The sequence below is a fragment of the Garra rufa genome, chromosome 8 (assembly GCF_049309525.1).
Source record: "Garra rufa chromosome 8, GarRuf1.0, whole genome shotgun sequence".
NCBI lineage: Eukaryota > Metazoa > Chordata > Actinopteri > Cypriniformes > Cyprinidae > Garra > Garra rufa.
In genome coordinates this window covers 19,381,056-19,669,413 of record NC_133368.1, presented here as the reverse complement: position 1 = coordinate 19,669,413, position 288,358 = coordinate 19,381,056, and the positions used below count along the sequence as shown (strand labels likewise).

At 38.3% G+C, this 288,358-nt stretch overlaps 6 protein-coding genes across 10 annotated transcripts in view; 4 read left to right on the top strand and 2 right to left on the bottom strand.

Moving 5' to 3' along the window:
* Positions 1-61,541: 61,541 nt before the first annotated feature.
* On the top strand, positions 61,542-63,642 carry LOC141340108 (E3 SUMO-protein ligase ZBED1-like). Its single transcript, XM_073845041.1, has 2 exons — positions 61,542-62,975; positions 63,187-63,642. Exons 1-2 carry the CDS (start codon positions 61,542-61,544, stop codon positions 63,640-63,642), a joined length of 1,890 nt encoding a protein of 629 aa, XP_073701142.1.
* An 18,667-nt stretch (positions 63,643-82,309) lies between these two features.
* On the top strand, positions 82,310-86,504 carry upp2 (uridine phosphorylase 2). The gene is made up of 8 exons (XM_073846110.1): positions 82,310-82,448; positions 82,530-82,601; positions 82,903-83,017; positions 83,723-83,881; positions 84,155-84,269; positions 84,443-84,652; positions 85,113-85,259; positions 85,928-86,504. The coding sequence occupies exons 2-8, from the start codon at positions 82,549-82,551 to the stop codon at positions 86,068-86,070; spliced, it is 942 nt and encodes a 313-aa protein (XP_073702211.1). The 5' UTR covers positions 82,310-82,448; positions 82,530-82,548; the 3' UTR covers positions 86,071-86,504.
* A 5,062-nt stretch (positions 86,505-91,566) lies between these two features.
* LOC141340107 (coiled-coil domain-containing protein 148-like) lies at positions 91,567-124,605 on the bottom strand. The gene is made up of 13 exons (XM_073845040.1): positions 124,489-124,605; positions 117,255-117,358; positions 110,223-110,317; positions 109,696-109,841; positions 108,748-108,843; positions 108,084-108,271; positions 107,698-107,836; positions 103,583-103,789; positions 101,502-101,642; positions 99,883-100,001; positions 98,893-99,010; positions 94,547-94,681; positions 91,567-91,713 (listed from the first exon to the last, which is right to left on the bottom strand). Exons 1-13 carry the CDS (start codon positions 124,603-124,605, stop codon positions 91,567-91,569), a joined length of 1,752 nt encoding a protein of 583 aa, XP_073701141.1.
* Positions 124,606-132,108: 7,503 nt separating this feature from the next.
* LOC141341227 (plakophilin-4-like) lies at positions 132,109-236,886 on the top strand. 5 transcript variants are annotated; one of them, XM_073846376.1, is made up of 21 exons: positions 132,109-132,255; positions 151,994-152,109; positions 180,665-180,777; positions 196,521-196,555; positions 197,420-197,637; positions 200,686-201,151; positions 204,833-205,024; positions 205,715-205,913; positions 206,085-206,217; positions 216,883-217,096; positions 222,755-222,938; positions 224,620-224,737; positions 224,853-225,041; positions 228,578-228,751; positions 229,718-229,868; positions 230,024-230,216; positions 230,378-230,462; positions 230,539-230,656; positions 233,853-233,978; positions 234,651-234,724; positions 235,156-236,886. In XM_073846376.1, the coding sequence occupies exons 2-21, from the start codon at positions 151,999-152,001 to the stop codon at positions 235,393-235,395; spliced, it is 3,333 nt and encodes a 1,110-aa protein (XP_073702477.1). In that variant the 5' UTR covers positions 132,109-132,255; positions 151,994-151,998; the 3' UTR covers positions 235,396-236,886. The 5 variants fall into 5 exon arrangements, with proteins under 5 accessions (XP_073702477.1, XP_073702478.1, XP_073702475.1 ...); XM_073846377.1 differs by having other exon boundaries at positions 230,375-230,462; positions 233,856-233,978; XM_073846374.1 differs by having other exon boundaries at positions 230,375-230,462.
* Positions 236,887-239,625: 2,739 nt separating this feature from the next.
* On the top strand, positions 239,626-248,148 carry crfb4 (cytokine receptor family member b4). Its single transcript, XM_073846109.1, has 7 exons — positions 239,626-239,874; positions 240,598-240,715; positions 240,975-241,141; positions 244,519-244,673; positions 247,171-247,312; positions 247,423-247,577; positions 247,657-248,148. The coding sequence occupies exons 1-7, from the start codon at positions 239,811-239,813 to the stop codon at positions 247,918-247,920; spliced, it is 1,065 nt and encodes a 354-aa protein (XP_073702210.1). The 5' UTR covers positions 239,626-239,810; the 3' UTR covers positions 247,921-248,148.
* A 28,386-nt stretch (positions 248,149-276,534) lies between these two features.
* Positions 276,535-288,358, bottom strand: part of crfb2 (cytokine receptor family member b2) — a 16,617-nt gene continuing 4,793 nt past the window's right edge. Inside the window, exons 3-7 of the mRNA XM_073845971.1 lie at positions 286,877-287,055; positions 283,214-283,362; positions 279,772-279,919; positions 279,385-279,491; positions 276,535-278,092 (exon numbers count right to left, since the gene is read on the bottom strand). Of these exons, the coding sequence (XP_073702072.1) occupies positions 277,454-278,092; positions 279,385-279,491; positions 279,772-279,919; positions 283,214-283,362; positions 286,877-287,055 (1,222 nt within the window). The 3' untranslated portion in view covers positions 276,535-277,453. The remainder of the gene's footprint in view (positions 278,093-279,384; positions 279,492-279,771; positions 279,920-283,213; positions 283,363-286,876; positions 287,056-288,358) is intronic.

Below are 288,358 nucleotides of genomic sequence, written 5' to 3'. Positions count from 1 at the left end.
GGATATCTCTGCATGGATGAAGGAACACCATCTACAGGTCAATCTAGCAAAGACTGAGCTCCTTGTCTTTCCTGCCACTCCAACTTTACAACATGACTTCTCCATCCAGTTAGGTTCATCAACAATGACCACATAGCTAAGACTGCTCGATCCTGCAGGTTTGCATTGCACAACATCAGAAAGATCAGGTCCTTCCTAACAGAGCATGCTGCACAACTCCTCATCCAGGCCCTGGTCATTTCCAGGCTGGACTACTGCAATGCTCTTTTAGCTGGTCTTCCAGCATGTACAATAAGATCTCTACAAATGATTCAGAATGCAGCAGCACGACTGGTCTTCAATGAGCCCAAAAAGGCCCATGTCACACCTCTCTTCATATCCCTGCACTGGCTACCGGTTACGGCTCGCATCAAATTTAAGACACTGATGCTGGCATATAGGACAGCCACCGGCTCATCACCTGCTTACCTCCACTCACTACTACACATCTACCCTCCTTCCAGAAGTCTTAGATCCTCTAGTGAAAGACACCTCATTGTACCACCACAGAGAGGCATGAAATCACTTTCCAGAACATTCTCGTTCAACGTACCTGCCTGGTGGAATGATCTTTCCACCCCTATCCGGAATGCAGACTCCTTAACTGTCTTCAAGCGACTGCTGAAAACCACTATTTGACTCAAAAAAAAAAAAAAAAACTCCTCTCTGTTCTCCTCTCTTTCTTGATCTTCCCTTTCTAGCCCGTACTCATCTAACGACGCCTGATATATGGTATTTTTGAGCACTTCCTATGTTGATCTGCCTCCTTAGGATGAATCACTACTTGTATTCCCAATTGTAAGTCGCTTTGGATAAAAGCGTCTGCTAAATGAATAAATGTAAATGTAAATGTATTAAATGTTTGTACTAGATGGTACATATAGGCATTCTTCACCTTACAAAAATGAATGGAGGCAGATTATCCAGGTGAAATAATATGATAACAAATAGTAGTAATAGATAGTAAAAAAAAAAATAGTAGATAAGTTTTACTATAAATGGTTTGAATAAACTGACAAGATGTGGAAATGCAACAAAGACATTGCCTCAGGAACAAATAGTGACACCAGACCCAGTAATCATGAATGAGCAAAGACTAACCTCACTTCAAGTTGTTGAGAAGGTGCAGTTTGATAAAGGACAGAAAAGAACATCTTAAATGGCCCTATTTTTGGAACAGGCTTCTCTCACACCTGTAAAATAAAAATAAAAAATATAGGGAAACACTGTGTTCCTCTGTATATTTAATATTGAATATGGAATGCAAGAACATTTTTGATGTTACCTCATTTTGTTGAAACACATCCATGACCTTAATACCATTCATCATCTGCTAAACCCAGCAATGAATGTACATAATTTATAATATTTATAATTGGTAATGAAAATTAAATCTAAAAAACTGTAAATAGTGTCTGGGCACATTCCAGCTTGGACAAACTGGAAGGCCTCAGCTGGATTACTAGTATGTTTTTTTGTTTGTTTGTTTGTTTTTTTCCTGGGGTGAGTGTGGGGCTTGAGGGTGGATGAGCACAGTGCCTATGATATTAACAATGACAATAATATAATTGTCACTTACACTTCACCCGACCCCAATATTGCTATCACATTCATCTTACCTTTAATTTCATATGTGCTTGCTCTCTTTCTGAAAGTGTTCTTTTCGTTCTTTGTTAGACCATCAGGGTATGTTCCTGAGGTTTTGTAAGATGTAATTTGTAAGTGTCTAGATCCATGGGTCAATTAAACAATGAATCAAACAAGCAAACAAATACAACTGTCATGCAGCCTACACAGTGATACACCCTACATGAAGCTGTCTGTGGATGAGTTTCTCAGCTTACCCCTATTTATAGCCTTCCTTTTGAGGCAAATGCAGCTGCTTTTTAGTCAGAATGCCTTTTTTGTTTTTTGAAGACAACCCCAATAATGTGAGATTAAGTAAATTTTATTTAAATACAACACACATAGTTTGAAAGCAACTTTACAGACATTCATAATGTCAATCTTAAAAAAAAATTTGTAAGTTATACCTTACATAAGTGAAATTGAATAGTAAGCAGATTAGGGTTACCAGGCTTAGTAAATAACATCTTTAGTCCAAGAGGTTTCACCAGCACAAGATTCATGTGTCTGATCATGCAAAGCGGATATTAGACTGAGGAGTATGATTTTGGCAACACCTGATGAAATCATACTCCTCTACATGACAGGCTTCTTACTGTAGGCTTGTGCATTTCTGAAGGGATCCCCCATGAAGAAAAGTGTCACCAGCATGAGCTTCATGTGTCTCTTACCATGAAAAGCAGACATTAGATTGGGGAGTATGATTTTGGCAACATCTGCCCATCTCTGGTGCCATCTAGTGTTTCATTCCCACACTTGATATTTATTTAGTCGTATCCAGAGATTTTTTACTTTCAAGTGAGCAAAACATAATTTAATGTCATTTAACATTACCTTCAGCTACTGTAAAAATACAGCACATTGAAGCTTTATTTATTTCACCCCACTTACATATTCTGGTCAAATCCCATGTAGGCAAAATAGAAGGGTGCGGAGACTGTTCTTGTCAATGGAGTAGCCAGCTTTCAGAGAACAATAAACTGCAATACCTGCCACATACACTTTGAGCACTAACAGTGTCTGGTCGTCATCTAAACATTCTTGTAAAAAAGAGAAATTAATGAACACTGTACTGTTTACGGCATCCTCACTGTGCACCAGTTGGAAAACAGCCTATTTTACAGCATAGAACTGTCTAACCTCCAGTATAATGTTACAAACAGCCAAAATATGCAGGTTCCATTTACACAAAAGGCATGATGCACACATATGTAACCCAATTCACATTCATGAAACCCAATTCATGTGTAAAGAAAAAAAAAATATATATATATATATATATATATATATATATATATATATATATATATATATATATATATATTGAAAAGGGATTTTTTTAAAACTAAATATCTCTCTTTGGAGTGGACTTTGAGATTTGTAACTTTGTAGATGTTTTTATGCCCAAACATACACACCACACACTGGCTAAAGTTCAAAAAGTGAAAAAGCATAATAGGACCCCTTTAAGGAGTTTGTTTATTACCTTAAACATCTTATTAGGATTTGCAGTATCATCATTAATAACTTGAGAGTAGTACCCAGTTCTAGCTATTTTTAAGGCTTTACTGTACTGAGCTAGGTGCTCATCGTACATAAGTTTGTGGACAGTAAGACCTGATTTTTTATATTGCCGTTCCAGCTGCCTATTCTTATCTGTAAGGTAAACCAGGGTGATGATTTTGTGAATGAAACAGCACATTCTTTCCTAGGAGCCAATACATCTAACGTTTTTGATAAAATTAAGTTATATTGGTCAACAGTATGATCTGTAAAAATACCATTGATCATGCATGAAAAATATATTTTTAAGATTTCAAAAGTAATTACCCTTTTTGGTTATTTTTGTAAGGGAACAGAAAGATCAAAACTCAAAAGCTTATGGTCACTAATGCACATACAGGTGCATCTCGATAAATTAGAAAGTCATGGAAAAAAAAATTTATTTCAGTAATTCAACTCAAATTGTGAAACTTGTGTATTAAATAAATTAATTGTGATTCATTGTTCACTATCTCAACAAATTAGAATACTTCATAAGGCCGATAAAAAAACATTTTTAGTGAATAGTTACTGTATATGTACTCAGTACTTGGTAGGGGCTCCTTTTGCTTTAATTACTGCCTCATTTCAGCGTGGCATGGAGGTGATCAGTCTGTGGCACTGCTGAGGTGGTATGGAAACCCAGGTTTCTTTGACAGTGGCCTTCAGCTCATCTGCATTTTTTTTTGGTCTCTTGTTTCTAATTTTCCTCTGGACAATACCCCATAGATTCTCTATGGGATTCAGGTCTGGTGAGTTTGCTGGCTAGTCAAGCACACCAACTATTAACCAACTTTTGGTGCTTTTGGCAGTGTGGGCAGGTGCCAAATCCTGCTGGGAAATAAAATCAGCATCTTTAAAAAGCTGGTCAGAAGAAGGAAGCATGAAATTTCTTGGTAACGGGTGCAGTGACTTTTTTTTTTTTTTTTATAAACACAGTGGACAAACACCAGAAGATGACATTGCACCAAAATATCATCAGAGACTGTAGAAACTTTACACTGGACTTCAAACAACTTGGGCTATGAGTGTCATGATCTGGGCTGTGGGGCTTCCCTCAGCCACCTGAGGTCGCTGTTTTCCCTTCCCTGCACTACACTTTCCTAAGTATTCACTCATGTCTTGTCATTAGCACTGATTACACTCACTCCTGCTCACAATTATCTTGTCTATAAGAACTCTCATTTCCCACTACTCTTTCTGCACTGAAAAAAATGATTCATTGAATTTACTCAATTTTTTTAAGGTAAGTGGTTGCAATCAATTGATTTCATCTAAATTTAAACAAACACATTTATTTGGATTTAAACAATTTTATTTAGTTAACTTAGTATTAAAAAAATGAGTAATTTCAGCCCAATTTAAATATGCTACTTCCTCTTAAATTATTTAATTGTTTCTGAAGAAAAAATATTCATTGAATTTACTCAATTTTTTTAAGGTAAGTGGTTGCAATCAATTTATTTTAGCTACATTTAAATAATCACATTTTGTTGACTAAATTTCAAAATTGTTTTAATCACTTACCTTAAAAAAAATCCTTTTCTTAAGGAGAGGTTCTTAAATGGCTTTGCAAATACAAACAACAAGTTTAATGTTTTGAATTTATTTTTAATGTCATCAAATGTAAATTCAGTAACAGTTTCTTTGTATATACAACAAGTGTTTGGAAGACAAGTGCTTACTTAACGTTGCACATTCACAAAATAAAAATTAACAAAACTTCACGGGTGAAAGAGGCCACATTGTTGAGTGCGGACTTGGAATTGCAAAATTAATAAAACAAATATGTGGAAACAGGCAACAGTATATAGTGATTAAACAGTATATTGCATTTTTTCAATAGTGAATAAAACAAGTGCTAAAACTGTTCATATGTCATGCAACAAACTGCAATTTGTAATGGATTTTACAGGTATGCCCATGGTGATGTGTTGTGGGTCTTTCAAGGAGTCATCTCTTTGACTGTCCTATATTTAAATAAAAAGAAACTGTTATTAGTAGGGTTGGGTATCAACTGATATTTACCAGCCAATATGCACAAAAACAAATCAGTATGTCATCATAAACAGCTGTTTTTTTTTAAGTTAAAGTGAAAGTAAGCAGATGAGAAAGAAAACTGACAAATCTATTTGTATATCTCCCACATGTTGTTCCCAATCTGCAAATGGAACACAAATTCAGATATTTTTAATGAGATCTGTGAGCTTTCTAACCCTGCATAGACAGCAACGCAACTCAACCCAAATGTTCTTAGGCCAAGAAACACATTAAAGATATTGGTAAAATAGTCCATGTGACATCAGTGGTTCAACAGTAATTTCATGAAGCTACGAGAATACTTGTGCGCAAAGAAAACAAAAATACAGACTCCTCCGCGCCACCGTCTGCCATTCATGAGAGTACCATGACACAAGTGTTTGGTGTTGCTGACATGAACATGCATGGGCTGAACCATGTTTATAAGCAAAGAAAAACACACGCATATGTCATTGTAGTCTTGACAATGGAGGCAGGAAGAAGAATTGTTGAATAAAGTTATTTTTGTTTTCTTTGCACATTAAAATTATTCTTTAGCTCTGTAAAGATACGGTTGAACCACTGTCACATAAAATGGTTACACTTATGTCACATAAATGGTTACACTTATGTCCTAAGTACGTTTTTGGGCCAGTTATATTGTTGCCTATGCAAGTCCAGAAACCTCTCAGATTTCATTAAAAAAAAATTTTTAATTTTTTTTGGTTCTGAAGATAAACTAAGGTCTTCTGGGTTTGGAAAGACATGAGGGTGAGTAATTAACGACAGAATTTAAATTTTTTGGGCAACTATAACCCTTTTAGTATTTGAAATTTAAGTAGAATTTAAATTCAAGCAGAGACATTTTTGTCTGGACACTGTATTTGACATCACTGTGTTAAATAATAATACATATGGGAAAGGAAAGACACTTGATAAATGAATACATACCTCCTGTAAAATGCAGAAATATTTGACCATTTTCCTCCCAGTAAGACCTCCTTTCTGGAAAACAGCAGTGATCTGTGGAACATAACATATTACATTATATGATATATTTCATTAAAGTCAACTGTTTATTGTAAAATGCTTTAATACTAAAAATACTTACTGTGCATATTGCTGGAATAACACAACTTCAGGAAAGTGGCGAACCTGGAAACTTCCTTTGGCATCAAGGAAATGGTTTGTGTCCTAGTCACAGGAACATGCAGAGAGTCCCTCAAATGAAAGTAAAAACACAATAATTATTATTGCTAGTTTAAAACAGTTTACATGCTGCACCATTAAAGCTAGCAAAAAGGGGCATGTTCACATGATTACAATTGTGAACACTAAAAACATTCAGAAATCCAATGTTATATTGTAAGATTTACTGATAGGAACTAACTGGAAATTCCCCTCATAACTTCATGCCTTCGTCCATATTTTTGATTTCCCGGAACTTTCTATTACAAGGCGTAGTTATTTGGAGTTGTGATGGTGTCCAGTATGAACGAAACACATCTAACGTAACACCACAAATAAAGTTTGAGTCTGTGGAAACAATTCTACAGTACAAACACGCAGTTAAGGATACGATCTGCCCATCATTGCTTTAAATGCAATAGTTGCCACAGAAGTTAATAATTTTTTTTCGGTATCACGCAAGCACTACCTTACCTTCAGCCAAAACAAACTGCTCTTGAACAAACAAGTTAAGGACATTAAAGATGACCCGTCCAAAAGGATTTAACGTTATGTTTAACCACATTAGAAGCCGGCAGATTCCCGAAGGACTGGCTGTGGTAACGTTAACTTTACTTAGGCGGGAACACCAATAACGTTACCGGCCTGAGCATCTCCGAAAGCGCTTAAGCATTTAAATAGACGCTATCCTTTCAAATAAACGGCGTATTTTAGGCTTATACAACTATATTTTCATACAAAAATATCTTAAAAGTACATTCTGTCACATAAAAAAGTATTATTTGTGTTATTTGTGTAAGTTATATGTGACCGTCCGTTGGTCGCTGTGGAATTTCTCCCAAAGACTCATTTTGCAGATATTATTTATACATTTATACAACTATTTACTGTAATAAACAGTGCTACACTACATTATTACTCACATAAATATTACTCACCGTGTAAATCGACCGAATGATGAAAACTCCGGGTCCTCCTGAATGAAAAGTTCCCACTGTGAACCTGACTGAGTCGTGACTGGAAACTCCTTTTGGCGCCAGGGAGAATGTGCATTTGTGCGCATGCGCAGAAAGTTTACTTAATATTTTCTAACTGAATTTAATTAATTCACATGGCTTGGATTTAAAACACATGTAATTCGCTTAAAACCAATTAATACTTATTAATTAAAATCAAAAACTAAATTTTTATTATTTAAACTAGCGAAATTGAATCATGCTTAATTTAATTGGGGCCATAATCATTTTTTTCAGTGTGGCTGCATTGTCTTTTGTCTTCCATGTACATTTGTGTTCCAGACCTAAGCTCTTGACCTTGTTCCCTGTTTCGTTAAGTTTATGTTAAGTTTTGTGCCGTGTTGGCCTTTTGTTTGTTTGTTTATTGTTTTCTTATTAAAACACCTTTCTCCCTGCATTTGGACCCAGACCTCCTTACTCCCCACACGTGACAATGAGCTTCTCCATCCTTCCTCTAGACTTTAGGACCTTGGTTTCCAAATGAAATACGAAACTTGCTCTTATCTGAAAAGAGGTCTTTGGACCACTGGGCAACAGTCCATTTCTTCCTCTCCTTAGCCCAGTTAAGACGCCTCTGACATTGTCTGTGGTTCAGGAGTGGCTTAACAAGAGGAATACGACAACTGTAGCCAAATTCCTTGACACGTCTGTGTGTGGTGGCTCTTGATGCCTTAATCCCAGCCTCAGTCCATTCCTTGTGAAGTTCACCCAAATTCTTGAATCGATTTTGCTTGACAAGCCTTGCTTGATGAGGTTCTCTCGGTTGGTTGTGCATCTTTTTCTTCCACACTTTTCCCTTCCACTCAACTTTCTGTTAACATGCATGGATATAGCACTCTGTGAACAGCCAGCTTCTTTGGTAATGAATGTTTGTGGCTTACCCTCCTTGTGAAGGGTGTCAATGATTGTCTTCTGGACAACTGTCAGATCAGCAGTCTTTCACATGTTTGTGTAGCCTAGTGAACCAAACTGAGAGACCATTTTGAAGGCTCAGAAAACCTTTGCAGGTCTTTTGAGTTGATTAGCTGATTGGCATGTCACCATATTCTAATTTGTTGAGATAGTGAATTGGTGGGTTTTTGTTAAATATGAGCCAAATAATCACAATTAAAAGAACCAAAGACTTAAACTACTTCAGTCTGTGTGCATTGAATTTATTTAATACACAAGTTTCACAATTTGAGTTGAATTACTGAAATAAATGAACTTTTCTAATTTATTGAGATGCACCTCTTTGTCCTCAAGTTGGTTAATGTCAGCACCAACTGTACACCCCAAATGATCTTTCGTATGAGTGGGAAAGTTGACACGTTGGATAAAATTAAACAATCCAAAATCTCAATAAGGTTCACAGTATGATTATTACAACCAGGATTATAAACATGAATGTTAATATATCCAATGAAAATCATAGATGAGCAAAGAGAATAAACAGATGCAAGAAGTTCTGTAAGTTCATCAAAAAACTGTGGGTTGGAATAAGAACAGGAAAAGTACAACTAATTTTAAAAACAATACTCTCAAATGAGGAAACAGAAGGAACAGCAATTTCAGGATCAGAAACCTCAGTTCTGTAGACAACAGCGAGGGCACCCTCTTTACCCTTTTCTCTGGGTCCATCAATAAATGCAAAGCTCAGTGGAGAACACAAATTGAGATTTAAAAAATCATTTTGTTGGTGCCAGGTTTCAGAAATACAGAAGACATCAAGTTTTTTTTTGTCCAGAATTGTGTCATAAAGTAAATCAGTGTTTTTGTTTAGTGAGCATACATTAAGATGCGCAAACCTAATACATTCCTGTCGCACTTTATCAAAGTATTTGGTGGACACTTGCGGATAACATAAGTTCACAAGGCAAGCACCACGAGGGGTGTTTTGTTGAATATCAGGACTCGTGGGACGAGAAAATAAAACTTTAATGTCAGTCCCTGTGATGTTAAAGTTCCACCGTGATCCCCTGTGAACATATTTGGATCTACATAGGAGGTGAAGTTTCACAGACACTTATGTCAAGAGACGAATGGTGTTTTCATGAAAGCAGTTCAGACTGAGAGTACCTTATCATGACGTAGCTATAGTCCATGTGTTCAATAACCCGCTATCCACAGAGTCCGGTCAATGCCAAAATACAAATGACAATAAGTGGCAAACAAGACTGCATAATTGTGATGCAATGAAAATCCAGACACACTGCTATACGAGGCACAATTAAATCCAGGCCTGAGTGTCCAGGTGATATCCAAAGCGTTGTGATGAAACGGAGATCCAGACACACTGCTTCACGGCAGCACAGTTACATCCTACTTTGACCGTCAGGGGCCGTAATCGATTTACCTAATTTTGTTGTGATCATGACATATTAACTTGTGGGAGCGTGATAATATGTTGCGGCCACGAAATATTAACTCGTGGGAAAGTCATATTAACTTCTTGTTGAGGAAACGACATCCGATTCTCGTGGCCAGGAGCTTTAGTTGAAGGAACCGACCATCTTCACACGGCTGTATTGTATTGTGCTAAGCCATGGATCAGCACGATTTTTTTAATTTTAAAGGAATCGCAACATTAAAGGTAAATAGTTGTCATTAACTTTTTTTTTTTTTTGCTCATCAGCCACTGTAGCTTGTGTTTTTGTCAGTTACTAGCCACTCAGCATTTTCACGGGCCACAATTTTGTTTTTGTGAAATTAAGTTTAATATGATATGATCAAGTTCTGTGTGCTAAAATTTTAAATTGATTTCCAAGGCATTTTTCCTAAGGGGCATTCGTTCTAAACTGTATGTGTTATATTTCATATTAAATTCTTAAATTTTATTAGAAGTTTTAATCGTTATAATACAATTTGATAAGACTTTAGGGCTGTTCAGTCTATATTACGTTTTCCACTGCAAAGGAAACAGAAACGGCTAAAGTGCTATTTAGGTGCATTTTCAGAGACAATTTAAGATAAAATCTAGCATGAATGCATACATTGCATAATAATAAATGCATGTTATAGGCTGTTTTAAATGTTTTCAATAGGAAAATATGAAATGTAAAAAAAAAAAAAAAAATGCAATGATACTTTTAAAATGAAACTGAACTGCCAGTAGGTGGTGCCAAAGTGACTGTCTTCATAAATTAATCAAGTGCTGTTCTTTGTGAATAGGTGATTGAATTATTGACTTACCTGATCCGTTCAAAACACTGAATCATTCAGTAAAAAGCTCGGTGATGCGAAACCTTTCTGCTGTGATCTTTGAATGTAAATAATTTGTAAATCTGTTCAGTCATGCTGAGTCTCATATGTATGTTTTTAATGATTTCCAATGGGTAACCATACATACATACTTTCTAGAAATGAAACACACTTTAAACTAAAAAGATGTTCAGAAGAAGCGTATTCAAGTTGCTTTTGTGAAAATTTTGTGAAAGAAAGAAAATTATATAGGGTCTATACCTACTTTAGTACCATAAATGTTTAGCTCATTAATTTCTCTTTTTTCCTTTATGATTTTGAGGTAAAATACAGCTTTTTAAAATAACATCTTTGTATGAAAAAAAGAAAAGAAAACTACTATTACAAAGGCAAATATTAATTTACAGGTAGTATTACATTATTGCCAAGTCTGTATAACTGTAAAAATAAAAATATTTTAGTGTACAACGTTGAAGCACCCTATGGTTACTTATATCAGTGGTTCTCAAACTGAGGGCCATCAGGCTGCATCAAAATTAGGAAATTAGGAAATCTAGGGAAAAAAAAAAATTCCTGTATGTAAATCAGGATTGTCAACCTATGCAAACTATGATGTACCAGTGCACAAAACGCTTAGCCATGAATACGCTGATAAATGCAAAGAAAATAGAGGAGGTTAATACAGAGGTTGACATGTTGGATAAAAGGTTAAAACAGAGGAGCCTAGCTTGAAAAAAAAAAAAAAACTGCGTAAATTTGACGACGCGTACATAAAATATGGCTTAATGGAATACAGTGACAGAAGGTACGAGGGACTAACATCGCAAAAATACCTGAGAAAGCACAGCAAGCATGGTATCTTGCAGCCCTGCAAATAGCCAAATGTAAAAAGCCTCACACGATCGGAGAGGAATTAATACTTCCAGCAGCAGTGGATATGTGCAGAGTGATGGTCGGGGAGGAGGCCGCGAACAAGATTAAATCCATACTGCTATCCAATGACACAGTAAGCAGACGGATCAGAGACATCTCTTTTGATGAGAAATCTCAACTGACCGAAAGATTATGATTGAGTGAGCAGTTCGCACTTCAGCTTGATGAATCCACTGATGTTAGCAGTGCTGCACAGTTGTTGGTGTATGTTCGATATGTATGGGACAGTAAAATTATGGAGGATTTGTTATTTTCAAAAGAACTCGAGGGGAGAGCTACAGGTGAGGAAATTTTCAAAATGCTGGACACTTTCATGGTAGAAGAACAACTGAGTTGGGAAAAATGTGTGTCTGTTTGCACTGACGGTGCGGCAGCAATGACTGGGCACAGGAGTGGAGTTGTCACCCGAATTAAAGCCGCAAATCCAAAGATCGCGGCCACTCACTGTATGCTTCATTGACAAGCACTTGCATTGAAGTCAATGTCAACTTCGTGAAGTCAAGACTGCTGAAATCACGTCTCTTTGCAAAACTGCACAGAGATGGGAGCAGCTCTTGATCGGCTACTGTTCCTTTCAGAGGTGCGGTGGCTTTCACTTGGAAAGGTTTTACAGCAAGTGTTCGAACTGAGACGTGAGCTTCATGAATTTTTGAAAGAACATAAACCTGATCTAGAACTGTTCTTTTCTGACCAACAGTGGATGGCAAAACTAGCCTACCTTGCAGACATTTTCAGTTGTCTCAATGGACTGAATCTGTCCATTCAGGGATGTTATTCCACAATATTGGAGGCAAGTGACAAAATAAATGCATTCAGGAGAAAAATTAACCTGTGAGTACATAAACTACAAACAGGCATCACTGACATGTTTCCAAATCTATCTGAATTTTTGGATACAAACGGCATGGGAGTGGACTTCGTGCTCAACACCATTACCAGTCACCTTACCTCACTGAATGAGCATTTCAATCACTACTTTCCAGACACTGACATGGAGAAATATAACTGGGTTCGAGATCCCTTTTCTTGTGATGAACTTTTGGAATTGTCCAGTGATCGTACTCTCAGGATGAGATTTAATCAGCAGGGCCCAGGAGAATTTTTGCCCACAGTTGAAAAGGAGTACAAGGAAGTTGCACTTCAGGCCATGAGAATATTGCTGTGAGACATCTTTCTCAGCCATGATGGCAATAAAGACAAAATACAGGGCACGGCCTAATCTGGAAGATGACTTGAGAGTTTGCCTGTCCCCGATAACACCCAGAATTGATAAGCTCTGCAAATAAAGACAGGCTCACCCTTCCCACTAAGGCAGGTTGTGTATGTACAGTGGTTACTAAATTGATGTGTCTGCATGATTTCTTTTATATTGTAAAACAATTTCTTTTTAAGTAGATTTTTTTTACGTTTCTTGCAGAAAAATTGCAGAAATCAGATTGCTGTTCAGGTTGCAAACAAAACTTTTGAGCCACTGTCATTCATCAAGTGTAAAATGTTTAATGCACTTTTTTACAAATATATATAAATTAACTTTTCAGTATTCATCTTCTACTATGGATATCATAAATTCCTGTTTAGTATTCAATACTTTTGTTGCACTTTTCAGACAATGTTAGTTTTAACTGTCAAAACTGCTTTAATACAATGTTATATTTTGTAATGTAAATTTAACAACTTTTGCATATTCAACATCAGAGAAATAAGACTACAAACAGAATTAATATTCCACCATTGTACAAATTCATTTGTTTTTGGTACAATCTAAAATTAAGTTGATATTGTTGAAATTAAGGTGGTGGATCCAGACATGTTTCTATAGATGTGAATTCAACCATGAATGATGTGCAGGAAATAGCAGAGGGTCTCTTTTTTCCCAATGGTAAATCCAAACATCTAGATCTGAAAAGTTTAAATTGTGAGATCCAAACATCTAGATCTGAAAAGTTTAAATTGTGAGATTCGAGATTTCTCCCACAGAATGATTGAATCAGAATGTACCGTTGAAGATTTGTATGAAACAAGTAAGGTTAAAATTCTCAGACTTTATCTGTTTACAAAGTGCATCAATACACAGAAGACTACAAAAAACTCTGACACAAATCCTGAAGCAGATGTCATGTTGAATGAAAATGCCCTGGATGACAGCCAATCATCTAGCAGCACTAGCATCAACAAGTCTCAAACAATTGACCTCACATTTTCAGAAGACTCTAAGAGACCAGTTTCATGTTACAAGATCCACTTTATATTATGACCCAGCAAGTCATACAGACTGATAATCAAATGGAGGTAGTGAACAGAGAGAACCGTTTCCAAGAACAAATGATAACAATGAGTCAGGAGAGTTATTTAACTAAAGAAAATGTGAACACATTTCAAGTATGGAGTCCAGAGGCATTCAACACCAATTCCATTTCACAAAATGTAAAAGAACAACTGATCACAGCTGATGTGGAAGAGACACCATTTGAGGAATCATTTGATAATAAGGTCACAATTAAAGGGGGTTCACTTGAGTTTGGAAGCTTGGATGATTACAGTTCCAACTAAGGATGTTCTGAAGACGATTATTTTGGTGCGAAGTGGACAAGTTCTGTGTGATCTGATGCAAGCTTTCAATGACCCAGCAATAATGGACAAAGAGATCAGTATTTGAATGAAACTCCCTAATGACTGAACAAGGCATTGGATCAGGTGTTTTTCGTGACTGCTTGACAGAATTCTGGGAAGAATTCTATTCCAGATGTGCTTTGGGGCTTTTCAAGTCCTCTACCATAAGGGAAGATCGGACTGCTACAGACGGCACAGATGAGTGATTCCAATCCATTTCAGGAGCTCATGGATTTTCTCACGCACCAAATGCCATCACCACGTGTCACTTTCTCCAGCACTTCTTCACTTACCATCGTTGCCAGTCCCACGGCTCAACCGGCGCCCTACTCTGGATCGGCAGTGCAGCAGATTTCTTTTACAGTGTAACCCAAGCGTGCCGTAGGTGTCCTGAAAAGTGAAGCCAAAAGTTTTCGATCGCCCCCCGGTGGCTGGCTGCAGTATAGGTCATAAACCCCGCCCTCTCCATGTAATCTAATGGGACGTGAGCCAAACTAAATAATCGAATTACACGGCAAATAATTTTTTTCCAAAGGTGATTTCCATCGTGTGAGGTAGTTCTTATAATGCTGATTCATGCTCAGGTGTTCGTTTTTCTAATAAGTTTGCTTTTAAGTAGTTATTTGATGCTATAAAAACGGGGTGTGGTGTCATGATTGTGATCGTGCGATTGGATCTGCGGGAGTTTGGGCGGGACTTTGACACCGCGGCTCCGCCTCACGACACTACTGCGCATGCTCTGGCTCCAAACGAACCTCTACTACGCATGCTCTGGCTCCAAATGACGTAACTTCCCTCAAGATGGTAGCGGCCATATTGAGCTGTTTTGGCTTCACTTTTCTATAGTGGAAAGAAGCGGAAACGCGTTGTCCATCTTTTTTACAGTCTATGGTGTAACCTAACATTTGAGATGCAACCGCAGTTATATCCTACTGATTAATCTAAAATTGCTTTTATCATTTCTCTGCTAGCAGGACCTGCACTTCAATGGGCAGAAACAATCTGGGCACAGTCAGGACCCACTGTCCAGAGCTTGCAGAGCTTCATGATACATGATACGTCGAAAGGTCGACGGTGACACTTCATTTGGTGAGCAACTGTATCATTTGCAGCAAGGCAGTATGTAGATCACCGAATATTCCCTGAAATTCAGGACTGGAATGAACGATCGTTGCTGACAACATACCGATTGGGGCTGAAGCCTCAGCTTCGTTTACAACTCGCTGCATATGATGACACCTGTGGCTTGGAATAATTTAATCAGCTATCCATTTGTTGTTCTGACCGTATCCAGTCCTGTCTAGCGGTTACTCAACATTCCAACAGCTATACACTCCTCCGCCGGCCAGAGCCATTTCACCCTCCAGAACCAGCACCTGAACCGATGATAGTCGACAGACAGCGATTGTCTTCCATTGAACGGCAGAGAAGGCTGACCCGGGGTTTGTGTTTATATTGTGGAGTCAAGGGGCATATGATCCTGGAATGCCTTCTTCATCCTCCACGACCACTGGTGAGTACTATTCTTCCCGAGATAGTTGAGATGGAACCGCTCACCACTTGCGTAACACTCACTGCCTCTGATGTGTCAATTTCAGTATCCGCTCTACTCGACTCCGGGTCAGCAGGAAATTTCATTTCCGGAACCCTCTGCTACCAACTCAACTTACAAACCACTACCACTGAAACGATCTACAAAGTCCAGTAGATAACTGGTAAACCCCTCAGCCGACAACACGTAAGACATTGTGTAGGTCCCATCACTCTCCGCATTGGATTACTACACACTGAGGACATTCATCTTCTGGCTCTGGAGGGTTCGACAGCTGACATCATTCGCTCATGGCTGGTACAGCACAATCCCATTCTGCCCAGGACTTCATGCATGAGGTGCTCCAGGAGTTCCTTCATTGGTTTGTGATTGTCTACATTGACGATGTCCTCATCTACTCCCGGAGCCAGGCCGAACATCGCCAACATGTTGCGGAGGTCCTTCAATGCCAGAGGGAACATCAATTGTACCTCAAAGAAGAAAAATGCACTTTCCATCAACCCTCTGTACAGTTCCTCGGATACTATATGGACCGTGCAGGCATTCAGATGGACGAGGGGAAGATTGAAGCCATCAAATCCTGGCCTACACCCACCACTGTAAAGGAGCTTCAACGATTCCTTGGATTTGCTAACTTTTACCGCCGATTCATCCAGAACTACAGTAGCATCACCAGCCCTCTCACTACTCTGCTCCAGGGAAAGCCCAAGTCTCTGTCCTGGACACCTGCAGCTGAAGAAGCGTTTAACTCTCTCAAGCAAGTTTTCACCAGCGCCCCACTCCTTGAATATCCTAATCCAGAACTCCCTTTCATTGCTGAGGTTGATGCTTCTACTACAGGAGTGGGGGCAGTGTTGTCCCAACAGCAGGGGAATCCAGCCCGCCTCCATCCATGTGCCTTCTTTTCAAGGAAACTCAGCCCGGCGGAGCCGCATGTCCTCAGTGAGCTCCTTTGTCTTAGCCATGACTGTCCACAAACCAACAGCAGAGAGCTTCTGTTTTTCACCTGTTGAGTTGACTAAAACAGATTTGTTCATTAACTGTAATATACTCTTAGGTTTGGTAGGCAACTAGCCTGGAAAAATCCAGACCCTAATCTATTAAGATTATGGGTCTGGCCTCAAGCAATGAAAAGGACCTAACTCGAGGGGCGGCATCAAGCATGCTTTTGAAATTCTCACTGCACGCAATTGGATAACTCCAGACCAATCACAACAATACATGGTGTGACGTATCCAGAGCGACAGTGAACATATAAGAGTGGATTTCAATGTTATAACATAAACAATGTGACAAGATTAATAACTATTAATTACAACAGCCGAATCAATCTCATTAAAACAATTAGGTCCGATCAAACTATTCATTAACTATCAACTAATATGTGGATAGACGCTAGCGTTTCATTCAGCAGCGAGACATATCGTCCTGTTCAAGTTAGACTACTGTATTACTATTGAATAGTTCAGTTTTTCGTTACAGTAAGTAAAAAGTGACTCTTACCATTTGTAAATGAGATGGACCTCATCCACCACAATCCCGATCAGGTTGTCCCGGTAGACCTTGTTCGATAATATTTATCACCACTTCTTTTTTAACAGCCAGGACTCGAGACTGCCGAATGCTATCTGGCATTGCCCGCTTCTGATCTGTTCCCCTTCATGGTCGCCCCATATGCTACCAGCGGAGCTAACTGATAGATTAAACTCTTGCCGTAGCCAGTCGGCAAAACAGCAAAAACGTCCTTCTTGCAGAGGAACGATTCGAGTTTTCGGTTTTCTGTCCCTCTTTTATATGGAAAGCCAAGTCTAACTCGTTCATTGTAGCGGCCAAAGCCGTTTCAAACAACTTGTTGTTCATCTGTAGCGACAGCGATCTTTCAATGTTCACTAAATGATTCCGTACGTCGCAGCTCTGTCGTCATTAGCTTAGTTCGCCTCTGGCCCGCCTACATCAGATACACCGATTTGATTGGTTCCCAGAATTGCTTACGTATTGCAGTAACATGCATCATTGCTTGAGGCCAGAGTGTCTTGCAGAGACAATTCAAATTGTGCTCTCACGAGATCTCTGGATTTCCAGGGTAGGAGGCAACACATTATTACATTTAAAATCAAGAAATGTTAAGAAATGTTTCAAATGTTTATGTATGCATTCAAAGTTTATTAAAACTTTTTCAAATGTTTACTAAAGTATAAAGCATTCAGACATTCTCTTATTGACTCCTTTATTTGATTCAGTCGCACTCAAATGTAAAGATTGAATGAGAACATGTAAAATATATGTAATGCATGTAGAAATATGTAAGACTATTTAGAGTATTTAAATTAAAAAAAAAAATGAAATGAAAATTCTGACACCTGTTTGCTTACTCTCCACTTGTTCAAAACCTGTATGAGATTCTTTCTTTTGTCTCTATTGCCTTATATGGTATTTCTTTTCCTGTAAGGAAGTCTGAGAGGCCATGAACTCTTTGCTTATCAACATTTTTTTAAATGATTTTTTGTTTTCTTTGTGTTCAACAGAAGAAAAAAAACTCTGAAACCCCTGTTTCAGGTGATCTATACACTTTTTCTTAAAATATATTCAGGGTGCTCACAGTCACTGTTCCCTCTAAGCTGCGCGCGTGCGCAATTGCGTACTGCTGACATGGTCTCCGCGCACAAAAGAAATTCAACGACGCAAAAAAAAAAATCCAACCTAAATTGAAAATAAAATAAACATAATTCATTCTGTGCTATTTTGCAGTGTAGTCAGTGAGTGACCGGTGACTGGCTGCTCCTCCAGCCAATGATGCGATTCAAATGCAGTACGTATTTACGCAGCCAATCAACGTTTACAGGCTATGACAGCGTCCTTATGTGCCGACACAGGTGTTTTAGCTAGCAAAGCGGTGTGGACGATGCAAAGTGCGGCTTATATTGACCCTTTATAAGAATGGCAAAACGAACCGGCAGTGGCACATCCCCTCACCCAGCCAAAGTAAAAAAGAAATGCAATTCTTTTAAGATGGAATGGCTGTCAGAATATGTACACACAGAAGAAAAAACTGTGAAACTGGGTGAGATTTTTTCTTTTTCGAGCGAGAAAGGTCTGCTCTGCAAAACATGTTGCGAAGCCAAAATAGCAAGTGAGTTTTCGGAGGGAAAAGTGTGGACAGAATGGAAGCTGGACTACCTCAAGCGTCACATTCAGCACAAAAGTCATTTGAAAGCAGTTGAAATTGTAAGAAGATGTAAGATGGGAATGGGGATCGGTACATTGTTGGTGGAGAGCGCCAAAGACCGAGAGAACAGGAACGAGCTGTCACTTGTAAAGAAATCCGATCCCGAGAAAGTTAAAATTCTCATCGACAATATTCTACTAGCCATCAACATGAATGCTTCTATGCTGTCAGTTCAACAAATTCACGATCACATGGCATAGTATGTGAGTATACCAGAAAGCTGGCGAAGCAAAAATTATGCCTTTGAGTTTGTGAATTCAATTAATCAAATAGTGCAGAATGAGACGATGTGTAAAGTTAAAAATGCACCATGGCACACCCTGATCGTAGATGATGTCAGGGTATTGTAGTATTAATGCAATGCCTGATTACCCAGCCAGCCCACTAGGGGGCACTCCAGAAGTGCTTTATGTGTAAGTCAATGATAAAACAGGCGAGCAAGGGTGTTACTGCAGAAGAGAGCTATAAGTTGTGCTGTTCCTAGTTGTTCTACAATAAAGCCTCAAAAGACTACTGCCTCCTGGTAAATCCATACAAGACATGGTGTCAGAAGTATAAGGACAAAAGAAGAACAACATGTCGAAATTTAATCCACCAGAAAGTTTTAACTTTGATCGTCCATCGGAATGGCCTATGTGGCGGCAGAGATTTGCATGCTACAGAACTGCTACAAAATTGAGCAAAGAAGATAAAGAGGTACAAATCAGTACTTTAATATATGCTATGGGCATTGAAGCTGAGAACATTTTCAAATCGTTCACCTTTACAGCTGAGGAAAGTGATGACGATTATGATACACTGCTCAGAAAATTTGATGAGTACTTTATGCCCAAAAAGAATGTGATACACGAGCGGGCATGTTTTCACCAGAGAGTGCAGAGGCCAGGAGAGAAGGCAGAATGTTATATTAGAGCCCTCTACGAGCTTAGTGAAAACTGTGAATTCGGGGCAAACCGAAATGAACATATAAGAGACAGACTGGTCGTCGGAATTCGGGATAAAGAGCTTTCTAGAAAAATGCAGTTAATGACAGATCTTACCCTGGAAACAGCGGTGCAGATGACAAGGCAGGCTGAAGATGTTGCACAGCAGATCAGCCAGTAGGAGGGTCAGTCAACAGGCAGTGTGCAGGAGGTAGCATCCAGACGTCCATCAAGGGTGGCAGAAAGGCCCTGGACAAAAGAGAAACACAAAAGAGGCAGTGAGAAAAGGAAGGAAGATACAGCAAACGAATGTGGCAGGTGTGGTAAAACAGGACACAAAGACATCAGAAGATGCCCAGCTGCAGACACGGAATGCAGAAAGTGCAAAAGAAAAGGACACTGGGCGAGAATGTGCAAATCAAAAACTGTGAGACAAGTGACAACAAAAGAAATGAGTGAAGAGAGCTTCTACCTGGGCGCAGTGAGTAACAAAAATGACACAGAAAAAGCTAAATGGACAGTGTCACTTAAGATAGGTGATACCCCAGTTACTTTTAATATAGATACGGGAGCAGATGTTACTGTAATGAATACAGTGACATTTGGAAAACTTAACCCAAGAGCTCAGCTGTGCCATTCAAACATAGTTCTGAACAGCCCAGGTGGTTCACTAAATTGCATAGGACAGTTTACGGCAAAAGCGGAACATAAGGGTAGAACGTACACTATGACCGTGTATGTCGTGGCAGGAGAAACTGTCAGTAACCTCCTAGGCCGACAGACAGCCACTGAGATGGGGCTAGTCAAAAGAATAGAGCAAGTAAGCACAGTTTTTGAAGGAGGTGGTACAATGAAAACAGAGCCAGTAAAAATACACCTGAAAGAAGGCGCAGTGCCATATGCAGTACATACCGCAAGGAGGGTGCCGTTTCCGCTGCTGCCTAAAGTCAAAGCAGAACTGAGGAGAATGGAAGAATAAGGGGTCGTGGAAAGAGTCACACTACCTACAGATTGGTGTGCACCCATGGTACCGGTCATGAAACCTAATGGCACCGTCAGAATTTGTGTTGGATTAAATAAACTGAATGACAACATAAAAAGAGAGAGATACATACTTCCCACAACAGATGAGATCCTAGCTAAATTAGCTGGAGCAAGCATCTTTACATCACTAGACGCAGCGTCAGGATTTTGGCAGATTCCATTATGTCATGAGAGCAGTTTGCTGACGACATTCATCACTCCTGAGGGGCGCTATTGTTTTAAGAGACTCCCGTTTGGGATCAGCATAGCCCCAGAAATTTTTCAACGGAAAATGAATGAGCTTCTAGCTGACATGGAAGGAGTTGCTGTATACATGGACGATGTGATTGTGTATGAGAAGGATATGACAGAGCACAACAACCACTTGAAAAGAGTGCTGGAAAGGATGGAAAGTGTGGGTCTCAAACTGAATAAAGACAAATGCGTATTCAGGAAAGCGGAATTGAGTTTCCTTGGACATGTTGTGGATGCACAAGGTGTCAGAGCAGACCCCGAAAAGGTACGTGCAATAAGTGATTTGCAGGAGCCAAACAACGTAAATGAGTTGAGGAGGGCGTTAGGCCTCATAAACTACATGAGTAAATATATCCCTGATCTGGCAACGACAGGAGGACCTTTGTATGAGCTGCTCAAGAGAGAAAGGGCATGGACATGGGACGAGCCACAGAAAAACGCATTCAACACCCTTAAAAGTTTGCTCACCAAAGCTCCAGTCCTGGCACACTATGACCCAGCTAAAGAAACAGCTGTATCAGCGGACGCTAGCAGCTACGGTATCGGCGGTGTTTTACTGCAAAAGCATGACAACAGCTGGAAGCCGGTCGCATACTGTTCCAGAAGGTTGACAGGGTCCGAAACAAGATATGCCCAAATAGAGAAGGAAGGCCTCGCAGGCGTATGGGCATGCGAAAGGTTCCAGAAGTACTTGGTGGGCATGGAGACTTTCAAATTGATCACGGATCACAAGCCACTAATACCGCTGATCAACAGTAAGGACCTAGACACAGTGCCAGTGAGATGTCAGAGACTTTTGATGAGACTTATGCGGTTTAATGCAAAAGCAGAGTTTGCACCTGGCAAAAGCTTGGTTGTCGCAGATGCGTTGTCGCGAAGCCCTTTAGACACTACGGAAGACTTTATGACAGCAGAAGTGAGTTGTCATGTAGATGCAGTCATCAGTTGTCTGCCAGTGTCTCAACGCAAGTTGAAAGAAATAAAAATGGAGACACAGAAAGATGAGCAGCTACAAACCGTGCAAAGCTTCATTATAAAAGGATGGCCAAAATACACCAAAAGTGTTCCTAACAATGTGCAGAGTTTTTACAAGTGGAAAGACTCTTTGTCTGTGAGTGATGGACTAGTTGTGCTGGGGAATCGCATCGTAATTCCAAAAACGATGAGACATGAGATGCTTGGCAGAATTCATGAAGGACACCAAGGCTTATCAAAATGTAGGGCACGGGCGCAAGAGGCTGTATGGTGGCCTGGAATTTCTGAAGATCTTAGGCGCAAAATAGAGACATGCAGGTTTTGCATAGAAAATAAACGTGCACAGCACAAGGAACCTCTACAGTCAACGCCTCTGCCAGAAAGGCCATGGCAGCGAATAGCCATAGACTTGTGTATGCATAAAGTATAAAGTATAAAGTATAAAAGAGAGAGACAAAGCAGCAAAAGAAAAACAAGCATACTACTTTAACAGACGACATGGTGTGAAGGACTTACCAGTTCTTAGACCAGGGGTTTCAGTCTTGTTGAAGATAGATGATGAAGCGAAGTGGAAAGGACCTGCTACGGTGTTGGCAGAGAGCACTACTCCAAGGTCATACGAGATCTTCAGTGAAAAGGAGGGAGAGAAAAGGAGAAATCGCAGGCATCTTCAGTTGCTGCCAGAAGGGGTTCCAGGAATTACTATGAAAACTGAGGAGAGTTCAGAACAATCACCACAGAAAGTTAGTTCAGAACAGTCATCGCAGAAAGTTCAACTTCACGTGGACTCTGATTTACCTGCAGAGAACATTGCAAGGGAACCTAACATCACTAGATCAGGCAGAGTAAGTAAGCCTGCAGTGCGGCTGAACCTATAGAAGAAGAAAAAAAAGAAGACAAAAGAAAAGAGTAATAACTTATTGAGTTATGTGAGAAGACTTGGTAATAACTGAATGTATAATTAATATTCTTCAATGGGATGTGTGACAGCAATGGCAGAGTAATGTTGTGGTTGATTGAACATTGTTCTAGTTCTTAATTGGTTAATTAAATACTCATTGTGTTGGGTACGTTTATGGAAAATATATGTAACCTAAAGTATTTGACTTAAAGGGGGAGGTGTCAGGGTATTGTAGTATTAATGCAATGCCTGATTACCCAGCCGGCCCACTAGGAGGCACTCCAGAAGTGCTTTATGTGTAAGTCAATGATAAAACAGGCGAGCAAGGGTGTTACTGCAGAAGAGAGCTATAAGTTGTGCTGTTCCTAGTTGTTCTACAATAAAGCCTCAAAAGACTACTGCCTCCTGGTAAATCCATACAAGACAGATGAGAGCACAGACATAACAGTGCACAAAATGCTAGTCCTGTATATTAAATACAGGGAGGAAAATAACGTCAACCATAAAACTGTGTTTGGCGGCATCATCCAGCTGACAGCATGCACTGCTCAGGATATTGTGCAGGCAATAACTCAGTTTTACACCAAGCATGAACTAGATATGCAGAGAATGGTGATGCTGACCTCCGATGGTGCCTCAGTAATGCTAGGAAAGCACAACGGAGTTGCAGCTTTATTAAAGCGGCAAATACCACACCTAACTGAACAACACTGTGTGGCCCATAGAGAGGACTTGGGCATTGATGATGCGTGGAAAGATATACCTTTGATGCGTGATGTGGAAACTCTTCTTAGGACAGTTTATTCCACTTTCTCTAGATCCACTGTAAAGAGGGGAAAATTGGAAGACCTAGCAAAGATTCTTGATGAGGATACACTGTCATTCAGGCCTCTGAACGAAGTGCGATGGCTGTCACGGTACCAAGCTGTGAATGCTGTTCTGAGGAACTACTCTGTGCTGGAAGAATACTGCAAGAGAGAATCCAGCGATAACAGAGATCCAGTGGCAAATTACTGTTACAAAAAGCTGACTGATTCAAAGTTCAAGGTTACTCTCGCTGCTCTGGGAGATGTTTTGGGCGAGCTCTCACACCTGTGTCTTTCTTTTCAAAGACACAACTTGACTGTGATGGAAGGGCACTGCTTTGCAAGAGCAAAGCTTGAGAAGTTGCGTTCCCAATACTTGACAGAGGAAAAGGATGTTAAGTGGAGTGACCGTGTCAAAGAGGCGATGAGGGCCTCATCAGCCGATAACAAAAATACTGGTGAGATTACTCGTTTTATTCGTAAGCTTTGTGATCACTTGGATGCTCGTTTTCCAGAGGACGAATTAAAGGAGTGGTCTGCATTTGACATTGAGGCATTGAGTTCAGACATCAGTTTTGAGTATGGAGCAGCAGACATTGCCACACTGGCAAAGAAGTATGAGGCCATTCTCCACCACCCACATTCTGTGGAGGTCATTAACAGTGAATATACTGAATTCAAGTACATAATGAGGCAAAAACTTAAACAAGGGTCAATCAGCACATTCTCAGATTTGGTGGCTGCAATACTGAAATGTGAGGAGCTAAAACACATCTCACAGCTTGTGGATATTTGTGCTACATTTCAAGCATCCAGTGCAGATTGTGAAAGAGGCTTTAGTTTGATGAATCGTATCAAAACAGCATCCAGAAATCATCTTGAAGTGGGCCATTTGGACCAGCTGATGCGCATAAAGTCAAAGCTGCAAGCAGATGAGGCCTTCAACCTGGACAACGTGTACAACCATTGGAGACGTGAGAAGGACAGCCGGAAAAATTAAGGTGAAATTTTAGTCCTCAATCAGATTTGTGATCATGTAGTGTCATTTATTTTACAATTTTCATTTATGGATACTGATCATTAAATACTTTTACTAGTTTATGAGTAGTAGAAATGCTAATAATCGTGTCATTACATTCTGTATTTTGCAGACAAAGAGGTACAGGACTCTCTCCCAGACCACAGTAGGACCCTCTCACACAGTGCACAGCAGGAGCTTCACACACTGGAAGTCAGAGCTTTATAATCAAAATATTCAGTGTTTTCAAAACTGGGAGTTTATAGTTGGCCTGGTTTGGTTGGCAGTTCCTGTTTTGCCATAGTTAAAATTAAGTATTTATACTTCCAATAATAAAAGTATTCTAACAGAAATGTAAATGCTGAAATTTGATTCTTTTAATAAACCATGAGACTTGCATAGATGCGATGCTGCCGTGACCACAGTGCACACGTCTGATGTTGCTCACAGTGGTCCAAGCGACCGATTAGGGAGTTTTTGTGTTTGCTCAGACACATGAAAAATTAGAGGGAACATTGCTCACAGTCAGAGGTTTGTTCTGCTTTGAAAAACTTTGATATTCAATACCATTGCCTGCTGCTGTACAAATTCAAAACTGTTTTCATTTATAATTTATAATTACATGAGCGATTACAGTTTGCATAGGCAATTACATTTATTTTGTGATAAAGCCACTGGGTAAAATGGAAGATAATGGATCATTTTAAAACTGCTAGACATTTGCAGATTTCAATACTGTGACTGTCCAATTAATTTAAGGCTGTTCTGTTATTCACAAACGGTGTGCATTCCACACAGTAGACAGACAATTTGTTCAAGTTAGACAAATAACAAAATTGATTATTTGATGTTTATGACCATATATTTGTATTTTTTGTTATAGCTTATTGACACTGATCGAATTTTAATTACAAATGATTTCAAAATTTGCCTAATTTTGTCTTTTAACATTTTTATATTTGCATTTTTGTTGTTTGTATGCCAGCACAATCACACAAATGCTCGCTGGGTTCATTCAAAAACAGATTAATTAAGGAAAGAAACATAGTAATGTTGCTCTGAAATACACAACTGTCAGTATTTTGTCCTGTCTTGTTCTGTTCTCCTAGTGTTTTTCCCCCTATGTTTCTAGTTCATTTGGTTTAGTCCTCGTTCTCCCCCTTTTGGTTTAGTCCTTTTGGTTTGTTCTTGCCCATATTTGTATTTCCCCCTCGTCATCCTGTTATCTCGTTTGTGACCACGCCTTGTCTTTTGTGTATTTAAGTCTGTGTCTGCTCACTACCTTTTGTCCGTTGTTAATGTTGACTAATGTTACATGTTCTCCGTTTTGCTCCTGGTTTTTGTTTGTTTTGTATTATATTCAGTGTTTTATTTCATAAACTGTTCTTTTGCATTTACTCCGGTTCTCCTCCTCCATTCTCCACTCCTCAACCCACCAGACTGTGACAGAACGACGGACCAAAACAGAAGATGAGTCGGGCTGAGGCAGCTTTGAGGAGACTGCGGCAAGGTGGCCGTAAGTTGGAGCGATATGTGGAGGACTTCATCGAGCTCTCCCATCAGGTAGGCTGGCACGAGGCTGCTCTTGGTGCTGTGTTTGTTTTGGGGCTGGATGATGAGACCATTCGCTGCGATCTTCCCTCTTGTAATTTCCCCTTGATCGAGCTAATAAACCTGATTCTCTATTTGAATGGATCTGATTTTGAAGTTTTCCAAATTCTGGTCGGTCTCATCTTCCAGTCCCCTCACAGACACAGCACATCGCGCCAGCCTGCCATAAGCCGAGAACCTCCACATACCGTTCCAACGGATCGAACCGCCAGCCCAGTCTCCTATCCCCTGTCATCCTCCAAAGCTCCGCTGCTGTCCTCAGCCCGATGCGGCCGGCCTCCTCCCCGCACTCTAATCTACCGGCCTCCGCCCAGCGCTCAAGCCCGCCGGCTTCCTCTCCACGCTCAAGCCCGTCAGCCGCCAGGCCAGCTTCAGCTCGCAAAATGGCCGCCACGCCAGCTCGCAAAATGGCCGCCACGCCAGCTCACAAGATGGCTGCCACGCCAGCTCACAAGATTGCTGCCATGCCAGAATCTGCACACAAGATGGCTGCCACACAGGAGTCTGCACGCAAAATGGCTGCCACGCAGGAGTCTGCACGCAAGATGGCCGCTGTTCCTGAGTTCCCGGCCAAGATGGCCGCCGTTCCTGAGTTCCCGGCCAAGATGGCCGCCGTTCCTGAATCCTCGGCCAAGATGGCCACCGTTCCTGAGTTCCCGGCCAAGATGGCTGCCAAGCCTGAATCCCTGGCCAAGATGGCCACCGTTCCTGACTTCCCGGCCAAGATGGCCGCCGTTCCTGAATCCTCGGCCAAGATGGCCGCCGTTCCTGAGTTCCCGGCCAGGATGGCTGCCAAGCCAGAGTTCCCAGACAAGATGGCCGCCGTTCCTGAGTTCCCGGCCAAGATGGCTGCCAAACCTGAGTCCCTGGCCAAGATGGCCACTGTTCCTGAGTTCCCGGTCAAGATGGCCGCCAAGACTGAATCCCCGGCCAAGATGGCCGTTGATCCTGAGTCCCCGGCCAAGATGGCCGCCAAGCCTGAGTCTGCACCCAAGATGGCTACCGCCAAGTCAGAGTCTCCGCTGGTTCCGCCCAGCCTCCCAGAGTCTCCGCTGGTTCCGCCCAGCCTTCCAGAGTCTCCGCTGGTTCCGCCCAGCCTTCCAGCGTCTCCGCTGGTTCCGCCCAGCCTTCCAGAGTCTCCGCTGGTTCTGCCTAGAGTCTTCGCTGGTTCCGCCCAGCCCTCCAGTGACTGCGCCGCCAGAGCGTCCTCCAGTGACTGCGCCACCAGAGCGCCCTCCAGTGAACACTCGCCCAGAGCCAGCTCTTCCAGAGTCTCCGCTGGAGACGCCCAGACCTCCAGAGTCTCTGCTGGGGTCGTCCAGTCCTCCAGAGCCCGCTCCTCAAGAGCGCCGTCCAGAGCCCACTCCTAAAGAGCGCCGTCCAGAGCCCGCTCCTAAAGAGCGCCGTCCAGAGCCCGCTCCTCAAGGGCGCCGTCCAGAGCCCGCTCCTCAAGAGCCTGCGCGCCCTCCAGAGCCGGAGCTCTCTCCTGCGCGCCCTCCAGAGCCGGAGCTCTCTCCTGCGCGCCCTCCAGCGCCAGAGCTCTCTCCTGCGCGCCCTCCAGAGCCGGAGCTCTCTCCTACGTGCCCTTCCGTGCTCTCCTGGGTGGACTATACCCTAGGTTCCCCCAAGAAAATTTTGGGGGGGGGGGGGATCAGCCATGGCCACCTGGACTGTATACTCGGCCATGGCCACCTGGACTGTATACTCGGCCATGGCCACCTGGACTGTATACTCGGCCATGGCCACCTGGACTGTATACTCGGCCATGGCCTCCTGGACTGTATACTCGGCCATGGCCACCTGGACTGTATACTCGGCCATGGCCACCTGGACTGTATACTCGGCCATGGCCACCTGGACTGTATACTCGGCCATGGCCTCCTGGACTGTATACTCGGCCATGGCCACCTGGACTGTATACTCGGCCATGGCCACCTGGACTGTATACTCGGCCATGGCCTCCTGGACTGTATACTCGGCCATGGCTTCCTGGACTGTATACCTGGCCATGGCCTCCTGGACTGTATACTCAGCCATGGCCACCTGGACTGTATACTCGGCCATGGCCTCCGGAGCTCCCTGATCCGCCCTGGAGACCACCCCTGTATCCTTTGGTCCCCCAGATCCGCATGGCCTCCCGGACTGTTTACCCGGCCATGGCCCCCTGAGCTCCCAGACCCACCATGGCCTCCTGGACTGGTTACCCGGCCATGGCCTCCGGAGCTCCCTGATCCGCCCTGGAGACCACCCCTGTATCCTTTGGTTCCTGTATCCCTGTCTAGTGGTCTCCAGGGCACCCACCCCCCCTCCCCTATGGACGTTAGACGGCGCGAGATGCGCCTTTTGGGGAGGGGGGTGTAATGTCAGTATTTTGTCCTGTCTTATTCTGTTCTCCTAGTGTTTTTCCCCCTATGTTTCTAGTTCATTTGGTTTAGTCCTTGTTCTCCCCCTTTTGGTTTAGTCCTTTTGGTTTGTTCTTGCCCATATTTGTATTTCCCCCTCGTCATCCTGTTATCTCGTTTGTGACCACGCCTTGTCTTTTGTGTATTTAAGTCTGTGTCTGCTCACTACCCTTTGTCCGTCGTTAATGTTGACTAATGTTACATGTTCTCCGTTTTGCTCCTGGTTTTTGTTTGTTTTGTATTATATTCAGTGTTTTATTTAATAAATTGTTATTTTGCATTTACTCCAGTTCTCCTCCTCCATTCTCCACTCCTCAACCCACCAGACTGTGACAACAACAGATCTGCTTCAGCTTTGTTAACTATTTAATTTGCAAAAAAATAAAAAAAGACAAAATGTTTGTCTGTTTAACTTCTGTATAAAATTAATTTAACATTTGTGATCACACACACATGCTGATTATCGTGTGATATATAGCCTATCATATTAAAAAAAAGATAGAACAGGTTAATCATTTCTGAGTTACTGAGAGTCCCACTGCGGAGAGGCCTATCATATCAATAGGTAATTAAATGCAAAATAATTGATTAATGTTTATTAATCAATCAACAAATAAATCATGGGGACTGACAAATGTAAATATGCAAGTTAATGCATCATTTCAAATACCATTTAGCTTACCTGAATAATATTAGGAAAGCCAAAAAATCTCCAAAAAACAGTCCCTCGTCTTTCAGCTCTCCAAAAAAAATTGTATCCAGAATTCAATCCTTTCTTTGCGCATTTGTCCCCACCAACTTTTGATTCTTTGGTTTGCTGAACGAAGACCAGTGATGCAGCTGTGGGGCCCTGCTCGTTCATCACCATTGCTTCATCTGAAGAACATCTGGATGTCACTCATTATCACATTCTCTGTTCCCAGGTCGCATCTCACAATTTGTGGACATCCCCCAGTCTGCAGTACATTCTCCACGAAGTAACCAGCAAGGACTTCAGGGTTGCTGTTTGTATGTGCTGCCTTGAGCCAGATAATTAGATGAGAAAATCTGTCTATGCACCCGTTTATACAGATTCCATATCAGTTTATTATATAAATCTATGTGCCAAATATACTGTAATTGGGACCCTGCATGAGAAAAATACTGCCGATGATGAAGTCAGCATCGACGACGAAGTGATACACTTTCTGGATCCAGCTCTTTCAAAATTATTCTTTTTGTACATGTACAGTATACCATTTTCCAGGCATTTTTTATGCATCCAGCAGTATCCGTGAAGCGTCCGGAACCGTTTAACTGGTCAATGATTAATTCGAGTACTTCATTCAAGCCAACAAATATCCAACGGCAAAGCCTGTTAAACTTAAGAATGCACTTTAGGTGCCTTTCGGTAATAAAGTACCTGTGTTTTAATGCAAGAGACCGCACAATGTCTTTATATGACATTCCTAATTCAAAGGAAAATGTTATTTCATCCATCATCTCCATCTTTACAGTACATCTCATCTCGACTGCCGTTGTAACCGTACATATGGTTACGGTCAGTGTGTTCATGAAATTAAAAAAGTTGTTAATTCAATAAAAAACTTGTGGCCACGAGAACCAGATGTCATTCCCTCAACACTGGATGTCGTGGCCACGAGATAATAATGTCGTTCACTCGACAAAATGATCTTGTGGTCATGACATAATATGACATGACAAAATGTCCAAGTAAAATCCAAAACAAATAAAAGGGAGCTTCACAGATGCACAGGGCAGAATGTACAGACCAACGAAAGAGCGTCATCTGAACCCAGTCACAAGAGTAGAAGCGCATCCCAAACAGCAAATAAAAGTCGGCATAAAAGTCGAAAATGTCCGTTTATAAAAAAAGGATTTCATTAGGACTAAAAAACGCATTAACTAAAGTAGTGAGTAATCTTTGTGAATTAAAAATACAGAGTGAAGAAGTGGCAGCCATAATACGCCAGCGTTCTCTCCACCGGAATTCCTATATATGTATGTCAAAAGAGAAAAGACTGTCTTTCTTTTATGTTAGGAACATGCAGTGGAGGTGCTTTTCCTTAACACTACAAAAATAGTTAACCTATCAAAATAAACCAAGTACCATATATAATAAAGGTGTATCAATGCATATTCCTTGCCGGTCCTGTGTAAACTACAGCAAGCAACGTTTTTATTTATTTATTTATTTATTTATATCGTGAGATGGTGGAGCGCAACAACGCAGTCTGACATACTGTAGGTGCTCATTTAAATGACCTTACTCATCTCAATCTGCTCAGTCTTGGTGATGTCAGGGCCCTAAACTATGTTATAAGGTTTTAGCTGGTTTTAGCTGGTCAACCAGGCTGGTTTTAGAGTTTAGGGTTTATTCTTTGGCCAGGCTGGTCTTAGCTGGTCAGGCTGGGAGACCAGCTTAAACCAACTAAGACCAGTCAACTAGCCTAGGCTGGTTATAGCTGTTTTTTTCAACAGGGAGTCTGTTTTATGCATAGTGCACAAACAGTTGTGCTGTGCTTGCTTTTCTAAATGTAAACTACACTATTCGTGCTATCTAAACATACAAGTTTCAGAGACTATGCCCATGATAAACAACGGAAAACAGACGTCAGTCTGTTTGTGTAATGATGCAGAATAGGGCTCCTGTCTTGATCGACAGCTCTCGTTAAACCAGTTAAGTAAAAGTGTATGTATTTATAGATAGATAGATAGATAGATAGATAGATAGATAGATAGATAGATAGATAGATAGATAGATAGATAGATAGATAGATAGATAGATGATTAGTTGAAACAACGTCGGGTACCATGGTTGAAATAATGTTGGATTATGTTTTAATTTTACAAATTGGAACAGCAATAATATTGTGATGTCATTTTACCTTGAAATTACAACGTTGTTTCGCTGTCTTAACTTCAGCATATCTGTTTACTCATGGGCGTGTGTTGACACGTGCAGCATGCCTATATAGACATATTTCACTGAGCAAGCAACTGCTTCACCTTCACTTAGTTAACTGATGTAGTATATGCAACACAATGGCAAGTGACGATATTGGGTTATCAGAGAGTGAATCTGTGAATCCTTTTGTCATTCTGGCTGCTATAATTCCGGATAATAATTTGTAGTCTGTGTTTAAATGTGTAATGGGTCTTAAATGATCTAGTAATCTCTTGTCTTTGCCCTGTTTAGGAATAAGTATTATTAAGACTTGCTTCATACTTGTTAGTAATTCGTTAACTTTCTATACATTCCTGAATAGCTTTGAATAAGAAATGTCTAATGTCTTTTCAGAAAACCATATAAAATTTGACCATGAGCCCATCAAAGCCATGAGATTTATTCAAAGACAGGTTCAAGCTCACCTCATCCAAATCTTCTATTCTTAAATCAAACTTAAAAAGTTGAAAGAATCTGAGTCAGAGTGCATACCCCGGTGAAAAAGAAATATACTTAAATGCAATGAAAATACACTTAAATACCCGCAAATATATTTTTAGTACATTGTTTATTTTTTGTGTTAAATAAAAGTGTGATGGTTATACACTATAAATATACTAATTAAAAGTATGTTTATACTTCAGTAGGACTTTAGTACACTTGAAAAAAAGTATTCCTAATACCAGTAATACTTAAATAAATGTAAGTAAAAGTGTAGTAAAATAAAGTATACTACAGAAAAAGCATACAAAAGAGTTTTATTAGTGTGTTTTTCAAAAGTGTGCTTTAAATGCTTTAAACATTAGTTGATTTTTAGTAGACTGATTACATACTAATCCTAAATTTAAAATAAGTTAATATATAAAAAACCTATTAGTAATGTATTGTAGAAGTACATTTTCTCAAAAGTTGTACTTAAGTACACTTAATATGAATGCACTATAAGCATTAACACTTAAATTGATTTTGAGTGTGGTAATTTTAAGTTTACATTAAATTGATTTTATTAAAAATCTATTAGTAATGTATTGTAGAAGCACATTTTCTCAAAAGTTGTACTTAAGTACACTTAATATGAATGCATTATTAGCAGTAACACTTAAATAGATTTTGAGTGTGGTAATTCTAACAAAACATTATTGCCTTGAGGTCCTCCCAGGTAAAAAAAAAAAAAAAAGCACTAAAACAAACTTTATTTAAGTATACTTGGTACACTTTTCAGTTATGTACTAAAAGTGCTCTATTGTCGCACACTAATTTTGTACTTATTGTACTAAAAAATAGTATTAAGTATATTTTAAGATCTTGTGTATTTTAAGAAACTTGTGTACTCAACTGTGCTATTTTGAGACACCATGAAATTGAACTAAAATGTGCTTTTAACATACTATATCTGTATTTTAAAAACTATATTTAGTTACAACTAGAAATACACTTGAACCCCAATTCTAAACATTTATAAATATATTTATGACTAATTTAAAGTATAACAATAATATATTAAAAGAATATACAAATTGTGAAAAAAAAGTGTGCTAAAATACAATTTAAGTACACTTAGTGCTCTATTTTCGGGCACTAATTTTGTATTTAATATACTCAAAGTTATTCTTAAGTACTCAACTGTGCTATTTTGAGACACCATGAAGATGAACTAAAATGTGCTTTTAACATACTATCTCAGCATTTCCAAAAATATATTTTGTTACCACTTATAATACAATTGAAATATATTTCATAAACCTTTAAATATACTAATCATACATAAAAAACAAACTTACTGATTATTTAAAACACATTAATAATATATAACAAATGTATACAAAGCATATTTATAATGTATTGCCCACATATTTTTATTAATAAAAAATACACTTGTTGATTATTTAAAATATGTGAATAATACATAATAAATGCATATATAGCGTATTTATAATGTATTGCCCACATATTTTTATTAATAAAAAATATAGTTATTAATTATTAAAAATACATGAATAATATATGATAAATGTATACAAAGCGTATGTCACGCCCTTGGACTGTTTGTTTTGGTCTTCCCTTGTGAAAAAAAAGTACATTTTTGTGTATTTGTATTGTATTTCTTGTTGCAACAGTACATTGCAAATATACTAGCAAAAAGTGTACTAATTTTAAATATATAAAAAGTATATTACCACAATGCTTTTACCTATTTTTACAATACAACTTCTAACACACTTTTAAATAATTGTAATTTAGTATATTTCCTTAAAAATATATTTTACAAAAATATACTTGAATTGAAAGTTGTTCATTTTTTTAAAAGTGTGTTTATTTGCACTTTATGTAAATATATTTTAATATTATTTTTAAACGTGTGCTGAAAATGACAGTTTTCACAATTGTCACGAATGAGACCTCTGTGGCTGATAATAAATGCTTTGAAAGTCCATTTAAAACATTTTAAAGTGTATGCACTGCACAAAAGGTTACTCTTGTAATTGTGATTTAAGTTTTTTAATAAATTTACACAGTGTCACAGAGTCCAATGTATAAGCATCAATCCATGACTACCTTTATACCAACAGCACACCATACGAACACAAGAAAATGTGTTCTACTGGACAAGAAGTTCAGCTACTGGATTGCGATATCATAAGTATATAGCAAAGTAAACAGTCTATATTGCATGGCCAAAAAATGAATTTCACTCACACTGCTTTAACACATAATATCATAATAATTGTTCAAAAACTCTTAACATATTATTAATTTTAGGGAGAAATAAAGGTGAAAAACAGCAATTCGCATTGATGTCCGTAATGCATCAGAAGTAGTTCCCCTAGGGGTCAGTTTTAGTCTCTTTCAATGCTGTTTGGAAGTGGAATAACATACAGTTTGTCCTTAGACTTAATCATTACAAATTTACGTTTGAGTGACTGAGGAGGGACAGCAAACACATTATTGGTCTGAGACACTTCATATAGAAATGTTGATGATATTTGTAGCTGAACATCTCTACACAACTCTCCTCCACTCTTGGCAAGCTCTTTAACTAAAACACAAAATCTGTTGTTGCTTGATGCAGAAGATGGCCAATCCTCACATGCAAAATCCACCAGGGTCATAATTTCACATAATGTTCCGTCATTTAACTGTACAACTGAATTGTTTCTCTTTTTAAGAGTTGTGTTCTTGCAGGAATGATAAAGAACTCCGCTACAAGTGAAACGGTCATAAAAGAAACCTGAATTGACTATGTCACCAGTAAATCTTTCAATAGCCATCCTCTGCAACACAGATGTGGTACCTTTCTTCGGGCAGCCAAAGCATCTTACTTTATCTTGAAACTTCTTTGACTTTTGTGTTAAGCCAGATCTACTTTGGAGCTTGTCAAAAAAAATTCGGATGTTTTCATTCGCATTTGCCATTGTACTCCCTGCTCTTGCTGAGAGAGCCCTCCACCTCAGGAATCTCTTAACTATTTGATCTAGCACATGCGTTGTTCCATTGAAAAACTTAAGCAATGTTCCATTAAATGATTCGAATGGAAATGTGGATGTTGCCCATAGTGGTCCCCAGTTGCGCACACTTGCTGCTAAGTGCATTAATAAATGCACGTTGAAAGAAACATTAGCAGCACCATAAAGTTTCTCAAAGTTACGCACAAACTTTCGAAGAGCTTGTTCTGCCATATTCACATGGTTTCCTTTGATGGCATCATGAAGAAGAGTGTGCATTGAAAACACTAATAAAAAAAGATGATTCCAGTACTTCTGTTTTAAAATACCATTCAAAACAGGCAAAGAATAAAACAGCAAAAAAGACCTCCATTCAGAAGCTTTCCAAAATTTTCGGTCTTTCACTGATCTTGGGGCCCTTGTGACTTCCAAAGGTGGGTTAATGGCCATGAGTCCCTGGTCTATGTCATTGATCTTCGAGCCCAAGTACCAGTCTTCCTTATGGTGTTTACTGTCCAGCCACAGAGATGTTATCTGTTTAGTTACACCAAGGCAGACACTGTGCTGGTACTCTGGAACAAATCCTGTGATCATGTTAAAGTTCTGAAGTTCCATCAGAGGTGATGGTCCTTTTACACCCATTACTGGTTGAGCAGGTGTTGCCAGCATAGCATGCCGGAAATTATCTGTCTCTGTCTTTAAAGGTGGTTCTGGTGTTTCCCAAATATATGGGCCCCCACCATAGTGGAGGCAAAAGTCACATCCATATTTTCCATTAAACTGCTTCGTGTTTCTCAGGAGGGGCCGGGCAATTGAATCAGAAGAGCAGAGGAGTGAATGAGCCTTGCTTGTACAGTATGTTCTATGTTTTCAGAGTCCCTCCATTTGATTCCAATCTGCTGTAGTTCCTTGAGTTGTGCCACAAAAGCAGTTAAAAATGTCATCATATTTGGCTTGCTGGCACACTGAATATCAGAAACAATGCCTGGAATTGATTCTGCTTTATTCAAGCAAACATCCGGTTTTTCCAAAATGTTAATTATTTGGGCTGATAAACTAAGTACTAGAAAGTAAGATCCAGCCCTTAGGTTTTTCTCTGCATCGAATTCAGCTTCACAAGAAGTACAGTTTTGTTGTGCCGTCTCAGTAGGTCCCAAGTAACTTTCACAGTTGATACAATAAAAATGTGGCACATACTGACCAAATTGTCCATATGCTTTATGGAAAAGATATGAAGTTGCTGGCACCGAGCCAGGAAAATGTTCATTAAACATAGTAAGAAGATCCTGAAGAGCTACTTCTGTCAAATTGTGGCGCAGTACATACGACATGAGTAAGAGCAGACTCTGTCCCTTTGTGAGAGGAGCACCAGGGTATACAGGATCATCCTCCTGTTGTTTCTGTGAAAAAAGACAAGGCAGATCACATTACAGTTATTTGTCAACTGCTTACACACAAAATCTTTACTTTACACACAATTTCTGAAACCTGACACTCAAATGCCAGAATGACACACCAAATCTGCAAAACCTTATGCTAATTCCCGGCCTTGAACTCAATTTCCCTGTTTTCAATTTCATGAAACATATACAGACAACATAAATTATTATCTACGCACCTTCCTTTGGTTTGAGGAAGTATGTTCCTCTCTGTCCTCTTTTGATGGTCTCTGTCCTTGTTTACTTCTAGTCTCTTCTTCTCTCTCCTCTTGTTCATTTCCATCTTCAAGATCTTCTTGTTCACTTCCATCATCTTCCTCTCTGTCCTCTTGTCCATCTCTATTATCTTCTTCTCCTTCCTCATTTCCACTTCCATCATCTTCCTCTTTGTCCTCTTGTCCATCTCTATTATCTTCTTCTCCTTCCTCATTTCCACTTCCATCATCTTCCTCTTTGTCCTCTTGTCCATCTCTATTATCTTCTTTTCCTTCCTCATTTCCACTTCCATCATCTTCCTCTCTGTCCTCTTGTCCATCTCTATTATCTTCTTCTCCTTCCTCATTTCCACTTCCATCATCTTCCTCTCTGTCCTCTTGTCCATCTCCATAGTCTTCCTCTCCTTCCTCATTTGCATTTACATAATCTATCTGTCTCTCCTCTTGTTCACTTTCTTTTGTGCTTTCAAGTTCGTTCTTCTCTTCAGTTGCATTTGTGAGAGGAATCTGAACAAATGTACACAAAAGGTAAGTGCAGCTTAACAAAATAAATGCAAAACAAAACTGCAGTATTTAAATGCAGGCTGAATGTAATGAAATGTAAATATCAATAAATAAACAGCCAACTAACAGTCTGGGGCACTGAAGCTGTGCAAGGCCCATCTGAACACAAACGTGTGGTTCATTTTGTTTATCATAATTATTTTTTACAATACATAACATACTGTTTTTCAAAATTACGTACCTTTTTGTGAACTACTCTTCTGTAAGTAGTTGTTAGGGAAATTTGAGATGTATGAAGAAATTTCTTGTATAACAATTTCGTCCTTTTCTGTGGATACAGTACAACCAAAATTAAATAACTTAAAGTAACTGCTATCTAATAGTTCAGCACATGTGTACATGTGTCTCCTGTTTAACAGTTTTGAAGTACAGTGATCTAGAGTAAACATATAAAATCCATGCATCATTTGTTCAGGCAAAAAATATTTTTGTACACAAAAGTAAAAAATATCGTAATATTGTAACATAAAAATATCCTCCCAGGAATAAACTGTTGTCCAGTGCGGTAGACATTGTATTTTAGTGAATTTCTCTGACCCTACACATGTTGACTAATTCAATTAAATATAAATCATTGAATTAGAATAATTAAAATAGATAATACAGCAAAATAAAAAAATAAGTTTTTATGTTTACCTTATATGAGTCCCATCAGAATTCAAAAGTGCCTTATACTGTCTTTTTGATGCCATCATGAGGCCACTGTATTCTATGCTGGATTCTACAACTTTTATTTTGAGAAAATCCGCGCCACGGTATGTGACCAATCAAGTGTCTTAGTGTTGCATTCAGCCAATCAAAGCAAAGTTTTTCATCCAATCAGAGCAGCATATGGTATTCGCTTCAATTGATGCTCCGGTGCTACGTGACGTTTTTCAGCAGGAGACGTTATAACGAAAAGATGCCGTTCCAGTTTGCAATTTATTACTTGTATGATAAGTCATTAAAAGTGGAGAGTACATCGATCCTTCAAGCTAATATAGACCAGCTTAGTCAAGTTATGTCAAAACCTGATCTGGATGGAGACGACGATTGGATAGAAATAAAGTGGCCGACACGTAAGGAACCAGAGAAGACGGTGCCTGCAAAAGTCCTACTGTTTGGAGGTCAGTCTGATTTTTTTTTTTCTTGTATAACGTTACACTTTTGAGTGTTTAATTGCGCTATTGTGTCATTTTTTGGGTAGCATGTGTAGGCTAAACTTTTCTTGCTCTTGTTATATCAGATTCGTTCAAAGACCTCGTCCTGAAGAAAAACCTAATTCTTTTGGGAAAGGACATATGGAACATGGATGAGAGCAGGGGTTTTCATGACAAAAAGAAAACGTTGGACACCAACAACGAGGTGAAGGCTAAAAAAGCCAGGCTGGTGAGTGGTAAAATTGACGATTCGATCTAATAGTGATAATAATTTCTTAATTTTAAAGATATGCTAAATGTAAAATTGACTCCATGCATGTAATATTGCATATTAGCCTATCTACACATCCATTGGGCAAGAATCTCCCATATACTTGTCATTAGAGTGCCTAACTAAACTCTGTATTTCAGGTAGTTCACAACTGAGCTTGCAATAAATAAATAAATAAATAAAAATGTGAAGAGTACTTTAGTTTTTTGTATTTGTACTCAAATGGGGGATATTGTACACATTATGGAGCAAGAAACACTATTGTTTCATCCATCGCTGAAGCCATAGAGAACTCTCTTATATTAAGTCCAAAAGTAACTTACAGTAAAATACAGTTTACCAAAAATACAGTATTTTTTAATTTCAAGGCCATTTTTTATAGGAAGTTATGAAGTTTGCAGACAAAGATACATTGTGCCTGCTGCCAAAATATTTACTAATCAGAAAAAAATATGCATCAAATTTTAGCTTATCAACATGAATGTGACATTGTGAAGATGTTAAAAGAATTTACTCCCTAATTTTTTTTTTCAGGTCAAGCAATCCAAGATAAAAGAGGCAGCCAGGGACAAGATGTTAGAAAAACTGAAGAATTCCCTTTCTCAGGGCAGGGCCGTAGACACACAAGATCAGTGCACCAGTTCTGAGGATGAAGTGCCACAATGTCTTCAAAATGTAATGCATATGCTCTTATTGAGGATTTGGCTTCATTTTTATTGTTTAAATGTTTTATAAACAGGACCACAATAAAAAAAAATGGAGGAATAAATTGATCAGTTAAATCAGAATAAATGAAGCATTTATATAGCATAGCAGTTTAATATGTACTAATTTACATCCATAGTGCTTTACAGTGTTATAAAGACCCTGTCGCCAACCACCTCTTGTGAACCTAGCAGTTCTTTACAGGTAAAGCAAGCAAAGACTAAGAAGGCTGCCAGACCCCTGACATTCACTTCCAATGATCATATCAGTTCTGATGAGGCCACAAACACAGCGTGCCCACTCCGTCCAGAACATCACACCAGTTCTGATGATGCTACAAATATAGAGAGTCCTGAAATGGTAAGCGATTTTTCTCTTAGCTTTTATCTATGTACTCTGCCGTATAGAAAAATTGTTTCTATATTACTATTGACACATCTCTTTTAATTTTTTTTTAGTTTCAGGCCAATGACTCAGCTGAAGAGTTTGGTCTAACCTCAACCCAGAGAAAGGCAAGTTGATTTTAGTTATTTTTATACATTTCTGTCATCTGATGGGTTTTGTGCTCCCTTGGCTTAGGTAGTCATGGACAATTTACATTTAGCAATACTGTTGATTTGACTTGTGGACCACTGATATGTTTTTTTTTTTTTTACATCTGATGCCAATGCTGATATCGTGGAAAGCAGGGTGGCCCAGATAAATTAAGTATAATTTTCTTTATTTAAATTTATATTTAAGAAATTTTAAAACAGATTGAAAATAATTGTGTAAAATAAACATACTTATACTTTAGAGGATAAAGCATTTTCACAAATAAATATTTAGGGAAATTTAAAAAAAGAAGGTAAACACTGTAACCAGCAGGGCACTCAGTATTCTGTGATGTTTGTGTGCATTTTCAAATAAAGCCACAGTAACTAGTAAATGTAAATGCATAAAGCACAGCATAATTTGAAATCACAAGTTTAAATTTATTTGATAGCGCATCTCCTTGTTTTTGTTGAAATGTGAGCGCTTTCTGTCCCTCTGTTGACAGCTACACAATTGACACTTTAACGCTTCAAAAAGTTCAGAGAGATTGTCAAGCTAATCAAGCTAGTAGTGTTTTAGATATTTTCTGAAGAGACTTAATCATGTTTTACCATGAACAGATTTCATTTAGGCTGTTACCCACATATAAACATTGTAAACAAACGTAAACAGAAGCTCAACTGAACATGAGGCGCAAGAAAAAAACGCTTCCAGAATATTAACCATGCTGTGTAACCAGTGTGTGTTTTGCAGTATGTTTGACCTTATGTTTTGAGTTTATGTTTACTGTTATATACAAAATAAAAGATCTTCATTTCTGTTCAAAACATGAATAAAGGTCTTAGGGGTTTCGGACTATATGAGGTGGTGTAATTAAGGAAACATGTTTTTTGTATTTTTAATTATGTCGTTACTTTGATTTTGGGTGGGACCAGTGAATTTGTGGCAGGTCAAGCTAGAATTTAAAGCATAGATCCTTAGCATTAAAAATGGAATGGAATTTAAATTTTAACATCATTTTCCTGTTTCTTTCCTGACTTGTTTTTTATGGTAACAAACATGTTAATATGTGACTTTAAGAAAAGCTATAAATGTGCTTGTATTTCATTGTTTGTTTGCAGATGAATGACTCTAACACTGGACAGACAATCCTGTCCCAAATGGATGAAGAAATTATAACATCTCTTCGTGGTAGGTATTCAGGTCGGCATTGGAGGGACTGACATTACAGTGCAAAGTGCATGACTACAATATGCATGACTGCCCTGCACTGAACATTAGTACCAATATTTCTGTAATGCTTGCCAGCTTTTACATTTCATCTATCTGTCAAGTGCCACAGATACACAAGACGAATGTCCTTATTATTCAAACAACTCTAATTTACCTTTTACTGTCACATAGAGCTCCCAGAAATGATTAAATTAATGAAGGAGTGTGTGCAGTGTGTCCGGTCATTGATTCCATCACCCGGTGGGACCCCCTCATCATCAGTGTCATCTGTCTCTGGTACTGTGGCCAGTTAAATTGAAATGGTATGTTACAATTAAGGGATAACACCCACAGTTAATTCATAGATGTTTAGAATGCAGAATCTCCACCATGTAACTTTATGGTAAAATGTAAAATATTAGAGTTATTCATCTATCAGAACAGCAAGCAAGTGAAAGCCCCTTTCACGTTGATTGCCTTTAAATGATGTAAAATTGATTGAAAGTTTAAACTGTCAAAGTTTAAAAAAAATGTAAGACAAACTAGGCAAGACAAACTAAAATGAAAATTCACCACTGTAAAGTTACAAGACTGACTACAAATTTTAACTCCATAGTGAAACTTAAAAAAATACTAGCATTGTTTTCCAAAAAAAGAACTTGTTTTATGCACATTACTTTCATATTGGAATTAAATGTAATCCTCATAGATCATATGTAATAATTTGTCAATTGAGTCTCTCTCATTCTCTCCCCCTCTTGCTCTTTATTCAGCACTCCTTGGCTGGAAGTGCAGTGAGTGTTCCGAAGAGGGCCTTCCAGCGGCTGAACAGATCTCGCATGAGCATTTTTGCCCAGGAGCTGGTTGTTCTGGTGTTCACAAAGGAACTGCTGGCAGAGTCCACCCTAACAGGAAAATCTGGGAGAGGGGGGCGCCCCAAAAAACAGCTGGATGTTGAAAAAGTCCAGGCCATAACTGTTACGTGAAGAGAGAAGGACCCAGAGGCGAAGGCCAGGAAAATCAAACAGAGGGTTTATTTAGTTCTTTAGACGGTGAGGAGTTATAAGCATATTCGGCCCACCGAAGATTTTCACACCAGGAGGTGGGATTGTGGGCAGCTAGAGTACGGAGGAGGCGTCCGAGAATTTGGTTGGCGCGTTCGGCTTGACCATTAGTTTGCGGATGAAAGCCTGACGACAGACTGATAGTAGCCCCAATCTGTCGGCAGAACTCCCTCCAAAATTGCGAGACAAATTGTGGGCCTCTGTCTGAGACGATATCGGAGGGTAAGCCGTGGATCTTAAAAACGTGATCAAAAACTGAAAGAGCCGTTTCCTTGGCGGATGGGAGTTTCGGTAAAGGAATAAAATGAGCTGCTTTCGAAAAGTGGTCGATAACGGTAAGAATAACCGTATTGCCCGCAGAGGACGGCAGCCCCGAAACGAAATCTAGCGCGATGTGCGACCACGGACGGGACGGAATGGGTAGAGGGCGGAGCAGACCGGCCGGGGGAGAATTACCAGACTTAGACTGAGCGCAGACAGGACAAGAGGCGACGTATCGGCGAACCTCTCGGACCATAGCTGGCCACCAAAAACGTTGGCGGACAGAGGCCAGAGTACCCCTGACCCCGGGGTGAACCGCTAGTCTAGAGGCGTGACTCCAACGGAGTACCGCAGAACGCACGGACTCGGGAACGAATAACTTGCCTTCAGGACAACCGCGAGGGACCGTGACGAGAGAGAGGGCTCGTTTGACCTGTTGTTCAATTCCCCAGACCACTGCCCCAACCACACGCCCCTTGGGTAGGACAGTCTCGAAGGGTGGAGGGTCGTCTGGTGATTCGAACTGATGGGAAAGCGCGTCGGGTTTAGTGTTCTTTGAACCGGGTTTATAAGAAATAGTGAAATCGAAGCGGTTGAAAAATAAAGCCCAGCGTGCCTGTCGGGCATTTAACCTCTTAGCCGAGCGGATATAGGCGAGGTTGCGATGATCTGTCCAGACAATGAATGGGAGGGTCGCACCCTCAAGCCAATGTCGCCATTCACCGAGTGCCAAACGGATAGCCAGTAGTTCGCGGTTGCCCACGTCATAATTGCGCTCGGCGGGCGAGAGACGATGGGAGAAAAACGCGCACGGATGGACCCGGTTGTCCAGCGGAGAACGTTGGGACAACACGGCACCCACACCGACATTAGACGCGTCGACTTCGACAATAAACTGACGTGTGGTGTCAGGGGTAATTAGGATAGGTGCCGAGGAGAATAATTTCTTAAGTCTGTTGAAAGCCTCCTGAGCCGACTCGGACCAGACAAAACGAGTCTGAGTCGAAGTGAGGGCGGTCAGGGAAGCAGCTACTTGACTGAAATTTCGGATAAAGCGCCGGTAAAAATTTGCGAACCCCAGAAATCTCTGGCGGGCCGTTCGGGAATCAGGAACGGGCCAATCGATAACGGCACGAACCTTGGCAGAATCCATACAAAGGCCATCGGCAGACACGACATAACCTAAAAAGGCTACCGACTTGACGTGAAAGGCGCACTTTTCAGCCTTTACGAAAAGACGATTCTCCAGTAGACGTTGCAATACACGACGCACGTGCTGGACATGATCGGAGACGGACGACGAAAAAATCAGTATGTCGTCCAAATAGACAAAGACGAAAATATTAAGCATATCCCTCAGGACATCATTTACGAGCGCTTGAAAAACAGAGGGCGCGTTAGACAAACCGAAGGGAAGAACCCGGTATTCAAAGTGACCTAGCGGGGTATTGAAAGCCGTTTTCCATTCGTCTCCTTCCTTGATGCGCACTAAATGGTAAGCGTTACGGAGATCTAGCTTGGTAAAGATCTTTGCTCCCTGCAAGACCTCGAAGGCAGACGACATAAGAGGCAAAGGATAACGGTTTTTGATTGTTATATCGTTCAAGCCACGATAATCAATGCAGGGACGCAAAGAGCCATCTTTCTTGGCGACAAAAAAGAACCCCGCGCCAGCGGGAGACGAGGAAGGAACGATATAACGAGACACAGCCTATGGTGAATTCTGCGTTGGCGCTGGTCTCCAGAGATGCTAAGGCTGCCCAGTTGCATAGGCTCAGGATCAGTCCTGGGGGCTGCAGAAAAAGAAGAGGTTGAGAATGGCAGAGGTGTCGGGGCCGGTGCACAAGCGCGGCGGCGCCCCTCAAAGCGCTTGTCAAGGCGGATAGCCAACTCCACCATCAAATCCAGACTAGACGGAGGATCGCGGGAAAGAATCTCCTCCCTGACGTCTTCCGTCAGTCCCTCCAGAAAACGTGCTGCGAGAGCCGGCTCATTCCACTCGCAGGTTGCAGCCAGGGTGCGAAACTCAATCGCGTAGTCAGCCGCGGACCGCTTCCCCTGGCGCAAAGATGAGAGTAGACGAGAAGCCTCTTGGCCAAAAACAGAGCGGTCAAACACCTTTATCATCTCATCCTTGAAGAGAAAAAAATGATCACAAAAGGCGGCCTCCTTTCCCCACACAGCCGCTCCCCAGTCTCGAGCTCGTCCGGAAAGGAGAGAAATGACGAAAGCGACCTTGGCACGATCCGCCGCGTAGGTGGCAGGCTGTAGGGAAAAGACCACCTCACACTGGGTTAGGAAAGCGTGGCATTGTGTGGGCTGACCTGAGTAGCAGGGAGGATTGTTAATCCGGGGCTCCGGGAGAGAACGGGGCGGCGAGATGGCAGGCTCGGAGCGCAGGGACTGCAGCTGGTTAGTCAGATCAGCAACCTGGGCTGACAACCCCTCCACGGCATACCTGGCAGCGGACAGTTCCTCCTGGTGTCGCCCCAGCATGGCTCCCTGAAGCTCTACAGCTGAGCGAATGGGGGTCTCCTTCGCTGGGTCCATGTTTGGCTGATTATTCTGTTACGTGAAGAGAGAAGGACCCAGAGGCGAAGGCCAGGAAAATCAAACAGAGGGTTTATTTAGTTCTTTGCTACGACAAAAGACAAAAACAGGCTGTCTGCCGTCCACCTCCTCTTCGGTAGCGCAAACAGGATTACTGAAGTTGAATAACAGGAACAAAAAAGTCTTAGTGACAGCTGGAGAGCGCAGTCACCGGCAGCGCAGCCAGGGGAAGCTCCTCAGCAGTGACAGGTGAGCCAGGGGTAGCCTCCAGGGGGGGCGAGACGCCAAAAGGCGCAAATACAGCAAAACTGGGCAGACACAAAAAGTCTAGACGGTTACTTGCAACAGACCGGACTGGACAGCAAACTCGACAGGACGTAGACAGAGCAAGACTCGCTAAAGTAAAGGATCGTAGTAGCAGACGTACTGGCACAGAGAGTAATAATCAGCAGTAATGCCTAGAAACAAACAGGTAGAAATAGAGAAGACACTCAGAGCAAAGATGGGGAACAGGTGTAGAAGCAATCAGCGCGAGCCCCGATTGCGATAGCAGACAGCTGGGGAGAGGGAGAAAGAGAAAATGACATAGAGAGAAGAAACTAGATGGCGAGAGTCAAACCCGGCTCGTGACAATAACAGGTCTACAATTTTCTAGAGTTATTTATTTGTCTGTTAAATTGTTACTGAAAATGTTAATTGATAGCAGGAGGATTGCATGGATGGCGGTGGGGGGATGTAAATGTTATGGCAGAGTATTGACACTAATTTCATGCTTCGATTTTGATTCACAAGCTTGCGATTCAGTTCAAATTATGATACAATTATATACTGATTAATTGGGATATATTTTGGACAGTAATAAAAAGATTTCTGAAAGATTAAAAACTATTTTAGTGCAATATTACTACAATTAAGCTTAACATTAATTTTTAGCTTTGTAATGACAAAAATATTGGTTTGATCACATGCAGTTTGAACTCTCACACCAAAGTGGTATTTATTATTTTAAATTCATAATAAAATGGAAAGAATTTGAGATGGACATTTCTTAAAGGGGAAAAAAGCACAAAGCTTGTTGCTGAATAAGAGGGATGCTTCATGTTCATTCATCAGCTGAAAACAGCTATTTATATGATTTTATTACAAATACAGTACAGACCAAAAGTTTGGACACACCTTTGAACCAACGTTTTCTATATTTTCATGACAATGAAAATTGTAGATTCACACTGAAGGCATCAAAACTATGAATTAACACATGTGGAATTATATACATAACAAAAAAAGTGTGAAACAACTGAAAATATGTCATATTCTAGGTTCTTCAAAGTAGCCACCTTTTGCTTTAATTACTGCTTTGCACACTCTTGCACTCAAGTGCAACAATGAGCAGTTCAGCAAGAAAAATTAAAGTTTATTTGTTGTTCCACATTGTTTCAATTATGGTTCCTTTCAGCATTATTTTCATATAAAAACATGGTGCATTTTGTTTTGTTTTGCAATGCTATAATGTGAGATTTTAATAAACACAAGAGCATCTGATGTGCGAACTGCCATTAGACGCAAGTGCAACAATGAGCAGTTCAACAAGAAAAATTGAGGTTTATTTGTTGTTCCACATTGTTTCAATTTTGGTTTCTTTCAGCATTATTTTCATATAAAAACATGGTGCATTTTGTTTTGCAATGCTATAATGTGAGATTTTAATAAACACTGTTTGAGTTGTTCATTATGTGCATCTGTCTGTTATTGAAGTTATGTATTTATTGTAATGACCCTGATAAGTCCATTCAGCATTGGGGGTTAGCATATTTTTACTTACAAATAATATATTTATGGTTTATTGTTTGTGTTTTGAAGACACTCATAATTAATTCATAATATACTTGTAATACAAAAGAAATACACTTTAATATCACTAATCAAGCATGCAATTATCTTACACAGGCATATACTTAAAGTGTACTAATTATACTTAAAGTTGTCTCAATTTAGCACATAAAAGTACACTAAATACACTTAAAGTAATGCTTTACTACAACTTAATTACAATTAAAATATATTTAGCACAAAATTTATGTCGAAAATAGCACACTTCAAATTAACTAATCATTAATACACTAAAGGTATACTGACAATTAGTATGGCTGCAAGTATACTTAGCATTTTTTTTTTTCACTAGGGTTTCCCAATGTTTCCCCATTGGACTGTCTGTTTGGTTTCTCCCATGCCCTTTTTTGGTCTTCCTGCTCATTATAGTGATCCCCTCCATCTGTTTATAGTAATTATCTCCCCTTTATAAGTTTGTTTGATTTCCTTGTTTCTTTGTCCGGCTACAAGCGTTGCACCTATGTTCCTTCGTTGTGTGTGCGGCTTCTCCAGCCATTCCTGTCTATCGTTACTCTGCCTGAGGATTTATTGAAAACTTTTTATATACTAATATGTTATTGTTACACCAGGCCAGCAGAGGGAGCCTTGCCCCTCACTGACTGTTGCTGCTCCCTCTGCTGCTTCACTGGTTACTTCCTGTTTGTCAGCCATTTAAGCAAGCCCATGCCACACACACATCGCGAAGTATTGTTTTGCTCCTAGCTAACCTTACCAAGCGGTTTCCTAGTTTCCCTCGTTGTTTTTCCCTAGCCTAGCCATAGTTCTGTTCTTGTTTTTTCAGTCTTAGTTTAGTCATAGTTTTGCCTCGTTTTCTTTGTTTGTTTTCCTGTGTTACATTGGACTGCTCATCTGGATTTCGACCAGGCTTGTGCACAATTCAGAATTGAATTGAGAATGACTCCTGTGACGACACTTTTGGTCGTTTCCTGGGTTGCGTGTGCGTTTGTTGTTTCTGAATCTGTGCAGGTGCTCGGATGATTGCTGCGTGATTGGAAACACCGGTGTGCAGGCAGTTCTTGGTTGATAAAACTTCTCGTCGCGTGCGTCGAAAGGAGGTGGCCGTTCAGTGGAAACCTGAGACAGCTCTCCGGACTTTTTGTGCTCTGCCCGTATTGCTCGAGACGGGTTTTTAGATCTGATGGTTAAATAAAGTTTAGATGTTTTTCAACGCAAGAGTGCTCGTCTTCTCCTTATTTGCGGCGATCCTTTTGGGGTCGCAACAAATGGGGGCTCGTTCTAAATTAATAATTTTTGTTTTGGTTTTTTTTGTTCTTTGGTTAAGAATGTAATTTTGGCGATTTAGTCTTAGTTGGATTTGTTTGGTAGAAAGATTTTTTGGTATTCTGAATTTGTTAGTATTTTTGTAGTATATTTTTTGTTAATAGGTTTTTTTTTTTTTTTTGTTAAAAACTATTGGAGAAACGAGTGCATTTGCGTTGTTAAGTGGTTTCCTTCGTCACAGCTGTATCGTATTTTGGAGTGCCCTGAGATTGGTTTCGCTGATAGGATTAAGTGGCATACCCTTTTGTGGTATGTCGAATTTTTTTTTTTTAGTTTGTTATTTTTGAGCAGATCGGTGGTTGGAGCTTAGTCTCGGGAGCACGCCGAGGTTTGAGAGAATCACCAAGTAATTGGTTGTTCTTCTCAGCTTGCGGTATTAGGTGCATAAAAACCCGCCACTGTATGCTTGAAGACTAGGGTCTACTTAGTTAGATTTATGTATAGGTAGGATGTGAAACTCAATCTTCAGGGTATTTATGTATTTTTTTCGTTTTTTTTTTTTTTTTTTTTTTTTTGACAGCTGTGATGGTAAGGATTTAATTTTAAAAACCTTGGATATTGAATTAGTGACTGAAAATGACTTCAATCGAGTTAAGTGAATTTATTGAAAATCCGTCTGAGCAATTTTTAAATTTGTTAACGAAGGATCAATTGATTGAGATTGCAACACATTATGATATTGTCCTTTCCACGAATGATAAAAAATTGAAAGAGAATATTCGTACTGTTTTAAAAGCGGCTTTTATAAATAAAGGAATTATGTCATCTACGGCTGAATCAGGGTTGCCGGTTACTGCGTCGTCTTCGGTTGTCTTAACTTTTGAGCAACAAAAAGAGTTAGCACTTCTTCAATTGGAACATCGTAAGATAGAGTTTAAGATGGAAATTGAGAAACGAAAATTAGAACAGGAGACCGTTTTGGCACAGCAGGCCGTAGAAAATAGGAAATTGGATCTGCAGCAACAACGTTTGGACCTTATGAAAGAAGGAAAGGTAAGAACATTGTTGAGTGATGGTGATTTATATGAGGTAGCAGAGAGTGGGCCGTCAGCTACTAACTTTAATGTGGCAGCCAGTTTGCGGCTGATGCCTTTGTTTAATGAGGAGGATGTGGATACCTTTTTCGTGTTATTTGAACGAGTAGCGGATAAACTAAATTGGCCCGAAACTGAACGATGTTTAATGTTACAATGTGTTCTGACGGGTAAAGCACAGAAAGCTTATTCTGTTTTAAGCTGGGCCGATAGTCAAAATTATGACAAAGTTAAAAATGCGGTCCTTAATGCATATGAATTGGTGCCCGAGGCGTATCGCCAGAAATTTTGTGAGTTAAGAAAACGGTCCGCTCAGACACATACAGAATTGGCTCGTGAGATAGAGTTGCTGTTTACGCGTTGGTGTAATGCGTCGGCTGTCAAATCTTATGAAGATCTTGTTGATTTGATTGTCTTGGAGCAGTTTAAGAACACGCTTCCAAATCAAACCGCTATTTATATTGCAGAGCGTAATGTGTCTACTGCAGCTGAAGCGGCGGCTTTAGCTGATGAGTACGATTTGATACACAAGTCTTGTATTGATGCGAGTCGTTTGAAAAATGAATGTAGCGAAAAGGTTACTTCTCGTCTTATGCAACCTGTGAATATGCCGACAGCTACACGCTATATGAATACGAAATTTGCTGACAAAACTGATTCGGCTCTAATTTGTAATTACTGTTTAGGTTATGGGCATTGGAAGAAAGATTGTCCGGTACTTCAGTCAAAGGGTCGAAACCGTTATGCAGTGACACAGCCTACAGCGTTGGCTGCTTTAGTGCCTGCAGCCAATGACTTGAGTCTTCCTTTCCTTATGTCAAATATTAAAGGAATGAGTGAAATGGGTTGTGTAAATTCCAGTTTTTCACCTTTTGTCTCTGATGGTTTTGTGTCTCTCCCGGAAGGTGATAAAATTCCAGTTAAAATTTTACGGGACACTGGTGCCTCTGCCTCATTCATTTTGGAGTCAGTTTTGCCTTTTTCAAAGGAGACTTTTACTGGTGATTCATTGTTAATTTGTGGAATTGGATTAACTAAAATGTCTGTGCCATTGCATAGAGTTTTCCTAGATTCTGATTTAATTCAAGGAGAAGTTGCATTGGGAGTGAGACCAGCCCTTCCGGTTGAGGGAGTTTCTGTTATTTTGGGGAATAATCTGGCTGGAGAACGGGTCTGGAGGGATGCGTCTCCACCTTTAATTGTTTCATCGAAACCTGTGTCTGTGGAAGAGATTGATGAGAGTGTGCAGAGTTTACCTGATGTTTTTTCAGCATGTGTGGTTACGCGGGCTGTCAGTCGTTCAGCGGTGACTACACAGAGTGTGGACTCTTTTTCGGAGACAGGAGTTGTTTCGTGGCCGAGTACTCTTCTCTCCGTGTCACGGGGTGAGTTAATTAAGGAACAAAAGACAGATTCTACCCTGAATGCACTATTTTCACAGGTGATGTCGGATTGCAGTGCTGCCCAAGGATACTTCATTAGTGAAGGGGTCCTGATCAGGAAATGGACACCTCAGGCTAAGGCTTCCTTGAAGGAACCGGTCATTCAGGTAGTGGTGCCAACGCCATTTCGTTCGAAGGTAATAAGTCTTGCTCATGATGATTTATCGGGGCACCTTGGAGTAAAGAAGACTTACGATCGAATAATGCGTAATTTTTTTTGGCCTCGTTTGAAACGTGATGTTTCCAAATATATTAAGACCTGTCACACATGCCAGTTGTCTGGTAAACCGAATCAGAATCCAAAGCCTATTCCATTACGACCAATTCCTGTTGTGACTGAGCCGTTCAATCACTTAATTGTAGATTGTGTTGGTCCTTTACCTCGCTCTAAATCTGGTAGTGAGTATTTGTTGACCATTATGTGTCAGGTCACACGGTACCCTGCTGCTTTTGCATTGCGATCGATCACATCAAAGTCTGTGTTGAAAGCTTTGTCCCAATTTATGTCTGTATTTGGAATACCTAAAATTTTACAGTCAGATCGGGGTACAAATTTCACTTCGGGAGTGTTTAAGGAAGTTTTGAGGCAACTTAATATTAAGCATAATATGTCGACAGCTTATCATCCTCAGAGCCAAGGTTCCTTAGAACGCTTCCACCAGTCACTGAAATCGCTGTTACGTGCTTATTGTACAGAATTGGAGCGAGACTGGGAGGAGGGCTTACCTTGGCTTATGTTAGCGGCCAGAGAAGCAACTCATGAGAGTACTGGGTTTAGCCCAAATGAACTTGTTTTTGGGCACACTGTCCGTGGACCATTAGCTGTCCTACGGGATGGCTGGGTTCCTTCCGATCCGCCGAAGAAGTTGGTTGAATATGTTAATGGTTTTAAAAGACGATTGTTTGAGGCTGTTAAATTGGCGAAGGTGAATGTAACACAAACGCAACAGAAAATGAAGCGTTTATATGATCGTAAAACTGAGCGCCGATCTTTTTGTGTTGGGGATCAGGTTTTGGCTTTGTTACCGGTGATCTCCTCCCCCTTTAAAGCTAGATTTGCTGGTCCTTATGTGATTGTTCGAAAAGAATCTGATGAGAATTATGTTATTGCCACACCGGAGAGAAGAGCTAAAACTCAGGTTTGTCATGTCAATTTACTTAAACCGTATTATATACGGGAGGAAATGTTGGGTCCACAGATAATAGATTCTACTGTATTGTCGGTGGATCATTCTGTATTGGATAGTTTGGCTTTGACAGATTATGAAGCAGCTATGGAACCTGAAGACTGTGTCATGGCTCCTCGATTAAGCAATTCAGAAATTTTAAGAAATTTGCCAACTTTCTTGAAATATATTCCAACTGAAAAATGTTTGGAATTGGTTAATTTAATTGAGGAATTTTCGTCTCTTTTTTCTGATGTACCTACTCAAACTCATATAGTACAGCATGATATTGATGTGGGTGATTCTTCACCAATACGTCAACGATTTTATAGAGTTCCCTGGGAAAAAAGAAAACAACTAGAGTCAGAAGTTAAGTATTTGCTTGAAAATAATCTGGCTGTTCCTTCATCCTCAAGTTGGTCATCTCCCTGTTTGCTAGTAAAGAAAAAAGACGGGACAATGAGGTTTTGTACAGATTATAGGAAGCTAAATGCAATTACTAAACCGGATGCATTTCCGCTTCCGCGTATTGAAGACTGTGTGGACCAGGTGGGTACAGCAAAATATATTAGCAAGTTTGACTTACTAAAAGGATATTGGCAGGTTCCTTTGACTGAGCGTGCTCGCGAAATCGCTGCTTTTATTACTCCGGATGGCGTATATTCCTATAATGTTATGAGTTTTGGATTACGAAACGCGCCGGCCACGTTTCAACGGCTAATGAATCGTGTGGTAGCTGGCCTTGAAGGGTGCGCAGTTTACCTGGACGATCTGGTAGTGTATAGCGACTCGTGGGAGGAACATCTGTCCCGAATTCAGTTTTTGTTTAAGCGCTTGAAGGAGGCTGGTCTTACCGTGAACCTAGCGAAGTGTGAGTTCGCTAGGGCCACGGTGACCTACCTGGGTAAGATCGTGGGTCATGGTGTTGTTCGACCGCTGAATGCAAAAATTGAGGCGATTGAGAAGTATCCTGCACCCTGTACCAAGCGGGAGCTAATGCGCTTCCTTGGGATGGTGGGATATTATCGAAATTTTTGTAGAAACTTTTCGGAAACTGTTGCTCCCTTGACCGATTTGTTGAAAGCATCACGTACATTTATTTGGAGTTCAGCCTGTCAACACGCCTTTGAAAATGTGAAAGCGTTGCTTATTAGTGCTCCAGTCCTTGCCGCTCCCCAGTGGGATAGATCATTTAAAATGCATGTAGATGCTAGTGAAGTAGGAGCAGGAGCTGTCCTGTTACAGGATGATGATGAAGGAATTGAACGTCCAGTATGTTTCTTTTCGAGGAAATTTTTGTCGTATCAGTCTAACTATTCGGTTATTGAAAAAGAGGCATTGGCCTTGGTTTGGGCACTCCAGCATTTCGATGTTTATGTGGGAGGGGGAGGGAAACCTGTTGTGATTTATTGTGATCATAACCCCTTGACGTTTTTGACAACTCTTCAGAATCCTAACCAACGATTGATGCGTTGGTCGTTATTTCTGCAACCTTATAATTTGGATATCCGCCACATAAAGGGGTCGGAAAATATTTTGGCAGATGCCCTGTCCCGTGCCCCTATGTCTTGAAGTTGATGTGTTTTTTTTCTATGATTTGTGCTTGTTTTTTGTTTTTCTTCCCAGGGGACTAGTGCTAAGAGACGATGATGCTGTGGCTAAGGGGAGGTATATTGCACACAGTAAATCTAGCAATAAGTGCTGGGGGTTTTATCTTATGGGGGAGGGTGTGACGACACTTTTGGTCGTTTCCTGGGTTGCGTGTGCGTTTGTTGTTTCTGAATCTGTGCAGGTGCTCGGATGATTGCTGCGTGATTGGAAACACCGGTGTGCAGGCAGTTCTTGGTTGATAAAACTTCTCGTCGCGTGCGTCGAAAGGAGGTGGCCGTTCAGTGGAAACCTGAGACAGCTCTCCGGACTTTTTGTGCTCTGCCCGTATTGCTCGAGACGGGTTTTTAGATCTGATGGTTAAATAAAGTTTAGATGTTTTTCAACGCAAGAGTGCTCGTCTTCTCCTTATTTGCGGCGATCCTTTTGGGGTCGCAACACTCCTAATTTCCAATTCAATTCTTGAATTTGAATTGAATTTGAATTGATGTCAAAAACAGGATCTAGAATTACAATTCGAATTTGAATTAAAGGAAGCAGAATTGCAATTCAATACAGATTCAAAGAAATTCATATACATAAGTGAAGTGTTTAACAATGAAGCTTTTCGATATATGTCAGATATGATTTCATTACATATTCTATAAACGATATTAGTTTGAACTACTTGTACAGATTACATTGTGTTATTTGATTACTTTGACATGAAAATAACATTTTGAACAAAACTAATCAAACATTGAGGGAGTAATTTATTTCAAGAATTTGATCATTATCTATATGTTGGAACAAAATGTATGCAGGGTTGAGGAGTGACTTGTTATGTGTAATGAAATTATGCTATTAAATTACAAAATTAATGTAATTGTATGTGAGATTCAACACATTCTTTCTGTTGTATGACTGTGTGGAATGTCTTTGAATTGCCGTTAATTTAATTCCTCTTCCTGTCATTCCAACTCCAATTCAAATTCAACTTCCTGTGGGGCGGAGTCAATTCAATTCAAATTCCAACTCATGAATTGAATAGCGGCCAATTCTGAAATTCTGAATTGTGCACAAGCCTGATTTCGACCCTCGCCTGTCTTTTCGGATTACGCTTTTGTCTTGCCCTTTATATTCCTGTTTGCTGGTGACTCCAGGGCCGGAGTGGGACTCCTTTTCAGCCCTGGAGTTTCAAGCCTTAGACCGGCCCACTTTAGTTCACGACTGACTATATTAAAATGACGTCATTTCCAATTCAGTGCAAATACAGTAGCCTAAGTGTTGCTTCACAGTGAAGATTTATTTGAACAGTTAACACAATGTAATGTTTAACAGTATCAGTATCTTTTTTTCTGTTAGAATTAGTGCTCATAAATATCCAAACCTTGAAATTAAAAAATATCAAATAAATACAAATATATATTAAGCTATATGTATAAAATAAAGATTAAAATAAAATGTATTAAACTTTCTAATTACACTATCATGTCTTTTTTTTAAGTAAACAGCTGCTTTATAAGTTCAAATATTTTTCATAAATGAGAACATTAAAGGGTAAATCTCCAACACTATTCTTTTAAACATCACAATGTCCTTTTCTGCAATATCTGAATATATATTCTGTGCAAAATTGTTCACAGATATCCAGCCCTTAAACACAAATAAAGAATAGAGCAAGTATTTGCAGACATCGTTGTTTTGCACTGCTCCTAACTAGCTTGACGTTAACCAGGGGCGGACTGGGCCATCCTACACCAAAATTTGAAACCCTGGACAACAATATTTTTCATCATCACATAAAGAAAAGTTGAAATCAACTGGGTAAAATAATTAAATGCTATCTCTTGAACTTCCAATTTGCCTTTTAATCTCTTTTAATCTCTCTGTCTCTCATGTGTGTTTACTTTTTTAACTAATTTTCTTGTATCTGTCACTTTTGTCATAAACACATCTCCACCTTTACAACCACCTATACAGTACAGATCTAAGGTTGGTCTTTTTTAAAGAAGACAATCAGCAGATTATTGCAGAAATACTGAGACCTTTTTAAAGACATGTTTTTGTCAAGATTGTAAAAAGTTGTGATTTTGTAAAATGACACTTGACATTGCTGCTAAGGGGGAGGAGACAGCCACCAGGATGGTTCTTTAGCTTTCAAAATTATATATAATTTATGATTAGTACTAAAACATTTGATAGAGAAAAGGGCAACAGAAAAAAAGAGTGCCACTACATTAGGACCATGTGTTATTGTCGTAATGTTAAAATTAAAACAACAAAAATTAGCTACATCTTGAATATATCTTTATTAAAAAATCTTAAAACTAAACATGTTTTGCATTATAATGGTTCATGTTTGGCCCTAAGGAAAATTAACCATGATATTATTGAGCCTATGGTAAACATAGTAACCATGTTTTTTTTTTTTTTGTTTTTTTTTTTAGGATTGATTCCCATTAGTATAATCAGAATTTTATACCATGGTGAAACTATAGTGTAGCAAAACCATTGTATATTCTATAATTATTGTATAACTATAGTAAACATGTTTTGTAAAATCACAGTTAATTTTGTATAAGGGTAGCTCCCTAAACCTGTTTTAAAACGATATTTTTATAGATTAACATTTGTTAGCTGTTCAATACTTAAGTAAACAAAGACAAAACTACAATAGTCTGTTTACAGATGTAACTGACCTGCACTTTAGATCCTAAACAGGACAGATTTGTCTCTCTGCTCCACCTGGGCACTTCTACTTCAGTCTCGCGTCGTTTTGGCGGACGGCGGACGCGCGGACGCGCGGATGCGCGGAGCGCGCGCGAGACGAAACGCGTGCCAGTCAAGACTAACCGATTTATAATTTATTAGAGTTTTATTATTGAATGGCTAATTCCGAAATAACCACTTTAGTACATTAGGCCGGCAACAAAAACAATAACAACAACAATATTAAATAATAATAATAAAAATTGGAGGGTAGCGGGCCAAAAAATTCTCCCGATGGACAGTCCGCCCATGGCGACTGCTGTGAGTGCAGGCAGCTAGGGACACCGGCCCTCGCGGCCAAAAAAACGGACCGGCCACCGGGAATTCTCCCGGTCCTCCCGATTAGCCAATCCGGGCCTGGGTGACTCTACCTGTTTTGACCACGTCCGTCAATAAAGCTGAATTTGGATCTACCTCTCACCGCCTCTGTAACAGAATACTTCGCCACACCCGGATCCAGCGGCTTTGTTCCACCACCAGCACCAACATGGACACAGTCATCCGTTTCACCCTCACCACAAAGGTAATCGCTCCCTCGAGGACCACATCAAAGACTTTCTGGACATTATTCAGTTTTCTACTTTCCCAGACTGTGCACTGATTTATTTTCACATGGACTAAACGAACCACTACGCACCATGCTTATACTTAGTGGTCCTCGAGGGTCGCTTGTGGAATTTTTGGACTTTGCTTTGTTGGTCACTGGCTCCTCATTCACTGTGGGAACTGTTGAGGAGTCAGATGACAAAACCCACAATCACAAGCCTCATGTCATGTCCGTTATCCCTGAGCCACAGCACAAGATGTCTGCTAGCCCTGAGCCACAGCACAAGATGTCTGCTAGCCCTAAGCCACAGCACAAGATGTCTGCTAGCCCTAAGCCACAGCACAAGATGTCTGCTAGAACAGAGCCACAGCGCAAGATGTCTGCCAGCCCAGAGCCCCTTCACAAGATGTCTGCCAGCCCAGAGCCCCTTCACAAGATGGCTGCCTTTCCTGAGCCTGTTCACAAGATGGCTGCCTTTCCTGACCCTGCTCACAAGATGGCCGCCCTTCCAGACCCTGCTCACAAGATGGCCGCCCTTCCAGACCCTGCTCACAAGATGGCCGCCCTTCCTGAGCCTGTTCACAAGATGGCCACCCTTCCAGACCCTGCTCACAAGATGGCTGTCCTTTCAGTGTCTACTCACAAGATGGCCGCCACGCCAGAGCCTGTTGCCAAGATGGCCTCCACGCCAGAGCCTGTCGCAAAGATGGCCGCCACGCCGGACACACGACAAGCCATAATCCTGATGCCAGCACCAGCCTACACCGAGTCTGCTGCTCCAGAACCAGATCACGCTATGTCTGTCAGGCCACGGCCACCTTACATCACAGCATCAGCCAAGCCAGCACCTGCTAATGCTACGTCAGCCAAGCCAGCGTCTGCTAACTCCACGTCAGCCAAGCCAGCATCTGCTAAAGCCACGTCAGCCACAGCCTGTTCATGTCATGTCTGCTGCTCCTGTACAGTCAAGTCACGTCACAGCTACTGTTCCTGTCAAGTCACGTCACAGCTACTGTTCCTGCAAAGTCAAGTCATGTCACAGCTGCTGTTTCTGCAACATCAAGTCATGTCACAGCTGCTGTTCCTGTAAGGTCAAGTCACAGCACGGCTGCTGTCTCTGCCAAGTCAAGTCACATCACGGCTGCTGTCTCTGCCAAGTCAAGTCACGTCACACCTGCCGTTCCTGCTAAGTCAAGCCACGTCACAGCTGCCGTTCCTGCTAAGTCAAGTCACGTCACAGCTGATGTTCCTGCAAGGTCAACAAAACTATGAAGCTAGGAAAAACTATGGCTATGACTAGGAAACTGAACAGAACTGTGACAAGGCTAGGAATAACACAAGGAAACTAAGAACAAGATAAACGTTACAAGATAAAGGCTAAACAACAATCAGCCAACACAGAGGGGGAAGGGAGAGACTTTATACCAAACACAAGGGGTCACATGACAGAAACAACCAATGGGGAACAGACACATAACATGGTTGGTTGAGACAACACATAACATGAAGAGTTCATATTGGAGTGCCCTCTAGTGGGGCTACTGGGCACTCCGTAACAATATTACTATTATACTTTAAACTACACTTAAATATATTTATAAATGTTTAAAATTAGGGTTCAAGTGTATTTCTAGTTGTAACTAAATATATATATATATATATATATATATATATATATATATATATATATTTTTTTTTTTTAAATAAAGATATAGTATGTTAAAATCACGTTTTAATTCAATTTCATGGTGTCCCAAAATAGCACAGTTGAGTACACTTAGACGGTATTAAGTTAAAATATACTTAATACTATTTTTTAGTACAATAAGTACAAAATTAGTGTGTGAAAATAGAGCACTTTTAGTACAGTACTAAAAAGTATACTTAGTGTACTTAAATAAAGTGTATTTTAGTGCACTTTTTTTTACCTGGGTACAGTGACCAAAATTATAAACGCAACACTTTTGTTTTTGCCCCCATTTTTCATGAAGATCTAAAACATTTCCTATGCGCACAAAAGGCCTATTTCTGTCAAATATTGTTCACAAATCTATCTAAATCTGCGTTAGTGTGCACTTCTCCTTTGTCAGGATAATCCATCCACCTCACAGGTGTGGCATATCACTATTCTGATTAGACGGCATGATTATTGCACAGGAGTGCCTTCGGCTGGCCACAATAAAAGGCCACAAACAAACAAAACAAAAAACTGGACTGGCTGTACACTGAGGTATAGGCCTGGGGTCCATTCTTCATACCTCGCTTACTACATCCAAGATCAAATGACACATCCAAGATCAAATCATCGCGCTAACTATGAGCTCGCTATTCCGGTTCTCCGAACGCACCTGTTGTTGATGATTAGTATAGCTGGATGAAGTAATCTGAGATCACTGGGTGGCCTTAAAGGGGCTACGTATCGATAGTAGAAACATTGATCGGCAACTCTTTGATTGGTCAGCGAACATGTCGAAGGAGACAAATTAAACTCGTAAGTTATTATATTATATTATATTATATTATATTATATTTGTTCTTCCCTTTTTTTGGTTGCTGTTATAAACAAACAAACAGATTATTTCAGTCTCTTTTCAAGAGACTAAAATTATATTATTTTAAAGGGAATTATATTATATTACAGCGAAGAGAAAAGGGAATCCTCTTTTACATTTGAGTCACAACAGGACCCACTAGAATATAGGAACAAGTAAAAGTGAAATATAAGAATATTCTACAGAATGGTAATATTTACCACTTATATTGTTTTTAGTCTCTTGAAAAGAGACTCTGAAAAAATCTGTTTGTTTGTTTATAACAGCAACCAAGAAAAGGGCAGAGCAAAAATAGATAGCTGGTGGTCCTGCACCTCCTCACACTCCGGCAGAGGAGCTGGCCCTAGGGTTGAATGCCACTAGACCCATTGTTGAAGGCATAAATGAAGCTAGCGCAAGTTCTGCCAGGAAGACTCAATCGGTCGCGTCACTAATTACCTCCTCATCTCCCAATCATATAATTTACTGTAGCTTTAAAGGGTAGCGCTTACCATGTCTGAGTTCGCAGATGCTGTCGCTCCAGCACACAGCGTGAAACTGGAATCCAGCCGCAGTTGCAAGGAGCGGAGCCGTTAACTCTCAAACTGACAGGATTTATCACGATACCATGGTTACTTCATTAAAAACGGCTGTCGGCATAGTTTAACGTGAACCGTGCGGTTCTCCCCCTCTGCGGATGTGTTTGCGGCGCAGGAGTCGTAACAATGTACCGTCGTCTCGCTGGCGGCGGTAGACAGAAGCTCAGTCTGGCGAATCTGCGAGCTCGAGCTGCTCAAGCGGCGGCAGGAGGCTCCGATCGCCAGCGCGCTCGCGCTACACGCGCCAACCCGAGCCGGAGAGAGCCGAGCGGCCGAGCGTCGACACGAACCCGCGGTGCTCACCGATGCTGTCGCTCCCGTTCCTCCATCCTCGAAGCCCAGCAAGCTCTCCAGTCACGATCTAGGTAAAATCCTATTTTTCTACTGGTGGTGGTGTTTTGCCAAAGAGGTTGGCACTTTAACGAATTGTATGGCTAGCTACTAAAGCAAGATGGCCTGAGGGTTATACGTCCGTCAAACAGCTGTACACGCTATAGGTTCAAGTGGCTGCAGCTTATGCTGCCTTCATGCACTATCGTAATTATGGTAAATACCAAAGCTATCAAGACGGCCCGTGGCCCATGCGTCTATCAAAAGATGGCCTGTGTATTCAATCATGCGTTCTATCAAAAGATGGCCTGTGTATTCAATCATGCGTTCTATCAAAAGATGGCCTGTGTATTCAATCATGCGTTCTATCAAAAGATGGCCTGTGTATTCAATCACCTGCGTATTCAATCATGCGTTCTACCAAAAGATGGCCGGTGTATTCAATCATGTATTCTATCAAAAGATGGCCTGTGTATTCAATCATGCGTTCTATCAAAAGAGGGCCTGTGTATTCAATCATGCGTTCTATCAAAGGACGGCCAGCGGCCACACGTCCCATTAAAAGATGGCCTGTGGCCCATGCGTTCTATCAAAAGATGGCCTGTGGCCCATGCGTTCTATTAAAAGATGGCCTGTGGCCCATGTGTTCTATCAAAAGATGGCATGTGGCCCAAGCGTTCTATCAAAGGACGGCCAGCGGCCACGCGTCCCATTAAAAGATGGCCTGTGGCCCATGCGTTCTATCAAAAGATGGCCTGTGGCCCATGCGTTCTATCAAAAGATGGCCTGTGGCCCATGCGTTCTATCAAAAGATGGCCTGTGGCCCATGCGTTCTATCAAAAGATGGCCTGTGGCCCATGCGTTCTATCAAAAGATGGCCTGTGGCCTAGGGGTGTAAGAAAATATCGATACACTTAAATATCGCGATATTTTCTTTTACGATGCCGTATCGATATTCAACTGTACTGTATCGATTTTTTTTATTAACAATTAACATGCAATATTCACGGCGTTTGTTCATTTTTGTGTTGCAATTAAAACTCCGGCCGCTAGGTGAGCAGCATGGGCAGCAGTCATTATGTCCTACGCGCTAAAGAAATAATGAAATCCCGCGAGAGCGCCAGTCTGTGCCAAACTGCATGCTAACTGCTAATTTAGCACAGTTCACCGGCGATGACTGAGGACGAGCGGATACAGCCGGCTCCAGCAGCCTTTAAAGTGGATGTTTGGGCATATTTTGGTTTCAAAACAAAGGAAGGCAGTTGCGACTTCGACAAGAGCCATGCGATCTGTAAACTCTGCAACGCCAGAGTCAAGTACTCGGGCAATACTACAAATTTGCGATCACATGTGGCGAGACACCATAACAATGTAGCATTACAGGCTAACGAGAAACGAGTGGATCCTGGTCAACGAACTATTCAAGAAGTTAACTTTTCGAAACTACCAGCGACCTCAACTCGCACAACCAAGATAACACAGTCAGTACTTTCTTTTATTTGCAAAGACATGCGCCCTCTGAGTGTTGTGGAGAATGAGGGATTTCGTAATATGTTGACAACACTGGAGCCCCGTTACACCATCCCTTCCCGACAACACATCACGGACATCGCTCTCCCGAAGTTGTACGGACAAGTCAAAGCGACGGTGCTGGACTCACTCAGCTCAGCGGAGAGAGTCGCTTTGACATGCGACGCTTGGACTTCGAGGGCCACTGAATCGTATGTAACTCTTACAGCACATCACATAGATGACCAGTGGAACCTCAAATCCCATGTATTGCAAACCCGAGCTATGCGTGACAGTCACACGGGGGAACACATAGCAGCGTTACTGACTGAGGCTGTGACTGAATGGGGATTGAATGGAAAAGATCCCGTTGTTGTTACAGATAATGCATCAAATATGACTGTCGCAGCGAGACTCGCAGGCTTGACGCACATACAGTGTTTTGCACACAGCCTTAATCTGGCGTCACAGAGAGCACTGAAAATACAGTCAGTGGCGCGACTTCTCGGCAGGATCAGACGTGTAACAGCCTTTTTTAGGCGCAGCACACTAGCCAGTGAACAGTTAAAGCAAAAACAGCGCCTACTCCAGCTGCCAAGTCATAGGTTGATCACAGACGTTATTACAAGATGGAACAGCTCTTACGAGATGATAGAACGGTTTTTAGAACAGCAACCAGCCATCTGTGCAGCTCTGCTTTCAGCAGAGGTCAGGAGGAGTGAAAAAGATATCTTCACATTAAGTGAGTCTGATATCACGTGTGCAGAAGAAGTGCTCAGGGCACTCAAGCCCATGAAGGATGCCACCCTGGTCATGTCAGAGGAGAGCATGCCAACACTGTCCCTCATCGCTCCTCTTCATACCAAGCTTGTAATGGGTGCAGAAGAAAACCCTGATGACACACAGACTGTAAAGGACATCAAGGCTGCTATAGCACAAGATCTGGGAAAGAGATACAGTGAGAGGGAGACACTGTACATGGCATCAGCTGTTGATCCCAGGTTTAAGGACCTGCCCTTCCTGTCTGAAGCAGAGGCCAGTGAGATCTACTCCAAACTGACCAACGCTGTGGTGGCTGTGATAAAGAAGCAACAGAATGTAAGTAAATAAATTAATACAGTTGAAAAAAATACACTGCAGTTATAACTAAGTGCAAATCTGAGTAAATGAAGTTTATTTGACATATGATTAAGTTGCACTTGGATAATTATGTATTAAATACAAATATAATTGTGGAATAGGATGAATCTTGGATTTGAATTTTTGGCTTTCAGTGACATTAATACTAGTTGGATTTTATGTTTTTCAGCTGCAAGAGGACACCGACAAACAAGGGCAGAATGTCCCAGAGGAAGCTGATCACCCACCTTTTGAGGACAGCCCTGCTTCCATCCCTGTGCCACCCCTAAAGAGACCAAGGACCTCATGTGCATTGGCAGACTTGCTTGGTGCAACGTATGCCACTGCTGACAATACAGCACCAAAATCAGCAGATGATGCTGCCGCTGAGATAAAGAAGTTTAAAGATGAAACCCCTTTGCCCCTCACAGGAAATCCTCTGAGTTGGTGGAGGGACCATGAACATGAGTACCCTCAGCTATTCAGAGTAGCAAAATGTTTCCTGTGTATTCCTGGAACAAGCGTCTCTGCAGAGAGAGTTTTCTCTTCCGCAGGAGACATTGTGAATGCACAGAGAAGCGTCCTGAAAGCTGGGCATGTGGACCAGCTTGTATTCCTCCACAAAAACCTTGAGATTAAAAAATAAGCACTGACATACAAACTGGAACAACATGTAAAATCCAGTATCTGAGACTGTTTACCATATTTAATTTAGTTGAGTCCTGCAAGTTTTTATTTATTTAGGCAGATGGGTAAATTCCTTTATTGAGATTACACTGAAAAAGTGGATGTTGCAGGGCTTTGTACTTTATTTTGTCAATAAGAGTTTACATTTTGTGTTAATATTAAGAATCCTACAAGCACTTCCATATTTGATTATAGAAAGAGTATAGGCTAATGTCTTTGTGGTAACAGCCAGAAAAAGTGTTGTGACGTTTGAAGGTATAGAGACCATATTTTCTTTTGATAGTTACTTTGAAATCAAAAACTCCTCATTGGTTATGAACCTCTAAGCAGATATCTTAAAATACCTACAGCCTTCATGTAACATTGTTTACATATTTTTTCTACATGTTAAGCATGTACATGTTAATGACTGTTGATATTGCAGGAAAAAGTATTGTTATGTTAGATTGTACAGGGACTGCATATACAGTATTTGCAAGTATTTGTGACTTTTACTGAAAGGCAGATATTAATTTCTTCAGCCTCAACATAAAGAGCTGATGTTGCAGTGACTTTGCATTTTTTTTTTTCAACTTCAGAAATTTGAACCTTATTACTTTATCTTATTATTATTGCTTATTACAGTTAAGGGATAACCTTTTACCAGAGTCAAGAAATTGTTAACTTCTTTTTTTTTCATTTGTTTATCCAAAAAATCCAGCAAATCCTGTATTTTTTCTCTTGTGAAACACAAATATAGATCCCTGTGTTCGAATTCAGTAAGCTTATGTTAAGCATGTAACAGCATTGTGTGTTTACTATGCTATGAGTTTTCTCACAATTAAATTTTTAAAAGAAACTCAATATATTGTTGTTCATACAGTATATCGTATCGTTGCCACTGTATCGTGATACGTATCGCATCGCCAGATTCTTGCCAATACACACCCCTACTGTGGCCCATGCGTTCTATCAAAAGATGGCCTGTGGCCCATGCGTTCTATCAAAAGATGGCCTGTGGCCCATGCGTTCTATCAAAAGATGGCCTGTGGCCCATGCGTTCTATCAAAAGATGGCCTGTGGCCCAAGCGTTCTATCAAAAGATGGCCTGTGGCCCATGCGTTCTATCAAAAGATGGCCTGTGGCCCATGCGTTCTATCAAAAGATGGCCTGTGGCCCATGCGTTCTATCAAAAGATGGCCTGTGGCCCATGCGTTCTATCAAAAGATGACCTGTGGCCTATGCGTTCTATCAAAAGATGGCGTGTGGCCCATGCGTTCTATCAAAAGATGGCCTGTGGCCCATGCGTTCTATCAAAAGATGGCCTGTGGCCCATGCGTTCTATCAAAAGATGGCCTGTGGCCCATGCGTTCTATCAAAAGATGGCCTGTGGCCCATGCGTTCTATCAAAAGATGGCCTGTGGCCCATGCGTTCTATCAAAAGATGGCCTGTGGCCCATGCGTTCTATCAAAAGATGGCCTGTGGCCCATGCGTTCTATCAAAACATGGCCTGTGGCCCATGCGTTCTATCAAAAGATGGCCTGTGGCCCATGCGTTCTATCAAAAGATGGCCTGTGGCCCATGCGTTCTATCAAAAGATGGCCTGTGGCCCATGCGTTCTATCAAAAGATGGCCTGTGGCCCATGCGTTCTATCAAAAGATGGCCTGTGGCCCATGCGTTCTATCAAAAGATGGCCTGTGGCCCAAGCGTTCTATCAAAAGATGGCCTGTGGCCCAAGCGTTCTATCAAAAGATGGCCTGTGGCCCATGCGTTCTATCAAAAGATGGCCTGTGGCCCATGCGTTCTATCAAAAGATGGCCTGTGGCCCATGCGTTCTATCAAAAGATGGCCTGTGGCCCATGCGTTCTATCAAAAGATGGCCTGTGGCCCATGCGTTCTATCAAAAGATGGCCTGTGGCCCATACGTTCTATCAAAAGATGGCCTGTGGCCCATGCGTTCTATCAAAAGATGGCCTGTGGCCCATGCGTTCTATCAAAAGATGGCCTGTGGCCCATGCGTTCTATCAAAAGATGGCCTGTGGCCCATGCGTTCTATCAAAAGATGGCCTGTGGCCCATGCGTTCTATCAAAAGATGGCCTGTGGCCCATGCGTTCTATCAAAAGATGGCCTGTGGCCCATGCGTTCTATCAAAAGATGGCCTGTGGCCCATGCGTTCTATCAAAAGATGGCCTGTGGCCCATGCGTTCTATCAAAAGATGGCCTGTGGCCCATGCGTTCTATCAAAAGATGGCCTGTGGCCCATGTGTTCTATCAAAAGATGGCCTGTGGCCCAAGCGTTCTATCAAAAGATGGCCTGTGGGCCACGTGTTCTATCAAAGGACGGCCCTGTTTCACGTCGCAATCAAGGATACCAGGAGCATATGTTCATTTTCACGATAGATAAAAAAAAAAAAAAAAAAAAAAAAAAACAGCTAGTGGTTCATTTAAGATAACCATGAATATATCGTATCGTTGCCACTGTATCGTGATACGTATCGCATCGCCAGATTCTTGCCAATACACACCCCTACTGTGGCCCATGCGTTCTATCAAAAGATGGCCTGTGGCCCATGCGTTCTATCAAAAGATGGCCTGTGGCCCATGCGTTCTATCAAAAGATGGCCTGTGGCCCATGCGTTCTATCAAAAGATGGCCTGTGGCCCATGCGTTCTATCAAAAGATGGCCTGTGGCCCATGCGTTCTATCAAAAGATGGCCTGTGGCCCATGCGTTCTATCAAAAGATGGCCTGTGGCCCATGCGTTCTATCAAAAGATGGCCTGTGGCCCATGTGTTCTATCAAAAGATGGCCTGTGGCCCAAGCGTTCTATCAAAAGATGGCCTGTGGGCCACGTGTTCTATCAAAGGACGGCCCTGTTTCACGTCGCAATCAAGGATACCAGGAGCATATGTTCATTTTCACGATAGATAAAAAAAAAAAAAAAAAAAAAAACAGCTAGTGGTTCATTTAAGATAACCATGAATGGCACTCAGCTAAATCTAATTTGTTTCTCTTTCTTTCTCCATCTAAGCCAGGAACCCCAGGATTCACGACCGTTTAGGTAATTTTAAAACCGTCCTTTGGGGGTGGGCCCCGTTCCGGTGGATCCTTAAGTCCACCTATCTTTGGGGGTGAGCGGCGCCCCCGCCTTCGCTTCAGGCGGGACTCGCTGTTTCCGTACCCTCTGAACGCGAGTTACGAACGGGGCCTACGCCAAAGAACCCGATTGCTTGCTGAGCTTCTACATAAACGTAATCGGTATAGTATAAATTCTCCCGAGTCTTTCTGGTAGAACTGGTAAATGATCTTATAATTCTATTTGTACAATGTAAAATATTTGGTTGTTGCCTTAATTAAAATGTTTTTTGTACTTTAACGTTTATTTTTTTTATTTTTATTTTTTTTTTGTGTGTAGTTTTGCATAACACTCCATGACTTTTAACTGTTCCCACTGTGTGACTGAAGTATGCACAGTAAATTGGGATTATTATATATATATATAAAATTTGCTTACTCTGAAGTTCAATACTGCCTATTGGTATAAATAATTTTTAAAAAAAGTGTGTGTGTGGGCAGTACCACATCCCTTTGTAACACCATTTTGTTTCCATTGCACAGGACATGAAGCAACCCTGTCAGATGACTGTGGTTTGGAGTACCTGTAAGTGCATGCATAATTTGGCCTGAATTTGTATCTACTTGTGTACTTCTATTTCTGACTGCAGTGTGAGTTGCAGGCAGAGAGGCCTGATACAGAGGTGGACAGTCTTGTAATTAATTTTACTTCCTTTATGACATGTATTGACCATTAAATGTTGTCTCTACAAATGAAACAGGGTGACATCCATTTGCTTTATAAGAGAAGTCTCCAGCAAAAAATAGAGTATACTGAGCTAAAGAAACAAAAGCTTCTAGGTAAATCCACCTTCGCTTTTATAGCCGTGGTCTCTCATCTTGATTGCACAAAGTAATTTACTATTACTACTCTAAAATATAAATTAAATGTGAAATAATCAAATGAAATAGAATGATTAATAGTACATTTCCCTTTTTTTAGAAAATGACCTGTATGTATCTGTATGAAATCAATAAGAGAATCAAATACTGCATTATCTTTAGTTACACTGATAATATTTACTTATCCAAAAACAGTGTTACACAAACTACACAAACTATGTTTAAGTGACATATGCACTTTTCAAACGAAAGACTGCATTTTATTTTTTATTTTTTTATAAATTACCCTGCATCACATATATGTGCGGTCATCTTTGACTTGTAATATAATAGTACAAATTAATTGGGCAAATATCGCTGTTAACTGAGTGGCCGCGATCTAATCCTGTTTACATAAAGTAAGCCTGCTCCAGAGCAGGTTTACGCTTATGGATCTGTTGCTATGACAGCAAGTCCTGGATGAGCGTCGAAGAACCGAATGATCCAAGATCACGCGAAATCGTCAACAATCAAATCCAGCTAACTTAGTTAGCGAAGTACGAAGAACGGACCCCTGATACATCTTTTTATGTCTGACAGGAAGAACAAGACTGGTACCATTCTTTAAATCGATTGGGCTGACATTTTTGACACAACCACTAAACAAGAGAAAATGTATCTCAAACCCCGTTGCACACCATTTCCAGGAAACATGTATTTCAACCCGGAATCCATTGCAAAATGCTGTGCACTGGTTTGAGCTTGAACGTGCACCTGTTGATTGTTTTATTTCAGTTAATTAGCCAAGTAAGGTGCATCATTTTATTTTTGCATGTTTACTTAAAACCTGCAACACGCTGCAACTTAAGACAGCACATGCAAATAACAAAAGCACCAGCAATTTAAGAAAACATCTGCAAAATGTGCTGCAAATAGTCACAACACAACCAAATACAGAAACACGCTGCAAAAACAGAAAAGCGCTGGAAATATTCACAACACAACCAAACACAAAAACACACTGCAAAAACAGAAACATGCTGCAAATACATGCTTACATATGATTTTATAACACTCAGATCTATGTCTGGGGGGTCACAGGTGTCACTAGGTCTAAATATCATGACTTGAATATCATGAAATATCATGACTTCTGTTTTTTCTTCACTAAACTTTAAAAAAATTGAGGCCATCCAGGTCCTAATCTCCTCAAGATAGTGGTGCTATAAAGTTTGCATCATTCCATTTCAAAGGAAGATAAAGTTGTGTATTATCTGCATGATGACCCCCAGAGACAGATCATCAGGAAAGAACTCCTACCCTAAACGGCCACCGGCACAAGGCCATGGGAACCAGATGAGTCCTCCTCAATTTGACTTTGTTGCAATTTGGAACTCTTTTTATTTTATTATTTTAATACTGTAAGGTTGCTTTGACACAACTTGTATTGAATGAATGATGAATGAATGATGCATTTATATAGCGCTTTTATTGTGTATTGCCGTACACCCAAAGCGCTTTACAATCATATGGGGGATCTCTCCTCAACCATCACCAGTGTGCAGCATCCACTTGGATGATGCGTCAGCAGCCACAGTACAACGGCGCCGGTGCGCTCACCACACACCAGCTACAGGTGGAGAGGAGAGAGTGATGGAGCCAATTCAATGAAAGGGGATTATTAGGAGGCCATGATTGACTAGGGCCAGTGGAGAGAATTTTGCCAGGACACCGGGGTTACACCCCTACTCTTTATGAGAAGTGCCATGGGATTTTTTGTGACCACAGAGAGTCAGGACCTCGGTTTAACGTCTCATCCGAAGGACGGTGCCTTTTACAGTATTGTGTCCCCGTCACTATACTGGGGTGCTAGGACCCACACAGACCACAGGGTGAGCACCCCCTGCTGGCCTCACTAACACCTCTTCCAACAGCAACCTAGTTTTCCCAGGAGGTCTCCCATCCAGGTACTGACCAGGCTCAGCCCTGCTTAGCTTCAGTGAGCAACCAGTCTTGGGCTGCAGGGTGATATGGCTGTGGCTTGGGCTGCAGGGTGATATGGCTGTTGTATTGTAAAAAGCACTGTATAAATAATCTCGACTTGACTTGACTTGATCTGCATAACAGTGAAACGAGATTCTGTATTTCTTAAAAATGAACCCTAGCAGAAATATGTAACGGATATATATAAATATATGTATATTTGTTTAAATAAGTGATTATTTGTGAGAGACTTTTATTTTGACGAGTGATCCCGTTTTCGCGTGCTGAAAGTGCAGCAGAGAGAGACGAAGAAGAGCGCATTGTATGAGTGTGTCACACACAGAAGTGAGTGTTGTGTCGTTTCGAGAGCTCGTTCGATAAAGTTGCTTCAGCGGAAGATTATCGAGGCTTAACGACAAAAGCACTAAGGAAAAGTGTGGACAGTGACCCGCGTTTCGTGGCGGAAAGGAGTTTCTCCAGTTTCGTTTTGTGGTATGTGTTAGCTGTTATAATAACGCAGTATACATACAGTGAAGGCCTCGAAAGCTGTGAGTACGCTTCAAGTGCTGATCAAGTTTTATTATCATCATCTGAGAGATATGCAGCACATTTTTGCTGTATTTTGTATTTTTCGTCTTTGATTAAAAAGCAGCGCCGAGAATAACGTGTCAACAAGACTATTCATGTGCATTTGAGTTTCCGCACGTGTCAGAGCATGTGATACTGCGACCGCTGAATAACGTAATGGATGCAAAGAAGTAATGTTTTAGAAGATTCCAGTTTGCAGATAGTTTTATAGTCCTGCCATCCAAGTGACATCTCAGTTTGATTCATCTCCCGTTGAATTCTATTACTTTTAAATAGACGTTTCATCAGTGGGTCATTAGTACAGTGGATCTTTGAAGTTAACCACTTCAGCTACTGTCTTCAGTTAATTTCAACGCACCCCACGTCAAGACAACGCACTCCAATTCATTGTTCTTTGAACTGTTTTTTTTTCTAAATTTCCCATTTTTCGGGGGACTGAACTGACACAGTGAACTGTGCTAATTCAAGTGGACTACAGAACGTGATGTGAGCAGTGAGTAAACCATTGAAGGAACACTTCACATAAGGGCTCATCTTGAATTGAAATTTGTTTGTGAATGGTTGTTTTTGTTTGTTATTTTCAAATGTGACCGTTTGAGGGTGGTCATTTGAAACTGAGAATTGGTGAGTTTACAAATTGATAAATTGAAAGCATTTACTGTTTTGAAGTTTCTTAAGGGATTTGTCATATTTCAAGTAAAGTTTTCACCTTTTGTGTTTAAGGTGATTGTGTAAATTTAAAAGACAACACAAAGACAGTAAATTATTATTTTTTTTTTTTTCTTTAATGTAATTGACTACTCAAACAAAGGAACTAATACATCTTAAGAATAAGAATTTAAAAGAATAAATTCTGTTTTCTTTTGCACTTCACATCTACAGTTTGTTTTGTTGAAAGCTGTCAGGGAGTAGGGGCGTCTTATTTACTTTATTAGATCTGGGGAGGGAGGAGTCTATCAGACCGCATGCTCATATGCAAGTTACTTCAGGCAGCCCCGTGTAACATTTCTATACCTGAAGCCTACCCTTGTCAATCAGTAGTGTCCCAACACAATAAGGTAAACAAAACCACATACACACATTAGTGTGTAAAGAGACTAAAAAGTTTTGAGAACGGGGACTAAGATCCTTCGTTGTCTAAACTGCCAGGGCAGCCAATTCATTTCCCCTACACAACGGGCTAAATTCCCCCGTTACAAAAGTGGCGTCACGAACAGGATCGAGTTAGGCAGATTTAAATAGTCACACGTCTCCAGGCCCACAAGTAGTGTTTTTTTTTGTCCAATAAGAAGATGGCTGAGCTAGAGGAGTTAAGAAGAGAAATGGTTGAGATGCAGAGGAGATTTGCTGAGCAGGCAGGGGCACTTGAACAAGCCAGGACAGAGCAGAGAGAAGCCCTGTCCCTAGCTAAAGTGGTAATTGAGAGTCAGGCCTCTGCACAAACGACTCCCGCTGCCATTTATATCCCTCGAGACCGTAAGCTCCCTGATTTCACTGGTTGTGTGTCAAAACCTGGAGAGCTGAGTATTGAAGAATGGGTGGCGTCAATGAAGTCTGCATTTCAGGTCATGAGGGTGCCTACTGAAGACCGGGTTGAGCTGGTGAAACAGCACCTAAAAGATGAAGCCAAAGCCACAGTTAAGTTTATGATGGACGGAAAAAAGGAGTCTGTTGACAACATCTTCACTGTTCTCCTTGACACTTATGGAGATAAAGTGCCCATTGGTACGAGGCTAAAAGAATTCTACGATCGTGCACAGAATACAGGAGAAACAATACGCTCCTATGCATATGATCTTCGGGAAAAACTAAATCGGGTTCAACGACGAGAGCCAACCAGAGTGGCGGATGCTGAAGAGGTTCTGAAAGAGCAGTTGGTGTTAGGCCTGAAAGATGATTTCTTGCGTCGAGAGATGAAGCGCAGAATTAAGGCTGAGCCAGATTTGAGTTTTGTGCAATTGATGCAATCCGCAATTACCTGGTCAGAAGAGGAGGAAGCACAGCCTCCTAGTAATGTAAGGTCCAGTACCCGTGCCAGAGGGGTAGTGAATGCGGCTGCAGCACAGGATACTCCCTCCACTCTGTCACTTGAGAAATTGCATGAGGAGATCCAGAAAATAGCTGCTCGTCAGGGAGAATTATATCAAGTCGTTCATGCAAAAGAGAGGAATAGGCCACAGCAAAGTCATCTAAAGAAACAACCGTTAAAAGACAGTGAAGGGCGTTATATTTGTTATTCGTGTGGTGAACCCGGACACACCAGTCGCCATTGTCCACAAGGTGGCAAGGTGAGGAGGGGACCAGCTCCACCACAGTGTACAGTGGAATCAGCTGATGTTACAGAGAAAGATTCAGGAGGGGCAGTACAGAAAAGCCCGGGGCCCTCTTTAATTAGATGTCACACAGCAGAATGGATGGCTGATGAGACTACTAAAAAACTGAAGGATAGTGCTTTTGGGGATTGCCTTGCTGTTGAGGTGAGGATAGCAGGTGTCAAAACCAAGTGCCTCTTAGATACAGGGTCAGAGGTGTCCACCATCTCTGAGTCACATTTCAGACAGCATTTTGAGGAGCAAAACCTAAAGTTGTCCTCTGCATGCTGGGTTAAATTGACAGCAGCAAATGGACTAGACATCCCTGTCTTGGGTTGTTTACAGGCTGATGTAGAATGTCTGGGTAAAGTCCTTCCTAATAAGTGCATATTCGTTCTGACTGACTCAAGTCCTGATGTCAAGGAAATGAAAGGAGTGTCTGGGATCATCGGTATGAATATACTTAGTGAAGTTCAGTCTCTATTTATCCCAGCAGAGGGAATGGAAAAGGTGGACAAGTATAGTCAGCGAGATGAAGCACAAGTCCGGAGGGTACTTGCTAGAGTTGAGAAGGAAGCAGGACGTCTGGGGCCAGACGGAAGAATTGGGCATGTTAAAATTGCTGGAAGACAAGCTGTTACTATTCCTCCCCGCTGTGAGAAGGTACTGGAGGGCCGCTGTGGAGTGTCACCTGGGGTGAAGAGTAATGTGCTAGTGGAACCTGCAGCTGGAACAAGTTTGCCGAAAGGACTCTTAGTGGCTCACGTTCTTGCTAAAGCAAACTGTGGAAAGGTCCCTGTGCGTATGGTGAACTTAAGCGAGAAAGCCATTAGAATTGCACCCCTTTCTAGAGTAGCTTCTGTTTATAGACCAAAGGAGGTGGTTACAAAGGATGTTCTTGAATTTGAGGAAGATGACGGTGTACTTCATGTCAAGGAATTGAAGCAAAACAAGTTTCAGGCTGACAAGAACTCACTCATGCAGCCACCAGTTCCTGTTGAAGTGAACTATGAAGGTCTCACACCAGCACAATGTGAAAGTCTCACTAAGTTGTTATCAAAGCACAGAGATGTCTTCTCCAGAGATGACCAAGATTATGGTTACACCACGGCTGTGGTGCATGATATTCCTACTGGTGAAGCACCACCGATAAAGCAGCGTCATCGTAGAGTACCACCGCAGATATTCCAAGAGGTCAAAAGGCATGTTCAGAACCTGGTTTCCCAGGGAATCCTCAGAGAGAGCAGTAGCCCCTGGGCATCACCTGCAATCATTGTTATGAAGAAAGATGGCAGTGTGCGTTTCTGCTGCGATTATCGAAAGCTGAACCAAGTGACGTATAAGGATGCATATCCGCTTCCAAGGGTGGATGAGTCTTTGGACGCATTGGGTAATGCTAAATTGTTCTCTACGCTGGATTTGACTGCTGGGTATTTCCAGGTGGCTGTGAGTGAGAAGGATCGGGAGAAGACAGCTGTAACCACTCCATTTGGGCTGTTTGAGTGGACCAGGATGCCGTTCGGGTTGTGCAACGCTCCGGCCACTTTTCAGCGCCTTATGGGTGTGGTGCTTGGCGACTTGGTCTTTGACGTTCTTCTGGTCTATTTGGATGATGTCATTATTTTCTCCAGAGATTTTGAGAGTCACTGCGAGAGGCTAGAACTTGTCTTTAACCGTCTAAAACAACATGGTCTGAAGTTAAAGCCAAGCAAGTGCTTTCTTCTAAGGCCTGAAGTAAAGTTTCTAGGGCACCAGATCTCAGCAGAAGGCATAAAAGTGGATGATGAGAAAGTTAGAGCACTGGAAAGGTGGCCAGTTCCTAGAAACGTGAGAGAAGTCAGGCAGGTGCTTGGTTTTATGAGCTATTACCGCAGATTTGTCCCGAGGTTCGCTCAAATTGCCAAACCGCTGCATGCGCTGATAAGTGGCGGAAAGAGAAGTAAGACCCCAGTAACGTTCACCTGGAGCCAAGAATGCCAGACTGCATTGGATGAGTTGAAAGAGTGTTTAATGTCACCACCAATTCTGGCATATCCCGACTTCAGTGAGTCCTTCACACTGACCACAGATGCAAGTCATCATGGATTAGGAGCTGTCCTCAGCCAGAAGCAGGAAGGGATTGAGCGTGTTGTGGCATATGCAAGCCGAGGATTAAGAGGTTCAGAGAAAAATGACAAAAACTATAGTGCATTCAAGTTGGAGCTGCTTGCATTAAAGTGGGCGATCACAGAAAAGTTTAGAGAATACCTTATGTATTCAAAATTCACTGTGATTACTGACCATAATCCACTACGGTACCTCTACTCAGCCAATCTCGGAGCGGTTGAGCAGCGCTGGGTAGCGCAGCTGGCAGAGTACAACTTTGAAGTATGCTATAGACCTGGCCGACACAACACGAATGCTGACGCCCTGTCGAGGATTCCCTCCAGAGAGGAACCGGAGAAGGGCGACGATGAAAAGGATTTCATCTGGCTAGGAGCTGACGAGGTAAGAGCAAGTTTGTGGCCAGGCAAGGGGATTGTTGAAGGAGAACCTGAGGGTAAAGCAGCAATGCAAGCGTCAATAAGGGGAGAAATAAATGGGTATAGCTGGAGCGAGATAGGAAAGCAGCAGAAAAACGATCCTGTGATCGGTCCCATTAATACAGCAGTATCCGAGAGCAAGAGACCAAGTAGAATGGACCACAGTTGTATGGAACCAAAACAGAAGAAACTTGCTAAAGAATTTGACCGTCTTAAGCTGCGTCAGAGAGTGCTGTTCAGACGCATCCTAGACCCTAGGGATGGAGAGGAGATCTGGCAGATGGTCGTACCAGAATCTCTACAACGTGAAGTGTACGAGGGACAACATGAACACGGAGGTCATTTCGGAGAGAGAAGTACATTGACTCGAATGAGACGAAGTTATTACTGGCCTACCATGTCAAAGGATGTTCCATGCTGGATAAGGCAGTGCAAGAGATGTACACTGGCCAAAGATGTTTTTCCCAGACTTCGAGCCCCTATGACATGCAGTAACATTTCAGCTCCACTAGAAGTCCTAGCGATGGATTATACGCAGCTTGAGCAGTCTTCTGGAGGATATGAAAATGTGCTAGTTCTTACCGATATGTTTACCCGATTCACAGTTGCTGTTCCTACCAGAAACCAGACAGCAAACACGACAGCAAAAGCCCTACTCAAGCACTGGTTTGTTTATTATGGCTGCCCAGCTCGCCTGCATTCTGACCAGGGCAGGTGTTTTGAAGCTAATGTGATCAAAGAGCTTTGCAAGATCTATGGTATAGGAAAAAGTCGTACAAGCCCATACCATCCACAGGGTAACTCTCAATGTGAGAGATTCAACCGTACCATGCACGACTTGCTGAGAACCTTACCGCCAGAGAAGAAGAGAGATTGGAAAACTCACCTGCCAGAACTGGTAATGGCTTACAACAGTCATGTTCATTCATCTACTGGTTATTCTCCATTCTATTTAATGTTCGGAAGGGACGCACGCTTACCAATGGACATTGTAGGGGAGAAGGATTTAGAAGAGGATGAGGTGGATAATCTGGACGACTGGGTGAAAAATCATCATGCAAGATTAAAGACGGCGGTGGAGATTGCAAATGCAGCATCTCAAGAGGCTTCCAGAAAGAGAAAGAGGATTTATGACCGCAAGTCATTTGGAGCTCTTGTGAGGCCTGGAGATCGAGTGCTAATGCGTAATCACAAACACCGTGGTAGAAACAAAATTCAAGATAAATGGGAAAACGCACCATACATAGTGTTAAAGCAAAACCACGCTGACATACCTGTGTTTACCATTAAACCTGAAAAGGGAGGTCCTACAAAGGTAGTACACCGAGATCAGCTTAGGCACTGTTCATTGCCATCACCCGCAATACCTCGTACATGCCAGCACAGTATGAGAGACAAATCAGAAACAGACACAGACACGTCAGACATTGTCTGCTTTCCTGCAACTTCACAACATCCCACTTACCATGCACAAACAAGGGTAGGTCAAGGGGAATCAGAGGAAGTAGAACAGGGTGACAATAACGAAACTCAGAGTGTAATAGCAGACTCATAATTGAGAGTACAAGATGACTCAAGTGATGCTGATGTTTCAGAAGCTGAAAGAGAAAGTATTCCTGAACTCAGACGTTCTCAGAGGCAAAACAAGGGTATCTTACCTGTGAAGTACAGAAGTGATTATGTTGTCAAATAGGAGTTCAGAGGTTTCTGTAACTTCAAGTAATGACATACGAGAATATACGTGTATAATGTGATGTTTTTCTAATATGTTGTTTTGTGTTTCAGAGATGAGCCTGCTGGAGATGTCAATGGAGTGGCAGGGTTTAGCAGGGGGGAATGTAACGGATATATATAAATATATGTATATTCGTTTAAATAAGTGATTATTTGTGAGAGACTTTTATTTTGACGAGTGATCCCGTTTTCGCGTGCTGAAAGTGCAGCAGAGAGAGACGAAGAAGAGCGCATTGTATGAGTGTGTCGCACACAGAAGTGAGTGTTGTGTCGTTTCGAGAGCTCGTTCGATAAAGTTGCTTCAGCGGAAGATTATCGAGGCTTAACGACAAAAGCACTAAAGAAAAGTGTGGACAGTGACCCGCGTTTCGTGGCGGAAAGGAGTTTCTCCAGTTTCGTTTTGTGGTATGTGTTAGCTGTTATAATAACGCAGTATACATACAGTGAAGGCCTCGAAAGCTGTGAGTACGCTTCAAGTGCTGATCAAGTTTTATTATCATCATCTGAGAGATATGCAGCACATTTTTGCTGTATTTTGTATTTTTCGTCTTTGATTAAAAAGCAGCGCCGAGAATAACGTGTCAACAAGACTATTCACGTGCATTTGAGTTTCCGCACGTGTCAGAGCATGTGATACTGCGACCGCTGAATAACGTAATGGATGCAAAGAAGTAATGTTTTAGAAGATTCCAGTTTGCAGATAGTTTTATAGCCCTGCCATCCAAGTGACATCTCAGTTTGATTCATCTCCCGTTGAATTCTATTACTTTTAAATAGACGTTTCATCGGTGGGTCATTAGTACAGAATAGAGTGGATCTTTGAAGTTAACCACTTCAGCTACTGTCTTCAGTTAATTTCAACGCACCCCACGTCAAGACAACGCACTCCAATTCATTGTTCTTTGAACTGTTTTTTTTTCTAAATTTCCCATTTTTCGGGGGACTGAACTGACACAGTGAACTGTGCTAATTCAAGTGGACTACAGAACGTGATGTGAGCAGTGAGTAAACCATTGAAGGAACACTTCACATAAGGGCTCATCTTGAATTGAAATTTGTTTGTGAATGGTTGTTTTTGTTTGTTATTTTCAAATGTGACCGTTTGAGGGTGGTCATTTGAAACTGAGAATTGGTGAGTTTACAAATTGATAAATTGAAAGCATTTACTGTTTTGAAGTTTCTTAAGGGATTTGTCATATTTCAAGTAAAGTTTTCACCTTTTGTGTTTAAGGTGATTGTGTAAATTTAAAAGACAACACAAAGACAGTAAATTATTATTTTTTTTTATTTTTCTTTAATGTAATTGACTACTCAAACAAAGGAACTAATACATCTTAAGAATAAGAATTTAAAAGAATAAATTCTGTTTTCTTTTGCACTTCACATCTACAGTTTGTTTTGTTGAAAGCTGTCAGGGAGTAGGGGCGTCTTATTTACTTTATTAGATCTGGGGAGGGAGGAGTCTATCAGACCGCATGCTCATATGCAAGTTACTTCAGGCAGCCCCGTGTAACATTTCTATACCTGAAGCCTACCCTTGTCAATCAGTAGTGTCCCAACACAATAAGGTAAACAAAACCACATACACACATTAGTGTGTAAAGAGACTAAAAAGTTTTGAGAACGGGGACTAAGATCCTTCGTTGTCTAAACTGCCAGGGCAGCCAATTCATTTCCCCTACACAACGGGCTAAATTCCCCCGTTACAAATAGATATAATGAAAATAACATAGGTCCAAGAATGGAACCTTGAGTGACACAACAGGAATGAGAAAAACTTTTGCCAGCCAAATAAGAACCACTCTCTAATGCAGTACCCCTAACTCCAACACTTTTGAACTTTTCCATTATTTCCTTATATTTAATAATAAAATGGTTAAAGTAAAGTGGTTTATCATAATAAATTATAAGATATGTTTTCTTATAAAAAAAATTGAGAGTACTGTAAGCAATATGAAATTAAAGTACAAACTGTTTTTTTTTTAATTCACAGAGTTTCAACATTGTTTTGCTTTGATTTAATGTGTAATCTATTGAAGAGCTGTTGCAAAACCTTCAGTGTGTCCTGTGCTGTATGCAGATGGAGGTAAATATACACTTACTAAGTAGAGCATACAGTATGTTAAGATCTTGCTTTTTTTAAGTACTTGCTCAATATTGTAATGTTTTGTTTGTACCAAAGTACAACCTTTAATGTTGTCTTAATTAAAAAATAAATAATACAAAAAAAACTGTCGATTTTGAAATAAAAATATCTCCAACTCTTTGTCACCACCTTTCGGATCTCATGCCCAGCTAACTGAAAATGAACCAGTTGTGTAATTGATGTGCTGAGATTTGTTAGTGTCACAGGGCCATAATTTGATTTCTAAGTGAGAGAAATCTAAATTAATAAATGAAGTACCTAATTAACCAACCACCTGGCCTTTGGTAAGCAAAAAAACAACAGCTTTCTTTTTAATTTCTCTCCTTTCAGTTAAGCAGTTACACAAGCAGTTCTCTTCTTACACCTTAATATTTTTTGTTACTAATTAAATGTGATATTGAAATTTGATCCAGTTTGCGTATTGGCCCAACCGCACTACCAATGATGCCATCTCCACTGCACTCCACTCAGCACTCCACATCTGGACAAAATAGTCTCATGTGTCCGAATGCTGTTCACAGACTTCAATTCAGCATTTAACACTATCATCCCCCAACAGCTCACTCAAAAACTAGTCCAGCTGGGGCTCAACACCTCGCTGTGTAACTGGCTGTTGGATTTCCTCACCGGAAGACCACAAGCAGTATGGGTCAGCAGCTTGAACATTTTAGTTTTCTCGCTTCATTCGCGCGTGAAATTCGCATCATATGCGCGTGAAATTTACTTCACAACAGGGGCGTCTGCCACTCATCAGCGGGAAATTAGTTGTAAAATAGGTGAATGAGCTCAATCTGCCAGCTTTAGCTTGCTTGTAGTCTCAATATGGGTATATATGTAGGTCAAATTGAGTAAAGAGCATTTTTTTTTAATTTACCAGACTCTCCGACCTCTTCTCTCACTTTCTTCCAATCAAGATCCTTTTTATTCCTGTTTATATAAAAGTACAAAGATGTATCGTACAGCTCTGAGTAACCACAGACAGCAACAGTGATTTTGTCCTCCATTGTTGTTTCAAGCTCATGATTGGTTAACGCGGCACGAATTTTCGCCAAAGTTCAGATTTTTCAACTCACGCGTTTCGCGCGGCAAATGCTTGAAACGCTCAATGCTTCAGAAACACTCAGCCGCTGCATTCGCGCGTTTCGCGCCGCAGGATGGCTATTCGCGTCCTTAGTATTGACTTAACATGTAAATCACTCGTGCTTGCCGCTTCATTCGCGTCCGGTGTGAACGCACCATAACACATCCAGTACCATCATTCTAAACACTGGGGCCCCTCAGGGATGTGTGCTGAGCCCCTTCCTCTTCACTCTGCTAAACCAACGACTGCACACCGTCACACAGCTCCAACCCTTTTCATCAAGTTTGCGGACAACAGGACTGTGGTGGGTCTCATTAGCAACAGAGATGAGACCGACTACAGAAACAAGGTGAGCCATCTGGCCGCGTAGTGCAGAGACAAAAATCTCTCTCTGAATGTGGAGAAGATGAAGGAGATTGTTGTTGACTTCAGGAGAGTGCACACTCAGCACACTCCTCTGACCATCAACGGTGCGTCTGTGGAGAGAGTGAGCAGCACCAAGTTCCTGGGTGTGCATATCACTGAGGATCTCTCCTGGACAAACAACACCACTGTGCTGGCCAAGAAAGCACGGCAGCGTCTCTACTTCCTCCGCAAACTAAGAAGAGCAAGAGCACCAGCCCCCATCATGTACACCTTCTACAGAGGAACCATTGAGAGCATCCTGTCAAGCTGCATCACTGTGTGGTTTGGAGCCTGCAATGCGTCCTGCCATAAAACTCTCCAATGCATAGTGAGAGCATCTGAGAAGATCATTGGTGTCCCTCTTCCCACCCTCCAGGAAATCTACAGCACACGTCTCACCAAAAAAAGCCCTTTGCATAGCGGCTGATCCCACCCTCTCTTCAGCCTGCTGGAGGAGACTGCAGAGTCTCCAGGCCAGGACCAGCAGACTGAAGGACAGCTTCATCCATCAGGCTGTCAGGAAGCTCAACTCTCTCCTGGATCTGCCCCCCACTCCCCTCTTCTGCCCCACAAACTTTCTGAACTCTGACTCACACACACACTAACACATTTGTTGGGTTTACATGTTTTATGGGGACATTCCATAGACGTAATGGTTTTCATACTGTACAAACCGTATTTTCTATGGCCCTACACCTAAACCTAGCCCTCACAGGAGATTGTGCACACTTTTACTTCCTCAAAAAAACTCATTGTGCATGATTTATAAGCCTGTTTCCTCATGGGGACCTAAGAAATGTCCCCACAAGGTCAAAATCTACTGGTATTACTATCCTAGTTTGGACATTTGGTCCCCATAACGTGATAAATACCAGGTACACTTACACACACACTCACACTCACACACACTGACCTGCACCAGTCACTTTGTTCAGCATTGGTCTGCTAACTACCTCGTACTACTCATAAGACTATACCTTATAAGACTATTACAAGACTGTTCTGTCACTTTTATCATTCTTACAAGCTCTACTTGTATATTGTATTTTTCATTTTTATATATCTATATATATATATTATGTTTAATTGTATTTATTCGTATTTTTAAAATTCTACCTTTTGTATTTAATGTTACTTGTATACACCAATGGTCTGAGAGTAACGCAGTTTAAATTCTCTGTACGTCCTGTACATGTGGCAGAATTGACAAAAAGTTGACTTTGACTTTGACTTTGACTATTGATTGTTACATAATTCCTCAAACACGTGTACAGAGACCATCAAGAAAGTCACTTGTGCATTACTTTATTAACAAATTACATTTTTTATCTTTATTTTTGGTGGATGGGTACAGATGGAGAAGTGAAGGTAAAAAAAAAAACTGAAGGTAAAAAACAGTAACCAGGATAAAATATAGGCACTCAAGTTTAGTAAGATAAACACACACACACACACACACCCACACACACACACACACACACACCCACACACACGCACATTGGTATATGTGCCTTATGGGGACTTTCCATAGGCGTAGTGGTTTTTCTACTGTACAAACTGTATTTTATATCACCATACACTAAACCTACTCCTCACAGAAAACTTTCAGCATTTTTTAATTTTCAAATAAAAAGAAAAAGGTTTCTAAACCTTTTGAATTACAGGGACACAGGAAGTATCCTCATAAACCACATTCACATTATAATACCTATGTCATACCCATGTCATTATACAAATTTGTGTCTTCATAAACCACCTAAACCAGGGCACACACATACACGTGTACAAATCAAACTGTGCGCATGCTTCAAATCTGTCTGTGTTTAGAGGTGATGTTGGCACATTGCTGCATCTCTCTGTTTGTGAACATGTCAAAGAGAAATCAGTAACCAGGTAGAGAAAATTGTAGAAGGTGCTACACCTCCCTTTTTAACCAATCAATGCATTCTGAGGTCTATATAAGAGCTTGTCTTAGAGAGACACAGTTTTACTCTCCTAAAGTCCTGAATACACAAAGATCCAAATAATTGTAATCAAAAGGATTAAGGCTATCTTTGAAAAATACAGTTGCTGCAAGGTGCAAAAAATGGAATTCCTCTCTGCATATTTTTCGTCCTATCTGTGTGTGAAGATACTGAATTTATTTACTTTCTTGCAGATTGACGAGAACTGCAATCATGGCACCAATTTTACTGAACTGCATGGGAAATGAACACAGCGATTACATTCAGTAAGCAAATTGTATTTTACTCAAATCATACCTAAACAGATCAGAGAAGATGCAGTAAGCTAAACTTAATAAGATGAGATGCGATAAGGGTTTAAGTAGCTGGACAGGCCAGGTTGATGGTTGTGTAAAGATTTAGTTTTAGTTTAGAGTTCTAGCTTATGTCTTGGGAGATACTGGGTTTTGTTCAGTTCACATGTCTCTTACATAGTCAGGATACTGGGAAAATAAGATTAAAGTTAGATTATTTTAGATGCATTCTCATATTATAGTCTGTGGCAATAACAGACGTGATGTTTTAAAGACAGGTGGAGTATGTAAAGAATCCTCATCTGGACAGCATGGAAGAGGATATCCTGTACCACTTCAACCTTGGCACCAAGACCCATGACCTGCCCCAGATGTTTGGTGATGTGAAGGTGTGTAAGTCCTGACCAGACAAGAGTTAGACAGCAGATTTAAGGTTAAATTAAATTTGATTACACTTTAAGCAAGATATAGGTCTATAAATAGCAGAGGTTCTCAAGTCTGGCTCTTGTAATATATGTAAATAAACGTAAAGACCTGGACCTGATAAGGGCAAGGATGATGGATGAAAATTATGATGTTATATATTCATAAGGATTCATGAACTGTCAACCTGACAGTCAGTACCACACAATTAAAATTCTGATAGGATAATACTCTCAAAGGGAATTATTTTGCAATATTGAGTGTGCATTATGTTGCTTGTTTGTACTTAGAAAATAAACAATAAAGTAATAAATAAGAAATGTTTATTTGAGCCAGAATTATTTTATGAGGGCAGCTATGACAGAAAATAAGTTGCCTGAAACTACAGTTAGTTACACAGTTTAGTGCCTGGTAGCTAAGAAATAATTGATGAAAGGCATACAGTAAAAATGCACATACCAAAAAATAGCATGTAAGGACAAGAGCTGACACTGAACACTGCAAACACATGTGCATATATTTACACTAATCACTAATAAAGACTAGTCAAGGTTACATGACACAGGTGAAATCAGGGAGTGACATGTTATTGACAGGTTGATCTAAAAAATAAATATGTATATACTTTTCCGGGGAAAGTGATTTATTTTGCTACAATTGTCTCTCTGTAGTTTGTTTGTGTTGGTGGAAGTCCCAATCGGATGAGATCTTTTGCCCAGTTTATCCATGAGCAGCTGGATCTGCCCGGCAACACTGCAGACATCAGAGATATCTGTGAGGGAACCGACCGCTATTCCATGTATAAAGTGGGACCTGTGCTGTCCATAAGCGTGAGTACCTCAAATATGGATGAGGCTTGTGTTTAAATAAGATTTTTATTCATCATACATGCCTTTAAATCGATTTGAACACTGTGCATGAAGTCAGTCAGTAATATTGCTAATACTGCTAAAAGTGCTAATACACAATGAGGTGGAAACAATTATTAGAGGTGTTTAAGTCAAGCTATAAGTTATGCTTGTGGATTTGAACAATCCTTTACATGTCTAGCATCACTTTTTCACTAGCATCATAGCTTATGTATTTTTTTATGTCTTTGACAGCACGGCATGGGTGTTCCCTCCATCTCCATCATGTTGCATGAGCTCATTAAATTGCTTTATCATGCTCGTTGTCGTGATGTCATCATCTTTCGCATTGGCACGTCAGGCGGAGTTGGTGAGCACTTCCTACTTTTGACATTCTGACTTTAATGGCAATTATGGAGACCCAAATGTTAGTCAATCAATAATTCAAACTCTAAAGCATCATTTATCAGAGCTTAATACTGCATGATGGAAGATGGCAAGTATATGGGTTTAATTAATTTAGCCCTTTCTTTGAAAACACAGGTCTGCCTGCAGGTACCGTAGTGATCACAGATAAGGCTGTAGATTCGTTCTTCAGGCCACAGTTTGAGCAGGTGGTTTTGGGAAAGGTCATCATCAGAAGCACAGAGCTAGATGAGGATGTGGCCCAGGAGCTGCTGCAGTACTCCTCAGAGCTTCCAGATACTCCCACTGTTATCGGAAACACAATGTGCACGCATGACTTTTATGAAGGTACAGTAATTGTTTCATTTTTTTAGCCCATACTGAGTTTGCTTACACTAAATAGGACAAAGGCATTGCTGCAGCTCAAACAAACACAGCATGTGCCTATTAATGAAATGAGCATCGTGGTTTTGATTCCCAATGAATGCATAAACTGGTCAAATGTCAAAAAGTCAATTTAGAAAAAAATTTCAAATGCAGATAGTTGTGGTCCTGGATGTTACTACACTATATAACTGTAGCATTGTCATACGATCTGTTCACCGGCTATTGGATGCATCAGTGTGGAGCAGCTCTAAAAGGCCAACTATTAGCCTTAGTTTACATGTCAGACTTGCCTAACAATAGCTCTAACTGTGATATATATTTGTTCATGGCCATTACACTTCATTAATTACAAGCATTCAAAAACAGACATCCTTTAAAAAACTGCACACTTAATGATCATCACTTCTTTTTCCTGTTGTAGGTCAAGGGCGACTGGACGGAGCTCTGTGCTCATTTTCCACTGAAGAAAAATTGGAATATCTGAGAAAAGCCAGTGAGGCAGGCGTCAGGAACATTGAGATGGAATCCACTGTCTTTGCTGCCATGTGTCGTGTCTGCAATCTTAAAGGTAGTTAAGAAGGTCACATTGTTTGTTGTCCTCATCACCACTACATCAGTACTAGAGGAAGCTGCTTTGCATCATAATTTACAAGATGTATAAGAACTACATGTCACTGGTTTTCAACCAAGTTATGTCAAGCTTTAGAGATTTCTGAGTAATGCAAGTAAGATTTTTAGAGCATTTTAAAACGCAAAGGTTTTCAAAGAATAACTTAAATTGGAGTATCTTCCTCACACATAACTTTTGTTCAACAGACAGTTTGCCTAAGATCTCTTTTTATGTTTTATGAAAGAAAAAAATTCTAACAGGATTTTTGTCTTGTGTGAACTAACCCTTTAAGCATGTGTACATGCTACGCAGTTCCGCAGGTGATGCCAAACTTGGTCCTGGAGGGCCACTATACTCCAAAGTTTAGCTTCAACCCCAATTAGACACACCTGAACCAGCTAATCAGGCATACTAGAAACTTCTCTGTGTGTTGAGGCAAGTTGGAGCTAAACTGTACAGAACTCCGGCCCTCCAGGACTAAATGTGGGCACCCCTGCAGTACTGCTTTATAAGCCTCATACCTGCTTCAAGCAGCATGTAATTGCCTCAAAACTATAATAATACTTAATCATCATCTCATTGACAACTTAGTGGAGTCATCGATTGATTCATTTATATTTTTGCAGCTGCAGTGGTGTGTGTGACTCTGCTGAACCGGTTTGAGGGGGATCAAATTTCTACACCTCACGATGTTCTCCTGGAATATCAGCAGAGACCGCAGTGCCTTGTGGCTTATTTCATCAAGAAACGCCTTGGACTTATTTCATAAAATCCTGTAATGAACATTTACAGTGTAAATAATGTTCATAGTGTGTTTGTGTTATTTAAAGATGCCAATTACATTCACAAACCATCCTCAGATGACTTCCTTATATATCAACTGTAATGAACACCCTTCACTTTACTAGATACTAGTACTGAAACAGTTTGTGTATATTTTAACTTGTAAATCAACTATATGATTTAAATTATATGTATAGTGAGTTTTCACACTGGCCTTTTACACTGTACCTTTAAATATATATGATTTTTTTTTATCCTAAACATTTTGTTTTGTAGTAACATGATTGTTGAGGGTAGCTTTGGTGTCTAAGTAGAAATAAACTGATCTAAATAAAGTATATTTTCAGTTCATGAAATGAGTCATGTGGGTTTGTACACTTGATACTATTAATAAAGTACAACAAACTCAAAGCAACTGATTATTCTGGAAATGCTGGATTCTGTCTCAAAATGTTTCTAATGGCTTAAAACTTTGTACTACAGTTCATAAAGCTGTTGCAGCTTTTTTTTAACAGTGTTGTGGGTCATAGTCTCACTTCTTACCACAAAATAGTTTTTTAACAAATCCGAATCTGATGCCTGTTAATAACACTGTCTAAAAGCCTAAAATGGTTACGTCTTGTAAGAAAAAGTAATGAGGACATTGAAGATCTTGATAAGGAATAACTTTTATTACAGCGTAGCAGTGACAAAGTACAGGCAGCACTTCGGATTCAGCGTCTGAACAAATCCAGAGCATCCTAAGCTCAAACATTTTATACTGTATTACGTATCTTCCTGTTAGACATGTAAATGAAGTTTCGTCTTAAATGTAAATTGCGGATAACAATGAACGTTATAGCCTTCCGTCCCCACATCTTTGGTAGTCTTTCAGGTTGGAACAACCAAATGTTAAGGTGTTCTTATCTAGAATCCCTAGCAATTATATTCATGTACCCTTTTGGTCAGCAGATGTTTCTTGATGGCCTACTGCTGCTCCCATGCTATAAGTGATGAAGTAACACTCCTATATATACTGAGGATACTATTTACATATTTCCAAAAGAATGCAAAATATGCTGCTGGGGTGCAAAATCTATAAATCGGTGCTCTTTGGTTACATGATTCTTTTACAGGTGCATCTAATAAATTAGAATGTCGTGGAAAAATTTGTTTATTTCAGTAAATCAACTCAAATTGTGAAACTCGTGTATTAAATAAATTCAATGCACACAGACTGAAGTAGTTTAAGTCTTTGGTTCTTTTAATTGTGATGATTTGGCTCACATTTAACAAAAAAACAAAAAAACAAAAAAAACAATTCATCTCATCCAATTAGAATACTTATAAGACCAATAAAAAAATGTGTGGTGGACCACACATTCCAGGGCCCAATTTATAGCGAGGGCCCCTCCCTGACCACAAGAGTGGACAAAGGTTTGCTATATTTTGATTGGATCTTGGTGGACTAACATAAGCAAACTGTCCAGTGCCATCAGATAAGGATGCCAGGACAACCGCCAGACACCTCTTAGAGGCCAAGAAGAAGAGACCTTTGGTACAAAGCCCAGGAAGGACAGAACTTCCTATTGGTCAAAATGCAGTTTCTGCCCTCCACCCACCTTGAGACTGTTTCCTAAGGTTTTGGTCCTGTGACGGTCATAAAAATTCCTTAGGATCTCCAGACGCAGCAGCAGTGGGTGAAACAAAGAGAGCTCACAAAGATCCAAAGTGAGAAATGCACCAGTAAAACATTATTGACACTTTTCTAACTTTGTGTTAGGACTATGCAAATGACATCCACAAGAGAAAAGAAAGGTATAAAGGTACCTTTCCAAAAGACACTCCTCATTCTGAGTCTGAGTCCCGTAGGGGAAAGACATAACAGTTACACCAGAGTCTGCGGCCCGTTACTGGGAAAGCAGCAACAGATACCTCCGTTCTGAGTCTCCAACGGGTCCAGAGAGACACTAACAGAAACTCTCATTGAACATGGTTATGTCGTCTTCTCTATGTACATCCGTCTCAATATAATTCCTAATCGCACGTTTATAATGCATTAAGGTGATTGTCTATTTACGAACTGTGTACGTTGTCTTAAAACTACATTAAGCTTAGCTTTGTAACGCTAGATGGTTTAAAACAATGTCTGTTAATGATTAAAAAGTCATGTACAATTATTTTAAATCGTTTTGGATCAGTTATAACTGCAGTAAGAATGGTAACTTTATGTCAGGATTGTGTTCTGTTCTGTCTTGTTTTCCTAGTGTTTTTCCCTGTATGTTTCTAGTACTTTTGGTTTAGTCCGTGTTTCCCCCTTCTGTTTTGTTGATTTGGTTCCCTCCATGCCCATATTTGTACTTCTCCTTGTTTGCTCGTTTGTAGCCACTCCCCTGTCTCAGTGTACTGTATATATAGTCCTCAGTCTCTCACTCCCATTGTCCATGATTAATGTTCCTGCGTGGCTCATGTTCCTTGGTTTTGTTTGTTTGTTTGTTTTCAATAAATTACAGTTTATATTCTACTCCGGTTTCCTTCAAGTTTCATCTGCCATCTCTGTCTCCACCAGCAGCGTGACACTTTAACGCAATACCAGCAAAATAGTGTTTACAGCCGCAACTGCATATGAGTAAAGACCATAACTACTCACATTTATGTATTACGACGGACGGGGTAAGTTATGTTAACCGATCACATATTTGCTCTTGTTCAATCAGCTATACCTAAGTAAACACATCACATTTGTATCTCTCTCAGTACGCTACCCTGCCAGTACATACAAAGATAAATCAAAGTGACATTAAGTTTACTAACCATTCAGAAACGCCCTGTTCAAGCCGTAATTGCCGAACTTCTTCGCGGGTGTCATCTTGTTCCGGGTCCAACTCCGGTTCAAACTGATATCGTTGCGCAGATGTGTTTTCAAAGCCTCCCGTGACCATTATTTCCCCAAATAGTACGATAATATAGGAGTATACCCTCAACTGTTGTCTAGGCAACACCCCATGTGCGATGTGATGACACGTCGAGCACAAACAAGCTTAAAATCATCACAATTAAAAGAACCAAAGACTTCAGTCTAAAATAAATAAACTTTTCCAGGACATTCTAATTTATTGAGATGCACCTGTATATCCTCAAAAAACTCATCAAACCAAGGCACTCAAAAATCTTGTGAAAACATATAAAAATTAAAAAATATATTAGTTATGTATTTGTTTTATTTTCCCTTCATCTCTTGACTTAAGGTTCTGAATAGTTTTGCTGACATACCAATAGATTTTTACCAACAGATTTTTCACGCTCCCACAAGTTAATAATGCGTTCCCATGAAATCTTGTGACCACGGCGTATTATCATTAAGACTTTTCGAAGATCATCTACTCTTCCCTGTGAATAACCTCTGACCTACTTTCTGTACGATCTGAATTTCTGTTTTGAATTTTGAATATTGAATTTGATGTTCCGAATTTTTTCTTCATCTTGAAAACTTGAAGCTGTAAAATATGCTGAAAATATGCTGATTGGAAATACATGTCTATTAAAAAACTGCCATAATGTTCAATATTCAAGTAAAAAAAAAAAAAAACTAATTTAGAACTATGTTAAACGCCACATATATTCAAGTAAGTGACATGCTCTATGCCCAATATTTTCAATGTACTGGGAGTACCATTCTGATTGGCAGAACATAAGAATGCTATACAAGTCTGCAGTACTCAATATCTCATGGCTTTACTTTATACAGATAAAAATTATGGTACTCCCAGTACATTGAAAATAATGGGTATAGAGCATGTTCCCAGGCCAATAAGGAGAGAAGATTTACAACAGAAGGTTACAACAGAGAGAGTCTTTCTGGATGTATACATAAGCAACTCAATTTCCATTGAAATTGAATCCCCTTTTCTGTAACTGATTTGATTGTCTTTTTGTAATTGACTTGATTTTTTATTTTTTTTATTTATGATATTACATTGAGATTTATATTTATATATTGTTTTCTATTTTTAAACTTTGTTCATTTGAATTATTATAAATTGAACGTATTGACTAGAATTATAATTGTGAAAAGTATTTAGATGTGTTTGATCGATCAAGATCGATCAAATTCTGATGTGAAGCAGTGCATGCCGGTTAGAAATTTGAGACTTGAGACGGCGCCGACAGCAGGTGACTGTCACGAGTGACATCAAAGTACCGCGATAAAGTACCGAGCTTTGATGACGACACAGCTGTTTCACGATTGGACAGATTCACAGCGTGACAATGATCACATGCGTTTCGGGTTTATTCTAACCTTTTTTATTCCAATAATGGCCACAAATCTGTGTTTTTGTAGTCGCAATGTTATATTAAGTCATGTTTATCATAAAACAAGGATAAAAACATATATATATATACCCCCACTTTATTAGTATTTAATGTATTATTTTGAACTTTATTCGTCACTACCGAGAGCAGAAGTGTCCAACTTGACGTGTCCGTTTTCCGCCCCTGATCCCGATGACTGCCATCTGCCAACCTTAGGTGTGTTTGACTTAACACAGTGCTGCGCAGATCGATCAAATTCTGACTTGAAGCCAGTTAGAAATTTTGTCCGACTTGAGACGGCGCTGACAACAGGTGACTGTCACGAGTGGCATCAAATTACCGCGATAGCGATTCGAGACCAGCCGGCTAAATCAGCCCGCTGCAATTTATTTAACACAACTGCAGGAGCTTTGATGACGACACAGCTGTTTCATGATTGGCCAGATTCATCGCATGACAACGATCACGTGTGTTTCGGGTTTAATCGAACCTTTTTTTAATTCCAATAATGGCCACAAATCTGTGTTTTTAGAACATATACATATATATATATATATATATATATATATATATATATATATACTCCCACGTTATTAGTATTTAAATAGTATATGATTATGTTGAACTTTATTCTTGAACAGATGGCACTGCATTTAGCAGTATATAAAAAGTGCTTCTGTTGCTCATGAAAACATTTCTGAAATGTCTATGTATTTGACAAATATTGCATTTTATTCACTTCATCTGTGATAAAGTACGCAAACACCGCGTGAGCATCACTACAGAGAGTAGAAAGTTTCCGACTTGAAGATTTTTTTTTTTTAACAAGATTTTCAGATGCCTTGGTTTGATTAGTTTTTTAGGACTATTTACACATTATTGAGATTGGGAAGAATTATCTCTATGATAATTAAGCTCTTTGTAGGGAAAGGAGAATAGTCTAATACATATCTTGGAGTGGAAGCTTGGTCAAGGCAGACTATAATTTCTTATAATTTCTGTCTCTTTTCCTTAAATTTCTGAGATCAAGACTTTGACATATTATTTAATCAATCCTCCAAATATTGAATAAAGTGTCCAAGGAAATGTGGTTAAAAAATATGTAGACTACTCTGTAGACAGTAGACCTCAGGTAGTCAAGGCATGACTCGTATATGTGAAAAGATGATTATATTCATATAATTATTGCTCAGGGCCTGAAAGTAGCAGACTCCATGTCTCGTCTGGGTGGCTTTAGAGGTTGGATCTTTGATAGAATCTGTCTTGCATAAGAGGTGTCATGGAGACCTGCGGTTCTAAGCGCTTGTTCAATACGCACTCTGGGATCAGACACAATCTGAAAGAAAGACAAAATAATAAGAGACTAATTACTGATAACATTATCACTTGATTAAAAAATCTATATATGTCACCAAAATCTTCAAAAGTTCAAACATAGCAGCCTTTAAAGTGAGATAATCAAGCAACAAACAGGGAAGTAAAGTAAATGGATTCCTTCAGTTCAACAGTTCAATATGTTCTAGACTGTAATTTTGTAACCGAAGCAGCTGTTTACATGTTGCTTTAACACGAACAAGGTTAAAGTCAGTAACTTATCTCTGTTTTATGTTTATTTACAAGATGTGCTGTTAAATCACCATGTTATGAAACAGAAGTCTGAAAAAAGCTGTCTCACTGTTTGGCCTTGGTCAATGACTTTGATGACATTTTGGGACATTTTAGGTTTACACAGGTTAACCATTTTTACTGGCAGAAACAAAATGACCCATGTTCATGAGGAAACAATCAGAATACAGGGTTTTGCAAAATTCTGAATTTAAGAATCAGCCCTTACTGGAATTAAACTAAATTTTAAAATTTTTATAAAATTTATAAATTTCATCACAGTCACATAGATGCAACAAAATAATGACATTATTAATTCTGAATAAATAAATGTATATAGAATAAATTTGTTCCACCTCGAGGGAACATTGAACTGCATCCTCGGCGACTAGGATGAAGTCACAGTCGCGCCGGCGCGTCACTACTGGCAGGCCCATAGTATAAAAGGGTAGAACACAACATTCGCTTCTTCATCTTCAGCGACTGCTTTGTCTAAGCGTGCATTCTGGTTGTAAGAGTTTTTTTCATTATGGTGACCACTAGTAAGACGTTTAAGAGGTGTGTGGATCAGTGTCCTCGTTATTTGACAGCTGATAACATGCGTGATCTTTGCGTCATTTATTCGAGCGAAGAACACACATGCAATGTCCTTGAGGGGGCAGCCTGTGTGCACTGTGAGCATTTTTCAATAAGAAAGCTCCGCTCTCGTCTGTCTCTCCTTTGGAGGAAGGAGGAACAGCCGTCTGTTCCCTGTGGCTCAGGACCCACTGCTGCCGAGGCATGGAGGAAAATAAGCTTGTGGGGATCGCAGGCGGATCTGGCCGATGAGTTAAAGAAGGGGCTTTTCCCTGTTCCTGAGAGAACGGACCCATGCAGAGCCAGCAGTAGCCTCTGCGTGACAGGCAAGCCTAGGTTACCCTAGGCACTTAGCCATATCCCCTTGAAGGAATCTCCTTGATTCCAAGCCTTGAGCTCCACCCGGGGTCCTGCATTTCTGACCCCTTACAGGTAAGTCTTGGGTATCCATTCCCCATAGCGCCCCCTAGAGGATGCAGTTCAATGTTCCCTTGAGAGGGAATGTTTCAGGTTACATATGTAACCATGGTTCTCTGAGAAAGAGAAACGAGACACTGCATCCTCTAGTCTCGCCATGCTTTGGACGTAAGCTTTAGACAAAGAAGCTAATGTTGTGTTCCACCGGCACCCTTTTATACTATGGTCGCACCGGTAGTGATGCACCGGCAACGACGAGTCATGCCGGAAATGACGTCATAGGCTGTCGCCGGCCAATGCCATTATTTTTTTTTTTGTAGGCTTCAGACACAAGTCACACTGACAGCATTTCCCCACAGTGCCCCCTAGAGGACGCAGTGTCTCATTCCCTTTCTCAGAGAACCATGGTTACATAAGTAACCTGAGACGTTTTCAGCTAATTAGACATATACAACAACAGTAGAATTATTTAATAAATTAATATTTAAAATTCAATTGTAAAATGTAAAAAAATAAGTGAGGGGGGTTGTTTTGTTTTTTTAAGCACTCCTTTGCCATGGTCCATCACTGCAGCATTACACAAATTAAATCAGAGGTCTTCAACCCTGTTTATGGGGATTACTTGTTGGTTGGATTGGTTGCTCAGTGTTGACTAATTAAAGGCTTCATGCGGGTTTGTATGTTGTGAGAAGGGATTGCACAGACTAGTTGGCTACCACATTAGTTGACTTCAATGCTCTGCCGTGATGCTTTAAACTTGACGTCGACTAGTTGTTGGTCCTACAGAGCATCGTTTCCCAACGTCAGTCCTTGTGCCCCCTGCTCTGCATATTTTGTATGCATCTCTTATAACGTACAGCAATTGTTCTCTTCGACTGTGAAGTGCCCTGCGAAGTGAACATCGGATATTTCGCCATGATTCCATTTCGAAACAAGTGTATATGTTCTATTCAAAAGGCATTAAAGAGTGTGAGACGTGAATTTAAATTGTATTTATTTACAGAGGTATATGATGTCACATTTCACAGTTTCGTCTGTGTGTGAAGATGCTGCAGGCACCGGCGCAGCGCAAATCCATGAATGAACGCTCCGAAGTGAAATAAACTTTAAACAATGAACATTCAATCAGAACATGTCAATCGGAACACAGTTCATGCACGTAGCTCTCTTCCAATGATCTGTTTACCTGAATCAGGTGTGTTAACTAAGAGAGACATGCAAAATATGCAGAGCTGGGGGCACGAGGACTGGAGTTGGGAAACGCTGCTATAGAGGATGCAACAGGATAAGAAATCTATATTTACACTCTGTTTCCTAACAGCTAAGAATGCGCACAAACAGCTTATTTTACATTGCTATGCACAAGGTTTTTGAGTATCAGCTCAAGGTTCAGGCTTATTTGTTTATTAATGATGTCACCAGCGGCTAGTCAACGTCGACTCAACTTTCATCACATAAATGTTGACTTTAAAATTTTTTAAGTCGTTCAACCCCTTGTTGTGAGGTGAATGTGTGAGTAGAATGGTATCTACAGTCTGGTATGTTCTGTGTGTTGTGTGTACATGGGCTACCTGTTTATCAGTGTATGTATTTAGCTGGTACAGTGGTCTTTGTAATGTAAACACTTCTTCAGGCTGTTGACGTACTCTCCACGCCACTGTGTTACCCATCATCCTCTCTGGGTTGGCCTCAGCCACTTTAGAGACCTGTAAAGCAAACAAATAAGCACAACTGATTTTTAATGCTTTAAATCAGTGTTTCTCAAAGTGGGGTCTGCGGACCCCTAGGGGTCCGTGGCGCACTTCCTGGGGGTCCGTGGAAAGTTTGCTACAAAATATAATCAAACCCGGAGAAAGTGCAGGGACCATCGTCATTACTCCCGCGTGTGATACGTTAGACCAATGAGAATTCGGCTTTTACATTATGTCAATCTACGGTGACGCATTGCTGCCACACACTTATTTTTTTCCCACTCAGCTATGTCGTAATAACGAGATCTTTTCTCGTAAAAACTACATCTTTTCTTGTTAAAACGACATAATTTTCTAGTTAAAACGACATCTTTTTCTCGTAATAACTAGTGTTGGGCGATATGCACAATTTTCATATCGTCCTATCGTCAGCCTGTGAGATCGCCGATACACGATACTATCGTGCTAATTTATTTAATGATATGTAAATATGTCAATATGTAATAAATTCCTTATTCGTTTTGTAAGGGTAGTGCATGTGACTTAAGTTGTGCGTTTACAGAGCGCTGACGGTAGTTCTGTTGGATAGGTTTAAGTATACTTTCGGTTTCATTCTCTGCTATCTTCAGGGAGCGGTAATTGTGCGTGCGTGAATGTAAATGAATGTATCTTTCTATACCCGTCATATTGCGATAATGTTACCGCTGTATGTCTGATCTTTGTCATCAGTTCATGTTGTTGTTCAGTTCATATTGATTGTGGAGAAACGGTGCTGTGTAATTCACGTGCATATGTTTAGCGCCATTTTATCACATCGTGATTGTAGTTAACGCATACGTTACTGAGGTGAATGTTTATGTTTACTATATACAGACGGATTCTCATATATCGTATTTAATTCAGCCTAAACCACATTTTCTACACTTAATCTATGTACACTGTATGATGAATAAATCTCTTACCCATTTTCACTGCACGTTTATACCGCGGCAAGTTTCTTAGGCATCCTAGAACCGACTCTCCGCGCTGCATCGCTAAAGTTAGGTGCCTTTTTGACGCATAATAATAATAATAATCGTCTTACTATCGTCAAAGGCATCAGCAACAGGCGATATCTCTGACTATCGTCGATACACGATACCATCGTCTATCGGCACAACCCTAGTAATAACGACATATGTCATAAAAACGATCTGATGTTCCTGTTATAGATGTTATGATTATATTATGTGAGGGAGCTAAGCGTTTGTCCGCGCTGCCTTCGCCACAGTCCTGACCTAAAGGAGGATGCACGCTGCTGTAGTTATATAGAAATACACTGTTTTAATAATTTTAATGTAAGTGTTTCAATTGTAGCGGCTTGTTTATTAGGATTAATCTCCATACTAATCTGCCCTCAGACGCAGAGGATTTAAGATGATCAGATCAAAACTGTTATTTTTGACTCTGAACTTGGAATATTATTTGGATGAAAGTTTGATTTTACAGAAAATGTAGGCCTAAATAGTATCAGAAATAAATAAGAAAAATGACACACGTTTGATCGTGTTATGATGATGATTTCGTTCTGTTTAAAAAATGAAAAATAAAAGATTTTTTTTTTCCATGAAAAGAGTGCTTATGCTTTAATATTTGTCCGTGAGCGGCCCTGAAAAGCCACTTTTCAACTCAGCCTGTCTACTGTCTATCCCATCATGCAGAATACATGTTCGTCTGATGTACCGCTCAGCAAATTAGTCACAATAACGTTTCTTTGCAAGTCTCATATATGAGGCGCAACACTGCGGCACCAGCGCGATCCCTTACATTGTGGTTACAGAGGAAAGAAACATAAAAGTTTGCTTTATTTTATGTACTTCCACAATAACAACAAAACGTTACAAATTGCCTTTGTAAAAATACAGGGTGCGCTCTCGCAATTTATGTCTCTATGCAGCTTGAAAGGTCTACGTCAATAAAAGAATCGAAAACAAAATTGTGTTTATTTAATTCGTATAAATCCAACAAGAGGTAGTGTACAGTCTTTAGTACAGATTTGTGGCTTGATTCAGCTAAAGATAAAATTTAATAATGTATAATAAATAATTTATCATTTGTATATAATCATACTAAGTATCAAGGCCACCCAGGCATGTTAAATTAATATTCAAGCAATAAGCTCATGTGTTTTACCCACGAACAAAAATACGAAAAATCTAGCTTTTCGTTTTTCCGTTTCTCAAGCAAAATGAAATAATAATAATAGGCCACTCAAATTTTTATTATGCTTATTATTATTATTATTATTAGGCGTATTATTATTTTTATTATAAAATCTTAAGATAATCGAAACTATTAATTCTGAATAATTGACTTTTTGATTGATTTAACAGCAAATCGAAACACGAGCAGAAATAAATATAATTCATAATAAAATTATAATAATAGGCCTGATAATAATAATAATAGCTTAATTATTATTATTATTATTATTATTATTATTATTATTATTATTATTATTATTATTATTATTATTATTTCGTTTTGTTTGAGAAAAGGAAAAACTAAATTAAGCTAGATTTTTGTATTTTTGTATTTGTATTTATTCTGGATGATGCGATAGACAGTAAAGACAGGTTGAGTTGAAAAGTGGCTTTTCATTGCCACCCACATAATTATTAAAGCTCTCTTTTTACCCACAGACAAAAATACTAAAACTGATTTTTTTTTTCATTAATTTTGTTCATTTTTGAAACGGAACGAAATTATTATTATCATAATACAATCAAACCGTTTGTCATTTCTCTTTTATTTCTTTATGATCGTATTTCAATTTTCTGTAAAATCTAACTTTCATCCAAATAATATTCCAAGCTCAGAGTCGATTATTCAGAAATAACAGTTTTGATCTGATCATCTTAAATCCTCTGGGTCTGAGGGCAGATTGGAGATTAATCCTAATAAACATGCCGCTACAATTGAAACCATTACATTAAAATTATTAAAACAGTGTATTTCTATATAACTCCAGCAACGTGCATCCTCCTTTATGTCAGGACTGTGGCGAAGGCAGCGCGGACAAACGCTTAGCTCGCTCACATAATATAATCATATCATCTATAACAGGAATATCAGATCATTTTTATGACATAATATGTCGTTATTACGAGAAAAATATCTCGTTATTACGAGAAAAGATGTCGTTTTAACGAGAAAAGATGTCGTTTTTACGAGAAAAGGTGTCGTTATAACCACATAGCTAAGTGTGGAAAAAAATATGTGTGTGGCAGCAATGCGTCACCGTATCAATCTGCCAAAACATTTCCCTCAGACTTTAACTTCACGTCTCCAGCTAATGAATGAAAGCCAATTAAACCGGCGCATTATTTTCAGCACTCCCCCCGCTTTAATTCTGGGCCAATAGAAACTTTGTTGTTACATTACGTCAATCCATCAAAGCACTATAAAAACGCTAACCTAACGTTACTAGGCTAGAATCCACAATGGATAAATATTTAAAAAGGTCAAGTATTGATAATCCCAAATTGGTGCATTGTCATTGTATTTTATATCTGAGCACTATACTTATCCTTAGCAAACATCTTTTGCACTATTTTCATTGTGTTCCAATGTTTCTGCAGTGTTAATTGTTAAACTGGGTAAACATACTCTCTTTTTATTGCCTGTTACTGCATTGGTGCATTGTCATTGTATTTTAGATTTTAGCACTATACTATCCTTATCAAAAATCCTTTTGCACTATATTCACTGTGTTGCTGCAGGGTTAATTTTGACTTGTCCCCCACCCCACCCCACACACACACACCAGTTAAACATATATTTTCCTAACACATGAAGTCATTCCAAAAAAGTTTGATTCTCTCTGTTTATTGCCTGTTATTGCATCAGTGCATTTTCATTGCATTTTAGGACTATACCTATAAAAGTCTTTTGCACTATTTACATTGTGTTCCACTGTGTTCTTGCAGTTAATTTTTACTTGCTCAACCCTTTCCCATCGTTCTCTCACACACACACACACACACACACACACACACACGATTTAGCTATTACATTTGTGTTGCGGTTATGAGGGGGTCCTTGGAATTTGTTCTGCCCTATGAGGGGTCCCTATCTCCAGATAGTTTGAGAACCCCTGCTTTAAATGATGCCCCAGACTTGAGCCCTGATTCAAATCATTAGGTGGAATTCAGGGTGTCTGGGCAATTGTATGCATGTGTGTATACCTGGTTGCGTAAAGCCTGCAGTCTCTCCTCTTTCTCTTTATCATCCTTCAGTTTTTGTTTTTCTTTAGCGTCACGCATCTGCAGTTTTTCCTGAAACTGTTCGTTCCTGAACATCACCCTATACAATAATTATACAACAAACAGTTATATCATTAAAACATTTTTTTTTACATTTGTCAGCATTTTGACAAAATTCAGTGTACAGTATTTCTCAAAGTTTTTTTTTGTAAATTCATAATCATAAGCAACCAAGGTTTCCAAGTAGATTTGAAACATTAAAAGCAAAAACACAGTAAAAAAAGAAAAGAAAAAGAAATTTAAGGCACAAAATTTAAGATTTTCACTATAAAATATCCAAAAACTACGGAGCCCCTAAGGGGACGTGGAGCAAAAATTAAATAAAGTTTAGTTTCGCGTGCTCACGTGAAACTATCGCGTGCGCACGTGAAACTTTCTCTATATTTTCGCGTGCGCACGTGAAACTTATAGTTTCGCGTGAGCACGTGAAACTATCGCGTGCGCACGTGAAAGTTTCACGTGAGCACATGAAACTAAACTTTAAAAAAAATTCTGTACATGAAGGTTTTCGCGTGAGCACATGAAAGTTTCAAGTGAGCACATGAAACTAAACTTTAGATTTTTTTTACTCTGACGTCCCCTTAGGGGCTCCGTAAAAAACAACTTGCACAGTGTGATATATTTCATGCAGTTGTTGTCAAGCTTTGCCATTGTAATTGTTTAAAAAATGCAACCTCTTGCGGCGAAAACGTACATATTGTGCCTTTAAATAATAATAATAATAATAAATAATATTCTTATTTTCTTCCTTGTTTTATTAAGCATTTTATTCAAATGTACCCCACATAACACATGGTAATAATTAGTATTGTTTGGACAATTTTACTAAATCATTGTAATATATGAAACACCCTACGAAGAAACTTCTGTTGACATTTTTGACTGATGGTGCAAGTGAGGATGATATGTCACCTTTCTTTATCTCTCTGCATCTGTTCTTGTATCTCTCTCCTCAGTTCTGCAAGCCTCTCCATATACTTCTTTCTCTGCTCCTCTTGTTTTCTCTGCTTCTCTGTATGGAACCTATTTAACTGAAAGAAAGAAAGAAAGAAAGAAAGAAAGAAAGAAAGAAAGAAAGAAAGAAAGAAAGAAAGAAAGAAAGAAAGAAAGAAGAGCATTTGTACTTTTCTTCAGATAAAAAATAATGCAGAGATTTATAATGTGTCAATGAAAAGTGTATTAAGATCTATATAATTTGTTTCTTGTTCATAAACATCATCAATCAGTGACACAGCTCTGCAGGGCATAAAGTGAAACAAGACAAGGTCACATACTCACATTTCCAACACAATCACACAACCTCACATTTACAAACTAATTAGCTGAATAAATAGCCCTGGGGTTTCCCTTACATTTTTACTAATGCTGGAGTACAGTGGGGGTTTTTTGGAGTACACTAATCAATGATAATGCATTATCTCAAGAGACTCATAATGACATAAACAGGCATTCAATAATGAAAATAGATGATAAAATTAAAGGAACTGTATGTAAGAAATTTATTTTAGTTAATCATAAAATGGCCCAGCTGAAGCTATGAACGTGTCGGATAAAACATGTATAACGTTACGAAACCTAAAAGACCTCGTTATGAATCCGAAATACGTCGTGACAAAGTCCGAAATAAAACAAGGATTTGTATAGGAGATGCCTTTGAAAGATGGAGACGGCTGAAAACGGAGAAGAATTTGAAGACAGACGCCAAGGTTGCTAATTTTCTCCTGGACAGGTAAGATTCATCTATGTTTGGCTAACTTTGCTTCCGTACACAGTGGATTTTCCACAGTCGGCTGTGCTAAATGCATTCATAAAAGGCTTTATATCGCACCACTAGCAGGGTATGAAAACAATCTATGTTCCGACTGAAATGTGGTATTACACCGTGTCTACACCGGACGCGACAGTTGTCGCGCCGCAACAGCTAAAGTCTGTCTACACTGGACACGACAAAGCGACCGTTGCAAGTCATTTAAACTTTGTGTGAGCACATCATAAATAGAACGCGGCAGCAGATTACTGTCGGGGGGTTGCCGTGTCGCACCGCATCCAGTGTAGACAGCATAATAGGTTCTACTTTATTTGTCGCGTTGCGTCACGCGGCTAGCGTCGGTGTAGACACGGTGTTACAGTACATCTTTACAAAATATTTGGCTAATCGCCATTAGTAAATTTTTGCGATACATAATTACTTCGCAAAACATCTCTCGTGAAGCAACAGAAGAAAAAAAAATTACTGTGTAGGACTCGTCACTTGCCATTGGAAGCTCCTTGTAGCAGCCTAGGTTCCTGCTGAATCCTGCAGTTTAGCTGGCAACCTCGAGTCAGGGGGAGCGGGAGGGGATACGCCATTCTACAGTATTTTGAAAGTGATTGCAGTACCAGTTTTGGCCACAATCCTACATACGGTTCCTTTAAATGTAATGTCGAATATGTCACATTACGGAGATGAACGGTTTGGGAATGCTATTTCATATTGACTTTATTTAATGATGTCAACACATGTTGTGCTGTCATGACATGTTTTCCATCACCTGTTGTTTCAGTTGAGCTCTTCTAGTCTTTTCTCTTAGCTGTTCTTTCTTCAGCCTCTCCTCTTCCTCTTTGTACCAGTAAGCAGATAGAGTAGCCTCCAACTCTGCAGCCTCCTCCTGCTGAATGCGCCACTGCTGCAGCTAAACACACACAAAGTGACAGGTGGCTTCAGCAGCAAATTCCCTGTAGTGTTTAGATAACTGAAGCATTAAGATGGAAATATGTAGACAATATATTTGAAATATGTAAAATACAACATAGCAAATCTCTGTGATTACAAACTCAAATTAGAAGATGTATTTAGGAATATAGGAATACCAGTGTGTGTGTGTGTGTGTGTGTGTGTGTGTGTGTGTGTGTGTGTGTGTGTGTGTGTACCCTATATATTTTTTTAATTGTAGTCAATTTAACTTTTTGCTTGAGAGGGCAAGTGATTAACATTAACATTAATTCATTTTAGTTAATTTCCAAATATCTCTGTTGCTCAAAAACCACAGAAACGCTGAGGAGATTGTTAACAGATTTCACCTTTCACCGAAATCACCCTTCTGAATTCAAAATATGTCATTTTTGTGAATCATGAAGTTTTTCAAAACTCTTTCTACTTCAGACTTAATTACAAAAACTAAACATAAAAAGTGAACATTTTTAAAATTGTATAATAGTGTTTTTACAGTGTCTAAATGCAAAAGCAAACCAAGTGGGGGTGAAACTATTTTAAGGAGTGGAAACTGTAGTGAGTTAATGAGTGATCCTCTGCAGCCATCTAGTGGTTAGGGTAATATTACGTCATTTTTATGTTAAAGGTGTTTGTTTCCACCAGGTGGAAATATTCCACTTAAGCATGGCACATTTTTTATAAATTATCCTCATGAAAAATGCTGATATTTTTAAAAGTAAATTGACATATTTTCCTTTAAAAATATATATAAATAAAAATACATTGTCATGGAAGTCTGTCATTGCATGTTTTTTTAACTGTTGCCAGTTTTTATGTTTAAGCGATTTTACATAGTTCAAGTGCAATAAGCTTTTTAATTTTGTAAATATGTAAAATAATTAAATGTTTCTTATGTATAATAAACATAGATATAAATGTAAATATTTACCAAAATATTAATCAACGTGAAACAAATATCAAATCAAGTCGGCGGTAACTTTCATTCCATACAAGTTTGCTTAACAGGATACTCATTTTGAGATGGTGTGAATTCAAAATGTTAAATTCAAAAGTGGGTTGATTTTGTTTCATTTAAATTGATGTTGCTTTTCTTAGTTGTTAAGATTAAAACAAGCCTAAGATATTGACATACAATATTGAATCGAAAACCAACACTAGCAATTGTTTTCAGTTTTTCATCATTTTCTTTTGACTTGAAATTTTGTGTGCATATACAAAATTATTAAGGGGTTAAGGGTTAATCTTTTAAATCTTATTCTCCTGCTTTTGTTTGTTTGCTTGTTTGTTTATTTTCAATAAAAATTAAGGAAATCTTCGAAAAATTGAAAATAAAGTATCGGTATTGCTATTTGGGCTGCTTTCATTTATGGCTAACAGAGACGTAAGCTCAAGTAAAGATACGCATTCTATAGGAGTTTCCATTTCAGACGCAAAATTTATGGGAGGAGAGTATTAAAATGAATCACGCAATGCGATTTTCTAACACTTGTGCTCGTCAAATGACTGTTATTTGCACCATTATTTAATGCCCAAAAAAGCATGTCTTAAAGCAGGTGGTAATTTACCCTGCTCTTGGCAGGTTGTGTTGGTCATTATGGAAATGGTCTGGATGCGTTTGTGTTCTTTAATGTACGCATGTCAGTAAATCACTTGCAGAATTTTCCCCTCCCATCGATTTGAGTAAATCTGGCCCATAGTTTGGTGAATTGTAACCTGCAAATATGACTCCCAGATTAACCCCATGACTGAATTTAAAGATCACAAAATTAAAAAGTGAAGGTCTGAAGCATTGCACAGAAGTGTAGTATTTTATAAATTTTATAATTTCAGATTTTTTATGTATTAAATAAAAACTGAAAACATAGTGTGACAGTATCTTAAGATAGTAAATGTAAAAACCTTTGCTCTGAGCTTAAGGCAGATGTTCTGCTGGTGTGAGCGCTGTTTCTGAAGTTCCTGCTGCTGTATGTGAGAAATTCTGCAGTCCTCCAACATGCTCAATGCTCTCAGGAGCAGCTCTGAGTGATCCCGCTGCCAACCCTGCAGTACTAGATTCCTCTGTGTCATGCTGAAATGATACCAGTCACTCCAACGTTCATGTGCATTCTGCAATATAACAAACACTGTTGATAAAAGACTGTTGATAATGTCCATGTAGATAATACATAAGACACATTGGGCTAAGCATTTATAGACATTCTAAACTCTATTGGGGTTAGACAACACGTGTCAGCTACTCATTGTTGTAATCATACTTTAGATATAATATTATAACATGGAATTAATGTGAATGGCATTAAAATTCTGCAGCAGAGCAATGATATTTCAGATCATTATCTAGTCTTGTGTATACTTCATATTGCTAAAGCTGCTGTAGAACCATCACATACAGTGCCTTGCAAAAGTATTCATACCCCTTCATTTTTTTCGCATTTTGTTTTATTGCAGCATTTTAAACTGCTTTAAATTAGTTTTTCTCCACATCAGTTTACACTCCATACACCATAATAATGACAAAGCAAAAACTTTTGCACATTTTACACATTTAAATAAAACACTGAAATAAGTACATTGCATAAGTATTCTTACCCTTAACTCAGTATATAGTTGAAGCACCTTTACAGCCTCAAGTCCTTTTGGGTATGATGTGACAAGCTTTGCACATCTGCATTTGGCAATTATCTGCCATTCTTTGCCTCACCTTTTCACCTCTCAAGCTCTGTCAGCTTGGATAGGGCTGGCAGACATTTTCTAGAGTCCTAGTTGTTCCAATCGTCTTCCATTATGGAGAATGGAGGCTACATGCTTCTGTGAACCTTCAATGCAGCAGATTTTATTCTGAACTCTTCCCTAGATCATTGCATTAACGCAAGTCTGTCACTGAGCTCTACAGGCAGTTATCTTGACCTCAGTACTTGGTTTTTGCTCTGATATGCATTTTCAGCTGTTAGACCTTTTCTGAGAGGTGTGTGCTTTCTAAATCATACTCATTCAAATGAATTTGCCACATCTAGAAGCCATATGAATGCTCCTGAGCTAAAATTCGAGTGTCCCAGAAAAGGGTATGAATACTTATGGACCTTTACAGTTTTTTATTTTTAATAAATTTGCACAAATGTTAAAAAACAATTTTTTTGCTTTGCCATTATGGAGTGGGGAGTGTAGATTGATGTGGGAAAAAAGTAATTTAAAGTAGTTTAACATAAGGCAGCAACATAACAAAATATGAAAAAAATGAAGGGGTATGAATAATTTTGCAAGGCACTGTATACGGTAAAAGACTGCTTTGTAAATAATCTTGCTTATCTCGGAAAAATGTGATGTTCTAGCAGAAACTATCTTTTCTAGCACTTTAGACACGGTTGCTCCATTATGCTTAAAGAAAATCATGGAAAACAGAAACTGTGGAATAAAGAGCACAACCTGAAAAAACAGCCAAAAAAAATGGAGCCCAGCTGCATTTTCTGGGCAAAAATACATAAAATGCATTTTTGGCTATTGCTACAAATATTCCCATGCTACTGAAGACTGGTTTTGTGGTCCAAGGTCACACATATTTCAAAGAAAATGTGTAGATATGATAAATAAATATGTAGATATATATTTTGAGTGCTGCTACTGCTGAGATGTATAGTTTTGTGATGTGATATGTAAGGTAATTTCTGCTTGTTTAAATTAAAAACTAATAGTTTAGATTTACTAAATTAAAAAGAAAAAAAAATCAGGCCCAGAGCAGAAACTCAAGGAACAAAAGTCAGTACATCTGATATACTGATATTTAAATATCGTGATTCTTAACACAAACTTAATCCTTCTTGACATAGACAGTGTATAGTGTTGCACAAATTGATGGATATTTTTATTATTTTTATTCAGGTGACCTATTGGCCTGGTCTTTTCTCTCCTTTAGAAACTTGATTTTGAGAGTGTAGCTGCTTTTCCACTATCGGGCTGAACCGTTCTCAATGCGTAACCGTTCTGTTCTGTGCTGTTCCGGGCCAGTCAGCACGGATATGGTTTGATTTTCCACTGTGGTGCAGATAACGGAACTCTTTGAAATGTAGATACAAATGCGCAAGTTGTTGCCTTGGTAACGCAAGAGTAGGCAGCCCCGCTTCTACTGTTATTGTCCTTTTGGACGCGATATGTATGTTTGAGTTTGTTTTTTTGTTTTTTGTTTTTCCCGGCACTGTTTTGAACTTTTCTTAATGCCTTCTCTGCAAGACACTGCGCTATAATTTAAAAAAACTTTTTCGTTTCTCTTTGCAGCCTCCAGGTGTTGTTGAATTTTTCTTTCTGCCCAAATATCAATATAAGAGCAAATGTTTCATCCACAGACCAAATTGTCTCAGCCATTTGTATTTATATTTACCGTATCTGTTGACTGCAAAACCGCTTAGCCATAGAGAAACTGGTAGCCAGGCAACGGAGTGGCGACGTCATGCACACGCATTTTACCAGCCCGGCTCAATAGGTTGTCTAACCGTGCCGAGAATTCCGGGCCGAGAACGGTTTGTAATCATACCAGGCTCAGGTGGAAACACAACTGGAACCGTACCCGACCATTCTAAGAATGGTTCGGCACGATAGTGGAAAAGCGGCTTGTGATTTAGATTGTAATCAGTCTTCTTGTCATCCAGTGTTTTAGTAGAAACATGTATATACAGACTGTAAAACTAGTGCATCATTTTAGAGGTATAGCCTCTACAGATCCGATTATGGTACTGTGACTCATTCTACACCATCTAACTAAGGCTGAAACTGTTTATTTAAATTGTTCATGAAAGAATTAGGGGTGGGCATAGATAAATTTTTTTAATCTAGATTAATCTAGATTAAATCTTGGAATTAATCTAGATTAATCTAGATTAAAATGGCTAATTTCAATTCTGCTGAAGGCATTTTCAGAATATGTGTTCTACCCAAATAATGACTAAAAGTCTTCGAGAACGGGCCAGGTGGTGCATTAGATCAGGCGCTCATCTCCTGTTTCCAAAATGCATTACAAACTGCTTGACAATTGCATTTACAACATAATTACATACAAACTTGTGTAAGCAAGTACTTCTGCGCAAAAGGCTGCACGACGTGCACGTTGCCGTTAAATACACAGACGCGCACGGGCATGGATTTCTGCGTGCATAGTCTTCCATTAAACTGCGTTGCTTTTAGAAGCGTCAATTCAGTTGTTGCATATAGTTTAATGTCTTTATTTCGGGATTATCAAAGTAAATTATAACTCAAACTTGAGATTTTACTGGGGCACAGCAGATTTTCACTGGGGCACGTGCCCCAGTAAAAAGGGTCTAGCAACGCACGCACCTGCCCTGAAGCGGCTTCATAACTGCATCCATGTTTGCACGTCTCATTTGATGTGGTAATTTCACAGAAGTTGAAGACTCGTTCTCGCCTCCTACAGTGCAATTCGACTAGGTATCATCCGCGCTAAAATATCAAGGTGAAAGTCATCATAGCTTACGTAGTTTAGACCCAGCTCCCAACCCAACTTTGAGAATAGATTAACGGCGATATTTTTTTTATCGCCCGATAAGAGTCTCACGTTAACGCAGCACGTTAACGCCGATAACGGCCCACCACTAGAAAGGATATATTCTGCTTGTCAACTTATATAAGAACTATATAAGAATCAGGTCACTGAGCTGAATCCAAATCCCCACCAACAAGCCTTTTACAAATACACATACTATATATATATCCAGATAACGGCTTTGTTGAACAAGCTCTAGAATCTGCTAAGCATTTTGGATGTAATAAAACTTTTCAGGTATATCATTCAGTTCATTCAGAATCATTCACATTCATTTTCCATATTTTGTGTATATGGGTGTATATAAGGCTAGGATATAATATTGTTTAGTCAGATCCAGTCCTATGTGTCTGTGTATAAGGGTTGTTGTATGGGTTATTCTGCATAACTTGCAGACTGCTGAACACATCAGACCTTGCTGGGGAGAGAAAAACAAAGGGATACATATATATGCAGGAGTACTAACCAGTTCCTGTTTGGTTACATGTGGCAGCATTCTCAGCACCATATCAATGTAAAGTGAGCGCTGGTTCCTCAGACTTGGGGAATACTGACTGATTATGTGCTGGAAACACTCGTGATCTGCTGCATTCCAGCCACAATTCCTGAGATACAAACACACACACGTCACTTCACAGATAATACTTCCAAACCAAAAAGAAAAATAGCCAATGCAAACCAGCAACTGTGTGGTTACCTATTCATTAAAATTGGCTACAATGAATGTCCCCTCACTGGTTTGTTTAAAATACAACTTTTTTAAATGCACATAGATTTGGAACCCATGGAAGTCATGTTCACTATATACATAGATGATAATGAATAGTTGATAATAATGAGTATGTATGTTACCTGTCCAGACCTTGCAGTCTGGTCTCCACTATCGCTAATCTGAGTTTATATTTCTCAGTAAGAGAGTGAAAGCTGTGGATCAGATCTGATCTGAGCTCAGGATATGGGCAGTCTGCAGTAAAGATCTCGTCTGGAACCTTCTCAAAATATGCTATCTGATCTTCCATTGCAGCAGACAGTAGGTTCTCCTAAAGGGCAGAGACAGTTTTATCTTCAAATATAGTTGATCAAATGTTTCACTACAAATTAATTACAATTGTTGTACAAACACATTGTTGTACATGTTTAAACTAAATCACTAATAAATGTATTTCCAGTAGAATGATCCTTATGAAGCCACGTAGCCCATTAAAATCCACATTTCAAAGGCCACATAGCATATGACAAAAGATGTGGGAGGCTTCCCAAAAATAGTCAAAGGATAGTTCACCCAGAAATGAAAATTGTGTCATCATGTACTAATGAACAACTCAAGTTGTTCCTAAACTGCATAAGTCTCTTTCTTCTGTTGAACACAAAATATTTTAGATTATATAATATATGTGGATGATGAGACAATTTTCATTTTTCAGTGAACTATCCCTGATCCATAAAATCACAGGTTACATTTTAATGTGAAGTGCAAAGAATATAGGCCTATAGTAAAATTGTAATTTTACATTACCTTGAGTTCAGTAACAGAGATGTCCTGCTCTAGAGACACACTTTCACATTGCAGTCTGTCCATGACTTCCTCCTGCTGCTGTCTGACTGACAGAACCTAAAACACAAAGAAATATTATTTAAAGTTAGAAAATCAATGTATATTTTGTATGAAATATATACAAACATAGTTTGTCTGTTATCTGCAAAGAATGAAGTGAAGTGCAAAGAATATAGGACTATAGTACAAGGTATTTTGTATTGTCGAGCCCTGAAAGTGAGTTTAAATGAGAATGCATGCATTGATTTTATGCATAGAGAGATTTGTGAAAATGTGGATAGTGTCATAATATTAGGGATGGAAGTAAAATTATTTATTTGAAAAACAACAATTTTCTGTAAATCTACATCAGTTATGGAAGCTTCCGGGTAAGCGGATTTTCCGCAGCTTTCTCGCCTCTGCTCTTTTGCTATGACTCGTCAGGATTCATGTGCATTCTCAGTGTTTTGCTGGCATGCAGCTGATTTCATAGGCGAAGTCAACATGTCCGTGTCCGTGTCCGTGAAGTGCTCGCCCAAGCTGAAAAATGCGCTGTTGCTGCCAGATCTCGGTTGCTGAATATCACATTGTGTTTGATGCTAAACTAACTTGAATAAATCAAATTAAAAAAAAAAAAAAAAACATTGTAACTGTATATTTTCATGTTTTCTCAAGCAAAGCAAATTTTAGAAGTCCACTAAAAACACATCTGGTCATAGACAACGTTGAAGAAATACGTTATTGTCAACAAGTGGTACAATTGGTAAAAAAAAAAAAGTTTATAAAAATTTAAATAATAACAAACGTCAGGAGAAAAGAGGAAACAATACCTTTGTCACAGGATAAAAACACTAAACTAAACTGTGGTGGGTGTTAAAAACGAATGTATGCTCAATACAATTTATTGTATTGCTGATTATGATGGGTTACCTGCCGTAAGACGTTCTCAAGCTCTCTGATGTCACTGGCTTTTGAGCACTGTGATGCGAGTCTGTACTGCAGATCATCTCTTAGATGATAAACAGGTTCAACTGTGGTCAATCGAAACTCCTCACATTCCTGTTCCAGATCCAACTCTTTATTACACACAAAGGATACACTTTGTTACCTATAAGCAACTAGTAACAACTGTCAGTTTAAATCTATAATATAAAGTCATCCTACTGAAAAACAAGAAGAAAAAATGTTTGCTGGTCTTAGAAATCAGTTTGAAACCAGTTTGGCTATTCTAGGAAAAGTGTCTTAAGCCTACGGAGATCAGCAAACCAGTTAGTTAAAGTTGGTCTCGTCAGCAGAGAACCGTGAAATGTGATGTGGCAAGGAAGTGGAAATGTATTATTATAATACATTTTAAATCTAAATTGTGATTTTAATATGATTGATATGTAACAAACAATATTTCTTTTTTTTTTCAATTTACTTTTTAATATCACAACTAAATCTGAAAGGAACTTTACCATATTCCTGTAACTGAGAAAGGATATCTGTGTCTGTTTCTTCTTTGAATCCAGCTCCATGAAGAAAACGCTGAAGGTCCTTCTCAGTCTTGTGCCTGATACATTCAGTAAACATTGTAGTTTATAAACTTGACATCAAGAAATATGTAACATACCATCAGGATATGTAGGGCCGTAACCATGAAAATGAAGGGGGTGCCCCACCCAAAGTAATGGCTGACAAGTAGTGTTGTCAAAAGTACTGACTTCTGTACCAGTCAGTAGTGAAATTAAAAAAACGTGACTATACGGGATAGTACTATATGGGAGTGTTTGAAAGCCACGTCTATCAGAGGATCCATCTATGAGCTGGGGCTCGTTCTTCGTACGTTGCTTAAAACATCCGAGATCAAATGAGACATCCAAGATGATATCATCGTGCTAATCATGATCCGGCTAATTGGGTTCTTCGAACACACCTGTTGTTTATGATTAGTATCGCTGGATTGAGTTATCTGAGATAATTGCGCGTTCATGCGTTGGTTTAAAGGTCCCATATTGTCAAAATTGAAATTTCCTGGCTTTTTCATGATAACTGAGGTCTAGGGGCTATGTAACTACCATATGAGTTTAAAAACAGTCAATCCACAGTAAACTGCACACAGCCTGCTTAAAGTAGCTGTTCATTTTCACGAGCCACTGTGTCTTCCGCAAAGATGTGACGTCCAATCTACTCAGTCACCGCCTTCAGTCACCACCCCTAGCACCAATCACGTCCCACCCTCCTTTTGTCAAACACAGACAATATCGTGTCCATAACATTGCTAAGCAACAACAACATGGAAACAAGTCGAGAAAACCATGTTCAGTCGATAGATGTCGAAACTACATCATTGCACAGGCTTCCGAACAACGTGAATATAAGAGACCAGAGGCACGTCAACTTCAGCCTCTTTCACTCAGCGATTCCGGTAAATACACGGATAATGTGTCCCACGATTTGTTCCGGAGTTGTTTGATTTGGTTCATTCACAGTTGTTTTCCGGAATCTGTACGTGCTTTACACACAACCCATAAAGACATGTGATGTTTGGATGTGAGATGTAATGCGACGCGTACATTTCACTAAACTGAAACTAACCTGAACAAACTGTGCTTCAGCGCTGATAGTGAGGAGCTGGCTCTGTCTGATCGCTGCTTCATTCCACTTTGCACTGCCTTTATGGTTCTGGCTTTTGTTCACACAGTGCTCGTTCCCGTAATTTTCCAGAATCAGCGCGCATTGTGAAAGGGGCTTTACTAAAGCAACAGTTATGTAGCTTACTGCATTCAGTGTTTGAAAAAGAAAAAACATTAATGATCATTCTGAAATATCCTGTTGAGTATCAGCAGGCTAGGCTCTCTCGGCTACAGCATACATGACCTTAGTTAAACTGTGGTTGGCCTGACTGTGCGTCACTCAGAAAACAACAGGCCAATCAGAAGAGAGGCTCATGAATATTAATTAGATGGGCCAAAATCGAGCTCCTAAAAAAGGAGCTGTAAAAATATATTGAGATGGATTTTGGCACTTATACCGCAAATATATATTCTTAAGGACATCAACAACTAAAATAAACCTCCAGAAATGTGTACAATATGGGACCTTTAAAAGGGGACATGTATCGATAGTAGAAACAATGATTAGCAACGCTGTTATTGGCTGTTCAGCATGGCCAAAGAATGTGCCCAATTTTTCTCCCAAGCAGAACAAGAGCTTTTAATGGAAGGTTATGCCGAATTTGAGTCTTTAATTAAAACGACAGGAAACACCTCAAAGTCTGCAAAAGCCAGGAGAGAGGGCTGGCAAAAAGTAGCAGACAAATTAAATGCGTTAGTGCTGCCCATGTTACATGTTTTTTTCCTTGATATGTTATTTTATTTTTATTTTTATATACCGTTTAAAAGTTTGGGGTCATTAAGACTTGTAATAGTCTGTAAAGAAGTCTCTTAGGCTCATCAAGGCTGCATTTATTTAATTAAAAATACAGAAAAAACTAATATTGCAAAATGTTTTTACAATATAAAATAATGTTTTTTATGCAAATATTTTTTGGATGTGATTTTTTTCCCAGGATTCTTTCATGAATAACAAGTTTAAAAAGTACAGTGTTTATTCAAAATATATATATTTTTATAACAATGTAAATTATTTATTATTAACTTTTAATAAATTTTTAATTATTAACTCAATACATCCTTGGTGAATAAAAGTATCAATTTCTTCAAAAAAACAAACAAAAAAAATAAAAATAAAAATGTACTGACCCCAAACTTTTGAACGGTAGTGTATATACTTGACCTGCAAGACATTTTGCTACAGAGAACAACATTTTGTGAAACAAATTAAACAAAGGTATCAGTATACTATCAAAGAAAGTTTATTAAGACACATTTGAGTAATTCTGAGAATGTAAGTTGATGAATAATAATAATAATAAAAAAATCAAATTGGCTCTAAACATTCATGTTCAAAATTATTCCTCCCCTGAAAAAGCTTTCAGATCACTGATAATCTTTGGTTTTTACTTTGCCACTGCTTGCATCAAATTCAACCATGTATTTTCTTTTTTTTTTATATATATATATATATATATATATATATATATATATATATATACTTTATTATGTCTTTTAAATAAAAAGGAGAACATATTCAATACATTTTTACAAAAATAATTTTTTCTTTAAAGACATACATTTTCTTTTTAAAGTTATTCCTCATTTTTTTCTCTCAATTTCTCATCCATTTTTTCCCTTTGTGGTAATACCCACCACCCACATAATCAAAAAATTATATAAAAAAAAAAAAAAAAATTCAAATCTCATTTACATACATAGACATCATTAAAAAAAAAAAAAAAAAAAAAAAAAGATCATATATTCATATCAAATTCCTTGTGATCCTCAATTCCAAATAATTTCAATAATGTATATTTATATATATATATATATATATATATATATATATATATATATGTATATTTTTTTTTTAGCACCAACTAATAATAGTATTTAATCCCATAAAATAATAAACAATAAAATTAAAAGAGAGGGAGGCTTATATAGAAAATAATTATTAGAATATATTTTATTTATAATGAATACTTTGCTTTTAGGGGAGCCCATATCTTTTCAAAATATACCGTTTTATTTTTTAATTCAAATGTTTTCTTTTCCATAGAGTACACTTTAGACACTATGTCTAACCAATCGCTTATTGCTGGGGATTCTCGCTTTCTCCAAAACTTAGTTATTACTTTAAAAGCTGTGATTCTCAATATTCTAAATAGATATAACTCATCTTTACTAAGTGACATAGGTTCTATACCTAAAACTAAATTTTGTGTTTTTATTATATAAAATTTATTAAACATTTCTTCTATTGCCCGAGTTACTTCTATCCAATATTTTTTTATTATTTTACAAGTATAGAATATATGCAGATAGTGAGCTTTAGATTCACCACAGCTTCTCCAGCATCCTGAAGATAAATTATTATATTTAGAGGATATCTCTGGTGTTATAAAATATCGTATAATAATTTTCCAGGCATATTCTTGCCAATATGGTGATTGCGTGGTCCTTAAATTTTCTTTTAGAGTTTGTTTCCAATCATCTTCTGTTATTTTATTACCCAATTCAGTTTCCCATTTTACCTTAATATTGCATAAACCCGCATCCTTAATTTCTTGAAAAATTTTATTTATTTGTCCTATTATGTTATCTAAATTATTAATTTTACTAACTTTAATCATAAAACGCATCAGAGGGTGGATATCATCTAAAGTTTTTACTTTAAGCTCATCTTTTAAATAACTTCTTATTTGCAAATATTTATAAAATAATTTAACCATGTATTTTCAATGAGAATTACATCTGGAAACTGAACAGGCCACTTAAAAACATTCTATGACTGATCCCTGAACCAAGCATAAGTAGATTTGAATGTATACTTTGGGATGATTGGTCTGCAGGAAAAGCCATTGATTATTAGCTTCAGACAAAAGGCACCACAATGTTTGCCAAAATGGTGTGATACTTTAATAAATCCATGATATCCTTTGTATGGTCATGTTTTCCACTTCCTGCTACAGTAGAACAACCCCATAACAGGACTGGCCCACCTCCATGTTTGATGATGGAGATGGTGTTCTTCTGCTTATAAGCTTTGTCTTTTTTGCACCAGACATACCTCTGATCCATACAACCAAAAAAGTTCCAGTTTGGACACATCACTCCATAAAACATTCTTCCAGAACTCCACAGGTCTAACTAAACGAATTTTAGCATGTTCAAGTCAGCTTTTTGTTCTTCTTGGTCAAGAATGGTATTCAGCAAGATTCCTCAACATGAAGACCATACTTGTCTAGTGTCCTTTTTATACACAGCATTGAAATATTTTGCCTCCTTTCGTCTGGTCATCTTGCAAGTCTTTGGCTGTACATTGCAAGTTTTTCTCAGTTGATCTGATCAAACATTTTATGATATTGTGCTTTTTTGTTTGTTCAACACCCTCAAAGGTTTTCTGGTTCAACACACTTTAATCTAAGGAATACGGCTGCCAGCTGTGTCTCTAGGGACTTGTAATGTCTTAGAAATCTTCATGTAGTTTTAATATAACAAACTATTTCTTCTCTATTGATTTTGTGTGAGCTCTCTGTTGACTTTATCATATTTGCTACTCACCTTCAGCACATGAATGGGCTAAGAGTATACTATGTGTAACACCCCAAGCTAATTTTTAATATGCCAGAAAACTGTTGTAGATGCAATTTAGTCCTGAATCTTCAGAAAGAGCAAAAACCATTTGCAGTACTGCAGTCTCTGAGGGGGGGGGGGGTAAATAATTTTGATTGCAACTGTATATATAGGCTATATAATGTGTGTGTAGCTGTGGTCATCATTCGTGTGAATCGTCATAATTCTCTTCTACAGTTTCTTGCAAAATACTTTTCTTTTCCCACGTGAGTCAGTCCGCATCAGTCGTGTTCTTTAACCAATCAGATGTGACCTCGCCATTTCAACCAATCATAACCCGCCAGGAGCGCAGCCTAAATCCCGTTTACATGAAATAAACCTGCTCCCTGCAGGTTTATTTCATGTAAACCTGTTTAAGCTTGCGCACCTGTTGCTATGACAGCAAGTCCAGGATGAGCTTCGAAGAACCAAACAATCCAAGATCATGCCAAATCGTCAACAATTAAATCCAGCTAACTGAGTTAGCGACGTACGAAGAACAAGCCCCTGATATATTAGGATTCCACTGTGTATCTGTGCAAGTGCTTGGTAAAGAGAGTGTAGCCAATTACAGACATGGGGCAGCCGTGGCCTAATGGTTAGAGAGTCGGACTTGTAACCCAAAGGTTGTGGGTTCGAGTCTCAAGTCCGGCAGGGATTGTAGATGGGGGGAGTGAATCACCAGTGCTCTCTCCACCCTCGACTGAGGTGAGTCCCTTGAGCAAGGCACTGAACCCCCAACTGCTCCCCAGGCACCGTAGCAATAGCAATAGCAATAGCAATATGGCTGTCCATTGCTCCGGGTGTGTGTGTGTGTTCACTACTGTGTGTGTGCACTTGGATGGGTTAAATGCAGAGCACAAATTCCTAGTATGGGTCACTATACTTGGCCTCAAGTCACCTCCTCTCCACATATCTATTGATATGATGTTGATCAACAGCGCTGTGAATGCTAGCGGGAAATGCTGGTGTGGTCACATTTTTAAAATTTCAGTACCAAAGTCTTTTCAGTGACCCATTCATAAAATCTTACATTTACAATACCAATGTGAACTGAAAAAGTACTGAAAAGTAGAGAAAAAAGAACAAGAAAACATAGTTTAGGACCAGGGGCAACTAAAAAACACTTGAAGCCAGATGAGACCAGTGGAAATAAAGGAGAGGACAGAGAAGACAGAAATTGACTCCACCAGACTGGGTGAAACACAGTGAGGGCAAAAAATATTTGATCTCCTGCTGATTTTGTCCAAAAAAAAAGAAAAAAGAAAAAAAAAAAGAAAAACGCATTTAAACAAAAGTTATAAAGTGATTTGTATTTTAATGAGTGAAATAAGTATTTGATTTCTGACTCCCAGGTGTCAAGGGTAACCTGTATAAGAGACACCTGTCCACAGACACAATCAATGAATCAGATTCCAAACTCTCCAACATGACCAAGACAAAAGAGCAGTCAAAGGATGTCAGGGACAAGATTGTAGACCTACACAAGGCTGGAATGGGCTAAGACCACCGCCAAGCAGTTCAAACTACTGTTCGTGTGCACTTGGATGGGTTAAATGCAGAGCACAAATTCTGAATATGGGTAACCATACTTGGCCACATGTCACATCCTTTAAATATACATATGTGACATTAAATAGTTTGTCTTTCATCACTATTTATGTTTTTCTATCAGTCAAATCTAAAGTAAAACCTAAACTTCAAACTGAAAACCTTTAAACTTCAAGCTTTTAAAACTACTTCAAACTTTCTGGATAGGCTTGTTCAAGCCAACTTCAAAGTTGTCTTGACAAACTTAGTGTTGGCCCTATTCGCCTGACCTCGGCCTATTCCTCTGGTGGTTTCCCTGGTTGGTTCTACTCTGTTTCGGGGCTCCTGACAGTTCATTCCAGTCCAAGTCCAACTTCTTCCTGTGTTTACTTATCTCCTTTTATGCCATAATAAAGTTGGCTAATTCTAATAATCAGGTAGGGGTAATCTACTAATGGGTTTAGACCAATTGTTTTTTTTGTGTGTTAAACAATGGCACAAATACCAGTAAACTGACTACCGCAAACCTTAGTAATTTACATTGCATAATTTATTTTAAAATATTTTCTTTTCATAAATTTTGTGTCTGAAGGTGAAACTTCTACAAATGCATATGCAATTAAGTGAGCCACAATATATATATATATCTCAACGCTTTTGTAAATTTGGCCCAAAATGTTGAAAGTACCAGTGTTTTAAAACAAAAATTTGAAATTGTACTTTTAGTATTTACAGGTGTGCTACCTGGCTATATTGAGTCTGATTTTCTCCTGGAGCCACACTTCTCTATGCAGTCTCAGAACACTCCCTTCCTTGTTCGCCTGTGCTGCATCCAACAACTTCTGCACCTGAAATACACACACACACACACACACACACACACACACACACACACACACACACACACACACACACACACACACACACACACACACACACACACACACACACACACACACACACACACACACACACACACACACACAAAATTAGCCTGTTTTACTTCCATAATGTGACATATGAGTCAAACAAGATATTCAATGTAAAAAATTAAATAAGTAAATAGTGATGACGAACATGATTTTATAGACCTGGAACTGACTGAATTTCTATTCTAACTAATCATTTTCTTAAAAAAAAAAAATGATCCTCTAACTCTAACACTAGCATACTCTATTAGTTTCCTAGTCTACTTGTTTTCTTGTTATTTATTATTTAAACAAATAAATGAAAAACTTGCTATGTTTACTGCATTAAATTAACCAAAATACAACACTTACATATTATTGTACTGTGTGCGATACAGGTTGTACAGTAAAGTGGTATTAAAACCAACTAATATACAGTACTTAATGATTTGATGACTGAACGAGTTCAACAGTGTATTGCTAAGGCATTTAAATGTGCATCAGTGATTATTATTCACATAAAAATATTTTCTTTACACTTACAATGTGATTTGTAAATATTTGGAGCACAATGCAAAGCAGTGATTAAAAACAGAATGGAATACACATGGAAGGCTCAGGACCATAGAATGTTCATCCAATCACTGCATTCAGTACAAAGTGTGGGAAAAAAATAATTCAGATTCTGTTACTGTTACAAATTTGCAGATTTGCCAAAATACACAGAGACATACAAAAGGGTAAAACAAGGGTAAACAATGGCAGCTAAATTTTAAGTTAAATGTATTCCTAATATGTTGGACCTTTTATATAATGCAGCCTACTTTTAACTGTTCAGACGTGCCTTCACTTTTAATAGACCGGTTTGTGTTGAGATGGGGGAGGCACAACATGTGAATGGAGGTTGTTTGAAACATGCTTTATTTTTAGAGTTCCACTAGATGGCACTAGAAGTACAGAAAATACCTACCCTACCTTTAACATGTAGGGTTCATGACATGAGAAATCAAATTTGCCCTGACCTGTACAGGACATATTAATGGTCTTTGTACATTTAAAACATCCTGCAAGTTCAACTTAAAATGTCCTCTAGTGATATAAAGTAGTGATACATAAAATGCAGTGCAATCAGTTCAGATGTAGCACAGTGCTCATTTAGTAAATGCACAGCTGAACAGGTGTGTTTTGAGTCTAGATTTAAATATGGCTACTGATTTAGCACATCTGTTCGCTTCTGGAAGCTGGTTTGCATAATAGCTAAAAGCAGACTCCCCTTGTTTTGAGTGAACCCTTGGTATTTCTAACTGACTTGACCCTAATGATCTAAGTTGTCTGTTTGGTTTATATTCAGTGAGTATACCTGCAATGTATTCAGGTCCTAGGCCATTGAGTGATTTACAAACAATAGTACTTCAAAATAAATCCTAAATGTAACTGGAGGCCAGTGTAATGACCTGAGGACTGGTGTGATATGCTCAAATGTTTTGGTTTTAGCCATAATCCTGGCAGCAGCATTCTTTATGATCTGCAGCTGTCTAATGTTCTTCTTGGGAAGGCCAGTAAAGAGTCCATTACAAAAGTCCACTCTACAATAATAGAGGCATGAACAAGTTTCTCCAAGTGGGTTGTTGATGTGACATCGCTCTTTGTCTCTAAAAAAAAAAAAAACATGTTTTCCTCCGGAGCAGCAAAGAAAGAAGCAACGGCCCCTTATTACGGGGACCGTCACTGCAATGCACGCATGATTCCTGATCTCTAGATCACCACTCTCCGGTGGATTACCCAGAACATGAGTGCTGGTGACTTTGTCTCTTTCAGCATGCTGGAGAATAATTGCAATGATGACATGTCCACCACACATGATGGCATGTCCCCTCCCACCAACCAGAACAGAATGGACGAGTGGTATCTTTAGCCTAGTTGACACCATAAGAATGGCCCACAAAGGCCCACCCCCTTTTTTGCTGAGGTGCTCATGCCCACATTTCCAGGTCTGAACTTCTAACGTCAGTGGATGGCACAGACCAACATGGGGGCCGCTTACCTTCTAAGCTTAAAGTATATGTAGCTGTAATATCAGTGCTCCATAATTGTATTGACAGGCAGTCAGTTGGTAAGAATGAGTTGGTGATTCAATTTCTAAGCATCGGAAGGCCAAATTGCCAAATTTTATAATTAACAAGCCTTATAAGTTTATTCTCTTAAGCTCCAAGTTGGTTGCATTGCTGCATTATGGCCTCAGCGGCTCTATAGCCCCTGAACTCAGGGTTCCCACGTGTCCTGGAAAATTGATGACTAATTTTTCTGTTCTGGAAAACACAAATGTCCTGGAAAATCTTGTAGTTGTCCTAGTAAATTATTATAAAAAAAAAACAAAGTTAAGTAAACCATGTTTTGAAAAAAACTTTGCCTCTTTACTAATTAGGACCCAAAATACCATTGGTATACCACATCTGCCGCCTCATCGGAAGTTGTACCCATGTTCTTTTTTACAGGTCTGCTGGCATGCAAATAAAGATAATCTTATTTATTAAATTTTGATTGGCTCTAGCATGTCTTTGTTAAAGAGACTCAAAAGGGAATGCCTCCAGTTACCAAGCATATGAACAGATGAAGCCTTGACACGAGGCTTGTGTTGTTAACGTAGAAATCACGTTACTAATTACAAACAAAGCCTCACTTTCTGTTCAGTCATGTGCGAGATTAACTTTGGAAATGAAACTAAATTTTCAAAATTCGAAGGAGAGAAATTTAAGCGAGCAAACATCCAATCCTTTTGCAGTCTTCTACATTGCTAGTAACGGTAAACTACTGCCACTCGGATGACACAAACGTAACATGGTTCAGAACCAAAAAGACTGTCAATAAAAAAAAAACAGTCTGCAGCCTGTAGTACGATAATGTATTGGATCGGATATTTAATGTGCATGCGCAGTATTGGATTTTAATATGCATGCACAAAGGGGGCTGGGGTGTTTTTGAAGCTAGTATTTAATGTGACGTAAACTGTAATGCAGAGGTTTGTGTTTCGATGGTCTTACACAAATCATATTATTTTGTGATTATAAATCAGCAGCTATAGTGTATTCAAGCTTTATTTAAGCAATGATGGAAAGTTTTGAATTAAAGAGTTTGGTGTGTGAGCTAAGTTAATTTTTTATTAGTTTGATTTGTTTTGGAAATAAAAAATCTACTAGCTGCAATTTTGTTTGTCTTTTAGGAAAAAATGAGGTCTAGAAACTATAACTCATCACTGGATGACAAGTAATTTCTTACTGTTAAATTCTGAAAAAAAAAAAAAAAAACATAAACCTCCGCATGTAATGACCTAGAACACTCTGTAACACTCGATGGCTGCTCTTTCATAGCAATCTTTCCTTAGAAAGCCACATTTCTAGCAATTGTAAAACCACATTTTTTCATCTCACAAATATATCTAAATTATGACATATGCTCTCAATGGCAAATGCAGAAAAAATAATTCATGAGTTCATGACTTCAAAGGTTAGATTATTGTAATGCTTTATAGGGTGGTTGCACCGCACTCTTAATAAACAAAATGCAGCTGGTTCAGAATCCAGCAGCCAGAGTTCTTACTAGAACCAAGAAGTATGACAGCCCAGTTCTGTCAACACTGCACTGGCTCCCTATTAAACATTGTATACATTCTAAAATCCTACTAATTACCTATAAAGCCCTGAATAGTTTAGCACCTCAGTATTCGAGCAAGATCTTATGCATTATTGTCCTTCACGTCTGCTACAATATCAAAACTCTGGGCATTTAATAATACCTAGAATATCAAAATCAACTCCGAGCAGAAGATTCTTTTCCTATTTAGCTCCCAAGCTCTAAAACTATCTACCTAACACTGTTCGGGAGGCAGACACACTCTGTCAGGCAATCAGGTTCGAGCCAGGCAATTGAACCATTTGTGAAAGCACCCTAAAAGTCTAAGTCCAAAACAGAGCATAAATGTGACAACGTGAGTATAAATTAGTTCTTCAGTCACTGAAATTTAATTTATTTATGTTTCAGTGCAAATGAATGTAAGCTTGGAAAAATGCACTTGTGTTTTTGTGGAGACAGGCCATGCTACCTTGAAAAAATGAAATAATTATGTTACAGGTACAAGTAAATATGAAGATAAATATCTTGCTTTGCTTTGAAAATTACTTGGTTGCAATGAATATACACTTAATATCTATTTATTTTTGTATTTATTGCATTACTAATAATAATGTTTTAGTGCAGCATTTCTCGATGGGTGCAATAATGCCTTCCAGTAACTACTTGCAAAAGGTTTGCAACATTCTAACTCTGTCTAAAACTCTTACTTGGCAATAATGACAAAAAGTTTGAAAACCAACATATTAGACAAAGCTGGTCTTTAAAAGCCCTGGAATACAGACATTTCTAAATAGACATGTCAAATTTTCTATAAACATTTTTTTACATGAGGCAAGTACACTCTAAATTATGGTACATTTTTGTGACACTTTTTGTAACCATTTTTGTGAAAGGAGAGTGAGATTGTTTTCATTATTTTACAAAAGCAAATCATTTGTTGTTATTGTGAGTGTACACAAATAAAACTGAGTATTTTAGGATAAAGGATGGCCTGTTGGACCACCACAATCCATGAAATCTGAATCATTTCTTTATAAATGTATTTTAATTTTTTAATGTATTTGCAGAGGTGTAAAAGTATCTGGCCAAAAACATACTTGAGTAAAAATAAAAAAGTACAACTTTAAATAGTACTTAAGTATTATAAAAGTATAAGTACTTTTTTCTGACAGACTTACAGAAGTATGATTAAAAAGAGAGAACATAACAAAATGCAATGGCACAGGTTAAACATGTATATCTAGTGCAACAACAACAAATAAAAAGAAGCACTACAGAACATCCATAAAAAATACAGGAAAAGCGATTAAAAGGAAACTCTATCCTTTCCACCCTCATTCCATCCCATATGACTTTCATTTATCAGATGAACACAAAATAAGGGTTTCATCTCCCAACACAAGTGGGACATCCAAAAATGACACTTCAAAAACTAAACACAAAGTGAATATGACAGTAATTTATGCAACCCCTGTTAATGAATTATGGTCTTCTTAAGTGAAACAATAAGAATAAGAAGACAATAGCTAATATTTTAATCTTGACTGTCATGCTCACTTTGTGTGGTTTCTGAAGTGGTCCTGACCCCTTGCATTATATGGATTAAAATATTTTCTTGTGCTCATCTGAAGAAAGAAAGTCATAAATATCTGGCATGACAGTTCAGTAAATGGAGAGAGAATTTTAATTTTTTGGTGAACTATCTCTTAGAAGGGCAAGATGTAATGCAGAGGCTAAAAACATATTCCAGACAGAATACAAGAATGTGTTGAATTAATGAGGAAAGTCTTAGAGTTAAAACATACAACATTAATGTTTAGCAAGACCACTTTTTCCTCTTGTCTATTCAACGTCACTGTCTAAAAGGATAATTAATCTTTTAATTGTTTATTTGGGGCATTTAGAGTTTTTTTCTCAGCAAATACTGGTAAATGATTATTTGCATTAATTATTTCAAATAATTAATGAGCAAATAATGTAATTATTAAGATTAACTAAATATTCAGCGACAGTCCTTATTCCTAGTCAATGTGTCATATAATGACATATTATAAATACAACTTATCCATCTCATGAATAATCATAACAACAATTATAATACATTATAATACTTGAGTATTTGAGGTTATACCTTTTAAGATTATGATTATTTATAGCACACAATGGACGCCAACTTAAATCTACTTAATTTATAATGGACTATATCATATTACATTTATTTTTTACATTATATTATGTTTTATTTTGATGGTCCCCTTAGTCTACAGAATTTACTATAAGCTTAAACTTTCCACCTACATGGCAACTAACACTCCTTAGAGTATTAGTAGATTTAGGTTAAGGTTAGGCTAGGTAGAAGGTTCACGTACTTGCAAAGTTACTTATAATATAATATAATAGTTTATCTATTGAGGAAACATCAAAATTTAGTTTTAGCATATATTTAGCATACTACTAATAATAATTACTGCTAGCTGACATGCAGTTGCAGAGTTACTTATCAAAAGCTGTCTAAAGGGTACCATCAAAATATTCAAACTGATAATACAAATGTGTCATATTACACATTCATCTGATCTGATGCCTGATCTTAGGGTTCTTTGGGAAATATTATTTTTACTTATTATTTACTTATTACTTATAAGTAGTCTTTATCTGCTTTAAGTAAAGTGACATGAGTAACATGGCGAGATATGAGACTTATAATACGTTATAACTACGAGGAGGTAATCATACTCTTAAAAGCTATAACCACAAATAAGTAAAAATTATAATACATTAAAACGGTTCTTATGAATACTCATGAGATGATATAACATATTATAAGGTTTTTTATAATGCATTATGCATTCATTATAATGCCTTAAGAATACCCTTATAATGCATTATAAATGCAGGCTTCATAGAAAGTGTTACCAAAAAATTAACTGTATTTAAATTCTCATCCCTGATTTTATTTGCATTTTATTTTTTTATTTTTTTGCATTCAGCTAAGATATTACACAGCTAATGGCTCTATCACAACAGAACGAATAATGAATAAACTTTTTAGGGGGAACGTCAATATGCTTCCTCAGATTTGATGGTGAAGTTTTGAAGCCAGACATTTACCTGATAAGAGTCATAAATGAAGTAGGAAATGTGTGTCTTTGATGCATGAAAACAATGATCATTGATTGTCATGTCAAGCTTGCACGTTTGAGCTTCCGTTTACCATATTTCATGTGCATTAAAAAAAAATGTAATGTACTTTTCAAATAAATTTGTAAAGAGTATACTGTTTTTCTTCAGAAATGTAATCAAGTAGTCAGTTTAATTTGTGCTTGAGTAAAGTTCAAATCCCCCAAAATAATGCTTAAGTACAGTAATCAAGTAAAATTACTCAAGCATTTTACAACTCTGTGTATTTGCTATCAAAAAAAATCCAACACATTTATTACCTTCTGTTGAGAGCGCTGAGAGGAAAGGCGTTTGGCCTCTAGCATGTCCCGTAGTTGCTCATATTGGACCACTTTATATTTTGAGTGCCCCAGACCCACTTGTATTCTTTGACTCATCTTTTCTAGGTGATTAGAAAAAAGTACAATAAGCAAAGGATTGTAAATGTAATCAATACATGGTTACTCTGTGACACTGCCACAGTAAAGCCTGTATAATAGCTTCTTGTGTGAGGTAAAAAGTTTGTTTATAACAAGTTTGGCTGTAAAAAGTTCAGAAATGTTTAAATATGTCTGGATGCAAAGGGTTTATTATTTTTAACTGCATGATATGTTGATTTTGAATGTTAACATGTACATTTTGGTGAGGGGGAATTATGGGGACTTTTGGTTCGCTGCTAAGGACTCTTATTTTGATGGGCCTGTCTATAAGAGAGGAAGGGCGGCCATTTTGAAGAGAGGTATGTTTGGTGAGGTGGCAGGCTTTTGTTACCTGGGCCGGGCAAGGGTCCAAAATGATCTCTTAAAGGGAAAAAAGAGACAATTGTGTATTAGACTTGTGAGCTGTTTAATGAATTCACGCTCTTGTCTGAGATATACGCACACGGACCATACTCGGGAGAGCATTCTTTCAGCTGGAGGATAACCTGTTTTTGTGGGGCCTTGAACCAGCGGATTATTGTTTTTTCTCTTTTTGGGGACATCCTTTTTTTGTTTTTTTCTCTTCTTTACTCTTTTCCACCCGGATTTGGTTGTCAGACCCAAAGGAACTGTGCCAACGGACGGATGAGTACCATCTTTAATTATTATTTTTGTTTCTATGGACTGAGAGGCTGAGATGTTGTGGCTAACAAGCCTGTTCACGGACTTTCATGTTTTTGACTATATCATTTAAGTTTATGTGAAGGTATCAAAATATTGTTGAGAGTGCTAACAAGCAAGTAAATGGGAACAATACAGTCAAACTCTCCCTGTGGTAATGATTCAATTCTTTTGAATAGACTTGCAGTTGTTACAGATGGTGGCCCGTACGGGGAATATTCTATGAAACTGTTAGAAGTTTGATATTGTGCCTTTTATATTTGCAAACTGTTCTGTCTGTGAAATATGGATGTTTTATCTGAAAATGTTTGTGAACAGGCTGTGGCTGGTCATGATGAGTGTTCAGAGTCCCATCCTTATCAACCTCCCCCCGGTGCTTCATACAGAGAACCATTGCCAGTCATTGAATTAAGCTCCATGATAAGTGACATGTATATTGATAGCCGTAGCCAGGTTGGAGGAAGTGAAGAGGACGAACTTCCAATACCAAAACCTCCTGGGGGAATGTTAGAGCAATTTGAAACTAGATTAACCCAACTCTCTTCATCCCTTCAGACTCTGCACACTGAGGTGCAAACACTTAGAGGTGATTTCATAGCCTGCAATGATAGCATGGTTAACCGAGAAGCCTGTTTCAGGGATGCCTTGGACCAAAGGATGGAGGCCTGGAAAGCTGAAGTGCAGAGATTAGTGTCCCATTTGGAGACTGAGATGGTAAATTGTTTCAAGCGCCGAGATGAGCACTGGAGGAAAGAACTGGCACGCATGAAGACAACCAGTACTCCAGTTTCACTCCACCCTCCCAGCCATAGTCTTTCGGATTCGGGGCACTATCCCTTCACCGTTTCTTCTCTGACAGCCCCCAAGCCACCTATCCACCTAGAGTTTCCCACTTTCGGTCAACTTCGTGGAACTTGTGATGTTTTAGAGTTCATTGAAAAGTGTGAAAATTTCCTGTCCCTCAGACCACTCACAGATGTGGAACTGCTAGCTACTATTAATGCTGTACTAACAGGTCCTGCTAGGAGTTGGTGGGCAGCTGAAAAGTTAAAAATACATAACTGGGATGAGTTCAAACACTCCTTTATGTCCGCTTTCCTTTCTACCGATTACCTGGTTGAGTTAGAAGACCAGCTCAAAGCTATGATCCAAGGCCCAGACCAAAGTATCCGTGATTTTGCCTATGATTATAGAGCTCTTTGCTTGAGATGGAAAGATAACCTGCCAGAAGAGGAGGTGGTAAGACGAATTCTAAATAGTTGTAACCCTTCCTTGGCAAGTAGCTTAAGAGGGGCCGTGCATACCGTAGAGCAGTTGGTTAAAGTGGGTTCTTTGGTGGAAAGGGACTTGAATTCAAAGAGGGACTACTGGGCTAGAGTCAATCAACTTAAGGGAACTAATGAAGGGAAAAAGAGTGGTTCATCCCGACGTGATCAACTACCCAAGCCATCTAGTACCTCAGTTCAACATGTCTCGCTGATTCAAACAACCACACCCCCTCTGCTGAAAGTTGTGATAGATGTGAGGGATTTCCATGTCGAAGCTGTTGTGGACACTGGTTCGACCTATTCCTTAATGCAAAAACAGTTGTGGGAAGCGGTAAAGAAGCCAGAAGAACAGCTACTTCAGGGTTCAAGCCGGACATTCATGGTAGCAGATGGAAAGGCTCATGTGTCAGAGGGTAGGATCCCTATGGAGTATGATTGGCATGGAATGATTTGGACCATCGACACCTATGTAATGTCGAATGAACGTCTAGCATTTCCTCTCATTCTTGGACTGGACTTCCTAAGGCAAACTAGAGTACTATTGGATGTTGCTGCAATGAGCTATGAGCTGAGGGTCAAAGGGCAAGTTAAATTCTACCCTTTCCTTCAGCAACCTCAGTGGGAGCAGCCATGGATTCGGAAGGGTGAACAGGTTACCTCTTTGTTCATGGCTGTGCCAGTAGACAGCTGTGGAGAACTGGAGACTCTGGCATCAGCAACTAGTACAACAGACATCATAGCCAGGAATCCACCAGAAATCCAGCCCCTTTTAAATAAATGGGCAACCGTTTGCTCTGGAAGTCTCGGGAGAACTAATCAGGCTACTCATCGGATCATAACAACGGATGATATACCCATACGATCTAAAGCTTACAGAGTTTCTCCCTTAAAGAAAAAGGTGATGGAAAGGGAGGTTGATAGGATGATGCGAGAGGGTATCATTGAGCCTTCACAATCCCCTTGGGCATCTCCGGTTGTATTAGTCCCAAAAACGGATGGGAGCCTAAGGTTCTGTGTGGATTATCGCCGTATTAACTCTAAATCTCCCCAAGATGCCTACCCGATGCCTCTTATCCATGAGATACTGGAATCATTGCAGGGTGCCAGTTGTTTCAGTACCCTTGATTTAAAATCAGGCTACTGGCAGGTCGAAATGGAAGAGAGCAGCAAAGAAAAGACAGCTTTTATAACCCCCTTTGGATTATTTCATTTCTTGACCATGCCCTTTGGGCTGAAAAATGCAGGGGCTACATTCCAAAGGTTGATGGAAAGAGTGTTGGGTAAACTGAGAGGAAGGGTGTGCTTCGTCTATATAGATGACATAATTGTCTATTCCCCAAGCCGGCAACAACACTTAAAAGATCTTGAGGCTGTCTTCCAGAATTTGAAGGAGGCTAATCTTACTTTAAATCTTGAGAAATGCCACTTCATGAAATCAGAGCTTAAGTTCTTGGGACATATTGTGTCCAAAGAGGGAGTAAAAGTTGACTCTGACAAAATTGCTGCCATCAGTGAGTATCCAACCCCTCAAAACCTGTTGGAGCTTCAGAGATTCCTGGGGTTGGTTGGGTGGTATCACAAATTTATTCCTCATTTTGCTGAGTTGGCTGCCCCTCTGAACTACCTCAAAAGAAAAGGGGTGAAGTGGACATGGACCAAAGAAACCCAGTTAAGTTTTGAGAGTCTCAAACACGCTCTCCAGCATGCCCCTATACTGGCTCAACCAAATCTGACACAACCCTTCCAGGTCTTGACAGATGCTAGCTCAATTGGCCTGGGGGCGGTTCTAACTCAAAACATCGAAGGAGAAGAAAAAGTGATTGCATATGCTTCAAGGGGTCTGAGGGGTGCAGAAGTCAATTACTCTACCTCAGAAAAAGAGTGCCTTGCAGTGGTATGGGCTATCGAAAAGTGGCACCACTACCTGGAAGGAGTTCCATTTGTGGTGTATACAGACCATGCAGCTTTGACCTGGGTTTTTAATTCCCCTAATACTACCTCTAGACTGACAAGATGGACCATAAGGCTTCAGCGGTTTCACTTCCAGGTACAGTACCGGAAGGGAAGGATGAATGTAGTGCCTGATGCCTTGTCGAGAGCTCAGCCTGGCGATATCCCCTTGGCGATGTATGTTGACAGCAAATCCTCCCACTGGATGTTAGATATTCCATCAACTACAACAGAGATATTAGAAGCCCAGAATGGGGATATTGAAGTGGGTGAGTTAAAGAGGAGGATCGGAATCACAGATGATGTTAACCGTGTTAGATGGGAGGTCCAGCAAGGGCTGTTGTACAGAATCTCGCCCTGTGCTCCAGGCATAAAATATCAGCTTGTAGTGCCCAAGAGTCTAACTACCACTTTTATCAACTACTTCCACAACAGTCCCCTGGGGGCACATCTGGGACGGATGAAGACTCTTCAGAAAATTCTAGAAGTTGCCTGGTGGCCTGAAGTGCGCAAAGACGTGTGGAAGTACGTGAAGGAATGCACGGTTTGCCAGAAATACAAACCTAGTAATAGCAAGCCTTTTGGTCTCCTCCAGTCCACGGAAGTAGAAGAACCTGGGTACATGCTAGGGGTGGATCTTATGGGCCCCCTTCCCAAGAGCACAAAGGGGAATGTGTACCTTTTAGTAGTAGTCGACTATTTCTCCAAATGGGTGGAGCTTTTCCCTATCAGGGACAGTAAGACTCACCGACTCTGCAAGATCTTGCAAGAAGAGGTGTTTACGCGGTGGGGAGTTCCGAAGTTCCTTCTGTCAGATCGTGGACCCCAATTTCTAAGCCAGTTGATGGAGGATATGTGTAAGAGATGGGGAATAACAAGGAAGCTTACCACCAGCTACCACCCTCAAACAAATCTCTCGGAACGAGTCAACAGAACCATAAAGACCATGATAGCATCCTTTGTAGGTGAAAGCCATCGTGACTGGGACAAGTGGCTGGCTGAATTTCGTTTTGCTATTAACACTGCATCCAGTGAATCCACAGGCCACTCACCTGCTGAACTAGCACTGGGCCGGCAGTTGAAAGGTCCCCTTGAACGACTTATAGCTTGTCCACCAAATCCAGGGCAGTCAGGATATTCCCTTGTAGAACGACAACAGCAACTTTATCAGGATGTTCTAAGAGCAATGAGGAATGCGCACATTAAACAGGCCAGGTATTATAATGCCAGAAGGAAATTTGTACAGTTCCAAGAGGGGGACCTGGTTTGGGTCCGTGCTCATCCTGTGTCAAAAGCAGACGCCTACTTTTCATCTAAACTAGCCCCTAAATGGGAAGGCCCTGTGAAGATCAAGAGGAAGTTGGGGCCAGTGAACTATCTTGTTGAATGGGGTTCTGGGGAAAAGGTGGACAATGTAAATGTAGTGAACCTTAAACAATACTTTGGGGCGGAATCTCTCAATTAGCCTCCTGCGGGGTGGGGGACTCTGTGACACTGCCACAGTAAACTGTATAATAGCTTCTTGTGTGAGGTAAAAAGTTTGTTTATAACAAGTTTGGCTGTAAAAAGTTCAGAAATGTTTAAATATGTCTGGATGCAAAGGGTTTATTATTTTTAACTGCATGATATGTTGATTTTGAATGTTAACATGTACATTTTGGTGAGGGGGAATTATGGGGACTTTTGGTTCGCTGCTAAGGACTCTTATTTTGATGGGCCTGTCTATAAGAGAGGAAGGGCGGCCATTTTGAAGAGAGGTATGTTTGGTGAGGTGGCAGGCTTTTGTTACCTGGGCCGGGCAAGGGTCCAAAATGATCTCTTAAAGGGAAAAAAGAGACAATTGTGTATTAGACTTGTGAGCTGTTTAATGAATTCACGCTCTTGTCTGAGATATACGCACACGGACCATACTCGGGAGAGCATTCTTTCAGCTGGAGGATAACCTGTTTTTGTGGGGCCTTGAACCAGCGGATTATTGTTTTTTCTCTTTTTGGGGACATCCTTTTTTTGTTTTTTCTCTTCTTTACTCTTTTCCACCCGGATTTGGTTGTCAGACCCAAAGGAACTGTGCCAACGGACGGATGAGTACCATCTTTAATTATTATTTTTGTTTCTATGGACTGAGAGGCTGAGATGTTGTGGCTAACAAGCCTGTTCACGGACTTTCATGTTTTTGACTATATCATTTAAGTTTATGTGAAGGTATCAAAATATTGTTGAGAGTGCTAACAAGCAAGTAAATGGGAACAATACAGTCAAACTCTCCCTGTGGTAATGATTCAATTCTTTTGAATAGACTTGCAGTTGTTACAACATAGTCAATTAAATGTCAGTCAATACATAGTTTCTATCTGAATTTATATTCATACTTATAGATGTATACACTTTTTCTGCAGCTCTAACTTGCTGAGGGGAATGAATGACAGATTGTGCTGACAGATCATTTTCTGGATGTAATGGTAAAGTCTGACCACAGCAGCCTACCTGTGTCTTCGGAGCAGTGGTTTGTAGGAAAGGATCAAAAGTCTCTGCTACTCATCTGTGAATAATTCAGGAGAATAAAATGTAAATATGATTACAAATGTAAGACTTTGTATACATGTGAAATCGATGCAATCTATATGACAGGTTTAAAATACAATTATTATTCAGTAATAATTTTGATTTAACTGCACTGTAATTATCAGATGAGAACAAGAAAACTGCAACATGGGCACGCTTACTAAACTGGAGCGACAATTAACAGATTTGAGCTGAATAATGACACTATTGCCTGTTGTAAAGCTGCTGCTTAGCTGTACTGAACTTGTTTTATAATTAATGGACTTTATAATTTTGACAGTTTGAGCTGAAATAAAACAACACTGAGCTGAATAATGGCATTATTGATGCTGCTTAGAGCTCAATTCAAATCGTTTTTAATTCACGATTCTATTCACATTGTTGTTTGTCTGTTTATTAATGTGACGTGTTTTGAAACGGTATAAAACGCTGTGTAAATAAATATGACTTAACTGGACTTGACAATTAACTAAGACATTTTTTAAAGAGAACAGCTACAAACACAATTGTTTGTATCGGTTTAGCCCGTCCAAATTAAATAATAAACATCATTTACTACTAAATATAATTTACAATCATTACAGTTTTCCCTGAATAGCTTTACCCATACAGTGTCCAACTGACAGTATGATCTGCGGTGTAAAGTCATTAATTTACAGAAATTATGTAGATCTATCGTTTTTCTTTTTAAACATCTTAAAATATTAGTTTGGTTTTGACGAACTACTGGCAACTGTTAAAAGTAAAAACTTAAAAACAGCACATCTAAGCCTTAATACAGAATAAAAACATCATTAAAACATTGTTACCTTGATAATGTTTCTGTATCAAAGACTGTTGGCGTTACTCGTGTATCAAGTGTAACCATGGAAACTTTTTTCTCCTCTCCTATTGGCCAATTTTACAACACAGCCGACCAACCAAGCTTCCGCTCCACCCGGTGTGGGCCAATGGCGTGCGAGGCTTAAATTCCAGGGTGCGCTGACGTCATGCGTATTCTGCTTGTCCGGAGTGCGGCGCACGCTGGGAGGAGAGTATTTTCGGGCTCCTGGAGTATGGCACTGGATTCACGGAACTAACGAATGAGCTCCGACAGTGGAGAATATATTTTTTTCGATGAGCTTTGGTATTTAAACATATTGGCTGGATTAAAGGAGTGCTCCGAAAGGTAATGAGAACGAATTACTTTTAGTATTTGGACAACTTAAAGTGCGACTTTAACATTGAAAGTTTGAGGTTGCTGTTGATCCTGAGTGGAGTTAGGCGAAAGAAGCACGAGATTTAAATGCAGTTTTATTAAAGGAAAAGTTGTTGTTTTTTTACGGTTGGAGAGGGAGGTCAGTGCATGAGGAGGTTATTAAGTTAATGCTATCTTAATCTGTCTCCTGTGACTATCTCAGCTAGCCCACACGCACGCAGTCCTTTTACTAAGAGTCCATTCTGTGTAGCCTGTTCTAGATGTTACTCTCTGTTTTATATTTTTTCAGTCAGAGAACACGTGATAGTGGGTATAAATGGGTTTGCTAAAGGTGAGTGGTGGGTGTTAGTAAGGTAGGGCCAGGTGAGTAGTGTGCAAGAATTCCGGGAATGTGAGGGTGTCAGGGGGCGGAGCTTAAAAAACTCTTACCTAATACTCTTTGATACTGTGGTATTGACCATTAGGTGGTCCGAAACTGTGATGCTAGATTATGATAGCTTCAGGACGTTTCTGGTGATCATAATTTGAATAGTGCATCAGTATTATTGTAGATCACCCCCAAACTCCCACAGTGATATTTAAAGGCCAAATTCAGTATACACCTTATTGATGATGCATATGGTGAACAGGCAAGGAGATTAACCCAGAATATAAACACAATGCGCAGAGTTTTGCAATAAATGTTTTCCCATAGTAAACGATTCTAAAGAAACACTTTCAGCTATAAGGTGTATACTAAATTAATTTTTTTAATATCACTATACAATATCAATATTAATATTAGGCACTTTAAGTATACATAAAGGCAATTTAAGTATTTTCACATTAGATGTTTTAGAATGTCACACTGTTTTTAGTGGTTGAAATTGCGGTGGGTGTTTTATTTGTATTGCAAGTGCCAAAGCTTGCATTTTGTTCACATATCTTTGTTACATATTCTTTTGAGAGAGTACCTAAGTATTTATGGATTGCAAACAAATGGAAAATTAAGCGGCTTGTGCTGAAGTTTTATGGATGTTTTGCCCGCCAGGTCTTCGAGCCAGTCATGTGACTGAAAACTCTGAAAAGTGACACCTAAAGGGGTCCACACTTGTATATGACAAATAGGTGTTTATGTGTGTTTTTTGGGGGGTTGTGGATACAGGTCTCAGAATTATATTACATGTACCTAGCGAGATAAATGCTGCAATTAGTTTTCCTATTTGTTGTTTTTTTTTGTTTGTGTGTGAACTTTGAACTTTTAAGACTGTTTTCAAAATCTGAGTAAAAAGGAAAAACTTTTGTGTTTTGTGAACTCAAGGACACTTTACAGTTTAATTTTCTCGACTCGATGATCTTGTCAAGACTGAGTTGAACACTTGGAAAGCCTCTTACTTTCTCAATGAATGTATGCTTGTTTGTGTGTGTGTGTTTTTATTTTTATTTTATAAATGCTGTGGGGGGAAAAAAACATTGTAAGATTTTGTTGCCCTCCTTTCATTTTCTTCAAATGTTTTTTAGTTTTTTGCATGTATTTAAATAGCAGTCTACTGACTTGAAAAGTTTTTGATGTGTGATATTTAAACCATTTGTATTTAAGTGTAAATATTTTGACTTAGCACCGTTACACACGATTGATGACATTTTAAATGAAATCCGAGAGGTTTCTGTCCCTCCACTGACAGCCTAAGAAGCTTTAATTTTAAAGGTCCAGAAAGGTAGTAAAAACATTATGGAAGTAGTCCATGTTACTTCATTTGTTCAACTGTAATTTTTTGAAGCGACTGACAAAAAAAAAGACTATATACAAAATTTTCTTTACTTCCATTTTAATCTCCAGTATGCGTTCATTAGAGCTGCTTTTTTTCCGGTCAACTAGAGCACCACAACGCATGCATGTTGTGTTGACGCAAGAGCACGGTTCACAACCCGTGCTGTACTGTTTGCCAGCAGAGAGAAAAAGATCTCTTTGAGGGTCGTGGTAGTCGTACTCTCATATCAAATCAACATGAAGAACAAGCAGCTCTCATGAACGCACATTGGAGATTGAAACTGAAGTAAAGAAAATTTGGAATATAGTTATATATGCACAATTATTTGTTGCTTCAGAAAATTACAGTTAAACCAAAGGAGTAACACGGACTACTTCCATGATGCATTACTTTTCTGGGCCTTCGAAGTGAAAGTTGCTTAGGCTATCTGTCAGTGGAGGGGCAGTCACCTCTAGGATTTAATTTAAAATATGTTCAGTTGTGTTCTGAGAATTAAAGTTGTAGAGAATTGGCAGAATTGACAGAATTTTCATTTTTGGATGAACCATGCCTTTAAGTTTAAGAGTAAACCATGTAGAGACTTTTTCCATGTGGTTAACCACAAGTAATAGACCAGAGGAATTTATTCAGAGATGTGTAATATATTCCTGCTTTTTTAGCGTCTGTTCTAGGATGGGTTTTGATGATCAAAAACCAGTATAAATGTTCAGTTCAAGCAGAATATGCTGTCTCTTTCTTTTTATTTGTTTTTTTTTTGTTTGTTGACATTACACTAAATAATTTTTTTTCTACAACTCCCTGACCGCTAGTAATGCTTATTTAAATTAAAGCCCATTTTAGTGAAAAAAGGAATATATTATGTTGTGTCGTGTTTAGAGGTGGGCATAGATTAATTTTTTTAATCTAGATTAATCTAGATTAATTTTGGAATTAATCTAGATTAATCTAGATTAAAATGGCTAATTTGAATTCTGCTGAAGGCATTCAGAATATGTGTGCTACCCAAATAATGACTAAAAGTAAGTCTTTGAGAATGGATCATAAAGCTCATAAAGCTGTTCTATGATCATTTGTTGATGAAAATAAATTATGTTCAATTAGATGTACTTGTGTTTACTAACTAACTAACAATGAAATTATTTTTTCTACCTATTAGATTGTGTTTTTTTTAACGTCAACACCTACCCAGCCCATTACATGTTACACCGTACTTTTATTTTGACAGGTTGCCGTGACGTTTCTGTGTCATACAGTATGATATGATGCTAGTTTTCTCAAATGAAACGGTAAAAGTGACACTCACAGCAGTTTGGGAGATTAAGTTTATCTGTTCATGTGAGATTTAAAAAAAAGCCAAAAATTACCGGGAGCGTCACGTGTGTTTCAGTATGAGTGTAGTAAAAGCTCGTCTCCGCAATGCATACATACAGCTAGGCAAACGGAACATTTCAGATTCATATTAAAACGGTCTTTTTGCATTTCAGTTTTCACATACACTAGTCCATATCGCGATTTGAATTAAGTGACTGACCAACATTAGATTTATGAATCCAAAAAACGACGAATTTACGTGGCATTTCGCGCTATAGTAGATTCGGTTTTCATGAATGGAGGACGACGCGATCCTGTCTGTGTTTTGGTGGAGGAGACTTAAACGCGTGACCATATTCGGTATACATTAGCGTTAAACTATCAAGGTGAAAGTCATCATAGCTTGCGTAGTTTAGACCCAGCTCCAAACCCAAATATGAGAATAGATTAACGGCGATATTTTTTTTATCGCACGATAAGAGTTTCGCGTTAACGCAGCACGTTAACGCCGATAACGGCCCACCACTAGTCGTGTTATTTTTAATCCTAAAGTCAGCCCTTTTTAAATGATCAAAAAACCAAATGGTTTTGTCAAGAACAGGGTCCCATATAGGGATGCACCGAATGTTCGGCAACCAAAATTATTCGGCCGAAAATAGTAAAAAAGGAAATCAATTATACTGTGATGTGATCAAATAGAGGCGTGCACTAATGCAGCAAACATGTCTGCAGTGTGGAAGCATTTAAAACTGTCAGAGAAAGACGCAAAAATCGTTACAAGTACCGACAGCAAGAGACTGTTTGGTATCGCATGTCTTCCATGAGAAGAGAAAGGGGTGGTTGTTGCTGGTTACTGTAGGATGATTGAAATCACGAAATGCCTTAAACCATTAGTAAATAAAGTACAGAACGTTATGTTGTCTAATACACACACAAATTGTGTGTATTCTGACAGCGCTACGAGGGTTCAAAGTCCAAAGCGTGAGGAAAATCTGCGCTAAAACAGCGTAATGAGAATCATTCATTTCTGCTGCTGTCAGAAAAAAGTAGTACTAAGGACTACTTGCGGGTTTCCACCAAAATAAATGTCAACCTTCATAAATGTTAGTAGTGTAATTATACTGTTGTTCTGTAAAATAAAATAAAAAAGTATATAAATAAGACATAAATAATAATAACAATCTCTATTAATACATTTATTGTAACATTCTCCTTTGCTCAGCAAGGCTGCATTTATTTGTACCAATAAAAAGCACCTGATTCAAGAAGAGGGTCTTAAAAATCGAGGCGAGGTGGACACGAAAAACCATGTTCGGTAATCGGCCTTCGGCCCAGTGTTTAATTTTGTTCGGCTTCGACCAAGAAATTTAATTTTGGTACATTCCTAGTCCCACAGTGAAGTGTGTGCGATTCATGTAATGTGGTTGATAATGCTGAAGTCTTTTTGTAATACCTTGGGAATAAAATTCACAATGACCAAGTCTGCATTGATGAGTGATGTTTATTAATTTGACGAGTCATGCTCATCATTTTGCGTTCATCATGTCCTGTTGGAAAGCTTACTCTAGCTGTAGTGGTCATTCCATGACATTCAACATTGAGCTGGACGATTAATCAAGTAACCGAAACCAAAATTCAGTACCTTTAACTGACATAATTTTTCAATGATGGTGAGATGGAGGGTTCCTCCTGAAATCACTGTCATCTCTACAGTTTTGAGCATGTTCAGCTTCAGGTTGTTGTGACTTCACCAAACAGCCAGCTGCTTAACCTCTTGTCTGTAAGCAGACTTGTCGCTGTCCTGGATGAGACCGATGACTGTCATCTGCAAACTTCAGGAGTTTGACAGAGGGGTCTTTAGAGGTGCAGTCATTTGTGTAGAGGGAGAAAAGCAGTGAGGAGAGAACTCAGCCCTGAGGAGCTCTGGTGCAGGTGTTGGATGTGAATTTTCCCAGCCTCACTAGCTGCTGCCTGTCTGTCAGGAAGCTGGTAATCCCTGACAGATGGAGGTGGGTACAGAATATAGAAGCATGTTTCATGAACTAACAAAATGTTAAGCTAAATATACAATACCTGTTCTTAATACAATATTCTATATAAACATACTAGGGACCGACTAATTATCGACACCGATATTAAGTGTTTTATGGTTATCGGTATCGGTCATTTTCAGACAGGTTGGCCAAAAAATTATTTAAAAGCACACTGTAAAAATATCTCGTAAAACAATGGGCAAATCACTGGCAGCAATGGCTGCCAACAAAAACTGTAAAGTTAAAGTAAAATATTAAAATTTAAGTAAAGTGATAAATTTTACAGAAATTTTCATTAATGGGTTTACAGAAAAACACTGTTATTTTACAGATTTTCACTTGTTTAAGATATTTTACTTTATTTTTAGTTTGGCAGTCACTTTATGAGATTTTTTTTACAGTGAAAAACTTAGATTATTACAATGACAATAAATGTTCTAAAGAGAAACACTGCTATTTTACAAATGGTTACAATCAAAAACTTTCAATAAAGTGTCAAAGCATGCTCAAGATAGTAAATTAACAGTTTTGTTTTGGACAAGTTTATGTCATATACAGGGGTGATAGCGTTCCGGCACCACGCCGGATTTCCGGCGTACTGTGGCTGCGGGAAAAAAAAAAAATCAGGTTCGCGGATATTGCTCTGTCATTTCTCTAAATCTGAGATGTGCAGGTCAGAGAGCAGCTTTAACGCTCAACGACTCAAACAAGTCACATTCTAGCCGATGAGCCAATCAGAAGTAGGGAAGGGGCGGGCCTTGTGTCTTTGTCAAATAGATTGATACAGGTTAAGGCAATGCTCCATGCTTGAAGGTGTTTTTAGCTCCTATACTGTACAATTGTCTCCTACTGGCAACTCAAACCGTAAGTCATGGCTATGTTTATGAAGCCAGGGGAAGACATTAAGGATTTCGATAAAGGCATATTTACAGGGCTCGCAAAATCGCTAGCCCGACGTCCCGGAGCTATTGGGTTTTCCAGTCGGGCTACCAACATTATTTGACCGGCTGCCCGACGGGCTATCCTGAAGTAGAGGGCTCATGGGGTCCTTAAAACTCCTCAATTTAGTTGTATCAAATTTAAGGCCATAAAAAGTGGTAAATATTTTAAATAGTAAAAGAAGAGGATTAATTATTTTAAGAGGTCTTACAGTTGGGGACGGAAAGACGAGAATCGCGATAGAGCTGGATTAAACTTTAAGAGGCAATGATTTCATTGAATAAATATGCTCACTGCACGTTTCAAAGTCAAAACGCGGCACTGTTGTCTTTATATGAATGTATCTGAAGGGAACCGACTGTCCTCAGAAACGTGTCGTTGGCATTTTCATTTCATGACTGATAAAACAGCGTTAATGCTGCTTAGCTTTCAGCCATTCTTAGGGAAACCGTAATATTTCAGCGCTCCTAAAGCGCCCCCTCGTGACATAGAATTAATTTGCACGTCCAAATTTTTAGCTGTTTTTGGTCAGATTATTGCAAATCTCGACCAATGTTTTTTTATGCAAACACAGAGTTGTAAATGTGAAAGAAGTTAATGTGCTTTCTAAAAATCTAAACAATTAGGACATTGTTTTAAATAAATGTTATGCATTATATACTTGATTTATTCATTTTAATGGGATAAAGGCTGAAATGCCAATCTATAAGCTTTTTTTGTGAAAAACCTTTATCTGACTGAACTGAACCAACAAGTTATGTGTAAAAGTGCGTCACATACATATTACCTCCACCCCACTCACCTCGGGGGCAAGGGAAAAAAAGTTCAGGCTCAGGAATTTTTTCCACTATCAGGCCTGCATATAAAATGGAAATTTTACATTTCAGTTTTTGAAGAAACGTGGCACAATTAAATTTAACATTTAGGAAAGGAGGTGAAGTGAGGCCAAGTATGGTGACCCATACTAGGAATTTGTGCTCTGAATTTAACCCATCCAAGTGCACACACACACAGTTCACACAGTGAACACACACACACCCGGAGCAGTGGGCAGCCATTGCTGCGGCGCCCGGGGAGCAGTTGGGGGTTCGGTGCCTTGCTCAAGGGACTCACCTTAGTCGTGGTATTGAGGGTGGAGAGAGTGCTGTTTATTCACTCCCCCCACCTACAATCCCTGCCGGACCTGAGACTCGAACCTGCAACCTTTGGGTTACAAGTCCGACTCTCTAACCATTAGGCCACAGCCTGCCCCATAAAGAGAAACACTGTTTCTGCTCGGTTTCGAACCGAGGACCTTTCGCGTGTTAGGAGAACGTGATGACCACTACACTACAGAAAATTTAAAATACTGTACTGATGAACACAGAACAGTTTCATCAAAATGTTGAATTAAATATTCTCAACTTAAATGTCTTTCTTTAGTTGAAAAAAAAAAGATAAAGGTGAAGTATATAATATTTGAAAAACGCTGTTTAGAAGTTACTTGGACCAACCAGGTCTCTACACTTACTTTCTTAACTTAAAAAATGTAAGAACACAGTCAAAATTTTAGGAACACCTTCTAATCAATAATCAATAAAATCTGATTAAAAAAAATAGCCTTCCCATTATGAGGTGATATTTGACTCCTTAAAAAGTGATTTACAGGGGAATTTTGTTTTTACCTTTGTAATGGCATTTTTTATCTTTATTAAAAGTGTCATTTTTGGTCAAAGTTTTACTTTTTTTTTTTTTTTTTTTTTTTGAAAAAATGGGGAGTTTTGAATGGAGATGCACAGCGGCTCAGTTGTCTGCAGTGCTTAGTACCTACCAAAAGTGCTGCAAGGGAACCATGTGGAGAGTAAAGTTCAATCACACAGAAGAGCCACTGTAGCTCAAACTGCTGAACAGCTTAATGCTGGCCAAAGATGTCAGAACACACAGTGCATTGCAGTTCACTGCATATGGTGTTATGTAGCTGCAGACCGTGCAGTCAGAGTGCTCATGATGACCCCTCTCCACCAAGGAAAGCACCTGCAATAGGCATTTGAGTGTCAGAACTGGACTGTAAAGCAATGTGGCACATGAGTACTGACCTCCTGGTGATTGCCTGGATCTCACACTTTCAAAAACATCAAAGCCAATTGTCAGATAGGTGCTGTCTTTACAAATAGGTTAAACAACTACAGTCTCACCAATAAAAAATTATTTCATTATTATTGCATGACTCTTGTCGATTTCCTTGGTGCCGCCTTTACTGTGGAAGCCGAAGTGAGTCCACATTTCATCTCTGTGAACTCTGGGGGCTAATATAACTATAATAAACAAAGATAGTGTACTACTAATTCTAGCATTAGCTAAGCACTAATAACATTGCTATGATCAAGGCTAGGCAACTTCGGTCTGGGAGGACCACTGTCCTCGAACCCTAATCAAAAACACCTGAATAAGCTAATCAATAGCTACGTTTACGTGCACACTTTCCACGATTCTGATTTTGCTTCTAGTTCTATTACGACTGCATTATTAGGGTCTATGTAAATGCATCTAGTGTCTTTAAGATCACTAGAAAGCTACAGGCTTCTGTGTTTGATTAGGTTTGCAGGACAGTGGACCTCCATGACTGAAGTTGCCCAGCCCTGATCATAGCAATGTTATTAGTGTTTAGCTAATGCTATAATTCTATGCTAATGCTAACTAATGCTATAATCATTAGTCCCTTTCACACAGCTATCCCGGTAAATTGCCATAAAATTACAAGTATGACTTTACCGGTAAATACAGAAATATGCTGTTCACACAGGCAACGGCGTTCAGGCTTTTTAATGGTAAGAGACCGTGCACACATCAGCATTAAAATACTGGTAAATTCTGTAAAATGTCAGCAGAATACTTTAGTTTTACTATCTGTCCAATTTGGCAACAAAGTAAGAGTGACGGGCAAAAAGAGATGAACAAACATAACACATTTTTGCTCTTATAAACCAGAGAAGCACATAATAGTATCCAATTAAAGAGCCGCAGTGCTGATGAATAAAAAAGAAAGCTGGGTCTCGAGCGACACTTTGCAAAAGCTGCAAGAAGAGACACAACCCAGATAGCACACGTATGTCTGCAAGATATGTTTTTACCAAATTATTTTCCATTATTTTTCTGGATTCCATTTTAATGGTTCAATTAAAATGTACCTTTCTCCAAATTTGTGTCGAGGTATTTATAATTTTGGCATCATAACAACCTTGTTTCCAGCATAAAAAAATAGATTCAAAATAATGAGTATCGTGAAGATTTTGGTCACATCAATCCACACAACTTTTTTAGACCCCATAAATGGGGTATGAGAGAGGAAACTTTCTTCAGTCCTCCTGTCTGCTCCAAGTTATTTTGGTTATTTCAAGCAATTTTGTTTACCAGCCCAAGGGCGTCTTTCCCCTGTTCTAGCTTCACTTGCCCAGTCATGCTCATATTCTGTGTCATGTGAGTGACGTCAGGATTATCAGGAGTGCGTGTTATTAAATAGGTCTTTCGTATGAGTTTTAATATGTATGTAGTGTTCAGAGTAAAGTTGCAAGAAATAATCAATTATAAAATATTACTCATTTTATTATTGATAAGTTGCATTTGCATATGTCATGACAAACCTCTGTTATTAATAATTTGTTCAAAAACCTTACTTTTCTAGTTGCAGATGTTTTGGGGTCACTAAAATAAAATCGTTTGTTTAAGAACTGGACTATGCTAGTGAACTCGAAATACTTTTTTATTATTATTATTTGCAAACTGCAAGCTTATAAATTATTATTGGCAGCACTAATACAGGTAAAATAAGATTCAAAACTTTTTTTCAAAACAAATTTTGTGATCATATCGCCAAAACCATGTGCAGATGTAGTCAAGAACAGGTCTGGACAGCAGAGAAACACAGCCTACTTGCCACCCACTCACTCAGCATGTTAAGCATATGGGATGTTTTACTGTGTTGTAGCAAACACACAGATAATGATAAAGAAAAAGTATTGCATTAACTGATATAATGTTAATATACCAACCTATTGAAGTAGGGGAGAGTGGGGACGGTTGCAACACTTTTTGCATTTCCTTTAGTTTCTCAGAGACTGTTTGTATTAGAAAGCCGAAATTTTAATACAATAAAGTCAGCTACTCACCCATATTGCTGCAACATGTGTACATATTATAATATACGTACACTTTACACTTAAATAGACAAAGTGAAATGTTGCAACCGTCCCCACAATAGGGGACAGTTGCAACATTCAATAAAATGTAATGAAATCATTCTTAAATATCATTTTGCAATTTCTTTATTTTATTTGTTCACAGTCACAGTCTTCAAGAAGGTAAATTGGCTGTAAAAAAACACAAAGAATAGTAAATGAAAAACATTAAGTAACAAGTAGATTTTTTTACCTATTCACTTTAAAAAAGGAGAGATAACTAACTATTAAAGGGGTTCATTAGTATTATCATTATAAAATTGCAATCATGTAATGTTATGGCAAGCTTTTAAATCAATATTGTGGTAAGGGACAGCATGTTGGGATGGTTGCAACAGTGTGTCCCTACAGTGATAGCCATGATAAAACTGGTATATTAGCTTGACAACATATCATTGGCACAAGCTAGCTATGCCTATTAGAAACTAAGAACGCACTGATTAAAATGTTATGTTTTTACAATTCGTCACACAAACAGCTTAGACACTATGACCAAAAATCTCATCTTTAAAAAAAAATTATTTTTTTGCCAAGACAATGATTTTGGGTAGAAGGAATGATCACATGTGACTGATTTCTTCCAGGAAGTATGAGGGGCCAATAAAGCATGTGCAGTATGAATATTATCACTGTATCTTATTCCTGCTTGAAGAAATAAGCAATGTTGCAACTGTCCCCACTCTCCCCTACTAATATCTGTTTTGAACCATTGTAATACACTGAGAACCACAGTGTCCAAAAAAAGAAAATAATTATTTATATTAATTCCCTGTTATTCACCCTATGTAGTACGAACACTTAATTTTAACCAACTGCCAGGTGTTTACTGTAGTGTTTTTACAGTCTTAAATTAAACGTTTTACTTTGTCTTATGGCTTATTAACTTATGACTGTATACAGGTAGTAAAAGCCATCTAGTGTCTGAATCATGTCTGTATTGGATTTTTTTATTACTTAACAGAGATAAGAAATATCACCTCAAAAAGCTGACAGTGCCATATTGTGTAACACTAAAATTGAGGCCATTGTGTCAGATTTCTTAGTGAATGAGTGTGATTAAGGAGTGTGTCTGTGTGAGGTGTGTCTCAGTGTAATTTCTAGAGTGTGCAAGTTGTAGAAACACTCCTTTATGTACTGAATGACACAGCTTCCTGTGTAAGGTGACTTCAGGCCCTGCCCATGAAAGGTTAAGCACTATTTGAGTGAGCCTCACACAGAATGCACCAGCCTGCTCTGTCCACAGAGGGAAGAACAGAGTGGTAAGACCGGCTCAGAGTGGAAGAATTTAAGGGAATCTTTGAAAAAATATATATATATTTTAGAACTTGTAAAAAGCTATTTTGTGTTGGACACTGCTGTGTTTATTGTAGTTTTCGAGTGTGGGTGTGCATACATGTTGGTTTCTCTTACTCTCTTTCTCTCCCTTTCTTCCGCCCCCCCCCCCCCCCCCTTTTTTTTTTAAAGCGTGTTTTGTCTGATGCAAACTGGAACATTTAGAGCTGGGATCCATTCCAAAGCCTCTGGGTGTGTCAGACAAAGTTGAATGTTTTCAGCTGTGCCTCCTTCAGTGTTTCTTTTCCTCAATCTGTCCTGTGGAAAGTAAAACCTTTGCGAAGGCTAATAAATGCTCCGTATCGGTCCATGTACAGTCTAGAGGCATTACCCCTCATCTCAACCTCCACATCCTTATGGCTTATTCTCAGTTTCTTCCGTGTACCTCAGAGGAGTTTGTGGGAATTTAAATCATTTTGCTCATTACTGGATTGCTACTGACGAACCTTTCTGGATTTGTGAATCAAATAAATGCCGCCCTTCAGGTAGCTATTCTTTTTTTCTTACATCAGTGTGCACGTGTCTCAGAGTTTATTGCCTGGCGCATTTTCCTCAAGCTTTGTTCTTATGGTCGCTGCTGTAGTAATGCTGGTTATATTATTTTCTTCTGAATTGTCACATTTCACGAGGAATTTTCCTCTACTGATTTTGTTTATTGAAGTTGGAAAATTGATTGACTGTGTAATGAGAGCTGAAAGGCAAACACTGACTACATATATCACTTTTATAAGTCGATATGCAATTTGAGAGAAGCAGTTAAGCATTGTGTGCCTGTAGGAATGTTTTCCTGTGTACGTTTTTGTGAAGGACCCGTTTAAAATGTGTTGCATTGGGATTGACCAATATGACTTTTTTTGAAGGCTAATATCTTACAGCATTACTATATCATTACTATTTTCCCACAAGTGAAGAAATACTTTCAACATTATTAAAAGTAATTATAATTATTATAACCAACAGGGCACTCATTATTCCGATTAGTCTCTGCACACTTGGAATCATATTTTTTAAAAGACCAGAGAACACAGTGAATATGAACATAATTATATAGGAAATAAAAAGAAAATGAATAGAATAGAAACAGCATAGAGCAGGCTAATGTTTTTTTTTTTTTTTCCTAGTTTTTCAAAGTCTGGATTTCTGTCTGTGGTTGTCAAACTAAAGCATGTTGTGAGTTGCATCGCTCGCTGGCCTAATTCTCCAAGTGTCAAGAAGTCGGGCAGTCATAACATGTCATAAACATTAACATTAACATTACACAAAATGTGCAATGGATGCTTTGCCAATGCAAACCGATAAATGGTGTTTATGTGCGTGTGTTTCTTAAAATGAAAGCAATGGATTGCTTCAAAGAAGCTTCACAATAATAAAAAAGGAAAACAGGATAATCACTTCAATTATTTGTCAAATTATGTTGCAAAGAAGCAATAAAAATCCAATATTGTCATTATTCAGCTCAAGTCAGTTCAGTTCAGTTTTATAAAATTGAATAAAATCTATTTTTAAATGTCTGAAACATATGTGGCTATGGTGAATTAGCCTAGAAAGTCACTCTGCTATCATATGCTTCATATCAAATCTGAGGATGTTATCTCTAGACTTAACTTGTGTCAGATCCTGCTGGAAAAGGATCAAGGTCCTTTCGGTTTCTGACTGCGGTGCACCATCAAACGTGTTTGCGATTACGCCATTCTGACGCTTCTACTGCCACCGGAGCGCCGCCGGCGGTCCGCCGACTCATTGCTATCTGGGTAACTGCATGCCAATATCAAAATGATCGAGGCTGCCAATCAAATCAGTGACTGCGAGCATGAATTCTAATGTGATGTTTCAGTAAAATACGTATTTTAGTAAATATAATTGTTAGGGCCGGGACTTTAACGCGTTAATTTAGATTAATTAATTACACAAAAATAACGTGTTAATATTTTTTAACGCATTTTAATCGCACTTAGTTTTGCACTGCGGAACGTTTCTCACTGGATGAGAATTCGGCGGACCGATTATACTGGAGCACCAACTAGCGTTCAGACCAGAGCCATATTCATGGGTACCAAAGACGTCACTTCCGCTATGCTCGCCGCCATATTTGTGTCCGATATGACAACAGACACAGCGCATCTAAATGAGATTTAATAATAAATTGAAATAAGAAATTACTTTTTACTAGTACTTCCCACACTGTGTATTTGACTTGATTGTATGTTTAGGACAAAAAGTATAAATTATTGTGAACGTAGACGCTCGATGAAGGCTTTAAGACCTTGAAGAATCCTGGTCACTACTTCACAGCGAACGGGACTCGCGCTGACGGCACTAATTCCCTTACAGTCCGCGCTTAGATTTCGGCAAATTAGTTTTGGCGAATGCAAAACAAAAAATGTGATTATTGAGCATAAGCCCAACATCCAGCAAGCCAAGAAAACATAGAATTTACCTGAGGGAAGACGTCTTTCACGTCTTGTGTATTCCTAAACCTGGATCTCATTATTGAAGCACAAATTCAAGCACCAAAAGCATGAGATTTCTTTATTTAAAATATGCATTTGTATTCATTCAAGCTATATGGCTGCAATAACATTTTAGTTTAGTTTATTACACCACTTGTGCAGCCAGTCACAATTCACAATGGTACCATTTACTCGGAACGATGGTTTGTGTGTAAAATTTTTAGAGTAATTGTACATAAATAGTTTTAGCAAAACAAATATGATTATTTTTGAGAACCTTTTCACATGTATATACTTTACTGCAGGCGTTGCAATGACGAACGCTATGTAGTACAATAGTTTAGCGTTTATTATTTAATTTTCATAATTCACTAAACACCGCATAATCTAAAACACCTTCAACTATAAAACACTCTTGCTCTTAAGCCAAATACACACTGAAACAAATAATTTACGGCATCTGGATGTACTGTAAGTCACTATTCTCTGCATTAGCACTGTTTTGAACTTGCTGTTCGATTGCTTTCTTGTTTACTAAATCTTTGGACTCACGAGTTGATCGGTTCAAAATGATGTAATCGCAAAAAAATGCTTCTTTTCATTTTAAGGCATTATTTTGGTTATAATGTACTGATTCACAATCTTATTCAATAATTAATTATTATTCCACTACTCTTGTTGTGCCGAAAAAAACACCCTTGCTGTGAAAAGCACCTTCGTGAATGACACCGGTACACTAAAGGCTATACTGTATGCATACCGACCCACTTCAAGCACTGCTGAGATCGAATAAAACTGTAACTAGTTTTTTTCTGATGATTGTTGTTTCAGCTAACAGAATAACAGATCCCGGGCATATTGTATCCTTGTTCTGAACATTCTGGGAGTTTTGTTGATCTTCCTCTGGTAGTTGTGGCTGCTGTGACCATAGACTGAAATAGGTAGCGCGGACACAAAAATGGCGGCGATAAAGCACAGTGACGTCACGTGGTCCCTATGGATAGAAAGAAAATAGAAAGTTTCTCTATGGCTCTGGTTCAGACAAGCTGCGTCCGTCCTAAATAGGTAGTATGTTTGAAAAAGTATTCCAAAGATTCCCGGATGGTCTACTAAACGATCAATGCAAACTCTAACGGCTAATATTGCCCACAACACACTGTGCCGTTTACGAGGATTCGATTAGAACTGCAAACACGCATAAAAAGTGTTAAAAAACTACAAACATGAAGGATATGCGCGACCAACGGACAGGTAGAAAAAGGGGTTTGAGTGATAAATAATCAGTGTGTAACCTGATAAAAAAATATTTTTTAAATGTTATCCGCGTTATATTTCATGTGCAGCAACATTTATAATGATAGGTTTGGTCATTAACGTTTAAAAGCATAATTAAGCAAACACAAGAGCAGAGTTCTCGGCATGAAAGACTCGTTAAAGAACGTGCCTCTTAATTTCTCTCTAATACGGTATAAAATTAAATTAAACTAAATGTAGATAATGTTAACTGTGATGATTGACAGGGCAGTTTAAACAGTGACAGGATTCAGGTAACTAAGCAACAGAGCGTCAGTTAAAGAAGCAGTTATGACCACTGATCTATAATAGAGAACTTATTATTATTATTATTATTATTATTATCATTATATAGATCAGTGGTTATGACCAAGTAGTATGTCCCAAAGCTTGCCTACTATTCTGCTACACACTCAAAGGTATGTACTTTTCTTCACAAAAAGAGTACATACTTATAGGGCATAGTATAAGTAGGTGAATTGGGACGCAGCAAAACAAACCACAGTGAACATGGACAAAAAAGCTGATGGGACCGCTTTGGTTGGCCCTGTGGATGGGAAATGTTGTTATAAAAAAACGAATGGATGGAAGCGTCGATAAGAGCATGGTTGTGCGCAAGCTATGCAACAAGGAATTCGCATATCACTGTAGCACATCGAGCCTATTGCTACACTTAATGGCAGTATTGCACTGGTCTGTTGGACTTGGTTGAACAAAAATAAACAATATTTTGTTGCTTAAGCTTATGTATTCAGTCATTATTCAATGGTATACTAAAAATCCATATAAAAAAAACTTACTTCTCACTGTTCTCAGGTCAAATATTTATATGCGATTAAAATGCGATTAATTTCGATTAATTAATTACAAAGCCTCTAATTAATTAGATTACATTTTTTAATCGAGTCCCGGCCCTAATAATTGTACTTCTTTCCTGCTCCATCATGCACACCCGTCAAGTCTTTGAAATTGAACTGTGATTTGACTGCTGATAAATCAAATTGTTTGCAAAATAAAAACCAGGGCTTTGATATCAGTCAAATCCATTGGAAATTAATGTAATATAGTCTGATTGCCTGAAGCTTCTAATGAAATCGGTGAGGTTGAATGCACTGGACAGTTAGTTATACATGATTAGAACCATAAATGAATCTAGAGCTCCATAACATGAGTATTATATGTATTAGGGCTGCATATTTTTTATAGTCTATGAGTAGAGGCTTGGTCGACCAAAATTTTATTAGTCGCTTAGTTGCATTAAAAAAATCCACAGGAAGTGGTGAAGTCACGCATCTTTAACAGCTGGTCTGTGGTAATATAGTACATCGGACAGGACATCCAAACACTCACCTATCATTCATCCACCTCAAATATGGCTATTCATTTCAAAGATGTATGTAGTAGCAATTTTACATGGCAGCTCAATCTAATGTCAACCTAGAAAAATGTGCACTATTTTAGTAATGAGCATTTTGTCAAATTCACTACTAAATTACGTTTTGTTTAAAAAAAAATTTTCTTCAGAATCATGAGAGAATTGTGATCTCCAATTTATTTAAAAAATTATGATTTTCAGTTTATCCAGAATCATGCAGCTTTAGATTACATGTTTATTACAGCATATAATTCATTAAAATAGAAGTTTAATTTCAGTACAAGTACAAGTTCATATCAAAATGCACATGCATTTTGTGTTTTTCAGTTGAATAAAATACTATTTTTCACTACGTTTCCTACGTATTTCAGAATTGAGGATTTCTTTAAAAAAGTTTAAAAATCTTGTCTCGTTCTCGTGAACCCAGTCTCGCGTCTCGTCTTGTCTCGTGGGATACATGTCTTGGCACACCCCTAGTATATATATAATATGTGTGTGTAAATAAAGTCTAGTCACCTATATTTATATAGCGCTTTTAACAATGCAGATTGTGACAAGGCAGCTTTACAGTATTAAACAGGAAAATAGTGTGTCAATAATACAAAAGAAAAAAACAAAATCTTCAGTCTAAGTCAGTATCTGAACAATCAGTATCTGAACAAACTGTTACATGCACACTAGATAATATGTGATTTAGGATGCAGCTATAATGTCTCCAAAAATGCAAGACCATGTCACCATAGTGTTCTTGTTGTTGGCGAAAATGTAAGAGGGAAGCTTCTCAGGTCTGGGGTGGAAAAGCAGCTGTATCATAACAACTTCAAAATATTGCAGTGAGACTGTTTCCGTTTTAGGGCTCTGAAATTTTTTTTGGATAAAAGTATCTGTTATTAAATTTCTGTTGTTACTACAGGGGTTTTGGCAGTTCAAAAGTAAACATTAATGCTGGAATACTGTAGATCATGGGTTTTCAAACCTGTCCTGGAGCACTGCACATTCCGCATGTCTCCCTTTCCAAACACCCAGTGCTGGGGGGCCTCCAAGAAAGGTTTGAAAACACAATGCTAGATACCGAGAGCATGAATTTGTATTATTTTTTTAATTTATTTTTTAAGCTTTAGACTTTGATTCAATCCACTTGGAGGAGATCATGCATGTTTGATAGCTTCGACCATTTTTAGGACACACGTTTCTTCATGAGTTTATGTTCGAACACATGAAGGTCCGGTAGTGTTTTAAGTCCTAAAAATCCTATAAATTTAGGTGTTTTAAAATCTGTTCCGTTTTTAAAAGTTGTGTAGTGATATTCCAGCCCTTAGTTGCATGAAATAAGCATATAATTCTACAAAAGTGACCTTGTTTGTTGCCTCTGGACTCTCTTAAGGTGTGGCAAGATGGTGAGATTTATCTTTTGCGTGACGAACTTCCGTGGTCTGAGAGGCGGGACCTGCTGTAAAGCATGTGTGAAACCCTTCCCAAGCATTTATGCTGCACTTTATATTCCTAAACAGTACTGTCTCCATCTGTCTTTAAAATTGTGGCTGAAAATTGAGTGTTTAACTGCGGAGTAAAGAGGTTTATGCAGAAACATGATGTTAATCTACAAAGAATGACACCTCTACATCCGATGTGCATAGATTCATGTATGAGGTGATGAGTTTGGTTGTCAATTTCAAATTTCATGCAGCTTTCAGAAAAGAAAACAAATTAAAAAAAAATTGACTGTAATCTGTGTTTTGGTTCAACACAAAATTTAGAATTATTATTTGTGTTGGTGTGCTTACAACGTGCTCCAAAATGATTGCGTGTTAGGTGAATAGGTGGTGATCATAGGGGCTCTGGACCCTAAAGACCAATTCACACTGCACTGACAGAAGCAGAGCGATGCTGACAATCGACTGAGTACGGTATGTCACTTCTCAGACTTTTCAACAAACACTGATTCAACATGTTCACTCGGCGAAAACAAGCATCGACCAGTGCCAGCAGACGCCAACAGTAACGCACTGATCAGACTGAACTCGATGAACATGTCTGTTTCTGTCGGTGCAGGGTGAATTGGCCTTTACAATGCCATATTATGGTCACATACATGTGTTTCTGACTACCTTCTCCACCTGTATCCGCTGACCACTTTTGATCCAATAACAAAAAATGCATGTTCGTACCAGGTGTAAACTTTAAAACTACTAAATGTTAGCAAAAAAATGTAGTTTGGGAAGAATTTGTTAGAAAACATCAATTTATATTAGTTTACAACAGTGTAAATTGACATTTGCATGTGTGATAATTTAAAATTGATTTTTATTTGTTGAAAATTTAAACATTTTTGCAAAAAATGTAGTTTGGGAAGAATTTGTTAGAAAACATCAATGTACAATAGTTTACAACAGTGTAAATTAACATTGGATGCGTAATAAATAACTTTACAATGATTTTTATTTGTTGAAAATGTAAAATGTTAGCAAAAAATGTAGTTTGGGAAGAATTTGTTCGAAAACATCAATTTACATTAGTTTACAATAGTATACATTGACATTGCTTGTGTGATAAATAACTTAAAAACTTAATGTTAGCAAAATATGTAGTTTGGGAAGAATTTTGTTAGAAAAAATCAATTTAGAGTAGTTTACAACAGTATAAATTGACATTGCATGTGTGATAACTTTACACTGATTTTTATTCGTTGAAATGTAAAAATGTTAGCAAAAAAATATTTTTTAATTTTTTTTTAAAAGAGCTTCATGTTCAAAGATATATTTATATTATATTTATTGGTTCCTCATAACCCCAAATAGCTAGAAGAAATCTAAAATGCAAGCCAAACCAAAGCTCGGGTCTTAGGAGGTTAAAGATCTCTGAAAATAAGTGACAATGTGATGGAATGCTATTGTTTCTATTTAAATTAATATTTGTGCCAAATATTTATGTTCAGTGTATTTTTCATATAAACCAATTCAACCACCGCTTCTATGAGCTCTTTTAAATGTTTCAATCACTTTGTTGACAGGAGACATGCCAGCTCCGAAGCCAAGCCCAGGCACACAGGAAGGTGCCGTGCCAGTACTTCACAGCATGGAGTCGGACAGCACTGCAACAAACATCCTGGCTTCCGTCAAAGAACAGGTAAGAACCTTCTTCGCACACATTTTTTTTCTATAACATTATCGTTTATTTTTTACATTTTTATTTATTTATTTTTTTTGCCCATACAATTGAAGTCAATGGTAAGCAAAACTGTTTCACAGAAGCAACAAAGTCATAAAGGGTTGGGAATGTGGGAAAGTGTAAAGTGCTGAAATTTATTTTAGATTAAAAAGCTAAAATGTTGGGTTCCAGCCCAGGGTACTTTTTCAGGCAACTTTGTTAACCCTTTTTATTCAGTTAACTCTTTTGAAGGCATTTTTAATTTCTTCTTAATTTCCAGCGTTATTATCGACCTGATTGCACAGATAACTCTTTGAACTGAACTGAACTGGATGATGATATCACTGAATTCAGAGATAAACTAGGGCTGCACGATCAATCGCACAATGTTGTGAGGCGCGTTTAGTCAATGAAGCCAGTACTTTGATTAGTAGTAAATCTCCATCACGTGCGTTCAGCTGGAGCGGCAATTAATACGCAGAGACGTAAATCACTGACAAGCTACGCCAAATCGATTTTGAGCGCGATTTGGTGTAGCTTGTCAGTGATTTACGCCTCTGTGTATTAATTGCTGAACGCTGAACGCACGTGATGGAGATTTACTACTAATCAAAGTACTGGCTTCATTGACTAAACGCGCCTCACAACATTGTGCGATTAATCGTGCAGCCCTAAGATAAACTGCCTTTAACTGAAAATTGAGTGTTTACTGTTGTCCTTTTGCATTATTGACGCACTATTTTCCTATTTAATACTGTAAAGCTGCTTTGACACAATCTGTATTGTTGTAAGGGCTATATAAATAAAGGTGACTTGACATTTTTAACAGATTTAAGCCAGATACAGTTTTAGAGTTTTTCGCAAAAATACATTTTAAAAACCTGATATAATTTGTATAAATTAGGGCCGGGACTCGATTAAAAAAATTAATCTAATTAATTAGAGGCTTTGTAATTAATTAATCGAAATTAATCGCATTTTAATCGCATATAAATATTTGACCTGAGAACAGTGAGAAGTACGTTTTTTCATATGGATTTTTAGTACACCATTGAATAATGACTGAATACATAAACTGAAGCAACAAAATATTGTTTATTTTTGTTCAACCAAGTCCAACAGACCAGTGCAATATTGCCATTAACTGTAGCTATAGGATACAGCATTTCCCATAACGAAAACATTTATTTCAGTGAAAAAATAAATCAAAAACTCTCTATTTTAACATTTTGAACAATAGGGCTTTACAATCTTTTGCTTTTTTTTTAATATAAATTCTTGTGTTTTAATTTTTCTCATAATCAAATGAAAGCATAAACATTTATTTTATTTTTAATCAAATGAAAAATAAACCTTTTTAATTTTTGGCAAACAAACAGAGGTTTAATCAATAAATAATAATAATCATAGTATTTTTTTTCTACAATTAAGTGGTTAATCTTGTTGTTATATTTATTTTTTATCATATATATTGTTTTTTGTCAATTATTTAAATAGGAATATTGTTCTGTTTCATGTTTAACCGTACTTTTATTTTGACAGGTTGCCGTGAAGTTTGATGTGTAAAGTATGTGTGTAAAGTATGATATGATGCTAGTTTTCTCAAATGAAACGGTAAAAGTGACACTCACAGTAGCTTTGGAGATTGAGTTTATCTGTTCATGTGAGATGAAAATGCCAAAAATTAATGGGAGCATCACGCGTGCAGTGTAAAAATGCCTCTCTGCCATTCTGACATACAGAGGCAAACGGTAAATGCAGGATTCATATTAAAACGGTCTTTTTGCATTTAAGTTTTCACAGACACTAGTCCATATCGCGATTTGAATTAAGTGACAGACCAACTTTTGATTTATCAATCCAAAAATCGACGAATTTACGTGGCATTCCGCGCTATAGTAAATTCGTTTTTTATGAATGGAGTCCGCGATCCAGTCCGTGTCCGTGGGGAAACACTGGGATATTTAGAAATATACTAGCCTTCATTTCAGAAATTCAGGTACCCTATAGGTAGGTAGACCTTCTGTAAAAGCATTGAGGTGATACCTGAGGCTCGATGTGCTGCGGTGATATGCGCATTCCTTTTGTCTAAACGCTAGTTAGTGCTCCAGTATAATCGGTCCGCCGCTGAAACTCATTCAGTGAGAAACGTTCCGCGGTGCAAAATTAAGTGCGATTAAAATGCGTTAAAAAAAATTAACGCGTTATTTTTGTGTAATTAATTAATCTAAATTAACGCGTTAAAGTCCCGGCCCTAGTATAAATATAAAAAATATTTCTCGACATGAAAATAGCCACAGAAGCTGGGATGGCGTTAAACACAAACAAACAGACAGCGTTATTCAGGGATGCGACTTTTCCATATTTGTACGCTTTTCCATATTTTTCAGACCTGAGAAGTATTAACCACATGAATCACAAAATTAAAAGGATTCTCAACCCAAAAAGTTCTCTGATCATTTACTCACCCCCATGTTATTCCAGCTGTATATGGGCTATTCTACAGAAATGGTGCAAACTGCTGTCACACAACCAAAAAAAAAACACATTTAAAAAGCATTGAAAGTATTTTAAGGAAATATTAAAATAATTTTTGCATTTCATTCCATTGTTGTTTTTTAAAATAGATTTTTGATTTTGAAGTTCAAAAAATATATTTATTATAGAGATGCACCGATCGATCGGCATCCGATCGCAATCGACCGATAGGGGCGCTATCGGTTTTGATCGGAGTTCTCAAAATAGATCAGAGCAGGCCGATCAGATGACGTTTACAACAACAAACAGCCGCCAGAGCATGCATCCCACTTCTCAGACTAGGGTCTCCTAATGGACATGGTTGTCTCTACAACGCATTAACACTGAAGATGGCGTCGCCGGTATGGGTTTTTTACAACGTGTCCGAGAAGGACAACAAATTTGCCGTTTGCAAGGTGTGTGCAAAGGCGATATCCCGAGGAGGAGTGCCACAAAAGAATTTCAACACAGCGAACATGATACGACATTTGAAAGTTTCTCACATTAAGGAGTATACCGAGTTTACAAATTTAGCTTCTGATAAGGCAGAGAAAGAAAAAGAGCGTGCATGTATGTATATGGCATATTTATTTTATTTTTCCACAAAAAGCTTGTTGCTAAACTCTAAATTGTGATTCTAAGAAAGAGCCTCCTGAGAGTTAAATGTTTATTATGGTGCACATGTGTGTTTTGCACATAATAATTTTTTTTATTTTAAGATTTAACTCCTTTTTCCACAGGAAAAGTAAGGTTCATAGTTTACAAATTGTGTCAACTCTAAAAGAGTGAAATGTTGTGTTGTACACATAATTACTGCCAAAAGACAGTTTAAGATGGTAAGCAACACTTACTCTATGTAAGCTGACTCCAAGTTGTCTCTGAGAGTCTCGAGAGTGTTAAATATTGAAATTTGCCTCAACCTGCAATAAAACATGATACTTTCTCATTTCCTACTTTTTATACTAATAATACAATGTCAATGTTTGTACATGAGACAACAATATTGAAGAATTTATGGATTTGACGCTGTGATCGGTAATATCGGGATCGGCAGATACTGTTTTTGGAGATCGGTGATCGGCCCCCAAAATCCAGATTGGTGCATCTCTAAATTATTATTTAATTATTTAATGTGTCCCACATTTTCATGTCACTACTGAAACAGTGCATGTTTTAGTCCATTGGCTAAGACTAAATTTCACTACACCCCTACATTTATGATCAGGAAATATTCATGTGTCTCTCTCTATCATAGATAGGCCCTATCATTTTGAGGTAAATGTGTTAAAAAATCAAACCCCTTTTTTCTTTAATTAAGCACACCCTTTCAGGTGTTATTCCATAAATCTTAGCTTTTATTTCTGTACAACTGTTTTGGCCTGTGCTAGCTAACCATGTGCTACAGCTGACGTCAACAGGGGTAACACTGATCAGTCGGTGCAGTGTAAATTGGCCTTTACAATGCCATATGGTCACATACCATGTGTTTTTTGACTACCTCCATATGTGATTTCCTGTTTCCACCTGCTGAAACCACTGACCACTTTTGATTCAATAACAAAAAAATGCATGTTAGTACCCGGTGTAAACTTTTAAACCTAATGCTAAATCTAATGTGTAATAATGTGCAATGGGGGAATTGCAGTTAGTTTAATTTGGCAAATTTTTGATTTTACTAGTAAATTAAAATTAGGCCGTTAAAAATGTGTGTATATATATACTGTGTGTGTTGTGTGTGTGTGTGTGTGTATATATATATATATATAATTTTTATTTTATTTTTTTCATTTTGAGGTAAATGTGTTCAAAAGTCTGAAAATCTGAATGTAATTTTAAGGAATGTCACTACCAAACACCTTTTTTCTTCAATTAAGAACTTTTTTTTTTTTTTGTTAGGTAACCATGTGCTGATTAGCGTCTTTGAGCTAGGTTCAAAAGTATATAAAACAGCCACAACCGAAACTTATCATTATTGTTTCACTAGTGACGAAAGGGAACACATAATCCTTTATTTGGGGGAAATTTCAGAACAAAAATTTACAGACAATGTACTCACCCCCTTGTCATCCAAGATGTTCATGTCTTTCTTTCTTCAGTCGTAAAGAAATTATGTTTTTTGAGGAAAACATTTCAGGATTTCTCTCCATATAATGGACTTCTATGGTGCCCCTGAGTTTGAACTTCCAAAATGCAGTTTAAATGCAGCTTCAAAGTGCTCTAAATGATCCCAGCCGAGGAAGAAGTGTCTTATCTAGCAAAATTATCAGTTATTTTCTAAAAACGTACAATTTACAGTATATACTTTTTAATCTCTAAACAGAGTACACACAGAGCTAGACAAGACGAGCATTTGAAGTTAAGAAGTATATAAATTGTTGTTGTTGTTGTTTTTTTAGAAAATAACCGATTGTTTTGTTTAAATAGAAGAGTTCTTTTGGTTCCTTCTGAACAGTTTTGGAGAGATGTAACTTTACATCACTTCCTCTGCAGTGAATGGGTGCCGTCAAACAGACGATTAAAAAATCCACATATAACCCACACAACTCTAGTTTGTCAATTAATGTCTTGTGAAGCAAAAAGTTGTGTTTGTTTTAAACAAATGCATCATTAAAATGAACTTTAAACTAAAAAATATGCACATATTTACCAGCAAAAGCAGTCCAAAACCATTCTAAACAAATATGTCAGTGTATTTTAATAAAAGGGGCACTTTTCACTGGAGGAACCATTATTATGGATTATGGACTCAGTTTTTGGCCAAAAACAACAGTTTAAATTTACAACATCTTATTACAAATACAGCTTTGTTCTTTTTATTTTTTATTTTATTATTTGTGGATTATATAGAGTGTCTGATTAATATCTACTAACTCTTTATTGTGATGGTGTCCCAACATACTTTGCAAGTACATGTCAACTTATTCTAACCCTAACCCTACCAGTCTACTAATACTCTACTAACACTCTATTGAGAGCTAGTAGATATGTTTAGATGCAGCGTTACTTATTGTCATCATATGTTATAGGGACCGATACTAAAACCAATTATTGTGATGTTTTTTATCAGATTTTACGCACATTTGTTGCCTGGCCTATGATAATAATAATAATAATAATAATTTTAATAATACTAAGCTGATTACTTTGACCCCACATGCCTGCCTATTAATCTTGTAAATGTATGTTAACCTGGGTTTTCGGTGTACAGTGTGAAATCACAAAACCTATCCAGGATAAATTATGTCCTCAAGTAAGAACATTGTGAAACATGGAACAAGATAGGCCAGGGTTATTTTCTGACATGGTTAAAAACAAACAACAACAACAACAACAACAAAAAACCGCTAGGTGATTCAAGTGTGAAAAGCTGAGAGAAATGTCATACTCTATTCCCGTTCTCCTTCATTATGGCGCAAAGCCAAATCCTATTGTTGACTAGTGTCAACAGGAAATAAATCTCTATTGGAGAATACCTGGCCAATGTCATTTCCTCTTCCTTTAAAAGGAATTTCCTGGAAACTCTCACTCTTTTTGTTGAAGTACTCGCTCAAAGTAAAAGTAAAGGAGAGGAAAGAACAAAAGAAGCTTATTTAATTGAGCAGCATTTAGACAGTTTAGTGCTCCGATTGTAAAAATCCCATCTAGCAGTTTGACCAGGGAAGGAGCGAGAGAGAGAGAGAGAGAGAGGAGGACGTCAGACCGGGAGGTTTTCCTGCGACTATAGTGCAGAGACGGGATGAGTGATGTCACAGTGAGTTTACTGGTGTCTTGTTCTTTAGTAGTTTTTCTTGCTTTTCTAGTCATGTTTTCTCAGGCTTTTGCCCTGAGGTTTTTGGAAAAGATCACTTAGATCAGTGTTGCTGCAGAATGTTATATATTGTATGTTTCATCCAAAACTAAATATCTCATCCTGCTATAATTCAAAATTTACATTGCATTTATTATATTAAAATCCTTGTTATTTTAATGATTATTGTGTCTTATGAACAGATCTCTTCATAGTTAAAGGCTGAAGAGGTGGTGCTCTGAGATAACTGTTTCCATTTCCGTGATACATGCATCATGCTCATGACATATTAGGATTCTGCTGAAGTCTTCTGAACGGCCGAAGCCATTTGTGTGTTAGTTTGACTTATGCGTTGTTTAATTAGTGTTAGCATGCGTGTTTTTATACCATACCTTTAGTAGATACATACCATTGTTTTGTTTTGTTCACTATATCAATAAGTGCACCTTCAAGTTGTATGTTTTGCAACCGGGTGATTATCTCTCAAATAAAAGGTATCATTGTCTGTCAGTGCGTGTATGTGCTGCCTGGGTCAGTTTGTTTTAAGGCAGTGGGTTTCAGACCTGGTCAAAGGGAGTGCTGCAGCCGTGACATAAACAGAGTTCCTAGGCAGTTTGGAAAAGTATGGTATTAGATTTGAGTATGGAAGTAAGTATGGAAAAAAGAATACAGAGTATGGAAAAATATTTGCATTTCCAGACTTTTGCCCCTATTCAAAAAAAAAAAAAAAAAAAAAAATTAATTAAAATACATTTATCATACAAGAGTGTGTTTTTTTGGCAGCTGATTCTTTAGTGATTGCCAAACACAGCTTAATAAATTAAAACATGCAGGTTATAGTAGGGGTGTGCGATATAGGGCTGGGTAAAAAATATCGATTCTCCGATTTTAATCGATCTTCAGTTTAATGCAACGATATCGATTCGGGAATTCTTAATGCGCGTGCTTCACCTAAGAGGATATGAATATTCACCTCTCGTCCTGAAGGTGTCACCATCAGCTGCTTTTTTTGCAGAAAAATCTGGTGATCAAAAATGATTAAGCTGTAGTTAAGAACTGTTAGTTTTATGGACAGTTAGAATGTTTTGTATACGCAGACAAGGGCTTTATGATGGGCGTGTTTTGAACGTTTTGAATTTAGAAAAAATGTTTTATTTCTTAAACATGTTTGAAGATCCTAGTACATTTCACTGTTGCACATTTACAGTCTTTTTTATTTTTTTACAGTAATGTGCATTTTGCAGTTTGTTTACATGGTGTACAATGGATGCACTGCACATATTTATGACTTCTTGTTACAGTGTTCATTTAAAATAAAAGTTGTTTAAAATAAACAACTGTGTGCACCCTATTATTAATGTAGATGTGTATTTCAGTAATAAACTTAAGTAGGAAAGTTTCAGTTACCAGCATTTATATCAAAATATGGATCCCATGTCTGCAAAACTAACATTTTAAATGAAATATTGATAGCTAATCGATATTGGATCGAATCGAATCGAAATTGAATCGAATCGAAACCATAAAAATAAGAATCGAATCGAATCGCCGAATTGGTCACAATACCCAGCCCTAGTGCGATATGACGATTTGTGATTGTGGATGATTAAAATGTCTCCACGATCTGCTTTTGAAAAAATATCGTAATATAGCTCTACAGCTTGCCTTCGTCTTAATATACTGTACAACACAACATACATTTACTCATGGGACACTGCACTTATTCGCAATCACAAAAAGTACATTATTTGCATGTCTAGAGTCTTGTTGGTAAATAATGTTATTTCGTCCACACGCTAAAAGTCTGTCAAACAGTGCCGGATTACTGGACTAAGCTATCTTTGCCATCTGATTCGCTAATACTGTCAAAACCACACAAGGATTACATATAAACACAGTTGGTTATGTCTAAAGTGAAAGTAAACAGTTGAGAGAAAAACGGATGTGCGCCTGTTAGGGCTCGGCGATATGGCAAAAAAAAAAAAACTAGTTTTTTTTTCATAAAGTTTGACCGATTTCGATTTCGATTTTTTTATTGTGTAACTAGTCAACTTAAAACATTACAACAACATGACTGAAGTAACATTCTCTTTATAATTAACTTGAATAACCATCTGGTTAATGAACATTGTATTTTTAATGGCCATGCCATACATAAATTGGTCAACAAGGTGTAAATAAATGTAAAACAAATTCACGAGTTAAATATCTTTGCAGAAGATTTGAATGAAATATGAAAGTAAATGTTGTGCAATTTGAATTAAACATTAAATACTTCTGAATATATAGTAAGAAAATAACCATTTTAACCAATGTAAACATTAAAATTTAAAGCAAATTTACAACAGTAAAAAAAACAACACTTTGTAGACCATCGTGCAAACATAAAGCATGTTGTTGATAAGTCACATGTAGATGTTCTTTACAGGTTTCTAGAGAGGAAGACCAGTCTGTCTACTGTTTCAGGCTTTAGAGATGCTCTGTGACAGGTTATAATGTTCCCACCTGCACTGAACACCCTCTCAGAAGGGGCACTGGTTGCGGGAAAACAGAGGTATTTTTTTGCAAGTTTGCTGGGAAAGATTGTCTCATTAGCCTTCCACCAGTGAAGTGGGTCTGTGTCTGAATCTACATCAGGAGACATCAAATAGGCTGTCAGCTCGGCTTTGACTTTGTCTTCTTCTGATTGAATGACAGGTTGTGATGCTGGTTCCGTTTTCTTAAAAAAGCTTGCCAAGCTTTTCTTCCTCTTAGCCCCAGCCTCTGTTCTCTGTTCTTCCTGCTGCACGTCCTGAGATTTTTGTCTGGCAACAAAGATGTCAGCTCTTTAACAACTTTTTGCTTGATTCCCTCCAACTTGTCATGTTCGATGCAAGTTGTATGGAACCTGGGATCCATCAGAGAAGCTATGTTGAGGAGGGTCGCTGTATTTGCAGTTGAGGTACTGCAGTATTGTGCTTTTGATGCGTTTTGTTAAATCTGTGTCATCGTCTTGTGCTCGTAGAATGCTACTGTTAAAGAGATGGAGCACTGGATTGAGGTACGAGACACTCACATATGCTTCACCTGACAATGCATCAGTGCTTTATTTATGGATTCCATGACATCGATGTCTTGCCACGTTGGAACAAGCTGCCGAGTTTTTTTTTTATCAGAGACAAGAACCCGAGCTATGGCTTTCTCCTGTCCTAAAACACTCTCGATCATCTTTTGTCTTGAACCCCACCTGGTGGGGGTCTCCGTAATGAGTTGATGAGAAGGTAGGCCGAGCTCAGCCTGTGCAGATGCAAGATCTCTTCTCTTTTTCTAGCTGAAGGAAAACACACTCACAACCTTCTTGCACACTGCAACTGCACGGTCAACTCTGTGGTCTTTCACACCATGTTCTGTTAAAACAAAGCAAAAAAAGATTTGAAACAGCAGTTCATTGTACTTTGACAGAAATATTGTAAAGAGCTTCCTCCCGCATCCAGTGGCGGTTTTAGGCATGGGCGGACGGGGCAGCCGCCCATGGCGGCATTTTTTCATGACACGTGGGGGGCGGCACACGAACTTGGAGGGAAAAAAAAAATCTGTGCCACTAAGCGGTTTTCTATTATCTATGATACATGTGCCGCCCCTGCTGCTGAAGGAGCCGCACAGAAGCTGAGCGAGCGGAGAGGGGAGGGGAGGGGGTGTTGAAGCGGACAAGGAGGGGGGCTAAACTATGTCAATGACACCTGACTTTCTTACAAATAACGCACATTTCATTCAAAATATTATAGACACAGAGTCACAGACCAATAATTTGCACTTTTTTTTTTATTTAATTGTTTGAAATGGCTAATAAAAATAGGTAATAAAAAAGGATTATGATGTGGAGGTGAATTGGTTTAATCTTGACTTCTGGTCGTGAGTGACAGCATTGGGGGGAAATCTGTTGATTGTCGATTACAAAGTAAACATAGCGATGGAGAGAAAAAGGCCAAAGCTGTCAGGTGCCCAATTTAGGAAAAATAGAAAAGAAGATCAGGAGAAACGGGCAAAAGATAAAGGTATGCAACAATGTTCTGTCTGTATGATTAAGGTATCCATGTCATTATGTTAATTAGTGGTATAACCTTAACTCTTAGGTTTGTTAGCCTTCTTGCTTATGATGCTTGCTATGATTACCTTGCTAAAACACACACACACACACACACACACACACACACACACACACACACATGTTTGTTTTTGTGAATTGTGGGGACATTCCATAGACGTAATGGTTTTTATACTGTACAAACCGTACTTTCTATCACCCTACACCTTCCCTAAACCTAGCCCTCACAGGAGACTGTGCATATCTTTACATTCTCAAAAAAACGTATTCTGTATGATTTATAAGCCTTTTGAAAAGTGGGGACATGGGCAATGTCCTCATAAGTCACCCTCTCCTTGTAATACCTATGTCATACCCATGTTATTACACCAATTTGTGTCCTGATATGTCACAAAAACAAGGTACACACACACACACACACACACAATAAAAGCCTAATATACAAACCATCACAGAAATTCTAATGGTTTCTATTAAATACCATTATGAACCATTAACTTTTTCCAGTGAAACTATTACAAAATTCCTTATTGTAGTGTGTTTTGGGCACTTTTCCAATAGGATTTACCATCCCACCCATCAATAGAATCCATCATATACCAGCAGACACTGTTATCCTTACCATTAAAACCAATACAATTCCCATTATAACCATTAAATCCATTACATTTTCTATTATTTTTGGGCAGGGTTCTATTGTTTTTTTCAGCAGTGTATACAACACAAAATCTGATTAAATTTAACCACAAAATTATGCTTTGCAACAACTGTTACAAGTACAGTTATTATTTATTTCCATTGTTTGTGTTAATGTTGGCTAGTATATTTATTTAAGTTATGAGCAATTTTTATTATTATTTTTTTTTATTTTATTTTTTCAAAAATTGGTCTGCTACAGGATGACATATAGTATTACTACAATAATACGTGTGGTGTGTACAAAATGTTTTGTCATGTTTTTTTGTTTTTTTTGGTGTCGGGGGGTGCCGGGAGGGAGTCTAGCCCGGGGAGCAATTCAATGTAGAACCGCCACTGCCCGCATCTTTAAGCCCATGGCCAATTATTTCCCCGGTATGATCGTCAGGAAAATAACATGTCTGAAGGCAAAAACTTCGCATTTTCCATTCTGCTTCAACATAATGGGCTGTAAGGCTCATGTAAGGCTGACGAGTACGACTACTCCACAGGTCAGTCGTCGTAGAAAAAAAAAGATGCCTTTTCAAGCTGCTCCGCTACTTTTTCACGTGTTTCAGTGTACATTCGGGGAATAGCTACGTCTTTGAAATATTTCCGGCTCGGTAACTTGTATCTTGGATCAGCAGTGTGTAGCATTTTTATGAACCCTGGCTTTTCGATGGTGTGTATGGGAACCATGTCCTTAGCGATATGAAACTCCACAGCATCTGTAATTTCTTTCCAACGGGGCGCCTTTTTGTCGTATGGAACTGAATTGGAAAATGATACCGCTAATGTCATCTGGCGTTTTGCAATTTTAGGTGGACCTTTTGCACTTGGACTTAGCTTGTTTTCATCTCTTAAAGGAACACTCCACTTTTTTTTGGAAATAGGCTCATTCTCCAACTCCCCCCGAGTTAATAAGTTGATTTTTACCGTTTTGAAATCCATTCAGCCGTTCTCCTGTTCTGGCGATATCACTTTTAGCATAGCTTAGCATAGATCATTGAATCCTATTAGACCAATAGCATCGCGTTCAAAAATTACCAACGAGTTTCCATATTTGTTGTATTTAAAACTTGACTCTTCTGTAGTTATATCGTGTACTAAGACCGGTGGAAATGCAAAGCTGTGAGTTTCTAGGCTGATAAGATTAGGAACTACACTTCCATTCCGGCGTAATAGTCAAGGAAGTTTGCTGCCGTAATATGACCGAAGCAGGCGGAGTATTATCAGAAATGAGTTCCCAGCTAGTTTAGCATTTGCACATGTGCTGCGTGGTATTACTGCTCCTGCTTCAACCTTATTACGGCAGCAAACTTCCTTGACTATTACGCCGGAATGGAAGTGTAGTTCCTAATCTTATCAGCCTAGAAACTCGCAGCTTTGCATTTCCACCGGTCTTAGCACACGATATAACTACAGAAGAGTCAAATTTTAAATAGGACAAATATGGAAACTCGTTGGTCATTTTTGAACGCGATGCTATTGGTCTAATAGGATTCAATGATCTATGCTAAGCTATGCTAAAAGTGATATCGCCAGAACAGGAGAACGGCTGAATGGATTTCAAAACGGTAAAAATCAACTTATTAACTCGGGGGGAGTTGGAGAATGAGCCTATTTCCAAAAAAAAGTGGAGTGTTCCTTTAACTTTGAGCATTCTTCCCATTCAGCTTGGTGCCTTTGTCGCAAATGTTGGAATAAATTGCTGCGACTGCCGGTTGAAACTGACTTTCTGCATATTTTGCATTTGACAAAAGTTTGTTTGACATCTGACCTCTCAAATCCGAACCATTTCCAAACCACAGAGGAAACGTTACTACCTTTCTTTGGCACAAGGTCCATCTCTATGATGTTATTTCTGTAGCCTATTACCTTCCTTCATAGAGCACTGTACTCTCACAAGTGAGCGGTTAATTTGGCGCGTCATCATGTGGTCGGAGAATATTGCTTCTTAATTATTCTGCCATTGGTGCAATTACAATATATCTAACATTTTTATTAAAAAATCACAATACCTCGATTTAATAAAAAATTAAATCGTCTTAAAACGTAAATTCGAATTAATCGAAAGAATCGCCCAGCCCTAGCGCCTGTATATTAGATGCGTGCAGCTCTCAAAGCGACAGAACTATACATGTTGCCGATTGTCATTAAAGGGACAGTTCACAAAAAAATGACTCACTCACTTGTTGTCCCAAACCTCTATTAATTTTTATTTTTTTTTTGTGCTAAACACAAAAGAATAAATTTTGAAGAAAGTGGATAACAGTACAGTAGCTGGTTTTGGGTGATGGTACGCTAATAAAACACAAAGAAAAATCACTTACTGCTCTTGACTGAAGAACTTCAGTACAGTTGCTTTATTAAGAGTTAATGTATACTTTATGTACATAGTGTTTTATTTTTATGTGTTAATTCAATTTCTTGAATGCCACTGCTACATACACCTACTGTACCTGAAAATTCAAGTTTGTTTTATTTGTATATTATGTGTACATTAAAAAATGACAAAGATTTTTTTATCTTCGCTCAATTTGGCCTAAACATTTGCCATTCTTTTTATTTTATATTTTGTTACCATACTATGTAAGGCTTTGGTTTTAAAATAGGGAAATTAGTTAGGCTGTACTGCTTAGACAACTTGCAAAATAGTAAAACCAACACAACAAAGAATTGTGATAAAATCGTGAATCATGATATTTATAAAAAAAATTGTGATATGATCTTCTTGCCATATTGCCCACCCCTAGGTTATAGGCATTTTGGGTTTCTTCTCACAATATTCTTAGGACTGTATTACAGAGACTCTATAAGGATCTTTGCAAAAATAAAATTAGAGAATAAGTTAGATTTTTTTGTGTGCATGAGAAAACATTAAACTTAGTGAATAGGATAATTACTGAGCTGCTTACTATTGTGCCATCAGCCCATTTCGTGGTGTGATATTAATTAATTAATTTATTAATTAATTCATTTATTTATTTATTTATTGTGGCCGCCATAAAGTGTGGGTTAAAGCAGATTTGAAGTCTTTGAAGTATGATGTAGCCTACTGCCCTAAATATTTTTTTTACAGTACCAGTCTTTTTTATAGACCCTTGAACTTGACAAATAGGACAATACACACAGCCATATTTCGTATTTCACCATCAGCCCATTCCCTGTCAGGATGCATTAAATTGGACATAAGACTTTGATATTAAAGGTGCTACCTTTACAAAAAAAACAAACACATTTTGAGTAAATAGATATCTATTAATAATTGTTCATACATCCTCTCATTGACACAATGGAAATAGGTTATACATGGCATCAAAACTAAATTTGATAGAAAGCATAAAAGTTCTGTGATTTAGCACCATTCACTATGCTATGCTATGCTATGCTTTATATAGATATAACCATATGTCCAGATAGATATGTAGATGCATATAATATAGAGTCAGGTCCATAAATATTGGGACATCGACACAATTCTAACATGTTTGGCTCTATACACCACCAAAATGGATTTGAAATGAAATGAACAATATGTGCTTTAATTTGAGGGTATTTACGTCCAAATCAGGTGAACGGTGTAGGAACTACAACAGTTTGCATATGTGCCTCCCACTTGTTAAGGGACCAAAAGTAATGGGACAGAATCATAAATCATAATCATAAATCAAACTTTTACTTTTTTAATACTTGGTTGCAAATCCTTTGCAGTCAATTACAGCCTGAAGTCTGGAACGCATAGACATCACCAGACGCTGGGTTTCATCCCTGGTGATGCTCTGCCAGGCCTCTACTGCAATTGTCTTCAGTGAAGCGCCGTCCAATGAGTTCTGAAGCATTTGGCTAAATATGAGCAGATAATATTGCCCCAAACACTTCAGAATTCATCCTGCTGCTTTTGTCAGCAGTCACATCATCAATAAATACAAGAGAACCAGTTCCATTGGCAGCCATACATGCCCACGCCATGACATTACCACCACCATGCTTCACTATGCTTAGGATCATGAGCAGTTCCTTTCCTTCTCCATACTCTTCTCTTCCCATCACTCTGGTACAAGTTGATCTTGGTCTTGATTGTTGACTTTGACACACACACACCTACCTCCTGGAGAGTGTTCTTGATCTGGATAACTGTTGTGAAGGGTGTTTTCTTCACCAGGGAAAGAATTCTTCGGTCATCCACCACAGTTGTTTTCCGTGGTCTTCCGGTTCTTTTGGTGTTGCTGAGCTCACCGGTGCGTTCCTTCTTTTTAAGAATGTCCCAAACAGTTGTTTTGGCCATGCCTAATGTTTTTGCTATCTCTCTGATGGGTTTGTTTTGTTTTTTCAGCCTAATGATGGCTTGCTTCACTGATAGTGACAGCTCTTTGGATCTCATCTTGAGAGTTGACAGCAACAGATTCCAAATGCAAATAGCACACTTGAAATGAACTCTGGACCTTTTATCTGCTCACTGTAATTGGGATAATGAGGGAATAACACACACCTGGCCATGGAACAGCTGAGAAGCCAATTGACCATATGCACGAAATACTTCCTTGTTTAGACAAGCCAGCTAAGTCATTTACGGTCAACTGTACTATGCCTTAATATGAGCGTACTTTGTTCGTTTTCTCTACATAATCCATTCACAATCGAAGAAACGTTTTGTTTGTCTAAGAGGACCAATCGTCCATGTATACTGTTTCAAGAATGACAAACGCCAGTTTAAAAAAATCGCGAGTAAATCGGCTAAATATGTGCAGTCATTGCTATGATTGACAGTAATAACTGGACCAAACAAATGACAAGAGCTTAAATGATTCAAACTAAATTCAGAGTAACAAAACTACAGCAGTAGCAAGTATGTGTTGGTTAAATATAGGCTATTTAATAGATTGTACAGTTCAATATAAAACTTAAAAGTAGTTATTCAATTTTATAAAATATTTCAAATTCCTATCGATTCATATTGAGTGCATTATTTAATTATTATACCATAAATATTTAACGTATTTGTAGTGAACTATATATTAGTATTTAAATAATTCACCCTTATAGGCTGTTTATGTGTGAGCTTAATGACTTTCTGCAGTTGCTATACTATATACTTTAGGGTGGTATTTATTACTACAATTTATTATACTGGTAATTTTATAATAAATCGAAAAGCAAGACGTCTTGAAAAATATATAGGGAGAGGCAGCTGCATAATAAATAATCCTCTGCTGCCATCTATTGGTTATATGGGTAATTCCATATTATTTTAGCCAAAAATAGACGTTTTTTTCCGTGAAAAGTCATTTTTTCCGATGCCTTTTTTATGAATGAAAAGTGAGTCCTTGAAGTACATTTTATTTCACAGCTGTAGAGTTAGAAAATAATAAAGGCTTTGAAATATTGCAAGATTTAAAAAATGTGTTCATGACTGTAAAGGCAAGTTGGTGATTATCAACAATACGATTAAGATGTCCTGGAAGAGAAATATCGCTAGCTAGCTAACGTTAGCCTAAACACGTTATGATAGTGTTTAGCTGTCAGCATTTAAATGTACAACTATGCAGATATGGTGAGTACGGATTACCAGGCTCCGCATTTAAATTAAATGTTGTTAAATAATATGAAACTGAATGTTCATGCCGCTAACATTGTTTATAATGTTGCAATTATAATTTTTCTCAGTTTCTGATAAGAACGAGGCAGTAGATGAGTCTCAAGAGTGCCCACCTAATATATAGCACATATAAAATGAGCTTCAGCGGAAGTTTACGAGCTGGCTTATCGTTATGCGGAAGTTCTAAAGAACGCTCCGTGCATAAGGTCAGTTGTCCTATTAACTTTTGGTCCCTTAACAAGTGGGAGGCACATATGCAAACTGTTGTAATTCCTACACCGTTCACCTGATTTGGATGTAAATACCTCAAATTAAAGCTGACAGTCTGCAGTTAAAGCACGTCTTGTTCGTTTCATTTCAAATCCATTGTGGTGGTGTATAGAGCCAAAAATGTTAGATTTGTGTCGATGTCCCAATATTTATGGACCTGACTGTATATCTAAAGTTATGTTTTTCCACGTTTTAAACAGACATGTCACAACTGGTGTATCATCTTGATTTCTAAGTTTCCCACTGGTATATGTGACTTCACTCAGTCATTTATGTGCTCAGAATTTGTAATTAATATTTCCACCTCTACTTAAAGGGCCCATGTGCCTCTGCATCTGCATGTCTACTTCCCTGCTGTATTTCTTACTATATGCCAACAGTATGCGAAAAGTAATATTTCCGAATTCATAGTATTCATAACACAATAACCAAAAAGATTCTGATGTGCACATCCAGTCCACAAGAGAGTTATAAATGGCAGTGAAATAAAGAAATAAAGAAATTCAAGTCTCGTGACAATGATGACGTTTACATTTATGCATTTAGTGCACGCTTTTATCCAAAGTGACTTACAAAAATAGATTTGTACGCACTGCGTATAAACCTTAAATTTGATTTTGTACACGACTGGGAGCCGGTGGAGTAAGATCAGGAGTTTGACATGGGTTCTCTCTTTGACTGATTTAAGACTTGCCCCTGGATTATCTGCAGAGGATTAGTCTGGATAGTTTAGTTTTTCCTAATGTTGTAAACATGATCCTACGTGATGGGTCGAGCTCAGTCGGTCATCAACACTACCCCTATGTTCCTTGATGTTCTTGTTGGTATGACACTGCAGGTGTACGTCTGAATTTCATTCATACTACACACATTCATACAATATAAAATGTACTTTTCTAACAGTCAAAAAGTATGTACGCACTTGTTTGAACATTCAAATGTAGTACCTACTCAATCAGTGTGGTTTTTAAATGCAGCTGATGTGTCAGATAAGAGATATGTGCTGTATAGAGATTGCAAGTGGCCAAAACTGGCAGTTTGTTGACATATCTTTTTTTTCCGTCTTTTGAGTGATCTGAATATTCATGGCTTGAAACAGATGGAAAATAGACAGGCTTGTGCTGCAGTTCTATGGATGTTTTGCCCTCCAGGTCTAAACACTAGTCAGGTGACTGAAAACTGTAAATAGGTGACAGTATGTATCCTACCCAAATGATATTTGCTGTAATGTTTTGTTTTTGTTGTTGTTGTTGTTGTTTTTGTTTTTAAGCAGCTCTGTCTGAACTAATGTAAACTTGTGAGAAGAATCATCAAAAATTTTTAAAACTTCAGCACTTTGAAGTTATTCATCACATGACCTTAACTTTAGACACATAAAAATGAGGTCCTTGACAGGGAACAGTCTGTTTGAATGTCCTGAAATATATGATGTTCATTACCATTAAATACATGAATCACTATTGCAAGACTGTTGCAAAAATTATGTCTCTATTATATATTCAATAATTTTGTCATGGTAATGCAATGGTTTTGCCATTTATTCTTTTTCTGCCTTAAAAGAGAGCATAAGACTCTGGTAGGATCATTTCAGGGTGGTCCCCCTCCCTCCTCAGTGTGCCAGTCAGTACTTTGGACTCTCTTCTTAGGTTTGGCTGCAGATTCAATGAAAGTGTAATGCTATCAGATACTACTAGTGCTCATAATAGGCTAATAGTAATCTGTTATCAAAAGGAAAATGGGCTATGTGGCTGTTAATTTTTTAAAATTCAATGCTTTCCACAGGATTTTGTGAGATTGTGGTTGGTAAGTAAAATAAACTAAATAAATTGAGTATTTCACAGGTATATTATTTTACCTTATTCTACAGAAAATTGAGAACATTTACCAGCCACATTGAAACAATCAATAAGTAAATGTACTTAAATTTTACTTAAAAATGTGCCAAATAACAATTAAGTATGGAATTAAGTAAAATCTACTTAACTAAGTTAAGTAAAATTAGCTTAGGAAATAAGTAAATTTAACGTGAAGTTAGAGTTTGATAAGTAATTTCTACTTAATTATTTTTACTCAGCCACAGTTTGTAAACTTTACTCAAACGTCATAGCACTGGGAAAAAATGCCATTAAAGCATGTGGTTCATTTGCAAACATGTACATAAGCAAGCTCCTTATTGTTTTTAAGGTTATATGTTGACTCAATATAGTTGCTAACCAAATTAACACAGAGACCTCAACACTTAGGACATGATACACAATGACAGTAACAATCAGTGAATAGTTCGTATGAATAGGTCATTATGAGTAGGAAATGAACTCAAGATGTTACAAAACAGCAAGTTACTTAACCTAACAACAAAAGCAACCATAAAACAGAAATCTCGAAAACAGCAAAAAAATTAACCTTATTAATTATTCATGCCCAAGTGCATGATGGGAACAATGGGATAATGACTTTGATATTTACTTGATATCTATTTCTTTGTAAAAATAAAAAACAATTCCAAGTAAAATATACTTATTATATTTATATACATTCGTGTATATCGACTTACTATATACTATATACTACTACTTTGTTTTTTAGTATATAGTGCATAAATATTGTTTCCTGGACATGAAACTGTTTTTGCAGTTGTTGCTACAACAAGTAAACAAGTAAACATATTTAATAATGGACTAAAGAACCAACAGCATTCGTAGTGTATATATAGCATATATATATTTTGTATCATTTCAACATCTAAGGCAAAAACATAATGGTCTGACTTGACTTTAGCTTTGTGAAATTATGCTAAAACCTGCATAAAACAAAAACAGCAGCCAGGCTAGCTTTCACTCTCTGACAGCAGGTGGCTCTTATGGAACCGACGTAAAAAACAAAAACAAAAGCGATCGAATCTTCTCTGAAGATCTCTCAATATTTATAGAGTTAATGAATGGGAAACACTGATTTTTTTTTCACATTTAACTAATTGTTAACCAATTAATTTTGTTATTATATGAAATCGGGATGCACCGAATGTTCAGCAATAAGCTAGAAGGCCGAATAAATTATACCGAACAATGACTTGACGCGATCAAATAGAGGCAGGCACTAATGCAGCAAACATGTCGTTCAGTGTAGAAGAATTTAAAATTGTCAGAGAAAGACGCAAAAAGTCATTACAAGCACCAACAGCAAGAGACTGTTTAGTGTCGCATCGCATGATGCTTCCATGAGAAGAGAGGGGGTGGTTGTTGCTGGTATGATGACTGAAATTGCGAAATGGCTTTAAAGGTGTTATGGAAGAGTAACGTTCACGTAACGCTGGGTTCTTCGGGAAGCTGAGCAAGGTTATTTTTGCCTTACAACCAAAACCACACTCCTTTGAGACATCCTTCTCAGTGAGTCCCGTGCAGCAGTGCAGCCAAATAAAGCGCGTTGATGGGTGCGCTCTTGCTCTGGTCGAGGTCCGTGTGCGCGGGCGTGCTCTTCCTGGAGAAATGCCCATACAAGGAGTTTCTAAAAAACTTTCTAAAAGTTGTAAGATACACGGAAGTGTGTATTTGGCACAGAAATACTTATACGTCCAAATTGTTTTTTGAAAAATTTTTAGCATGAGAATCCAACTCTATAACAGTGTACAGATCTGGCCATTAAAAATGCGTCTATTTTCACGCGGCAGCCTGCAATTCGGCACGCGTGGGCACGCGTCCTGCCGCAGCGGCTTTTTTAGATTTTTTTACAACGTTGTTGCACTTCATATAATATCCACCAGGTGGCGCAAGGAACAACATTCTGTAGCCAAACACCATGGCCAGCTCTAGGGGGCGTTGGTCACAAATACCAGTACAATAGTTCAATGATTCCTCTTTCCTGAAATTATGGTTCAAAACAATAGCAAAAAGATAGCCTATTCATAAGCAGGTGCAGTTGTATTGTTATTTTGTTTTCTTTCTTTGTTTTCCTGACGAACATTTATTAGACTGCATCGGAAACAGAAATGTTAATTTCGGTTATTTTATTTCTCCAACCGACAACTGACGTAAACCGCTAAATTCGTTTTCAGGGATTAATTATACACAAGCAAGAAGCAGCTTAAACATCAGAACCTCACGTGCAGAGCTTATGCACAGAGAAAAACCCAACAAACCTATATATAATAATAAATAAAATAGGCCCACATAAGAAATATATGTTCTTCTTTTCTGAATGAATAATAATTTAACAAATTAATAAGTAGCAAGCCTATATGCAGAATTTTAGGCAATTTCTGTGATGCGCCCTTAAACCAGCATCTTGTTTCCATTTTTTTTTTTTTTTTACAAATAGCCTACGCGTTTTTTTTTTTTTTTTATTGTGATTGTACACAAATAACAGAAATATGTAAAATATCATAGTTTTAAGCAATGCCGTACTCTTGAACGAGTATTGTAAGCTGTATCCACTTTATTAAGGGGAAAAAAATCAAGTGATCCTGACGGCGCCGCGGGCAGTTAAATTACTCGACAACTTTCACCTTCAGAATAAAATACATTATATATTTCAGCGTTTTAAAGCAACATCAAATTAAGATATGCATGTTTAAGAGGTAGTTCGTCTTTTTCTAAGATACACAATTTTAGATACACTGACAATTAATTTGAGTAGAGACAGATAGAATTGGGAAGGATAAATATAAACTACAGTATTTATGCGATTTTGGTGCTTAGAAATTTATTCTAAGCGGGCCGCGGGCGAATAATATAGTTAATATAGCGCGGAGCGGGTGGATGCGGAATAAAACCTCGTGGAAGCGGGACTGGAAAAGCACTTTGTTATATCCTATAGACTATTTAGATACTTCATCATCAAGCAAAAATGTATTCATAAGCAGGAGCAGTTTTATTATTATTTTCTTTCATTTTTTTCCTGTTGAACTTTTATTAGACTGCATTGAAAATAGAAATGTTAATTTCTGTTTTTTTTTTCCAAACGACAACCGACGCGTTTAGTTATTATTAACGACCAGATTGTGTTAAATTACATTTAAATTGAAACGTGGCTGTCACATTAATAACAGTTAAATTCGTTTTGACGGGTTAATTGTACACAAGCAAAAAGCAGCATAAACATCAGAACATCACGCGCAGATCTTATGCACAGAGAAAACCCAAAAAAGCTGTATGTAAAATAAATAAAAATGCCCATATGCGAAAAATAAATTTCTTAATGAATAATAATTTAACAAAACGAAATAAAATAAAATTAATAAGTAGCAAGCCTATATGCAGAATTGTAGGCAATTTCTGTGACGCGCCCTTGAACCAGCATCTTGTTTACATTTTTTTTTTTTACAAATAGCATACACATCTGTTTTTTCATTGTGATTGTACATAAGTAACAGAAATATGTAAAATAGCATAGTTTTGAGCAATCCCTTACTCTTGAACGAGTATTGTAAGCTGTATCCACTTAATTAAAGGGGGGAAAAAACGTGATCCTGACGGCGCCGCAGGCAGTTAAATAACTGGACCACTTTCACCTTCAGAATAAAATACATTATATATTTCAGCGTTTTAAAGCAACATCAAATTAAGATATGCATGTTTAAGAGGTAGTTCCTCTTTTTCTTTTTCTAAGATACACAATTTTAGATACACTGACAATTAATTTGAGTAGAGAGGAATAGAAATGGAGAGGATAAATATAAACTACAGTTTTTATAGAGTTAAAAATTTATTTATTTATTTATTAGTATTATTACTATTATTATTTTTATTTGTTTTTGCGATTTTGGTGCTTAGAAATTTACTCTAAGCGGGCAGCGGGCGAATAATATAGTTATAGCGGGAGCGGGTGGATGCGGAATAAAACCTTGTGGAATCGGGACTGGAAAAGCACTTTATTGGTATATCCTGTAGACTATACTTCATCATCAAGCATGGGCGTCGGAAGCAAAATAAATGTGGGTGGGTCCTCCCCCAGAAAAATAAATACTTTAGTATATGCCATTTTCTGTAGTCTGGTGCCTTTTATTTAATTTTTTACACAATGCAAATACTCCATATTTACAAATATTACAAAAGACGGCTGTTCTGCAACATTTTCAGTGGCGTAAGTGATAATACGAGTAACATATCGTTTTTGACGCGGGAGACCCGAGTTCGCATCCGCCTTATGGTGAAATCATTTTCGAAATCGTCTCCCTTTTCACTTATATCACATCGGAAACGCATTTGTTTATTTGTTAATTAATGAAATAATTGAAAAGTTGAAATAAAGTATCAACTAGGGTTAGGTCACCTACCGTAAGTGTATCTGAGCACTATACTGTACTTTTAGGAGTGTTAATAATTAATTTTATTTTTATTATTATTATTATTATTATTATTATTATTATTATTATTATTATTATTATTGTCTTTAGATTTGTTCTTACATTTTGATGCCGTACATTATTATGACGCACTGCCCATACAGTTTTTTTTTTTTTTCTTAAAAACTAATTGAAGTGAAAGGGAAGAAACCCATGTAGATTTGGCCTAATGTCCATAAATACTATAGCCTAGTATTATATCCTAATATAGAAAATAATTTAGACAAATAAACAGAAGGCTCACTTTTGAAAACAATAAAGCTTAGCCTATATGACTGACAACGAATACAACAATTGTTAAGTATCAAAAGTGCTCCAGTGAGTTATGCAATTTTTTTCCACCTTTTTTTCTTTTTCTTTTTTTTTTTAAGTGGAAAAGTAGTTCTTCTATTTCGGAGAAGTTCATTAAGTCTGTCTCTTAACAGCTTCCAGTCACGAACTGCGGGTACTCCGACCAACGATCAGTAAAAGTATTTTTATTTTTTTATTTTTATTTTTATTTTTTAATTCATCTTTAAACAGCTCCGATTTACATCATTTTAGCCTGGAACTAGGCTTAAGTCTGTTCTGGGAAACCAAAGGGAAGTGTATTTTTTTTTTAATTTATTTTTTTTTTTTTTATCAGTTTTCTGAAAAGTAGCCGTTAATGAGGCATCAGAGTTAAGCGGCATGCAGTATAAAGAGCGAAATGTTTATGAATGGCAGAGTGGGGGTGGGGTGGGGTGTTGAATGCTGTCTGTTGCCTTGTTGTAATCAACATTTGGAGACTTGGGGGTGCTGGGGGCGGATTCCGACTGCATTCAGTTGCATTTCAAATTCAGCATTCAAATGCATGCCTAGGAGAAGGGGAAAGCTTTCCTCACACGCTCCACTTTTTTCAAAACATTAGTGTCCAACCTGACACGCGGGTCAGTGGATAAACAACCCGAACCCGACCGTTTTCAAATAACCCACCCGCAACTCGGACCGCAGAATAAAAAAAATAAATATTGTACCCGACCCGCCTCCTGACCCGTATGTTTAATACTAAAGTGATTAAGCTGTGGAGATGCAGTCTGAAATATCCCGACATCAGAAATCCATTGGTGTACAAGCTAAAAAATAAAATTAAAATAAAACAATGTGTCCTGTTGTAAAGTCGTTGCCGTATTGTTGTGTATGAAGTTCAGATGTTATTATTTTAAGAAATATATATGTTTTAGGATTCTCCTTATTTTTGTTTTAGACATCCATCAATTACGGTGAATAAAAAAAATTCCGCGCTGGTGGAAACAAGATTTTCGCTTCTACTTTTGAGACCGGTGTTCTGACGTTTTTCTAAAAAAAAAAAAAAAATAAGAATTCAAAATTCAAAATTTATTGTCATAAAAACAGAAGGTGAATATAATTCAAAAATGTTAAGTATTTGCTGATTAAAGAAAACATGAAGGATGCCGCTTAATATTTGGCTTTTACGTGAACTTTAAAGCATATCCCTCATTCCATTTGTTTTCTTTGTTTTGTAATCTTTATATTATTTTCGTGAAATGTATTTTTGCTCAACATGCATTTCTCGTGGCCACGAGTTTAATGAATAAACCAACCTGCGTGACATTAGTAACCCAGAATTATTTGAGATATTTCGTTTTGAGTTAAGAAATTGTTTGCCTATATTAATTGTTATAGAAATTAATACAATATTAAATAATTATACAGGCGATGCTGTATATGCTAATGCTGTCTGTGCGCAATGTAGACAGCTTTCACAAGTGTTTACATGTATTACATGTTGGCCTACTTCAAATTAAATAGCCCTGCAAGAAACATTTCATGCATCCCACAATCTTGTCCATTGACTGACCTTCTTTTTTTCCCATTATATTTGTATGATTCGTTTGTATTCGTTATTTTTTCCTTCATTTTGATCTCGTTACATAACATTCTGAATGTAAATGATACTGTAAAGGTGCTATGACTGGGGTTTTTACTGGAATGCAGTTTAAAGGTTAAATTTAACATATATTGTATTTTATTTAGTCTAACTAATAGACAAATAACTGAAGAGTGAATCATTCACATAGTTTCATTTGGAAATAATTTATCGTCACACAGTAAAATAGGCCTACATTCCTTCTCTTAACTAAAGAATTGAACATATAAAATATGAATTGAACATATTTTATTTTGTTTAGTCCAATTAACAGACTAGACTATATAAATATTAAACTGTTTTACTGAGAAATGAATCATTCACGTAGTTTCATTTGTAAATGAAAACATCATGTATCGTCACACACGGGGATAAATACAATCAAAAAGTCAAAACGTAATTGGCATAATTGTCAGGCGTTAAAAATAAATAGCCCTAACCAGGTATTGAAATAATAATAACAACCTATAAGAATAAATAATAAGTGATTTAGAGCTATCTACTTTTTTCTTTATTGTGAATCGCTTAAACTAAATAACTTTATATATGCTATTTGGCATATATTTAGCAAATATTGTGAACTACAATTATGCCAATAAAGTTTTGACTTTATGATTGTATTAATGCCCGTGTGTGACCATACGATTTACAAATGGAACGTGAATGATTCACTCGACAATGAAACACTACTGTATATAGGTTATAATTAGACTAAAAATGAATATATGCCATATAGTATAATCAAAGCTTTCATGGCATGTCAGCATTTATCATTTAGATTCGGAATGTTAAGAGATCGAAATTAAGGGGGACATACTGAATATAAACGAATAATACATTTATTACAGAAAAAAAGGATCAATTAATGGATAAGACTTAAGGATGCATAAAATGTTTCTTGCAGGGCTATTTAATTTGAAGTACTTATATGTAATAAATTCTTGATAAACTTTTGAATGCTGTCTACATCGCGCACAGACATTCGCAAATACAGCATTGCCTATTGTTAATATATAACTTAATATTGCATTAATTTCTATAACAATTAATAAAAACATTTCTTAACTCAAAATAAAAAATATTAATAAACCTATCTCTGATAATCCTGGGTTATGGTTACGCAGGTTTGTTTATGCATTAAACATAAGGATGTCGTTACCTCGACAAAATAATCTTGTGGCCACGACATATGACATTCCCAGGAATTAATATCTCGTGGCAATGAAAAAAAGTAATATGACGTTCCTACGAATTCATTTGTGTGGCCACGACAAACATAAGTGAACCGAAGTTGTCCCCTCCAGGTTACCGTACCTTTTAGTTTGCAGCAATGTTTTCAGCCTGCTCCAGTCCAGTGCGTTACATGACTGCCCCCTACTGATCATGTCTTTCCTATGTCATTGTATTTTCCATGTTCCTTTGGAATACACCGGCGTCACGCGAGACCACTTTACTTCCCGCGCGCATTTTAAATGGCCAGATCTGTAAATAACTACAGAACGTTATATTCTCTAATACACACACAAATTGTATTTATTCTGAAAGCACTACACAAGCTCTTTAGCCAGGTTTCAAAGTCCAAAGCACAGGGAAAATTTGCGTGATGAGAATCATTTATAAATCTGCTGCTGTCAGCAAAAAGTAGTACTGAGGTCTTCTTGCGGATTTCTGCCAAAATAAAAGTCAACATTCATAAATGTTAGTACTGTAATTTTACTGTTGTTCTGTAGAATAAAATAAAACAGTAATACAAAAATAATGATAACAATCAATACAACAGCTCTATTAATACATTTATTATAACATTCCCCTTTGCTCAGCAAGGCTGCGTTTATTTGTACATTAAAAACACATGCCTGATTCAAGAAGGGGGGTCTTAAAAATGGCCAAAGAATATTATTTTACTAACTTATTAATTTTAAGTTAAATCGTGCTTTGTTGGTAGGCTATAATGTCTAGAATGTAAAAAACGTTCAGTGTTAAATAAATATTTTTAAATTGTTTTGTAATTGATTTTTTCTTTAAAAAACAAGACAAAACTGTAAAAAGCTAATTTTGGCTATTTAAATTATGCAAAAAAAAAAAAAAAAAAAAAACGCGCTTGGTACTCGGCCCAGTGTGTAATTTTGTTCGACTAAGGCTTCGGCCAAGAATTTTCATTTCGGTGCATCCCTAATATGAAATTCCTAAACAAAATTTTGGGAGGAGTGAAAACATCTGATCTTTTAATTAACTGCTGGAGGACATAAGTAGTGCTCACTTTGCTCTGGCATCAGCTGTTCCAGTATTCCCTCCGTCTTGTCAACTCATAATGTCAACCAACATAATTTAGGTATCTTGTCATTTATACTTGCCTTCTAAGCTCTAGTAGACCCTGGGTTTATCATTTGTGCAAGTCAAATTACTGGTATTTGCTCCAATATTTAACGCCAATAAAAAACATGTCTTAAAGCAGCCAGTAATTTGCGCTGCTCTTGGTAGATTGCGCTGGTCGTTATGGTCTGGCTGTGTCTGTGTTCTTTAATATGCACATTGTCAGTAAATCACAGGCAGAATTTTGCCCTCCCATCTGCGTTTTTATGGAATTGCACTCTAATCTGGCCCTTAAATTTTACCAACCTCTAATTATCATGTATTAACATGTAATAACAGATGAGGTTCAGCATTTAGTTTACACTCCGTTTGCTGACTAGCCTGTGTAGTCAAGTAGAGATGTTGTTTATTGTAACTTTTGGCCGTATTCTTACCTTTTAAAAACGACTTGTTGTGAAAATATGATAAACTGGTCAGCTCTCTTAACCCACTGACAGACACACACACACACACACATTTGGACCGAGAGGGTGCAGTGGTTTGTAGTTCAGGTGTAGCTTTATGGCTATATGGTGTGTGTGCTCTCTGAAGGGTTACTACATTGTTATTTATCAGGTGTTTTTAATCCAAAATACTGGACATTTGCTACAGTCACAGGCCCACTGAAATGCAGGGCATAAAACGATTGCTGACAGGGTTTGAGTTAGTGGATCAGGTCTGCTAGTTTCCTACAGTGGGAGTGTAAAGCTTGATGTCTCATGTCAACAGATTGTTCTCTAGAGTGCTGCTCTCTCTGTGTGTTGAGAATTAAACTTAATACTTGTTACATTTTAGAGCAGTGCTTTACCTCCTCAGTGCTACAGGATAGAGTACTAACAGTTACACTATGGTGCATGTATGTGTTTGTTGAGGGGATTTTAAGCCTTTTTAGGTTGCTCTATGGTACATGCAGTGTGTTTACTGCTGGCTTTCATTTCGAGTCTCAATCATAATACTGTTCTTCATCAGAGACAGAGACTGAGTGTGTGTATTGTGTTTAGGAGCTGCAGTTTGAGCGTTTGACTCGGGAATTGGAGGTGGAGCGACAGATTGTGGCCAATCAGCTGGAAAGATGCCGACTGAGTTCAGAATCCCCAGGAGCTGCTAGTGGCGGGTACACACACACACACACACACACACACACACACACACACAACACGAATGCGGCATTACCCCGCTGACCACTGACCAGTGATGCATTTACTTTACTCTTTTTTTCATTTAGTATCCAGAAGAAAGTAGTGGAAGAGAGAGAGAGATTAGTAGAGAACAGCAACATAAAAGTTGTTAAAACATTTTAAATAAAATGAAATAACTTGAATATACAAAATTGAATTGAAAATACAATTACTTACCTGTTTTTAGTAAACAACATTCTGTTCTTGAATCTTCTAGAATCACACAATAAATCCTGGTTAATTGATTTAATATAAACACTCATGTTTTGCTTTAATAAAGAGAAGTTTGAAAACAAGCAACTTCTTGTCTTATTTACAACAGAAATACAGGAAATATCCTCTGTGTACAGGAATGTGGCAATCTTTTGCAGTTCTCTCTTTATTTAATTTTTTTCTCTTTTTTATGCAAAACGGTTAAATACACCTACATCTCCAAATGCTTTTATGATGCAAAATTAATGTAAACATAGTATGGTCAGAGCAAATCATACATACATACACATGTTTGAGTACTTTAGTAATTTCCATGGGTACAAATCCTAATGTTTAAGCATATAATGATATTCTAATCTAGGCAATTGTGTGCTTTTAATTTCAACAGCATTGACAGAACCCTTTTCTATTCACTCATGACCTCTTTGTATAAGGCAAGGTTCAAAAAGAAATTGCTAATTCAGTCAGTCAGAAAGAACTTGACTAGTCTGCAGTAAGCCAAGTCCTTGAGCCAAAAAACAATCACCAAACACCAATGACTTGTACATATGGGTACAGTCATTTTAGACACTTCCAAAATGGTTGCAACAGAAATACAACTTTTAAAAACATGAATTATTTCCATCTTTGTTGCCACAGTTTTGGAAGTGTCCCAATACTTGTCCATATAGTGTTTTGATTTATTATTCATTATTAATTTTTTTTAAGTAGTTCTTATATAAGTAAGGTAATCTCAAATTTATTTTTACCTAAAGTCAATTAACATTAATTAATAAGAAAAAAGTCAAGAATCATTTTATAATTGGATCAGGATTTTCAGAATCTGATTGGATTTTGGATGCGAGGCAATATTGTGTTGGATAGCATGGGGCCTTTGAGTCAAAAGTTTGAAGAAGAAAAAAAAAAACATCACATTTCCCAAAAATATCCAGATTCTACTTCTGCTAATAAGCCTGGAATACTCTCAGCTCTGTTTAACAGATTGTACTGCGTTTAAAGACTTTCTGCATACTTTTCCGATTAGCACAGCACCACAAGGAGTACTCTGGCAGAGAAAGACATGACCAATAGGGGACAGTCATGTTTCATTCTTGGTCGCGTACTAAAGCTGATGATCTAGGGTGACCAGACGTCCCGAAAAATTCAGGACAGTCCCGAAATCTAAGCTGCTGTCCCGAATCCCGAATCCCGCTCTAATTGTCCCGAAAATTATACTGAAGCAAAATCTTAAATAGTTATTGTCTGATAAAACATAAAAAACTGTCCGTGGAGCGAGGTTGAGTCATCCTGCAGCCTGGCAACCAGCCCCCGCCGGCTGCTCATTGGCTGCAGCATCTTGGTTTTTTTTTTTTTTTTTTTAGATATACCGTAGGCGCGCATTAAGATATGCACTGATAAATTGAAAGTGCAGGCAGAAGTCGCGTGAAGAAGTCAGACCGGTCGAGGGCGAGGCACCGTGTTCAAAATAATACTTCTGTAGCCTACGTATTAGGCTATATCAATTTATATGCATATGTACTTGTTAATAAAAATATGATTGGTTCATTAACTTCAGTTTGAAGTATAAAAATAGCCTAACGTTACTTCTATATTATATAAAATTATATGTATATGTAGGTTACTTATATTAATAAAAACATGATTGGTTCAGTCCCTATCGTTTGAAATTCATTATCTTTATTATTCATTATTCATTACCCCCCACCCCCCACCCCCGTCCCGAATTTCTACCAATCTCATCTGGTCACCCTATGATGATCTGATTAGTCAGTGGATCTGTAAACCTCTCTCAGAAGAGCAGCAGAGCACATTAAACATGGGCAAGCCATTTTCAGGTTTGTGTGTGTAATGAAATGCAAATAAAATAATTATTCAGTTTAAAATTATTCAATATTAATTATTAATAGTATTATTACATATTTTGATGCACATTTGATCACTGATTACTGCTAGGGTGACCACTAGTTTTGCGTTGTACTGCACAGTATTTTCACCCCTTGTCCTGCACGTCGCATATTGAGAAAATGTCCTGCATTTTCATCAGTCTGTTGGTTTTTAATTGTTTTTATATTTTTATATATATATATATATATATATATATATATATATATATAAAATAAAAAAAAACGTACGCAAAAAAAACGTATGCGTTCTTTTGCCTTTTTAAGAAAGCTTTTAGGACCTCATCAAGTGATCTAGCACCACTACTAAATATTAAAATTAAATACCCAACAATCGGGAGAGTGGAGTGGAAAGTAAGGATTTTGAATCTGCCTTTTCTTTTTTGGACCAAATTTTTTTCCACCAAATCATGTATGATTTTCTCAGTCTAATATTAGGAAAAAGTCTGACATTTATCTTTAGATATTCCAAAACAATCTAAACTATAGGTGTCCAATCCTGCTCCTGGAGGGCCACTAATAGATCAGTATTAAAGGGGTCATGAACTGCATTAGTTTTTTTGTTTTTGACTGTTCTCTGAGTTCCACTTATAATGTTATCAAGATTTTTACATTAAACGCCCACTGCTATGATTGGCTAATGTGTATTAAAGGATTAGTTCACTTTCAAAACAGAAATTTACAGATAATGTACTCACCCCTTGTCATCCAAGATATTCATGTCTTTCTTTCTTCAGTCATAAAAAAATATATATATGTTTTTTGAGGAAAACATTTCTCTCCGTATAATGGATATGTATGGTGCCCCCAAGTTTGAACTTCCAAAATGCAGTTTAAATGCACCTTCAAAGGGCTCTAAACAAAATAACCAATCGTTTCGCTAGATAAGACCCTTCTCCCTCGGCTGGGATCATTTAGAGCCCTTTAAAGCTGCATTTAAACTGCATTTTGGAAGTTCGAGGTCACCATACATATCCATTATATGGAGAGAAATCCTGAAATGTTTCCTTTAAAAAACATAATTTCTTTACGACTGAAGACAGAAACAGATTAACATCTTGGATGACAAGAGGGTGAGTATATTATCTGTATATTTGAGTTCTGAAAGTGAACTAATCCTTTAACAGCGTACATTCCTCAGATGGACGCTGCTGTGATTTAGGTCAAAAACGCTAAGGAAAACAGTTACTCACTTTTTGAAAATCCTGTGTCGCATTGTGCTTTGTTTGTAAACAAATCTGCTATAAATTGAAGTGAAAATAGGACCAAGTTCTTACTGATGCTGTCTAGATCATTCAAAATAAAGTTCATTCACTCTTTCCTAACGTTGGGATCAGAAGGATGCCAATGCAAACACTTTTTCCATGTCTTGGTACTGCACAGAACCATCTTTATCATTTGGTTTCGCCTCTCTCGTAAACACTATGCGTGAATCAGTGGGCGAGACTAAACGGGCAGTGGCGCTGTTGTAGGGCTGGGCGATTAATCGGAAAGTAATCGAAATCGACATTCAGAACCTATAATCGATCAAATTTTTCCAGGTCAATTATTTCAATTACTTTCCCTTTAAAAACACTACTGCGTGTGGAGTCACGTGACCCCGCTCCGTTACGTTACGTTATTCTGCCAACATGTCGATGGAGATCTTAAACAGTATTTATACAGTAAAAAGTATTTACAAGATATACAAGAGTAATTTTATTTAGAAGAGATACTGCTTATTTTCTACTTTTAATATTTATTATTATTTTATAAATAATTTATTTTGTTTACAAAAGTGCAAGTTATTTATTTTCACTAATTTAAGAAAAATGTGACTCTTTGTTTTAAGCAATGTGTGCTTTAATTTCAGTTGTTCAACACTGATGTTCAATAAATAATTATAGATAGTAGATAGTGTGTGCACCCTTCATTCAAAAATCTCTCACTTGTAATATGTGCGCATATTTACTGTACAAAATTTGTCAGTGAACTATGAGGGCAAAAAATAAATATTATTTAAATATAATTTTATTCATTAATCGTAATCGGGTTAAAATGTTCAATTAATCGAGATTTTGATTTTAGGCCAAATCGCTCAGCCCTACGCTGTTGTTTTGGCAAACTGTTTTTAGACTAACTAAAACATTTTGAGATCTGAAATTTACAGGATGTTTTTATAGTATGACCTCTTATATCAAGGGAAGATCAAGGGAATTTTGGTTTCTCAGTTCATGACTCAAATGAAACAAATGTTTCCTGTAAACACGAAAATTAGCATTACACATAAGCATCTTAAGACTAAGTCAACGTTCATTATTCCAAGGTCTGCATAAGGATTAAATGATGTTCGTGTTTAACAAATTGTGTATGTGATATGCAAGGAGCAAATATTTCGGTATATAAGCAAAGCCGGCTTGAGAATATGCATTGTGTCAACAGCAACTGCAGTTGTGAGGATACAGCAAAGCATTTCTTGCATGTTGTAAAACAAGTGAAAATAGGCGTCTTGTTGTAAAGAAAGCCAAAGAGTCATGAAACACATTTTTTTTGTGGTGTTAACATGAAATACTAAACATGAAACTGCTTCTGAAACTGAAGAATAATTCTAATTCTGTAACTACAGTATATAACTCTATTACGTGCACATTACTAAAATATGTAAGGTTACAATTAAGATTCCAGACTATTAAATTCAATTGCTATTTAATTTTAGATATAATAATCAGTAATAAAAAATGTATGCCAGGTTTGTTTAAACGTATTTATTATTTATTTATTTATAACTTATTTATTTATTAATTATTTATATGATAAATATACAGTGATCTGTCACACCACATCACATCGGGGCCGTGGCCACAAGAGTGGCACAGAGTGGCAGCTACAACCCTAAAAATGAGCTTTAAAAGCGGTAGCATTGGTTACATTTTTTTGCTTTCTAAGAATGATTGACACAAACTTGTTAACCTGTAAATGCCAAAAAAAAACTTGAAAAGAATAATAATGCAACTGTTGCATTGCTCATGTCATTGTAACAGAGTAATCAAGTACTTACTAGAGTTAAAGTAATTATGCAAATAGATATTTGCGGAGAGCAATAAATTACACGTTTACAAAACATAAAATAATGATGCACTGCATTACACTCTTGCAGTGATGTGTAAATAGATTTTCTAATGTATTGTTTTTCATTTTGTGAATATTTTGTTCTCTTACGAGAGGTCTCTCCTACTGCGTAGCTTTACGCTAGGGGAAAATCCTTTCCGCGAGAGATATTGAAGCCAAAAAATTATCCTTAATTTTGTATTAATGTAAAACGCGTTGCCGCGGTGAGCAGACATAGGCGAGGCGTACTGCGTGCCTATTGGCTGCTCCGCAGCAACTGCAGCACCTATCGAGCGAGGCTTGGCGCGATGTCAGCTCCAATGAGAGCATTTCGCGCCTGATACGTCATCTCCCGCCGAAAGTGGCGTGATCCCAGCCTATAAATATCGCTCGCAGGTAGCTACACTCTGATTTTTTCATCCTTCAAGCGAAGCTCACGCATCGCTGGAGCCGGAGAAGAAGCCGCCGTCGACTGCAAGCATCTCAGCGGGACGAGCCATTTGGAGCTGCTGGCCACGCCGCCTTCCGTGCCTTCCTGCTGCGCTTTCCGGCGCCTATATCCTTTATAATCTACAGTGTGTGTCGCCGCTGCGATACACACTGTTTCTCTAAGAGAGCAAAGTGTCTTTTTAAAGATGCTTTCATACGGCTCGTGCAGATGCCAATGGCGACTCTGAGGACTTGCCTTGCCTTCTTCACTGAGACTGTTCCCCCGCCCGCGCGGTGTCGCGCCGTAAAAAGCGCTGTGCCCAGCGGGCCCCGGACCCTTCCTCCAGCCGACAAAGCTCGCCGGTTCGCCCGCCTGCTTCATCGACCTCGTCAGCCTCTGTTCCGGACGTAAAGCGGCCGCTGTATGCCACCGCTTCCATCGACGTCGCTGACGAGGGGGGCCATGAAGGAGGAAGAGGATTTCCGTTTCCCGCCAGAGCGGGAACGCGTGGCCTCTCACCGTTGCTGAGAGGCACCCGTGGTTAACGGTTTCTGATGTTTTTCTCGTCCGGCCGCCGCCCCGCCAGACGCGGCCCGCGGCCCAGGATTGAGTTGAAACCTGAGCCTCCGAAATCGTCCTAGCAACTAGGAAAACGACGGTGTACGAGTCCCGCTGTTGCCGGTCCCCCACCAAAGTTATTCGCTCGTCCAGTCCCAGGAAATGTGACTGTTCCAGTGTTTTCTGCAGCCAACAAACCGGCTCCGTCGCCCGTTTGCCTGCACACAAAAGTCGTTCCCACGGCTACACAGATAAACTCCCAATAAAGTGTATTATCTGGTGTCCCGGCCACGGCCAATGGTGTTTCACGTGTTGTAAGAATATGCCCACTAACCAGTGCTCATCTCTACACACAAGCACAGCGCACATAAAATCGACTCAGATCGATTGCGCGTCACACGTGGTAAATGTGCCCGCTTCACAGTGCCCACAGACACCACATTATGCACTGTTGGTTTCTGTAAAAACGAAACCAACAGTGCATTAACTCTATGCTTTGGAGTGTTAAATGTGCCCGCTTCACAGTGCTCACAGACACCTCATTATGCACGTCAACCGGTTTCTGTTAAAACGAAACCAACAGTGCATTCGCTCTATGCAGGCGAACGTTGTTTTGGAGTGTTAAATGTGCCCGCTTCACAGTGCCAGACTCCCACCGAAAGTATTCGCTCGCTCAGCTCCAAGAAATGTGGCTGTTCCAGCATTATCCGCAGTCATCAAGCCGGCGCTGCAGCCTGCTTGTCTGCACTCAAGAGCCGTTCTCACGGCTACCCAATTAAATCCTCAAAGGAGTGTATTTTTGGGTGTTCCGGCCATAGCCGAAGGTGTTTTGTGTGTAGCTCGCATGCACATACACATGAGCATATCCTGTCATACAAAACCCGCGCACATAAAGTCGACCCGAATCGGCTGCGCTTCACATGTGATAAATGTGCCCACCCCAGAGTGCCCACACATATCACATCAGGCAGGTCTTACGGTTGCTGTAAAAATGAACCGGACGACGCCCCGTCTACACGGCTAAAGGCTGCGCTGAGTGTGTTGAATGTGCCCGTTACTACGCAACCACATATACACACAAAGATAGCAGTCCCCGCGGTCAGTGTACCCCGAGCCTCGAATGTCACAGTCACTCGTGCGTCACAACGCACCGAAGCGACTCCGTTATTGACAGATCGGAGCGCGCTTCGCACCTACCCCCTTGCGTTACAGGTAAATGCATGGGAAAAGCTCCCAGGGGTTTCACAATGGGTGCTGGACATTATTAAAGGAGGCTATTCGCTACAGTTTCACCGACTTCGCATGTGGTATATGTGCCCACCCCAGAGTGCCCACACATATTACATCAGGCAGGTCTTACGGTTTCTGTAAACCGGACGACGCCCAGTCTACGCGGCTAAAAGCTGCATCGAGTGTGTTAAATGTGCCCGTTACCACGCAACCACATATACACACAGAGAAAGCAGTCCCCGCGGTCAGCGTACCCCGAGCCTTGCATGTCACAGACACCGAAGCGGCTCCGTTAGTAACAGATCGGAGCGCGCTTCGCACCCACCCCCTCGCATTACATGCAGATGCATGGGGAAAAACTCCCAGGGGTCTCAAAATGGGTGCTGGACATTATAAAGAGAGGCTATTCGCTCCAGTTTCGACGACGCCCTCGCCGTTACACGGCGCGCGTCGAGACCACGATAAAGGCAGATGCAGCACACCTGCTACGAGCCGAAGTGACCACTAGATCTAAGGCAACTGAACAAAGCGCTAGTGAAGCGAAAGTTCAGAATGCTCACAACCAAGAAAATCCTCGCACAAGTGTGCCGAGGAGACTGGTTTGTGTCAGTGGATCTGAAAGACGCGTATTTTCAAATACAGATAGCGTCGCGTCACAGGCGATTTTTGAGATTCGCCTTCAAGGGCCAAGCTTATCAGTACACAGTCCTGCCATTCGGTTTGTCCCTAGCACCCCGTACATTTACGAAGTGCATGGACGCAGCGCTCGCCCCGCTCAGACAGAAAGGCGTGCGAATACTGAATTATTTGGACGATTGGCTGATTTTAGCGCAATCTCACTCAATGCTCAGGGAACACACGACCATGTTACTCGATCACCTCGAGAACTTGGGTTTGAAAGTCAATTGGGAGAAAAGCTCGCTGAACCCCAGCCAGAATATCTCCTTCCTGGGCATAGAATTGGACTCGCTGGCAATGACAGCGAAGCTTTCGTCAGTGCGCGCGCTGAACGTTCAGAGCGCAGTGAGCGCGCTCTGCCGCAGCAAGTCTGCCCCGCTCAAGACCTTTCAAAGAGTGTTAGGTCTTATGGCTTCAGCATCATCAGTTCTACAGTTAAGGGTGCTTTGCATGCGCCCACTGCAGTTCTGGCTGAAAGCGCGCGTGCCGCGCCGAGCGTGGCCGTCCGGTCGACTCCGTCTCACGATCGATCAGAGTTGCGTTACAGCCCTGATGCCGTGGAGAGCAGCCGACTGGTACCGAAAAGGTGTCACTCTAGAGAGACCCTCGAGGGTGAAAGTAGTGTCCACGGACGCGTCCACCTCGGGATGGGGGGCGCTGCTAGAGGGCAGACCGGCGTTCGGCCTATGGTCAGAACGAGAGAAGTCACTGCATATCAACTGCCTTGAAATGATAGCAGTGGAGAATGCGCTGACATATTTTCTTCCCCTATTGAAGGGAAGTCATGTATTAGTCCGCTCCGACAACACATCGGTAGTGGCTTACATAAATCGCCAGGGCGGACTCAGGTCCAGAAACCTGCATGCACTTGCAGAACGCCTTCTGGTATGGGCTCATCGCAACCTGTGCTCGCTGAGGGCAGCGCACGTGCGGGGGACCCTAAATGTAGGACCAGACAGACGGTCCAGGAACAATGTTCCGGCGGGCGAATGGTCGCTGCACCCTCAAACGGTGCAGCTATTATGGAAGGTATTCGGCAGAGCGGAGATAGATCTATTTGCATCTCAGGACAACGCTCATTGCCCAGAATTCTTTTCCAAAGCCAAGGACGCACTAGCCCATACGTGGCCCCGCCGTCCTCTTTATGCTTTTCCCCCGGTCTCTCTCCTACCTCAGGTGATAGAGAGGGTGAAAGAGGAAAAGTGTGCAATTCTGCTGATAGCGCCGTTTTGGGGAAACCAGACTTGGTTCCCAGCGCTGATGCAGATGACGAGCATCGCACCGTGGCCAATACCTGTGAGGAGAGACCTCCTCTCGCAGGCGGGCGGCGCGATCTGGCACCCCCATCCCGAGCTGTGGTCCCTTCATGTATGGGTCACCAGGGAATATATGATGAACTCCCCACAGGAGTGATATCAACGATCACACAGGCTAGAGCTCCATCTACTAGACGGCTCTATGCCTCGAAGTGGTCGATATTTGCGGACTGGTGCACAGCCCGCGGATCCACACCCACAGACTGTGGTGTGACAGATGTACTTTCTTTCCTACAAGAGCTGCTGGACAAGGGCAGGTCCCCGTCCACGCTCAAAGTTTATGTGGCGGCCATAGCAGCGTTCTCGAGGACAACGCTAGGTCAGTCAATAGGGAGGAACGATTTAATCATACGCTTCCTTAAAGGAGCTAAGAGGTTAAATCCACCCAGACCGCCTTCAGTCCCAACATGGGACCTTTCTGTGGTGTTGGACGCTATGAAGAGCGAACCATTTGAACCACTACAGGCGGCTGAATTAAAATATCTGTCTCTTAAGGCTATATTCCTACTAGCGCTTGCTTCAGTGAAGCGCGTAGGAGACTTGCACGCGCTTTCAGTGGGCGCGACATGCATGGAGTTTGGACCCAACGACTCAAAAGTCATACTCAAACCCAAGCACGGATACGTGCCAAAGTCTATTAACACACCGTTTCGAGCACAGGTCATCGCACTGTCTGCTCTACCGGCTGTGGATGAAGAGGCTGACGCGAGACTCTTATGTCCAGTTAGAGCGCTAAGAGTCTATGTGTCACGCACGTCTGCTTTTAGACAGACAGAACAGCTGTTTGTCTCGTTTTACGGGCATTCTAAGGGAATGGCTGCGTCAAAACAGACTCTATCCAGATGGATAGTGGATGCTATTGCACTGGCGTACGAGTCCAAGGGCAGGCAATGCCCGCTGGGTGTCAGAGCACATTCCACGAGGGGCGTGGCCTCGTCGTGGGCTTGGTCGAGTGGGATCGACTTGCAAGATATTTGTACGGCGGCAGGCTGGGCCTCTCCGTCTACATTTATAAGATTCTACAACCTGGAGGTTCCTGCCCTACAGGCCAAACTGCTGTCGGTCTAGATATTAACAGATATCTAGACCCATGTTCCAAGTTTATCCAGGCCGTTTACCTGCCCGGATACACCAGGAGCCAGTGTTTTAGGGCACTAATCCCCTTATACGTTTAAACACTATATGAACCCCGGGCTATGGCCCTAGGGTCTATGGTATCAGATCTTGGCATGCACGGCGTTTTACAGGGCGTTCCCCTAGCGTAAAGCTACGCAGTAGGAGAGACCTCTCGTAAGAGAACGTACTCGGTTACTAACGTAACCTCGGTTCTCTCAGAGAGGGAACGAGTACTGCGTACCTTGCCGTGCAAGCGTGTGCTCTGGGCGCTTTTATGATGAAAAAACCAGAGTGTAGCTACCTGCGAGCGATATTTATAGGCTGGGATCACGCCACTTTCGGCGGGAGATGACGTATCAGGCGCGAAATGCTCTCATTGGAGCTGACATCGCGCCAAGCCTCGCTCGATAGGTGCTGCAGTTGCTGCGGAGCAGCCAATAGGCACGCAGTACGCCTCGCCTATGTCTGCTCACCGCGGCAACGCGTTTTACATTAATACAAAATTAAGGATAATTTTTTGGCTTCAATATCTCTCGCGGAAAGGATTTTCCCCTAGCGTAAAGCTACGCAGTACTCGTTCCCTCTCTGAGAGAACCGAGGTTACGTTAGTAACCGAGTACGTTTTCTCGCAATAAATTTGCAGTTAACAAATTTTCTGATGCTGCCAAAGAATATGGTTGTTCTATGTTAAACATATTATGTAACCTCTAAGCCCAGGCATATTTAAAGATTGATTCAAGACAACCATTGCAAAGCTGAAGTGGCCCTGATTTGGCCCATTTACTGTGTGTTAAGCTACAGTATGTTGTTCCGTGTGTCACCTGGTGGATGTTGAGTGAAGCATTGCAAATTTATTTACATTCTAGGAAGCATACACAACTTTTTGGCTAGATTTTTTGTCAGAGCCATCAGACATCGAATTTTGGGGAAGTCAGAGTTTCACAGAAAATTGCATAGTATCTAATTATGAAAAAAACTCCCAAAAGCTGAAGTATAGTAATATAACTACTGTTTCAACATTTCTTAGGTTATCATATTTTCCTATTAAAACATAAGAGGTTGTACTGTCACAAACCCAGAACAAAGTGTTGTGACTGATCTGGCAAGTGACCGGAATATTCATGCAATCACATTGGTGGACCAACTTGCGTTATTACCAGGACAGTGGCAACAACAGCGGTTGTTCTTCAGGCGTAGTTCTCAGTGCCGCGACTTGCATTTCTTTGGTAAATATATGTTTTATTTAATCTATAAAACTGTTTCTTTGCTGTAAATCATTTTATTCAATGCAAAGCAAACTAAAGAGTTATCATCTTTTTTTCAACGATTATAAAATGAATTTTTACTTCTAAAATTCTTGTTTAACGAGTTTAAATGTAAGAAATATTGTATATATGTTTAAACGGTAAAATATGTTGTATTAAGACCTGTATTTAACGAAAAAAAGGCAAATAGGCAAAGAAAGAAAAACAGAAAGATGTCCAAAAAATGAAACGTCCAAATAAATAAAAAACTAAAACGAAACCAGATTAACAACAGTTAGGAAAACTGAAATAACTGAAATAAAATAATACTGATCAAAAATGAATAATTGTTTTCATAGCCCCGTACAAAATAAAAACTAAACCTAAATTAAGAAACCAATACAAATGAAACTGAATTTTGTAGCAAAATTAAAAGTGACATTAAAATAAAAAATACAAAAATTTAAAATGCAAAAATAACAACCTTGCCACAAAAGATTCATGCTGATCGGATTCTGGCACAAAACCCTGATTATAACGTAACTTTGTGAGATCACAATGAATTAGAATGAGTTAAATTTTTTTTAGTGATTATGCCCATAAACTCAGCACTACTGGGGCACTAAAACCCTAAATAAAACACTAAAAACCTCTGTAAGATTTTACATGCTAGTCTACATTTTAATATTAGAGAAAATATTATTATGTTATAAATAAGTCTATTTATAAATGTCTAAAATGTTATAAATGAGTCTATTTAAAAAAAATAAATGTAAAAAAACAAAAAAAAATCAATTGAAATAAAAAATTTTGTTTCAAGTTTTTGAATCTCTTGAATGAATGATTCAGACATCAAATACATTTTAAGAGTCACTGGCCGGACTATAAACTTTCATCCCAATAATTTTTGGTATTAATTAATGTTTGCAGCACAGAAATGTAAAACAAGTTTTTACTGTGTAGCCTGCTTGTGAAGCTGTTTCAAACATAAAGCTACATGACAAGAACTGCTCTCTCTGGATCAGCGGCTGCGTGAAAACAGTTTTAAATATTCGAACGTGATTGTTATTTCAAAGGTTTAACAGACAGACATAGCGGAATCATCATCATATATCAATAGGACTGCATGTGTATGAATCGAGATTGTGATCTTTTAATGATTAATCCATATGAGCCTATAGCCTTTGTATGTTTGTATAGGCTATCATAAGTTGTACCAGACCTCAAAAGTTACCCGGGCCCAGGCCTGGGCGCCCCCCCGCTTCCGTGATCCATGTAACATACTTTTTTTTTTTTTTTTTCGAATAGACATACAGAGGTTTGATTATCAGATGAACACAAACAAAGACCTTTAGAAAAAAGAATCATCTCTCTTCATATAACACAAATTTATGGGACATCCAAAAGTCAATATGACAGTAACTCATGCAACCCCTGTTAATGAATCAGGGTCTTCTTAAAGGAACACTCCACTTTTTTTTGGAAATAGGCTCATTCTCCAACTCCCCCCGAGTTAATAAGTTGATTTTTACCGTTTTGAAATCCATTCAGCCGTTCTCCTGTTCTGGCGATATCACTTTTAGCATAGCTTAGCATAGATCATTGAATCCTATTAGACCAGTAGCATCGCGTTCAAAAATGACCAACGAGTTTCCATATTTGTCCTATTTAAAACTTGACTCTTCTGTAGTTATATCGTGTACTAAGACCAGCGGAAATGCAAAGCTGTGAGTTTCTAGGCTGATAAGATTAGGAACTACACTTCCATTCCGGCGTAATAGTCAAGGAAGTTTGCTGCCGTAATATGGCCAAAGCAGGCGGAGTATTATCAGAAATGAGTTCCCAGCTAGTTTAGCATTTGCACATGTGCTTCGTGGTATTACTGCTCCTGGTTCAGCCTTATTAGGGCAGCAAACTTCATTGACTATTACACCGGAATGGGAGAGTAGTTCCTAATCTTATCAGCCTAGAAAATTGAAGCTTTGCATTTCCGCTGGTCTTAGTACACAATATAACTACAGAAGAGTCAAGTTTTAAATAGGACAAATATGGAAACTCGTTGGTCATTTTTGAACGCGATGCTACTGGTCTAATAGGATTCAATGATCTATGCTAAGCTATGAAGAGAATTTTCATCTTTGGGTAAACTATCCCTTTGAAAAGCAAGATGTGATGCAGAGGCTAGAAACATATTCCAGACAGATTGCAAGAATGTATTGAATTATTGAGTAGAGTCATACAATTAAAACATACAACATTAACGTTTTGAAAGGCCACTTTTTTTCTGTTGTCTACAGTATTCAATGTCACTGTCTAAAAGTATAATTCATCTTTTAGTTTATCTGGGGCATTTAGAGTTTTTCTCAAAAAATATTGATAAATAATTATTTGCGACTAATTAAATTAATTATTGAGCAAATCATGTCATATAATGACATATTGTAAATACAATTACAATGAAGTGGTAGTTATCCACTACCTGGTAAGAACATTACAATCAATTTAACACACAATTTTTATTTAAACACTTTTTTGGGAGATTTGTAGCATTTGTAACAGGGGTTTGGTGTTGTGGACTTTCCTACTGGTGCAGGGATGTGAGGGAGGCGGAGCGAAAGTCCACAACACCAAACCCCTGACGCTGATTGGTTGGAACAATGTTTGTTTATGTGTGGAAAGGTTGGTAGTGCCGATTGTTTTTTTGGCATATCTCGGACCCTAGGCTGACCAGAGAGACGCGGTTTTTTCACAGACAATTTATGGGGCAGGCAGCGAGCGGATCGTGAAGAAAGGTCAGCTGAAATTGACACTTTGTTTTTCAGCCTAGAAATCGCTGATACAACCTTTAATTAAAAAAAAACATTCCCACAAATATATATATATATTCAGTTTTCATCACTGTTTTTATTTGCAATTTTGTGCATTCAGCTAATATAGTATGTTAATATGTTAATATATTAATATATTATTCAGCTGATGGCTCTATCAAAATGAGAATGAATAATGAATCAACTTTTTTGGAGGGGAAACACAACTGTTTTACCTCAATATGCTTCCTCAGATTTGATAGTGAACTTTTGAAACCAGACATTTACCTGATGAAAGTCATAACTGAAGTAGAAATGTGTGTGTTTGATGCATAAAAACAATGATCATTGATTCTCACATAAGACATGCATGTTTCATCTTCTGTTTACCATATTTAACATGCATAAGATAAGATAAAAATGTAATGTACTTTTCAAGATTAAATAAAGTCGTAAGGAGTAAAAAGTAATGTATATTTCTTCAGAAGTGTAATCAAGTACAAGTACAAGTAGTCTGTTTAAATTGTACTTGAGTAAAGTACAAATCCCCCAAAATACTACTACAGTACAGTAATCAATGACTCAAATTACTCAAGTATTTTACACCTCTGATTTTCGCTTTCAGCCAGCAGAAATCTCAGAAGACCTAACCATCCCTAACTGTAGGGGTGTTTATACTTTTGACCAGGACTCCTCCCTGTACTTTGATGGATTTACACATACTGTATATATTTCTGGGTGGAGTGATGATGCGAAACACACTCACAATTGAGCAGGTGAAGTGTCACTCACCCCTCTGCAGTTTAAGAGCAGTATGCTGGTTTAGATGTACTGCTTAGTTATTGATGATATGTTGAATTTTGTTATATTATGACCTGTTAAATGTCATCATTTACTAGTCCTTGTGTTTCAATTTTTTATTTTTTATTTGTACTCCTATAAATTTGTATGACTTTCTACTATCAAAGGATGCAATCTGAAAGTTTTGAAATCCATGTCAAAATGTGAAAGCTTTGACTGACATACATTAGAGGCAGTGATTTTATGTGACAGAAACATAAATTAACTTATTTTCTGTTTGTTCTTTTTGTTTTTTTAGCTCCTCTGAGATGTCTCTTCCCTGGAGAGCTGCAGGTATGGAATCAATGAGTGAATGGATAAATCCAGGTTTAACAAAGGGGGATCCCCAGTGTGATTTTAATCATTAAATAATCCACGACAGCTTTTATACCTTAGTAAAGAGCAGGGCAGTACAGTTCTATTTATACAGCAGGCTTTGAGAGTCCTGAAAAACTACGGTTGTCACTCCATTAAATAAACTAAAACCCATGATGAAATTGATTAACCTTGATCGCACTCAACCCTGAAAATAAAAGCATCCTGGAACTGCACGGAGTGTATTTTGTCATTGTTTATTCAAAACCGCAAATTAGGATGTTGTTTTTGTCTTCAGACATGCACTTCTTAGTTTTAAGCAAATTCCCAAATAATTCTTAGTAGCTTCATTTTTATGACTGGATGTAACGACTGTATGTAGTGCTACGGTTATGTTATAACATATGCTGTGTACATACCTTAGCTTTTCTCTGCCAAATTTTAAATCCTCTTCATGTACAAAGCATTGTCATGTCACAAAAAAACTGTGAAGGGAAGCAGTCCAGAGTCTGCTTTTATTTCACCTCTAGAGGGCGATGTTACACTGTTGAACCAAATACTTGAAACTGAAGACAAGTAGAACAGTGCTGGTGCATGGTGGAGCAGACACATTCAGATTGTCATCATTACAGTTTACCTCCACAAGTCTGGACAGATTTGCTTCTACACTTGCTGCGAAACTGTTCACATGAACTAAACCTTGAACCATCTGTTCAAGCAAAATTTGACCAAACAAAGCTTGGAAATCAAACGTGTGGGGATCCACACAAAAGCTCTAGTGTAAAGTAATATTTCTGAATTTGAAAATGAAGTGTCTAAAATATACTGTACTGTCTGTCTCAGGGTCAGTGGGCAACTCTCACAGTTCTACCCAGATGAACTCTTACTCTGATAGTGGTTATCAGGATGCTGTCAGCTACTACAGCAGTGGTCAGACACAGGCCGAGTGTCAGCACAGACTACAAAACTCATTACCTGGTTCAGGAGGAGGCGCCACACTGCAGAGGAGCTCCAGGGCAGAGGGCCAGGCTGTGGGACACCACCGAACAACTGAGCTTCAGGTTGATCTTACATCCCTCACTTCTTAATGGCTAAATCTCTTGAAAAGCATATGTGTCATGACTAATGATTCACCACAAAATCAAAAGCAGAAAAGAAAATGGAGCCTCTCTCCTTAAGTGTTTTATTAGTAGTAATAATAGTAGTAGTAGTAGCATCATTATAAATATTTTTTTTTCTACCCCTTCACATCCTAAATTGTCATTACCAAATATTTCTTAGTTTTTTGTGTGTATGCTCTGTATTATTCTCAGTTGTGATGTCTTTCAGTTTTTCATTTCAATACTGTATTATTAAAAAAAAAAAAAAACATTACCATGATGTATCAGTACTTCAAATATTACATTTATTATTTGCTATACCGTGGTCACAATTGTAGGAACAGTGTGCTTTAGAAACTTATGTTGTGCAAGTGATCTTTGGTCAAGTTTAATTGACTTTTTTGTTGTAGTTGTTTTTGTTTTATAGAATTTTTTTGCTTCATTGGAATAGTACAAAACTTGGTAAAGGTTTTGGCACTTGCTATGTGACTGTAATTCTGCCTTCCCTGTCCAATAGAAGAAGACACACTTATGAGATGTACAAACAAAGCCAAAGCAGAGTGTGGGAAAGCTACAAAACTACAAACAATGGATATATGAATGCAGTGATTTACTGTTAGCGAACATGCTGAGAGCAGCATTTAGATGAATGTTTAAATATGAGCTGTGCGCTTTCCTCTTAGTAACAAAGTAAACACACATTAAATTATTAGAATTACAAATTGATTTTCTGCTATAAAGCAGCTTTATGTATTTAAATGTATATGTGTATATTTTAAGAAATGTGTTTAAAGCTTATTCATACATATACTGTAAATAAGGATTAAGCACTGCTTGAGGATAAGTGTCAAGGCATCACACACATCTGTCATAAGTATCTCTTCCCGTGATGAATCTACTAAACAGAACAACACAATTTTTGAAACGTACTGTGTCCACTTGAGAGAATTAGTAACTGCTCTAAAATAGATAGCAGAGAACATGAGACTTCCTGACCATAAATCAGTTCCTAAAGGCATAAAATCTGGGGTGAGATGGATAGAATAAAAAAGAAAAAGCAAGCTAGTGTTAGAGGCCTAAAAATAGATAGAATACTGAAAGAACAGATAAACTAGTGTTTGTTTGTTTTTTAAGAAAACAAGTAGTAAGAAAATGAATAGAGTACAAGTCTAAAAGGGCCATTTTTTAAAGAATAGAATTAGAATAGAGAGTGCTAGAGTTAGAGGGTCAAATAAAGATGGAAGATATGTGTTTTTAGTGGATTCTTGAAGATCGCTAAGGACTCAGCTGTTCGGATTGAGTTGGGCAGGTCCTTCCACCAGGAGGGTACATTTAATGAGAAAGTCAGTGAAAGTGTTATTGCACCTCTTTGGGATGGCACAATAAGGTGCTGTTCACCTGGACAACATAAGCTCCTAGAGGGCACTTAAGTCTGAAGTAATTAATTGAGGTAAAAAAAATGTAGAGCCAGTGGTGGTTTTGTAAGCAAACATTAATGCCTTTAAATTGTATGCGAGCAGCTATTGGTAGCCAGTGCAAATTGATAAAGGGAGGTGTGACGTGTGTTCTTTTCAGCTTGTTGAAAATTAATCTTGCAGCCACATTCTGGATTAATTGTAAAGGTTTGATAGAACTGGCTGGAAGACCTGCCAAAAGAGCATTGCAATAGTCCAGCCTGGACAGAACAAGAGCTTGAACAAGGAGTTGTGAAGCATATTCCAAAAGAAAGGGCCTGATCTTCCTGATGTTGAATAAATTAAATCTGCAGGACCGAGCCATTTTAGAAATGTGGTCTGAGAAAGTCAGCTGATCATCAATTACAACTCTAAGGTTTCTGGCTGTTTTTGAAGGGGTTATGGTTGATGTGCCTAACTGGATGGTGAATTCTTGATGAAACGATGGGTTTGATGGAACCACAAGCAGTTCTGTCTTGGCAAGGTTGAGTTGAAGATGATGGTTCTTCATCCAGCAAGAAATGTTTGTTAGACAAGCTGACATCTGTGCAGCTATCATCGGATCATCAGGATGGAGTAAAAGGTAGAGTTGAGTGTCATCAGCATAGCAGTGAAATGAAAAGCCATGTCTCTGAATAACAGAACCTAGTTATGCCATGTAGACAGAGAAGAGCAGTTCTCCAAGAACTGAGCCCTGAGGAACTCCAGTAGCTAGATGTTGTGACTTGGAAACTTGGATAAAGGCTTCAGACAGTATCACATCTGTGGTGTTTTCCATAGTGTCATTGACGCAGTGTAGAATTGAACCCATGAAAGGAACCTTGACGACGTCATTGGTCACATGGCTTGAGCAACAATGCAAAACTGTCATTATTGACATTACACCAGCAAAACTTGATTTCAAATCTAGTCAGCTTCACTTATTTATGTTGGATCAATAGCAGGACAGTAAATTAATTCTGTTGAACCAGATAAAGGATAAACATTTGTGACCCTGGACCACAAAACCAGTCTTAAGTCGCTGGGGTATATTTGTAGCAATAGCCAAAAATACATTGTATGGGTCAAAATTTTGGATTTTTCTTTTATGTCAAAAATCATTAGGAAATTAAGTAAAGATCATGTTCCATGAAGATTTTTGGAAAATTCCTATTGTAAACATATCAAAATGTAATTTTTGATTAGTAATATGCATTGTTAAGAACCTAATTTGGACAACTTTAAAGGTGATTTTCTCAGTATTTTGATTTTTTTGCACCCTCAGATTCCTGCTTTTCAAATAGCTGTATCTCGGCCAAATATTGTCCTATCTTAACAAATAATGCATCAGTAGAAAGCTTATTTATTTATATTCCATATGATGTATACATCTTAGTTTTGTAAAATTTAACCTTATGACTGGTTTTGTGGTCCAGGGTCACATTTTTTAATGTAATAGAAAAAATTATACGCACCTTTTTTCAGTGTAATGTTATATCAACTAATTTTTTTTTGAACATCATCAAAGCCTAATATTTGTCTATGTTGAAAAGAGCATGTTTGCTTCCTCTTATAGATGTCGGGAATGATGGAAGGGCCTAAACCAGGTCGTGCTATGCGACGAGTTGGTTCAATGCCCACTCGCACTCAGCCGCTGTATGGAAGCAGTGTCTCTCCATCTCGAGGGTCCCTTCGGACTATTGGAAGCTCCTACGGGGTCCCGATTACGACTGAACCCAAACCTCTGTCCTCCATTTTCACGAGCACACAAAAGAACTCTCCTTCTGCCCTGCGTAGAATGGGTTCCTGCCGCTCGGGCAGTGCCAGCCACACCACGTCACCCTATTCCGGAGGTGTAGGCTCTGTAAGAGAAGACGAGCAGGTCGGGTCGGGGTCACCAGTCAGGCCAGGGATGACAGCAGTACCGCAGCATTATGGGCCAATGATGTCAAGAACGTTGCTTCATGATGTATCTAATCCATACGTTACACACAGCTATGAGATCTACGAGCGGATAGACCCGCGACCGGACAGCTTAACAGGTAAGAAAACAGCAAATGCTTTGTTCTTCTTTATTTAACACTCAAATGTGAATGCAATTGTAATTACAATGTTCAAAGGCCAGAAAGGTAGTAAGGATGTCAATAAAATAGTCAATATGACATCAGTGGTTCAACTATAATGTTATGGCGCTAGGAGAAAAACTTTTGCGCGCAAAGAAACCAAAAAAAATTACTTTATTCAACAATTTCTTCTCTTCTGCGTCAGTCCTGCCTCAGCAGCACCAAACGCATGCGTTGTTGTACAGTTGTGGAAGTATCATTGAATTTTATATTTCTGTTTTCAAAATCTTACATTTAAAATCTGATTATTTTAAATATATAATTAAGAAAGTTCTTTTCAGAGGTAAAATTAATGTTGTGTCAAAAATAAAATACTCTTGTTTCTGTTTGGTACTGTGAGAACTGGCCCCCTGACCGAGCCTGGGTTTTTTTTCTCCATTTCTGTCACCGATGGAGTTTTGGTTCCTTGTTGCTGGCTTGCTTAGTTGGGGACACTTAATCTCCAGCGATATCGTATACTATTTGAACTGAACTGAGCTTGATGATGAACTGCCTTAAACTGAAAATTGATTGTTTACTGTTGTCCCTTTGCGTTATTGACACACTGTTGTCCTATTTAATACTGCTTGCTTTGACACAACCTGTATTGTTTCAGTGTGATTTTGAATCCAGCCGTCAAAGGGTTGATGATCTTGGTTTCCACTGACTAATGTTTACTTTGTTCATAACAACATCAAAAAGTTATAAATTAACAGTAAAGAAATGTTGATAAAAAATGTATAATTTAAATTTATAATTTTTATATTTAAACTCAATAGAAAGTGAAAACCATTTGCTTTTTAAAAGGTAAAAACTGTACATGAGTTAGGTATGGTTATGTTCCTGAGGTGGAAAGAGTAATAAAATATGCTACTCAAGTAAAAGTACTGTTACTTCAATGACATTTTACTTAAGTACAAGTAAAAGTACTGGTCAAGAAATCTACTTAAGTAAAAGTAAAAAGTAACTCATTTAAATTTTACTCTGAGTAAACTTTACTGAGTTTTTTTTAATTTTTTTATTTGAACAGCAGAGGTGGGTGGGGGATTCTAGTGTAGTTCAAAAAAGGCAAGGGGATATAAATCTCAACCTGGTTGTTTTTAATTGAGGAAACAACTTTACAAATTAAAGTGCAATAAAAACAAGTACATTAAAATAAAATAAATAAATAAAATAACCATATAAACATTTAGGGAAATAGTAATTTTGGTGCAAATGATCTCATAAAACATTAAACATCACAACCACTGAATGTGGCATAAACTGTGGATTCAGTAGAGCATCCTTTTGTTAAACACTAAAACAGTAGTGCAAAACTAAGTCAAAATGCGTCAGGGACATTCAAATATTTAGGAAAAAACTGTGCCATTGTCAGATAACAGACCTGTCAAATAACAAACATCTAATAAACAACTTGTCAGTTTTTTTTGTTTTTTTTTAATTGAGCTGCCCTTCTGTATATCTTAACAGTTCATCCTTAATCTTAAGCTTGCGCAGGTTTGATGTTGAGCTTTTGTAAGCTGTCAATACAGTCGTCTTGGGCAAACAAAGTTTACACCGCATAATAAAGCTGTTGCCTTTCTTGCACTTAAATTCAAAGTGGTCTTGTAAATATGGCCATGGCTTTGTTTCAGAAGAAATCAAATTCAACAGCATCCCACTTTCAGATGGGTACATCGTGTGTGTCTGTCTTGTCCGTCTCCATCTTTCTTGAGTTAGCGTGCTGCGTTTGTTCTCCCGCTCATCAAGTAGTTTCCGGTGCGTAATCCCCTCCTTCCCTCCACGGACACTTTTTTTTTTTTTTGTTTATTTAATTTTTTTTTTTTTTACTCAGTAATGGATAAGATTTAAAATGTAGTTAAGTACAAGACTTAAATAAAAAAATACAAAATTTAAAAGTTACTTTTTTTAACAATAATTTGTTAACTAATGCGACTCGCTATGTGTACAAAACCTATTTTTTATGTAGAGACTACAATTTATAAACTATGAATTAACTGTAAACTATTTTTAATGCTTTGTTGTTGCTGTATACGTCTTATAAATTGCTACCAATTATTTTGTGATTTCTTGGATTCTCCTCCAACCTGGGGTGTTTACCCTATAACAACATCACTGCAAAAAAATATTTTCTTACTTTGATTTTTTTGTCTTGTTTCCAGCCAAAAAAAAAAAAAAAAAAACATTTTTTGAAGTGATGACTCTCTGCTTAATCACAGTTAGTATGATGTTCTAGATTAGAAACTAATTAGTCTCGACTGTTTCCCAAAAACGTAGGAATTTTGTTATACACCTCATTGTTTGGAGTCAGAGTTGGAAATATCTAAGTTGAGACGTCCCACCTCCAACCTCATTGCTTTCCAGTCAGTCACACTACAAGATGGCGCCATGACTACACTAATACTTTTTTGCATTCTGCCAATTATGGCAAAATTGTGAATGAAAGCTGTGTTCAGGCTCTCCTAAAATCTGCTGATTTGTCATTTGTTATTCAAAACTTGTGAACTATCTAATGTTAAATGTAATGTGTATAACTTTGTATACTTATATAAATTCAAATGACAATGATTTTGTTTTTTTAATGTAAATTTGTTGAAAAACAGTGGAGAGAATTTGCCTAAAGGGATAAGGGATGAAAATTGAAATGAAAATGAAAATGTTATCATCATTTACTCATCCTCATGTCATTCCAAAACTTCAATTACTTTACTTCTGTGGAACATTAAAAATATTTGAGAATATCTGACCAAAACATTCTTCAGAATATTTCAATTTTGAAATGATGACAGAATTTTCTTTCCTTTGTATCCTTTACAGGAACCATACTTTTTCAGTGAGTATATGACGATGTCAGTCAGTATATTTACATTTACATTTAGACATTTAGCAGACACTTTTATCCAAAGCGACTTACAAAAGAGGACAATGGAAGCAATCAAGATCAACAAAAGAGCAATAACATGCAAGTGTTATGACAAGTCTCAATTAGCCTAACACAGCACACATATCAAAGGTTTTTTTAATTAGATAATAAATAAAAAGAAAATTGATAGTATTTAAAAAAAAATGCAAGCTAGTGTTAGAGGCCTAAAAATAGATAGATACAACAAGAACAGAGAAGGCAGTGTTAGTTTATGGTTTATGGTAGGTAAATGAATAGAGTATCTAAAACATTTTTTATAATAGATTAAGTATAAAAGGGTGAGATTTTTTTTGTTTTTTTTAAGAATAGAATTAGAATAGAGGACGCTAGAGTTAGAGGGTCAAGTAAAGATGGAAGAGATATGTTTTAGCCGATATTGCTAGCCAGTGCAAATTGATGAAGAGAGGTGTGACGTGCGTTCTTTTCAGCTCATTAAAAATAAATCTTGCAGTTAGACAGAACTGCAGATAGATTTGAGACAGAACTGCAGATAGAAGTGACTGAAAGACCTGTCAAAAGAGTATTGCAATATTTCATCCTGGACAGAACAAGAGCTTGAACAATGAGTTGTGATGCATATTCCAAAAAACAGGGCCTGATCTTCCTGATGTTGAATAAAGCAAATCTGCAGGACCGGTCAGTTATATGACTGATGGTTTGTCTGTAACTATTTGTTTTTATTGTATTATCATCATCAGGTGTGCGAGCATCTTACGCTAGTCAACACAGTCAGATGGGTACCGATCTGAGGTCAGCCACTTCCCCTGATCGCCATATTGGACCTATTTATGAGGGCCGGACCTTCCAGGGACCCCTTTACCGCAGCCTCAGCCAAACAGCTTCAGACCTGAACCCCAGCCCCCAGACTGCACTCTACAGGTCACCCTTTGGTACGCACCTACAAAAACTTGTGAAATCTTTTTTTTTGTTTGTTTGTTTATTTGAACTGTATTAAAATAAATTATTTTAAAACAATTATGTATAACATCTAATGTAAATAATACATATATGTCTTATTTACACCATATTGGACAATTTGCTTGGTTAATAATTATGGAGATGAGTTTCCAAACTCAACATTTTAGCTTTTTTTGGGCCTCAGGCTAAACAAAATCTTTAATTACTAATTAATGATGATCACTGAGAAAAATGTAATAAAATCGTCAAATGCAAATCAAGTAGTGAAGCACTGGTAGTTCATGTGCCTTCTATATTATGAAAAGATACAAGACCAGAGCAAAAAAATCTAATCTTTTATCAATGCTCAAAGTTGCTCAGATTTTATGCTTATAACTTTTAGGGGGGATATATCTATATTTCAACATTTCCATTGCAATAAGACAAGACAAGAAACAGAAATATAATGATGTTTCAGACAGTATATAGTTTATGAAGATAATTTGAAGAATGGGTTTAAACAAAGCAGTTGGTGCATTAAAAGTTATTTAGTAAAGAATGCAACAGACACTGTTGATGGAAATTTTAAATTAATCTGGAATGTTTCTTTAGGCCGAAGAGTCCAAGGTTTAAAACAAAAATGAAAGGTTCTCTCAACATGTGCTGTGGTTATTGTATTTTAGGTATGAGTAACCTGCAGCGGAGCTCCAGTCAGCGCAGTAACATGATGTACCAAAGAAATAACTATGCTTTAAACACCATATACACAGAAGCATACCAATCTACCCCTTACTGGTCCCCTGATCCCAGCTACACACGCCAGCCCATGGATGATGATGCCACACGATCCCCTTCGGTAGACAGCATACAGAAGGACCCAAGGTAGTTGACAATACTGATGTTAATTAGTAGAGCTCAGCGATTTTTACCAGTTTAGTTCTGGATCAACACCCGCTGCATTCACGTCAACTGCTCTGTGTTTCTGTTAATCAACAGCTAATCAAGCTAGCTTCAAGTGAATGTTGTCATTGGCTCAATGTGTGTTTTTTGTAGAGAGTTTGCATGGCGTGACCCAGACCTGCCAGAGGTGATCCACATGCTAGAGCATCAGTTTCCATCTGTGAAGGCTAATGCCGCAGCATACCTGCAACACCTGTGCTACAGAGACAACCACGTCAAGACCGAGGTAAGGGATGTTCCTTTTTTTTATGAGACATGAGGTATGTGGAGGAAACACTGCAAAAATGCTTTTCTTAGATTTTTTTGTCTTCTTAAATCAAGAAGGATTTTCTAGACAAGTAAAAATTATTGTCTTGTTTTCAGAAAAAAAGGTCAAAATTAAGTGTTTTTGCTTAAAACAACCAAAATAATCTGCCAATAGGGTTAGAAAAATAACCTTGTTTTCTGTTTGAAATAAGATTTTAAGTAAGAAAAGCATTTTTTGCAGTGAAGATTCTGTTTGAAATAAGAAATGGTTAAATGGTTAGGCACTATTATTGTGCTAAAAAATAAGAAATGTAATTAGGTTCATCACAATAATTATTTTGTTTTATTTTTCTTAATTTATTTTATTGTTTTATTTAGTTGCAGCAGTCTGTAAAGAGGAGAAAAGACTGTAGCATGCTTGAAATATAGGAAGACAACCCTTCTAAAAAACATAAGATGGTTAGCTGGTCTTAGCTGGTTTAAACTTGAAGTAGCTGGTTTTAGCCGGTCTCCCAGCCTGGCTAGGCTGGTCAAGCTGGTTTTGGCTGGTTGTTCCAGCTGGTCTTCCCAGGCTGACCATCTAAGACCAGCCTGGATAGCTAAGGAAGTGACCAAAATCCCCGTAAAACTAGCCTGCTGACCAACTAAGACCAGACTGGATGACCAGGTAAAACCAGCCAACCAGCTTAGGCTTAGTTTATTTGGGCAGGGAAATATGTGGGGTTTATACGTACTTCTAAGAGGAACTGACCGTCTTCAGTAATGTTTTCCACTATTAAAATAGTGTTTCAGTCTGTGCCAATAGCCTTGTGGGCAGTGCGCCTCAGGCGTCCCGAGTTCAAGTCCCGGCTCGTGGACCTCTCCCAAGCCATTTTCTTCTCTCTTTTTTTTCGCTTCTGTCATATACTGTCCTATCTAGGGCTGGGCGATTTGACGATATTATCGTATATCGACGATGTCTATTAAGTATTGCGATGTCGATGTCAACATCAGGGTTCAGACGATTATCGAAATTATCGAGGGAAAAAAAGATAAATGATAAGTTGCCAAAACATTTTACATAGCCCCATAGTTACCATACAGGTCTTTTTACAAGCAAGAATATTTATTTATTTTATTTTATTTTTTTAGGTAGGATGGTTGAGTATCGAAAAGTTATTTTTGGAAATCTAAGGTCAGGAATCAAATTACTTGTTGTAAAATAAAATTTCGATTTTGTTTCTTTATTTCTGCGCATGTCAATTTAAAAACCGCATTTCATAAACACGAACACTGCACTGAGCTCTCTCTCTCGCATTCTTATACATTCAATTGTGTCAATATCCCATAAATACAATCGGTTATGTCTTAAGTGAATGTAAAAAGTTGAGAAAGAAAACAATGGTGTATTGGATTCGTGCATTGACATCAGCCGCTGCCGCCTGTAATTAATGTTACTCAAAAAACAAGAAAGAAAATTCCTCACTTATCTTGACTAAATCACTTTTGTAACCTCAGTCTATATTTTATTTGCCTGTTCTTCGGCACTGACTAGGCTACTATAATAGCAACGTGCATCTGTGTACGCGATTATTTCGGAGATGCGTTCACATCATTTATCCAAATAGGTCTATTTTATTTTAATCTACAGTTTAATTAAACTTAAACAGAAAAAAAGATAAATAATCACTGCACATGTTTCTGGATAATTATTTAAACAGACTGTATAATGATGAAAAACATAGTTATACCAAATTCCTTCACAGCATACAGTTGTGGCCAAAAGTTTTGAGAATTACATAAATATTGGAAATTGGAAAAGTTGCTGCTTAAGTTTTTATAATAGCAATTTGCATATACTCCAGAATGTTATGAAGAGTGATCGGATGAATTGCATAGTCCTTCTTTGCCATGAAAATTAACTTAATCCCGAAAAAAACTTTCCACTGCATTGTTAAGAAGGCTTCAGGGCATCCAAGAAAGTCCAGTAAGCGCCAGGATGGTCTCCTAAAGAGGATTCAGCTGCGGGATCGGAGTGCCACCAGTGCAGAGCTTGCTCAGGAATGGCTGCAGGCAGGTGTGAGCGCATCTGAACACACAGTGAGGCCAAGACTTTTGGAAGATGGCCTGGTGTCAAGAAGGGCAGCAAAGAAGCCATTTCTCTCCAAAAAAAAAACATCAGGGACAGATTGATCTTCTGCAAAAAGTATGGCGAATGGACTGCTGAGGACTGGGGCAAAGTCATATTCTCAGATGAAGCCTCTTTCCGATTGTTTGGGGCATCTGGAAAAAGGCTTGTCCGGAGAAGAAAAGGTGAGCGCTGCCATCAGTCCTGTGTCATGCCAACAGTAAAGCATCCTGAGACCATTCATGTGTGGGGTTGCTTCTCATCCAAGGGAGTGGGCTCACTCACAATTTTGCCCAAAAAACACAGCCATGAATAAAGAATGGTACTAAAACACCCTCCAACAGCAACTTCTTCCAACAATCCAACAACAGTTTAGTGAAGAACAATGCATTTTCCAGCACGATGGAGCACCGTGCCATAAGGCAAAAGTGATAACTACGTGGCTCGGGGACCAAAACGTCAAAATTTTGGGTCCATGGCCTGGAAACTCCCCAGATCTTAATCCCATTGAGAACTTGTGGTCAATCCTCAAGAGGCGGGTGGACAAACAAAAACCCACTGATTCTGACAAACTCCAAGAAGTGATTATGAAAGAATGGGTTGCCATCAGTCAGGATTTGGGCCAGAAGTTGATTGAGAGCATGCCCAGTGGAATTGCAGAGGTCCTGAAAAAGAAGGGCCAACACTGCAAACTCTTTGCATAAATGTCATGTAATTGTCGATAAAAGCCTTTCAAACGTATGAAGTGCTTGTAATTATATTTCAGTACATCACAGAAACAACTGAAACAAAGATCTAAAACCAGTTGAGCAGCAAACTTTGTGAAAACTAATATTTGTGTCATTCTCAAAACTTTTGTGCACGACTGTACATACACAGCACATAGTGCCCTATTTTTTCATATTTTTTAAAACAGTGTATACAGTATAATTATATATTTTGCATATCATTTGCAACGAAACTATAAAGTTTTCTTGCAAACGGATAAAAACAAATAGGCCTATAGTGCTTTCAGCTCGCCCCTCAACATGCACGCGTTCTAGTGATGAGAGCATGGCTGTTATATGCGCGGGCGTTGCGGATAATCCGCGGGTCTGGTTGGTCAGGTAATAAAAAAATGCATTTTGATTATTTGCGGGTGGATGAGATAAATCAATAATGTTGCGAATATTAACTACATTTTCTAAAATATGAACCTGTTTTAAATACTTTTTTTCATCAGGCAGACGATTTAATTTGTGTGTGTGCTTGTGTTTGTTTGCCTGTTCAAAAAGTTGCAGTGACAGAAACGGTGGCATTCCAGCTAAAGTTTGAAGGGACAGGGAGTTAAGTCTGTGTTAATGCTATTGAGTACGGTAATGCAGTGGTTTTCTCTAAAAACACCCAGTAAAGACAGTGATGTGGTCAGGACCGTGGCGCCGGATTCCTTTTAAATATATTTGATGATTGCGCCCGCCGCGTCCACTCCATCCATATTTCGATTAATAAAATAAAAAATCTAAAAACTGAAATGCAAAAAAATAAAAAAAAATTAATTACTCCTGCTTAACAAATAATAGTCAGCTGCAAATATGGTTTGACCCCAAAAAAATTCTAACAAAAGGTTTCTCAGTGGTTTACAGTAGTATCAGATGTACTTAAAAACATACTAAAAGTTTACCAAAGTTTGACTCCAAGAAAGGCCCCATTTTCAAAATGGCGTCCGTCAGGTCCTTAAAATGACCATTACTCCTTTGTATTCCTCCTAGACCAGGAATACTGGTGCCTGATACATGTTTTGGCCATGTAATATTTTAATTAGCATATTTGCATGATAGATACAGGTAAATTATAAAATTAAAATATAAACATCTAAATTAAAATGTCGTGGAAAAGTTAATTTATTTCAGTAATTCAACTCAAATTGTGAAGCTCGTGTATTAAAGGGGTCATCGGATGCCCATTTTCCACAAGTTCATATGATTCTTTAGGGTCTTAATGAAAAGTCTGTAATATACTTTGGTTAAAAATTCTGAATAGTTGTGTAAAAAAACACCCTTTTACCTTGTCAAAATCAGCTCTGCAAAATATCAGCTCATTTTATCGCATGGGCCCTTTAAATGCAAATGAGCTCTGCTCGCCCCACCCCTCTCTGCTGAGGGATTAGGATCTGTAATGTTTAGTTTAGCCACGTTTAGCTGCATTTAGCCGTGTTCATTGGCGAAACTTGCCAACGAGCACATTATTAAGATTCACACGAACAGAGACGCATATGTAGATCGGGATCGGCGCTTTCCTTTTAAAAACGAAAGTAACGTTGTCCTCTACCTCTGTTTCAGAGGACTGTTTCAGCTCGGTGAGGGCGGATCTAAGGTAAGACACTCATGTCAATCTACTATCGTGGGAGTGGCCTCTGTTGGTGTTCCGTCTCAACGACAAGAAGCTGAGAATGACCCAATTTTAAAAAGGGGATATTACTTTTAAAGATAAAAAAAAAATACCACTGGGTGGATTTTTATCATTGTAGGGTGGTTGTGTACACAAACTGCCAACACACATTAATTTTCAAATAAAATCTAAAAGTTAGTTTTGCGTCCGATGACCCCTTTAAATAAATTCATTTCACACAGACTGAAGTAGTTTAAGTCTTTGGTTCTTTTAATCGTGATGATTTGGCTCACATTTAACAAAAACCCACCAATTCACTATCTCAACAAATTAGAATATGCTGACTTGCAAATCAGCTAATCAACTCAAAACACCTGCAAAGGTTTTCTGAGTCTTCAAAATGGTCTCTTTGTTTGGTTCACTAAGCTACACAATAATGGGGAAGACTGTTGATCTGAAAGTTGTCCAGAAGACAATCATTGACACCCTTCACAAGGAGGGTAAGCCACAAACATTCATTGCCAAAGAAGCTGGCTGTTCACAGAGTGCTGTATCCAAGCATGTTAACAGAAAGTTAAGTTGGATGGAAAAAGTGTGGAAGAAAAAGATGCACAACCAACCGAGAGAACCGCAGCCTTGAGAGGCTTGTGAAGCAAAATCGATTCAAGAATTTGGGTGAATTTCACAAGGAATAGACTGGACTTGCGTCAAGGCATCAAGAGCCACCACACACAGATGTGTCAAGGAATTTGGCTACAGTTGACATTCCTCTTGTTAAGCCACTCCTGAACCACAGACAACGTCAGAGTCGTCTTACCTGGGCCAAGGAGAAGAAGAAATGAACTGTTGCCCAGTGGTCCAAAGTCCTCTTTTCAGATGAGAGCAAGGTCCTGGAGTCCGGAGGAAGGGTGGAGAAGTTGCTTGAAGTCCAGTGTTAAAGTGCCCCTATTATGCCTTTTCAAATATGATATTTCATGTAGTGTGTCATGTAGCTGTATGTGAACATAAACTATCTGCAAAGTTGTGACGCCGACAGTGCACTATAAATAAAGTTTTTGTCTATCAAAAAAAAGAGTCGGCTCACATTCGCCTAAACGAGTCGTCAGCAATTCGAATCTTTTTTCTGTAACGGCCACACGTCACGAGCTACACATTTGCGTAATGTCCGCCCACATTCAATTTCGCGAACAACTTGCCCGCCCACAAACAGTAGGCCTACCATTTTCACGTGGATTACATCATGTCAAGAAGACGCCCTGCGCTGTGACAGCCTGTGAGAGTTTATTTGTTTTATATGCCCTTCCGAAAGATGAAACTATCAGTGGTTAACATTAATTTTTTCAACACCTCAGCAGTCCAATGCCAATCTTGTGTTGTGTTCGCGTCATTTTACTTATGACTGCTTTTCTAATCTTGGGGAGTAACGTTACAACGCGAGATTCACGAAACGCTTGGTTTTAAAAAATGGATCAGTGCCCAGTTTATTTGGACCGGCTTGCTCCTCTGAACTTCTACCTGTAAGTATGATTAATAATTGTATTTTCTAGCGATCGTTCAAAATACGTCTTTGTGTACGTTATGGTGTGTAACAACCCCGCACATGTCTTGGTAACCGGCTAACTTGCGTTTCTGTAGTTCTGTTGTTCAGCTGTGAGTGCAATGTAGTCTAAAAAGTCTTGTGATTGATGCAGCTTGACTGTCTGTCTGCCTTATTAGTTTAAGTAATGATAATGATAAACGATGGCTTAACGCAGTGTTATGGATTGTACAGTGTTGAAGTTCACAACGTAGAGGTGTGCCCGGTTCGCTTACAAAAGCAAATTGCAAACACTTTCCACAGTTAACAAATGACACCCACTGAGAAACGTCCTGCTCCGGTCGTGCTTGCAAAACAGTTTCTTGTCGATGTGACACTTCAACCGTTTCATCGTCAGACTCCGGCTCGAATTGATAGGGTAAAATCGAGGCTATCTTTTCTATGCATTAACAGGTCTCCGCAGCTGTCATTCAGTTATGCCAATGGGCGTTTCGTTTTGCGCTGTAGCGGTAGACCAATCCAAAAGGACTGCACCATCTGACCAATCACAGCAGTGAGGGCTCACGGAAAGGAGGGGTTTAGAGAGACTGATTCTTCGAACTGCTTCAAACGAGTCGTTTACGAATCATTTAGAAACGGGGTAAAAATGAATCTAATTTTGGAGAAAACTAAAGTGTTTTTTGAACTTGCATACATGTAAACCTGTTTTAAGAGACTATTACAACAATATTAACTACCTTTAAAATGGCATAATAGGGGCACTTTAAGTTTCCACAGTCTGTGATGATTTGGGGTGCAATGGCATCTGCTGGTGTTGGTCCACTGTATTTTTTTGAAAAACAAGTCACTGCACCCATTTACCAAGAAATTTTAGAGCACTTCATGCTTTCTTCTGCTGACCAGCTTTTTAAAGATGCTGATTTCATTTTCCAACAGGATTTGGTACCTGTCCACACTGTCAAAAGCACCAAAAGTTGGTTAAATGACCATGGTGTTGGTGTGCTTGATTGGCCAGCAAACTCACCAGACCTGAACCCCATAGAGAATCTATGGGGTATTGTCAAGAGGAAAACGAGAAACAAGAGACCAAAAAATGCAGATGAGCTGAAGGCCACTGTCAAAGAAACCTGGGCTTCCATACCACCTCAGCAGTGCCACAGACTGATCACCTCCATGCCACGCTGAATTGAGGCAGTAATTAAAGCAAAAGAAGTATTGAGTACATATACAGTAAATGGACATACTTTCCAGAAGGCCAACAATTCACTAAAAAGTTTTTTTTTTAATTAGTCTTATGAAGTATTCTAATTTGTTGAGATAGTGAATTGCTGGGTTTTTGTTAAATGTGAGGCAAATCATCACAATTAAAAGAACCAAAGACTTAAACTATTTCTATTTCAAACTATTTCAGTGTGCAGTGAATTTATTTAATACACAAGTTTCACAATTTAAGTTGAATTACTGAAATGAATGAACTTTTCAACAACATTCTAATTTATTGAGATGCACCTGAAAGTGATTACAAGTACAATTATATATTAAAGCAACTTAAAATAAGTGACCATTTAGAGGGTTCACACACAGGCCTCTGTTCGGGCTAATTCAGAGTTTTATACAGCTCCAATTTAAGGAACTTTTGGGTGCAGTAACTTTTACATTGAATGTCAAGTCTGTGTTTTAGAAGAAAAAAAAAGAGCTGTATGTGTCCAAAAACATGTACTGAGTAGGAGTTACATGACATAGGCTAAATTGTTTAAAACTCTGGTTCACCCGAAACAAAGATAAAACCTTACAGTAATCTCACAACATCATGTATTCCATAAGTATGTAATCATGTCTGTGCAATTTAGACGAGTCCAATGGATTCATAGACCCAGAAAACATTGGGTTAGACACCAAGATTACTTGGCTAGGTCAAATAATAAAGGAGTTAGGATATTTTAAGGGTTTTCTGCCCATCTTGGACGCCATCTTGAAAATGACACCTTTCTAGTGGTCAAACTTTGGTAAACTTTTAGTATGTTATTAAGGACACCTAATACTACAAAAACAGCTGAGAAACCTTTTGTTAGAATTTTTTTGGGGTTAGGTGTTTTTTTTTCATATATGCAGCCGCCTATAAAGTTATTTTTGTTATAAACGGACCAAACGAGACCCCGATCTAGGCTACCAGAAAGAAAAAAATACTTAGCCGTTTCTGCTAGAATTCGTTTTTAATTAAGATTTAATCAATCATGTTATATTTTAAATGCATTTTAGCTTGACTATAAGTTTGAAGACAACGCTACAGTTGTTATAATAAAGGAAATTAAACTTACAATAAAATTGTTTTATTATTTTCCATCAGCAGTTCTCCTCACAAAACGAAATTCATTTCAAACACAAATTTAATAAAGTGAAAATTATTAGCAACACCAACATAATGGCAAAGCAGATGTTTTCTGTTAGTTCAAGTTGTGAAACCAGCCTTTAATAATTAAGGTCAAATTGAACACGGTGTGTGTTTGTGCATGTCGGTCCTGTCGTCTCGGCAGAGGCGGGGCATGGTGGAGGTTAGGCTTGGTGGACGATATTATCGGATATCGCGATATTTTCTGAGGCGATTATCGATAAGATTTTTTTTGCATATCGCCCAGCCCTAGTCCTATCCTTTTTTAAAAAAGGCAAAAACATTAAAAATAAATGTAAAATTTTTTTTATACAATCAAAAACAGCTGCTCATGTTACAAGTGTGTAGCAGACAAACTATCTGTTCAAAATAAATGAAAAAATACATTTACTGTTGTACCGAACTCGTATTGAACCGTGACCCTAAAACTGAGGTACGTACCAAACCGTGACTTCTGTTTACCGCTACAACCCTAAGAAAAAAATGTGTGCATGGTTGCCAGGTTGGGAAGACTGAGTAAACCACTGGGCAGAAAATGTGTTGATTTAAACGAAGTTTGTTTCAGAATAAATAAGCAGCAGGCAAAGAGGGGTGTGTGATATATATAATCTGCGATAATATCATAATTGTTGTTTTTGTATTTGACATTGAGTATGCAAACATACATCTACAGAGTGCGCGCATACATTACATGATGAAGTTAAGTGAGAGTAAACTAGTGCATGTACGCATTAGAGTGTTTTTCACTGTATGATTCAGTCTATCAAAATGCATTTAGAATGATCACATAATTTAAGATATGGGGCAGAAAATGGATATATTTATATCATTTCATATAGTTAATGAATATCACACGAAGAGAGATGTTTTTTCTTAAAATATCAGCTTGGTTACAAATGTGATGCTGCTTTTATAAAACAGTTCAATAAACAAGAAGTGAATTAAGAGACTTATGTTTTAGACACCATATTGCCTGTTTTTGCTCTATTTCACCAACAAAAATCATTCTGCAGCCACTGCACTGTTTTGCAACTCTGAGCAACATGACAGTGTTTCCTTCCTGAATCAATCAACTGTTTAAATGATTCAGTTCAATTGCTCACTTTCTGCCACCTACTGGTTCACATTTAAAGTATCTTTTAATTTTTTTAATAATTTTAAATATCATTATTAAAATAATCATTATTTAAAATATCAAAACTATTTATGCATTTGTAACTGCAGTTTAAAACTTTCCATGTCCCTCTAGGCTGCATTAAACTGTGTAAATACATCTAAATGCCACTTCAGATGCAACTTTCATTTGTATTATTATTATAATTGATACATTACGATAAAATCCTAGAAAATATTGAGATACTATTTTTTGTCCATATTGCACACCCCTACAGGCAAGTATTGCGAGTCAAGTCACCTTTATTTGTATAGCACTTTATACAATACAGATTGTGTCAAAGCAGCTTTACAGTGTTAAACAGGAGAATACTGTGTCAATAATGCAAACAAATTTGAAGTCATTTTGTTCAGTTGCAGGTGTAGCTTAATAAATGGAGAGAAGCAGAAATCATGATCACGATTAAAATGATTCATTGCACGGCCCTATCTGAACTGACTTGAGCTAAATAATGACACCAATGTCTTTTTAGAGCTACTTTACAGCAGAATGTGAATTGTCACCATAATTGATTCTGATATTTTCCTATTCATTACCATCACATAAAGCCCTACAGAAAGCTGATTTGACATGCCTAATCCAAAAAAATAATAAAAATGACAGTGGCAGTAATGAGAATAAAAGTGTAAAGAGTGCAGTATTGTTATTGAAATTATACACTACTTGTAGATGATGTAGATAAACATTCTAATAATGATAGGCTAGAAACAATCCATAAATCTGTTAGTGTGAGTTTGAATAATCCTGAACCACTTACTTACAGGCAGAAAAGTAAAAAGTGCCCATGCAATGTGACAGTGGTCCTTCGTGGTGTGCTTCACCTTTGAGTGAGAGTGTGCATAAGTGTCTTTTAATGCTGGTAACTCTGTTGTTATAGTATTTTTGCCATTAATGTTACATTTACAGTGAGCTTACGTATAACTGTCTTTATCAAGATGACAAGAAACCTGTAATCAGTGTGGGCTATGAAATGAAGCACAATGCAGAACAGTGGCAGACAAAAGAAAATGTTTAAAAAAATAATAATAAAAGCAACCACTGAACAAAATGGAAATCTCTTGTGTTTTGAAGGTGTGCCGTCTGGGTGGAATAAAACACCTGGTGGATTTGTTGGATCATAAGGTTCTGGAGGTGCAGAGGAATGCATGTGGAGCCCTGAGGAACCTTGTTTATGGCAGAGCGACGGATGACAACAAGATTGCCGTGAGAAACGCAGGCGGAGTTCCTGCACTGCTTCGCCTGCTGAGAACAACAGTGGACACTGACGTCCGAGAGCTTGTCACAGGTCAGCCAGTCTGTTGTTACATATGTGTTTGTGTTTAACTTGTCTCATTTATATACAGTATGCATTCTGTCAGAACACACACAAATTTCCCTCAATGTATCTGTATAAAAGTGCATAACTTTTTCAGTCTATAATAGTAAAAAATTACACATTGTTGGTCTGTGACAGCATCACTATTACTATTACTATAAGTCTGCAATACTAATAGCACGCTGGTGAAACAGATTTGGCAAGCAATCCAGTTCGTATTTGTGTAGTGTTGAGCAGTGTAGCCAATCACAGACATTTCTGTTGATTTCTTGAAAGCAATGGCCAATCAGAGGTGTTTAAATTAGAATCCAGTCAGCACAAATCGAAAGCTTCAGCTTTGTACAAATCAGCAGAGCGTTGGCACCTTTTAGTATCTTGTGCCTCAGCACTCGGTGAACCAGCTGTGAGTTCATGTGGTTTTCTTAATGACTTCACTTAATGACTGAGTTGCTGCTGTCACAAAGTGACTTGTTGCAAAGTACCACACTCAATACACTGAGCTCTATAGAATGACCTATTTTTTCACAAATGATTGTAAATGCAGACTGCATGGCTATGTGCTTGATTTTATACGTCTGTGACAAAAGGATCTGATTGAAGCACCTAAATTCAGTAATTAAGTGGTGTGTCCCAGTCTGTTTGTCCATATAGTGTGTACTGTAGAAGTGGGGTAAAAAACACATACTGGAAGTTTCAGAAGTTTAAACTTCTGCTACCCGGAAGTAACCAATATTAATTTTAAAGCCTGCCCTATGATAAACGGTTGTTATGATATGTAAGGACTCTTGTAGTTGGCCGTTCTCAAAAGAATTTTTAAAGTGTCTGCAAACTTAAGTCATGGACTGAACAGTCATACGCACACTGATTCTTTTAGTAGCATGTAAGACAGTTGATTTTTAAACTGTAGTTAAAGTACATATAGAAAGTGATCAAAGAATGATAGAATCACTGGAGCTGTCAATCACCTTGAATTCAGCATGAGTTCTGAGGCCAGTTGCATAAATTTAGTCACTATGTTAAGACTGTGTCTTAAGAACTAGTTTCACCAACTAGCAATAGACAAGGGGTAATTAGTATTGTGTTTCATTTTCATTTTAGACCAATCTATCATTTTGCAACTGAAGTTCTGACCGGTCTTGAAGGGAAAAAAAATTGATGACTAATTTTTTGAGACTAATCTAAGCAGTTTATGCAACTGGCCCCTGTTCTCTTCATGTAATCCCAATATAATCACTGAAACCATAGTGTCCGTCAACTGCTTCAGTAGCCATGCTGGAGCCGCACCATTGATGTGTGCGACATAGATGTAAACACAAGCAATGAGTAGAGTGCATGGAGGGTGAGTAAATAATTTACATGGTGTAAATGACTTACACTGGTATAAATCAGCTCCTCATAACATGCATTGTATGCTGGATATATTAACTCTCTGGGGTCGACAAATTTTGTGACTAATTTAGTACTTGATATACTAAAAATTATGATCTCACAGAAACTCTCGAAATCAAACATGACTAGAGAAGTTAAACAAATAAAGAACAATCGTTGTCAGCTGGCTCTCCTAGTGCGCGTTCTGTAAAAAAATGTAAAAAAAAAAAACAAAGTATATATATATATATATATATATATATATCAAACATGTTTTATATTCATGATTTGAGTTCAGGGACGATTCATCTTGATAAGGAGTAGTTAAATAATCGTAATGACACCACACAGTAGAGGAATTTTTTTTGGACAAAAAAATTGTTTGCGACAAGCCTTAAATCAGGCCACACACCCCCGATCGTTGAAAATATATTTATTTAATTGACAATTGTAGCACAATTGAAACCATTTTTTATAAACTTTGAAATGGCAATACATTATAAATACATTTTGCATATATTCATTATATATTAATTTTATATTTAAATACTAAGTGTATTTTCTATATATGAGTACATTTCAAAGTTTATAAAAAATGGTTTCAATTGTGCTACAATTGTGAATTATATATATATAATATTAAGAACAAAGGCTGGCCACAGACTGGAAGATTTTCAAATCTTAACCGATTTAAAAACCATGGGAGACCAAATACATGAAGACAGTTTCAACCCATTTTTAGACTTATAATTTTATAAGATATATAAGATTATAAGTCTATATACATATATATATATATATATATATATATATATATATATATATATATATATATATATATATATAATTGGCGTGACTGACAAATCCCAACAGTAAACTTATGCCACATTCTATTTATGACGTACTGATACAAAGTTCAACTGAGCTTTGTCACGTCCAGTGTAGACAGACTTTAGCTTTAAATTATAATTTTTTTAAAATTAATTTTTCTGGTATAATAAGCTAAATTTTTAAGACAAATAGCAGTGACTGGGACAGACTTTCAGTATTACCTTCAACAAAAATGATACAATCGAATGTATAAAACATAAAATTCATAAAACAATGAGCTACGTGAAATAAGCCTGCTCCTAAGAATTAACACACCTTTTGCCATGACGGCATCTCTAGGATGAGTTTCGATGAACCTAACAATCCTGAATCATATCAAATCAGCAACAATAAAATCAAGCTAACTGAGTAATCCTTGTATGAAGAACGAACCCCCAGTCCACCATCATGTCACAATTTTGTTCCAATTCCTCTACATGAACTCTGAGGTGTTCCTTGTTATGTATTTACTCCATGTGCGTGCGTGTGTGTGTATGTATATTTAAATATATAAATATATATATATATATATATATATTAGGGGTGTCAAAATTAATCGTTTTTACGATGCATCGCGATGCAGACAAGGACGATTCGGTATCGGTTCAGTAATAGACCATAACCGGTTATAACGGACTCAGTCCAGTGCCAGAACACGTGACCCAGTGGGCTTGTATGATTTTCCGGGAGGGGGGTTGGGCTAACGAGGGGAGTACTCAACATGAATAAAATAAGTCTTCAGATTTTAACTGAAAGGATTATTGCCACTTTCTTTACACACCGGTGCATTTAACGATCAGTGTGCATTTAACAAAATGTCTTTTTTTTTTGTTAGTAATTCATTTAAAGGACTGAAACATTATTTTTATTTGGTTGAAAAGACTGGCTAAAAGCACTGAGCGCGTCTATCTGGCTCAGCGCCGTTTTACACAAATATAATGTTTTGTTGATATTGTGAGTGCGCACATAAATAATAATAGTAGACCTTTTGCAGTTTTGAATGATGCCTTTTTATGCCTTACTTTTATCGACAAAAATGGTGTATTTTAGGTTTCCACTGTTATTAAGAAAAATGCAAGTGATCGCGTTTGAGCTTCCATGTCAGCTGCACAGCCCGCTTTCGCTTTCACTCTCCGCAAAAACGATTGGATATGCGTCTAACCGCGCACATTTATCTAGGTTAAATGTTTAAATTAATATTCTGAAATGCATCAAGTGTTTATGTCTATAGATTGTATTTAATGCAAGTCGTGTTGATTTGAGAAGGCTAAATTTATCAAACATGCTCAACTCATTACCGCTGGCCGCTTGTTCTTTAGGTTAGGTTAAAAAGACAAAAGCTTAAATTTAACAAACATAAAATGTTCCAAACATATTTCTAAATTAACTTAAAAAGGAAAGAAAACGAAATCTATCCACTTTGCCTTTAGAATCCAAAACTGAACTATTTTAATGGCTGCAACACGAACTCTGTTCTGATAAATTGTCCGATAAGGACGGGGTTCGGGTCTGAGAGTCTCAGTCTGGGCTCGTGCAGGACTCTATTCGTTCCCTTGTTTTAATTAAATAAGATCTGAGCGGTACCTCTCGGTTGAAATCGTATTTGGTTTAGTTTTCGCGTTTAAAATGACTATAGCGGCAGGTTTTATCAAAAGATATACGGCCCTTTTCTGTGGTGGAAAACCCCGACCACCTGTTCAATACACTGGAGCCGCGATATAAGCTTCCCTCACGCTGACACTTTTCAGAAAAGATTATGCCGGAACTCTAGAACGAAACCAAAGCCCAGGTATTTACTTTTGTGAATTTGTTCTAAATGTTGCTGTTGTCTTCTGTGCCCAGATTTTAGTTTTGTTTGATACATTCAAGAAGTGTTTTTTCTTTGAGAAGGTAAGATTAAAGTTTCAGTTCATATATCTGACTGTTTGTATTTATTAACACAATTGTATATATTTGAAGTAAAGTTGCAAAATTAGTATGTTTTATTCCTTAATTTAATGTACTGTATAGTACAGTACAAAACAACAAACAACAACAAAAATAATCATTCTGCCCAACATCCTGTGTTTGGTCTGAGACAGCCCAAAGAACCTCTTCAGCATCACAGGCTAAATTAGCCCTGGCCAGGCAGCAGGGGTCAAATCCTCTTGCATGCCTGATCCAACCCTGGCACTCATCAACTAAAATATATGAGACTGCTTCTCTTCTTGCCCTTGCCCTTCTTTTGTCTTTTCCACATTGTCGTCATTGTCCTCCTTCTTCTCCTCCTCTTCCTCTTTCACCTCTTACTCTTCCTCATCAAAATTACACATTACTGTATGTGGGATATTGATTGAAAAAGACTGGATAAGATGCACAGTTACACTTGTACAAGTGGTCTGACAAAAAATCTAATCAAATAAAAACGCATTACAACGTCATTGTGAAATAGAAAAGCAAAATAAATTTGAAGTAAAATTGAAAAATGAGCAGTGCATCGTCAATGCATCGTGATGCATCGAGATATTGTATTGAACCGAATCGATGACATGATAATCGTAATTGAACCGAACCGTAAGACCACTGTAGGTTCACACCCCTAATATATATATGTGACCCTGGACCACAAAACCAGTCATAATGTTAAAGATATATACATCATCAATAAATGAGCATCTCAATAAATAAGCTTTCTATTGGTGTATGGTTTGTTAGGATAGGACAATATTTGGCCGAGATACATCTATTTGAAAATCTGAAATCTAAGGGTGCAAAAAATCAAAATACTGAGAAAATCACCTTTAAAGTTGTCCAAATTAAGTTCTTAGCAATGTATATTACTAATCAAAAATTACATTTTGATAGGTCTACAGTTGGAATTTTACAAAAAAAAATCTTCATGGAACATGATCTTTACTTAATTTCCTAATGATTTTTGACTTAAAAGAAAAATCAATAATTTTGACCCATACTATGTATTTTTGGCTATTGCTACAAATATACCCCAGCGACTTAAGACTGGTTTTGTGGTCCAGGATCACATATATATACCTATTGTCAGCTAAGACCATAATAACGTCTTGGCCTCTGGTCCCTCTAAATGAGCCTGATTTCTCCAAAGACTTTTTTTCCTCCACTTTTTCCTGATAGAAATCTTACTCCTTGCCACTGTCACCCTTTGTCTTGCTGAGTTGGGATCTTTAATGTTCAGACAATTACAGGACGTACTTAAGTATGTAAATGTTCATGACTAAATCTGTATAGTAAGTGTCTTAATGTTGTTTTTGTGTTTGTTTTTCCACAAACACCTGTTGTCAATTTTGTTTAGATTGCAAGATTTAATGACCACAGTAATTCAGTATAGCGAGGCAGATTATAGCATTATGCATGTGAACTGCTTTCTGTGTGTAGGTGTGTTGTGGAATCTGTCTTCGTGTGATGCAGTGAAGATGACAATAATTCGCGATGCCTTAAGCAGCATGACCAACACTGTGATCATTCCTCACTCGGGCTGGAACAGCACTGACTTTCACGATGAGCACAAACTCAAGCTGCACTCCTCTGTCGTGCTCCGCAACACCACTGGCTGTCTCAGGTAACTTCAGAACATCACAGCACCGCTTCATGGATGAGAAGTATGAAGTCAGAATAGATTTAATTCATATTCAAAAAACATTATTAATAAATGTGTAACCTAATTCACATTCACTAAATGTTTGGTTTATCTGAACTGATGAAGAGGAATAAAGTGAAAAGTAAAAAAAATAATAAATAATATGTTTTGTTAATTGTATTATCAATTAAAAATACATGTAGATTTGATATTTTCCTATTCTTACAGTTCTAATATAATTACAACCGCATTTCAGCAACTGTATCCATCATGAAAGTGAATGAGAATCAAGGGCTTTCAAGTTCCAAAATGACAAAAAAGCATGATAGCGTATCAGCACAAAAGCATTATAAAAGTGGTCCAGACAAGTACCATGTTTCAAGTCTTGTGAAGCCAGAAAACATTTGAAATAATTGCATTAGAAAATTAAATAATTACGTTACAATTATAGTATTCGGACCCTTTCATGTGACACTTAAAATTTAGCGCAGGAACATTTTTATTTATCTGAATCATCTTCAGGATGGTTGAAATAAACCTGTCCATTATATTGTCTAGCAAAATAACCCTGTGGATCATGCCAGTCGGGGGTGGTAAACCCTCACCCTCACTTCTGAATCAAAATGTAAATTTTACCGTTTCGTGGTTTGTTCCAGTTGACCATAAGTTCCCTGTAAAGTAGACATCACAGGATGTTCCGTCATGATTCCAGTTTGAAAGGTCGGCACAACATCTGCCCCACCAAACATTTGTGCGCATGAGAAGTACATGAATATTGGAACACAAGTGACGTACAAATCCTTGTTTACATAATAAATGAATAGTTTAACAAATAAACAATACATTGTCGATATGAAAACATTTGGAGTTTGCCAAATGCTGGGTACGTGAGACCATGAATTTGGATATTGCAGCTTTGGAGATTTTTTTTTTTTTTAGTTGCTCACCTGCTTTTCCATGATTTTAGCAATGATTCACAAGTTATTCCACTGGATTACACAAGGAATCTTTTGTCAGCCACTTACGCACATATGCTGTTGCCCGTGAGAGTTTGCAGAAGTGCATCATATGCAAGGGCACGTTGTATTAAATGTCAGTTCGCGAGTGTTCAACTTGCAAAGGACCCATCCAGTCGTCCGATTTGTTTTGGCAAATCCATTGCTTAGTAGGTGGCTGGTCCTTGCTAGGTTTACAGATTGAATGTTTCTTTACTCACATCACAGGTGTGGGCACATTATATTTTGACCTTGTAAAAAGATTAATCTATTCGTCCATTTGTTTCATCATTCATCAAGTCATAGTCATATACAATTTGTCCTTCATTACTTTCCCCTGTGCTGAAATAAGGCCAGAAAACACTACTTACAGAAAACAGTCCTTTTGAGTACTGGATTTGGTAGATTTGGAGTTTTCATACAAAATTATATGAAAATCATCCTGCTCATTCACATAAAACAATTATTATGAATAATTACAATGCTAATCTAAAGCACCCTTTAGATGTGATTATATGAACAACCTGTGTTATCTTATTGCTTAAATTGTCTTCATATTAAAGTGTTTTTTTTTTCATGACCTCAAAATTAAACTCTGTACTAATCAATCAAATCAGAGCCGTAATTCTGTTTGTGAATGACTGTGCAGTGATTTTGTGTTGACACAGGAACCTGAGTTCAGCTGGAGAAGAAGCCAGAAAATACATGCGTTCCTGCGAGGGACTCGTGGACTCACTACTGTACGTCATCAAAGCCTGCGTCAGCACCTCTGATTTTGACAGCAAGGTATGCATCGGAACCCTAAACACACACATACACACACACACACACACACATCCATCACTCAATCACACAAACTCACACAATCATGTTCAGTCAGTGAAGGCTGTCTCTCTCTCAGATTGTGGAAAACTGCATTTGCATTCTGAGGAATCTCTCCTATCGGCTGGAGCTGGAAATGTCACCTTCCTGGCTGACAGCCAATCAGGAACTTGATGGGTTAATGGGGTCAGAGTCACCCAGGAAAGAGGCAGATAACAGCTGCTGGGGGAGGAAGAGGAGAAAAAAGAAGAATTTACTTGAGGAACAGGTGAGACTAACACCATTACATCACTAAAGAAGGTTTAACAGCACTTTAAGTAACTCCTTTACAGTATCAAAATGATTTACAACTTACTTATCCACTAGTAATATGATTACTTCATCTCATTACTTCTTAAAACCTCTACAAACACTTTTAAACAAGAAGGCAAATAACTTAAATAACTAGGTCAATATCACAATAGAGTGCCTTTCAACCCTCACAATACTTACACATTTTGGTCTTAATTTTCTTTTACCTTTATGTCATGTCATAAAAAAAACTTAAGTACTAGAGAAACATATTAGCTGACCTCCCACACATTTCTTTTAGATAATTATGGGCCATCATTCAAAGCATAAACCATAAGATATGATATATGAGATATTTCATATAAAATTATATGATTATTATACTTTTATATTACATAACATGCTTTACTCTAAAATTAAGTCTAAATAAGTTATGTTCCAAATTTAGGTTCCTATGAGATTTTATTTAGGGTATTATACCACAAACAGCCACTGGGTGTCATCCAAACTCCACTGGTATTTTTTTTATGCATTTGTAACAAATGTCCAAATTTTTCTGTCAATATTACTTCTAATTGTCCTAAGAATCTGTCTACAGCAGATGTTTCTATAAATTACTCTATTACCCTTTCTATAAAGTGCAATATTAGCTACAAACGAATGCTATGTCCACCCTGTCATGCCCATGTCCACCCTATCAAGTTATTTTGAGCTACAGCATATTACCTTACAACAAACTGTGTCTAGCTCAATATGTACTCTGGTTGTTGAAGAGAATTTGGTATATTTAAACGTACATATTTTAAAAATACTGTATTCTAATCACTTCTGGCATAACAGAACAGGGTGGACAAGCTAAGCTTTGGCAAAGCAAGTAAGCAAACTCATACGAAGAAAAGTTGTCATATGAAAAGTCACCAACTTAAAACATACCAACTATAAACAAAATGCAATAATCCAAGGCATATTATATAATCTTATAAGATTTACACCATAAAACAAGCAATAGAATTATTAGAGGTCTTTATACAGTTCACATGCACATCAAAATCTTTCCTGAAAATAAAAAAGTAAGTTTTACATAAATTTACATTTATGGATATACAATTTTGCAAGGAATGGCAATAAATTAATAATACACTTACAGTGAGAAGGGTCTAAATTTAAAGAGTAACCAAAAAAACATTTTTAGGTGTTATACAAAAGTTTGGATGAAAATTCTTTTTGACAAAATTAGAAAAGTTAACCCACAACACTTTACAATAAACACAGTCCCAAAATAAAGGATTAATTGTTTCCTCAGACTGAAGACAAAAAGAGCAATTGGGGGAAATACTATTATTACATTTAGCAAGTTTGTAATTTACCGGATGGATGATTTTAATCGAGACTTCAACAACTTTATTCGATTTTTTGTCGAAGAAGCCAAAACTCTTGGGAATGAAATCTGAGATGTATTAATAATTGAACGAATGTTCATATTGAGAAGACTTTGGTCAACAGTTAGTGTTGTCAAAAAGCGGAAAGACTAAAGAACCTTTACACTCAGGAATTGCACCAAAAACAATGACATATTCTCTGTGGGACTGGAAAAGAAAATTCTCGCATAAATTGTAAAAAGAACACCTCGATCATCTAAAAGTATATTTTTATCAAACCAATTATGAAAAAAGAGATTTATTTTTATATCTTACATTTTTATTGCTCAAAATAAAATGGCTATTTGAAGAAAAGTTATAATTGTATAGTTGTGTAAGTGACCAACTTATTAAAGCTTGTTTATGAAAACTAGATAAAGTTAAAGGTATTTTAGAGATGTCAAAGTTGCAGCGCAAAAAAAAAAAAATGTAAACCTCCAGCTAAATTAAATATATCATTTGGAATGAAATTCCAACTGTGTGGGGTTGTTTAAAAATGTCTTTATCCATTTAACTATATACTAATTATTAAGAGTGGGAAAAATCACTAACTCAAATCCCCCTATAGTCCGATCAGCAAGCATAACACTTTTTTTTTAATAAGTTTTAGAATTCCAAACAAAGTCAGCTATAATTTTGTCCATTGTTCTACACATTTATAAATATTAAGACATAAACCAGGTAAGCAGAGGGAAAAAAAATATTTTGTCTAAAGCTAAAGGAAGTTGATCTTTATTTTTTATTTATTTATTTTTTTTGTTGTGAAAGTAAGTTTTGTCATCAGCCAACTGGCTTATTAATAGTAATCGATTTGCCACAGAGATACCTTTCAAATAACTATTTTGAATGTGGATGGCTAAAAGTTACATTGGAAGCAGAAAAAGATAAGGTGAGATAGGGCAGCCTTGACGGATGCCTTTTTCTATGTTAAACCTTTGAGTAGTACCATATTGTAATTTAATTGAAGCATTGGCATTATTGTACAAAGTTTGAATTGCATTAATACAATTAGGGCCAAAATCAAACATACTCAAGGACTTAAGAATAAAAGGAAAATCAATGGAATCAAAAGCTTTATAAAACTCAAGAAAAAGCAGAAAACTGCCATCCGGGATCAGATCTGAGTAATCTAAAATATCAAGAACAAGTCTAATATTGTTTGAAATAAGCCTGTCTGTCATAAAGCCAGACTGACATTTTTCAATTATATAATCTAGAACGCATTTAATCTTCTTCTTAATTTATATCACCCATAGAGGGTAGGAAAATACCCTTTCTAATTTCTAAATTTCTAATAAAACTCTGTGGTCAAACCATTATTTCCAGGTGACTTATGTAGTAACTTGTCAATAGCCTCAGAAATATCTTTAATTTGAATAGGAGCTTCACATAAATTCTTACCATTATCATCAATTTTAGAAATAAGGTCCATATCAGGGGAGTTAAAAAAAGAAGTCCAAATTCTGTTGAGAGTATCTGGAATGATAAAGGTCTTTATAAAACTTTTCACAATAATTAGAAATGTCTTTATAATTCTTTAAAACCACTCCATTTACCTTAAGGCTACTTATAGAATTTAGATAATTTCGCTGTATCTTTATTCTAAAAAAAAATAAGCTAATTTGCTGCTTACTGATACTAAGTAAGGTAGTGGTCGTAGTAGTTATTATTCCACTCTCAGTTATGTTAATGTTCCTTAGAGCTGTTTTTTGTTGAAACTTTTGAAACATGAATACAAGTCTGTATGATTGTTTATTCTCACTTCATATGCTGGGGTTAAAGGGATAGTTCACTCAAAAAAGATCATTCTGACGTCATTTCAACTGTATGTATTTCTATCTTTTTTGCAACATGCACCAAAGAAGACATTTTAAAGAACATTGGAATCCAAACAACTATAAAGCTATAATATATGGACAAAAAACATATCTATAAAAAACAAAAATATACATAAACGGATATTTCTCAAGAAATCTTCTTTTTTTGTCACATAGAAGAAAGTTACAGTTTCGGAATGATATCATATATGTTGTTGTTTTGGGTGAACTGTCTAAGTCAACTGATAACTCCTGTGTGTTTTTTTAATTTATCTTAGTGGGATGGTGTTGGGCCGATCCCTGGTTTCTCAAAGTCTCCTAAAGGTGCTGAAATGTTGTGGCACCCATCTGTAGTGAAGCCCTATCTTACCCTGTTAGCTGAGAGCTCAAACCCAGCCACTCTAGAGGGCTCTGCCGGGTCACTCCAGAATCTCTCTGCAGGAAATTGGAAGGTGTGTAATAGAATTCTACAACCCACATAGAACCAAGTGTTATAGTCTAAACCAGTTGGTAAGCATGTGATAGAATGTCCATTTACAGTCAAACCAAACATTATTGAGACACCAGATATCATTTTTGAAATTTTTTACTAGGGGGTGCCTGTCACTATAGTTCATTTATGAAAGTGAGGATAGCGAAATACAGTAAATGGTGACACATTATACCCAGAAATTTGGGTATAATATTGATACAAATTTGGGACCAAAAATTATTCATACTTTGACCTGACCATGTTTTGTCATTAATTGCTAATGCAACCTTTTTACACCACAGACTGAACAAAATTGAGCATTGCTTGGTAATTGGTTAACAAAGTATTAATAGTTGTGTAAATATTGTCATACTAACAGTTGATTGTAATCCATCACATACCCTTCTATCAAAGTTATCTGACATTATCAAGATGAATTTGTTGAGACACGGTTTAACTATTGTCATTTTTATTACATTTGCTAAACTATACCAAATAAACTGTGATAATGTGAGAAATGTTAAAGGTGTCTGAATAAATTTAGGTATGACTGTACTTTTTTGACAAAAAAATGAACAGCAGTAAACATTGTGAGAAATAGTCACAATTGCCAGATATAAATTAAAAGAAAGTCACAACTGAGATGTAAACACACATTGCAAGATGAATTCACACTGTGAAATTGCAACTTGCAATTATCCTTTTTTTTTTTTTTACTCTTGATAAATTTTTATTTAGAGATGTCTTTTTTATTTTATTGCTAAAAGAACAAAAAACTGTCTAGAAGTCTCAATTTTTAAGTTATAGTTTGGCTTGTTTTGCAAACATCTATAAATTTAAAATAAAACATGTAATATTGAGTGTTTTTTGACATTGCTTGAATTAATTAGTCCGTATTACATATATGTATTTGGGGAAAGTGCTCAAATCTGTTGTTTCTCTGTAGTTTGCAGCATACATCCGTGCAGCGGTCCGTAAGGAGAAAGGTTTGCCCATTCTGGTGGAGTTGCTGCGCATGGATAATGACAGAGTGGTGTGCTCCATTGCCACAGCACTCAGAAACATGGCCCTGGACGTGAGGAATAAAGAACTGATCGGTGAGAGTGCCGTTACCAAGATAAACCTGTAATATTTTACTCATGCGAGTTAAGTACGATAGCTAGAGTTTTACACATGCAGTTTGCTGTTTCTGTTAAGAAGATTGTTAGTCCTAATTGTGTGAGCGTGATGATTGATGTTGGTTGTATCTCAGGGAAATATGCCATGCGGGACCTGGTGAACCGTTTGCCGGGGGGAAACACTACACAGCTGTCAGATGATACGGTAGCAGCTATCTGTTGCACACTACATGAGGTCACCAGAAGAAACATGGAGAATGCTAAAGCCCTGGCAGATGCTGGTGGCATTGAGAAACTAGTCAACATCACCAAGGGCAGGGGAGAAAGGTAAGTGACTGCTATGAATACTAAACAAATACACCTAAATGCTTCTTCATTTTTTATGTATAGTAGTCATTCTAAATTTGACCAATGCACACATATAAATATACATCTTGATTTGTCTAAATCAGTGTATTTTGCATATTTTGCACATGCGTTTGCAGCAGATACTCTATGAAGGTGGTGAAGGCGGCCGCTCAGGTGCTGAACATGCTGTGGCAGTACAGAGACCTGCGCACCATCTATAAGAAGGTGAGAAGCAGCACAGTAAGGCTACAGCTGCTCCACATCAGGGGGTGTGTGTTTATTTCTTCCTGTGTTTGAGCAGGATGGTTGGAATCAGAATCACTTCCTGACTCCTGTATCAACTCTGGAGAGAGAGCGCTTCAAATCACAACCCTCTCTACCGTCAACCACGCTACAGATGTCCCCTGTGCACCACACAGGTTAGTGTCACACTTTACACAGACACATGCATTAAAAAAATGATAATGAAGATGAACTTAAGACAGTAGGTTGATGAAGAAGAAAAATGAATTTATTCAGTTTCACAATTTGAGTTGAATTACTAAAATAAATGAATTTTTCCACGACATTCTAATTGATTTCTTAATTTCAGCCGATACGATACAATTCCAATATCGATATGAACATTATTTTAAAAAGCCTCAGAATAACTGCCAAGAATGGCCGCAACAGATGTCTTTACCTACAAACTTCTGAAAAGAGAATTTGCCAAGTCTATGAAACCTCCTTCAATAAAACGATATAATATAAAAAAAAAAATTTAATTAATGTTCACCTTTTATCTGTATTTATCCTTTATACAAACAAGAAATGTGAAATCACTGTCAAATAAATTTAGGACTCTCAGACTCACCTTATTAATATTAATATCTTTAAAGGGGACCTGTTATGCTGTTTTAAGTCTTTATTTTGTTTTGGGGGTGCACTAGAACATGCTCTAATGTTTGGTGGTTCGAAAAACGCATACATTTTCACATAAATTACATTATTACAAAGGCTTTCTCCCCAGGCTAGCACAAATGGCTCGATTAGTTCTGGGTCCCACCCTCCGAAAAACCAAATGTATTGTGACTGGTTAGCAGTCCCACTGCATTGCAATTGGCCAACAGCTTAGTCGGCGTTCAGTACTGCCACGCCCCTTCCCAAAGTAGCAAATTAGATTAAAGTGATTCTTACGTTTTAAATATGGATTTTTTTTTTTTTTTACAATAACACATCGGATCGCTAGAGGAGGCTTTTACTGATCCGCCCAGAGCCATGTGAGACACTTTTTATTATGGATCGACTTGTTTTTTGGACTGATGGAGTGAAACACTCATCTATGCCATTCAGTTCTAAAGTTTGGGGGTGCCAGGATTATTTTTAATATAACTCTGATTGCATTGGTCTGAAATAAGGAAGTTATATACACCTAGGATGCATAGAGGGTGAGTACATAATACGCTACAGTAGTATTGGCCTTATTGTCAGCCTGCGAGATCGCTGATACATATTATCATTATTGTGCTACTGTATTTAACTATTTACATGCCCGAAATCAGCTCCAGCATAAGGCTAGTGAAGCTATTCACTATTTTAAACTATTATATCAGACAGTAGGGCTATAGTCAGATAATGTAAGTCACTAAATAATAATAGAATTTGCGCAATCTCAAAAAATCTGAAATAGATGTTGCTCAATCAGGGACATTAAAATATACACATCATAACTTGGAGAAATAACACTGACTACAGGTATGGACTTAAAAAGACATCAAGCTTTATTTCCAAGTATTTTACATGTCCTAAAAACTAATCTGCTCTCTTTAGGGTGCGAGTGTGCTCGTTATACCACGGTGTCGGACTGTTTTCCTTAATCTTCCTTCAGCGCAAAGGAGCAACCATATCTAAAGTGCTAGAAAAGAGAGAGTCTGAGTTTTGAACTAAGTTTTTCTGAGCTATTAGACATGCTGAGGAATTCAGATAAGTCAGAAAGATTACTTACAAAGCAGTCTTTTGTGGTAGAAGTGATGGTTCTACCATACTTGTAACAAGGAGTTGAATTTACATCTTTAGATACCTGGACTGGAGTATAGGCTACATGAAACTAGGAAATGATCCGAGATATTATCATTTTCTAGTCTTGTGTATACTCCAGATAAAACAGACAATAGGAACTCTTCTTATCAGCTGTCATTTATTTTTTAAACACCATATGATGTTATCTCACACACAAACATATGCTATCTATCAGCATGAGAAAATGTCTGTTTTCCATCTTTTAGTTTTAAAACGGACCAATTCGCGGCACGGCATGAGTTTGCGAGCGTCATTACAGTGTAAACCAGCACTTCTCAAAGTCCGGACCCGGATGGAATTCAATCCGGACCCGCCACCATTTCGTATTTCAACAGCAGTAATTTAAGGGATTAAAAGTCTGGATTTCCTACTTTGATAAACGCATGTCAGAATCATTTGTTTAGTGTTTTATGTATTTTTGGAGATGGTCCGAAATTAAAGTGAAGGCGAGATATTTAAAGTTTTCCTCCGTGATTCAGTTGCCATGACATCCAGTGAGTGTAAACTTTTGACGTAATCGGGCGCGAGCCGCGCAAAACGCGACACTTCACCGCAGTAAGCGTTTGAATGGGTGTGGAGGATGTCATTGTCCAGGAAAAGAAAAGTTGACGAAGAAAATAGAGTTTTCAAAGATGATTGGACAGAGAGGTATGCGTTCATTTTGCCCCAATCCAGCGCGAAGCCATTCTGTTTGATTTGTAACGAGACAGTTGGAGTTGTGAAGAGTGGAAATGTCAAACGGCATTACAGGGCTCTCAAGTTTTAGAATTTATCTGCTAGGGGAGGAGCCACACAGATATTTGCACAGGGGCCGCTCTGCCCCACCCAATTCTCTTAAGTTTTTGCTAGCAGTTTAATTTTACTTATTTCCGGACCTTTCTCATTGATGAAAATTCAGATTTGGACCTTTGAATGTAGACTTTGAGAACCCCTGGTGTAAACTAATGGACATATGGACATACAGAATCATACCTGAAACTGAAAATTAATAAAAACAGTAATATTCCCTCCTCACTCTGGAAACTGGGTTTTCACACAAGCATGCACACACATGAACATATCTACACATGAGAAGTGTTTTTCTGACTAGGGAAGGGTGTGGTCTCAAAATTGACAATGAAAGATGCATATCTGCCCAACCTGCATTATCCCGTTGATTATTGCCAGCGAAGTCTACTTCAATGGAAACCCCTTTTGTGGGAGAAGGGAGCAATGAACACTGCTAAGGAACCCTGTCAATCGGAACGCACCTGTTGATTGTTTATGTTTATGCCTGCTTTATCGTGAATAAAACAGCTGCTGACCAATCAGAAATTAGGACTGGAACTAACCGTTTTATAAATGATATTACATAATTTTTACAGTGGAAGGAGTGAAATATCACAGCTGTGTATTTACTGTTATAAAGTAGATATAGTTCTGACTGTAACTGATGAAATAACAATCAGTATTAGGTTAATCATGTGCCACCCCTAGAAATGAGGTTAATTTATTTATTTTCATATAAACTCATAGAGTGATTTATTTGTTTGTTTGTTTGTTTGTTTGTTTTTGTAGCAGGCAGCACATTATCATCTCCCGCCATGCTGACCATCAAAGAACACTCTGATCATCAGAAGACTCAAACTATGCAATTTTATAATTACCAAGGAGAAAACAGCATCAATAAAAACAAAAGTACAGGTATGAAAACTTCCAAAGTTGGTGTAGTGATGCCTGGAAGATTGGGTATACTTTTATAATATGCACCCCCCTCCCAATTTTACTACAAATAAGCATAAGCACCCGTCAAACTGTGATATCAAACAGGACCACAGGGAATGCCAAAAGACCACTAAACCTCTGCCTTGAACTGACTGTATTGCTACTATAAGGATCCTTTCAGAATAACTAAACTATTATCTAAAACACCAGCATCCAGTATAAAACACTCATGCTTTTAAGCCAAATACGTGCTGAAAAGAATAACTTACTGCCATCTGGAAGTGATTCTCCACAATCTCTGATGAAATCGGTCAGGTTTTCTATGTCTCAGAATATGTAGTTTTTAACTTACTGTTTGATCGCATTTGTTTACTGGATCCTTGGCTAATGCAAACCACTACTAAATGATGGGCATCAGAGGGGATTTAGAAGTGGGTATACACAATGCCGACTGATAAAGAATATACAGTATACGCCGTAGTTCTGCGTATACCCTGCACTACACCACTGAATGTGCCTGTTAACTGGCCTGAGATTACAAGACAGTTCATAATATTTTTTTAAAAATTCTAATGTATTATAATCTAGTCCTCAATATCAAAAATTACCTGCATACTATTACCGCATAACTCCAAGTTGTTTTTTATTAAGGGTCTGCAAAAGCACCACAGTATTACACTGGACCATACACTTCCCTGAGCAGAGAGGGGTCAAGACGAGAACAGGTGAGGCCACTGAACTGAATTTACCATCAATTATAATGGACCTTTTTTCTTGGAAAATTTTCCTTTTTTATTCCTGTTCTTGTTGCTGTAATTCACTAGCCATTCAACCAATAATTTTATACTAGACTACAAAGTTTGTATTGAAACTAGTTAAAATTGTTTTGAATACTGTTTTAGCTACTTTATGAAAATAAAAATATATATTTCAGTCAATTCCGTATTTAATGATGTTCCACTTGGTTTAGGATGCTGCCTCATGAGCTGCGTTAGCTGCCAGGGCAGTCGTCATGGGTTTATGTACAGAGCTAGAGCTCTCTTGTTGAATGCCCTGTTGGCTGTCTATGAATGATTCACACTAAATGAGCTGAAAATGTAAATAAACAAGATCCTGACTGTTAAGCTAAAGACCAGATTGTTTTGTTTGTGTGCAGAAGGTGTATCACACTGATGAAACAGGCCACAGAAACCATGACACTTACCGCACATACCTGCATTCACCACACACCTACGAGGGCTCATATCTGGAAAAGATGGTGCACTATTCTCCCTCTGATTACAGCCAGACACATGGCTTCAGAACTGCAAGCAACTATGTGGACTTTTACTCTTCCACCAGGAGACCATTACACCACAGTGAACATTACCAAGGATCCCCCGATTCATGGGTATAGAGACCCAGCTTACAGGCTGCACTCTAACACAGAAATGGACATGGAACACACTGTTTTTAAAGTGATAAGAGGAGTGGATGCAAAGCATATGAATGTGACTGAGAATGTCTAGCAGAATGTTGGTTTAATGGAAATAAGAAATAAATCATGAATTTTGTATGTAGGTGACTGGAGAAATGTTGCAGACTAGAGATGCAAAAAAAAAAAAGAAAAGAAACGCAGGCCTGCAGATTTTAGTTCAAACCCTGCTCCAACACACATGCCATATAGTTTTCAAATAAGCCTGAAGGACTTGATTAGCTGCATAATGTGCGTTTAATTAGGGTTGAAGCTAAATTCTGCAGGACTGCACCCCTCCAGAAACTGAGCTTTGGTGATTTCTATTAACATTAAAGTTTGAGTAACTCGCTGAGGATAGAGACTGGGAAATTCTTACAAACTTGGGGCACCTGACCATGAACTTCAGTTTGTCAAAACAGCTAATAAATGAATAACGATTATATGTAAATGAAGGATTTCAGATGGAACATGTTGTTGAAATTGTTGGAGTCGTGTACATATCTTTCTTTAATTTTTACACTGATTGAAAATAGCTGCCACGTGGTGTATACTTTACTACACTGGTAAAAACTCATGTCATGTTAAACCTTGCAGACCTAAATGAATAAACCATGAAAGATGTCATTACATCAATTCTAAATGAAAAAAAAAAAATCATTCTTGGATTTTTGGGTTATCTTGTCACAAGCTGTGCAGAGGGCATAAACGTCACCACCTTGTGGAATAAAGAGATGGGTGTTTACCAAAGTTACTTTATCAATATGATCCACCTTGTCAATAAATTGTGTTTGGGTATGGAAGCGTGACAGTAAAAAAGTAATCGCAATGCCAAGTATGTGCTGTTGAAACACCAAAAGGACCTCGACAGACCATCATACCAGTCTCCAGCAATGACTTTATAAGGCAAAAGTGAATTTGATTGCAAATAAATAAACTTGCCACTATTCTTAATTATTGTGCCAACTATATATCTGGCCATTTCCACAAATACTGTATCTGTCTAGACATTGAGATTTCCCCCTGTGTCTAGATAAGCTTCTGCAGCCTGACAAATCAAGTTATGCAAGAACATTTTTATACATAACGTAAACATTATCTTCAATGAAGGTCAATACTCTCATTTATCTGCTGCTCATGTTGTACGTTATGTGTAGCCCAAATTACATACTTCAGATTGTGGCATTGCATGTTTTAGGGAAGGGGGGAAAACCCTTTTTCAGCTACAGTAAACTGAAGAGGAGAGAGGATCAACATGGAGGTGGGAATCTGAAGGGTCTGGAGAGAATCTGTATAAAGTAATGGTATCTGATCTCTTGTCAGGTGTTCTCCTAACTCATCAGACATTATTGGAGATACTAATAGCTGTTAATTTAGCAAATGGACGTTGCAAAAAGTATTAAATAAAAGGGTGCCATTATGGCCAGTGTGTAATCAGTTGTAATGAGATTACCATCCCTCAATTTTACATTTAATAATTTATAAGCAGGATTTATATAACATTGAATTATTTATAAACAGGATTACTCTTTAAAAAAAAAAAAAAGTCTCTGTAATTTAAGGTCTCCAATCCCTATGAACATTTAGTGCAAAAATAAGAAAAAAAGAAAACAACAGGGTTCCAGCACATTTGCAGTTTGGATCCTTAATTATCAGATATTTAAACAAAGGCTGCAATATTAATTTTGTCTGACACAAACAATAGTCAAATGTTGGGGTGCCATCCATCCATATTACTACTTGTGGTAAATGACAGATTTCACTTCCATTCTATTACTATCACGTTAGTTCACCTCTACACTAATAACCAGTTTGTTTCTCAATTTTAAACTTTGGGATTGTAATCCCCACCTGTCCAATACAGATTCAAACACAAATTCTTTTAAAGCATCTGTATATATAATTTTTATTCCTGTATAATGACCCTAAATGTGCCCTCACCCGTACCACATAATTCTCATTTTGACCTTCTTTCTGCATCTCCTCCAGTAATGTCAGGTCCACCTTGGGGCACAAAGAAATTGGTCCTTCTTGAGGCATCTCAGTAAGTTAGAATGTAGTTGAAAAGTTCATTTATTTCAGCAATTCAACTCAAATTGTAAAACCTGTGTATTAAATAAATTCAGTGCACACAGACTGAAGTAGTTTAAGTCTTTGGTTCTTTTAATTGTGATGATTTGGCTCACATTTAACAAAAACCCACCAATTCACTATCTCATTCAATTAGAATACTTCATAAGACCAATAAAAAAATGTTTAGTGAATTGTTGGCCTTCTGGAAAGTATGTTCATTTACTGTATATGTACTCAATACTTGGTAGGGGCTCCTTTTGTTTTAATTACTGTCTCAGTTTAGTGTGGCATGTCTGGCATCCATTCCTTGTGAAGTTCACCCAAATTCTTGAATAGATTTTGCTTGAAACAAAAGGCTGCGGTTCTCTCGGATGGTTGTGCATCTTTTTCATTCACTCAACTTTCTGTTAACATGCTTGGATACAGCACTCTGTGAACAGCCAGCTTCTTTGGCAATGAATGTTTGTGGTTTACCCTCTTTGTGAAGGGTGTCAATGATTGTCTTCTGGACAACTGTCAGATCAGCAGTCTTCCCCATGATTGTGTAGCCTAGTGAACCAAACTGAGAGACCATTTTGAAGACTCGGGAAACCTTTGCAGGTGTTTTGAGTTGATTAGATCAGTGGTTCCCAACCTATTTTACTCCGGGGCCTCCTCCTTCTCTGGTAAATTTTGCAAGGCCCCCCTATGCCTGACATGTCCTCTTATACTGTACTTCCGCTGTAAAAAAAAAAAAAAATTACTTTTAGACCTTTTTTTTATCAACCAAAACATTTGTTTTGCCTTATTATTCTTCCACTGCATGTTTAAAAAAAACTCAAAATTCAAACTTTAAATCATATTTTATAACCTACCAAAGAGGACAATAAAGGAGATGCCAAAAGACTCACTAAACCTTCCTTTGAACTTGACTGACTGAATATCTACTGTTTGTATCCATTCAAAAATAAACATATAAATTAAATAGACAGGAAATATATTCTAAGTCTGTTAAACACATCAATCTGAAGGCGGATCGGCGAAGATCAGTGAACTCTGTCAGAGCGCCTCTGATGCTCATAATCACCGAACCTCACCAGATCCTCCTCTATCGCCGAGCATCCATTATAAAACACTCACAGGACATTAATTTGGACAACTAGGCAAATGTATTTAAATTGCACGCAAAAATACAATAGGGATCAGAGTCCAGAGAGCGCACATGGTTTGTGAATAATTAGCGGACTTGTCCGTGCATGTAAGATTCTTATATACATGAGTGTTATACATAGGTACGCTCAAGTTCATTGTTATTACTCGAATCGTGTAAAGTACTTTAGCTACGATATTTGCATCATGCATGTAGCCGAGATGTTCAGCCATTCAGTCTGTATTTAACAGTGCGAGTCCGAAGCAATCAATCACAGGACACGAGAGGCCGTGCTTTGGTCATTTTTTATTTAGCTATAACACAATGAAATTAAACAATTATAGGACAATATTTAAATTCATTTTAAGATATCTCGCGGCCCCCCGGAGGATCACTGAGGCCCCCTGGTGGCCCGCGGCCCACAGGTTGGGAACCACTGGATTAGATGATTGGCATGTCACCATGTTCTAATTTGTTGAGATAGTGAATTGGTGGGTTTTTGTTAAAGAGTTTACCTCCTGACCTTCAAGATTTTACCAGTACGCACTGTCAATGATAACCTGCTTACCTGGAGAGGCATTTCACCTACCTCCACCTGAAGTGCTGAAACTGGGATTGATGGATTTATACTCATTAATTGCATAAATTCTGTACAATTTAAAAAAGACAGTCTTTACAGAATTACAACATCTTTGCACTTTCTTTTTATTAGATTTTTTGTTTGTTTGTTTCTTTTGATTGATATTCACAATATTTAATGACAAATTTAAAAATAAATGTAAAAAATCAACTTATATCAAATATATATAATAAACAGTTACTATATAAATTTGTTCACATTATGTCAGAAACACCCGTATTCTCATTCTGCCTTCAGTAACTCTGCCTGCACTTCCGCTGCTGTCCTGAAACTGCGAGTCTGCAGCAGCTGCATACTATTGGTCTCCTTAACTGTTTGACACCTCCTCTCCCACGGCATTTCTTGTAAACGTACACTATGGTGTACATCTGCTTGCGTTTTGGGTTTTCTTTCGATTTCTTTTTAGACCTACTCGCATACAAGGAAACAAACGACAAACTGAATACGTGCTCTCAAGGCGCAAACTTACAGTAAGAACAGGACTTTATACAGGTGATCCTGCTCTTTTAAAGAAAAATGGTGGCCGTCTTAACCTGTCTGTCTGTGGTCTTATTGTTTTATATCGTCTGCGTCGGAACAGGTGAGTTTCGTTCATAAGAGGCATTACACGAATGATACCTCTGTAATAAAAAAAGAAACTTTTAGGCTACTAGTTCATACCTTTCTTTAACACTGCTTTGTTGTTATTAAATTTTATTCGTGGTACGTAGTATGTTAGGGGAAAACCTGTCAGTGACTGACAGTAAATGTCTGCTGAACTTCCTGATTCTGTGTTAATGGATGATTCAGACAAAAACATTCACGACGACAGAGATTCAGACACATTTCTGGATTAACCATAACAATACTATATACTAGACGCAAGATTTTAATTGAATTTTTTTTTTCTTGTATTTAGTTTATATCAAATTTAGGAAATCTAGTTTTGAATTGTTTAAGCTTGGTCGCTACACTGCAAAAATGCTTTTCTTACTTAGATGTACTGTCTTGTTTCTAGCCAAAATATCTAAAAAATCCTAAATCAAGAAGGATTTCTTGACAGTAAAGTAAAAAATTAAGTTCTTGTTTTTAGAAAACAAAAAAACAAGTCAAAATTAAGTGGTTATTTCAAACGGAAAACAAGATTATTTTTCTTACCCCATTGGCATATTATTTAGCTTGTTTCAAGCAAAAACGCACTTAATTCTGACTAGAAAATTGAAGCATTTCTTTGCAGTGTACACAGTTCCATTGGTAGTGTGTATTGTAGTACACCTTTGTGACAGTCATTTATTTAAATATTTGTATGTTTGTGTGTTGTCAGAGAAGGTCCCAGCCCCTGAGAATGTGAGAGTGATATCTCAAAACATGGGATTAGTTTTGAAATGGGATCCACCACGAAGCACCACAAATAAACTCTTTAACTACACTGCTGAAAGGAAGTAAGTTACTGGTCAAGAAGGTTTTAACAAATTTGGTATTCCAGAAGCAGCAGCAGCTTGAGAATGATTCTGTATTAAAACTGGTTTTAAATGACTCATTAGGTCTTAAAAAAAGAGACCCTTCTTTGAAATGAGACCAAAGTCAGTTTAATCATGTAAGGAAAACGGTAGTGTAAAGAAGGGTTTAGAAGCAGTCTGTGTGTGAAGCTGTGTTGATCCATGTGGATAGTTATGTGGATGGTTATGTTTCTCCCCATAGAGGATGGAGTACATATAAGACAGTATGTATAGACAGCTCATCACTAAGCTGTGATTTCACTGACGAAGTTTCCATTTTTGGAACGTACCATCTTCGTGTTCGGGCAGAGGTACATGGAGAAACATCTGATTGGGTGGAAACTGAAGAATTCTCAGTGGATGAAAAAAGTGAGTCACTTAATTTATCTACTTTTATGCTTATCAATGGAGACCAGCAACTGTTTGGTTGCTGGTTAGTCTCAACCTCAGACGTCACGCCCACGGAACTTTGGCTAAACGTCTGATGCATATGGTACGCTTAACTGGAAACACTTCAGGAATGTCGAAGTCGTCATCTGATTAGTTGAATTTGACCGGATTTCCGGGAGACGCGAGTGTCGCATTTATTTTCGGTCCGCCGGGAAACAAAGCGCAGACTGATTTACTCAGCGTTTTGCTAAAAGGTGCTTATGCAGACGCCATTGTTGTTATACACACTTGCGACGTTCGCAAACAAATTACTAACTTACTGCTTGTTCTCCCTCTTCTTCGTTATCTTTCAATGCTGGTTACGTGAAACGTGATGCTGAATGAAACGAACTGTGATTGGTTATCTGACATGTCGATCAAACGGTCTTATGGGCGGGACTTGGCCAATGAAAGCTGCCATGAGTTCCAGACCTTCAGCCGTCAGTCTGAAGGTCTGGCTACGTGAGACTAGTTGCTGGTTAGCTCTACATCTGTAATACAATATTTGCGTTCTGGAAATTATTTAAGTAGGTTTGGCAGATGACATAGTGCATACTAAAATCCAATCACATTGTTTTCTATGGGTGAATGTACACTGGCTTTTTAATATTTCCATTTGCACTGTTTTTTTTTTCCATACAACTTCAAGTGCATCAACACCACTTTGTTAATTTGTAAAGTTAAAAATTCCCTAAAATTTTTAATTTGTATAGGGCTTTTCACTATATGTTTTTTTCCAAACCATGTCATACTTTCAATTTTTATAACACTTTATTTTGATCACACAAAAAAAATGCACCTCAGTATTCCCCCACTCCAGTTTACATAAAATTATCCGCAGGGTCCTTAATATTTTTTTCTATTTAAGTTTTGTTACACTCTACACTCTTTAATGATAATTACTCTTTAATAAGATTTATCACAAAATATTTTTTTTTTGCATTCAGTGCATACATTTTTAAATATGATATATACCAAATACCAAAATTTTGACTTTGATACAATACCTGATTAAAATATCTTAATATTACTACTGAAAAGTTTTATCTTTGTTATTAATAATAACAACATAGATGCAAGTCACAAACTAAAAGACAAATACAATAAAACAAAAACACAAATTAAATAAATAGGGCCCTAGGAAATCGATTTTATTTATTTTGAAATCGAAATTTTTCTGGATTCTGTTATTTCCATTTTATTTTTTTTAGAATCTTATTGGGTTACATAAAAAATATAAATCAGAAAGCATGTGTAATTAACTGAAATCATGAAACTTGTACAATTTAATAGGAATTTATTAAAGGTTTAACAAAAAATAATTTAAGGCCTTATGAAATACTTTTCTTTTTTTATAAAATTCTGTGAATCTGTTTTGCATTAATTTTCTGGATTCCATTTTAATAGTTTAATAATCAAAGGCATGTCTAATTATTTTATAGTAAGTAAGTAAGTAAGTAAAATTTATTTATAAAGCACATTTAAATCCAGCATTACACTGACCAAAGTGCTGAACATGGCCCATACAACAAAATTAAAATAGAATAAGGATAAAACAACAATAACAATAAACTAATCAACAATAACTATAAAGTAATTATAAAGATTAATTCGATTTTTATAAAGAATTGATTTATTATTATTTATTTATTTTCTTTTTTTTTCAGAAACACTGTTGTGTATTTGCCATTTGTTCATACAGAGACATGCAGAACATGCAGGATTCATATTTAAATAGCCAAATTCTGTGATATTCCGCTGTTATTCAGTAAATTGAGTTTGTATTATTATTATATCCTTTATTTAACAGGGAGAAGCCCATTGAGATTAAAAATCTCTTTTGCAAGGGAGACCTGGCCAAGATAGGCAGCTGAGTTACATCACAACATTACATACATACAAAGACACACAAATAACCTGAAAATAAACAGTTTGAAGGCCAATTTTTACAATGCGATCTCAATTAAAAAACATTGACATGTAAGGGAGTCCAACTTGAAACATCTCATTTTTGACTTAAAAACACTCAAAGGAATCAGTTTACTAAGTTTTAAGTTGTTCTGCAGCAAATTCCATGCAAATGGTGCAGAATAAAAAATAGGCCCTTTTACCCAGCTCAGTTCTGACATGACAAAAAGCAAAACAACAGCCTGAGAACGGAGAGAGTAATGACCAATACTTTTTTTTCATAAGAAGTGAACATAAATAGGATGGAAGCACACCAAGAATAGCCTTATATATAAAGGTGTACCAATGAGAGAGCCTCCGTGTGGCCAGAGCAGACCATCCTACATGAGAGTACAGTTCACAGTGGTGACTGCGAGCTTTACAGTTGGTAATAAATCTCAACGAGGCATGATAGGCTGCGTCGATCATATGAAGACATTGAGCAGATGGATGCATAAATAAAATATCACCATAGTCCAGCACAGATTAAAAAAAAGTGGGTGCTACCAGCTGTTTTTTAACGTTAAAAGAAAAGCACATCTTATTTAGGAAATAAAAACCCAATTTTAGCCTCAACTTTCTCACTAGGCAGTGAACATGAGGCTTAAAAGACAAGCAATCATCAATAACAGTACCAAGGTACTTATAAGTTGTAACAGTCTGTATTTCCCGTCCATCAAGAGTAACCACTGAGGGAACATTCAGTGGTCTATTCCGAGGGTCCGTGAAGAGCATAAGTTTGGTTTTGTCTGGATTGAGCACAAGTTTCAGCTGTAGCAGAGTGTTTTGGACCACAGTGAAAGCATTCTGCAAATGTTCAGTGGCTTGTTTAAGAGAAGGTGCACAGCAGTAAATAACTGTGTCATCTGCATAAAAATGAAAGTTTGCATCAGATACATGCTGATCAAGGTTATTTATATAAATAGTAAATAAAAGAGGGCCTAACACAGAGCCTTGTGGCACCCCTTTAAGGATTGGTAAAATACCAGAATGAACACCATCATGCTTAATGCACTGGGTTCTGTCACTAAGATAGTTTGAGAACCAAGAGACAGTTTTCTCTGAGAACCCCGAATTTTAAAACCTAATCTTTAAAACATCATTGTATGACTGGATCCCGCGATTCCGTCTTACTCAGAAATTACGGCTCTTATTAAAATGCATTTTTAAAGTACCGGTACTAGTAAAATGCGGAATCGTACCATTTTTAAAAGCAGGGTATCGCTATACCTTTTTAGCGGTATATCTTGCAACACTATTCAGCGCATGCTATCTGAATGCAAGTATCAAATATTGAATTCTATTAATAATCATAAAAAGTATTTGTGTCTCATCTATTCTGTTTATTTATATGTGTTTTGTGTTTGCAGCTGAGATTAGTGCTCCTCAAGTGGAACTGATAAGCAGAAAAGGACAAACAGAAGTTGATATCACTGATCCTCCTATGAAAAAAAAGAATTTGAGGGATATCTTTGGGAATATTTCTTACCTCATCCGTTTCTGGAAAGAAGGAGAAACAGAAAAGGTAATGAATGCATTGGCGTCTCTGTTTTTGGGCCTAAAAGAGCAAAACCACCTTTTGGGGCCCCACAACACACCATTCAGCCTGTACTCTACTCCAAGTGTCATTTAAACTGCATTTTGTTCAAGCTCAGGACACCATATACACTATATTGCCAGACGTATTGGGACAGCCCCTTCTAAAGAAACAAGTTTGACTACTTTAGTAATTTCCATGAGTACAAATCCTAATGTTTAAGTATATAATGATTTTCTAGGGAATTGTGTGCTTTTAAATTTATAGCAACAGTTTGGACATGACCCCTTTCTATTCTAACATGACAATACATCTGTGTATAAGACAAGGTTAAAAATTAAATGATTGATTCAGTCAGTGTGGAAGAACTTGACTGGTCTGTAGTAAGCAAACTCCTAATCCCATCTGAAAAACTCTGGTGTGGCTTTAAATACAGACCCTGAGCCAAAAACTCATCACCAAACACCAATGACTTGTACATGGGTACAGCCATTTTGGACACTTCCAAAACTGTTGCAACAGAGATGGAAATACAATTTGTAAATACATTAATTATATTTCTATCTGTGTTGCCACAGTTTTGGAAGTGCCCTTTTCTGTTCTAAAGAAGGGGGTGTCCCAATACTCTTGCCCATAGTGTATGTACAAATCACTTTAGTATTGAAAAATACTAAAATACATTTACTTAATTTTTGTCTGAACTAAATTATTTAATGTAGAAATTACATTTGTTTTTCTGTATTTTTTTACTTCACCCCAAAATCATTTTTATTGGTGTATGCTTAATATAGAGAGGTATAATAATATACAGTATATGGACAAAAGTATTTCACCAACAGGGACTTCAATGGCATTGCATTTTAAATACATAGACTTTAACATAGATTTGGAGTCCTTCCTTTGCAGCTATAACAGCTTTCACTCTTTTGGGAAGGCTTTCCGAGATTTTGGAGTGTTTCTGTGGGAATTTTTCATTCAGTAGCAGTCAGGCAGTAATTTAGAACAAGAAGGGCTGGCTCACAATCTGTTCCAATTTATCCCAGTCAGGGCTCTCTGTTGGCCAATCAAATTCTTTTACCCCAAACTTATCCAACTATGTCTTTATGGACCTTGCTTTGTGCACTAGAATGGAAAAGGACCTTCCTCGAACTCTTCCCACAAAGTTTGAAGCATAGCAGTGACCAGAAAGTCTTGGTATGCCGAAGCTTTAAGATTTCCCTTCACTGGAATTAAAGGGGTCCTATTATGCTTTTTCACTTTTTGAATTTTAGCCAGTGTGTGGTGTGTGTGTTTGGCCATATAAAACATCTATAATGTTACAAATCTCAAAGTCCACTCCAAAGGGAGATATTTAGTTTTTTAAAAATGCATTTTCAAGAACTAAAACAAACGGCTCCTTTGGACTACAGCATTTGTTTTCCAGGTGCTGTGATGTCACAATGCGGTCTATTAGATTATCATTCAAATAAATCCCGCCTAGGGAAATTCAAATCGTTGGCGGGTGGGGAGGGACGAGGTGGGGGATTCACCTAACTTTAGCGATGTAGCATGGACAGCCGCTTCTGGGGTGGTATAAACCTGAGCATTGACTAAAGTGTCCACGATCTGCTCCGTTCGCCACGTCGGAGCCGCGCTGTTGATGTGTGCGGTATAGAGGGTCGAAGCATGCGGAGCCACAGCTGACGTAAACACAAGCATTGACTAGAGTGACGATCATTGGTGGTCACGTCGGAGACACGTCATAGACGTGTGCAGTGTGTGGTAAGAGATTTATTCATTATACAGTGTAGATAGCTTTACTAGCCTTATGCTGGAGCTGGTTTCTGGCACAATAATGATAATATTATGTATCGTGATCTCGCAGGCTGACGATAGGACCAACACTACTGTAGCGTATTATTTACTTACACTCCATGCATCCTAGGTGTATATGACTTCCTTCTTTCAGACCAATGCAATCGGAGTTATATTCAAAATAATCCTGGCACTCCCAAGCTTTAGAACGGCGTAGACTAGTGTTTCTCTCCATCAGTCCAAAACAAGTCGCCTCACATGGCCAAACACAACACATTTAGTTTTTCGGAAGGCAGGCCTTCATCAAACCCGGAACTAATTGAGCCCTTTGTGCCAGCCTGGGGAGAAAGCTATTGTAAATTATGTGAAAAACAATGCGTTTTCCTCACCAAGCATGAGAGCATGTTCTAGTGCACCCTCAAAACAAAATAAAGATTTATCATCCACAGAACAGGTTTCTACTGCTTTCCACTACTCCATCCGCATAGCATTGTACTTGGTAATGTGAGGCATGCGTGCAGCTGCTCAGCCTTGGATACTATGAAGCGCCTGCTGCACTGTTTCCAATCTGAACACACATTTCTCCCTTTCAAAAGCAAACAAAATGGCACAAGACATTTATTTTTGGTTATATCAGTCAGATTGTCATGCCATTTCCTGCTTAATGCATCTTTGTTTTTATTCTTAACAGATAGACCTTCCAAGCGAGCAGAGCAGAGTTATGTTACCAAGACTGGAGCCTCTTGTAAACTACTGCGTTAAAGTTCAGATTTTGTATTCAAACCATAAAAGTCAGACCAGCAACATGACCTGTTTAACCAACACAGCCAGTGGTAAGCAAACTAGTTTGTATTTGTACATTTTATGTTTGTGGTGTTGTATGCATTGAATGAATGTTTCATTCTCTTAGCATCCTGTAATATTCCGTTTTATGTCTGCTCAGATGAAGTACAGCCCCATGTTATAATCGTTGTGCTCCTGGTCAGTTTTCTGGTGGTGTTAGTCACTGTTGTCCTGATCTTTCTGGCTGTGTGGTATGGCTACAAAGGATGCAGATTTATGTTCCCTCGTGCTGACCTGCCAGAGGACCTAAAAAAGGTAATGAAAGAATAAGTGAGGCAAAGAATAGTGAACTGTTTATTGTTTCTGACTTTCTCTCTGTCTGTTCTCTTAAAAGTTTTTGTCACAACGGTCCCAGTGTTCAGTCCTTTCGGCCATGCAGGAGAGCGCACCGGTGAAGGAGCACTTTTGTGAACTGAGGATAGTGCACAAAGAGCCAAACAGCTCTCAGGACAGTCAACAGATAGGACCAATCGGGACTCAGGCACATAAGAATGAGTGTTGTATAGGAGCAGATGTAAAACAGAACAGTGAGGAGAACACTGAAATGATCAGCACCACAACAGAACAGAAGCCTTTGCTTGCTGAAAAGAGACTGTAGTAATACCTTATAATAATCAATGATTATTTTTCCAACTTTTGCAAAAAAAAAAAAAAAAACATGGACATGTCAGCTGTGTTGAAGCTATGGCTGGGCTTCATTTTGATGAACCTATATTGATTCTTAACCCCCAAGAATCTCTATTTTAATATACGCTGTTTTTTCAGTTGATTGTATAACAAATTTAAATCAATAAATGTCATATTGGCACTCTTTAATGTAGCATAACTGCTGTAGCCATGTGAACTAGTCATCTCTTTCTCTTTACTAGCCTACTAGTTATGGCAATAAATGAGAATGAATGGACATTAGAATGAAAGTACATCTTGAAATGTATCGCTTGATCAAAATTTTAATAGTAAAACGTGTAAAGCAGCACTTTTATGTTGTTTATAACAACTAAAGGTTCCTTTCACAAAAATTCAAAACAAACAAAGTACATAACCATTCAATAGAGGCCAGAACCATAAACTTCCACAACATATTTTTCAGCAATTCCAAATTACAAGAAAAAGGGGAAGGGTTTGTGTTGGTTCCTGAATAAATCAGGAAAAAAAACAACTGGACGGAGACACAGTCAGTGCACTGACTAAACATTTTCTTTCTTTTTTCTTTTTTTTATTAAAGATGTAGTACACCTGATAAACATGTAATATGGTCTTGCTCTGTTGTTTTACTTACTAATACAAGGATTTTCATGTTTAGTTCAATATTTTGCTTGTAGTTTCTTGTAGTTTGTACATCCATGAAAAAAGTTCTTGCCTCTTTAATGTTTGGCCGAAAGATTTTGTGGTCAATCTTGTAAAAGGGTGGTTGACGGATCAGAGGTGAAATTTTCAATTCTATTGTGCCTTTGAAATCTAGGAAGAGATAGATGGCAATTTAGAAGCAAAATGCATGAAACATATAAGGGGGAATTATGTAATTCCTCTTTTTAATTCAAATTTAGAAGTGGTTCCTTGTTTAAGTTTGATGGACCAATTTGCTTTATTGTATAAGGTTAAAAAAAAAGAATTATAGACATGTTCAACAGTATCAAAAAGTTGTGAAGTGCTAAGAATAAAATAAAACCATTTTGTTACCCAAATATAAATCATCTCATACTAATTTTATTTAAAATGCACCTGTTTCTGATAAAATCTTACACTAATCATTTCACCAATAACGCACACTTATGGAATCACCACACTTAAATGTTGTTCACCCCATTTTTTTTTTTTTTTACTTCATAGCAAATAAATGAATCACAGATACGACACAAAACTATTTTTGTTTATTAATTAAGATTATAGACCTCATACAAATGAGATTAAACTCTTTTAATTAATGGAAAATTATTTTCCATATGAAGTACAGGGCAAAATTATGGAAAAAAGTTTGGAATCATCAACCAAAAAACACAATTAGTACTTTGTTGCTCCTCCTCTGACATTTAAGACGGCCTGAATTCTTTAGGGCATGGACTTCACTAATGAAAAACAATATTCTTCATTAAGCTGGTTCCAACTGTTTTGAATATCAGCTGACAGATTAGCTTTGCAAAACTGAGCCTTGTCATGGACCAATTTTTCAATTTCCACCATATATTTTCAATCGGATTGAGATCCGGACTGTGTGCTGGCCATGTCATTGAGTTGATGTGCTTTCCTGAAGCAAAGATTTAACACCCTTTGCTCTGTGGCAAGGTGCATTATTATACTAACATCATCACCAAACTTCTTTTCTATTGATGGATAGAGAAAAGTGTCCAAAGTTTCTGTGTAAACCTGTGAATTGACTGTTGAGGTAATGATTTCTCTTTTGCCCACTCTAATTTTCTTTTCTTGTGTTTATGTGTTAATGCTGGTTTTCATTTGGCCTTTCTTTATGTAAATCTCATTTCATTCAGCCGGTTTCTTACAGTTATGTCAATCCTGTTTCTGCTCATTTGTTCTTTGTTTGCTTTATTGTGCATTTTCTATTTTTAAGGCAAATTGCTTTGAGTTTTTTTATCTTGACACTTTGATGTCTTCCTTGATTTGCCTATATGTTTTCATTTTAGAATCTTTCCATTTTGTTTATACTAACACCCAATTTCAGATCCAACTTAGATTCAACTTTTGCCACACTCCATGATGGATGGAGTTGTATAATCCTTTCCATCATTTAAACTGACAGGTTTCTTGTTGAAGACATGTTTCCTTACAATTAAGTTCAACAGCTCATTACGGTTTGTAAATACTCTCTTTTAACTGCTGGCTAATTATCATTTTAGATCTGTTTAGATATTTGTTTCAGAAATATAAATTACAAGCTGATTCCATCATTCCATCCATTTTTTCTCAACATTGAATGTTTCCATAATTTTTTCCTCTACTTGATATGTAAAATCATTTTTCATTAATTCAACTCTTTTAATTTTATTTGTTTTAGGCATGTTTCACATAACCAGTGTGTTGAATAATAAACACAAAAATTGTTTTGTGTCATATCTGCAATTAATTTATTTGTTATAAAGTAAAAAAAAATGGTGTAGTGATTCCATAATTTTTGCCAGGGGTTGTAGCATTTCACTTTTTCCACATTTTGTTATGTTACAGCCTTATTTCAAAATAAATTTATTATTTTCCTCAAAATTCTACAAACAATACCCCATAATGACTATGTGAAAGAAGTTTGTTTGAAATCTTTGCAAATTTATTACAAATAAAAAACTAAAAATCACATGTACATAAATATTCACACCCTTTGCCATGACACTCAAAATTGAGCTCAGGTACATCCTGTTTCCACTGATCATCCATGAGATGTTTCTGACAATCTGTTCAATTCTGTTTCTACAACTTGATTGGAGTCCACCTGTGGTAAATTCAGTTGATTGGACATGATTTGGAAAGGCATACGCCCGTCTATATAAAGTTAAAAGTGCACAACCAAGCTATAAAGTCCAAAGAATTGTCTGTACCTCCGAGACAGGATTGTATCGAGCCACAGATCTGGGAAAAACTTTCTGCAGCATTAAAGGTCCCAATGAGCACAATGGCCTCCACTTTTCCCAGAGCACGGCCTGGCCAAACTGAGCGGACATGGGAGAAGGGCCTTAGACAGGGAAGTGACCAAGAACCCGATGGTCAATCAGAAAGAGCTCCAGGGTTTCTCTGTGGAGAGAAGAGAATCTTCCAGAAGAACAACCATCTCTGGTAGAGTAGGCAGACTGAAGCCACTCCTCAGTAAAAGCCACATGACAGCCCATCTGGAGTTTGCCAAAAGGCGACTAAAGGACTCTCAGACCAAGAGAAACAAAATTCTCTGGTCTGATGAAACAAAGATTGAACTCTTCAGCCTGAATGCTAAGCGTCATGTCTGGAGGAAACCAGGCACCGCTCATTACCTGGCCAATACCATCCCTACAGTAAAGCATGGTGGTGGCAGCATCATGCTGTGGGGATGTTTTTCAGTGGCAGAAGTTGTTTGGTCCACTGCCTGCTTTCCCCCTTTACCGATACACATGAGTCCGTTGGGAGAAAGCAAAGATTTTCAATAGTTAGTTATGCATAAGTAAAGGCTATTTTATTCGCTTTAAACATCAGGTGAAGTGATTCTTTCTCTTAAATATGATGCTGGATAATTAATAAATTAGTCATGACAAAAAATTATGATATCCAATGTATTTGCCTATAAACTACTATAAGGTTACCAAGTTTAGCTTGTTTAATTCCTTAGCTTGTCACCCACTACCACTAACATGGCGTAAAGCCTGTGTGTAAACTGATAATAGGCTAATATTGCAGATCTACTGATGTGTTGGCTTTTGCTGAATATGATGTTAAGTGGCTGATCAGTGGGCTTGCTGTGGTTGGATATCTAAATAAGAGACGTCTTTAGTCTATGTAAAGGACGCAAAATAATTCAACAATTATAATATGACCGTGTGGTAAACCTATGAACAGAACTCCATGCTGTGTGCACATGCTGTGTACACGCATCTATCCTTACAAGTACAATTTTGGCTGTATTATTTGTGTCCCCTTCAAAAATTGCTCTTGAGAAATTTTGTTTATTGTCCCCCTTTACTGTTAGATGAAATTCACACCCTTGCTGGAGAGATCTGATAATGGCTGTCCACTGACTCTCCCCATCCAACCTGATGGAGCTTGAGAGGTACTGCACAGAAGAATGGAAGAAACTGCCCAAAAGTAGGTGTGCCAAGCTTGTACCATCAAATTAAAAAAGATTTGAGGCTGTAATTGGTGCCAAAGATGCTTCAACAAAGTACTGAGCAAAGGCTGTGAATACTTACAGATCTGGCCATTTAAAATGCGCGCAGGAAGTAAAGTGGTCTCCCGTGACGCCGGTGTATTCTGAGGGATCTCAGAAAATACATTGACACAGGAAAGACATGATCAGTAGGGGGCAGTCATGTAACGCACTGAACTGAAGCAGCAGCAAACATCGCTCTAAGCTAAAAGACTCGTTTGTACGGTGACCTGGAGGGGACACCTTCGGTTCACTTATGTTTGTCGTGGCCACGACATATAAACTTGTGGGAACGTCATCTTACTGTATATGTCGTTGCCACGAGATATTAATTAGTGGGAACATCATATTATGTCGTGGCCACGAGATCATTTTGTCGAGGTAAGGACATCCTTATATTTAATGCATAAACAAACCTGTGTGACCATAACCCAGGATTATCAGAGATAGGTTTATTAATATTTTATTTTGAGTTAAGAAATGATTATATTAATTGTTATAGAAATGAATACAATATTAAGTTATTATATTAACAATAGGCAATGCTGTATATGCGAATGCTGTCTGTGCGCGATGTAGACAGCATTCAAAAGTTTATCATGAATAAATATTACATAAAGTACTTCAAATTAAATAGCCCTGCAAGAAACATTTTATGCATCCCACAGTCTTATCCATTAATTGATCCTCTTTTTTCCGTAATAATTGTATTATCGTTTATATTCGTTATTTTTCCCTTCATTTTGATCTCTTAACATTCTGAATCTAAATGATAAATGCTGACAAATGCTGATTAATGCCATTAAAGCTTTGATTATGCTATATGGCTGGGATTTTTACTGGAATGCAGTTTATAGGTTGAATTTAACATATATATTCATTTTATTTCGTCTAATTAATAGATAACCTATATAGTGTTTCATTGACGAGTGAATCAATCACGTTCCATTTGTAAATCGTTTATGGTCACACACTGACATTACTACAATCATAAAGTCAAAACTTTTGGCATAATTGTCGTTTACAATATTTGCTAAATATATGGCAAATAGCATATACAGAAAGTTATTTAGGTTAAGCGATTCACAATAAACAAAGTAGATAGCTCTAAATCGCTTATTATTATTATTAGGCTATTATTATTTCAATAACTGGTTAGGGCTATTTTTTAACGCCTGACAATTATGCCAATAAAGTTTTGACTTTATGATTGTATTTATGCCCGTGTGTGACGATAAATGAGCATGTTTTCATTTACAAATGAAACTACGTGAATGATTCATTCCTCAGTAAAACAGTTTAGTATTTATATAGTCTAGTCTATTAATTAGACGAAACAAAATAAAATATATGTTCAATTCAACCTTTAAACTACATTCCAGTAAACATCAGTCATATAGCATATGTCAAGCATTTACAGTATCATTTACATGAACGTTAAGTAAAGAGAGCAAAATTAAGGGGGGAAAACGAATATAAACGAAAATAAAAATATATACAATAATAATAGGCTAATAATAATAATATTAGTAATAGTAATAATAATGATAATGATAATAATATTAATACAAATCCGGAAAAAAAGACTATCAGTTAATAAGAAGGAATGTAGGCCTATTTTACTGTGTGACGATAAATTATTTCCAAATGAAACTACGTGAATAATTCACTCTTCAATGATTTGTCTATTAATTATACTAAATAAAATACAATATATGTTAAATTTAACCTTTAATCTGCATTCCAGTAAAAAACCCCAGTCATAGAACCTTTACAGTATCATTTACATTCAGAATGTTATGTAAAGAGATCAAAATGAAGGTGAAAATAACGAATATAAACGAATAATACGGAAAAAAAGAGGATCAGTTAATGGACAAGACTGTGGGATGCATAAAATGTTTCTTGCAGGGCTATTTAATTTGAAGTACATGTAATATTTATTCATGATACACTTGTGAATGCTGTCTACATCGCGCACAGACAGCATTGGCATATACAGCATTGCCTATATAATTATTTAATATTGTATTAATTTCTATAACAATTAATATAATAATTTCTTAACTCAAAATAAAATATTAATAAACCTATCTCTGATAATCCTGGGTTACTATGGTCACGCAGGTTTGTTTATGCATTAAACTCGTGTTTATGCATTTTTATCAGTATTATCAGTACTATTTTATAATACTTTCAACAATAATATTTCAACAACAACGTCAAAAAAGCTTATTTATTCAAGTGATCATTAATGTACATTATATTTTCATTTTACAGTTTTGCCAATGCTTAGACATTTAAACATCTTTAGACATTGTTACATTCCAGTATGTCCACCCTGACGCTTCACCACAGCCGGAAGAACTTTAAACGTACTTGTTGCATGCCACTGCTGTAAGTTCCTCAAACCAGAATTTATTTATGGCATCAATTAAGTCAGACTTTGTAGTTGGTTTTGCTACTTTTTCGAATATAATCTTTCAGAGCATGCCACACCATTTCAATGGGATTCATGTCGGGGGATTCGGCAGAAGTCTTAAAGGGATAGTTCACCCAAAAATGAAAATTTGATGTTTATCTACTTACCCCCAATGCATCCAAGATGTAGGTGACTTTGTTTCCTCAGAAAAACACAAACGAAGATTTTTAATGAAAACCGGTGCAGTCTGCCAGCCTTATCATGGGCGTGGATGGGCACCAGGGCTGGACTGGGACAAAAAATCGGCCCGGGCATTTTGACTAGAGACCGGCCCACCAGGTATTATTGGAAAGGCCATAAAGCCCTTGAATGAAAGCAAATGCTCTTGTGACAGTGATGTATAGGCTACTGTCTTGATGGTATATATGTATCAATCTAATAAACTTAAATCTACACCATCCTCCCTATTCTGGTATTCTAAACAGTAGGCTACTTTTTAGCAGAAACCAAAAGACTGCTTGGTTGAGTTAACCTCCTGAATAGAGCTGGGTATCAATTTAAATTTCAAGAATGAATTTGATTCTGATTCTCAAGACTTAGAATCAATTTACACGATCCGATCTGATCCAATCTGTTCCAATTCAATATTGATATGGGTCAGTCCTATTAAAAACGTTTTTTTTTTTTGAACTGTTAACTTAATTATATGGCTGTACTGCAATGACGCAACACTGGGTGAGTAACAGTTTACTGGGAAAAACTGTTCCAAAGCCTTAAAATGGCTGTCTGGACTTTTCTTTCCTATTTTAGCTGTACAAAATGGCAAACAATGTTAAACAATTAAACCAATAACTGATACATAATTAGGAATGTTTTGATACAGGCAATTATCATTCACAAGAATTCATTTAATTTTCTGATACATTTTAGCATTAAAAAGAATAAAATAAAAACACAACTTATCAATAAAATATATATTTATGTATAAAAGACAAAAACATTAAAGTAGTTAGTCTACTTATAAATCCAAGCAACTTTTATGTTAATGTGCAGCATCACATCTCCTGGTGAATCCTAATTTGAATCAATCTAAATTATATCTAAAAGTGTAGAGGGTTTACGGTGAATTCTAGCCTAATCATTTGTGACCCTGGAGCACAAAACCAGTCTTAAGTCGCTGGGGTATATTTGTAGCAATAGCCAAAAATACATTGTATGGGTCAAAATTATTGATTTTTCTTTTATGCCAAAAATCATTAGAAAATTAAGTAAAGATCATGTTCCATGAAGATTTTTTTGTAAAATTCCTACTATAAATATATCAAAATGTAATTTTTGATTAGTATTACGCATTGTTAAGAACTTAATTTGGACAACTTTAAAGGGGATTTTCTCAATATTTTGATTTTTTTGCACCCTCAGATTCCAGATTTTCAAATAGATGTATCTCGGCCAAATATTGTTTTATCCTAACAAACCATATATCAATAGAAAGCTTATTTATTGAGCTACCATGTGATGTATACATCTCAGTTTTGTAAAATTTAACCTTATTACCTTTTTTTCTGGTCCAGGGTCACATTTGGTTTCATCAGTTAGTTTCTGCGTATTGCACTATCAATAATGAACACTCAAATATTAAACAACCTAATCAATATTTACATATACCTAACTAATAGAGTTGCCAACTCCCAGAAAAAAAAATATTAGGAACCACCCCCCACCCTCATGATGCTTAATCAACTTTAATTTAATGTACGTGTAAAACAAATGCATTTTCTACAATAATTAAATAGATTCAACATCTTTCTTCAACAGAAATGCAGACTACACAGATGCTACCTTCCCAAAGGAAAAAGTACCATAGCTTACTAGGGTATATATTAGACTTAATATTTATTATATACGATAATGATTTATGGATTTTATGACCACTAAATCCAAATGGTTGTAAGATTCATATAATTATTTATTAAAAGCCAGACATTTTAAATGAGAATAAAAAAGAAAAGTATTTCCCCTACAGTTGTAGAAATTGATCCTGGTGTTATTTGTCTCTCAGAACCAGTTCATAACTTCCCTTCAACTTATTCATGTCACCTAAAAGGTAAACCTGTTTCTCCATCACCTGTTCAGCTCTGATGATTCAGTAAGGACATCTCCTGGTTTCATCTTAATTTTTCCTTCTCACCAGATATCCAAATCGATATTATGACCAGCAGCTTTAACAGCTGTGGCTCCAGCAAACATCAGCTCATATTAAAAAGTAATATTAAAACAATTCTAACAAGTTATTAAACGTGCTGCTGCTGTTAAGCGCGACATCCGCTGGTTTCCTCTTTCTAGCGCACAGTGGGCGATAAATAAACGAGAGAGACGGGACTGGTGACAGAAAAGCCGATCATTAGCTGATCATTGATCAGTTTCATGATTGAAGGAGCATCAGGAGAGGGGAGGGGCAGAGAGTGAGAGAAGAAGCCGCTGCGCAGCGTAAAGACAGAATAACTCCAGCTTTGAGTCTTTTTTTTTTTTTTCATTCTAGCTGAACGGGACAAATCGCGTTCCTTCTCACCTCAATACAGAACACGTAATATTTTTTTCTGAATACGGGACGATTCCATTTTTTTTTTACGGGACGGTTCGTAGCCTAACCCTACAAACTAACCTTATGAACAAAATAAAATTCACTATCAGTAACATCATAGCACCCGCCCAGTAGCATGGAAAATCCATCATGCTAGCTAGTACGCAGTACGAGTTATTTTAACTGACTGTAATAAGTTAGCAAGCAAAACGAAAATAAACTTTGTCTGTGATCTGCAATGAGAGCCGTCGTCCAAGCAAGGGGGAGGGGTCATCCGACCTCTTCGGCTGTAATTGGTCCAGCCCAGAGTCGATCATGACCAATTGGCCAATCCACCACCTTTTAACAGTTTATACCGTAAAAAAAAAAAAAAAAAAAAAAAAAACATCGGCCCACAAAATCACCATCGGCACTGGTATGCCCGATCATAGATATATATACATAGATACCGCATTGGACCGCTCCAAGCACGTAGATGCGTCCGCCATATTGGAACGGTCCACTTGACGTCATTCACCATACTGTAGGTTCGCAGACCAACGGCTGTGCAGGACTGTGGCTTTTCGAATTTTCAGTGATTACTATGAGATCTATGGGTGAATGACGTCAAGTAGACCGCAGTGAAATGGCGGATGGCTTACGTATAACGGCCCATAGAAACAGTCGCTAATGAGGCATCTATGTATATATATCTATGTGCCCGATGGCCAGTCCAGCCATGATGGGCACCAAACCTTTAAAAGTAAACAAAAACATGCACAGACAAATCCAAATTACACCCTGCGGCTCGTGATGATACATTGATGTCCTAGCGGCTCGTGATGATACATTGATCAAGACACGAACCGATCGGTTTTTGTGAGAAACTGAACAGTATTTATATCATTTTTTACCTTTGATACACAGCCACGTCCATCTCTCCTGAGCACGAGTTTGGCATCAGTCACGTCACATGTGAACGCGCTCTGTCGTAGAATACGCAAACGCCGGAAGCGATCTGTCGCATGAATACAACACTCATTGTTTCCACAGTGCACAGAGATTGTGGGTATAGCGGCTATTCAAAATGGTAATTACTTGCGCGTATCCTGATTGTTTAAACCGATTTAAAGCTAAAAGATTACGTTTGCTTGCACAAACTCATCCAAGACTTTTCACTGATTTCCCCTTACGGCGTTTGCGTATACTATACGCCAGAAGCGCGTGCACATGTGACGTGACTGACGCCAAACTCGTGCTCATGACAGATGGACGTGGCTGTGTATCAAAGGTAAAAAATGATATAAATACTGTTCAGTTTCTCGCAAAAACCGATCGTTTCGTGTCTAAGGACATCAATGTATCATCACGAGCCGCAGGGCAGGGCCGGTCCGTCCTACAGGCGAAGCAGTTTTCTGCCTGGGGCGCCAGGTGTGCGTAGGGCGCCGCCAGTGGCCCTTACAAAAAAAAAAAAAAAAAAAAAAACATATGGGCGCTCAGGTGCCCCCCTCCTTTTCTACACAATGAACAAATAAGCAAGAATAAATACACTTTTTATTTACAATATTTCATCTGGCCTGGCTGATGCACTTGAACAGAGACACGATGCTGCTGCTTACTTTAGTGGGGGGATATGTCTCTGCACAACTGGCAGCCCCAGGCCCGCAGCCCAATCAAGACGTTCGCCGTCGATGTAATGTAAACACAAATACATGGTTGTGTATGGGCGCACATCACACCAGGCAGACAGGTGTAAAAATGAAAAGACACAAGCCCTCAGGTGCGCAGGGCAGAAAACGGAGGAAAGAGGAGGAGGAAAGGAAAGCCCAATTAAGAGGTAAGCTATGTCAACAAAGCGCTGTTTTGCGTTTCTGTGTTATTTTAAGCTAATTGGCGCTAACGCTAGCGTTAGCTAAGTAATAAAAATAAAGGCAAAGCTAGCTAGATAATGCAATGTTATGATGAGCTATTGCTAGATTCATACAGATTGAGATGAATGCTCAACCCTCACGTTTGGGCTTAGTAGTTTTATTACCAAAAACTAGGTTACTACTATACACCTAACTGCCTTGAGTCTCAAAATGAGTAGCAGGCTGCACCATTATATCAGTGATGATGTGGTTTATAGCATGTTCAAGCAAATGTTTATTTTATTATTTTATCATTATACATTTTATTTTATCATCCTTGTTTAAAGGAGTAAAACTGACTCGGACTGGCTGACTTTGTTGTTAATTTTGTTAAAATATGCGAGCCATAAAAAACAAAACAAAAAAACATCTTTTTGTTCTGTAATTTGTGGAGGGGGGGCACCCAAATGCCAATCCTGCTGGGGCACCAAAATGTGTAGGACCGGCCCTGCCGCAGGGTGTAATTTGGATTTGTCTGTGCATGTTTTTGTTTACTTTTAAAGGTTTGGTGCCCATCCACGTCCATGATAAGGCTGGCAGACTGCACCGGTTTTCATTAAAAATCTTCGTCTGTGTTTTTCTGAGGAAACAAAGTCACCTACATCTTGGATGCATTGGGGGTAAGCAGATAAACATCAAATTTTCATTTTTGGGTGAACTATCCCTTTAACCCAGTTTATACTCTGTTCAGCAATGAGTCTGCCCAGCAAGCAATAGTCGTCATTTCATCTGGGTTAATTATTAACCCGATATAGTCCGGCTATGTATGGGGTTATTTTTGTTTCTTTATTATTCAAACAAACATACTGTGTTTGAGAGTAAAACTAATTATTTTGTAATTAAAAAATAAAAGTTTGCAAAAAAAGTCTTCTTAAATCTCAAAAATAAAGAAATTGATAACAAAATTATTTGCAGTGCGTGTAAATTTTTTTACAATCTTTATTTTTCTTTGTGCACTTCAAACGCTTTTCATCGCAAAACCACAAAAGTTGCTCTCTTTTCTGCTGTCTTTTTTTGCGGGTCTAAATTTTTTGTTTGCGAGTTGAAAAGTTTTGCTTGCCAGTAAAGATGAATCTCAGTGGGCGTGGTCACTTCAATCGAGAGTGACCAATAGAAAAAGACCTTTCATCCTGGTAGGTAGAGACCGCCCACTGAGATTCATCTTTACTCGCAAGCAAAACTTTTCAACTCGCAAACAAAAAATTTAGACCCGCAAAAAAAGACAGCAGAAAAGAGAGCAACTTTTGTGGTTTCGCGTCGCGATGAAAAGCGTTTGAAGTGCACAAAGAAAAATAAAGATTGTAAAAAAATTTACACGCACTGCAAATAATTTTATCAATTTCTTTATTTTTGAGATTTAAGAAGACTTTTTTTGCAAACTTTTATTTTTTAATTACAAAATAATTAGTTTTACTCTCAAACACAGTATGTTTGTTTGAATAATAAAGAAACAAAAATAACCCCATACATAGCTATGTGTAACCCACTTCCAGCCCAAATAACCTTGAATTTGGTTGCATGCCATTTTTTTGGCAAAATAACTAGTTAGATGTATGATATTCCATCCTGTAGTTGGTAGTCTGGACTTTAGTTTGTACAGATTGCAAACTTCGACTGCAAACAGGAACTTTGTTTGTAGAGAGGATTTTTGTCTGTAGATTTTTTATTTTTATTTATTTATTTTTTTTTTTTAGCACACAGGCAAATTAATATTTCCCTTTTTCTGTCAAGTGGAGTAAGGTCTTTCATAAACCACATCCCAATTCCCAAACTGCATTCCTGACTATGTGTGAGAAAAATTGTACTATGATGGCACACAGAATAGATTGCTGCCAAGTCCTTATTAACTACTACTATTAATTTTGTGTATAATCATTTATAAGTGATAAACTGTATAATTTTTTATGAGAGCTGGAAGTAAAAAAATGCTTTATATTTATGTTTCCTTTTACAAAAACAAATGGGCCAAAATAAGTTTTAAAACAATTGTCATCCAGGACAAATGTTTTCCAAAAGGAATATTTAATGGCAAACATGCTTCCTTGCTTCACATGGGGCGTAAATGAACCTGCACCCTCAGTGAAGAGAACGTGAAAAGGGATTTTAATTCATTTAAAATGGATTAAAAAAATCACAACTGCTAAGTGCTTTGACTTTCTAATATTAATATTAGGGTTCTATGGAAACATTTTAGTTTGGGACATTTGGTTTCACAAAGTCATATTCTGCTTGAAACATTGGACACATTAGGTCACTGTAGTGATTTAGCTCAAATTTATAATGATTCAAATAATGAATCGAATCGAAAGATTCGAAACTTGATTAAATTGATTCAGAATTAATAGATTAAGCTTCTTAACCATTCGTCCAGCGAAGTGGTTAATTCAGTATACTGTATCAACTCTGAGGTTTAATTTATGCTCCTGGCCAAGATCACAAATAAACCAAAATATTACGTTAGGAAATTTTAAAGCTGAGGCAGCTTGGATCTAAATACAGATAGAACTTTTGTGAACATAAAGTCAAGACACTTTTTTTAATGAAACAATGATTTATTGAACTACTCTAAGACACAAAACTAATCTACTAAGACACAAACTCACACACACACACACACACACACACACACACACACACACACACACACACATTCGCACTTACATATGGAATAAAATCACTGTCAAAAATAATCGTACGTAATTCAAAGCATTTGTGTGTAATTTTAATTTACTCGTGCGAAATTTAAAACTATTGTATGTAATTATGTTTTTTGTCAGAATTGGATTCCAAAATCTACGGCCACGACAGTTTACAGATACGAGATTTTCTGTGTTTGTTAGAATACAACTCCAAAATTTACGACTATGACAGTTCACAGACACAACACTTGTTTTCACAACACCTGTGTTACAAGCACGACATGCGAATTACGACCACGAAGTACGGTGTAGTGATGGGTCGTTCTTGAACGATTTGTTCATTTTGAACGAATCTTTAATGTGACTCGGGAAGAACGAGTCGTCTCGGGAGTGATTCGTTCAGTCGCGCATGCGCAATTGCACAACTATGAACGAACGACTCAAACCCGAAAGACTCGAGAGATGAACTAATTAATTCTGTTTCCGGCTCAGGCAGCATAGGTTAAGCGTATGGGGCTGTCACGTGATGAACGAACGATTCAAACCCGAAAGACTCGAGAGATGAACTAATCAGTTCTATTTCCGGCTCAGATCGTGTTAGTTAAGTTAATATGGGGCTGTCACGTAATGAACGAACAACTCAAACCCGGACAGATAGAGGTGAGGGAGCTAATCATAGACTGAAGACCCAGGTAAAAAATGAATTAGTCTCTTATGTTTCTAATAGCATTATAGCATTATAGAAATCTCTCTACTCATTTATCCAAGTTTTCCCTTTAATTTCTCATCCATCTGAGCATGTAAAATGTAGGCTTTGCAATGTGACCTTGTTGAGAATATTTGTAATAAAGTCACAAGAACACTGAGTAGAAGGATAGAAGCCAGAGAAAGATAGCAAAGAGGTAGACCTATTGATGTGGAATGTGTCAGGTTCTCAGAGACTTTGCTTGGGCAAAAAATCCTAAAAAAATGACCCTCAATTAATAAGAAAAACATGCTGAAGTGTTGTGAAATACATGGAGACTGTTTTTTATAGGCTTTATAGACAGATGAGTTGAGAGTGGCTCTTGAAGGACCAGCACCACATCCTCTTGTAGCACTCTTTCCAGTTTATCCTCCAGGGCCCGTATCCCTAAAGAATTTTTGTGCAAAAGGTGGCTCCTAGCGGCCAAATTCTAAGAAAATTCTCAGAGTCATGACGTTTTCTTATAATTTCCCCTAAAAGTGACACGAAAATCCCAGTTAATATAAAAGCTATTCCTCAAGATTCCTAGCGCTTAAAAGGGCTCCTAAGGCGAGATCTGCTAAGAGCAGGGAAGAGGACTTTTAGTGGCTTAGGAGTTCCCCTAAGAAGCTGCACAAAATGGCCAACAGAGGAGGCAGGAGAGATGTCCTGCAAACACTGGATGACAGGGAATTATTGAGACGCTACAGATTGGATCGTGCAGGAATCATGTTTGTGGTGGATCTCCTTAGAGATGCAATTACTTCACCAACTGGGCCAGCAACAAACCTTGCTCCTCAGTCCAGTTCGGCTTGCGATTCCTTTTTTCTCCATTTTCTGTGTTTGTAGGATATCTGTTAACAAGCCTTCATAAATAGACCAGCCAGCAATCACAGACATTGATAAAAGCTGAGCCGTGTTACCCTCATTAAGACCACACTGAGTTGTAACGTTGCAATTTCTACTTCATTAAGGACAGCCCCAGATAGGCCATCTTGTTTTCAATGGGGTCCATATGGGAGTGAAAATACAAAATATGCCAGCTAGGATATTAATATGAGCAAATAAGACACGAATCATTATTTGAACAGGGTGTAATGAGCTTAAGTTTTCACATATTTTAGATTCTAATGTTAGGCTATAACCCCTACAGCTTACTATTCATTTTCCAGATATTTTCTTGAATGTGAAATATTATTTACAATTACAGTCTGCATAAGATTCGAGTGTATAATTATGTTTATTGATTTGAGGGTACATCCTTTGCTCATTATCACCAAAAGTTCATTTTCATCAAACTTGTAGGATCAACCAATCAAGGCTTTTGAAATGATGACTCATACCTAGCAACGGGGTCAACCACACCTCCTCACTAAGATAGGATTTTCCATCCGTTCCTTGCTCAGAGTTCACTGAAAATGTTCTGGAATCACTTCTAAGCTAAAACTCCTGGCAAGGAATTTTTAGGTTAAGTTAGAAGCTCTCTGAGAGGATTCTCAGAATCTTTAGGGATACGGGCCCAGAATCTGGCAGAACTCTTAAAACTTACTGCCAGATTCTGGAGAATATATTCTTGAAAGAGTGAGGATGTGGGGCTGGTCCTTCAAGAGACTAAATGGTTCCTGATGGTTTCATATCTAATTCTTAACATTAATTCTTACTTTTTTGCAATTAATATGCATTATTTCTCATCCACCTGTTTTTTCTGACAATGCAGACGCAACAAGCGTTTTTCTGTCCGGTGGTCATGCCTTAACTTTGCAAATTCCAGTATTGCATCCTTCTCATGGCCATTTAATAGTTTTTGACTTTTCAGTCTGAGGGAAATCTCTTTTTTTGGCTCATTTTATCTGTAAAAGAAAATGTGCCTAATAATTCTGCACACCTGAATATAAGGAGTTTTTCACTTCCAGCCTTCATGGACAATTATATATCACTTATAAATAACGAATAGTAGTTATTAAGATTGACGTGGTTTGGAATTGGTCAAATGTGCTTGGAAAAAAAATATGACCACAATATCAATGTGCCTAATAATTATGCAGACAGTGTATATTCCAGTGAACACTGATATTACATGACCCATGTATTACAGTATCATCAGGAAACATGGTGTTAGCTTTCATTGTTACGCTGATGATACGCAGCTCTATATTTCTTCGCGGCCCGGCGAAACATACCAATTTGAAAAACTAACAGAATGCATAGTTGAAATAAAAAATTGGATGGCGAGAAATTTCTTACTGCTAAATTCTGAAAAAACAGAGGTGTTAATTATTGGACCTAAAACCTCTACAAGTAATAACCTAAAATACAGTCTAATACTAGATGATTGCTCTGTAAATTCTTCATCATCAGTCAGGAACTTAGGTGTCCTATTCGATAGCAATCTTTCCTTCGAAAGCCACATTTCTAGCATTTGCAAAACCGCATTTTTTCATCTAAAAAATATATCTAAATTACGACCTATGCTCTCGATGCCAAATGCAGAAACGTTAATTCATGCGTTCATGACCTCAAGATTAGATTATTGTAATGCTTTATTGGGTGGTTGTTCTGCACGCTTAATAAACAAACTCCAGCTGGAGTTCTTACTAGAACCAGAAAGTATGACCATATTAGCCCGGTTCTGTCAACACTGCACTGGCTCCCTATTAAACATCGTATAGACTTTAAAATCTTGCTAATTACTTATAAAGCCCTGAATGGTTTAGCTCCTAAGTACTTGAGCGAGCTCTTATCATATTATAGTCCCTCACGTCCGCTGCGTTCTCAAAACTCCGGCAATTTGATAGTACCTAGAATATCAAAATCAACTGCGGGCGGCAGATCATTTTCTTATCTAGCGCCTAAACTCTGGAACAATCTACCTAACACTGTTCGGGAGGCAGACACACTCTGTCAGTTTAAATCTAGATTAAAGACCCATCTCTTTAACCTGGCCTACACTTAATACATTTCACAATCCAAATCCGTTAAAGGATTGTTAGGCTGCATTATTTAGGTCAACCGGAACCAGGGACACTTCCTAAAACACCTGATGTACTCGTTGCATCAGAAGAAGAATGCCATCTACGCTAATACTAGTATCTTTCCTTCTTATTCCGAGGTCACCGTAGCCACCGATCATGTATCCAGATCAGACGTTCACTGCAGTCCCCCGGATCCAGTCTGTACCCATCAGCACCCAGAGATATCCTTTACAGCCCTGAATGTCAGCAGAGACCACATCAAAGACAGATCATCAGTGAAGACCTCATCACCTAGACGGCCATCGACGCAAGACTGCCAAAACCAGATGAGTCCTCTCCAATCTGATTTTGTGGCAACTTGGAACTCTTGCATCTACATTAATATTAGTCTGTTTGTTTCTTATTCCCAGGTCACCATAGCCACCAGATCCAGTCCGTATCCAGATCAGATGGTCACTGCAGTCCCCCGGATCCAGTCCGTACCAAGAGGTGGATAAACGCCTACAGCCGAATGTCAGCGGATACCGTGTCAACTAGATGAGCCCCAGAGACAGATCATCAGAAAGAACTCCTACCCTAAACGGCCACCGGCACAAGGCCACGGGAACCAGATGAGTCCTCTCCAATTTGACTTTGCTGCAATATGGAACTTTTGCACTTTTATTGACATTTTATTTTATTATTTTAATACTGTAAGGTTGCTTTGACACAACTTGTATTGTAAAAAGCGCTGTATAAATAATCTTGACTTGACTTGACTTACAGTGTATGTACACAGCTGTTAGTAAGTCAACACTGAAAATTGCTAATTCTTTTATGTAGGCCTACCTCATCACGCTACAGGCTGCAGTAACCTCCTAAACACCTATATTCTTGAAGCACCTACATCTAAAGTTACTCTGTGAGCTAATCTTACTTACTATATTTAACCTGTCTCTGTAATATATCGCCTCACTGTTATTAGTGATAACTAACACTTAAACATGTCCGAATTTGGAAGAAAAAAACAACTTACCTGAGATGATGAGTGCGCACCTGGTTGCTGGTCCGCCATTTTTGCGCCACTGGTTTAAAACGGTGACGGGGCGCATGCGCTTCGATTAATCTTCATTTGGATAGTAATGCCTGGGAACGTAATGACGTATTTTTGACAGTCATTTCGCACACCGTACTTCGTGGTCGTAATTCGCATGTCGTGCTTGTAACACAGGTGTTGTGAAAACAAGTGTGTCTGTGAACTGTCATAGTCGTAAATTTTGGAGTTGTATTCTAACAAACACAGAAAATCTTGTATCTGTAAACTGTCGTGGCCATAGATTTTGGAATCCAATTCTGACAAAAAACATAATTACATACAATAGTTTTAAATTACGCACGAGTAAATTAAAATTACACTCAAATGCTTTGAATTACGTACGATTATTTTTGACAGTGATTTTATTCCATACTTACACTCATACTTTTCCGGGGATGAGCAATTACTGAATTGAAGAGAACCCCAAAGTTCTAGTATTTCTTAACTAGTTCTTAGATCGCAACCTTAGAAAACCACAAAAGCAGAGATTTGACTTAATCTAGCACCAGGTTCAGCCAGAAAAGGGAGACCTTGTTTACTTGCGTTTGTGCCGGGAATGGGAATTCCCTTCTGTGGGCTCGTCTTAGCAAAGATTCTGGTTGGTTGCTGGTCGGTCTTTGGATAACGTCTTTGGGGATCCTTCGTAGTTGAGGACTGGGTTGCTGGAGCCAGTCTTCGGTTGCCTGGTTACGCTGTTTGACGTGCTCAAGCTCTTCTGCGTCGGAGTTGCGAGACTTTGAAGAGTTTGGCAGTCACAAAGTTTCAGTTTGTTCTGTAGAGTTTTGATGGCACAATCGCGTGCTTGGTCGAGCGGGCGAGCGCAGGTGAAAAGCACTCAAAACACGGCAGGCGAAAGACCAAAAGCGACGACGAAAGGCAATGGCCAAAAGCAATGGCACCTGCCAATATCAAAAAGCAACGAACTATTAGAGTCATTGGATTTTAAGCAGGCCGCCTCAGTACGTCCCATGGTGCTATGGTCCAATCGAATATTGCTGTGGGGCGGAGCCACGCCCCCTGGGCTGTTTCATCTGGTGCGTAACTTACGATAATAAAGATCTCTGCAAGTTTCGTTATTAACCTCAATAAACTGTTGCAATGCATAAACTATACACAATATCAACTTCTCATTCATTTTGCTGTGTAGCATTCGTCAAGACCATTCATTCCGTATCAAAGAAGGGTATATCTGTTTGCATGCTAATACATTTGATAACTTCCTTTCCCAAGGCATACCTATAATGCATAGATTAAACTCCAACGATCACATAAAACACATCAAGCATATAAAAGAGAACATGAAAACATATAATACTGTTGCTCTAATAGCAATAGTAATAAGTTGATTGTCTCTTAAAGTTTGTCTTTTCTGCGTGCTCTCTATAGAGGCACGGGGTGCGTTCGGAATGTCAGAGGGGGGACGGGATGTCCGGAGGGGGGTCACAAAAGTCACGCTGGACAGATCCTGTGCCCTTCAGGCTCGTGTAAATCTGTCCTTTTCTGTTTATATGATTGAAATTTATGTCAGGAGAAAACTGGACATCTGTTTCTTGGGTGCTCTCAGACAAAGAGGGTTTCTGCTCTCTGGTCGCGTAATTCGCGTTATCACTGTTTTAGTGTCCTGTGAATTACTGTCTTCCTGTGCTCCTGACGTGGATTGATGTTAACCGGGCAGGCCGGGTCAAAACTAGGGAAGACTAGTAGACTAGCTGGCATTGTGTGGGGGTCTTGACTGATTTTTACGATCGACAACTGGTTGGGAGGGAAAATCTTTTTGATTCTCCTGGAATGTGGTGATTCGATCGTTATTTGCGATTTTGCGTAACCCAAAATCCCACATCATCCCCCTTTTGGCTGGCGACATTCCTGGTGTGAATGTCGGCAGGCACTGGAACAAAAAGGCAAAGAGAGAGAGAACAAGGCACACACAAGACACAAACAACATCTCCATCACTAGCTGAATTCTGGTGATGGGCTTTAGTTATTTGGCCTGGTACGGTTAGAGGCACTTGAAATGACGTAGGGGCACATCGGTTAGGATTATCGTGAATCGGGTGGTTTTGATTGACCGAAGTATCGGGGTTCAACAAGGCGGTGTAGACGTGTGCTCGATCAGGTGTTACGTCAGAAAGTGCGTGGAATCGTATTCATGGCGGGTTATCCATTGAGAAGCTTCCTTCTCATAGTACATGGGCCCTGGGAGTGACTAGGTGTTGCGTTTGAGCGTAACCGTTTTCTTACAACCATGAACAGTTTGAGATTTGTGACGGTGCTAAGTTGTGATTCCTCCTGGAGTTTGCTTACATGTCGCTTTAAGGTGGCCAGGTTTAGAATGTTAAACAGAGTGTCTACAGCCGTAGCAGTCCCAGCAGGGCACCCAATAATTGGGTTGTACCCGCTTAATTCAGCCTGGGTTATGATCATTTTCTGTAATTAGCACAGCATGTGGTTCACATCTGCCTGCGCATGGGCAAGGACTTCCCGTGTCTGACGGGTGTCGGCCCAAGAGTTTTGGGGGCTGAGAGGGTGTAGTGTGCTCTGAAAACATCATAGGGTCGAATCAGCCATACGCCTTAGAGGTAGATTTTGCGGTTAGTTATCGATAACCCTGATTACGCAGAGAAACAGGGCGGTGAATCTTACCATCTACCTGGCGATAGGAAATAACAACGGGACAGTTAGCCATGAAGATCATGGTTTAGCGGGGTCGCTTAAATCGTTAACGAGATTTCTGGCAATGATTTACAAATAATTTGGTGTACTGAATCCCATCTTCAGGTGCCTAGACTTAGAAAAGTTAGGTGAGTTTCTGCCAAGGGCTAGAAGGAAGGGACACATAGAGAAAGGGAGAGAAAGGAAAACAAAGAGACACAATGACACTGACTGAGGTTAGACAGTAAGGACAAGTGTCATATGTGTGGAACAGCTCCTCTCTGCTGGGTGGAGGTTGGTCCTAGCAGTGCGGCGGAGGAGAATGTGTAGGTGATTTGTGTTGTGTTTGGGAGGTTAGCTGTGTGTTTACCTAGAAGGATAGAAATCATGTTAGTGTGAGGCATAGTCATGAATTGTCGGTCTGTGTCATTGGGTTTGGTCTTCCCCCTTTTGCTGTCGGTTGGAGCCCCAATGTCTCTTTATCTGATTTTGGTGAACCCATCAACGAACTGGCTCGCAGCGCCCTTGCCCGATTTTGGTTTGGTGGGCAACAGGCGAGAGCTTGTGGGATTCCTTTCGGCGGGTAAGGACTTTCTTTGACAGGTGATAGGAAGCGTACTGCCAAGGTTGGCAAAACTGTAATACCACACTTTGTTTCCGACATTGAGTTCCTTGTGGGGGCCTTCTGGCCGTAGTAGGCTTTGATGCCTTCTGCGCATCTCTGGCGTGGTGGTTGTGCGAAGGAGATGGCTAGTATGGGGCTTTACACCCAAATGTCTCTATATTTCCTGCATCATTTCTTTCAATTTTGAGTTGTGCTCAGTGGCTTGGGTTTCTTGGTTGAAACTGGCAACACACTGGGCATCCTTTCATGTAATCTGCCACATCTTGTTGCATGCCGGGCCACTGTGCCACCTGTTTGAATGTGTTGTAGGTGGTTTTGGCACCATAGTGCACTGCGCATGGTGTGTCGTGTGCGTGCCTAAACATCGTCCTTTGGCTCTGAGGGACTACAAGCTTGACACAGTTAGGGGCTCAGAGACAAATGTGAGGGCACCATTTTGCAGATGCAGCATGTGCTTGATGGACTGGAGGGACCGTTCGATGTAGGAGGAGGAGGGGTTTTGCATGCCAGGTAAGAGCTGTAGCCATCGGGAGGGCATGAAATGTATTGCATGTTTGTGATGGGCAAGGGTCGCTGTTGAGCCGGACCACGCCCACTTTCAGATTGCCCTGGTGATTGTCTGGGCAGCCATCGACATACGCTGTGGGCATCAGTTTCATTGGGCCACAGTCCAGGACGTCCTTTGCAAAAGAGTCCCTGTACTCATGTAAAATTTCTTTAAGTCTTTGGCGATCTGCATCATTATGTTTGGTGGCATTTGGAAGGCTTTGTCTGTGCTTCAATGCTTTGAAAAGATTCAGGCTGTTGGCTGAATTTTGCTGCTTGGCGTTGAACTTGAGCTTGGCCTTGACTTTGATACTGCATCGTCTTTAAGCAAATTGAAGGCAGTGTTTGTGGCTTAACACTGCGACTCATTGGGGTTTACTGACTGGAAAGGCAGTGGCTCACGGACTTGTGGCCACATCTTCAGGTGCTTAAAGTCTATCAAGGGTTTGAAGCAATTAAGCAGATCTTTTCCTATGAGGAGTGGATAGTTGTTTAGGGGTGAGATGTAGACTGGGTGGATGAGATTCATCTGTCCCACTGTTAGGTGAATTGGGGCCACATGTTTCAGCTGTAGGCCCGTATGGGAGTATGCTTGCAGGTTCAGTTCACATTTTTGGAGTTTGAAAGTGCCATCAGTTCTATTTCTTCTTTCTTGAATTTTCTCAAGGAGTTCAGTTGACATTAGAGTGATGTTGGCTCCTGTGTCTAGAAGGGCTTCCACTTTGACATGACCTTCGATGGTAATGGGGAGGTAAAACTTTCTCGCTGAGATCGCCCAAGAGTTGAGGGACTGGCATTTGAGATGAGATAGGTAGGACTTCAGGACTGATTTGGTGTTCTTCGGAGGAGTGGCAGACGACCAGGACAGCACTTTCGGGTAATTGAGTGGTTTTATCAGCAGGGTGTTGGTTGGAAGCTGCTGTGATCTGACGTGACAGGTGTTGAGTCAGTTTCTGTCTGTTGCACTGGATGTTTAGAGAGGCTTTCTTGTCCATCTGAAGTTATGGCGGTTGAGTTTGGTCAGTGTGGAATCTTTGTAAGTTCTTTCGTCGATTTCTCGGGCTGGTTGCATTAGATTCCCACAAGCTGTTTCCTGAGCTTCCTGATGAGGTTGGCTGGCTCCATGATCTCTCCCATCGATTCTCACGAGGGCTTGGATGGTACCAGGATTTTTCCCAGTTGCGTTCAGGTGAGTGTTGCCATTCGCGTGGTCCATCCCAGCGGTTGTTTCTGTTCTTAGGTCGGGCGCCGAAGTGAAAGTCACATTCTCTGTTGAACGAGGATGATCTCCATTCTCTAGGTGGCGGCTTGAAGCTTTCTTGGTGTTGGGCGCCCTCTAGGGTCATTTCTTGACATTGTGTGTTGAAATCAAGAACTGCAGTAGACTTTGTGCCCTTTTCTGACGCCATCTTTTGCTTGCCATAGGCTTTGTGTGCCAGGTCTCGCAGCTGTTGAGACGTCATTGTTCGTGGGCATGCAAGGACACCGAGGTGGTGGCTTACCCCAGGATGGAGATTTCTGAGGAAGAGAGTCTTAAAGTTCAGATCTTGCTCCATGTCAGGTTCGTTGCGAGCTCCAAAGTATGCTTGTCTAAGCCGGCTGTAGTACGCCTGGGAGGTTTCATGGCGTCCCTGTTTGGTCTCCAGGGCGGCCACCAGTCCTTGCTCTGATTCTGGGTCTGCAAATTCTTTGATGAGGGCTTGGCGGAGCGATTGGTAGTCAGTCTTTGTGTGAGAAGACTGTCGGTCCAGGAAGCTCCGCACCTCAGGGCTGGATGTCGTTCGCAGCAGGTAAAGTCCGTCTTTGTCAGTAACGTTAGGTCTCATTTCTAAGTGAAAATCGACATCATTCAAGTAAGAGTGGACGTCTTGACCATTTGGCCCTCTCGGGGTGAATTTGCTGATGTTTCAGGCCAGCTTGTCAAGGTCTTTGAGGTCCATGCCATGTGATGGATTATGACTGGCCTTGGGGAGTTCTCGTAGCTTGGGTGTGAGGTAGGTCTCTTCAGAGGGAGTTGGTGAGGGTTTCAAAGTTGCTTCCTCCCCCTTTTGCTCATGTGATGTTCCAAGAACAGGGGACCCGGGCCTGCTAGCAGAGGTGAGGCTGGGGCCCGTTGCGTCCTGGTTGGCTCAGGGCACAGTTCATAAGCATGTCTGAGTTCATTTTTGACACTGTCAGATTCCTCTTTTATGTCGTGAGGTAACTTATCTCAGTTCTTGCCTCATTCAGATGCGTTTCGAGGGCTTTAATTCTGCTGTTCTTGTCTCTGAAGTCCAGCCTTGCCTTTTCCAGTAGCTGCTCGGCGTACTGTAGCTCTTCGCGGAGTTCGGCGTGGGCTAACTTTGCTTGCTCCATTTCTCGTGTGTTGTTTGCTAGAGTTTCTTGTAGTCTAGCGATCTCCTCAGTTGCTCTGGGATCCATCTCGTTGGACCCTTCCCGTCGATCTTGAGCCTCTAGCTCTAGCTGCTCGATGCGTCGCTGTGCGCGTTTCAGCTCCTGCTGGAGATAGGCGGCTTTCCTGTCGCTCTGTTTGATGGAGGCGATGAGGGTGTGACTCAGGGAGCCAGTGATCTCTGCTAGCTCTTTGTGTCCGTAGCTCTGGCCCGGATCGTTTTCCATGATGCTTGTGATGTTGTTGTCTGGTGTTTGACAGCTTCGGCGGCTTTGGGTAAGAGGCTGTCCGTCACGGCGCTTAGCCAAGAATCCAAGTCGTCCCAGTGGCCAACGCTTAGCCAAGAATCCAAGTCAGTCACTGGTCTGTTCTCCCCTCACTGCATCAAAACATGTCTCGCACAACAGACCCCGTTGTGCGAGACATGTTTTGATGCAGTGAGGGGAGAACAGACCAGTGACTGACACAGACCTGGAAAAGGGAACAACAAACAAACAAAACAAGGCCAAAACAGGGGTGTTAGTGTGGTGATGTCAGGTGTAAGTGATTTTGGGTGTGTAGTGGTGAGGTGAGTGTGGTTCTCCCCGATGGTGGTGCTCTGGTGCACTCCAGCTAGCGTCGCTGTGGAGGAGGTTAAGGGGTAACCACGGGTGGTGTATCTAGAGCGGAGAGAGGGAAAAAAAAAAACAGAACACAGCAAAGAATGGCGTAGTCGTCGGCTGCTTCCCCCTTTTCCTACAAGGGAAGAAAGAAGGGAGACAACAACAAAAAGGAACACTTTGGGGGAGGATAGTAGAAGGAGAGAGAGATTGGGAGAGAGGGAGAAAAAAGAAATACACCTTTCTGGCCGCAGAATGAGTTCAGTCAAGTTTCTCTTTTTTTTTTTTTACTTGTGTATGCCTCTCGATACGGTGCTCAGAAATGGGAATTTCAACACCAGGACTATGATTGTTATTATAATCTCCTCCGGGATGAGGGAACATACAATAACAATGACAGTATTGGCTTTGCGGCTGGTAGGATTGACAATGTACACCAATCAGAGCGTTTCTGGAAACGGGTTCATGACTGGCACCTATCAGTCCTCGCTGGACTCGTTGGGACCTTGGCTGTAGGATTCCACGATGAGAGGGGGAAGTGAGAGTTAGGCACAAGTTTAACTGACATGTTCAAGTTGTATGAACATTGATTAAATGTCTTTTAAACAACCAAAATTCTCTGCTTTTATGATTCTCACAGGCACAATCGAGGAAACAACAGCTAGGGGAAAGAGAGAGTGAGGAGAGAGACAGCCAATAGGAAATGGTTTCACTCCCAAGTCAGGGAATATGACAAGACCTGACCGGACAATTAAAGCCTTGTTAGACCAAATACAATTGATGTTTCAATTCAGTAATGATAGTTGCCTAACTAAAATCGTAACGCCTTGTTAATGTTTTAGTCAGCAGTTGTAATCAAATTAATCAGCACAAACCATTGAGGTATGGGAGGAGGAACGACTAAAGATTGTAAAAAGGGGTTGCTATTTCAAATCAATAATGAATTTTCCTGGTTATAATTTAAGAGATTTCATTCAAAATAGGTCAAAGAAATTATAATTTCTCTATTCAACGTGTATCATTGCCGTATGAAAGGGGAAATGCGTTTATGACTAAACTTAAAATTTAAAATTAAAATTAAAATCAAAAATTAAAATTAGAGATTAAAATTTAAAATTTTAACATAAAATTTCAACAATGAAAGTTGGTGACCAAATTTTAATGATGCCTCATTAAAATTGATTACAAATAATCAATATTAAATCAATCACAGAAGTTGCGGTGTGGCAAGGAGATGTGATTATTTATTAAGATTGATCAAAGTAATCCAATTAATCAGCCGGAAAATAGTACTTGATTATAAAGCCAACCGCTTGTAGCAGTTTAAACTGGCGATGCAAATAGTCGAAAAAGGGGAGAGCCTTAAATCGAATTAAAAAATAATAATAATTCGAGATTTATGCTAGGGCTTTAATGGTTGATTACAATCACATCAAAGAGAGATTTAAGTTTAATTGTCAATATTCTTGTCACATGGAAGGAGGGAAGATTCGAAACTTGATTAAATTGATTCAGAATTAATAGATTAAGCTTCTTAACCATTCATCCAGCGAAGTGGTTAATTCAGTAAACTGTATCAACTCTGAGGTTTAATTTATGCTCCTGGCCAAGATCACAAATAAACCAAAATATTACGTTAGGAAATTTTAAAGCTGAGGCAGCTTGGATCTAAATACAGATAGAACTTTTGTGAACATAAAGTCAAGACACTTCTTTTAATGAAACAATGATTTATTGAACTACTCTAAGACACAAAAATAAACTACTAAGACACAAACTCACACACACACATTCGCACTTACACTCATACTTTTCCGGGGATGAGCAATTACTGAATTGAAGAGAACCCCAAAGTTCTAGTATTTCTTAACTAGTTCTTAGATCGCAACCTTAGAAAACCACAAAAGCAGAGATTTGACTTAACAATCTAGCACCAGGTTCAGCCAGAAAAGCACTCAAACCACGGCAGGCGAAAGACCAAAAGCGACGACGAAAGGCAATGGTCAAAAGCAATGGCACCAGCCAATAGCAAAAAGCAACAAACTATTAGAGTCATTGGATTTTAAGCAGGCCGCCTCAGTACGTCCCATGGTACTATGGTCCAATTGAATATTGCTGTGGGGCGGAGCCACGCCCCCTGGGCTGTTTCGTCTGGTGCGTAACTTACGATAATAAAGATCTCTGCAAGTTTCGTTATTAACCTCAATAAACTGTTGCAATGCATAAACTATGCACAATATCAACTTCTCATTCATTTTGCTGTGTAGCATTCGTCAAGACCATTCATTCCGTATCAAAGAAGGGTATATCTGTTTGCATGCTAATACATTTGATAACTTCCTTTCCCAAAGGCATACCTATAATGCATAGATTAAACTCCAACGATCACATAAAACACATCAAGCATATAAAAGAAAACATGAAAACATATAATACTGTTGCTCTAATAGCAATACTAATAAGTTGATTGTCTCTTAAAGTTTGTCTTTTCTGCGTGCTCTCTATAGAGGCACGGGGTGCGTTCGGAATGTCAGAGGGGGGACGGGATGTCCGGAGGGGGGTCACAAAAGTCACGCTGGACGGATCCTGTGCCCTTCAGGCTCGTGTAAATCTGTCCTTTTCTGTTTATATGATTGAAATTTATGTCAGGAGAAAACTGGACATCTGTTTCTTGGGTGCTGTCAGACAAAGAGCGGTTTCTGCTCTCTGGTCACTTAAGTCGCGTTATCACTGTTTTAGTGTCCTGTGAATTACTTTCTTCCTGTGCTCCTGACGTGGATTGATGTTAACCGCGCAGGCCGGGTCAAAACTAGGGAAGACTAGTAGACTAGCTGGCATCGTGTGGGGGTCTTGACTGATTTTTACGATCGACAACTGGTTGGGAGGGAAAATCTTTTTGATTCTCCTGGAATGTGGTGATTCGATCGTTATTTGCGATTTTGCGTAACCCAAAATCCCACATCACCTACAGTAAATCTAGCTAAATTCTTATTAGTAATTTGATTATTGACTATTACATTTGTATTAGAGAGCTCTCCAGTTTATTTCTTACTAGTAAGAATTCCAATTATGGATTTTATATTTGTATTTTCAGTAGAAAAAACTTCTATTCATTAGATGAAATGCAATGTAATTAATTACACCCATTTCTTCAACCAAATCCTGCCTATGCTGTGCTTCTACTCTTCAAAATAAAAGCCCTTTAGCATTAAAAATGTTTTATTGCATTCAAATTGCAAAGATTGAAATGACAACTCAGACATTTTTTTTTTTTTATTATTGAAAAATAATATTTATTCATTACATTAATTCACATCTGCATTTTCTTGAAAATTCATAACAGCAAAGAAAACACAGTGGCCAGGCCAACATTTCTGACAATAAACACTTGTTCCGCATCCAGACAAATATGAGCAATACATACATACTAGCAATACTGTTGGTATGCTATGATCTACTTTAGACTGAAATGCATATTCAAAGATCACAATAATAAACAAACACAAATACAAATAAAAAAATTAAGTATAAAAATACAGTATACATCTATATGTTATGAGAATTTCAGAATGCTTGCATGTGCTTTTATATTCTTATATCTACTCTCATGTAGGGGTTGCACCAATCAGCCGACTTTAATGCTCTGCCATGACGCTTTAGGCTTGACATCAGCTTGTGAAAGGTTTTTTTAATTAAATCCAAGCCAATTAGAGCTCAGCCTCAAGTCATGTGCATTTCAACAATTTAATTTCATTTTCAACAATGTCTAATAGACACCTATTTGGCCAGCGAACGCACACACAAACGAAAAACATTTTCAACGTTTTGATTTTTAATAGGTGCTACCAGTTGAATAGTATGACTAAATAATGCCATTTCGTGATTATTTTGCAATATATATTAAACTTATTTTTAACATGTTCAAGTAGTCTTCTTCCTTGGCTAACTTGCGCCCCCTATAAACCAGCCGCCACTGATAGCCATGTAGGCAGCGCTGTGTCATATGCCATAGCTGTGCTCATGGTGTTCGGCTCTCAGCTCAAAGTTTAGGTGTATTTGTTCATTAATGACGTCATAAGTGACTAGCTGACTCGACTTTTATCACATAAATGTCGATTTAAAAAAATTCTGAAGTCGTTCAACCCCTACTTGCAAGTGATGTAAAAGACCTGAGGTATCTAATTTCGACTTAAGTACCCTAAATCATCATCATCTTCTTCGTCTAAAATGTTTTTCTGAATGGACTCAGAGTTTTGTGACTGTGAATCAGAAATCCAGGTAAATGTAGCAGAAGTCTGTAATAGGGACTGAGGACATGGTTCCTGCTCATCTTCAGTATAGCAGGTTTTATCAGGTTCAGGCTTGTGTTGTTCTGACGAAACTGCTCCTAGCATCACAGAAAACAGGTTTACATCTGTATTATTCTCTCTGTCTTCATTCTCCACGGGTGTGGAGAAAATGGAACTTGAATTCTGAAGTGGACTTGTTCTTTGAGGGAGCCTAGGAGAGGCTGTTGGTTCAGTATGGATATGGCTGCCCTCAAACACAATCAGACTACAACTTTGATCGTCTGTGGAAGATGTAAGGCTTGTATCTGGAGTTTGATTCATTGGAAAAACTGTGAGTGGGGAACCTTGAGTGTCCAGATAATGTGCCTCTAGTCTCTCATGTTTCAAACCCTCCTCTGTCTCTCCTTCTATGTCTTTTTCTTCTCTGTTTCTCTTCATCTTCTGGATGGAGTCTCTCTCCACACAGAGGTTGTTAATAGGTTCATCAGCAGGATTAAGAAGAACTTTATCCCTTTTCTGAAATGAGCTCTGGAAAAGAACAGGCATTAATAACAAGATTTTGTCAAAAATTGGTAAAAAATGTTTACAAAAATGATAATTGAAAAAATAATGTTTTACGCAATTTCATGGAATAAATTACTTTGACTTACAACTGGTTCAACCAGGAAGTTTTCTCATTTATTTAAAAGAAAATTACAATGCACAGTACTCCAAAAATGTAATTACACAAATAGTTCTCCCAAAACAAATGCTGAAACACCCTCAGGCTACCCAAGATGAGTATGTTGCTTCATACTGAGTTGCCACACAACTCAGTCCATCAATTAACATTGAATGAAGTGAAAAGCTGCATGTTTGTAATAAACAAATGCATCAAGACATTTTCAAGTCAAACCATGGCTTCCGGTTGAAATAAGAGTAATCTATCCCTAACATTGCTTTCTCCAGTGAAAAAATAGTCTCGTCAAAATTAGAAGAGAAATATGCTAAATGATGTGAGGGGAAAATAACTGGAGGAAGAATTACATAAAGCTGTGTTTCTCAACCCTGGTCCTGGGCGTCCCCCAACACTTCACAATGTATGTCTCCCTTATCTGTTACTCTTGAGTCAAATCAGTTGTGTTTGATTATGGAGACAAAATGTGTGGTGATAGGGGGCCAGGGTTAAAAAAAATTGATATAAAGGAATATCACTGGAGTTATGATAGATTAATGAATATTTTCTTACAAACACACAGCTTTTCACTTCACAAGACGTTAATTAATCAGCAGGAGTCGTGTCAAATAACGGCGATTATTGGGATGTATTTATCATGCTGTTTGATAAATACTCTCATTCTTACTGCACCTATTCACTGTAGAGCGGGAGTTTCCAATCCTGTTCCTGGAGGGCCAACATCCTGCAGAGTTTAGCTCCAACACAATTCCCTGGAAGTTTCTAGTGAGTCTAAGACCATGATTAGCTGATTCAGGTGTTTTTAATTAGCACAAGAGCTAGACACTTCTGGACAGTGGCCCTCCAGGAACAGGTTTGTGATCTGCAGTGATCTAATGCTAAATTTCTCCAAATATGTTCTGATAAAGAAGTATCAAACATTTTGAATGGCCTGAGGGTAAGTACATTTTCAGCATTCTTAGGTGAACTATTCCTTTACAACATTTCTGAGAACAGCGATTTAGATGGTTACATTTTTGTGAAGCTAAAGCTTCACAAGCTATACCTATATTTAGGTACTTTACTCAAGTTGAGTCTCTTGCATCACTTCTTAAAATCAAAAATGTCTTCCATGACCTTTTGAGTCACGAAAGATTGGACTTACCAGAACTAGAGGAAGATTTTTAAGACATAAACGGCGAGAAACATATCTTGGTGTGCACATCACTATCAGCACCATTAGCAGACACAGGATAACGGAGATAATGGCATCTAAAACAAAAAGACAACACTGGATTTTAGCATACTTTGGGGTAAATGTGTTCTATTTACATGTTAAGTATTTCATCTATGTTCATTAACCACATAATCCAGTTTAACGAGACACTGACAGCGTTTTCACACTTGATGCCATTGCTTGGTCCAAACTAGAATTCAGTTAAAGTTTGAAACTGTTGTCAAGGACATAATTAGTTGATGCACTAATTATGTCATAGAATAGAAATGTAATAGAATTGTTGGATTCTATTACATTTTGGAGAAAATACGGTACCTGAGACATTTGCTCTTTTAGGGGTGGAGGCACATACCCATCTATTGGGTGGGCTGCGATCAATGATACTGACATTCACACAGTATCTTCGGCCAGGGGCCAGGTCCTCAAGGGTCACACTCTTTAACCCTTCAGTATCCACATGAAACTGAACACAAAGAGCAGCAAACACAAAGTTTGCAATTGTAAAGGCATATTATAGTTGATTGCTAATACAAAATTCATGAAACACTTCACAATTTTTAGGACTGCAAACACAATTTCAAAATTACTCACAACTTGTACAAACCTCAAACTTCCAGGTCAAAATCAAATATTTAAAGTCAAACGTTTGTCAGAATTAACCTTCAATGCCTAGAGATTACTAGTGAGATCAGTTCAAAACACTGTTACAAAAACCTCCTTTAGGGAAACAGGAATCACTTTAAAAGTCAATGTCTAATTACAGTGCAAAAAAATTGGGGGCTTCAAGAAAAGCTTACTTTCATTACACTACTGTAAAGAGATCTTGCAGTAGATGAAAAGCATTAGAAAAGTTCAAGTGCCAAAGAATTGAATATGAACAACATACTAGAGCTGTCCTTTACTAAAGATTTTTCTGGTCGACTTATAGTCATTCATTAAGCATTAGTCGACAATTAGTCGCACGTTTATTAATAGACTATGATAATTATGAGCCTTTAATTACCTACATAGCCTAATAAGCGCTCAAGTGCATGTAAAAAAAGCTTGCCACAGTGCACACACTGATTTTCTTTCTGGAGCATCAGTGAATCAGCATCATTTGAACCTTCTGTAACATTTGCACGAGTCCCTCAGTTGTCCTCAGTGTGAAAAGATGGATCTCAAAATCATACAGTCATTGTTGGAAAGGGTTCAAATACACAAAAATGCTGGAAAACTAAAGAATCTTTGGGAACTAAAGGATTGTTCTGAACAACAGCAAGCAGTTTAACTGTTCAGGGCAAACAAGGGACTCATGAACAACTATCACTAAACAAAAAAAAAAACAACAGCTATATGTAAACATCTTTTATGTGAAATATCTCATTCAGGTCAGTACTAAATAAATCAACAAGCATTTTGTATGATCCCTCTTTTTTGGTAAATAATTAACATTTTGCAGATTCTGAAAGGGGGACGTACACTTTTGACCTCAACTGTAATTATAAATGTATATTCAAATACCATTTAAATAATGTATTTATAAACTAGTGCTTTCTTTGTTTTCGGCTTAAGAGATGAAGTCAGCGACACTGACTCAGTTTTCATACGGATTACATAGTCTGAGAATAATTGTTGTCCATTTTAACTGGTTCTTTTAATATGTAGACATTTCACTCTCTTCAGATATATTTTTTCATGCCTGTAAGGCAAGTATACCCAGAGTTTAACGCTCAAGATTCACACAGATTGAGACGGCAGAAAGTGCATCCTGGTTGCTTTCATTATTTTCATTATTACCACAAATGAACGTAGAGTCTTTACAGATTCAAAAGATTTATTACTTTTTAATTTGTATGACCAAAAATGGAGTACTTTAAGATCAAGTAACCGCACTGGTGCCTTCATCTGTCATGCAGTAAGTGCGCTACTTTTTACTTTTTTACTTCCACACTCCGCACAGACATTTGAATAGCGCACATTGCCATGTAAAGTTCGAACTACATACATCTTTCAAATCAAAAGCCATATTTAAAGGTCCCATATTGTACACATTTCTGGAGGTTTATTTTAGTTGTTGATGTTCTTAAGAATATATAATTGCGGTATAAGTGCCAAAATCCATCTCAATATATTTTTACAGCTCCTTTTTTAGGAGCTATGTCAAAAACAGGTCGATTTTGGCCCATCTAATTAATATTCATGAGCCTCTCTTCTGATTGGCCTGTTGAGTGACGCACAGCCAGGCCAACCACAGTTAACTACGGTCATGTATGCTTTAGCCGAGCCCAGAGCAATAGAGAGAGCCTAGCCTGCTGATACTAAACAGGATATTTCAGAATGATCATTAATGTTTTTTCTTTTTCAAACACCGAATGCAGTAAGCTACATAACTGTTGCTTTAGTAAAGCCCCTTTCACAATGCGCGCTGCTTCTGGAAAATTACGGGAAAGAGCGCTGTGTGAACAAAAGCCAGAACCATAAAGGCAGTGTTGTAGTGATGATGCACGTTATCATGCGACTCTTCACAACAAAAAAATAAGTGCAAAGTGGAATGAAGCGGCGATCAGACAGAGCCAGCTCCTCACTATCAGCGCTGAAGCACAGTTTGTTCAGGTTAGTTTCAGTTTAGTGAAACGTACGCGTCGCATTACATCTCACATCCAAACGTCACATGTCTTTATGGGTTGTGTGTAAAGCACGCACAGATTCCGGAAAACAACTGTGAATGAACCAAATCAAACAACTCCGGAACAAATCGTGGGACACATTATCCGTGTATTTACCGGAATCGCTGTGTGAAAGAGGCTGAAGTTGACGTGCCAGTGGTCTCTTATATTCACGTTGTTCTGAAGCCTGTGCAATGATGTAGTTTCGACATCTATCGACTGAACAGGGTTTTCTCGACTTGTTTTCGTGTTGTTGTTGCTTAGCAATGTTATGGACACAATATTGTCTGGGTTTGACAAAAGGAGGGTGGGACGTGATTGGTGCTAGGGGTGGTGACTGAAGGCGGTGACTGAGTAGATAGGACGTCACATCTTTGCGGAAGTCACAGTGGCTCGTGAAAATGAACAGCTACTTTAAGCAGGCTGTGTGCAGTTTACTGTGGATTGACTGTTTTGAAACTCATATGGTAGTTACATAGCCCCTAGACCTCAGTTATCATGAAAAAAAAGTTGGGAAATAATGATGGGCTTTATTTACATTAAAAAAAAAAACACATTGGTGGAAAGCACATTCCAGGGCAGGCAACACATGAACTGCCTGAGCTGAAGCCGGCTGAATATCTCATGATTTTTTTCGGTCTACTGACATTTGTTTTAATGTCATCCACTTCAAGCATTCCATGCTGATCTGGCCCAGCCAGTAATGATATGGTGTAATTTTCCACTGTTGGGTTGAAAACAGAACTCATAATACAACGTGTGTCAGCCGTTACCCTGGTAACGCAAGTGTTTACGTACAGTATGACATGTAAACAGCAACCGTGTAATGAGGGATGGTCAGATATTTCTGTTTATTTTTCTCAAATAGCACAATTGGCCAGCTACAGAGAGAAACTAGTAGCCAAACAAGTGACCAATCCTGAGTGACGACTTTTCTACATGCTTTCTAGAAGCATGTTTTCAACACAGTTAGCCATGCTGAGCATTCCTGGCCGAGAATGGTTTGAATAACTGAAACTATTCCTAACCATCTTTTTTTTTTTTTTTTTTAAATGTACCATATAATCTGCTCAATTTACCCATTTTTTAACCATGACAAGTTCTCTCACCTCTGATCCATCTTCACTGCTGACCATCAATCTATATTGAAACTTGAATGAATTGTAGAATCTGTAGAGCTTCTCAGCAGGTGCTCTGAGACTCACACAGAGCGACTGATTACATGTAGTTACTGTCAGCAGTGGCGGCTCCAAGATGGCTTTAAGAGAAAAACAGAGTAGACAAAATACATGCTGTTAGAGACATACTACACAAATACATATATAATTTGATATTATCTATCAAATTAATTTGACATTGCTTTTTAATCTAAACCACTAGAGCAGTGCATTAGCGTTTTGTTAGCCTGTTAACTTGTCATTTGTGCTTTACCATCACTGTTCCCTCTCTTGCTCCATTTTTAGTCGACCAAACTGTGGTAAGGTGAAATCAACTAACAATCGCGGTGAGACATAGCTACTTCTCCTTTTGTTGTCACAGTTTGCTTGCCACGTTTGCTTGCCACAGTTATTGTAGCCTCCACTGTCAGCAGTAAGGGATTCACATGTTACAAAATGGAGGCAAATAGTCAAGCTAACAGAGACGATTTTAGAACTAGATGCATGCATCCAAACTTTGAATGCCATTAGCTTAGCGAGTCCCGCACAAATGAACGGTTCCAGTTGTAGAGCCCCCAGAGCAGGGCAACTGGGTGCCCTACTTTAAACAGGTTCTCCCCACTGAGTGACACACCAACTGAGAAACCTTATGAAAATGCCCCATACTTGGAGATTCTATCGTACGGAATGTGAAAATAGAGACACCAGCCACCATAGTCCAATGTTTACCAGGAACCAGAGTGCCTGACATCTTGGCAAATTTAAATTCATTAAGATGCAGTAATATTTGGTCTCCTGCCCATTTACTGGTGGTGACAAGATGCATAGCAGACTTTCGTTACTTAATGGCCGGAAGTGGTGTCCGCAGGTTAACATGGGTTTCACAAACAGTTGGACAAGTTTTTGGGGGCAGACCTGACCTGTTAGAGATTAGTGTTGGGCGATATGCACAATTTTCATATCGTCCTATCGTCAGCCTGTGAGATCGCCGATACACGATACTATCGTGCTAATTTATTTAATGATATGTAAACATGTCAATATGTAATAAATTCCTTATTCGTTTTGTAAGGGTAGTGCATGTGACTAAATTAAGGCGCGGTCACACTAGACTTTGAGCATGCGAAATTCCTTCGGATGCTGCTGCAACGGTCGTGATATGACGTCATGCTCGGCTGCGTCTTTTTAAAAGTTAAATTCAGCACATGACACTAATAATACATTTTAAATGTAAAAACATACAATCTACTACATTTTGCCGCAGTGCTGCAGTTTTAAATGTTTAAATGTAAGGTTCTTTTCATTCAGCTAGAGGTCATGCTGTGACGTATCGATCTCCTGTTGGTCACACAGAGTCATGTGATGTGAATTCGTTGGTCAGAGTTCACCAAGCTTGAACTTTCAAACGCAGCGAAATGCGAAAATGTTTCGCACGGGCTTGCGTTTCCGGTCTAACGCTAGGGGTGTAAATATTAATCGATTCGTATCGATGCATCGATTATGCAGCCGACGATTCAATGCATCGATTCGTCCGCAAGAGTATCTATTAATGTGTTTATTTTGCCGCCTGTTTGTTCAATTGTCTATTTTTAGAATCCGTTCCGACCTTTCTTTTACTGTCTATGGCTCCGACGTAAGCGTACTACCTACTCCTAAGCTGCGGATGGCGCTAACCTCATTATTGTCTTCTACTTCACACGCGTTACTTTCGTTTCACAGTCCATCTATGATGTTGTTCATGTTCACACACCTCACGTTGTTGTCTGACTTTCAAGAGCGATGATTTTGAACTGATTTTGTGGAGTAGTATTCTATTTGCAGTTCATCTACTGCAAAGGATGTGTGACCATTACGTCTTAATAAGATGCAAATTGTATTTTCAAAATGTAACCAATTTTGTATAAATGAAACTTTTTAAAACAGTGAATAGGCTAATTGGCCGTAGTAGACCTGCACTATAAGCATTAGCCTTTTTTTTTTCTTATTACAATTTATCTGATTGCACTTTGTAGATGCAGTAACTTATATTTGCTGTTCTATTTGCAGTGCATTGAGCACAACTGCTTTAGTGTAACATACACATTATGTGAATAGAATACTGTTTCTGTATTCTCAATAAAAGGCAAATAATTTACTATTTTTGTTGATTTATTTGAAACTTAATAGATATCATGTAAAAATATCTAGTATTGAATCGAATCGGATCGAATCGCATCGTATCACAGGGAATTCTGAAGTATCGAAAATAATCGAATCGTTGGCTTAAGAAATCGGTATCGTACCGAATCGTCTTGAAGGCTCCGATTTACACCCCTATCTAACGCATTCGCATGCGTATGAATGGAAATCAATGAAACGAAAAGTGCAGTGTGACCGCACCTTTATGCGTGTACAGAGTGCTGACGGTAGTTCTGTTGGATAGGTTTAAGTTTACTTTCGGTTTCATTCTCTGCTGTCTTCAGGGAACGGTAAATGTGCGTGCGTGAATGTAAATGAATGTATCTTTCTTTACCCGCCATATTGCGATAAAGTTACCACTGTATGTCTGATCTTTGTCATCAGTTCATGTTGTAGTTCAGTTCATATTGATTGTGGAGAAACGATGTGTGTGTAATTCACGTGCGTATGTTTAGCGCCATTTTATCGCATCATAATTCTAGTTAACGCATACAGATGTTACTGAGGTGCATATGTTTACTATATACAGACGGATTCTCATATATCGTGTTTAATTCAGCCTAAACCACATTTTACTACCTCTGTTATCCTTATGACTGTCTACACTTAATCTATGTACACTGTATGATGAACAAATCTCTTACCCATTTTCACTGCACGTTTATACCGCGGCAAGTTTCTGTGGCATCCTATAACCGACTCTCCGCGCTGCATCGCTAAAGTTATGTGCCTTTTTGACGCATAATAATAATAATAATAATAATCGTCTTACTATCGTCAAAGGCATTAGCAACAGGCGATATCTTTGACTATCGTCGATACACGATACCATCGTCTATCGGGACAACCCTATTAGAGATGTTCTTCACCCCTCCTTGTTTGGCACTACACTTTTATTTAGAAATTTGGCACATTGGCACAGTCGAGTTGGTAATTTACTAGGTCAGGAAGCAGACAGACTGGCTAAACTGACCATCTGCTATCTAGACTGTGTCTGTTCCCAAACAAGTAAAAAAATCTCCCAAACCCATTTAAAAGTAATAATTGAATTGATGTTCAACAAATAAAAAACCCAATTTATTTACACCTAAAATCTGACAGATCCTATCCTAAAAGACCCATCTCTTTAACCTAGCATACACATAGCCCACTTCACAACACATTTCAATAATTCAAATCTCAACAATGAATGATTTCAACTGAATAATAACTGTTTACTATTGTCTTTTTAGAGCTGCTTTACAGCAAAATTTAAAGTGCTGCAAAAATAAAGGTAACTTGACTTATAAATGAATCTGTATTTTATAAAGCACTATATAAATAAAGGTGACTTGACTTGATTTATAAAAACTGTATAACTTACATAATTGTAGTTCAGTTAGGCCTATAAATAAAAAGAATCCAAATATAAATCACATGAAACTGTCTCACTCTTACTGTCACGAATGGGTTTGAATGCTTTGTAGTCGGAAGATTGTGAGGTGCGGTTGCCCAGAGCAGCTGACACACTGACGTAATAGGTTTCCTCCACATCAGAAAAGGCTTCTGTGAGATTACATTGCAGAGGAAATGTCACCTTTTCACAGTCCTTCACCACCACCACCACCTTACTATCACTGTCAACACAGAATAGAATTAGAATTAGGAAAAGCATACGCACGACAGAGGGCAAAGACATCTAAACTGAGCCAAATGCTTACATTTAAAGTTTTACCAATTTACATGAATTTACACTTGAACTGAACCTGTATTTCCAGCATGATCTGATGAGTTTTCATATGTATTTTACGTAAAGTGTGGAGCCACCACACATTTACTCATGTCAAATGTATAATAGTGACAACATCTTAACATAATATTGATGTATTGACAGCATCTAAACCGTAAATTAATTAGGTTTGAACAACTTTATAGAATACAAAAGAATCCTTATGAATATTGAAATTATAACATTTTTATTTTGATTATATTGTATTGTATTCAGTTGTCATATTAATGGCATTGTTTTCTATCAGTTTACTTTAAAGGTCCCATATCGTCAAAATCAAAATTTCCTGGCTTTTTTCATGATAACTAAGGTCTAGGGGCTATCTAACTACCATATGAGTTTCAAAACAGTCAATCCACAGTAAACTGCACACAGCCTGCTTAAAGTAGCTGTTCATTTTCACGAGCAGCTGTGACTTCCGTAACGATGTGACGTCCGATCGACTCAAGTCACCGCCTTCAGTCACAAACCAACGTCCCACCCTCCTTTTGTCAAACCCCCAGACAACAACGCATCCATTCCATTGAGCAACAACAACAGGAAAACAAGTGGAGAAAACCCTGTTCAGTCGATAGATGTCAAGCTACGATCATTACACAGGCTTCAGAACAACGTTAATATAAGAGACCAGCGGCACGTCAACTTCAGCCTCTTTCACACAGCGATTCCGGTAAATACACGGATAATGTGTCCCACGATTTGTTCCGGAATTGTTTAATTTGGTTCATTCACAGTTGTTTTCCGGGATCTGTGCGTGCTTTACACACAAACCATAAAGACATGTGACGTTTGGATGTGAGATGTAATGCGACGCGTACGTTTCACTAAACTGAAACTAACCTGAACAAACTGTGCTTCAGCGCTGATAGTGAGGAGCTGACTCTGCCTGATGATCGCTGGCTGCTTCATTCCACTTTGCACGTAACGTTATTTTTCGTTGTGAAGAGTCGCTTGATAACGTGCATCATTACTACAACACTGCCTTTAGGTTCTGGCTTTGGTTCACACAGTTCCCGTAATTTTCCAGAATCAGCGCGCATTGTGAAAGGGGCTTTACTAAAGCAACAGTTATGTAGCCTACTGCATTCGGTGTTTGTAAAAGAAAAAACATTAATGATCATTCTAAAATATCCTGTTGAGTATCAGTGCCC

Bases quoted from the DNA above. Each gene is read 5' to 3' on its own strand.
- LOC141340108 (XM_073845041.1), top strand. From the start codon at position 61,542: ATGACTGAGGACGAGCGGATACAGCCGGCTCCAGCAGCCTTTAAAGTG. The intron at 62,976-63,186 runs GTAAGTAAATAA...TATGTTTTTCAG, and splicing joins TGATAAAGAAGCAACAGAAT to CTGCAAGAGGACACCGACAA.
- upp2 (XM_073846110.1), top strand. From the start codon at position 82,549: ATGGCACCAATTTTACTGAACTGCATGGGAAATGAACACAGCGATTAC. The intron at 84,270-84,442 runs GTGAGCACTTCC...TTGAAAACACAG, and splicing joins TGGCACGTCAGGCGGAGTTG to GTCTGCCTGCAGGTACCGTA. The intron at 85,260-85,927 runs GTAGTTAAGAAG...ATATTTTTGCAG, and splicing joins TCGTGTCTGCAATCTTAAAG to CTGCAGTGGTGTGTGTGACT.
- LOC141340107 (XM_073845040.1), bottom strand. From the start codon at position 124,605: ATGAGTCAAAGAATACAAGTGGGTCTGGGGCACTCAAAATATAAAGTG. The intron at 109,842-110,222 runs GTAAAGTTCCTT...TGTGTAATAAAG, and splicing joins TTCTCAGTTACAGGAATATG to AGTTGGATCTGGAACAGGAA. The intron at 91,714-94,546 runs GTAGCCCATGTA...TCTTTCTTTCAG, and splicing joins ATACATACACTGATAAACAG to ATTGTGTCTGATCCCAGAGT.
- LOC141341227 (XM_073846374.1), top strand. From the start codon at position 151,999: ATGCCAGCTCCGAAGCCAAGCCCAGGCACACAGGAAGGTGCCGTGCCA. The intron at 197,638-200,685 runs GTTGATCTTACA...TTCCTCTTATAG, and splicing joins ACCGAACAACTGAGCTTCAG to ATGTCGGGAATGATGGAAGG. The intron at 229,869-230,023 runs GTGAGAGTGCCG...GTTGTATCTCAG, and splicing joins GAGGAATAAAGAACTGATCG to GGAAATATGCCATGCGGGAC.
- crfb4 (XM_073846109.1), top strand. From the start codon at position 239,811: ATGGTGGCCGTCTTAACCTGTCTGTCTGTGGTCTTATTGTTTTATATC. The intron at 241,142-244,518 runs GTGAGTCACTTA...TTGTGTTTGCAG, and splicing joins ATTCTCAGTGGATGAAAAAA to CTGAGATTAGTGCTCCTCAA. The intron at 247,578-247,656 runs GTAATGAAAGAA...TTCTCTTAAAAG, and splicing joins TGCCAGAGGACCTAAAAAAG to TTTTTGTCACAACGGTCCCA.